At 48.5% G+C, this 218081-nt stretch overlaps 2 protein-coding genes across 15 annotated transcripts; one reads left to right on the forward strand and one right to left on the reverse strand.

The window, feature by feature from the left end:
- Positions 1-1851: 1851 nt before the first annotated feature.
- TLR5 (toll like receptor 5) lies at positions 1852-17429 on the forward strand. Of its 10 annotated transcripts, none has more exons than XM_045861433.1 (7): positions 1852-1909; positions 2268-2423; positions 8971-9189; positions 10347-10513; positions 13162-13262; positions 13378-13485; positions 13911-17429. In XM_045861433.1, exons 6-7 carry the CDS (start codon positions 13481-13483, stop codon positions 16489-16491), a joined length of 2586 nt encoding a protein of 861 aa, XP_045717389.1. In that variant the 5' UTR covers positions 1852-1909; positions 2268-2423; positions 8971-9189; positions 10347-10513; positions 13162-13262; positions 13378-13480; the 3' UTR covers positions 16492-17429. The 10 variants fall into 10 exon arrangements, 9 of the variants coding, with proteins under 9 accessions (XP_045717389.1, XP_045717413.1, XP_045717407.1 ...); XM_045861457.1 differs by having other exon boundaries at positions 1872-1909; positions 2274-2423; XR_006788200.1 differs by lacking the exon at positions 1852-1909 and having other exon boundaries at positions 2154-2423; positions 13911-17020; positions 17116-17429.
- Positions 17430-60690: 43261 nt separating this feature from the next.
- DISP1 (dispatched RND transporter family member 1) lies at positions 60691-201405 on the reverse strand. 5 transcript variants are annotated; one of them, XM_045816720.1, is made up of 11 exons: positions 201281-201398; positions 163389-163440; positions 154151-154214; positions 153290-153355; positions 107141-107669; positions 81370-81399; positions 75640-75763; positions 74704-74831; positions 74274-74371; positions 71690-71787; positions 60691-64301 (listed from the first exon to the last, which is right to left on the reverse strand). In XM_045816720.1, the coding sequence occupies exons 5-11, from the start codon at positions 107650-107652 to the stop codon at positions 60711-60713; spliced, it is 4581 nt and encodes a 1526-aa protein (XP_045672676.1). In that variant the 5' UTR covers positions 107653-107669; positions 153290-153355; positions 154151-154214; positions 163389-163440; positions 201281-201398; the 3' UTR covers positions 60691-60710. The 5 variants fall into 5 exon arrangements, with proteins under 5 accessions (XP_045672676.1, XP_045672685.1, XP_045672658.1 ...); XM_045816729.1 differs by lacking the exon at positions 163389-163440 and having other exon boundaries at positions 201335-201405; XM_045816702.1 differs by lacking the exon at positions 163389-163440.
- Positions 201406-218081: the final 16676 nt, after the last annotated feature.

Raw genomic sequence — 218081 nt, forward strand, 5'->3', positions numbered from 1 at the left:
GGTTGCCCCACCCTGGTGAATACCTAAGGCTCTGCCCCTTACTATAGGTGCACCGAGAGAGAGAAAAAAAAGAGGCCCAAATGAAAGAACAGATCAAAGCTCCAGAAAAAAAAAAAAACTAAGTAATGAAGAGATAGCCAACCTATCAGGTGCACAGTTCAAAGCACTGGTGATCAGGATGCTCACAGAATTGCTTGAGCTTGGTTGCAAAATGAAGGAACAGATGAAGGTTATCCAAAGTGAAATAAAGCAAAATGTACAAGGAACCAACAGTGACAGGAAGGAAATCAGGACTCAGATCAACAGTTTGGAGCAGAAGGAAAAAGAAACATTCAACCAGAACAGAATGAAGAAATAAGAATTCAAAAAAAGGAGGAGAGACTTAGAAACCTCCAAGACATCTTTAAATGTTCCAACATCCGAATCATAGGGGTGCCAGAAGGAGAAGAGAAAGAGCAAGAAACTGAAAATTTATTTGAAAAAATAATGAAGAACATCCCCAATCTGGCAAAGGAAGTAGATTTTCAGGAAGTCCAGGAAGCTCAGAGAGTTCCAAACAAGTTGGACCCAAGAAGGAACATGCCAAGGCACAATTACATTAGCCAAGATTAAAGATAAGGAGAGAATCTTAAAAGCAGCAAGAGAAAAGGAGACAGTTACCTACAAAGGAGTTCCCATAAGGCTGTCAGCTGATTTCTCAGAAGAAACCTTACAGGCAAGAAGGGGCTGGAAAGACGTATTCCAAGTGATGAAAGGCAAGGACCTACATCCAAGATTGCTCTATCCAGAAAAGCTTTCATTTAGAATGGAAGGGCAGATAAAGGGCTTCCCAGATAAGGTCAAATTAAAGGAGTTCATCATCACCAAGCCCTTATTATATGAAATGTTAAAGGGACTTATCTAAGAAAAAGAAGACAAAAAATATGAACAGTAAAGTGACAGCAAACTCAGTCATTAACAACCAAACCTAAAACCAAAAACAAAAACAAACTACACAAACAACTAGAACAGGAACAGAATCACAGAAATGGAGATCACATAGAGGGTTATCAGCAGGAGAGTGGGAGGGGGGAGAGGGGAGAGGGGGAAAGGTACAGAGAATAAATAGCATAAATAGTAGGAAGAAAACAGACAGGGGGAGGTTAAGAATAGAATAGGAAATGTAGAAGCCAAAGAACTTATATGTACAACCCATGGATATGAACTAAGGTGGGGGGAATGTGGGTGGGAGGGGGTGTGCAGGTCGGAGGAGAATAAAGGAGAGGAAATGGGACAACCATAATAGCATAATCAATGAAATTTTTTTTTTAAAAAAAAGATCTTCCAAATGTGGCTTGAGGTTTGGTGCGGATGAAGGAGCCCTGCTCTGGGCATAGGGGGGTAGAGTCCCTTGGGTGCCAGCTTCTGGCTGTGCCTCCGGGCAGTTACTCCAGGTCCTCGGCCCCGGGGCCTCCTCCTCTGTCCAATGGGAGAGGAGAGGCCGGGGCGTTGCCGGCCTGGAGGACCTCTATGGACATCTCGGATAACTACAGAGGCGCAGCTCTGTTCCCTCCCCTGTCCAGTCTCTCTCGAATCCAGGATACCCTACCAGCACACCCAGCACGCACGTCCAGCCCCCTGCCCCCAAACCCTGTATTCTTCCTTGGCAAACGGACACTTTGCCTGGTCCCAGCAGCCCCCGGTTCTCCCAGACACCAGCAAGTCCGAGCGCTCAGCGTTGGGCAGAGGTTTGCCCCAGCGCACTCAGAGGTTACCTGGAGCGCGGGGCTGGGAAGAGGCCCGGGACCCGGCCGGGTGGGCGGGGCCGGCCCCGGTGGGCGGGGCCTACGGCTCCTCCTTACAGCGGCTTGGGCCTCGCCCGTCGGCGGCTCGGAGGAGCGAGTGGAAGCGCAGGCAGCCCTCCGCGGAGGTGAGCGCCCTGCAGCGAGCACGCGCGAGGGCCCACGCCCCCAGCAGGAGACTGGGCGAGGCTGGAGTTAGTGGTCTGACGCCTTTCCCTCCCGGAAATCCTGGGCTCTTCCCAGCTCCGGTCCCTACGCTGGGCTGGGCTGGGCGGGCGTCCCACCCCCGACCTTGCTGTCCGCACCCCACCACGGGGGCCCTGGGCAGGGTTGGGGAGCAGGGGGGGGGGGGCGGGGCAGAATGTGGATCCTTTGTGCCAAGTAGGTGGGACGCAGGGGAACGCGGCTGTGTAGAAATCCCTTGCTTTCTCACCTTTGAACAGTCTTTTACCGGACTTTGTTTTCACTTTATCCCCGCCCACGAAGGGGCAGGTGCCTTCACTGTCTTCCTTGGAAGAACGAGACAGCTGCCTCCAGCAGAGGCCTGGAAGTCCCAGACGGCGCCTGAGCTGACCTTGAGCAAGCCTTGAGCCCCCCACCCCTAGCACGGGGGACAGCAGCGGGGCAGAGGCGCCGAGCGAGGTAAACAGGGTGGGTAAACAGGTTTACGTTTCTGTATGTGAGCCACGTCCCGGGAAAACCACAGCTGCGGTGACATTTCCCAAGGGTGAGGGTGGGTTTGGCGGGTTGTCTTGGGGGTGAGGAGCGCTGTCCCAGCAAGGCTGCTGAGCCGGGATGATTGACAGCTGACGGTGGGACTTCCTCCTTGGCTCCCAGTCACCCGGCGCTGGAACACACCCATCCCTTACAGCAGCGCGGGCTCATCCCTGGTGTCCTTCCGGGAGATACCGTTGCTGAGCAAGAACCTAGTCAATACGGTGCCTCTGTGGACATTAAGTGCATCTGGGCGGCATCCTCGTGTCCGGGCCTGGGGGAGGGCCTTAGTGTCGCCCTCTGTTGCTGGACCCCACGGGCCTAGACAGACTCCCGGTCTGGTCGCTTTTCCCTACATTTACTCAGCCAGTCTGGGCTCTGGCTAGTCTGCCTGAGCGCCCCTGGACTCCCTGGCTTGCGTCACCCTTGTTCTTGTGCACAGAAGCCAGTGGCCAGCGACCTCCAGGATGCCCGGAAACCCTGGGGCGGAGCCCGGGAGAAGGCCTCGCGCTCCATGCTAAACCCTCCCTGGTGGGATTGTGGGGAGGCCTCAGCGGGCTCCCTTATTGGAGGTCCAGGCCAAAATAACAACCAGGCACATTTTAACAATCAGTACGCCCACACTCGTGCATAGTGGCTAGACTGGTACTCCCGTCCCAAGCCGTGTCCCATCATCCCCTTGGGCACTATAGCCCTGAGCAAAGCAGGAAGCTTTTCCATTCCCTTGTCTGAATGCAAAGCCAACCCTTCTGGGTTTCTGGTTTTGTTTCTGAGGACAGAAGACTTCTGAGGGAGTTGTGTCCAGCCTCACGGTCACCTTTGCAAGACTTCCCTGCATAGGGAAGTTGGCTTTGCTGAGTGTCGAAATCAAAGCAGGCCTGTGTGTGTGCCTCTGAGTGCTCACAGACTCAGATGGCGAGGAAGCACTGGAGTGCACTCGGGCTGAATCCAGCCGCATCACTTTCACTCTTAGTTTTGTGGGGGAGAAAACAGGCGGCAGATCCAAAGCCTCGGTCAGGCCTCAAGCTTCTGGAATCCCCAGTGCTGGCTTTGCAGTCCCCCCAACTCTGCATGTAAGCCAAGTATGCCCAGCTGTATGGCACTGACTCAGCTGGGGGCATAGAAACCTCCAGGTTTAGGTGGGGCGACAAAGCCAGTGCCTGGGCAACCATTAAAGCAGGAACCCGCGCGGCATCGTCTCTGCTCAGAGGAGACAGCGGGTGAGGGCGGGGAAGGCGGGGAGGGCTTCCGGAGCTCCTCGGTCTTAAGTAGCATTGAGAGGCGACAGGGCCGGGCAGAGGGAAGGGAGCCTGAGTCCAAGGTGAAGCTCAGAACAAGCAGAGAGCTCACTGCCCACCGGATGCAGCCCTGGGTCCCTGCCTCCCTTTCCAGCTCTGCCTCTGGTCACTCTCTTCTGTCCCCTGCACAGCGACCTCCCGTCAGGTTCTGACCAGGTCTTTTTTGCACGCTTCTCTCTTTGCTCTTGGGGAACCCTCTACCTTTTGAAAGATGTACCTTCTCCGTGGAGGGCATCCCCGGCACCCGCGGTACCCCCCACCCAGTCTTCCAGCAGAATTGGGGAGCTCCTCCTTGGCCCTCACTGCTCCTGCATGAACCTCTAGGGATGCTCTTGCACCCTGCATTGCCCGCTGGAGCTGAGGGGTCTCCGCCCCACTTGCTGAGGCAGGGCTGGGTCTCACTCAGCGTGCAATCCCCTGAGCCCAAGCTGGCGGCTGGCACAGCGCAGGCCTTTGGGAAACAATGCTGGACTGACCTTGAACCATATATAGGGCGCATTGAAGCGCCTCACCTCCTTGGAACGGAAGGCATGCATAAAGCACTATTATTTGGAATTTGAGATTAGATACATCTGGTAGAGCTAAATCCCGGGGCCTCAAGGAGTCTGAGTTCAGGGCAGTGATGGCACTCCAGCCCTTAGCAGCCCCTGCTGCCCTCAGGACGGGATGCAGGCTCCTTCTGGGTCAGACCCCAGGGTGTCCTCCTCGGCCTCAGCTTCCACGGCCCCCACCTTGGACTCACACCCGCCGAGCCTGGGCTCCCCCCTCTCCCTAGACCACCAGCGACGCCCATGGCTGCCTCTGGCTCATTCTTGATCCTTAGGGCCCCGTGTCTCTCTCCCTGGGTGCGGAGGTCCCTCAGCCCCACCGCACGGGCGCATCACCTCTAACGACCCCACATCCCCTCGAGGCTGCCCCCCTGCTCGTGACTTAGCACCCCAAAGGCAGTGATGGGGTGTTCCCTAGAGAAATCCGGTTGGGGGACCTCTTTGTTGAGAGAGAGTGCCCAGCAAACACATCTCTGATGGGAGATCGGACCGTGGTGATGGAAACGAAAGAGGAAGAGCAATGCTAGAGAGACACTGGGAAGGGCGGAGGCCAGGATTCGGTGCTGAGGTGTGGAAAGAGAGCAGAGGGGAAGGGGGGTCTAGGTGACCCGCGAGGCAGGTGGAGGCGGCGTCACACATGAGCTGGGTCCCTGGCCAGGGGAGAGGTCCACTTCTGACTGCCGTGCAAAAATGTTTCTGTCTCTAGGTGATTTCCAAAATTCAAAGTATTACTAAATCATTTGGGGCCATGTTGAATCTGAAGTTATAAACGGGTCCTTTAATCGGCTAAAACAGCCACACACTTGGAGTACCGGCGAGGTCAGGGCTAGCGCGAGATTGGGGAAACGTAGTGGGGAGGGTCCAACTTGTCAAGCCAAGTGAGTCCACTGAGGGAAGAAGTCTAAGCCAAGATCAAGGGCATGAGCAGAAGAGACAGGCTGGGGGGTGGGGCGGGAGAAGGAGAGGAGCTGGAGGGAAACACAGAGTGACGGAAAGGTGGGAAGAGAATCAGAGACATCGGGGTGCGGGGCAGGGGCGGGGAGAAAGAGCGGTTTCGAGAAACAGGTGGCCGGCCCTGCCTGTGCTGAAAGTGAATGGGGAGGTTCCCACAAGAACGTTCCAGAAGGAGGCGACCTCCGAGAGGGCAGGCCCCGAGGAAAGCCAGATCTCTCGGGGTCAGAAGGAGGCTGGTGAATGGGCAGCGGGGACGTCGGACGGAGCCTTTCCACCTCACGCCTGAGGAATTTGGCCCTGAAGGAAGGAAAGGCCAGCTGTCAGCGAGAAGGGAGGAGTGGCCGTGTCACGAGAAGGCACCAGAGAGCCGACCACAGAGGAAGGAGGAGAGAAGGGGCCTGTTTACGCTGAGGGATTTGGATCAGTGCCCCTCTGCACATGGATTGTATTTCGCGTAGACCTTCCTCCCCTCTGTTCTGTCCCTCGCAAACGTCCCAGAGAACTTCCACTTTGGGTGTTCTCCAGAGCCAGGGGATTGCTAACTCCAATGACAGGATATTGCGATGCTGAAATGCTGGCGGCTCCTCTCCCCTGCCTGGGGTAAGCTTGCCGCCAGCACCCCAAGACTTGACTTTCCTCCATGACGGTGCTGGCCAGACGTGTCCTCCTCTGCCGCGCACAGACTGGGAACAGCGTCCTAACAGCAAGCACGTGAACGGCCTTTGCTCTGAGCCAGACACTGGTCTGAGTGCCTCTGAGAGGTTACTGTTATTATTACCGTGTTTCCGATGGCAAAGAGCAAAGTCATGCATTAAGGTCAATTGCTGTTCATGTTCCTGATGCTGCGACAAGACTCATAGTCCTGGCGCTGCCGCCAGTGTGACCTGTCCAAGGTCACCAAACCAGGGATCTATCAGCACCCAGTTTCACTGTCGGTTAGACCGGCTTTCCCAGGTAACACGTAATTTAATAGTCAACAGATAATCTGCTACGTGCAAAGCGTTGCAAGGGACCTCAAAACAGGAGCTACGTGGTCTCATCGGATGTAATCTTCAGAACCCTTCCGTGCCGTAGACGGGGAGACTGAGCCCGCACTTGAACTCGGGCAGACGTGGTGAAGGCAGGAACTAAAGCCACCTCTGGCCCCGAGCTTCTGCGGCCCCAGCTCCCTCTGCGTCGTGGTCGGAGATATAACTGGCTCTAAATGCACGCGGTCCCCGGCTTGTGATTTTTCGACCTGACAATGGTGCATAGCATCATTTTGCTGTTCCCTTTCAGCAGTCAATAAATGATATCATGAGATATTCGACACTTGGTTATGAAACGGGCTTTGTGTTGGGTGATTCTGCCCAACTGTAGGCCACCGGAAGTGCTCTGAGCACGTTGAGGGTGGGCCAGGCTAAGCTGCGACGTTTGATAGGCTGGGCGTATTAAATGCATTTTTACGTATGATGGGTTTATCGAAATGGACCCCGTCGTAAGTCAGGGGGCATCTGCAGTTCCGAGGCTAACTTATGTTCCTGCCCAACACGCAAAATGAGAGGACAGAGGAGAGCGTGACTGTCTGGCGTGCTCAGGTGTGCTGGGGTAGTGCTTCTCCTTTTCTCTTCTAGACACCTGTCCCCTCAGAGTGGCTAGAACAGAAACCGCCACGCCACGGTGTCACCACATCCGGCTGTCGTGCGTTGTCAAAACCTCGGGGCAGAGGTGGGGGTGATGCTGCTCCCCTGTCTAGCCCACACAGGTCACCAGTGAGCGCATTCCTGTCCCTGCTCCCTGGTCTCTTGCTGCTTTCAGACCATACAGCCACACTCTGGGGTCACACCAGAGTCCTGCCCTCCTGGGACCCACAGACCTACCACCCCTCCTATTCCTTCCATGCCTCCCTGCTTTTCCCCTCCAAGCCTGCTCCTCTCTGGTCCTCCCGGAAAAGCCTCTGCGTCCTTGACCTAAGGCCATGTCCGGAAAATGAAAGCTACGTCTGGGTCTGGCCCTGCCACAAGCCCGGCCTGGGACAACGGCATGGGGCGGCTGGGGGAGACGCGGAGGGAAGCAGGGAAAGGTGGGGCGGGGGAGTTTTCTGCCCTCAAAATATTATCTAGCCTCCAAAACAGCCTCCCCTGAGAGTGAATCCTTGGGAGGACATGCTGCTTAAGGCCAGGATCTGTTTGGATCCATTGTAGTTACTCATTTTAGTAGCACATTGTAACATTATTTTCTACCAGACGTTTTCAAGACGCCCTAGAACAGACTCGCACCTTTGCCAAAAGGGAGGCTGCGTCCCCCACCCCTAGCAGGACTCTGCCCTGGCCTGTGACCGCGGTCACGCCGCTGGGCACGTCTTGTCAGGCCACTGTGGAGCTGATGGGGGTATGGAACGCTGCCAGCTCACGCTCACCATCACGTATGCACAGAAACAGGACAAGGGAACCACTCTGGTCCAAGCGCCCAGATGGTGGCGGAGGAGGACTAGGACCCAGGAGGCCCCTCTCCCGGCCCAGGGCTTTCGCAAGGACTTCAGGCGTCTTCCTGTGGGTGGATCTCCCACCCACAGGGAGTGGAGCCAAGTGTCTGGCTGACCCCACTCGCACCCCGCAGAAAGGAGCTCAGCCGCTCCGGGCAGCTTGCCCAGGGCAGATTCCGGGAACCTCCCCACGGCCCAGAACACTGCACACACAGCGGGCGCAGTGTTTCCAGTAGGGGTGTGGCTCCCAGCACCCCACCCACCCACCCACCCACCGGCACACCCTGCTCACCCAGCCAATGGAATGTCTTTCCTCCTCTGTACCTAGTGGACCTGGAGACCGGGGACCCACTCCTGCTGGCCTGACTCCTCTCTCTCTCCATCCTTCACCTGTGTCGGGGGGTGGGGAGGGTCTCCTTGGGCTACAGAGCAAACTTGGTTTTAGCACCCCCGGGGGAGTGGGGGGGTTCTCTTGATGCCTTTACAGCCCAGCAGAGACTCCAGATCCCGCCCAGGACAGCTCTCAAGGGCTTTATAACCTCTTCGCCCATTTCCACTGCCTGTGTCTAGCAGACCACAGTTTAACAAGGATTTTCCACCCAGGGCCCCCACCCACCCCGCTGCCTCCCTTTACATCACAGTCCAGATGGCGTCTGCTGCTCCTACCACAGAGTCTGTGTCATTACTGTCAGGGAGGGACGCAACATCGGACTCCCAGCTCTCCTCTGCTCTGGCTCCTGACCTTGCAGTGGCCCACCTTTCCTGGCAATTCACTTTGCCCATCAGCATGCCAGCATGAGCTGAGTCGCAAGCCGGGACGCTATCGGAGCCTGAGCTGTTAATTCTCTGGTTGAGAATATTGGCGCAGCCTGAACTCGAAGGCGAGTGGAGATGTGCCATTCCTTGCGGAGCCAGCTTCCCCCAGGGGTTTTAAATATGTCACGCTGGCTGTTAGTTTTGTAATAATTGCTCGGGTGGAATTCTTTCTTTGCACCCGATGCTTAAAAGCGGCGCGCTAACCATTTGGGTTTTCAAGCTCCTGTCTTTAGAATGTCACTGCCTATTGGCTGCTGTTTTCGTTGCTTTGTGGTTCTGGGGCGCAACCACCTGAAGCCAGAAAGGCAACAGGGGAAGCTTTTACAGACAAGAGAAGCGCCAGCTCACCTCAGTGCATTGCGAAATTCCATTTCCTTCTCTCTTTTCCCCTTCAGTGGTTTCTAAAAGGAAGGCGTTTCTGGTGAGATGCCGTTGGGGAAACGACGGGTGTCTACTTAAGCAAGCAAGAAATAACGGAGACTCGTGCCTCAGTAACTGCTTTTCTGGCTTGGGCTCTGCGGTGTCCTCAGATGCCCACACTGAGGCTTCCCGGGGAGAAGTCAGAACTGCTACGGTTGCTATTGTACAGGCGATTAAACTGGTGCTCCAGAAGGGTAAGCACTTGTTCAAGGTCACGTGTCTATTAAACAGGGCTAGGATTTGAAGCCAGCTACACACTTAGTTGTCATTTTGAGCCTTCAACTGAATCAAAATTGTACCCTGGCTGGGTGGCTCCGTTGGTGGGAGCATCGTCCTGTGCATCAAAAGGTTGTGGGTTTGATCCCCAGTCGGGGCACATACCTAGGTTGTGGGTTTGAATTCCGGTCGGGGCATGTAGAGGAGGCAGCTGATTGATGTTTCTGCCTCACATCGATGTTTCTCTCTCTCTCCCTTTCTCTCTGTCTCTGTCAAACCAATAAACATATCTTCAGGTGAAGGAAGGAAGGGAGGAAGGGAGGACAGGACTATATGTCAATTCAACTTTCAGGATCCTTATTCTAAATCTGCGACCTAGTAATTACCCAGCGTCTCCTAATTCACCCAGCCGTACTGTTAGAAATGCCACACTCTGCGGGCGATCCTAGCTGCTTTTCCCCTAGAAACCTGCAAGTCCTCTGCTCACTGTAGACAGTGCATCGTTCTCACCCTTGGGCTTGAGTCCCCAGCAACCAAACGACCACGGAAATGCCATGAAAGGGACTCCTAGGTCCACAGAAGACACCTCCTCACCACCACGGGGATTTAACCACGAGGGATGGCTTGTGAAAGTTCAGCGTTTCCCTTCCTGAGCTGCAGAGAAGGAAGCCGTGCACACACCCACCTGGTGAAGCAGGGGCTAGGCCTGGGATTCCTCCAGATCCCTTCAGCGCTGAGGTGCCACAGGCCTTGACTGACAAAATGACCTTGATCTTTTCCTGTTACATTCCACTCAGTAAGACACGCCTAACGTTGTAAATTCTCCCACAAAGCAAATGGCTGTGCGGCACAGAAAAACACCTGCATCATGTTTTCTGTTTCTCTCTCTCTCTTTAAAGATTTTATTTATTTTTTTCTAGAGAGAGAGTAAGGGAGGGAGAAGCAGAGGGAGAGAAACGTCAATTGGTTGCCTCTTGTGCACCCCCAACTGGGGACCTGGCCCGCAACCCAGGCATGCGCCCTGACCGGGAATCAAATTGGAGACCCTTTGGTTCGCAGGCCAGCGCTCAATGCACTGAGCAGCACCAGCCAGGGCTGTTTCTCCCCCTCACTTGGATTTCCTGTTCTTCCCTAGGAAAACAAAAGCCCTTTCTCCCGATTCACTGGGAAACACCGCCCAGCACTGACTCTGTGCTGAACCTCCCATAGTCTAGGAGCTAACGTCCTTCAACAACCAAGTACCTGCCTTTGCCCCCGGACTAAGAAGAGCATGTGAGAAGCACCTTGTGTTAGGACTGGGAGGTAAGTACTCCTGATGAAAAGAAATCTCCTCCACGGTGTTCATGGGGAGAGAAGTACCAACCTCCAGTTACAAAATGAGTCGCAGGGATGCAAATCGCAGCTCAGGGGATATACTGTCGATAATCTCCTAATAACTCTGTGCGGTGACAGGTGGCCACTGGACTTCCTGCGCTGATCACGTCGTAAGTATGTACCTGTTGAATCACTACGTTGTACACCTGAAACTAATATGACATTGCATGTCACCTACAAAAATAAATTGTAAAATAAATAAAATGGTTACGAAGACCATGAAAGGGAAACATGTTACTGGGGTACTTAAGTTGCGCCGTGTGCTTCAGGCCCCTTCTCTCCAGAAGTGTACAGCCTGGGGGCGGGGTGGGAGGCATGATAGAGTGAGAATGCTCTCGGGGAGCTGCGAACAGGAGGCCAGGGAGGGAGATGAGGCGTGTGGGTAGGGCTAGGAGAGCTGCATCATGGGAAAGCTGGCCCTGTGGAAGGGGCAGTGGGAAGTGGGTGAGCAGATGAGGCAAATATAAGCACTGATGCCCAGGGGCCGGCTTCAGCAGGGGAATCGGATGGAGGCCAAGTTCTAAGACAGAAGCCACTCCTAGGACACAGGGCCAGGCCGTCAAGGCAGCCAGGAAGGTAGGCTGGCTTGGCTCTCGCCCTCTGTTCAGAGAGAGGGGTCGAGTGCTAAGAGCCCTCTCCGATTAACCATTCCAGCAATTGTAGCCCACAAGGAGGGCCCTGAACTCGCGCCCCCCGGTGGAGACACCACGGCCCAGAACTCACCCGGGCTCAGGTGCGTGGCGACGGTGATGCTGTCCAGGCAATGGAGTCAGGAAAGGGGACCCGCTCCACGAATGGCTGGGACTCAAGCTAAATGAATCCGGCTCAGACGAAAGAGAGGCTGCCCCTTCTCCCTCTGGTCTCATTACCCTAATTAACAGCGCTTGGTGGGAGTATTGAGGCGGGAGTATTGAGGCGCTGTTCCCATCACCCCTCAAAGCCCCGGACACACGCTGGCCCAGCCTTCGTAATAAACACCCAGCACTCGACCTCGGCCTGCGTTTCCTGCCAGCCCTTCTCCTGAGAGGGTCAGGGGTTCTCCAGGGGGGCTCCTGTAGACCGGGGTTCCTCACGCCATGGCCCGAGAACCATGTGCTTCAAAGGAAATGGGGTTTGGCTATGAAGTGACCTCCCCGGGCTCACCAGACCTACATAACCCGAATTTCCGGGACGCGGGCTCAGGTTTCAGCAGTGTTGGGGGTTTTTCTCTTTAATTTTTTTTTTGATTGCGGTAAATTATACATAACATAAAATGCACCATTTTAACCATTTTCAGCGTACAGTTTCGTAGCATCCAGAACACCTTTCTGTCTGATACCAAATCACCCCCTCCTCCCCGTAGACCCTCGGACCCCCACTTCCACAGGCAGCCCTCGGGTTCTTTCGAGGTGCAGGGATATTTTTTGCAGTGCTTCTGTACTTCTTAACCATGCAACATGTGTGAAACGGTGCTGCCATTTTTATTAGGTTTTTTGTGGGTCACTGATGAGGTGTCTGAGTTTTGTTCTGCAGCCCCTTTTCCCCCAGACGCCCTGTGGGATTATTGACGTTTGGCACAGCACAGTGACTCGTAGGAAGGCATCCATATGTCACCTGGTGGCAGAACTAGCAGCATCTGTGACTGTCCTTGAAGCTTCTCATCCTCTTGTTAATAATGCTTCAGGCGCACACTGCCCTTGCCCCCAGCTCCCTTTTTTCTCCCTCCGGACACCACTAGAGGGCGCACTCCTCTGATGGGGTCTGAGGCGGCTGTCGGCAACCTGAACTTCGGGAGAAGCAGGTGGCCCCGTGAGCCTCACTCCTCACGCTCTCACTCCCCCTGATCCGTCTGGCTTCAAGCCATGTCGGGCTTAGGGCTTTAGGTCACTTGGTCTGCTCCCCTGGATGCTCCTGTGTTCACACCTGCGGCCCACCTGCTCTCTCTCGCTGTCCGGATGGACCCACTTTTGAACGCTCAGCCTCCTGAGGCTCCGTCAGGTCTGAAACGGCCGCACCGTCCGGTTGTCACCTGTGGATGAGATTTCCCCTGTGTCCCTGCTCACTTATGTTTAACTTCACCCTGTTTCGGCCTCTGGCTCCGTGCCATCCGGGACACTCCTGTCTGGGGGTCCCTCTTCCCAGCTCTGTCTGCGTGAGCAGCCCCTCCAGACTCCCGTCCGCTGGCAGCTCACCTGGCTCCTCTGCTCACCTGTCCTGGCACTTGACCCACGCAGGCCTGCCTCACAGACGAACATGTAGTTGTATCACGTCTTTCTGTACTTCGTAAGAAAATAGCTCTGAGTGGTACCATTGCAATACAACAGAAACCCAAATAATTGTCTTTGAGATCTATTTGTTCAGCTGGCCTTATCTACTGTTTCATTTGAGCTTCCCTGTGCTGGACCTGAAAGTTCAGTGTATTGGGACGGATGTGGTTTGGGGCTCTCTTTCATCAGCTGTTACCACAAATTCAAGGTCACGCCACTTAGGTGAGGGTCTGCATTCGGGGGCCAGCACTGAATCATCTGTGTAACTAGACAGGAGTGAAACTAGAACACTTGCCCCTGTTATTCTGACCTGGTATTCTCCCTCCCAAGTCTCTGCAGGGATCTTGCCATCTGGTTGCATGAGAGGAGAATCCATTCTGATGCTCGGATAAAACGGCAGCTGCAAAACTGGCAGTGACCTGGGGGCCAAGGTAGTTCAAGTTCTTTCCCACAAGTACTGGTAGTTCAAGATCAGGACACGTTTACCTGATAGTCACTTAAAATGCTCATCTGTGAAACTGAAGTTGCCATTCTCTTTTCTTCCAGAACAGAGGTCAGCAAACTGTGGCATTTGGACGGCAAAGCCTAAGATATTTGTCATCTGACCCCTTACAGGAAAAGCTTTCCGAGTCCCGTCACAGAACATAACATGGGGTGGGTGTTACCTATAAACTAGGGCTTCTTGACGGGAGGTTAAAAGGGGCAGGCTTCAGAGGGTCCCTGCACCCCCCAACGTTGGAAATAACACTTGGTTTGAGGTACAAGGGTGCATTTTTGAAAGGCAAGGAATCCGAGCTATTGACGGATTCCTGAAGGGGTCCATGACCCTCAAACCAGTTAAGAATCACCCTGGCATGTAGCGAACCCAATACAAGAGACAGAAAGACAGTGAGGACTGCCACTCTGTGTACATCAGACGGTGTTTGCCCACCGCCACGTCCACGGAGCCAGAGGACCAAAGGGCCTGAGACAGCAGGCACATCGCGGTAAAGCTCAAAGGGTCCCCCCACGTTCTAAAGATCCATGTGTCATACCTCAAGCTTGGACAGCTGTGTTTTCATTCTCCCTTCTCTCCACAGGATCATGGGAGATCACCTTGACCTTGTCTTAGGAGTGGTGCTCATGGCCAGTCCGGTGCTTGGAATTGCTCCCTGCTCCTCTGACGGTCGGATTGCCTTGTATCGCTCCTGCAACCTCACCCAGGTGCCCCAGGTGCCCAACACCACTGAGAACCTCCTGCTAAGCTCCAACTACATCGAGAACGTCACAGCCTCCTCCTTCCCCTTCCTGGAGCAGCTGCGCCTGCTGGAGCTTGGGGCCCAGAAGACCTCCTTCTCCATTCACAAAGAAGCCTTCAGAAACCTGCCCAATCTTAGGGTCTTGGACTTGGGCGACAGTCGGCTAGACTTCTTGCACCCAGAGGCCTTCCAGGGGCTGCCCCATCTGTTCGAACTCAGGCTTTTTCACTGTGATCTGTCCGACGCGGTATTAAAAGATGGTTATTTCAAAAACTTAGCGTCTTTGTCTCACCTGGACCTGTCCAAAAATCAGATTCACAGCCTTTCCCTCCATCCTTCATTCCGGGAACTAAATTCCTTGGAGTCCATCGACTTTTCCCTCAATGAAGTACCCACGCTGTGTGAGCACGAACTCCAGCCACTCCACGGGAAAACACTCTCCTCCTTGAAGCTTGCTTCCACTCACGTGTACAGCAAGGTCTCGGTGGACTGGGGCAGGTGCACGAACCCATTCCGAAACATGGTCCTAGACACCCTCGATGTCTCGGGCAATGGCTGGACCGTGGGCATCGTCAGCAACTTCAGCCACGCCATCCGTGGCAGCCAGATTGCCAACCTGGTGCTTGCCCACCACATTATGGGGCCTGGGTTTGGCTTCCGTAACATCAAAGACCCCGACCGGAGCACGTTCACCGGCCTGGCCAGGAGCTCAGTGAGAGGCCTGGACCTCTCACATGGATACATCTTCTCCCTGAACTCCCGGCTCTTGGAGACCCTCATGGAGCTGAAGCTTCTGAACCTTGCCCACAACAAGATAAACCACATTGCAGATGGGGCGTTTTATGGGCTCAGCAGCCTCCAAGTTCTCAACATGTCTTATAACCTTCTGGGGGAACTGTACGATTCTAACTTCCACGGGCTCCCAAGCGTCACCTACATTGACCTGCAGAAGAATCACATCGGGATCATTCAGGACGATACATTCACAGCCCTGAAAAGCTTACAGACCTTGGACCTCCGGGATAATGCTCTGAAGACGACTAGTTCCATCCCAAGCATCTCTACGATCTTCCTGGGTGGCAACAAACTGGCGACTTTCCGAGACACCAGCCTCACCACCGACTACATCCAGCTATCTGACAACAGGCTGGAGAATCTGGACGATCTCTACTTCCTGCTCCAGGTCCCTCGGCTCCGGACTCTCATTGTGAATCAAAACCGGCTTTCCCGTTGTGCCCAAACCCGTGCGCCTTCGGAGAGCCCCAGCCTCGAACAGCTTCTCCTGGGAGGAAATATGTTGCAGCTTGCCTGGGAGACCGGGTCCTGTTGGGATGTGTTCAAGGGGCTTTCCCGTCTCCAGGTCCTGTTCTTGAATGAAAACTACCTGACTTTCCTTCCGCCGGGAGTGTTTCGCCATCTGGTTGCGTTAAGGGGGCTCAGCCTCAGCTTCAACAGGCTGAGTGTGCTTTCTCCTGGCGACCTGCCCCCTAATTTAGAGAAGCTGGACGTGTCCCAGAACCAGCTCCTCACTCCCGATCCTACTGTATTAGCCTCGCTTAGTGCCGTGGACCTAAGCCACAACAAGTTCATCTGTGAGTGTGAACTTAGCGCCTTCATCAGGTGGCTCAACCAAACCGACGTCGCCATATTTGGGTCTCACGCAGACATGTACTGCACGTACCCCGACTTGCTGTCTGGGACGCCTCTCCACTCTCTGTCCACAGAGGGCTGTGATGAGGAGGAAAGCATGCAGTCCCTAAAGTTCTCCCTTTTCATCTTATTCACCGTCACTTCGACGCTGTTCCTCGTGACCGTCGTCGTCATCACGAGGTTCCGGGGCGCTTGTTTCTCCTGTTACGAGACGGCCCAGAGACGGGTGTTCAGGGACCAGGGCAGCACGAGAGAGTCCGACAGGTACAGATACGATGCCTACTTGTGCTTCAGCGGCAAAGACTTCGAGTGGGTGCAGAACGCTCTGCTGAAACACCTGGACGCCCAGTACAGCGACCGAAACAGATTGCACCTGTGCTTTGAAGAAAGAGACTTCACGCCAGGGGAAGACCACGTGGCCAACATCCACGACGCCGTGTGGAGCAGCAGGAAGACTGTCTGCCTTGTGAGCAGACACTTCCTTAGAGATGGCTGGTGCCTGGAGGCCTTTAGCTACGCCCAGAGCAGGGGCCTTGCTGCCCGCGACAGCGCCCTCATCATGGTGGTGGTCGGGTCCTTGTCTCAGTACCAGCTGATGAGACATGAGTCCATCAGAAGCTTTGTGCAGAAACGGCAGTACCTGCGGTGGCCGGAGGATCTCCAGGACGTTGGCTGGTTTCTTAACAAACTCTCTCAACACATACTAAAAAAGGGAAAGGAGAAGAAGAAAGACAGTAGTAGCATTCCGTTGCAAGTTGTAGCAACCAACTAACTCCCAGTCAAAGGAGTTGTTTTTGACTGATCTCAAGCCACAGATAACTCTCCCCCGCTTAGTGGCACATTTGGGGGGTCCTTTTTGAAGTTTCTTTTCCCTACTATGAAAAAAAACATAAGGCTCTTGATTTGCATAGCAACGCTCCATGGGTTTTCTCTCAGAGTCAGTAATGCCGTTCTCTCCCAGTGCATCAGCTGCAGAATATCTCCCGGTCATGGGAAGGTGTGCTTTCCCACAGAGGACAGGCACCCAGTGTCCAGCGTCCAGTTCCAGAAGGTGCTGGCCAGTGACCCCGAGCCCTCTGAGCTCTGCAGGACAACACTAGTAGAAAACAAACAGAAAAAGAGGCACGTTTCCTACTTGCGCTGTGGGAAAAGTGTCCTTGCTGGGTCAAGGTCATGCTCAGTCTCAGGGATGAGAGGTGGCACCAAAGAAGCTGGGATGAGAACAACCAGATCTCTTCCTGTGCTCACCTTTGGCTCCTCCCCATGGAACCCTCGTGGGCCATGAACCTTCTCTTTGGCAGGTAACCCTTCATTCAGCCCCGCACTGAAGACTTTCCATGGTTCGGCACCAGCCTACCTCAGCTTTCTTTCTTTGTTTTTTTTTATCATTTATCAGCCCCTCAGGCTCTTGCAGAAAGGACTGAGCCTTGGGACCCAGATCCTGGTTTGAGTTCTGAAGCTGCCGCTCATTCTCTCGATGACCTTGGGCACGTGGCACGCCCCTGACGGGCCTCAGGGTGTTCACCTGTCGGCACGGCTGTACCTGCCTCATCGAGTTGCCGTGAAGATCGGATGCGCAGAGGATGCTGGGGCTTCTCAGGCCTTGTCCTGAGCTGCCCCGGGGGCCACAGGAGGGTGCAAACACGCAGGGGCCTCCAGGACAGAGTCAGAATTCCTTGGAGGTTGTATCTGTTTGGTCCTAAAAGAAACCTATGCATATTTTGCATTCTGCTTCATTATTTTCTTGTTCATTTTAACATAGAAGTGGTTTTCTGAAATTAAGAAAATTTAAAGTGAAGAAGGTTCACTGAAATTACCCATGGCTTCACGAACAGCCTCTTCCAAGTCCAGCGGGGCCCCGGGATAGGTGCTGTGGTGTGAGGAGCCCCCTAGGCCTGGGACTCAGCTGTCCAAAATGTCACCCCCCTCCCCTCACTGTGCCCCCTTATCCGAAGTCCTCCGACACACACACGGGCTTTTCCCATCCCGGCCTCTTTGGGCCCCTTGGATTCATGAGGCTGAGCATGCCCTGCGCATGCTGGTACTGTGTTTGGACAACAGCGGTGCCCATCAGCCCTGTTCATAAGCACAGAACATACACACACCCTAGTCCACCCTTCCTTCTAGAATGTTCTCCCATCTCTGCACATCCATCCTGCCTGGTCTTCGAAACCCAGCCCACCGAGCCTCCTGCGATCCCTCCCACCCCAAGTCCTCTGTCCGTTCTGTGCAAACGCTTAGCCCTTTAGGTGTTCGGTTACAGCGAGCCCTACTCCCCACCTCCCGTGGGAGTGTGAGCCCATCTGGCCGCCCACCCCCGGGGACCGTACGCTCCCCGGGAAAGACCCTTTCTGCTGTGCCCCACCTCCGGCAGCTGGAATTCTCTCCAAGGCCACTTTTGCAAGTCCCACTTCACAAGAGTCACTGAACATATGGCAAGAGCAGAGGTTAGCGGTGCTGCGTGGGGATGTGGGTGCCGGGGGGTCGGCTGAGGGGCTGCTTGCTAAGCAGCTGCTCCCGGGTTCCACTTCACGGCAGCTCTGAGTCAGTGAGTCGATAGGGTCCACGGAGCTCGGTCCCTCAGCATCCCTCCTCCATTGGAGGGACCACTACCATCCAGTCTGAGGATGGTGACAGCCTGCTCTGTTTGAACTGGAGACTGTTCTGGAAGATCTAGAGTGTCATTTGGGCTGCTGAAAACTTCAGAGAGAGTCCTACCCACCGCCCCAAATGCAACCAGCTTGGAACATTTCTTACCAGCCGCTTGAATCTGCAGAGATTAATGTTTAGATAGACCTGATACAATATAAATTAAACATGGTCGAAAGTTTGAAATGATGAAATAACTCTATTGAGAGGACGGGAGAATATAAAGGACAGGGGTAGAGTAGATAAGTGCTCTCCTACCACAAGACAAAGTCAAGGTAAAGTGTCTAGGGTGTTAAGTCAAGAAAAGGCATTCTGAGTGTACACTGAGAAATATGAAATGCCGGCAGAAAGAGCTACATGAATTAATGGTGATTGCCAGAGGGATTTGTGCCCAATTCTTCCACTGGAAACACTGAGAAAAGCTGGAGAAACTTTTTAAAACCTGTTTAAAGGCATTGGAGATGTAAAAGGCAGTCAGGAGGGCCAAGATCCAAGAGAAGAAGGAAATCAAGAAAGATGACCGCATTTAGAGCAAGACCTTCTGCCCTGGCCAGCGTGGCATAGTTGATTGGATACCATCCCTCGTTCTGCAGACTGAAAGGTCACCAGTTCGATTCCCAGTCAGGGCACATGCCTGGGTTATGGGTTTGGTCCCCAGCTGGGGTGCGTGTGAAAGGAAACCAGTCAACATTCCTGTCTCACATCCATGTTTCTTTCTCCCTCCCTTCCCCTCTCTCTGAAAACAAGAACTCAAAGATAGACCTTCTATTCATCGAAAAATGCCATCCCAAAATAGACAAGAGTATTAAGAATTTCCCAAAAGGATACCCAGTGTCCAAAAGCAAGTGAAAAGATATTCAGTCTCCTCTAGTCATCAGGGAAAGGCAAATTAAAACCACACCATGATACTCCCGGCCCCCAACACACACAGAATGGCCAAAATAAAAATGTCTGGCAGTATCAAGTATTAGCAAGGATGCGGGCAATTAAAACGTTAACTATGTGATGAGTGAGCATGTAAATTGATGTAACTTTGAAAAACAGGCTCTCATCGTCTGCTGGAGCTGAGCCCACCTGTGCCCCGTGGTGGGCAGTCCAGTTCATAGGTGTGTCCACAGCAGAAAGCCACGCCCACATGCACCAGAAGACAGACCTGGTCACGGTAGCGTTACTTCCAGTAGCCAACACTGGAAACAAGCCACCTGTCCATCAACCACAAAATGGATAAATAAGTTATGGTCATTGCAACCTGCGGAGAAATGGCAATTAACCAACCACAATGACATGCAACAACATGAGTACGTCTCCCAAAGAAGCAAGGCCTAACTTTTACAAACTGAGTGGCTCCATTTGTAGAAATATCAACAAGGCAAACCTCATCTGTAATGACCATGAGAACGGTCACCCTGGGGAGGAAAGGCGGGAAGTGCTGGGGGCGGGGGCGGGGCACTTCTGACAGGCCGGTCCCGTTCCACTTCCTGACCCGGATGATGATAACACGCGTGAGCGTGCACCTTGTGACAACACATTTTATCTGTGTCCATTAGTTTGTTCACTTTTCTGCATGGTACGACTTTGCAATTGAAAACAAATTTTAAGAAGGAGGCAAGTTTTTTTTTTTAATTAAAGGAATAAAAGACATGTGGTAGACCCGTTCACGAAGAGCTAAGGAGACCTCCTCCTCCCAAATGCCCCCCCTTTGTTAGGGATGGCTTCCGGTCTGGGCGTGTGCCTCTTCCCCAGCCCCGACCGAAGGAGAACTCGCAGTGGGTGTGCTGAGGGCGCCTGGAAGGACCGCAGGAGGCTGGGGTGGGCCGGGGGAGGGTACACTTTCATTAGGAGTCGACGGTATTACCGCAGGGTTAACTCTGCATGCATTTCACGAACACTTTAATAATCACGAAAATCAATAATACGCACATTCATAAAGGAGAGTTAACTTCTGCCCTCGGCAGAAAGAGAACGCGCCAAAAATTTTTCAATTAAACCATCACCAAAGGAAAGTGACATTATTATTTCAACGGGCGATTTTATTTTTCTTAAGAGTAAAGGAAATTTTCATCTGTTTTACTTAGCAATTAAGCATCTCGTTTCTGCGCCGCCACAATACCTTCCATTATATGGGCTCCTTAAGAAAGTCAACGCTTTTCTTTGACAGACCATCCCGTGGAAGGCCCACGCTCAGAGTCCCTTGGTCGTTGCAGGCACACAGTCCAGGCTCGGTGACAAGGCGGCTTTATTCCCGAGTCCTGGGGACCTGGTCCACCCGGCTGGAAATCTTGTGTTGCCCCCACCCCCCAGCGTGGGTAGCTTACCTCCACGAGGCCTTGTTTTTCTGTCTCCTCTCACTGAAATGTGATAAAACCCAGTGACGTCATGTCTCATCGGGCCCTCGGCCCCTTCAGGAAGCAGGTGCCTTGGCAGCGTGGAGGCTGGTGCGGTTTTTTGTTTTTTTTTTGCCGTGCTGACCTGGGCTTGCCGCTCAAGTAGCCCTCGGGGCCTAACACTCGCGGCCGCTTTCTCGTTTTTTCCAGTGACCTTGACCGTGAATTGGCTCCCCGCGCGCTCCCCGTCTGCAGCTGTGTTATGGGACCCGCGTCTCCAGGCCGGTGGGTCATGCCAAGCCTGCAGGGGCTTGCAAACACAAGTCGGCAGTGTTCCTGCGTGCTGGCGCGCGAGGAGCAAGAGAGCCTTTCTGGAGAGGGAACAGGGATGGAGCGGAGGTGCGTCTGAGGAGGGCAGGCCCTCGGGCTTAGGTGTCAAACAAAGGAGGGAGAGCTGATGAGGGAGGCACCGGCTGGTGAAGGCGCCACGTCTCGCCTTGCTGAGGCTGAAGTCCCCACGTGAGCGGGGGACGGGAGCTCCCGGGGACACCCATGGGAGACCCTCTGGCCTCTGAATCAGAAAACTCAAGGTCACCCTGGCTGACTCTTGTTTAACTGCTTGGAGATGCCGGTTTGGGGGGTTTTGGTGGTGGTGGTGGTTTGTCCCCGGAACTGAAAGGTCTGTGAGCCAGCAGAGTAGCTCCAGCACCAAATAGATGCCCTCCAGCACCTGGGAGTGGGGCACAGGGGCGAGGCCGCATTGATCCCATTGACCGTCCAGGTCCCCCCGAGTTCCAGGGGTCCGCCTGCAGGTCCTCCGGGCTTGTCCTGGGGTGCATCAGCCTTGTCCAGGCCCCGCCTCCGGAAATCTGACCAGGAAATCCCCTGCTGTTTTCCTTAAACGAGTGATAAGATGGACAGATCCGGAGGGAGCGCTTCAATGTGCTTTGACGTTGGTCTCCACCCACGTGATCACCACCTCGGTCAAGACCAGAGGATGTCCATCCCCCCGGGAAGTCTCCTTTTTGCCTTTCTGCCCAGAATGCCCACCGCTGGCCCAACTCAGACAACCACCACCATGGTTTCCATCCGTCTTGCCTGTTCTAGAACTTCGCACAAATGGAATCCCGCCGTCTTTGGCATCTGGCTCCTTTCACTTCCAATGTTTCTGAGGTTCTTCAAAGTGTTGCGTCTGTCAGTGGCTTGTCCCTTCTCGCTGCACTGCACGGATCGACCGCAACTTCTTTATCCCATCTCCTGTTGGGGTCTGGTGTTTCCAACAAATTGGGGTGCTTCCAGCTAGTAGCTACTACAGATAAAGCTACAGATTTTTTGGCGATATGTATTCATTTCTCTTGGGTAAATATCTAAGAGGAAAACTGCCAGGACATCGAGTAAGTGTATGTTTTACATTGAGAGAAACGCCCCAGCAGTTACAACGTTTTACGCTTCTACTGAGTAAGAGGTCCCAGTTGCTCCACATCCTCGCCAGCACTTGCTATGTGCAGCCTTTTGCATTTTAGCCTCACAAGTGGGTGTGAAGTCCTATCTCCTCGTGGTCCCCATGTGCGTTTTCCTAATGATTGCTGTGTCAAATATCCTTTCATGTGCTTGTTATCCATTTACATCTGTGCTTTTACGAAGCGTTCATTCAGATCTCGTGCCCGTCAAAAATGGGTCATCCTTTTACCGTTAACTTCTGGACATGTTTTGTATGTTCTAAGCAGAAGTCTTTGTTGGGCACATGTATTACTAGTAGCTTCTCACAGTCTACAGCTTGCCTCTTCATTTTATTGACAGCGTCTTCAGTGACCAAAAATCTTTCATTTTGATGAAGTCCAACGTATCGATTTATGTTATGGTGGGTGTTCCTGTGTGCTGCCTAGGAAATGTTTGCCTGCACCGAGGACGGGGTGGGGGGTCTTCTTCTAGGCGCTTTCTGGTTTTAACGTTTATAGTTACATCTGCGGTCCCCACCTTGCCCTGGGATCCTCCGCCCACCAGACTGCCCCCAGCAGAGACGGAAAAACACACTCAGCACGAGGGCTTCTCTGCCGCCTCAACCCTCGTCCTTCTGAAGGGCAGGGAAGCACTAGGAGCTGCAGCATCGGGCGGAATGTCCAGGAAGCAGCCGACAGCCTCTTCGTCCACCAAGGAGGAGGGACAGAACTGGGACCGGGCCCTTCCTGTCGCCAGGTCCCCGGCTGAGGCATTTGCCTGAGTCAGCTCCTCTGAACCTCACAACAGGACCAGGCGGTGCGTGGGCCCCGCCCTCCTCGTGGGGCCCCCCCATCCCTCAAGGATCTTCCACTCCCTACGGAGAAGGAGACTCGGACTCAGAGTCAGAAAGCAACTGGCCAGCTAGTGAGTGACTCCCGTCTGGGCTTTTCTGGCTCTTTGCGTCTCCTTCCTGGGCCACTGCCGTGCCCCCGGTCTCCCCGGCGGCCTGCTCAGTGAGGCTGCCCTCTTCGCTGGCGTCCACCTGTTGTCTCTTCACCGCCAACGCCCATCGCCCGGCCCGGCAGACCGCAGGAGGAGGCCTGCTCTCGGAGCTGCGGGGCCTTTCCCTCTGTCTCAGTCCGGACTCGGCCGGGAAAACAGGAGCCACGCCATGGCCTCCACCCAGGTGTTCCGAGTTTTGGTTCGGAGAATCGCGGATGATTAGAAGACCCAGGAAAGTGAAGGTCAAGGGTGCCAACACCTAAGACCTCAGGCCTGCAACGCTCAGGCAGACAGACCCTGGCAGTACATGGTCAGGAAGTCAGTTGTCACCCTGGCAGGTGTGGCTCGGTGGCTCAGGCATTGTCCCGCAAACCGAAAGGCCACAAGTTTGATTCCCAGGCAGGGCAGAGGCCAGAGTTGTGGGTTCGGTTCCAGTCGCGTGCACTTGATGAAACTCATGTCAATGTTTCTCTCCCTCCCTCCCCCTTGCTCTAAAAATAAATAAATAAAATCTCTTTTTTAAAAAAGAAAAAATGTGAGTCATCATGTCCCTTCAACATTCGTGCAGTTAAGTCCTGGCCCCCAGGACTTGGGAATGTGCCCTTCTTTGGAAAGTGGGTCCCAGCAGAGAGCTCCGGAGGGCAGCAGTGGGTGGGGGTCCTGCAGGACGCTGGGGTTCGTTTCATCCATGGCCGCAGATGTGAGGTCCATTTTCATTAGTTATGCAAAACAGGCAGCTCTAAATGGGCAAAAATTAGACCCATCGGGGCTATTTATTTAGAGCAACTGGATGTGTGAAAAACGGCCCTTGGGCTGGCGGGCTTGGAGCTAACGGTCTCAGCCCACTACGAAGCAGCCAACGACAGGGGGGCTGGGGCAGAGGGACCCTTCTCATCCCACGCACACAACGCTCCCCGAGGAAAAGCGCAGACAGGACGCAGGGCCTGTCTGCTGGAGCCCCTCCAACACTCACAGTCTCCACCGTCACGGGGACGCAGACCAGCCCCTGGCCGCCCCAGAAGGCCGCAGGCTGCTGCCCAAGCTGCCCCGGGGCACAGGGTGCATTCCCGCCCAGGAGCAGGAGGAGCAGGAGGAGCAGGAGGAGCAGGAGGAGCAGGAGGAGGAGGAGCAGCAGCAGCAGCAGCAGCAACGGCATCGAGGTGTCTCCACCAACCCGAGCCGGAGGAGCTGGGAGCCACATACGAGAGGGGGAAGGAAACTCAGACTTTCCAGAGCTGGCTGCTCCCCTGGGCCGGTGAAGACCACTGAAGCTGCTTTGCGTGGAGGCCTCCTAATCCATCCCTTTCGGCACCCAGTGAGTTTATTCACAGCTGAGCTGATGTCTCGCTTTCTGGGTTGTTAGGAAACTCTCTTCATCGGTGTTTTCAAAGAATTGTGTGTGTGTGTGTGTGTGTGTGTGTGTGTGTGTTCCATCTTGTTTAAAGTGTCAGCTGGGAACGTTACGCCACAGAGATTCGTCATGGAAAGAAGTGTTCACTCATCATGATCGAGCTGGGGCGGGAACGGGTGGCCGATCTGTCGCCTGTTTTATATATGTCACCTGCGGCATAACTGACATCACAGGGAACACTGAGGAGTTCTCTCTCCCCACAGCTCCCTCCTCATTCCTTACACTTCACGCTCGTGGAGATGTTTTTCCCTCGAAGTGTCGCACAATCCAAGTCAGTCTGGGGTGAATCTTCTGGGAGGGGGACATGCACACGCACACACGCACACACACACACACACACTCACACTTTCTCCTTTAACGGAGAGGAAGGAGAAAACGCTGCCCTACTTTCACGCTCGTACGAGTCACGCACAGTGGTGGAGATGTAAACTCCAAGCCCCACAAGGCTGGGGCTGACCTCTGTGAAGAGGCGAACCCCACCGGCCGGGAGGAAAAAGGCCACAGATGTCACAAAAGCTAAACCTCCCGCGTGTGAGCCGAGGGAGGGAACGTGTCCTGCCCAGACTCTCAGCAAACCTCCTTACAGGAGCCCCGCTGAACAGCTGCAGGGCTGTTGCCAACGGCCCTTTCTTTTCACGAAACACAAGCCCGAAAAGAAAAGAGGAAGGCGAAGGAAGAGCAGACAGCAGAGCACCGTGGGAAGGTGACCGATCCCTGAGCCTGAGCTGCGGAGTCCTCAGCTCCTACAGACACCCTAGCAGACTCTGGAGACAACCGCCAGCGGTTTTCCGGACTCATGCAAAACCTGCGTCTGAAGGCACAGAAACCCCGAATCCCAGGCACCACCGAGAGGCTGAACACCGCACCGAGAAAGCTGTAGGAAGGAGGCTTGAAGATTACATTCCCCGAAGCACACGGCGGGTCTCCCATTTAAAGATGGCTCCGCGATGGGCGAGGACACAACTGTGATGACATCGAGGAAAAAAGTCAGACTTCTCCCGGTTGGTCAGGGAGGGATGCACAGGTCCCCCCCCCCACCACCACCACCACCACGAGGGCGGAGAGGCCCTTCTCTTACGCCTCGGGTTCGGGGTGAGCCACACCCTGAGGCCGAGAGGGGCCGGGCAGGAAGTGCAGTCTGACGTCTGGAATCAGAGGACACGAGTTCGGAGCCCGGCTCTGATGATTACTTGGCCTCTCCAGGACGGAGTCTTTCCTGGGCGGAGCTGTTGGGAGGCCCGGCACATAGCACGTGTTCAATAAACAGGGCCTCTGGCAGGGGTAACGGGAGGCCAGGCCCCGGAGCCACATGTTCTGCCTCTGCTGTGCAGGCTCAGCTTCTTCGAGCCTCAGTGTTCTCATCTGTAAACTGGGCGTGACAACCCTGACCACACCTACTCTCCTTAAAGTATGCTCACTGCTCCCCCACACCCTTTGATGGTCCCTGGGGGGGGGGTACCCTCTCCCAGCACCAGGGACCAGTGAATTAATACCCAAAAGAATTTGTAAGCATCAAGTGCTATATAAAATGTTCGTTTATTTTTATCATTACAAGTCCCATGAAAGCATAATGTGGAGAGCGCAAGCAGGAGCATTTACAGGAGTGCATGATGCAAGTGGGCCAGCGCCGGTGTTCTCTCCCATCAGGCCCACGGCGGGGCTCCCGCCTCCCAGTTTGAATGTAGGCACCTGAGAATCACGGGGTCCTCTGAGGCCAGCATGCCCCCACCTGCCGCACCTCCCCCACTCGGCGAGCTGTGGCCCTCAGTTACTGGTCATTGGTCTACTGGCCACACCACTGTCCTAGGCACCAAGGGCTCTCAAGACTTGATGTCCCAGAGCAGCCTTGAAGGGGGCCCCCATGGTCCCCACACTGTCCCTCCCGCCTTTGTAACGTCCTGACTCTAGTTTCCCTGCCACGTCCCTCAGCTCACTTCGTGGCCCTGCTCTGGCTTCGGATTGTCACCTCCCCAGAGTGCAGTCCGGGCCGCGTGTCCTCCCAGCGTGGCCGCAGGAAAAACCAACGCTGCCAGCACCTTGATCTTGGACTTCCAGCTTCCAGAACTGGGAGAGGACATGTCTCTGCTGTTCCAGGAGCCCTGGCTGTATGCGGGAGGCATCAGCTCGTCTGCTCCTCGGAGAGGGGCCTGGCACGTGTCCCAGCTGCAGAAGCAGCGATGGACGGAAGACAGAGCATGTGGGCAGGCCAGCGCAGGGCTCTCGGGGAGGGTTGGTGGCAGCGGGCATCAGCCGACAAGGCGGGCAGGCTGCCGAAGTCCAATGTGGACCTGGCTGCAATGTTCTTCCCCTCTTTGTTCCGGGGGTCATGGGCAGAGGTTTCGGGGTTCCACAAAGCCCAGGTTTTAATCTGAATATTCTCACAGCCCGCATGCTGCCTCAGGGGTGCCTGCCTGTGACACTGCCGGCCTCGTGCCCACGGTCCCCTTCGGTGACATTCAGCTCTGTTTTGTCTCGGCGTCATTGTCTGGGTGGCTCTCTCCCTTCAGACCTAGGTCCCTCCTGGTGTCTGACTGCCCGTCCCACGGCGGGCAGGCCACTCGCTGGGGGGAGGGGTGGTGGTGTTCACAGGGTGAGAAGCCAGGACACCAACCCCAGCCCAGTTCTTCACCTATAAAATGTGGCGGTGGGCCCTACAACCTCCCCAGTTTGAAAATCCGAAGGGTCTTGGAGTAATTGTCACCTCTTCACCGGATAGATATTCTGACAAAAATTGGGACAGGGAGGGTGGGAGGTAGCCTCTTCGGGTCACTCTGGGACCCCCAGGAGCCAATCCCGGTGGAAACCTGGGCGTTCGGGGCGAGCTTCTTCCCTGGCTATTGATGGAATCATAAAGCAAACCCCAAGGAACTGGGGACTTTCCTCTGGGGTCTGTGCCATCAAGGAACCCGCCCCACCCCCACCCTCACCCCCACCCCGACCCCCAAAGGGCCACCTGGGAGGGGAGGCTGGTTGGTCCATCGTCGTCATTTCCAGGGGCCATTCCCCTGGTAGCCCCCAGGTGGCGCTGCAGGACCACAGCCCTGGGCCGTCCTCCAGGGAGCCCTTCCTTGGGGAGGAGAAACCCATAGGCTGAAGTTTGAATGCCAGGCCTGACCCTCCTGGCACTCCAGCACCTTCTGGAGCCTTCCAAGTCATGCACTCAGAGGCATCTAGCATGTTCCCACCACCTGACGTCAGAAGGTGCGTCAGTCACACAGTGCGGAGAGCCTGGCCGCGGGCATTCACCCTGGGCCGGCCCCCAGCCCATTGCCCTGCCCCCACTCTGCCCGTCCCAGGGCTCAGCGCCGGGGGACCGCCCCTCCCCGCGCCCCTGCTGCCCCCAGGAACACTACCCACGCCTCGTCCACAGACGCCGCGTCCACAGACACGCGGCCGCAGGGAGGAAAACCTCCGAGAGGCTCCCGCTCGCAGAAACAAGCAAACACGAAGAAAAACAAACAGCACAGTCACCAAGCAGTCTGCACAGATGGAGCCTCCGGGCAGAGAAAACACCGCACCCTCCGCCCACGTCCCTTCTGTGATTCCGCCAGACTCGGGGGACCCACACCCACACCCCCATCCCTCACACACGCCGCGACTTACACATCCACACACCCCACAGCGCACACACATACCACACACATCCACACCACATCCATCACACACACCACACCACTTACAGATCCACACACACACCACACCCATCACACACACACCATGACTTACACATACACACACACCACACACACACACCCATCACACACACCACACCACTTACACATCCACACACCCCACAGTGCACACACACACCACACACACCCCATCACACACATACCACTTACACATCCACACACACCACAGCACATACACACACCACACACACACACCCATGACACACACACCACGACTTACACATCCACACACACTATACAACATGCACACACACACACTCACCACCCACACGCACCACACACCACACAGTGAGTGACCTCTCCTGCCCTAGCCCTGGGCTACTGAAGAGGGAGCATTTTCTTCCCTTGTCTCGTGGGAGGAGGGCCTCAGTGACCCAGGAACAGCGCTTTGTGGACCCTGCGGCTTCCTTCCTGGGGGTCAGTGCCCGGAGCCTCACCCGGCCACCAGTGAGGGCAGAGGCCATGCGATCACCGAGGCTGGAGAGTGGGCCGGCGGGCGCCGTGTGAGGCCCCCAGGCCTGGCTGCTGCTCAGTGTAGCCGACGGGGCGTGTGAACCAGGCAGAAAGTGTGGACGGAGAGGTAGGCCACCGGCCAGGAGCGGGAGGCCTGGGCCCCGTCCCTGCACCTGGGGACAGAGGTAAGAGCAGACGTGAGATGCAGCAGCCGCCCCGCCGCCCCGAGGGAACTCGGAGACGAGCACCCTTCTCACCCATCTCAGCCCGAGGCCGAGCAGGGGGCCCTCGATGGCTGTGCACAAGATCATCCCTTGAAATCCCATCCCTCCCAGTCACGATAACGTAGAAATGCCCAAAGCCCTTGGACCCGGTGCGGGGAGCCAGGGCCGGCAGACACGGGGACCAGGCCAGGGACTGGCTTCCATGGATGGAGCCCCAGAGGCCTGGTGCACAGTGGTCCCGTTTCCGGCCTGCCCCTCAGGGCCGTGCTGCGGGATTCGCGTTTGGGGGCCTGCCTGGGGTGGGGGGCAGAGGAACAGGCTCTCAGGAGCTGAGGGAGCATCTGATGGGCGCGGCGCTGTGCGCGTCCCCTCTTCCCTGGAGCGGCGACAGACAGGACCTCATCCCTCGTCGCTGGCTCTGCCCTCCCTTCTCCCCTGGCTCTCCCCGCCCGCCCGCCCCGCCCCGCCCCGCCCCACGCCGCGTAGAGCCAGGCAGGCAGGGAGCACTTGGGAGGCAGAGTGGGTGGCCCAGGGGTGTTCGTGGAGAAAAGTAACATCTGCCCAGACCCCTCCCCAAAGCCCCAGAATAAGGGGTCCCTGCCTCTCGGGGATGCTAGGTGGCCACTTGGGGCTGGGCTTGCTGTGCAGTGGCACCCCACACCCCAGGACCGGCTGCCCCACTCCCCCAGCCCTGAGTGCAGGCCTTTGTGACTAGCTCAGCGGTGCGTCTCTGTGGTGTTTGACCCCCTGTCTAGAGCCTTCTGGGGACAAGGACTCACTTGTTTCGGGCTCTCAGAAGCCCTTCTGTGGGAATGCTCTTTTATATAATACCTGCTCAGTAAGTGAGAAGTTAAATGAAATAAACTAAACTCAGATTTCATGGTGTGGGGCTCACAGGGCAGGACCTTGACCTTGCCTGAGACCCAGGAAGGGGAGTCCGGGCCAAGGCCTCATCCACGCGGGGTCCTACGATCCACCGCTGTGACCAGCAGATGCGGCATGAGCCACAGGTGCCTACGGACGGCCAGGAGGGTGCCAGGGCACTCGTCCCCAGCCACCCTCTGGCTGTGCCATGCGCTTGTGGACTCCCTGTGGGCACCGAGGGTGCCCACAGCACAGGGTGGAAGGGAGAGATTTCTGGAACGGCGCACATCTCCGGTGCTGGGCTGGCTTCCACTTACTCAGCCTACTGTGGCCTACCTTCCTTTCCCAGGGGCTACTCCCGGTGCACCCCACTCGTCCTCGAGACTGAAAACGAGGCTCTGGAAACCACAAGGAGAGGAGAGGGAGGGAGGGAGCTCCGGGAGGCAGCAGCCGCTGCAAGTCCTGGGTCTCCAAACCGGAAGGCTGGTCTTTCCTGTTTAGACATCACGTCTGGCAGGAGGAAGTCAAGACCAAAGTAACAATAATAATTACATAACCCCATGGTATGTTAACATCGCTAGCGTCAAGAATGGCTCTGTTTGTGGGAGGCCTGCCAAGCCCGAGGGGACGCAGCGTGACTGTGGCTGCCATGGTCGGACGGTGAGCAGTGGCTCCGGGAGGCTTGACCCGGGTCGGGGGGTGGCACCCCTGAGGGATGCCCCTGGGTGCTGAGGGACCCTCCAGCACGGGGGGGGGGGGAATGCAGAGCAGCGTGGGGCAGTGGAAGGAGTCCGAGCTTTGCTGTCTGCCCAGGTTCAAATCCCGCCCCGGCTCGTGCTTGGACTAGCTACTCAGCTTCTCTGCCTTGCAGCTTCCTCAGCGCCTGGATGAACACAGCACCCGACTCACAGGTGCGTGGACCACCCGCATGCCTGGGCATTTGGGAGCCACCTTAGAAATGCAGGGGCTGAAGGCGCGAGCTTTAGTTCATCTTGCGAAGAGAACGGCTGGACCAAAAAGGGGCCAAGGGGCTCAGCTTCCAGCGGGAGAAGAGACCTCGTATGGGGGTGAGATGTCCCAGGCCTGATCGGTTGTCCTTGTGAGCTGACGGGGGGCACCAGCCAGACCCCCCTGTGCCCTTAGTCAATGCCAACAAGGCCGCCTCTGTGCTCACACAGCCCCTCAGTGGGTGCCCCGTGCAACTCCCTCCACACATGTCGGTGTGGGGCGGAGCCCACCCTAGACAACGTGCCTGGACACGCGAAGGAAACCGGGAAAAGACAATGGGAATGTTTCCCGGGAAACCAACACTCCTGGGGAGCACAGTCTCCCGGTTCTTCCTCTGAGACTGAGAGTGGGCCTTCCAGCTGAGTGTGAATGCATAGGGGACTGGAGGGGGTTCTACTCCGACGCCGAGAGGCACTTCCGAGTGCAGGGGTTGCACGCGGAGATTCTGTGTGGTCGCTGTGTCGCAACCCTTTCAGGATGCTTCGCCTCCCACCGGGCAAGGGGAAGAATGACGAAGAAGGAACCGAGGCCCAGGCGCAGGGAGAGCACATCACAAGCTCACCCAGATAATCTGCACAATCCGAAAGCGACTCCGTCCGCCCAGCGGAATCCAGCTCGTGCTCCCGCCTTTCTGGTCACAGGGAGCACCCTGGTTCTGTGGGCTGTGTCGTCTCCTACCCCAAGGCTTGTTTTGAGTTAACTGTGTCCGATATCTCCACGAGAGACCATTAAGTCATCAAGCGTTGTGTTCTCGAACCTAACACGGCCGGAGCGAAAAATAAATACATGTAAAAGCTAACAGCTGAGCTGTGAGTTTTAACATGCGGCTCATGAACTAAGAGCCTTTGTACTGGGCATGCACTTCCCATGTGCCGGCTGCTGGTGGACACGCCGCGTCCACACCCCGGCCCGTGTCCACAAATATGCTGCTCCCGTGTCCAGACATGTCACCCGGGCCCTGCACAGCCCATGACTGTGTTGTCATGCGCTGTCTTCTCCAGACCACAGAAAGCCAACGATCTGTTTCTAAAGAAAGAAGTGACCGCCGAGTAGGGGTTATGGGCACTTGCCCGGCCTGTGGCTGAGGTCACCAGGTACTGTCCTCCCCCCAGGCTCGAGGTCCCCTCTGGTCACTCAGGGTCCTCTCCGCCCTCCCCCACACAGACGCACACCCTCCCAGACCCAGCAAACCAACAGCTTCTTTCAACACACGGGCAGCCTCTCCTAAGCCAGGAAGTTTGCTCTCTGTCCGCTTCTATTTTGGGAGTCTGGACTCAGCCCTGGAATTTTACAAGCCTGGGAGGAATTGGCTGGGGCTCCGCACTTTGCTTTGCCCCTGCCTCCCCTCCTCACCATGCCCCTGTCCTCGGCATCCCCCCGACAGAAGGCCCTATGTCCCACGGGCTGCAGGCAGGCTGCAGGAAAGCCAGCGCCCCCAGCAGGCAGACAGGAAGGTTGCGGGAGCAGGGGCCACAGCCTGGTGCGGGGAAGCCGGCCCCTTCCAGAGGGCCCCTGTGCGGGGAGAGGCTCAACACACTGTGTAGCCAAAGCGTATGGTCTGCACTGGAATATCGGAGAAGATTCCCTTGGCTGGCGTTAGGGCAAACTAGACTGACTTTCTCAGAAAGAGGGCTCCTGACTGTGAAGATAAACTGCACCTTGACAATTTGTCTGTTACCAGGCTCCTGACTAGCCTGTGGTTTTTGTCGATGCTGGGAATTTTGTCTTATTCGCTGTTCTGTGGCAGCATATAGGAAGGAAGAAAGGAGGGAGGGAGTAAAGGTGGGAGGGAGGAAGGAAGGAAGGAAGGAAGGAAGGAAGGAAGGGAGGAAGGAAAATAGCCTACCCTTTTGATGCCGCCCCACAGCTATATGCCCAGGGACACTGCAGACCAAGGGAAAGAATGGGGTGACTCCGTGCGAACCACCCCCTCTACCAAAACTTTGGGGATAAAAGTCTAGCCTCACCTGACCGAAAACCCAAGGGCACCATCTTCGCACTCTCACTTCAGTGTTTTAGATCCTAGCGAGGGAGAAAGGACGGCTGCAACAGCAACGACTCAGGCTAGACACAAAGAACTTCCCGTTACTCCCCTAAGGGCAGCTGTGTGGCGACACACAGTCACCACTGCCGGGTCCCCGAGGCAACTTCAAAGATGTGTAACGGTGGACTCCCCCTGCTACAAGAGCCTCGAGTCAAACTCGTAGAAATCAAGTATTTCAAACAATCTCAGGTTCAGCATGACTTATGTTCTCCTTGGCGAGACTCAGGATTTTAGAGCTTAGAGCTGGGCTTCTCCTCAGCACCACTGGCTCTCGGGGTCAGGCATGTGTTTGTGGTGGGGGCAACCTGTGCCCTGCAGCACCCCTGGGGGACCTGCCAAGCACAACTCATAACCAAAGCTTTTTCCAGCTCTTTCAGCCCTGGCCTGATGCCACGTAACATTCAAGTGCCCATCTCCTGGCTCTGCCTCTGAGCTTGAAGACTACCTCCTAATTGTCACTCACCTCCCCACGCAGCCTCGCCACAGGGAGGGAACTCAGCCGACCCTTCGGTGAGTAAGGGTTTCATTCTGGTCTAGACATAGGCCCCTGTGAGTCTGGCTAATGGGAGTTTGCCTCAAGGGACAGACCCATTCTTGGGGGGGGGGTGGGCAGACAGCAAAGTTTCCGGGCATATGAGGCTGAGAGAGCCAGATCGTGGGATCATCAGGGTCATCCAGAGGAGGCCCCTGAGGGCCTCTTGAGCTCACCCCTCTTTGTCACTTTGGGCCCCCACAAGCTGAGCCCGGGGGGCCACAGCCGTGAGACAATGCGGAGCCGCTCGGACCGCTGTGGGGTGGCCTCACTAGTGCGTGTGGACGGCCCCAGGGCACTCTCGCTCCCCTGGACCTGCGTGGATGGATTGCATCTGCACCGTGCCCCGCAGGGACTCAATAGGTGTGTTTTTCGTGAGCAGAGCACTGGTAAGTGCCCGACTCGGAGCTTTCAGAGAACCCAGAAGGTTAATTAGAAGGAGGATGTGCTTCCAAAGACTAGAAAACTGCGAGGACGAGGCAATTACGTTTACTGGCCTCCCTGTTTTGGTGCTCAGTAAAAGTGTTTTTAACTCAACTACTTCTAATTCTGTGTCTATCGACTCCAGAGAAAGAGAGTTTTGCAATAATTAACTTGTTGAAAAACAAATAAAATTTCAGCCGACACCTGAGCCCCGAGCAGGTGAGTCTGGGGCGGGTGTACAGCGTGTTTCCGAGGCGGCTCCTCCCCACGCTCCGGTGCCGCGGGCCAAGGATGCCGACCCAGGGACGACTGCGTCCCGGTTTTCTCTGTGTCGCTCACGGCCGGCTCAGTAAGTGACCGGCGTTGACTTCCGCCGGTGCTTGGGCCTCAGGGAGACTCTCTGGGCAGGGATGGTGTCATAAATCCGCATCTGTGGAATTCTGTTTCGTATACAAAAATCTTCCGTGCTTCTTCCAGCACTTAGCTCTGTGTTGCCTCCTTCTCCGTCCCCTTGGGACTCCGTCTTCCCCAGGACGCCGTCTCAGCCCGGGCCACACCTCCCCCCCGATGTCCCAGAGTCCCCTCCACCGAGAGGTAAAGACGCCAGGAGAGGATACAGGCTGGGAGCGTGGGGCCTTCCCGTCTCCTGCAGGTGCTGCTTATTCCCACAGTGGAGTTTTTCACAGTGTCAGGACTGAACGACTGTTGTCTGCATGGTAAGAGCAAGGCGGAGGGACTCTTCCATCCACCACCTGTCCCCATTCTCACACGTCCCCAAGGAGATGGCACGGACCAGAGGGTGCCTCCCATCCTCCGTGAGGTCCGCCCCTTGCCCCAGGATCGGGACTTTCCTAGCTGGACTCCACGCCAGACGAGCAGGCACTGACCCAGCTGAGAGGCAGGTACAGCGCAGCTGACCTTTGCGGCCGACTCACCGAGTGGCAGGCCAGTGTGATGGTGGAAGACTCCAGAGCGAACTGTGGTCAAGTGTCAGCCCCAAGGCTTCCAGCCCGGGGCGAAGACCAGAGCCAGGGTGAGGGTTGGGACTGAGCCAGCCAGCTCTGAAGGAAGAGGTGGAAGCAGGGTCAGGAGAGGGCGTGGGGGTCCAGGAGACCCTCCACGCCATCTGGGGGCACTTCTCGGGAAGACAGGCAGGACGGGCACCGAACCAGGTCCTCCTACTCGGTCGCCCGGGCCAGGAGCAGCCCGCGGTGACACAAGCCCGGGAGGGGCTGTTTGGACCGCCGTCTCGCTGCCTGGAGAGCCGCCGGGAAAGTCTGCCTCCCGTCTGCTCATCTTCGAGCTGCCGCTGCCCGTGTCTCTTCTCCAACCATGTTACAAGCCTCTGAACAGCCAAGAACATGTTTTATTCATCTTAGCGCCAGCCGCTCGATAAACGTTTGTTGTGCCATAATAATTACAGTCATTACGTTAATAAAAAAGGAAAAGATGGACCACCTCCCAAGCGCCAGGCACTGAGCAGGGTCGCACTGCATCCTCAAACAGTCCGAGGCCATAAATGTGCACGTCTCTGAAGATGAGAACATTGGGCGTCCAGGAGGTTCAGGAAGGGGCCTGCATCCTCCAGATGGTGAGTGGCAGAGCCCAGCTTTTAACCCAACGTGTTCCAGGGCTTACCCCGCAAAGAAATCCCACCGCCAGCTCCGGGCACCAGGACGCGGAACCGGGCTGTTGGGGAGGTGAGGGGGCAGTCAGAGAGAGGCGGGAATGCAGGCACCCCCTGCTGGAGAAACACCCAGATGCAGCACTGAACACGGAGCCGGGGGGCCTGCTCCCATCCCAGGCCCTCCTGAGCTGCCTGGGCCGGGCCCCTCACCAGCCTCTTGGAAGCCACGGGTTGCCCTTTACCTCTGTGAAGACCGCTGCGCACCTGGAAAGGCAGGGGGGACGGAGATGCCCCAGGTCTCACAGCGCCGCTCACCCAGCCTGGTGAGAGGGGAGTAGGCCATCCCTGGGGAGCCCAAAACAGGGGAAACCTCAGTCCTTGGGGACCCGATGTGGAAATAAAATAGGAAGAGAATGACCTGCGTGCAAGGTGAGCCTCCAGTGCATTTTAATTCTGCACAGAGACCCAGCCGAACTCCCGGCATGTGAAAGCCAGGTGCAGGGATGGAAAGCCCCGCAGCTCATGACCGCGCCCTGGGGTTAGCAGCCAGGGCCTGCCCGGGGCCGCACACGCCCTGCACGGCCACCCTGCAAGTCCAGACCACGCACGTGGGTTTCCATCCCCACGTGGCAGGGGGGAAGGTGCACTACAGAGATCTTGCAAGGTCACGCAGCTCACCTGTCACCCCACACTCTGCTGGGACTAAGCACAGAGGCGTGTGGACTCGGGGCTGGTGCTAAAAATGTCCCTTGAGGCTGTCTGACCCACCCCCACCTGCACAGAAGTCCCCTGGGCACTGGGCTCAGAGGCACCGCCGTCCCCTCCTCGCTTAAGTGCCTTCATCCTGCACAACCCCCACCCTACGAGCCAGCTCACGCCCTTTGGATGGCCTCGCCGGAACAAGACTGCCCTCCCTCCCTCATTCGGGGCAGGGCTCCCCTGAGTCTGAGGTGCCTGCCACTCAACAGCTCAGGCCAGACCACCAAGCTCTGCAGGAACAGGGCGACAGGCCCCCATGACTCTGCCCCGCAGGCCCTGTTGACTCTGGTGAGAGACCGGTGTTGAGGGCAGGCGCCCCGTGACGGACGTCTCCCCTGGAGGGGACTCCTGGCACAGAGCAGCCTTGGACCAGACACTCCCCTCGAAGTCACGAAATCTCAGAGAGACGTTCGCACATGTACCCAAAGGCACGCGTTGAAGGCTGTTTCCCGGAACGCTGTTTGCACCAGGAGGAAACAGGAAAACTGGAAACCGGAAATGATCATGAGTCCCAATAAGGGTAATATTTCCACTGATAAGGGAGTGATTAAATCTTGGCGTGTCTATATCACGGACAGTGCGTGGCCGTAAGAAAAAATGAGATGATTCCATTTTACTAATGTAAGATCTCTCGGGTGTAGTTTAAGCAACAAACAGCCTATTACAAAATAACAGTATCGCCCCATTTGTATCAACAGCTTTGTAAAGTGGAACGCACAGTTCTGTGCACGGCGTGTGTGCATGGAAAAAGACCCGACACAGTGCACGTCTCTGGGCAGAAAGGAAGACTGGTGGAGGTCAAAGGGGAACTTCCTCTTTCCGTGTCATACGGGACTGTTTCCAAGCACGAACAAAATAGAAATAACTGACAAAGAGTATCAGTGCCGACCCAGGGCCGGGGGAGAGGCTTGGATCTGTGGTCAGCAGAGTACGTGACGTTCGCCGTGCTCTGTCCCCGCCCCACTGCATCACGTGGGGGTCAGGATCGGGTACCCCCATCCCTGCACTGGGCGGTCTAAGTGTAGAAGCACCAGTGTGCTCAGTGCTGGTGCCAGCGGCCTCAGCCGTCACCAGAGCTGCCCATGAGCTCCGGGTGATGCCTCCGCGCCATCCAGGAGGCAATGGCAGAGGCCACAGAGAATCGGGAAGAGTGAGTCGTCTCGGTGCGTGTCTGGGGAAGGGCAGGTAGAAGAGCAAGTGCCGGAAGCAGGGGCAGGTGTGGACCATTTAGGGAGCAGCAAAGCAGCCCACGTGGCCATCTGTGGGGGAAGACGTGGCCTGGCTTGGGGCAGGCGCTCCCCCGCAGGGTGCGTGGGCCATGGTAAGGAATTCTGTTACCCACACTTTGTGTGCCACGGGAGGCCACTGTGGGATTCTTCGTGTCATCGCTCACGCTGGCCGTGTGGAGGGAAAATAACCCCAGAAGTGGGGAGGCTAGAGAGGAACTCCAGGGAGGCTGGGGCTGGTGCTTGGGTCCTAGCCGTGGGCGATGGTAGGGAGGGATTCCGTCAAAGAGACGTGGAAAGTACAGCCCACGGGCGATGAGCTGGGCGACTCAGATGCGCCCTCTGTTTAGTCTGGGACAGGGCAGAAGACGCACAGACAGGCTCAGCCCCTCTCCGTCCAGCTTGCAAGTGCAAAATCAGCCGCTGTCCTCACGAAGGGGGCCGATGGCGGCGCTTTGGAAAGACACCAGTGCGGTGACGTCTGATTTTTATTAAATCGCCTCAGCCAACTATGAAATCATGGCGCGAACAAAGGCAGAGGCGCTATCATAGGAGAAATCAGTTCGCCCCTGGGTTCAGCCAAGGCCCACCCAGGAGCCTCCTTGCGGATTTGACAGCCGACGTGACTGCAAGGGACCCCGGCCAAGAGACCCATGTCCCCCTTCTACGACTGGGGTGAAGGGGCAGAGGAGTGTCCCTCTGCTTAGCGCTGCTGGACAGAACTCTGCTCTGAGACTCCCTGAGATGCCAAGGGTCACGGAAAACAAGACCCTGGCCATTTAAAAGTCTGGATCACAAAACTGAACCTCAGGCCAGAATTCCAGCACAGGCCCCGCCCAGCCCCCCCACCTGGAGTCTCAGGACAGCCTGCAGGGTGGGGGCCAGGACTGGTTCAGGAGGTAGGATATTTGAGATCTGGTCCTCGTTCTGCTTTGATTTAATGCCGTGACCCCGTTTTCCCAGTAGCAACAACACCTTCCCTTCCCTCCTTTGCTGCGAGACCAAGTCCCCATCCACGTCCAAGACACTAATGCAGTCTTTGGCAGGACCCAGCAATGCTGATTCGATTGCTGTCTCGGCACAAAAAGATGGGATTGTGCAGGGTCCGAAGCTCTTTCTTTGCCTCGCACAGGAGAAGTGCTCTCATTGTCCGAGTGTCATGGAGAAAAAGGCAACAATGCTCGTGGTCACTGCTTCTACTTCACATTGTACCGAGAGGCCAGAGGGAGGTGAGAAAATCAGTCGTCTAGGAGCAAGCCCGACAAAAGGGATGCAAGACTGTGTATACGCCACAATTTCTTTGTGCAATCGTCCATCCATGGAACACTTCGGTCGCTCCCATATCTTGGCTATTGTAAACGACGCCACAAGGAACACGGGAATGGAGGGGTTTGTTTTTTCCTACACTGATTTCACTTCCGGTAGATGTAATCCCAGAAGCAGCACTGCTAGGTAGCACGGTGGTTCTATTTTCTATTGCTGGAGGACCCTGCCACTGTGGCCGTGCCAGTTCACCGTCCCGCCAGCACTGCCCAAGGGCTCCCCTTTCAACACACCCTTACCAGCATTTGTCATTTGGTTATTTTTGGTTTTTTTTTAACAACCATTCTCACTCATTCCTGCCTTCAGGCGAGAGGCGATGTCTCATTGTGGCTTTCATTTGCATTTTCCTGCTGATGAATGACACTGAGCATCATTTTATGTTCCTCTTGGCCATCTGTGTGTCTTCTTTGGAAAAAAGTCTGTGCAGATCTTCCGCTCATTTTTTGATTGAATTGTTTTTGGGGGGGGCGGTTGTTATAGTTGCTGCTGTTTCTGTCACTGTTGCTTTTGCTATTGAGTCGTGTGAGTTCTTTTTTTAAAAGATTTTATTTATTTATTTTTAGAGAGGGACGGGAGGGAGAAAGAGAGAGAGAGAGAGAAACATCAATGTGTGGTTGCTGGGGACCGTGGCCTGCAACCCAGGCATGTGCCCTGACTGGGAATCGAACCTGCAACGCTTTGGTTTGCAGCCCGCGCTCAATCCACTGAGCTACGCCAGCCAGGGCTGTGAGTTCTTTATATATTTTGGATGTGAGCCCCTTATCAGATATATGACTTGCAAATATTTTCTCTCTCATCCGTAGGTGCCTTTGTATTCCGCTGACAATTTCCTTTGCCACGCACAAGGTTTTCAGTTTGGCATAGCCCCTTATGTTCAGTTTTGTTTTTTCTGCTTTTACTCTCCCACATGAAAAATGTAACAGATACGGGAGGAAATACTTGAAGTCTGACCTCGGGCAACTCACGTCTCTCTCAGTTTCCCTCTCAGGAAGATGAGGAGCTCAGATCTCCAAGTTCCTTTCAGTCCTGACATTCTGAGTCAGTGAGTCTACAAACTGTCATATTTCTTTTCTGTTCTTGATTGATTTTACAGAGAGAGGAAGGAAATGAGGGGGAGAGAGAGAGAGAGAGAGAGAGAGAGAGAGAGAGAGACATCAGTTTGTTCTTCCACTTATTTATATACTCATCGGTTGACTCTTGTATGTGCCCTGACTGGGAATTGAACCTGCCACCTTGGCACATCAGGACAACACTCCAAACCTCTGAGTAACCCAGCCAGGGCCTCAGGCTGACATATTTGAATGTCTGAAAGGAGACCTGGCCTGGCTCTCTCGATCTCTGTCCTCCGCAGGGTCTGCCACCCAAGGAAGGTGACCCTTGCCCCTCGGGGCCCCTCACAGCCTCCCAGCCACCGAGCCAAAGCCCACACCCAACAAGCGTCATACCTAGATGACAAATTCAGAGCAGGGAACAGACGCGTGTTTGTGGACACTAGCTGACGTGCCGACGGACGTGGCGGGGGCCTTGGCTTGGGAGAGAGCCAGGCGCACAGCACGGGGAGCCCCAGAGGGGGCCGGTGCGCAGCGCGCTCGGGAAAACACACGGGAGCAGTGTGCCCGGGCCCGCCAGGGGCGGGCGGTTAGAACGTGCGGAGAAACTAAATGGGGACTTTATTGGGCGTTGGGCTTAGGGGCTGTTTTTGTTTGGGCTCGAGTCGTAAATTACTGCTACATGTGAGCGTTCCCAGAGAGAGAACCCAGGGAAATTATTTCAGTTTTAGGAGCTGGAATAAATCTCCTCTCGGTTTTCAAGGCCAGCGGAGCTGTCCTCCCTCTCAGGTTCTGCCGTGCCCGCCCACCCTCCGTCTGTCTCTGGTGACACCACACCGGAGCAGGGAGTTGGCCCCTCCCCCAGGGCAGCGGGGAGGCCGGGGCGCAAAGGTGAGCTTCAGTTTGGCCAGGCTGTTCTCGCCCAGCCCTGGTCCCTGCCCGGACCCTCAAAGCTAGAGGGAGGTGACCCTCTCTCCTTCCGCCACTCCTGTCGTCACAAAGCCCGGCAGCAGGTCACACGGGGTGGCCTGGAGCCCAGTGAGTGGCGTGAGGCGCAGGTTGAAGGGGAAGAGTTCTCTGAGGGACCAGCGTCCCCAGCAGGTGGCTCCATCCTGCCCCCCGCCCCCATGGAGACCCTCTGCAGGGACAGCAGCCACTTCCCACATCACGACCACTTCCTCTTTGCGGCAGATGAGACCTGGAGACCCCCGCACCTTAGAAAACAGGGGTCCTGCCCTGACAGCTGAACGTCAGAGGCCGTCCGGGCTTTCTCCGGCCGGAGTCCCTCCCGGGGGGTGGAGAGGATGGGACCCGCGGGATGTCCCCTGCTGCAGCGTGTGGCCTGCATTATAGAGTCTGCATCTTGCTCGGTGGACCCGGGATCCCCAAATCCCCCTCCCCGTGACCCTGAGCTGATTCCAACACCTGCTTGGGGCTCTCCCCCAGGTCTGCCTGTCCCAAGGGGTGGCCAAAAAGCAGGTCTCTGTCGGGGACGGGAACAGAGCTAAGACCTGTGCCCTTCCAGCCAAGCCACGAGCAGGCCATGTCACACAGCCACGGCATTGACCCGGGCGGGCTGCCATCCTCTCCCGAATCTGGAAAGGGGGCTGCCTGGCTACAGAAATCCCACAAACAGCCGCACACAGGCAGGCGGGGCCACAGGCTCAGAAGCCTCTAAATTGTGTTGGAAAGGAGAAACACGCAGTTCAAAAGCCACAGGGCAAAACCTACAATTGCTCCTAAAAAACAAAATCACTCAGAGACGAGATGTTCCCAGTGGCAGGAGGTGAGCAAGCGGGAGCTTTGGGGAGACTCGGGTGCGGGACCAGAAAGGCTGTGGGCTCGCAGGACACCCCTCTGGGGGCCGGCGGGGGCTCTCTGCCCCTCGGAGTGTGGCTCCAGCTCAGGTGGGAGGGGACGTCACCAAGGTCCGTGTTCCCGTCTGGCGGTGACGAGATGAACACCCGCACGCTCAGCCCTCCTTCACACGGGCACCTCTCCACCCCCAGAGTCGCTTCTCTGGACAAGGCCTGTGAGGCAAACACACGTCCTGGTCCCTCTCAGAGGGGCTGGGGTCAGTGGGGGGCACAGACTCCCAGAACTGGAATCCCCACCCCTCCAGCCTCTGTCCCAGAGGGGCCTTTCTCCGGGCCATGGGGCGAGGAAGGGGCACTGTCTCTCTACCACCAGCCCTGCCTGCCCTGGCGTCCCAGCCCGAGTCCTCTTTTCCTGCGGGACAGAAGGACTGTCCCCGGACGGCGGAGCTGGGACCAGGCTGGACTCGGGGAGCCAGGACTCCCCCTCTGCTCCGCCCCCCCCGCATCTCTGCCTCACCAGCTCTTTTCTCTCCTTCCCTGCCCATCCCTCGGACCCACCTCCCCGCGGGACGGCGGCCTGCTGGGGGCCTGGGCCCGGCAGCCAGGTGGAGTGCAGGCCTCCCAGCAAAACTGGGTGTCAGATAAGCACCAGGTCTTTGCCGGTGCGAGTGTGGCCAAACTTTATGTGCTGTGTGTGGCAGCCCTACCCGTGGGGGCTGGGGAGGCCTCCAATGGGGAGCCCAGGGCCCCCAGTCCCCGGGCCCCATTCAGCCAGGTGCCTGGTGGCAGGGGCAGTGGGCCAGTCTGTCCTCCAATGGCCCCCCAAAAGGTGGCTCACCTTATTCATGGGGCTTTCTCAGAAGACCAGGTGTGCACGGGACATGGGGGGACAGTTGGGGAGGGGCCCTCGGGTGGGGCTGGGAGAGGTGCCCCTCAGGGGTTCACTGTGGGGGAGAGGAGGGGGAAGTCAGAGGGATTCTGAAGGCAGACAAGCCCAGGCCCAAAGCCCAGCTCTGACCCTCGTTGCCTCTGTCTTGAAGGGAGTCCCTGCACCCCTCGGATCCCCCCATTTCCTCCTTTGGAGATGGAGTCCCTATGGCCTGGGTGAAGAATTAAAAGGTCAAGGTCGCCGTAGACATTGGACAGAGAGTGGCTCCCACCATGGACATTGTTGGCCCATGATCTCAGCCTTGTGATGAAGCAGGTGCTCATGACACAGCACTGTGCCCCCTCTCGGGGAGAGGCGACAAGAAGCAGTCCATCCCCAAGATGACCATCCTTGAACCCGCCTTGGGGACAGCGCCGCCGTGACTGCCCTGGAGAGCCTGGGAGGTGTGGGAACCACCCAGTGACTGCAGTGTGACAGGCGCCTGTCACTCTCCCCCCCGGGCAGGAGTGAGAGAGAGGACCTCACCACCCATTTCCCCTGACCCCCAAGTGCTGGTCGGGTCACCGGAGAACCCCAGAACCCCAGGAGCTCCTAGGAGCTCTGACCAGGCCCCGGTAGCCAGCCCTGGGTGCCGGGATGGAGCCTGCTTGGGCGGCAGCTGCCCATGCGGGTCTCTGCCCGCCCGGAGGTGCCGGGAGGGGGACCCCACCGCCTGTGACCTTAGGGAGGATGAGGGGAGAGCATCTGTGCCTGGCGAACACCTCTGCATGGGGTGTTGTTGCGGGGCCCTGGCTCCACTCCGGTGCGGGGGGCTGGGCATGGAGGGGAGAGGTCGGGCCCGACTCCCCACCCTGCCCGCCGTGTGAGAAGCCCAGGATTCCCCAGCGCTGAGGTTCCAGGCGCCCTTGGGTGTTTCCCCTGGGACCAGAGGTGGCAATTGCAACGGTGCAGAGGAGGAGGGGCTGCACGCCAGCCTGTGTGATCCAGAGCGGCTTCATTCATATTTCATTTGGGCACGACGTCTCTAACAGCCCTGCCTGCTGGCTCTTTTTGGCAGAAACCGCTATAATTTCCCGATACAGCATCTACTTTAAACATACACCAGCATTCCCCTTCAAAATGTGTAATTGTTATGTGCTTCAGAACGAAGGAAGGGGATCTTCCCAGCCACGTGAGCGAGTTCCCCAGAGGGACTGCTGATACACCAGCCGTCCGTGCCATGAACTTGGGTCCCAGAGAGTCCAAGTGGGGCCCGGGATGTGCCCGGCCAAGCGCTCTACCTGGGAGACCCGGGCACCTGCTGGGAAGTCACAGGGAGGCGGACAGGCCGCAGGGCTGCTGCTGGGCCACGTGGCTCGGGGCTCGGGGGGCACCTGCTGCCTTCGCGTCTGCTGAGCCCGCGAAGCACCGGCCTGGGCCCGTGTCCCGCTCCCGGACAGCACGCAGCCCCCGGCTGCTGCGGCCCCTCCCACAGCCCCCGAGCGCTGAGCTTGACTTTCACTTTCCACAATAGCATGAGAGCAGTTCCTTCCAGGAAGCCGAGTCTCCGGGGATGTGAGGTTTAAAAATACAACTTTCCTCCCCTCCCCAGGGAGGAAGGAAACCCGAGGAAGCTGCAGGAAGGAAGGTGGTCAGTCTCTGCCGGCCACTCAGATTGTGTCAACAGCTGTGCCCGACTCCCGGTGCCCTGGAGCCACCCACGGGGCGGGGGGGCGGTGTTCTGAGCACCTGTCTGTGGGGGTGGGGGGGCGCTTGCAGGGAGGAGAGGAGAGGCAGAGCTCCAGAGCACCTGCCCACTGTCCCCACCTGCGGCCACACCTGCCCCCGCACGGACTAAGGAACCACTCGCTCTCAGAAACGGTCACCCCCCGGGAGTGGACGTCGGGGGCTGCGGCCAGGGGGCTGCTGCATTGGAGCACCCCTCTGCTGCTCCACACCAATCAGACAGAATGTCTCGGGGTGGGAAGGAAACTTCTCGACCAGCTCTGCCCAGAGCAACGAGCCGTTGTCCAGCCCAGGATCCCATGCCCCGGCTAGTCCAGGCCCGGTCCCGAGACATTCCCCACTGAGCGATTTCTTTCTCCTCCCCGTGTCCCAGCCACTGGCCCCTGGAAGAAGCAGCTGCCATGCCCTCCTCCCCCTGCCCTGGCCCCCCAGATCCCAAACCCACGACTGGGCCAATGCCGCCCTGCCCGCGCCCACAACCCTGCTCAAGACCCAGTCCACACTGGCCTCCCACCTGGCCCCCCTCCACCCACAGAGCCCACTGCGTGGCTTTGGGGCTTTAACATTTTTGCGAAATGGGCCATAGAATCTGTCGCTTGCTTCTGCTCGCTGCTCGTCCCTGGGCACGCTGGTGTCGTGTGTGTGAGCTGTAAAGGCCTGGAGGGTCCTGACCGCTCTCACCTCTCTGCTAGAAGGGTTACGTGCGAGTGGATCAGTGCGTGGGTGGGCTCGGATGCCATTTCCTCCAGAAGGTTCTTCCTCCAGACCAGAGGCTCCCTCCTTGGCTGCACGTTAGAATCACCCTGGGGTCTCTGGGACCCCCTGATGCCCGGGCTACGCCCTGACCAGTTACAGCGGCATCTGCCAGGGAGGGACCCCGGCACCCGGGCGTCTCCCAGCTCTGCAGACAGGATTGAGAATCCATGCACCAACCAGAACGGCCCTTCTCAACCGTCACAGTGCGTGCGAGTCACGTGGGGACCTCGTTCAAAGGAAGGTTCTGATTCTGGAGACAGGAAATGGGGCTGGGACCCTGCCTCTCAGAGAAGCACAGCATCCGCAGACTTCACTCTGAATAACAAGGCCAGCTGGCAGCTACAAAACAGCCACGGGGGTGTACAGACCAGCACAATGGAATATAGCCAATAATACTGCAGTAACCACGTGTGGGGCCAGGTGGGTACCAGGCTAACCTGGGGGCCACTTTGTGAGTCACATAAATGTCTAACCTGCTATGCTGCAGGCTCATGTGACACCGAACGTCGACTGTAACCGAAAAATACATACATACATACATACATACACACACACATACATAAATACACGACGTGTCTGTGACTCCGATGCATTGACTCACATTATCGCCACATGTACAGAAGAACACCCGGGCATGAGGTTGTATTTGGAACTTTCTGGAGCTGCCCCAGTTTGGCCCTGTCCCCTTTTTTGTGACGTCGATGACCTTCTCGCTGGACCCCGAGGGCAGGATTGCTGTCCCGCTCACCACCGGGCTCCTGGTGACGGGGGCACGAGGAAGTGTTTCACTGTTGCACGCGTGTGTGGGTGAGCCAGTGCAGTGATCGAATGAGTGGAATGAATTTAAGGCGCTCAGAGCCACAGTCCTTCCACCTCAGACACACAGCTCCCAAAGGACAACCCAGAGCCCACCTGTCTGGTGCCTGGACCCCTGGCCACGTGGGGCCAGGAGCTGGGAGGCCGCCCAGACTCAGGGAGGCCCGTGCTGCCGGCCGAAACACTCGCCAGCTGTGGCTGCCCGGAGCTTCCCGGGCAAGGGTGGGCCAGGAGGGGGGAGAGAGGGGGAGGCAGGAAGGGCAGGGCTGAGGGCTGGCCCAGGGGAAGAGAGGCCGCTCAGGCCAGCAACATCCGATCTGCCTCTCCTTCCTGCTAATCCGCAATCACAACAGTGTGAAATCTGAGCAAGTGTGAACGCCTGAGGCTCCAGCTGTTTTTCAGATCAAGCGCCCCGTCCCAGCCTGTCAGGGTGGGAGCCCCACGGAGGATGCAGCCCTCGCCCCGGCAGAAGGGGGAGGGACAGCCCGGGCACACTCAGGGCACACTTGTGGGGAGTCCGGCCTGGCCTCTGCAGCTGGGCTGCCATGGAAGCTCCGGGTCGGTGCCCATGGCCGGCTGTCTCTCTCCCCATTGCCCCCGGGAGCCCCCCAGTGCTGACCGCCTGCCCTTGTGAGCTTCCTGGGGCCTCCTGGATGCAGACCAGGCAGGCGGGATGGATGGGAGCAGCTGCCTCCCTGGGAACCGGAGGCCCTGGGGAGGCAGCCAGCCCCACAACTGTGAGCCCAGACGCAGAGCCGGGCCATGACGGGCGACAGGCCGGGTGCCCCGGGGGCGGCTCTGCGGCCGAGGCTGTGCACTGGGGGGAAGAGACAGCTCGGGCAAGTCTCCAGCACGGCAGGCCCAATTGCTCTCCAGGAGGACGAGCTTGGGACCCTGCGGAACCTGGCGCTGGGAGAGCTGGGCCCCCCGTGACCTGGGGTAGAACTCGCCCCTTGAGTAGGGCCCCGATGGGAGTCAGGGGGCCAGAGGCCAGGGCAGGGGGCTGTCGGCAGCTCCCTGTAGAGAGACGAGGACCCGCTGCCCCACTTGCCGCTTCCCTTCCGGCCCCACCAAGGCCTGACCCCGTGCGCTGACGAAGTGGGTGAGCACCCTGTGGCTTCAGAGCTCGGGGTGCTGGTTGCTCCCGACGCCTCCTGGGGTTGCCGGCCCCGCCCAGGGAGAAGCCAGAGCCATGTCCTCTGCGACTCTTGTCTTCTGCTGCTGGACGAACAGCTGGGAGCACCTGGCCGGCGCAGGCCGGGCCGTCCCGACAGTCCCTGTGGGAGATTGTCCCTGGGGCTCCGAGGGCCTGGGTCAGCCGCCGGCTGGCGCTGGAGACGTGGACTGGGGGTGGAGGGCGCCGTCTGGGAGCGGCCCTGAGAGGCCGCGCGCACAAGGAGCAGAGGAAACGAGCTCGCAGAGAGAAGGGAGGAGAGAGACAGAGAGACAAGCGGGCAGGAGAGACCATGTCCCCGCAGAGACTCGGGCAGGAGACAGGGGGACAGCAGTTTTCTCGGCCCCATCCCCTGACGGAGCCTGTCCTGGGGGGGTCCTCTCACAGAAACCACCTTCCCCTGGAATGAAAACAGGCCATGCCGGCTTCTGTTCCATGAAGCACGCTGTCAGCGAGGTCCGGCTGCGGGGGCAGCCGAGGCCGGGGAGCGGGGCAACTAACTCCGGGCCTGGATGCGGGCCTCCCACTTCTCCCCCGTGGTCCGGAGGCCCGAGGGGACACAGGCATCACAGACTGGCCTCGACTTTGGTCCTCACTTGAGCAGGGGGGCGCCTGGCTCTCACGAGGCCCGCGGGCCGCCCCCTCCCTCAGGAATCCCTGGTTCCTGGACCCCTGACCCCAGCACCGCTGGAGCCATCAGAGGGGCTCCTGCGAGAGGAGGCCGGCCGCCACCCCCCCCCCACCGCCGCCACCCCCCGCCCGGCCCCCTCCCGGCATCAGGGAACAATTGCGCTCCTGCCCTGGAACAGCCCGCTATCCAGTTTCCAGGAAAGGTGGACCACATCGCTTGAACCCGAAACGCGCCAGGGGTAATAAGATCAGTCTGAGAACTCGGGGCAGCCTATAATTTATTGCGAAGAGCTTGGCAGACGCACCAGCAGCCCCCGACAGTGCCCCTGGGACAGGGGCGGTGCTGGGATCACAGAGCCCTCTGTCACCTCGAAGTGGTTCTCTCTCGGGCAGGGGGCAGGGGAGGGGCCCAGAGCAGGGGCGGATGGTTACCACACTTCACGAGTCCTGTTCCCGTCGCCTGGGCCCCGACTGACCCCATGCACTGCTTCTGAGATGCAGTGGCCACTTCTGGGTCCTGGACCTCCCGACAGGTACGCGGGCTCCGCAGACCCTTGTCACCCCTGACCTTCCCTAGACTCCTCGCCGCATGCCGGAGCTCAGTAGGCCCCCCAAAGCCTTCAGGATGCATCTGAGACTCCCCTGATCCACCGTGGTGGGCACACACTCCCCAGCCTCCTAGAGGAAGCCCGAGTCAGGGCTGCTCCCAGCCCAGGACTCAGTTTACCTGCTGAGCACTGTCTTAAGGAAAGCTCAGAAGTTCAGACTGCAAAGATGTCAAGGGACACAAAGAGGCGGAGCAGACCGGGGTGTGGCGGGGGGGGGGGTGGCGGGGGGTCTGCCATCGCAGCGAAGATGGGAAGGAGGTAACTAACCTGCAGGCCCCAGCGCTGGGCACCCACTAATTCACCAGATGGGAGCGGAAGAGGGTGAGGGACTAGGGGCGCAGACAGGAACTCACCATGCTGGACTCCGCTGTGTGCCCTCGAATCCCACCTACGGGGAGCGCAGGTCCTCAGGTGGCCACTGTGTCCCCCTCAGCCCTGCCCTCTGGGGTCTCTGCAGGAGAGGGGCCAGTGACAAAGGACGGAGCGCCTTGGAACCGGTCACCTCCACTTACGTCCCCACCCTCACGGGCAAGCCGTAGCTCCTGCAGGTCCGGGTGGAGCAAGCCTGTGCCGTGGCCTCGAGGGTGCCCGCCCAGTGCCCGGTGTACTGGGTGCGGGGTGTGCACCCCACGCCCCAGACAGCCCAAGGAGGAAGTGGCACTCTTCACCCCCACAGCCCTGAGCCAGATGCGCCAGGGGACCAGCCTTAGGTGGCACCGGAGAGGGGCGGGGCTGGGTTTGTGTCCCTCTGCCAGAGCTCCCGGGACCCTGATTTCCCTGTGCTGCGGCCCTGCCAGCCTGGCCCGGAGCGGGATTCAGGTCCTCCCTGCAGGCCCAGGAGTGTCCTGACCGAGAGGTCACAGGACAAAGCCCGCCGGCCGTCTGGCCTTCCCTCCTGTGTGTCTGGAAAAGATGCTGAGCAGGGACTGTCTTCCCAGTCAATGCCAGGATGTCCCTTCCTTCCAGCTGAACAGAAGTAGCTCATTCAGGAACTCGCAGCGCCGGACAACCTCCTGTTTACGCCTCTCCACCTGCGCCGGCCCGCAGATACGAGGGAGCGGTCTGTCCTCTCTCTGCCCGGGTCTGCTTCCTGCCCGCTCCGGGCAGCCACGTCCGAGCTGGACTGCTTCCCAGGGCCTGGGGGTGCACGCCGCCGGTCCTGCAGCGTGGGAGAAAGCAGGGGGGAGGGATCCGAAGAGAAGGCCAGCAGGCAGGACAGTGGCGAGAAGGGGCCCAGGCCCACCTGCAATGGACAATGAACACCTCGCTCGTGGACCCTCTTAGGCCCACAGAAAGCCACTTTGCTTTCCACTGAAGACAGGCTCCTCTCTCTGTCCTTGGCCACCTCGTCTCTGTGCTGGATGGGAACCCAAAGGAGAAACTGACCAACCCCCTGGCCACCCAGCCAGGCGACCCTAGGCAGACCTGCGTGCCACGAGATGGCACTCAGGGCTGGGCCCTCCTGGATGCAGCACGGGCCGACCCCCCCCCCCCCGCCAGGACCTCAGGTGGGCACTGCCCAGGTGGGCTACCAACAGCCAGCCTACTCCAGCCAGCCCAGGGCCTGTCCCCAGGGCAAACTGAAGTCACCAGATTGTCACCACTCTCAGCCTTCGTTTTCTGAATTGGTACTGAGACGGGTCGCATGCTGTTGGCTTAAAAGACATCCCTCCCTCCCTCCGCTCTCTCCGACCTTGTCCCCCAGAGCCCTGCCTGCTAAATCGGGTTTCCTACTTCACAGTAAAACTTTCCCACTCGACGTGCAATCATGGGCCTCTTAGTCTTTATTTATTTTATGTATTTTTAGAGAGAGGGGAAGGGAGGGAGAAGGAGAGGAGGGAAGCATCGATGCAAGAAAGAAACATTAATCAGTTGCCTCTGGAATGCACCTGACAAGGGACCAAACCCTCAACCCAGGCATGTGCCCTGACCAGGAATCGAACCAGCAACCTTTTGCTTTGTGGGATGACACCCAGCCCACTGAGCCACGTGGGTCAGGGCTTAGAGTCTTTATTTTTGCTTTAACAAAACTTGGCTCATAAGGAAAAATAATTCTGCCTCCAACTCCAAAGACCATGGATCCATGGCATCATGGACCCACCAGCCCGGCCTCACGTGGGCTCTGCGGGTTGAGCCCCGCTCGGGGCCCCGCGCCAGCCAGCCTCTCGGCAGACAGCCCAGTTCCCCTACACCGTCCTGGGCAGCTGTGAATCCGTCTCAGGGTGTTTTTTTCCCCTTACACCTGTTCTAGAATGTCCTTTGCATGCTGGGCCTCTGCCTCCACCTCCCATTGTTACTGTGGGCGAAGAGCCTAGGACCAGCCCCGCAGGCTGTGCGAACTCCCGCTGGACCTCCGTCTCAAGAGTACTGTTCCCAGCTCTGGCGTTAAAAGGTCGTCTTCACCTAAGGAAGCCAGAGGGCTTTCAATGTGCCTCCTTGCCACCCTGCCTGGGTTGGCAGTCTTCTTTTCCACGTGGGCAGGTGGCTCAGGGAAGTCACAGGGGAGTGAGGCATCATCCTTGCTGCTGTCACACCAGTCGGGCCTTCTAACAGCTGTCCCCGCTGCTGGCACTTGCTGCGGGGTGGATGCTTCAGCGGCCGTGAGGTCCAGGCCGTGTCACTAGACTATCTAGACTACGTGCACATTGATAGACGATGCAGCGGTTTCTGGGTAGAATTCAGAATTTCGGGGAAATCCTAAACAGGAGTGGAATTCGCTGACCTTCAGGAAGGCGAGGGGTTAGCAGAGAGACCAGCAATCGTTCCCTTCATGTCTCCATGCCTTAAACAAAGCCGGGACTGACGACAACACAGGAAACCTCTTCTGCTGCCCTGGGTGATTGATCTCACATTGTGTCGATCGGGGTTCTGAGCTGCAGAGGACAGATCCTGTTCTGGCTGGTTTTCAGCAGACAGGGTTTATTCGGGGAGATTAGGAAACTCACTGCAATGGAACAAGGGCAGAGGCACCTGTCCCCAGTTTCCAGGAACAACTCTGGCACCTCGCTGAAGAGACGGGCCTGGTAAGGGAGCTGCCACCTTCTACAAGCCAGATCACCTGCATTTGCAACTGAACGCCTGTATCCAGGCTTGAGTCGTCACTTTCAGTCCATCTGATGGGTAGAACCTAAGTGAGGTGCCTGTGGCCCTGGGGCAAGGGATGCTGGGAATCAGGGTTTGGGATGCTATAATTCGAAAGTGGCTTTCACATCATGGGGGAGGTTTTCAAGATATAAAAAGGACAGTTAAAATTTGGGGGTGCCCATGAATGGCCCACAAAGTCTTCTTTCCACTCATCGCTGGGCGAGACAGAGCTTCCAGGTTCAGATCTGCATTTTCTTGCTCTCCCTTCTTTCCAGAGCCCTTCCCCCACCTTCAGCCTGCCGTCTCACGTGAGGAAGTCTGCAGAGAAAAATGTGTCAGTTTTGTGGTGACTTGTAGACTCTGTCTCGCTCTTTGATGGTCTTCCTGTGTTAGGTGTGAGAAACTTCACCAGCAATCCTCAGTTGTTCCAAACGGCCCCTTCATCCGGCTCCATTCTCTCGGGTCTGAACTCTGGCCTATGTAGGTGCCTCTGGTGACAGCTGTCACCTCTGGGCACTCCTGCAACACCTGGGCCGAACGTTCCAGTGGGTCCGGGAGCCTGCTGGACAGACAGACCCTGGTTGAAAGCTAGTGCTGCCGCTGCATAGCTGTGTGACCGAATGAACGCTTCTTGATTTTTCTCCTCCCAGGCATGCACATCCATAAAATAGGGACAACGTCTTGGACCTCCTGAAGCCGTGAAGGGACTCAATGGCTGGTAGGCTGACAGTAAACACTCACGATTCCTCCCACCCTCGCCTTCTGATCCCCACGTCTTGTACACACCTCGGTTACGGTGCGTAGGCTGAACTGTGGCATTTGGACGTTTAATCATTTTTCTTATTTTAAAACTATTCAAAGCAAATAAAGTTAAAATCACCTACATTCCAAGCACATGGAAAACAGCATATGAGTGAGGGGAAATTACTCCTCCATTCCTAATTAGTCCCACATTCAACTCTATTCCCCAGAGGGAGTATCATTCTAAACATTTTATTTCAACACTTTTTTGTTTCCATTTAATAATACACCACAGGAATCGTTTCAGCTCAGCGAATAAATATCTGCATCCTTTTTTTTTTCAAGGGTGACACGAAGTATTCCAAAGCTTTATTTCACCGGGAGTCTATTGGTGGACATTAAACGTGTTTCCAGTTCTCACCACGAACCTCCCCACACACATGTATTCAGCACACTCATGCCGTCATTTCTAGAGGGAAGGCCCCTAAGAATGGCACTCCGTGTCGCAGACTGTAACCATCCACCACTCTGGTCAGAAACCAACTCCCCAAAGGGTCGTGTGGATTTTTACTCATCCGAACGGCCTCTTCCCCACATCCTCCCCAACGCTGGACGCTGTCGGTCTGAACTTCTGGCCAGTCCGGTGGGCCAGACAGGAAGCGATCTAGTGAAGAGGTTGCCCATTCGAACGCCTCCATCTGCAGGGGCTGTTTATAGCATTGGTCCCTCTCTCTACCAGGCCTCCTGCTCTCTCAGCTTTGTGTAATAGAGACATTCATCATCTGTTATAGGTGTGGTGAAATTGTTCTTTCTTCCAGGCAGTCGCTTGCTTTTTTGCGATTATTTGTTTCCTACTCTGGGCTCTCAGAAGGCAGGGTGTCTTGTTGTTTTGTTCAGTGAGTGGCTGGCGCAGGGCCAGCACCCAGGGTCACCTGTGGTCTAAACCAGTGACCCCACACAGGGATGGCAGGCAAATCAAGGGAAAGGCAGCACCTGCATTAGTAACAACTCCACGTTAGGGGATGTTTAAAATAAAATGTGTATTCCGGAGAGTGTCCATTGTGTCTGTTTTCTGAAATTTTCATGTTCATTTCAGGTCATTGCCATCAAAACCACTGTGGAGCTTGGGTTTTGCTGTTCAGTTCTGGCATTGTGAAACCTGCAAGATGAGTAGGAAACAGGTATTATGGGGCAGTATTCGTGTGTGTAAATAGCAAATAAAGACTGGAAAAATATGGATTGACCTTGAATAAGAACTAAATAAAGATGAACAGGCTGATGAATTCTTGTATCATAAGAGTAGCCACATAGCAGCCAAGATAATATCAAGAAATCGTTAATCATTTGTATTTATTTTTAAAGAGAGGGGAAGGGAAGGAGAAAGAGAGGGAGAGAAACATCGATGTGTGAGAGATACACCCATCAGTTGCCTCTCACACACTCCCAACTGGGGACCTAGCCTGCAATCCAGCCATGTGCCCGGACAGGGAATCAAACCTGTGACCCTCCAGTTTGCAGACTGGAGCTTAATCCACTGAGCCACACAAGCCAGGCTCATTAATCATTTTTAAATGACTTAGTCATGATAGGTTTATATCGTGGGGGGGGAACCAACACAAAACTCTGGGCTCCTAGCTTGGCACATATTAATTGAATGATCAAGTTCAGTTCCTTAACCTCAATTTCATCATCTGTACATAGGGGGAAAGCTTCTGACCAGACTACTTTAACTATCCATCCATCCATCCATCCATCCATTCATCCATCCATCCATTCATCTATCCATCCATCCATTCATCCATTCATCCATCCATTCAACCATTCATCTATCCATCCATCCATCCATCCATTCATCTATCCATCCATCCATTCATTCAGTTACTCATTCACTCATCCTAAACATATTAGCCTACATCTTACAGTGTAGGTTGATCTAATTTAAAGAGGATGTATGTAAAGGTGACTTGTAAGTTATTAAAAAAAAAACTACTGTACAACAGTATCTGCTTTTGGACCACAGGAAAATGCAGCTTGTAAAAACCCCCATGTAATAGTTTTTATTATATTGAAACGCTTGCACAAAGGTTTTCGTGAAAACACGTCTAGACATGCATTTCTGTGCATTACAATGTACACAGCGGCTGCAATAGAGGCAAACCCGCAGACAGCGTCCATGTGGCGCTGACTCGCCTAACCACCAAGGCCTGCTGGGTCTCTGCGGGCGGTGGTGCTCCGATGCGCAGAGAGACACGATGAGCGTGGTGATGACTGGCGATGTCTGTACGGCAGCCTCTCTGACACGTCGCGTGTCGTCTAACCCTTGCACCCCTGTGAGGTAGGCATCATCAACTTGAGTTTATAGACGAGGAGACTGAGGTAGTAGGAAAGGGCTGGTCTCACTTTTCAACCTAGGTCTTTGTTTTTTAAAGTCCAAAACCCTTGACTTTTTTTTTTTTTTAGGACTTGCTTCTTTATCCCAGGGGTGATTCTAAAATGCATGAGACTACCTGAATTGTAATTTCAGCATTTTTTTGTTATTTAAAAAAGTCTTAGTTGTGCATTTTCTTGCTTTGCAAACCCCTTTTTCTGGGAGGGCACCCCTCTTGCGTTTTCAGGAGAGGAGCCTTCTGGAAGGCAGGGGTCCTACACCTCAGAAGCCCTCCTCATGCCCCAAATGCAGTGGCCTTTCAGTCAAGATGTGTCACTTCAGCGTGCCAAGGTGCTGAGGAGTGCCTGCTCCCCAGGACTCGGTCCCGTGAGGGAGACGGACAATCACTTGTAACACCCAGGCATGTGCCCTGACTGGGTGGGTGCTGATGGGGGGGACCTCGCTGTCGGAGCGACTCTGCTGAACGGAGTTGTGGAGTTGGAGCCCATGAGGTTGCCTCTAGGTCCCCCCAGGATTCGCCCAAACTGCCTAGAAAGACAGACCAGACTGGCTGTCCCGAGAACCAGATAGACATCGACACACAGAGATTATACAACCTTCCCTCTGCCTTGGGAGGGGCTGGGATGCGTCCTCCTGCCCTCGTGGGGCTGGGACAACAACAACAAACCCACAGATGAGAGAAATCACAGTCCTTGTTTTCAGAGCGGCTCCTGTGCCTCGTTCTTTTCTGAAGGATTTAGAGGGTTTAGAGGAAGGACTGAGTTTTGTCTCCAAGCTGGCTTTTCTAACCTCTGCTTACTCTTTGATGGTCACGTGTAGACATTTGCCGGAGTGCTGGGACATGTGGCATGATTGGCTGGGAATTCACTCCCCGAAGGAAATTTTCTTGTATGTGCCCATCGGAGCCCAGGGGCCTTTTCAAGGTGGGGTAAAAATTCAAGTTGGGCCCAGGCTGGGGAGGCTCAGTTGGTTGCAGCGTCATCCTGTACTCTGAGAGGTCGCAGGTTCAATTCCCCGCCAGGGCACATGCTTAGGTGATGGGTTTGGGCCCCAGTTGGAGTGCGTATGAAAGACAACCGCTGTAGACAACTGCTGTTTCTCTCTCACATCAATGCCTCTGTCTCTCTCTCTCTCTCCCTCCCCCCACTCTAAAATCAATAAGCATATCCTCAGGGAAGAATGAAACACATGTTCTAAAAAAAATCAAGTTGGGATCTGTGATAGAATTATTCAGCAATTGAGGTTACTTGGTGTATACCTATTCCCACCTGATACACCCTACTGATAACATACACCCTTCAGAAAACCGAAGGCAAAGAGATCAAACTGTAGAGAACAGACATGGGGGAACCCCACCCTGCGTGGGGATGCTGCCAGAGGTTTGTTTGCTTGTTTCCCGGAGCCTTTTCTCAGATCCCTGCTCGGAAAGAAATTCTGCTGGAGGGAAGAGACGCCCGCGGCTCTCCTGCACACCCCGCTCTCGGAGGCTGCGTGGAAGGAAGCGTTTGACAGCTGCCGGAACGCAGACCACGGGACGTCGCCCCGCAGACCAGAGAGCTCCCAACAACATGGAATAATGGCCCTCCTGGGAGCCGAGAGCATCCAACAAAGATCACATTCAAGTCTGTTTAAAAATAGATGCTATTTTATTGTTCTCAGCAAGTGTTTAAACATCTGGTAGAGATTTGCCTGGAGATACGCCTACTGGACCTTTCTTTATCAGCGGGATTTGTAATGCTCACGTGATGTCGCAAAAAAAAACACACAATGCACTGAAATAGTGTTTTGAACTCTGGAGCTCTGTTTTCTTAGGCAGGCGCACGGGCTCTTTGCAATCTCGTTTAGATTATTGATTTACTCAGCAAACCCTTTCTCCTTGCAACAGCGGAGAGCTGAAGTCCAGTTCACCGAGCAAAAATGGTCCATCTGTGGGTAAGGGCTGAGCAAGTTTTCCTGTGTGTCACTTTGTCTCAAATTAAAAGCAGCTCTTACAAGAATCTTACTGGGTGAAAAGAAAAGGAAAAAGGAAATACCTCCTGCTGAAAATAATCTGCCTTTCATTTTGTAGGAAGATGCAATTGCATTACAGAAAGGTATGTGAACAAGTACGATTATAATTGTCCAAGTTTGGCTGCTCCAGTTGATCTGAGGATACGAAGTGTAACTTGTACCGCAGGGTCGGGGATGCCACAGTCACTGATAATAAGCGCAAAGTCAAGCAATGTATCTCATTTTAGGTGTCAGGTGAGGATGGTGGAGGTGCAGACCGGTGTTTTAAACGTTGGCTCAAACCCCCAAGAGAAAGACAGAAAGATATGTGTTCTACAGAGTTCCTCTTAACAACTTCAGCCAGTTATGTATCTTCTTCTTTTTTTAAAAAAAAAAGATTTTATTTCTTTATTTTAGACATAGGGGAAGAGAGAGAGAAAGAGAGGGAGAGAAACATCATTGTGTGGTTGCCTTTTGAGCACCCACTCCTGGGGACCTGGCCAGCAGCCCGGGCTTGTGCCCTGACTGGGAATCGAACCTGCAACCCTTTGGTTCGCAGGCCCGCACTCAGTCCACTGAGTTATGCCAGCCAGATCTGATGTATCTTCTTATTCCAAATTGAAAGTATGTGGTTCTCAAGGTTACCTGAAAAAAAAACCAAACCCCAAAAAACCCTCGAGCAATATCCATCCTAGGAAGAGCCCCTTTTTGTACTCTGCTGAATGCAGACTCTCGTGTATTTCACGCCACATCCCGAAAACTTAGAACAGCGGTCTCGCCCCCCAGTCCCAGGCAGGCCTTCCCTCCGCAAGGCAACAAACGCCCAGCAGACTGAGCCGAGGTAGCAAACTGGGACCCGGTGGGCCCGTGCGTGGTCAAGTTCACGCCCTAACTGATGGCGTAGGGGGGTGGACGGGAACTGCATCGATCCTGGCTACTCAGTGAGTTCCCATGTGTGTGCACCCCAGTTTCTCAGCGAATGAAAAGAGAAATTAACCCCTTTTCATAAAAATATCCAAAATTGGGGCCACTGAAACACTGTTGAGAGCTAAAGGTACAAGATTCTACTTGTCAACCACAGATATCCATAACTTACCCTTTTTTTCTATTTAATGCAAAGATATGAAAGCTCTGAATGTACAAAAGCAACATTAATGAAAGTGGCTGTTTTAACAACAAAAAAAATCATAGCTTAGTTTAACAATTGGAGGTAAATGAACTAAATGCCAGCAAACATTTTGGAAAGATCCACTCTGGTGTAATGGATATTCGAACGTGATAGCTGCTTCTGCACTTAAAAAAAAAAGAAGAAGAAAGACGCTTGTAATTTCAACAAATTTCTACTTTCACGGCTATGTCTGGATCTAATGAGAAACAATCTCCATTGAGCCTTTGAAATTGTTTTTAACATAGGCTTAATTTTTTCTTCTAAAATGACCCTCCTCTTTAAAGAGAAAAGACACAGCTGTTTTCAAAGTCATTGTTTCCTCATATTTCATTCAGAAGCGGTCCTAACTGCTGGTGGAAAGATGGTTTCCATGTGAACCGGTGTGGATCAGGAGCACTTCCTGATCTTCCGTAAAACCGCATTTGTAAAACTACCCTTCACATGACCCGTTCCGAAAGTTTGAAAGCTTCGAATACTAAGGCTGGAGCACCGATTATTGCAATGAAATTGAATATAACAGCAGCTGAGCCTACCTTTAAAGAATATCGTTTCAGGGGGATATGTATTTCACAGCAGTTACATGTAAGAAACGCACAGATAGGCACAGATGAAGCTGTGTTCATTTATTTCAGACACTACAGCGCTTCTCTGTGAAAAACTGTACGCTCTTGGCCTGTTCCACTTTCCAATCAGGTAGGGCTTGGAAAAGTGACCTTCCAGGCAAGTCAGGGATGACCTTGGCCTCACGGACCCAACCCTCAGTGGTATGTCCCGTTGTAGAAACAGTGTGTGAGTCCTGTCCGTGAGCAAATATCCTCCGAGTCGCAAATACTTCACAGTGAAAGGGCTCCTTTATCATCTGAACTTTCGTCTGCTTTGCAGTTCTCTGGGACAATGAAGGAAATGTCTGTGAACCAGAACTAGAAATAGTGATATTTTGTTGCCTAGTAATGAGGAATTAAGAAAAAAAATTTTTCTAGTCCCAGCTAACAAATTCTTCTTGAAGTTTCTGCATGAAAAATATTAACAAAGTGCAAAGTCTAGAAGAAAGTGTTCCTGCCACATTCAAGGTGGAGGGTAACCAGTGTCTCCATTTTTGTTTTCTAAATTAAGCTCACCTGGAAAGTCTTTCTGGTTGGACTCTCTGTAAAGAAGTCTGCTTCTGCTATCTCCCTGAAGCTCACTGCATATCCATGCCAGGAAAAAAAAAAGTGCTTTTATGTCACTAAGTTATCACTAGCCAAGTTGACGTTTACACATTTCAGAAGAAAAGCAGAGAATGTAAAGCTGGGGATTTTGAGTCCAATTTTTGGGAGCCCCCTCCCCTCCCCACTTTGTCAGGCTTATCTAACACAATGCAGTGCAAGGGCAATGCACCTCTGGCTCCGAACTTCAGTGCAAGAAGCTAATGGTTTGAAGAGGCAGCTTAGTAGCGGTACATGTGAGACAGACAGCGGGTTTACGCCCTGCTAAGCTGCGTGTGGGTTTCCATCTCGACGTGAACTACCAGGAATTCCGTTTCCCCGGGGCTGGTCCACTTTTCCGCACTGGATAGGGGTTCTGTTTTGAGTACCATGCCTGGGCAGGGAGTTCCACAGCCTTACCTATCCAGAGACAGTAATGGCCTCATCCGTGTTTTAACAGCTTGAAACCCAGTCATGGGAAAAACCGCTGCGTGAACCGGGAATTTCAGGGGGAGGACGTGATTACTGTTTTCAAGCATCTTTCCGGATGCCGTGTGGCAGAAAGATCAGAGATGCTTGTCTTCACTTCATTGAGCAGAGTGAGGACCGAAGCGGCAGAAAAACCGCAGGACAAGAGATCTGGGTGCAGGCAAGGGGGCCCCACGGCTGGGGGGCGGTGGCTGTGAGTCAGTGAACCACGAGACCCCCTTCCAACTCTCGAAAGCTTTTTGCAGGCCCTGAACAACGGGCAGATCTAATTTGGAAAACAATTTCCAGAAAATAACGAATGTGACTTTTGGAAAGAGCGTGGCATTTGGAACTATTTCCACCAGTTGTTTTTTTTTTTTTCTTTCAGAGCACCAAAGCAGAGGCAGGATGCGAGGGAACTGCCCCAGGAGGGGGCAGGAACGCACAGCATCAGGAGATGTCTTGTGAGGAGGACCGTGTCCCTGGAAGCAGTCCGCAGAAAGCAGGCCCCACCAGCTCCGTCGCTGGGGAGGGGCACAGCGTCGTTTAAGATGCCGCCTGAAGGCGGGGCACCTCCAGGCGTTACTTGCACAATGAAATCCGCCTCGCACCTACTGAGACACCAGCCCAGGAGAGAGCAGCCGGCTGCACGCATCGCCTTGGGGGAGGAGATGGAAGCCAGCCCTCAGAGGACCAGCTGCCTCGAAGGGCTCGGATCCATCTGGCCCGGGTCTGTCTTTGTGAACGTGTGACTCACGCTAGGGTGTGTGTGCAGCCCTGTTCCGGGTGATCGCATCTCTCCCTTCGAGCTCGTCCTTCCAAGGCACTGAGATAATTGTCGCCCGACACACGGTGAGGCCGGCGTCTGCAGTGTTAAACAGATGTAAGAACGGAAGAACTGTACATTTTGGCTAATGTGGAAAAAGGCATCAATTTAGCCATAAATGTGTCGCTGACTTCATGTAAAGTCTATCCATGCAGGCAAGTGGGACGCACTGTTAAAATGCTTGGTGACTAATTTTTAAATGAGGCTTCACCCAAAATTATAAATCTTAATGCTGCTGAGTTCCTGGATCCCAAAGGAAGTGGCTCTATTAAAAACCATATAATGTTGTACAATCAACTGTCCTAATTACTGAAAATCAAATGCACCAGAATATTAGGTAAATAGGATTGCCAGGGAGAATGGAAACGTCTAGATAATTCAAACTCTAAATTTCTGACTCACTGCTATGAGGGACAATTATTTTTCAAGTTGGGTGTAAAGGTAAAAAGAAAAAAAACACAACTGTACCTTTTGGCAAACACAAAACTCAAGAATCAGCCAACACTCATTATGTGTTTGAGTGTCCACACGGAATACCCCAGCATTCCCTGCTTCCGAACCATGGGAACACCCTTGTTGTTCTGCATATTTTTGGACTCCTTTTCTAAACCCCTGGACTTCACTTCCGTTTCAAAGGAACAATGGAGGCACTGGTTCTGAATTTAATACTCTATTTATTAAAGTGTTTTTATCAACAGACTTTCACCAGGAAGTTCCGAGTGTGTCGATACGGCAGGCACGCCGGCGTCCAAGGTCGGCGCCCGGCGGTCGGCAGACCCGCACCTCCCTCGCACAACTCTGCCCCCGCCGCGCGGGTTGTTCGGGCGGGACCCACAACCGGCCTCCCCCGCGAAACGGCTCCACGGAAACTTTGGCTCCTTCGGATGTAAACGTTCCGAGTTCACGCGGACGTCGGTCTGTGACGAGCGTGGCTCGGGCCCCCCGTCTGCCCTGTGGGTCCGAGGCCCTGCACTGGAGTCCCTGTCTGCATCCCCTCCGCGGAGCGCCACGCTCCCGCTGTCTCTGTGTGCACCGCGCCCCCTCTGGTCACTCTCGGAGTCACAGCCCGCCCCGCGTAGGGACGCGGTGCTTCTGCAGGCAGCGGAGGGCGGCTCTGCCGCCTTCGGGAGGCGCTCTTCGCTGCTCTGCAAACCGCTCTGGCCCGTTTGGTCCGGGGCCGGCGCGTGCTGCCCCGGGTGCAGGAAGGAGCTCTGCGGCGGAGCGCTCTGCATCCCAGCAACTCTCCCTCGGCCGTGGAGGCAGGGGCAGTGGTGGACGTGCGGGAGGGGGAGCACGAAGCCCTCGGGGGCCGGCTGTGCCGCCTTCAGAGGGGCCACGCCGTTCCGGACGTGCACAAAGCTGCACGGGTGGCACGCGCAGTCGCCCATCTGTTGGCAAGCGTGCGGGCCGTATTTCAAGTGTTTATAGGCATGCGGGCAGCTACACCTCTGGTTCACAGAGTAGAGGTGCCGCACGGTGTGCTGTTCCAGAGAGGAACGCGCCGAGGTGCAGCTCGGGTCGCTTCTGGTGCTTTTGTTGGGTTCGTGGTTGTAAGCTGGGTGCACGGGCGCCCCTGAGAGCCTCGCCTGGCTGGGGAGGAACTCAGCGCAGGTGTGGGCCTCTTCGTGAGCGGTCTTCTCGGAGGCAGGGCAGCTGTGGGCCGCCAGGGGCTCTAATTCATAGAACTCATGCTCCACGTCAGATTTCTGGCCCCTGGGATCTAAGTGGTAAGCGTTCAGGGTATGTGTTTTGCTTTGTCCCTTGTCGCCAGGACTTGTGGACAAGGCGTGGGAGAAGGCACTGCACTGGAGTTTCTTAGGTAAAGGGATCTGGCCACAGGTCCCCTGCGGCCCAAGGCACCGGCACATGCACTGGAAGAAGAAGGTGGCGAAGGCCCAGCTGATGCACATGATCAGCATCATGAAGGTGCCCAGCTGGGTGTAGGCCAGGACGGTGGACGGCATCATCATGGCGCCGGCCACGAAGGTGGTCAGGGCGGCCATGGCGATGGCGGAGCCCATGCGGCTCAGGGAGAAGACCACCTTCCCTTCCCGGTCGGTGTCCGGGGCCAAGCGGTAGGCCACCCCGTAGTGGACGGCGAAGTCCACGGATAGGCCGACCGCGACGGAAATGGTGACGGACTCCAAGACGTTGAGCTCCCAGCCCAGCAGGACCAGAGAGCCGACCGTGACAAATATCGTGCCGGCTATGGAAAGGATGGCGTACAGGCTTATGACGATGTTCCACGTGGTCAGCAGCATGACGATGAAGGCCACGGCCACGGACAGCCCCATGGCGATGAGGGTGCCGTCCGACAGGCTATCCTGCAGGTCGTAGAACTCCAGGTTGCTGACGAACCAGCCGTGGCTGAGGCCCTCGGGGGCAGAACTCAGCTCGCTGGAGATCCACGAGTCCACCTCTTTGTAGAACTGGTGCATCTTCTCGTAAGCCAGGGTGAACAGGTAGGTGCTCTGGAACTCCAAGACGACCGCCCTGATGGTGTCGTTGATGTCGAACCTCGGCCCCGGGGTCTTGCTGTCCAGGTGGTACCCCGTGCTCCTCTCCAGCTCCATGATGGCCCTCTTGATGCACAGCTCAAAAATCTCCTGCTTGTAGGGGAAGCTCCAGCGGCTGCAGCACGGGTACAGGGCTGGCTCGTCACAGTCCTGGTTTTCCATCCAGCGCTTGAAGGTCTCGATGAAGCAGCTGGTGAAGTCCTGTTCGTCCGTCTGGTGAAAGAACGTCTGGTTTCTCAGCTTCTGACAGAAGTGCAAAATCCAGACCTGGGAGGCGGGGCTCGCGATGTTGAAACTGCTATCTAAGGTCAGCTTCCCTTTACTCCTGGGATTCAGGGGGTTGCCGTTGTCCTCCGGGGACACGCCCCAGATCACCGTGATGGGCATGTGGAGCTCCTCTCCGTGGTGAACGCGTTCGAACATGAAGAGCTTCTTGTACTCGGCATCGTAGCGCTCGAAAGGGTGCGAGGGCCTGAACACCTGGAACTCGGACAGCTCCAAGGAGGGCAGTTTCATCTTCGGGTTGATGCACACGATGTAGGCCCCGCCCACCGTCAGGGCGAGGAACCAGAACAGCCAAAGGTAGCGAAACTTGATGACGATGCAGGGCAGCACTTTTTCGAAGAAAATCCGAGATGCTTCCGAAACGGCAAAGAGGACCTTGTGGCACTTCTGGCAGGCCGCGGTCCAGCAGCTCTTGTTGTCGCAGATTTGCTGCTGGGGCTTCCGGAAGCACGTGAATATGTTGAGAAGGTACCGCTCGTGCAGCACGACCACGGCGGGGAGCCACGTGACCATCAGGACGTAGTTCACCAGGATAGCGGTCCCCGCGTACACCCCGAAGCACCTGATGGCTGTGATGTTGCTGACGTAGTTCGCGTAGAAGGCAGCCGCGGTGGTGAAGCTGGTGACGAACATGGACAGGGCCGCGTGGTGCAAGGTGATGCTCACCGTTTCCGAGGTCAAGGCGTGAGGCTTGTCGAACTTGGTGTAGTTCCAAACGTCGCACAGGACGAACGCGTCGTCCGCCCCGATGCCAACCAAAATAATGAGCGCGGTGAGGTTCATGAAGGGGAAAAACTCAAAGTTAAAGACTACGCGGTAGAGAAAGTAGGACACGATCAGGGAACTGATGATGGCGAACATCGTCATCAGCGTGATGAACATGGACTTGGTGTAGACGCACATGACGAAGAGGACGATCAGAATGGCTATGGCGGGATACGCGGTATCCATCAGGAGGTAATCCTGGAACAGGCTGTGTTTGATGCCGAACTCGATCCCCGTGACGGTGGTGATGCCGTCGGACGAGTTCCAGTTCTCGAAGTTGTCCAGGTAAATGTTCATCATACTCTGCCCCTTCTCCGTGGGAGAGAAGAGCATGCTGTACTTCAAAGACGGCGCGGCGTAGTCGCCCGTCTTCGGGGTCATGAAGTCTTTGTCCACCAAGTAGTGGAGGATCTGGTACACGGCATTGTACTTGGTACACTTCCGCGGCACGTGGGTGCACTTGAGCTGATCCTTCCTCCTGGCCGCCGTGTCCCAGCAGTCGGGCTCCAGGGTGCCGTTCTGGTAGTGTTTGGCGCAGGTGCGGAGCAGCTTCAGGGTGTGGGACACGTCCCGCTCCACGATCTTCTGGCAGGACGACCGGTTGTTCAGGATGGCAATGTAGTTGCCGAGTGTCCAGCTGGGGCAGCAGGAAGCGGCCGAGGTCCTCTGGCAGAGGTCGCTGAACTGGGGGTGGGACCTGATCTGTGAAGAGAGAGACAGGAGGAAGGGCTGGCGTTTAAAACGGGGGCACTCAGAGGGTGGCACTGGGGTGGCCATGAGGGACAGGGAATTGTGGGAGATAAACAGCCACTCTTGGGAGTTAGCTGTGGCAGGGCACTCGCTAGGTGACTTGACTCTGAACAAGGAGGCACTGTTTGGAGCTGACACGCCAGTGTGAAACACCTTCAAGCAGTGCTACTTCGGTTTAAAAACAGGAGACAGAATTAACACCTCTTTTGTGAGCAGGCCTGTTCAAAGTCACTTTGAAAAGCAACACAGTGGGCACTCTGGGAGGCTTCTGCATGTACACCCACAGGATTAATTAAGAGAACAACTCTCCGATTGATTGATGAAATAAATGTGTGGTTTTGCCCAAGACTTCTGGTTAACAGCAAGAATTGGGGGGGGTGAAGGTCTTATAGATGAATCCACTTAGTTGGGAGCAACAGGACAGGCCCTGGAAAACTGCCGAAAAGTGACAGGAAAACCAGAGTCGCTGACGTCGAAGATGCAGAAACAAAACTGGTTCCTGAGATACACACAGGGGTGGGTGAAAGTAGGTCCACAGTTGTGCAAATACAAAATGCAAGCATTGACAAATTAGAATACGGGAGCAAACCCTGTGTTTTGCATACACACAACCGTAAACCTACTTTTGCCCACCTTGCTATGTACCTGATCTTTAAATACATGCAATGAATAAAATAAATAGACCCTTTTGGGAGAATTTTCTCTTCTGGTAAACAGTGCTCTCTCTGCTGCGTGCGACTTAGCAAGTGTGACAATGCCAGATTCCAGGTGGACAGTGTTTCTCATTCAGGACACTGTTCCTACACAAGGCTTTTCTGCTGATGGCTGTTCTTGCAGAGAATTGAAAAACTGTCCCAGTGCCAGGCCTGGCATTGCTCGTTTAGAGGAAGCTTGCACAATTCCACTGCCTTCAGAACCTGTGAGTGACATGGGCGAGAATAAGAAGTACTCCCCTGCCCTCCAGCCTGTCCAGACACTTCTGAGTACCAGGGCTAAAGACGACCCACTCCTAGCTCGCTCCCTCATCGCTGTTTGTCAAAGGCTGTTCCGGGGAGGAAACTCCAAAGTTCGACCAGGGTGTGAATAATTTTTTTTCTACTAGAATTAAAACCACCCTTGATCTTAATTCAAGGAGGCTTTATCAATCATGCATTGAAATACCTTCTCAAAGTAGAGAAGATTAATCATCTCTTTGGAACTTAGGACTGTGAAGAACCAGGTTGCTTATAACGTCCACATGTAGTTAAGTTTTGGGGGGAGTCAAGGGTTGTATGTGGATTTCTGACAGCACAGGGGGTTGGCATCCCTAACCTCCGGGTTATTCAAGGGTCAACTGTGTTTTACTGGGACCAGTCCTGGGGACGAGGTGTATTATAAAATGAGACTGGCCATGTATTGGCAGCTGGTGAAGTTGGAGATCAGCACATGAGACATTATTCCATTGCACCATGTCGGCACCTGGTTGAAAATCTCCATAACAAAAAGTTGTCATTGTTTTTAAAGATACTCTCTTGGGGGTAAAGAAAAGGAGTCCAAAGGGTTATTATTCAAGTGTACTAAATTAATGTTTATTTTAACAAAACCTTAACTTTTAAGCTCACTTCCAAAGAGCAATAATTCCTTGACATTTCACAAGACAGGATAATTCGGATTGAGTTCTTCTTTCCAGGTGAGAACATTCACATATGCTAAATCAGGGGAAACAGAACCACCTGGCGAACGACAGGAACCGGGAAGAACACCTGTCCCATTTCCGTGGCCCGTCACCCGCTGTATCCCCACGAAGACAGCCCGTGCAGGCCCCTGGAGCCAGCCTGGGGGACTGGAGCAAAGGTAAAGCAACCCTAATATCTGACCATTTTCAGACGGAAGAAAACGAATTGTGTCCGTTATGAAGCCCAGGATCAGCTAGAAGGAACCTATTTGTAGCTGTTGATACACAGGGTCAGGCACAAGTAACGCCCCTTTTTTATGATAACATCTTTTATTACAAAATCATAAGCATGCAATTCTGTGACATAACAGTATCACACTCAAGCACACCATAGGACATTTTAGGTAAAATACTCAAATGAAAACTATCAATGATTACACCCATATAATCATCACCCTACCAGCTGCACTCGAGCAGGCGTTACTTCTGCCAGACCCCTTATACAAAAGAGATGGAAAGAGAAAGGAAACAGGGCTGCCAGCTGAGACTGGGAAGGAAAGCTCAGGACCCTGTCCTTGAATAACTTTTACAGACAATAGCAGCATTTTGGTGTGCATCTGCCCGAAGATGAGAAAGCTGGCTGAGATAAACAGACCAAACACTACTTCGATGGCTGCTATTAAAACTGGGCGCTCGTAAGCCTCTGGAGAGCCAACCCTCAGATTCAAAGGTGGTGCTGGCTGATGCACCACCTCTGTAAACCAGTGTTCGAGGACACTCCAGGGTAAGACATAAGGACAGAGAAAAGACATCATGACGGGCACATCTTATGCGGATTTGGAAGCTACAGCCCCGATCACCCGAGTCCAAAGGGATGGAGCGCGAGGAAATGGGTAGGCTGCCAGCAGTGAGGCCACGTGTCCCCAGCCGCCCGTCCGTCCAAAAGAAAGAACATTTATCGACACCTCTACAAGATGAGTAGGCACGGTGGTCCTTGCTCTCGAGTCGCGCGCGAGTGTGGCAGGGAAATCGGACAGGACAATCAATAATTCTAATGCCACGTGAGAAGGGCCGCGTTAGGTGGCAGGCCTGTGTGAACCTGCGGGGGGCGAGCTAACGTGAGCAGCTGAGTGTGAGGGGACAGTGGCCGTGACTCCGCTGCCTGTGGCTGAGACAGCTAAATGCACAGTCCTGCATTGTCCCGTGGGGCTTCCGGAGACTGGTGAGCGGGCATATCTTCAGGTGTATTTCTGCCATAGTGCGGGGAAAGGAATTCACGGGGATGATTTCAAAACCCTTGACATTTATAAAAATCAGATCGGAGTGAGTGAGAGCAATTTCTCGTAATTCTTGTGAGCAATCTAACTCTGAATTCTAGGCGTTCCCAAATTGGCTGTTGGGAGGCCATGTTGCTTATGTGGTTACAACGTGTCTTTGGACACTTCCTAGTGAGACAGTCGCAGGGGTGGAGCTGGCTTAAAATAGGGGGCAAGAGGAGAGCAAAAGAAGCAACCAGCAGAGTTTTAAATAATACCTTAACTTTTAAAACTCAGTTGGAGGTATTTTTAAAGAGGCTGAGAAAAAACCAAAGGGAACAAAAGTAACCCCTCATACCAGGTTCCCTCCCTGTGGGACCACGTGCCCCACGCATGGGAAGTTTAGGGATCTAGGGAGAACATGAGATCCACAGCCTGCCTGACACCAGCACCAGGAAACACACTTCTGGGTCCTCCAAGCCTCAGGGGGTGTCCCCGCTGCCCATAAAAGTTGCCCTAGAAAACAGGGTCTTAGGCACCAGACTCCAATCCCTTTCCTCGGCTGACTGCCCTGAGTTCCACCTATGACAATGTGCAAAGACTCAAAACCCGGGACGCAGGGTTTCCGGCAGAGTCGAGATTAGAAGAACACACTTCTGGGTACTGAGGGCCAGCTGCCAGTGTGTCCTGGAGAGTGTCAAAGGGCAGGAAAAAGTAACGGGGAAGGCAGGGGAGTCAACAGAGGCTCCTTTTGGTAGTCTAAGAAACAAGCGTTCCTATTGGGAGGGAGACAGCAGCATCAGAAGCAGAAGGGATGCAGGTCGGGGAGCGAGGCCCGGCTGAGCTGAGTGTGAGGGGCATTTCGTGGGAACAGAATCTGGCAGCAGAACTCAACGTGCTGTCAGCCCGGGCGGGTGACCACGGAAACATCTGGTCTCCTTGAGACGCCACACTGAGGGCCAGACGTTTCCCCGAGTCGACCCAGGACGGCCCAGCTCTGCTCTGTATCGCTTGGTGTGTGTCCCATCCGACGCGATAACTGTTAGTGATCAAGGGCCTAAGTACGACACCAGGATTTGAAGTGGGGAGAAGGGAGAGGCTGCCAAGCAGCCCCAGGACCGTCTGCTCGAACCAGCACAACAAACGAAAGTCCTAAAAGCATCCTGAGACTAGAAGATGGTACAGTAATAATCTGAAGCCTGAACTGCTAACCAGTAGTTATGATACCGCTGAATATACATTATCGCAATGAGAAAAGTGTATTATTCTGGGTTCATGGCACAGTGTGAGACTAGAATACAAAGGCACTGGCCTTTGGTAGAAATAGAATTCAACTTAACAGGTTAAAATGACAACCACGCCCTCTGGTAGAAATAGAATTCAACTTAACAGGTTAAAATGACAGCCATGCCCTCTGAGGTAGAATGTGGGGACCCTGATGACCGACTTTTCATTCACTGGTATGGCCCTGTGACTGGCTTGACCATTCGTCCATTCAGACATCTGTCTCGGTCTGCGCGTCAACTCTGCACAAGCAGACTACGTGCTGTGGTGTTCTTGCTATGGCTTGCAAACTTGAGCTCCTAGCTACCCAGTCCTTACGGTGAGCCAGTGGAGAAAAATAAAGCAGAGTACAGCCACCCCTTTACCTAGCCTACACCCGGCAACGCATCAAAGCCACTAGAAAGCCACGTATTTAGATTTCTTTGCTTTAATCTCTCGTCAAAAAGCTTTTGCTGTAATGTTTTCCTGCTACCAACCTACCTGAGATAGGGTCTACCAGTTGGCTAAGCGTCCTTCCCGTGCCTCCTGTGTGCAGGCTGTGGGGGAGCTTGTATACAAGGCTATGCTTGTTTGACGGACACTATGAGGAACGGTTCTTCCCTGCCTGAGTACCGGGGCAGCTGGGCTTCCTCCAAGGAACAAACTGGTTACCCCACTTACACGACTTCCGTCACTGAGCGTGAGTTCCTTCTTGCTCGGGCGGTCAGGGGGGTACAGGCAAGTCTGCTGCTCATGACGAGCAAGTGGACAGGACCACGGGACATGTGTTACTGGATGTGAAATCTTGTCCTGAGCTTCAGGATTTTCCTCCCATTATTTTCCCCTCATGTAGTGCATTCAACCTACTTATCATATCTGTTCTGTCATGCCTTTTTGTAAACTACCTATTGATGCTGCTTTTATTCATCTGATCTATAATGAAAATGAGATTACGTATGAAATGATGCACGGCTTTCACCAATGAGCTACCACAACAGAGCACTGCTCCTTGGCGTTTGGGTCTCTGAGTCCATCAAGGATAAATAGCCGGCTCTTTAACAGTGATACTTATTCTGGGCCATGCTGACTCCTTGAGGTTCATGTGCGTGGGAAATGGCATAGACAGTAAAACTAAACAAAAATGGGGTGTCATCTTCCGCATTCGGGGAGCCTAGGGCCTGGTGAGCACAAGCACAGGCTGGAGTGAGGCTTGGCGGAGTTCAGACCCTGCATTTGCCACTTACCACCTGTGTGGGCAAAACAACAGTCCTTAATTCACAACCCTATCGCGTGGGTGAATAATAATAATTCAACGAATGATGGAATCATTCATTCAAGGGTTTAGAACACTTCCTGACAGGAATCAACAACACTGAATGAACATCAGCAATTGGTGGATCGCGTGGATCCAGCCACTTCAGAGTCTGCGGGGCAGGGAAGGTCTGAAGATCAACTGTGAAGGTAGGATCATGAGAACTGGGAGGTGTGGAAGTTAGTGAGCTGCTCTCAGTCAAGGTGTGACCATGCAGGTGGCAGAGCAGGGTCACAGGCCCGTGGGGGGTGATGTAAGGCACTGAGCATGCAACCTGACACGTGGTAAATACTGTACACATCTGCCACCTTAGAGTTAGCTTTCTACACAAGAAGGGTGGTGACCTGTGACGAGGAGAAACGTGTTCCTAGCTTCCAAATAATGAGCTGATCGCTGTGGAAGAGGAGGAAACATGGCAAAGAAAAGCTGACCACCGATGCAGGAACGGTTGTGTTTATAGGTGGTTGGTGCCTTTGATCTGTTTCAGTGATTTTCGACCTTTTCATCTCACGGCACACGTAAACTAATGACTAAAATTCTGTGGCACCCCATCTGACAAAAAAAAGAAAGGTGTAATTTTGATTCATTCGTACTGGATGGATGGCTATTATTGTGCTGGCTGTTGTCATCTTAAATTTGACAATCTAAGGGAAAAGAGGTCCGTGCCCCTGACTACAGAGTCAGGCATTGCTTGTTCTAAAAATTCTTGCGTCACGCTGGTGGAAAATCACTGCTCTATTTGGAGTTGCACAGAGAAAAGCTGGCGCTTGTGGAAAATCCTGAAAGATCCATCAACGGGGAGGTTATTTGCAAAATGTATAAACAGCCTCTCAATGCAGCATGAAGCCAGGAGATGTGGGACCCACTAGCTAGGCTGGGTAAGCCACGCGGCTCTCGGGGGCGCTCCTATCAGCACGATGAGACTGCTGGTCTGAGGGCCCCAGGGTCCTTTCTGCCTTGCATTCCATTAAGAAACTCTGTTGTTAGAACAGGCGGTCGTGCTGAACTGTCAGACCAGCCCTTAGCCTCGCATGTGATTAGACTTTCGACTGAACAGTGATTTTGCGTCTTGGAGCTGCTTTTCTGCCCGGTTACTGTGCTTGGACAGGTCCGTTAGTGGCATCAGACGGCAGTTTCTGCCTCTGAACACAGGGAACAGACAGCTCCGCCCAGCCCAGAGGCGGCCTTTGCAGGTTCTGGGGCTGACGTCTGTTCGGCTACAGAGCAGAGAAAGACCGGACACTGAGTCTTTCTGCATCTCCGTCTTCTGGGGCAGCACGGCAGCGAGGTGTTCCGAGTTCAGGACAATCTGGATTGGATTACTCTGGCCCTTTGCACAGATACCGTCTTTATCCCCTTTGATGTCCCTCTCCCCGGCCTGAGCCCTCAATTTTCCTTTGAGGTCTCAGGGCCCAAAGGACCCACTGATGGCTGGAAAGACAGGCATTTCACTGGGTAATTAAGATGCTGACAGTTGCCTCAGGGGAAGTGCAGTGAACAATGGAAGCAGATTAGGAAAGAAAATATGACAAAAGAAGGAAAAAAAAGTCTTCACTGTTATCCTGAAAGGAAATCCACTGTGAAAGAATGCAAAAGACTATCATGGACAAAGGACAGGAGAGCGAAAGAAAAAAGTCCTTTATTAAGGAAGAAGGTCTGTTCAGGGTGGGGAAACACGCGGACACTTTGATCCTGGGATCTAGGAGACCGCAGGGCTGGCCTGCTGGTGTTTACTCCTCAGCAGGTAAGCCCCGTAAGTCCCTTCCTCCGATCAGACCCCGGGCTCAGCGGTAAGAGGAGTTTCAAAAACATCGCCTTATTTGCACTAAACACATTTCCGTTTCCCTGTACGTACCCTTGAATTATCTACATTGCACATCGATTTAATTGCTGGTAAATTCCACAGTGTCTCTCCTCCAGCTGAAGTAAAGACTACTCTGGAATATCGGTCACCTGGTGATAGGGAAAAAGAAAAAAGTTATAAATGATCCCCGTATTTCATAGGACTGGGATTGTAGAAGCAATACAGATGGGGAAACCACATGGACAATTCATTAGTGGCAGGGAAGGCTCGCCTTTGACCAATTCCAGGAGAAAATATATATTTTTAAAAAGCGATGCTATAATATTGTGTTAGCTCAAAGCCTTTGTCTACTCTCTACATCTTAAAAATCATAGGAGTTTCGTAACAAATGCATCTTGGATCAGACTCTCATTGGGAAGCACAACCATATGAACTTTCAGCAGGTGGTTAATGAAATGCCTGCACCCTCATTTCCCAACACATTGCCACAATGGTACATAAAATCAAAGAACGATGCACCAGGGAATGCCGAGAATGGATTATAAGGATGTTCTCTTCGGCAGCTAACTGGAGAGGGAAGACGACAGGTGATCAATTTCAAAGCACTAAGAAACGTCAACTAAGAGCAGACTGCTGGCCGGGGGTGGTGGGGGGGGGTTACAGCCACCCCCCACGTTCTCCATGAGAGCACACTCTCTCTGCTCCACCAGTGCAGAAGAAAATATCTTGAAAATCATGCTCAAATATGTTTCTGAATAAGGGAGGTTCTGTGATTTCTGGGAAGGGCTTGGCCTTTGGAGTTAGAGCTGGGTGTGACTGGGTCTTGTCCCTTCCTAGCCGGGTGACCTTGGGTAACCCACAGCTTCTCTGAGCTTTGGTTCCTCACTGGTAAAACGGAGAGAGCAACACCTGTGTCCAACAGTTGTGAGAATTAAATGCAGTGATTAAAACACAGGTGCTCACGATGCACAGTTTCTGCTGCCTCGGCCATTACAAAAAATCTGAACCATGTCCAACAAAGTAGGTTCGTTTTACACGATCTAAAATGCTTCCTTGTCCTAACAAAGAAAATCAACCTACAAAGTTAGGAATAAAGCTGTATGAGATAAACTTTGTTCGTGATTATGAAGTTTTCTTTGGAAAACTTTTGTCTCCATCAAATGGCTATTCTCTTATGTTGATTGATGTACACGTCGAAATAAGTCTTGTGGAACATTTCATTTTACTAGAGTCGGAAATGGAAATGACTTTTTCAGGGTGGAACCTGCTACTTATGAGACAAATATTTAGTGTTGACTACTGAAATAAAAACAAGACTGTATTTCAGGAACTTGCTGATGTTCTTCCTGGTTAAAATAGTAACTACCAGGTAGATGCTGGTTAAGCAATATATGTAACACCCTGAGAGAAATAAACTAGCCAGAACATGCAACTAACCAGAGCCCAGCTTTTCTAATAAGAGACAAAAAAAAAAAAAGAATCTTGCAATGCTTTCTGGGATCCGTGTAACATTCTTCCCGGTCTCCATTTGCTATCTCTCTACTACTATCTGGTGAAACCGTGTTCAAAACATGGTGTTCAAGACCCCGAGGTTTGGCAAGATCCAGAAACATCAAAGACCCAATCAGGACCTCTAGCGATCAGATAAGACAGGAATATACTCCCTGCAGAGAGATTCTCAACAACGACAAAAAAAGCTAAAATCAAAAGAGCTGCAATGTTAATATTCACTGACAGCGGTAATCATCCACCATTCGTCATTCCTGATCTGGGGCTAATCAGTGCCTCACACACTTGTACGCGCCTCCTCTGGGTGTCTGACTCCTCCCTCCCTCCCTCCCGGGCAGCTGCAGAGTGGCTGGGCCAACTCCAGGCTACAGCAGCTTCTGAGTGAGTTTGCTGCCCACAGGGAACTCCTGACCTCGGGGACATTCTTACACTGTCTAGGCTCTCGTTTCTTCGAGGGCTCGCTCTGCTGCCAAGTGGCCGTGGCTCTGCACTCCCGCACGGCCCCCATCGCTTCCTCCTGCCTCCCGCTGCCAGCCTCACCGTTGGTTCACTGGTGGGCATGGTGACCCAGGTCCCGCGGGCACTTCACATTTGGGACTGACTCCTAGGCTTGATTTCGGTCACCTGTCTACCTCTGATGCCCAATGACAAGGCAGGCGCAGAGAAGGCTATCAATATATGCTTTTTGAATGACTCGGAATTTAAACAATATATTTTGGGTTATACAGTAGATTACTTCAGGGATCAATCCCAAAATATGTATTTGTTACTTGAGGTTTTTTTGGGGTTTTTTTGTTTTTTTGTTTTTAAATAGCAGGAGGAATTTTAAAAAGCGACTTGAAATTTTTGGCCAGGTCAAGAATTTTATTCGATTTATACCTTCCTTAAGAACTGAATATAACTTGACCATCTCTTTCTTACTCATCTTTGCTCTAGGTAAATACATTCAGATCAGTGGTTGGCTGACCTGGACAAGTTAATTAAACCAAAGGCTCTTTCAGGAAGACGGGGACGGTGAAGCCGTGTGATCGCCGCACACACCTATCCGTCCAGAGTCTCATCACTTTCACTGTCAAGGAGGCCAGGGAACCGCCCAGGGGCTCGGGCCCCCACGACTGCCACTCACTTGGAACGTCGCAGAAAAAGCTGTCTTTGTGGAAGTTCCAGTCCACTTCTCTCTTCTCTCTTTCATAGTGGTCGTCGGACCACCTATCATCCCGATGGCTGGAACAGAACAAGGGGACCTTCAGTAAATTGCTAGCTATTTCAGTTAGCATGCCCATAACAACACCCTCAAGGTCATGCATGGCCTGGGGAGCACTTGAGATTAAGCTAGAAGGATTAATATAAGCAACAAACATTCATCTTCTCACTTCTGGGAAGAAAAAAGCTCCAAACCCTCACTTTTCATCCTAATACAACAAACTCTTACTCGACGATGACGATTTCAACAAGATTTTGAGCCACGCATTTTCCATGGAATCTTGTTGCTCAGGCAATGTTTAAAAGCGGAATTCGTTAAGCAATGTTGTGTCTGAAAGTTAATAAATGATTACCTTTTGGCCTGCTCATCTGCATATTTAAAGGGGTAATTGGCTAGTGTTGCTTTGTAGCCTGTATTTTTCACCATGTTATTCCACGTGACCAGTCTCTGGCCTATCGTCGTCCCTCTCGGTTCAAAGCCCTGCGGCAAAAAAATCACAAATCCCTGTTAGTGTACTTCATTTGGGGCCAGGGGTCATTACAGCAGCCTGGAGAAGCAACCTCAAGGTGATGGATAGCTTTCAGCCGAAAACACAGACGTTTCTCGCAGCTGCTCCAGAGGTGACCGGCGTTAAAACAGGACGAGCTGACGTGATACCATCACCTGTTTGCTGGGGCAGAACAGTCTGAGTCTTTGGTCTGTTACATGTCTCAGGAAAGAGGAAAAAAACTCATCTGAAGCTTCTCTTTCGAGTACATACTTTTATGTTATAAAATACTATGGTGAAATTAATTTATATTGTGCACGTTAACAGTGTTTAACGAAGAGGATGTCGTTATCCTGCTCATCTCTGCCTCATTATCCCACTCCAGGGGAACGTTTACTGAAGGGCAGGCCCTGCTGTCTCTTAGTAACACTGAAACTCCTCTAGCTTCTTTGTGGGGAAATAGGGACAGTTTAAAGACGGAATGAAAAATTTTTTTGTAGTATGCAGATTCTCCAATTTCTTGCTTTTTATTGTAACTTAAACATGGGAACCAAGAAGCAACACTTCCAGATTTTTCATGGTGAGCACACTTCTTGACTTTTTAAGAACCTGAGAATACAGGGAAGACATGTCTTTACTTGGCAGAAAGACAGGTGCATACTTACTCACGACTTGAGAAGGCTTTAGCAAAAAATGGGGCCCTGAGTAACAGAATGCAATCTGCATTAGCGTAATTTTTCTGAGACGGTTCTGGGCTAAGGCATGTAGAGAAACAAACTCTGCCGGCCCCGCCCTCCTTACCAGCAGTGGATCGGAGAAGTCGGGGAGCTCTGGCACTAGCACCCCAACCAAGGCACAGACCACGATGAGCACAGTGCACATGCCCAGGACCACCACGGGCCAGTCGGCGATCAGGGCCGCGTAGCTACAGAGCGGAGAGAAATCACAGATTAGGCCTCTTCGAGCAACGGAGATTTCTGCTCCCTAACAGAGCAATTGGTTCAATCCTTATAATTCCAGCCCAGTACAGGTATTTATCAGTAAAAGATCCGATGAGATTGTAAGTATTTATATATAGTTGTAACCAGAGGTAACAAGGTCATGGTCCTCTTGTGTCTTAGAGGTGAGCGGTGGTCACGTGCCACAGGCTGTGGGGAGTCAGGATACTGTCTCTCTTTGACGAACAGTGTTTTCTGTCTATATCTGTGCCTGGAAAAGGGGAGATCTAAGATCTACACTCCCTAAGAGGAAAGAACGTGTATTTTAACGGAGGACCCAAACTCCTTGTCGTCTCCTCCAGAACTTTGGCTGTCTGGCTTTTCCCTTTCCTCATACTTTTGCTCTGTAAATTCTGGAAGAAGAACTCAGCCCACAAACAGGTTCACATAGTGTGAATCTTAGGAATAACTCAACCAAACCACAAACGTCCCATAAAACAATCCCTTTCCTTCCAGCCAAAACTATAACGAACACATCATTCAGACAGAGAGGAAAGCGAAGTGCAGACAGGTGAGGCTGTCGTTCAGAGTCGCCAGGCATCTAAAACAAAGTCACAGGCATGCAAGGCAGTGCAGGACAACTGTAATTAATCATATCGTACAGCCTATTGGCTACAACAGCAGATCATGAAAGTTCTCATCACAAGAAAAGCATTTGCGTGGTGGTAAGAGGTTAACTAACTTCACGATGGTATTCATTTTGCCAATACATACAACATCAAATCATTATGTTGTACACCTGAACCTAATATAATGTTATCTCAATGAAAAAGTCCCAACGCTTGGAATCCAGGTAGTCTGCTTTTAGAGCCTGGACTCTTAACCACGATGACATCATCTTTTGCTTCAAACACAAGAGAAATAAAAGACATCAAAGGCTGTATTTTCAGGGACCATTTCTATAGTTCGTCAAAAGGCATCACAAGTAAGTCAACTTGCCACAAATGTACCTTTCCCAAGTTCGATTTTAAAATTAAATTCCTAAGCCACACTATCAGCTCATTTCTCTTCGAGTCTGAATATTATTCACCAGGCTGTAAATTCTGCATTTAAAAACTCATTAGGGAAAAAATTACGCTAGATAAGAGGGAATAACCTTTTAACAATGATTCTGAATGTTAGGAAAACACGTGGTTGTTCAAATGTAAACACCAAGTGGTCAGAAGCTTTTCGAATCTCTAGCACACACCCAGTGCTCATATTCTTTATCCTTTATTTCCTCCTCCACCAAATGCAAACTAGGATGAAAGGAACTGCTTTGGAAGCAAGCAAATCCTTTGTCAATAGCCCACTCGGGACTTTCTCTTCATTGTTTCAGACTTAAAGAGGGTTCTTTATGGTTCAGACCTTTCAAACGTGAGCCCTGCAAAATGAAAATAGCCTCGGGCTTATACAATTACTCATTATACTTCATTTTAAATGGATCAATTTTCTTTCCAATAAAACAGAAGTTATCCATTTTTCCAAACGTGTTACCAATAGAGGGCAGTGGGCCCCGACTGGCCTAGTTTTCATACTGAAGTTGAATTCACCTACATAATGGCTTTTTGTTTTGTGCTCTTGAAAAATCTGCACACACGTGCACAGCAACCTTAGAAACCTGCTGCAATAATTGCTTTGATTGCCTTTGGAAACATGTGGTTTTGGTTTCGCAGCGCTGCTCTACGAGATACACGTGCATCGACTACACGTGGAGACTTCATGCGTCAGTGACTTGAGCACAATCCTTCCACACGCGGTTAACCTCACCGCGTTGCAAGGCCGCTTCCTCCCACAGGTGTTTCACATGCTAGCCTTGCCTGGAGACACGTGTTCGAGCTGAAGCGATGCAGCCGCCAGCCTGAGCACATAAAACAGCTGCGGGCGGGGGAGGGGCCTCGTCTACTGCGAGTGAAGTCTGCTCAGATGGGTGTCTCTCCCAAACGCCGGCCGCAGTGTTGGTCTCCCTGCTCTCTGTGCCAGGGTATCAGCTACGGGCACCGAGTGGGAAACTAACGTTTCATGCATAACCTGAAACTCCGACAACGGCTGTCATATTGAGATAAAAACCGAGTTAAGCAGGAAACTTGGGGATGTAGAGGAAATTAAAAATGGCCAGTAAAAGCTCACTGGTATGTTTTTGTGCTGATTCCACCCCTGCTGAGTCTGGGCCCAGGGCGCACATGCTAAGCTTAAAGAATGAAGCACTTGAACGTTATTTTCTTTGGAAAGTGCACCACGTGTACATGAGAAGAATTTTCAAAAGGGACCCCTCTTTTTACTATAATATGTTCTGCACACCGTGCATACTTGTTTTTCATCTGCCTGTTCTAAGTTTGGAAATACCGAGATGACACAACGGAAATGGAAATGTAGTTCACCTCTGCAACGCCTGGGTTACAGTGGGTGGTCACCCTCCGGTGAACGGCCAGGGGACAGTAGTCCCCGAGGCCCTCCTGCTGGCCCAGCTGCCTGGGTGAAGGCCCACAGCTCCACCCGGAGCCCTGCGATCTACAGGTTCACACTCTCTTGCAACAGGTTCAGTCTCTGGCAGAACCCAGGTCTGCAGGACTCCTCCTCCTCTAGGACGAGGACACAGGGGGAGCAGAATGGGAGACGTGGGCTCGGGGGTGAGCGGTGGATCCGGGCGGGTGGGCATGCGGCATGGCCCCCGGGGCCACGCTGTGACTACCACGCTGGCCTTTTCGCGAGCATCCAATGGGAAGTCCCCCACGTATGCCCACCGGTTCCCAGCCACCTTAGCGCTAGGTTTACTCTGGAGCCAGATCAGAAATAACTGTTAAAATAAATACGCTAAGTGTCTTACAGGGCGAACTCATGCTCAAGTGACATCATGCGGGGGCCTCTCTTAAATGGGCCGCTTGTGTTACAATAAAACTCTCCACAGTAAATTTTCCTTTCTTAGCCTCCAATTTTTTTTCTTTGCCCTTCCATGCCTTCCTGGAAACACTGTCTTCTTTCTCCCCTTCCCTCGGAGCAGACGGCCAGCCACGCTGCAGAGTGTGAAGGGCCCTGGACGTACGACCTTCTTTTCCTGACCAAACGCCCAATCCTCAACCCCCTTCCAGCCCGGGTTCTGCTCTCATGACTCCTCCGAAACTGCCAACACCAACGGCCTAGTCCTGGGTTTCATCTCTCCCCACCTGAGCAATGTTGAACCCTTGGGCTACCCCGTTCTTCCTAAAGATCCCATCATTGGTTTCTCCTTCCCTATTTCCCTCAATAACTCTCCCTTCTTTCTTGTCCTTTAAAGGTAAGCATTTCAAAATGTTAGCCATCCTAAGTTTTCCAGTTTCACAGCCAAATCATACTTTATTTTACATGGATCAATTTTCTTTCGAATGTGGGCACTTTTACCTACAAACCAGCGGCATCGACTCTCAATTTGGTGGGAGGCATGACTGAAACCTAAGAACTTTCACAAAGGAAGAGTGGACGCAGAACTCTTTCTCGATTGCGAGGCAATACACTCATTCACTAATTTGATTCGTGTAGTAAGGAGGCAGGGAATGCAGGAGATATGAAATTGGCAGGCATGGATCCTGCCCTCAATGAACGTAGAGCCTAATCCAGAAAGCCAGGCAGGTACTCAAATACCTACAGAACCAGGTAGGCAGAGATGTGTTTTCAGAGGGATGGGTAACATGTTTTGTGAATTCAATGAAGGAAGAAATTACTTCCAGCTAGGATGAGAAAGGGGAACTAGAAAAGGTGGGGTTTTTTTTAAGAAGTTGCATTTATAGGTGTAAATACTGAAAAGAAATTAGGATTTTAAAACCATTAATCTAACAACAGCAAAAATACGTACACATTTTTTTCAAAATGCAAAGGTTTTAGTCATTTGAAAGGCTCTATTATTTCCAAAAAAAAACTGAAAACCAATTTTCTTACTATGCCATACTTATATAACCTCTTCCCTCTATTTTTCCATACTTTTTTGCAAGAATGGATAAACAAAATGTAGTATATTTATACAATGGAATGTCATTCAGCTTTAAAAAAGGTCATTCTGGCATAGGCTACCACATGGATGAAACTGGGGCATTATGCCGAGTAAAAGGTATTATTCCACTCATATGAGGTATCAGCCAAATTCATAGAGGCAGGAGGTAGATCGGTGGTTGCCAGGAGGGAGGGAGGAATGGACAGTGACCATGTAATGGGTATAGAGTTACAGTTTTGCAAGATGAAAAAAGTCCTGGACAGGGATTGTGGTGATGGCGGCATAATAATGTGAATGTGTTTAATGCCGCTGAACTGAGCACTTAAAAATGGTCAAAATAGTAAATTTATGCTGTGCATATTTTACCAAAATTTAGAAAAAAATACTTTTTTTACACGGCAGGGGAATTCACCCGTATTAGAGTTTATGTTGTCATTGTCCTGCAAAAACAGGATAATTCTCCGAAGACAGGCTTTGGAGTTACCACACCTGAGATTTTTTAGCAAGTGAATTTCAAATATCACTTAGAGCTTTTTAGGGTGATATACCTGGCACATCTGATGAGACAATACTTTTTTTCAGAAACTTATCCATTCAAAATGGTGCTCTTCCACTGAAAACACAGAACTTGACATTTCCATGGAAAAGAATGCCCCCATCTTTGTATGGTAACAGACTTTTTAGGAAGAAACAGAGCCAATCTGTTTGAAAAAAAATGTGCCACGAATTCAAGCCATGGCAGTTGGCAGAGTATTATCTCCTCTCAACAAGCAGGGCGCCGAGAAGCCAGTGCATTCCGGGAAGGAACGCAAAGGAATCAGGCAAATGTGAATGATTCAACACAAACAGAACTGAAAGGCTGCAAAGCTACCTGGAGATTAGACCTGCTCGTGGAGATGTAACAGGGTGCAGCCAAGAGGGGAGCCCCAAATAGGGATGTGTAATAGGGTGCAGAAGAGCTTGGAGATGATTGGCTCCACACCACAGGGCACACCTGCCCAGAATGCAGGCAGCTGTGGCCAATGGTGGGAGGAGCGGGAAATGGGGCTGCAGAGGGAGATTGGCGCTGGGATTTAAACCCAGCGAGGCAGCCATTTGGGGTCTCCCTTTTTGAGAGCACGCATCTGTTTAGGACTATGAGGCTTTGGTGTCTTGGTTGGGACCATGCGGCTTGGGTGAGAGGACCAGGAGGCTTTGGAAGTGTTCCCTTTTGCCACGTGGAGGGTGCTGGGAGGACTGTGTGCATTTGTGGGGAACTTTAGTTTGTGTTATCTCAAATGAATACTAAATTCCTTCCCTTTTCACTGAATCTCTGGTATTAAGAGACGTCTTTCCTCTGGCGGCGGACATAACGAACCTGGGGGGGTTTCCTTTCAGGTAATAGTGTATTACCTTTGAGCCCCCCCCCCTTGCTGCTCTGTAACAGACATACAAGACCTCCTCAAGCAGCCAACTCAGGGGAAATTTATTTTTCCTTCATAAAAATATGACGAGGAAGGTGGAAACAGCAGCGACATGGGGAGAAAATACTAAAGGGGAAAGGCATGCAAGTATGATGGTTAGTGAAAAAGATGATCCAGGTTACTTTACCTTTTTGGTAACTTGAAAGGTCTGGATGGTCTGAAAAAAAAGCAAAGGAAAACCATCAGAAAAAGGGGCACCATAACATAAAGACTTTGTGTGTATGTGTTCAACATTTTACTTCTCTCTCCTTCTGGAAGAATCTGGGAAGGGTTAAAAAAAAAAAATAAAAGCGGAGAGTTTCAGCACACCTGGATCCGACAGCGAATGTTGGCCATCTGGTCCACCAGGTGCGAGGGTGCTGGCGCCGCAGGGCAGCACGCGGCACCTGCGCGCCCTCCTGATGGGACCAGCCGCACTGGGCAGTGTTCCCCAGTGCGCAGCCGCGGACCCCCTCATCTGTCTTACGGGAATCCACGTCCCCGTCTCCAGGCTGAGCTGCTACTTTTCTTATCAAGGATCCTCCAGCACCTTTTAAAAATGGGACATCGATGCTTTCTTGTATAAAAATGTCCCTTTTCTGGGATGGAGGAGCCGCTCCCCCACCTTTCAATTTCTTAGTATCTGACTCCACTTGAACAAGTGTTGGCATGCACTTCAACCGGCTCTTCCCACACCCTGTGTTTTATTTCCTCTTGGCCTTTGTACCCCATCACCTCCATACGGTGACTAAGTCATCTAGAGGAACTCCAAATTCAACTCAACGCCAACCTCCAAACTCTTTATTCTTACCAGATTTTTTTCCCAATTTACTGACACATGGTAAGCACTTAGTAAATATTTGGTGAACAAACAAAAATTCATTACTCATGTTTCCCTGTTCCCAAGCACAGTGTTTTCACAGTGTGGTCTGAAGACCCTCTCTTTTCAAACTCCATACCTGCATAAAGCTGGATTTTCTATTTAATTTCATACACCACATGGTTTTCTAGATAATTTCATATATTTTAGCCAAACAGTACATTGCAATAGACTGACTGTAGAAGCAGATAGGAGAATCCTGCTGTCTTCTATGAAGCCACACGTCAAAGAGAATTGCAAAAATGTGAAACAATGCTAATCATCTCACTAGTTTTTTTGTTTGGGAAAATCTATTTTTCATAAAATGTTATTTATGTTAATATGTGAGGAGCTTATTATTTTAAGTGAGTTAACAAATTAAACATTTTAAATTTCTCAATTTCAATCCTATAATATAGTGCATGTCAGCTATAATAACCCATATAAACAAAAGTCCTTGGGATCCTTAAGAAATTTTGACAGTGTAAAGGAGTCAGTCACAAGATCAAAAAGTTCGATAACCATACACTGATATAGAGGATACTTAAATATTTGCTGAATCAATGAATACATTTCCTTCCTGTACAATCTACTAACCTGAAATCCTCCACCGGGCTGTCCCGTACTTTGGGGAATCAAAGCAGTATGCAAAAACCTGTCTTCTAATTTTCCTACTTTCAAACCATTACTCTTCCAATAGTAAGAACCCTATTTTGAGATCTAAAGTTTTCTTGCTTATTTTCCCTCTCCATTCACATTGCTAATATATACGCATTCATTCTTTAAAAAATAGTTATTTAACTCCTGACACAGCCATGAGTGGGACCAACCGGGTCCCAAGCTGCACGGAGCTTTCGTTCTAGAATGCACTTGGTTTACGTGTCCTCATTAGCAATGTTGAGGCCATTAAAGTATCAAAATCCAGGAGAAGGAGCAGCCTCAGAGGCTGGAAGCACTGGAAGCAATCAGAGAATACAGAGCCCGGCTCTGCCCCAGGCCCGTGGTTGAGAGGGGCCTCAGTCTGCCTTCGGTCATTCGGGGCCTTAGGAGCAGAGCTGTGTAAGGACTCCTACTTCTTGATGCCCAATTTACTGCTCTTTCTCCTGTGTGTTTCTGTCTGCAAGTCCAAGGGGGACACAAAACCAACAACACAGAGATAATCATAAAGCATTGACCTGTCATACGGGAAAAGAAGTTTCCTTTCTTTTATGAAGATGCGGAAATTCAAGTCAGGGTTTCCAGGAAGAACAGCCTAACTCGGTGCTTTAAGAGAACAAGTTAAGAGACTGAATATTCACGTCCTTATGGGAGAATACCAAAAACTGCATTCTTGTCATGCATGTATAGTAAGGAGAATTCATTTCTAAAAGCTGAAAAAGACATGCAAGCTGTAAAGAAGGACCAGATCTTGTCTGTTTTCACCTCTCCAAAACCTAGGACAATGCATGGCCGTTTGTGAGTATCAGATCACGATTTGTTGGATGAACGAATAAGCATCTTTTGCTACTTTTCTCAGGCTAGGAAGCCAGGAGTTGCTGGAGAGCAAGAACATGGGAACATAAATATGTGGGTAAATTTCCTTTTCTGTTTCTCTCTTTCTGGTACACACACACACACACACACACACACACACACACACAGAGTTTGTAACTTCAGCCCCTTCTCATATGTCAATCCTACGCTCCTTCACCACTTGACTACATTTTGTAAGATTTTCTCTGTGCCTCTAAATCCTATAGTAGAGGCGCTCTCATTCAGTGCTGCAGGAACCATTAATCTGATGATGAACAGAAAGGTTTGTTCAAGTGAAAAATTCAAAAAACTGTAACACAAACGTATACGCAGCTGCCACTCTTTCTTACGCAGCCGCACCAGGCACCGTGGTCTGCGGTGTCGTCTTCGGGAGGATTTAGGATACTTGCCATTATCCGGAGTGTGCCGCCTCCAACACACATGTCAATATTAACGATTCCCCCCAAATCTTTTGCAACTGTCTCTCTCCTGCCTAATCCAATGTCAAATTTTTCACAGCAATGTGCCTTTATCTAGTCTTTCCAAAGGTTGTAATTTTCTTTTTTAAAAAATGAACTCTGTCGTTTAGAATGTATACATAAATGGATTATCTTGGGATTTTAATTCAGTGCCCTAATTGCAGACGCAAGCCCAGCTGGTGTGCACACCTGCCCGGCGCCACAGGTGGACGCGTGCGGAGATGGGGCGGTGCAGCTGCTGCCCTCGAGTGGCCCGCAGAGCTTTCGATAAACATGTGTACTGCTGAAGACGTCACTGACAGCGTTTAATTTGGGGGGGGGTGAATCTACCCAAAAATCTATACTATTTCCAAATGTAGCGACATATTGACTTTAAAAAATATACCAGTTTTATTGAGATATTCACATGCCATGTAATTAATTCTTATTAAGTATACAAGTTAATGGTTTTCAGGACTTGCAGAGTTGTGCGTCTATTATATTACCACGAGTCCATCGATTTTTAGAGAACTTGTTATCTGAATAGCAATGATGAGGCTATCAATGAGCCGTGAGAGAAAACTCATTTTTACAGAGTGGGAGAGTAAGACACTGAATAAAGAGGCAAATCACTTGATTTGCACACAAAGCCTTCATGCTTTACTCCCAGTTTTGAAGCTACTACACATTCTCAAAACCACCTCTTGAATTTCCGTACGTTAGTAGATTTTGCTATCTTTAGGTTTAAAGTGATCCTCAGAGCCGCTGGGATAGGGCATACCAAGCAGTTGCAAAGAAATGATATTTTATTACACACATTTTGGACTGTCACAAATGTAAATATTCTCTTTTTTCCTACTTACTCCCGCTACTCCTCTCTCTCTCTTTTTTTTGCACTGAGACTTCCACGGAACTGACTAGTTTCCTCCCTAAAGACAGAAACAACTACAGATTCACCGCATTCTTTCCGCTTGAGCAGAGACTTCATCTTCTGTTAAACTTGAGACCGTAAGTAGAGATCGTTGACATCCATTGAAAAAGAAAAATTGAGCTTACCACAAAGATACCCCCTGGGAAAACAGGAGATCCCTTTGAAGTGGTTTTGGACGTGACAAGCAGATGTCGGAGACGCCCCAGCTGTAACTGCAGGTACGACAGGAACTCGCTTTGATTCGCCGTGCAGTGATCTTTGATTCTTCCTTTGCGATCTCTTACCAGAAAATATCTGAGAAAAGGGGGCAGGCAGAGGATCTGCCCCACATGTTCTCCCCTCAAAAGTAGTCTTCCTCCACGTGTGAAATCTTTCCAAGGTGCTACTTTTTATTATCTGTCTAATAAAACCTGCAGGATGATTTTTTTTCACACCAACTTCAGACTTATGTTATTGATAAACAGCAACTCGTAGAAATAGACACATAAATCTAGCTTCTGTTATAGACAGAGAAACAAGGTTTTTCCAGGGTTCTTTCACATTTTAATGCCATACAGTCAAAACACACCAGTAAACAAACAGATAATAATCTTATGCAGGACCCACTGCCTGCTCTTCAGTTAGGTTTTTAGCTCTTTTTTTCTGATGAGGAAAAGCCCCAAGGCAGATGCTGCTGGCGTGTTCCAGGACACCCTCCCAAGCTCGGTGGTACCCACTTCCCAGAGGACTAGGTGGTGTGTCACTCTCTCCCACTAGGGAAAGCCTTTCTGTATGAAAGTGGTGACCGTGATGTTGTTATAGGACTAAGCTCAACCCTGCCCTAAAAAAAAATTTTAAATGCAGCACTGGCAACCTTGAGGACTGGTAATTAGTCATAAGTGGCCCCTGGCACTGCACACCCGAGAACGGGAATAGCAGTTGGGGACCTTGGCTCCAGGACCCCAGGGACCTGCGAGTGTGCTCTGTGTCCCTATATCGCTCACGGGAACAGCCAATGAGACGGGAAGTTCTCAGGAGGAGGTACAAGCGGGATAATCGTGATGAGGCGCATGGGGGCTGGTACAGAGGCAAGGACAATTTTTTTTCAGGTAATAGAAAGAAAGAAGTAGTATGAGAGGGAAAAAGTTAACAAGAAACAGGAAAAAAATGGAAAAGCTGTCAATAGTCTCTGTCCCTCACCTTTTCTCTCTTTTAATGATTTTTGGGGTGAGCGAGCGCGGGAGACGGAAGGGTGATGGGAATGGGGATGTTGAGATGTGAAAACACCTGTCGAGAGAATTCCATTGTTGACAGAGCTGCAGGGTCAACATCACAACTTACAGAGGGATGGTGTCAGCTTTCCCCAATTCCAAAGAACTCTTCCTAGCACTCAGGGAAAGCAAAGCTCTAGGGGAAAAAAAAACAGCTTTGTGTACTTCTGAACAACTGAAATAATAGGAGGAAAATAGGCTTTCCTCTTGATGGTATGACCAAACTCAAGTAAAAAAGTGCTCCGGGTAGCACGTGTGAGTCTCAACAGTCCCCTCGGACTGAACCACGTTGCCTTTTCATAAATACTCTACGAGCAATAACTTCAGCCCAGTGCTGGTGCGTTAGGAAGAAAGGGTCTGCAATAAAGCACTCGCACTTCGACGAGCATTCTTTAAAAGATGTCCAACAAAAACACTGCCACTCTTCATCGCTGAGTGTTCCCATGAGTCATCGGCGGCGGCGTGCTTGGGTTGCACCGTGAGGATGAAACAGAAACCCCGTAGACATGCTAAGCCTGGGCCTCTAATTCATCTTTCATGCACCAGAGCTAAATGGTTATGGTCTCGTCAAGTGATTTGAAGAATAACAAACCGCAGCGACTTACGCAATGCATTTCCTGATCGCTCAGGGGCTGTGGCCTCCAAGGATTGGTCACGTTGACGTCTGAGACTGGGGGCAGGAACCGGAGTCCCAACTGCTACACAAAGTCTGAAACAGCCTAGGAGGCTGGAGGGACAGGTGGGGAGCACAGGACTCGTGTTTAAAGATCACCCAGTAAGTACCAGACACTTTATGAATGTTAGAAAAGAAATTCAGCGTGTATTAAATGAATATTGGAGTATGCAGAAGGTGTCCTTAAGAAAATGGGGAAAGTAGTGAATCGGCAGGTGCGAGGAAGCCTGGGTGCTGAAACAGCTGAATGGTCCGGAGCAAGTCCTTTCATTGCTGAGCGTTTGGGAGAAGTGGGTAATTCCTAAAAACGAGCTGGTAGGAAAAACAGGTTTCTACAAAAGGTTGAGTGTTATCTAAAAGAAAAAGTGTGACTCCTGCCACCACCACCATCACTGCCAGTTCATCTAGAAATGGCATCGAGGCATCCATGAAGTAGCTCAGAAGACTAACGTGGAATAAAGCGTAACGGCCCCCTTTATGCGCAAGCACTGCGAACCTTTCTGATTTATTTTACAAGAGTCAAATGGCGCTTGCAGCTAGGCGAATACAATAAATGAATGGCATCACGCCCACGTGCCTAACTGAGGAAGAGACTGATGGTTAGAACTGTGAGGAACCCGAAGAGTCAGCCCGCCTGACGCCTTCATGTAAGGAAGGAGGAAACGGTCTGAGATCACAGAGAAAGTCCATGGAGGTTGAGGCCTAGGAGGCAAATCTCCTGACTTGATCCTGCGCAATTTCGCCACAACCTGGAAACCTGGTGCAGGCTAGGAGATACTGCTCGTGAACTCAAAATTGAAAGGCGGGGAGAGCGGGAAGAACTTATTCAGGAGCAAATGGCATGTGGTCTCGAGAGCGCACAAGCAAGGATGTTCACTGCGGTTTACAGCAAGGGAAAAACGTGACAGCACCTTACATGCCCACCTATCAGTAGGAGGACGCCAAATAAGTGTCGGCTCATCCATCCTATAGAACGCGATACAGAATGAACACGTAAACGTACACACATGTACCGATAGGGAAAGAATGCCAAGAGAAGGTGAGAAGTCTCAAAACAATTCATACTGTGTTTATGGGAAACACGAAATATGAAATATGTGAGTGTATTTTAAAAACGCAGAATGAATATGGCAAATGGATAGCTGTTTGCCACGGGAGAAGAAATCGAGAGTTTTGGTATTTTTGAATTCTTTGTGAGAATGTGTTCATGAATTCACTGTATAAGTGAAAAAAATTTTATAAAGGGAAATTGCATATGTATTCATTTATGTATGTGTGGCTGAAATTGTTTGAAAACTTCTCCCACTGATGCTGAATTTGGGGAGCAGGGGGCACTCTGGCTGACTGAACTGGATGAACAAAAGGAACATTATACACAGATCATAAGTTTTCAAAGAGCTTAAAAATACATTTAATATGACACCCATTGTTCACCCCGTCAACTCAAATATTTACTACGCAGTTAAGTGACACCAAGTAATTTGATCATCATTGAAGTCACCTGGGTAGCTCATTGGAAACAGGCATTTCCAGGCCCTTCCCCGGGGTCTGGTTCAGTGGGGCTTGGAGTAGAAACTACACGTTCAGAGCCTGAACCACTGCCTGGGACGGTCTGCCAGGAAAATGTGGCCTTCAGACAAGAAATCAGAGAATAATGCAAGAAGATAATAAGAACTTAAAGGTGTAGTAAAAACATGAGGTGCCTGGGGAAGAGGGAGGTCACATTGGAACCCAGTAGTCCAAAGAGTAGCCCTTGAACTTGACATAAGAAGTAGAATTCGAGCTGGGTCTTAAAGGACAGGTAGGTTTGGGGCAGATCAAGAGGAGGGAGGGAGAAAGGAAGCGGCGTGCCAGGACCTCTGGCACCTCCTGGCAGTGGGTGCGACAGCGGACCTTCCGGTGACAGACAGCTCAGTGAGGAGGGCGGCGTGCTGCAGCAGGGGGGAAGCAGGAGAGCAGAGTGGGTACGACACATAGGAAGCGGCTCAAGTTTCTTGACCAAGAACGAATATGATGAACACACTGTTCAGGAGAGTAGCTTGGCGGCCACAAGCAGGATGGAGTGGGAAGGGGAGACACTGCAGATGAGGAGGTGGGGTTGGGAGCTAGCGCCACGTTCCAGGTTGACAGCGCCACGAGAGAGAATGGGAAAAGACCACATCTCCCTTTGACGGTTCGGAAAGCCTCTGAGAATCCTCTAAATGTGTGAATTCAAACTATGAGTATCAACCGTCAGAAATGTATATGGTGTTCCAAGAAAAAATTCAGATGAAATTTCAGATTAACCAAGGCTTATATGTGTATACCCTATGTACATTTCAACACATTCCCACACTCACTATTGCTTAATATTTACATATAAGGATGCCCTTTAAGTACAATTAGAAATGCTTAAAGCTGCATTTAACGCATCTGTATATAATGAATTAAAATAGTAGCGGTGCCTACGGAAGTGGAGTGAGTGACAATTTGGTTTACAACACAAGGAGCTTGTCCAAAAGGTTAGCCTGGAGGTTGACAGCACAGATTTATAAGTACATTTGTGGGGCTTACATTAAGCCCCAGATTCTACAAATAAACTTCACTAATTTTATTAAAATAAGAAAGACACACAAACATGTCTCCACTTTCAAAATTTCATGAATCTTATCTGTAAAAGAGTAAAATGTTTTGCATTTTCATTACAAACTGTACAAATTAAATAAACATTAGTTATAGCCTCAGTGAAGACACATTTGCGTCTCTGAAAATAAGTTTTTATCTGTTTCATCAACAGGACAAAGTCTTCATCGGTTGGACCAAAGGTCAAAAGTATAAACAATCACAATTCATACAGTTGCCAACTGTCCTCTTCTCCAGTATTTGCTGCTTCTCAATTTTAAAATAATGTGTCTATATTCTGTTCAATGTAAAAGCTATTACTCGAGCTCAAAATTATAAGGAAAGATGATTAATCTTTCTTAAATTCATTTCCCACATATTTTAAATTATTTTCCCCCTACAAAATCACTCGACATTGTACAAGTTTCAGTTGGGAAGGTTAAAAGTCACACCTGCTATTAAAAAAAAAAACAAGGGGGGGAGTTAAAAAAATAATAAAAATCCACTGTATCAAAATGAATTCCAACAGTGTAACCAATACCTTGCAGCTGTTGTGATATCTTTATTTTACTAGCCAGGAGAATAGAGTATTCCCTCAACTTCTACAGAAAGTCTTTAGTTATGCTTTTAAGAACAACAATATACACAGTGAATTGATTTTTCTTCCTTACCCACATTTTCTCATATTCATCCTTTAGCTTAAAAATTAAATTAAGGTAACTTAAGTAACTGTCAAAAGCTTTCATAAAGAAAGATCAAAGCAAAACTCAACACAAATTGTATAAAAACGATACAGATAGAAAAGGGTCTTCTTCTCAGCCAAAAGTCTTGAGGTTTAAAAAAAAAAAACAACTAAGCTTAACGGAATGAGACTGAGCACAACTGAGAATTTTCTGAAGAAAAACGAGGGCCACCCCACCGCGGTGGGACCCCGTGTTCTCACGCTGCAGTGGGGCCCTCGTGACACGGTGGCGCCAGGACAGCTTGCTGACACCTGGAACTCAATGTCCTCCTTTCACAAGGCACAGCTTCTATTTGCAACCCCCAAACCTATGATATATGCCAAAGACCTCCAACACCACCCCAAACTTTAGGAATTTATTTGAAGGCGAATGTATTCAGACCCCTGTGAGAAATAAAAAGACCTAGTACTAAGTGGGTGTTCACCTTGGGCTTTAACTTCTCTGGCTTCTGTCCTCATCTGTAAAACAACGAGAGTATAGAGTGGACTGCATTATTTCTAAGGCCGTCTCCTGCTGTGAAATTCCACTGTCCCCTCCCGTGAGATCTCAGATCATTTAGGTCCCTGCCTGCGTTAACGCTCCGCCACGGTAAAAGCTACGGAGGCAGATTCCCCTAATGAAAATTCTATGTTGAAATATTTCATGTGAAGAATCAATGACAGCGGCCCTCCCATAAAAGAGGTAAGAGCCAGCGTCTTAAAATGCATTGAAAAATAATGACACTTCTTCAGCTAGAGAAAGAGGCGTTGTAAATGGCTGGACGAAGGGTTTGATGAAAAGGTGCTCGGTGGCAGGAGGGGGCGGGGCTCCCTGTCTGCACACTCAGAGGACCAGGAGCCAGAGGACCGCGGTGGGAGGGACCCGCAGGCGTCAAAGCAGGAAGAACCGCTGTAGCAAAGGGCGCCAGATTTTCCAAGACGTTGTGGTGAGCGGTTGGTCTGTCTTCTTCACCGACCCGAGGGGTGTTCCCAGAACAGCAAACACGGCACTGCTCCAGTTCAAAGACGTGTTTTGAAGTTTCCAAAAGCCTCTTTCCTGAGTTTCCCAGCCATTATCCAAGAAAGGCAGCATAAAATCTTCATTAAAAGAAATCTTGGGTAGGCTGTTTTGCTTAATGTTGTGTCCATTCTCAACATGCAGTTTAATTTTTAAAGGAGGAGCCACGCTTTAATGAGAAGATAAATTTTGTTTCAATGTTGGTTGTTTTCTGATTATACCCACTTTGTTTTTTGTTTGAAAAAGCAGAACATTATATTTTTAAAAATCACCCTTACTCTCACTACACAGATCTAAACTCTGTAATTCTTTTTGATCTATTTCCTTTTGAATATTTTTACCCTTTGTGCCCAAATACACACATTACATATGCACAATTAGGTTCATACTGAACGTCTAAAGTATTACCCATTTGGATAACAAGCTTTTTCCATGTAATTAAAATCTTTTGCAAACATGATTTATAGTAGCTGTATAATGCTCCATTCTATTTCCCATTACTTATTTATACATGCACACAACTGTATCACACCAATATATTTCTTTGTCTCTTTTACCTACATACATCTATTTTTCTATTTATTTATAAGAAGTCTGTATAAAAACCAGGAAACATCACAACTGTGGCAAATATTGTTTTCCTAGTTTGCCAATGTTTTTCCAACGTGACTTTTTGCTCATGCGCTTTATATTTGTTTTGTAGTTTCTGTGACGTCTTTTACAATTCGAATCATCCTTGATCCAGACATCCATTTTTTTCACCATTTCACTGACTACGACCTTGAGATGCTTCGGTCACCACCTCCTGAAAAGCCCTGTTTCAAGGAGAAAAGCAGAGTCCAAAACTTCGTTTCCATAAAGGACACAGCCTCTGGCGTCGTGACAAGAGCGAGCTGACCACAGGGCACCTGTGCCTCCAGGAGCCCGAATTTCCGAGGTCTGGCCGAACCACCCAGCCCCGCCCAGTAAGGCTGTGTAGTTAACATCTAGTTAACAGCTGTTCCCTTGAGTTTAGTTATCAGCGGGGACGAGTGTGGATGCTGAGATGTCCTTCCAGGACTGCAACAGTGGGCACAGAAATCTCTCGGTTAGTGGGTGCCCATTCGTTAGCCAGATTTGGGGAAGCCGGGAGTAACGGGAACATGGAGATCCACTCTCTGCCTTCCTACCTCCTGGACGGACGCTGCCCATGATTCCCTGGCTTGCCAGAAGGTAAGAACGTTAGTCTGGCCGCATTTGAGGATGGGGGCTAGGCGGAAGTGGGGAGCCCCCGAGTCAGCAAGCGCGTTCACGTATCAGGGTCTTACACGTACGTACCGAGGTCTGTCTCATCTGTCCGAGTGGATCCACTGATCTAATTCTTCTAACAGAATCACATGCTGGCTTCCAGATAGGCAAGTCCCCAGACAGAGTATGTAGGAAATCTTAATTCCCTTTAGAAAACTAATGGGTTTAGAGTGTTATTCTTGTATCTGTTACTTGAAAACAATTCCAGTTAATGAAAGATCTGAAGAGATTACCAAACGGGCCTTTGACCAAATGGGAGAGCTTTAATTCTCCGATGGCATGCACATGTGAAATTACAGTCTAGAGCAAAAGTCCTAAAGGAAATTTCAAGTCTTTCTGCTCACTCAGAACAACCTGATCGCGGAACAACTGCACGAAACCCAAAGGCAGTCGAGTTACCAGACTCCCACACACTTGCCCCGTGCATAGACTACTTCTTACAGCGAACTCGTGTTCAGTTCTGCGTGGACTGAGCACAGTCCATTTTCGCAGAGCCTGCCTCAGACTGAAGTCTTTCGGGGGGAAAGGCTTACCCATGCACACAACCCAAGGACTCCTTGTCATAAATGTTAAAAACACCTTCTCCGCTCCTTCTTCCTGGCTCCAAATCTGGCTTTTCCATATGGAAAACAAATCTTTTTATATGCTTGGCTCGCTTCTATGATAAACTATTTGGCAGAGGGATGGAAAAGATGAGTTACCGTCTCCCTAAGGAAGGCTGCCTGAGGACACCCGCTATTTCCTCGGCATCCTTAAATCACGCCTCTGTCATCTCTTCTCCGTCCTGAAAGTCCCAGTTCACCTCGTGTGTGTTGAGCGGTAAGAAGTATAAAGGTACAGCGATTTCTCAGAAAGCGCATGAGGAAGAGGAGAGGCTGACAGGTACAAGGGGGAAGACATGACCTAGGATATATGCACAAATGTGATCATGTCACAAGACACTCTACCTTTTAGATTCTGGGAAAAAATGCCACTTACCTTTGCTATGTTCAAATCAAGAGGAGCATAAATAAACACATAAAGCTCACGGTGGCAGCTCAGAGTGGAGTGGGGTTTATGGAGAAACTCTTTTTGGAGGAGGCGAGTGCACCAGCCCTCAAGCCTTCCCCCTGTCTCCCATCCCCCTCCCACTACATAATCAGGAACATAAAAATGAATAGAATATTGTCCTTTACTTCCAAGTGTACCTGGACTGGCCAAGAAGGTGAAAGGGTTAAAAGGGAGATTCTTAAATCCCTTATGTCATTCTCTTAAACTATTCCTGTTTCACTAGCTCCACAGTCAGAGACACAAGACCAAAGCGCTTAGCTGCATGGGTGTTTACATATGCATATACAACACATCCGTGGAACCACCGATCGGGTCGAGATAGGGGAAGGACCTTTCCAGCACCCCACAAGCTCACTGGTCCCCTTCCGATCAATCACTGTACCCCGCCTCCAGGCATAACCAACATTCAGGCTTCACAGACTAGTTTTGCCTAAAGAATCACCTTTTTTTTTAAGACAGCCAAAAAGAAAAGTTTCAGGAGAACCTTAGACAGTTAAAAATCAAGTTAGTTCCAGTCTAGGGAAATATATAAAAATGAAGTTATCAGTAACATTTTAAATGGGCAACTCTTAGATGAGTCTTCATTCCTCTCTTGTGTGACATTTTAGAAATGTCTGTGCAAGTGACTTACAGAGATCTCAGATCACCTATAAGAGGACTTTGATGAGCAACAGAACATCTTGATCTATACATAGCAAAGGTACTCTCGCTGCTGTTATCTATCATGATGCTACTTTTGAATAGATTATTTACAAATCCATATCATTGTGCTCCCTTATATTTTAGTTTCTTCCAAAGTTTAAGAGCTTGCCTGCGTCACCAATATCTGGTTACATTAAGTGCCTACACTTACTTAAGTATAATTAACACAGGGGCACGTGCTTTATTTAAGGATTTCAAGGTGCTCTCCTCCGATCCTTGGGCAGAACATTTAGATGAACATGTCGGACGCGCTCTTGTGAGCACAGGGACGTCTGTTACAGGGAGAGACACAGGTGGGAAGAGGAGATCTCAGATGTTTCACAGCTGGGATGGGGCAGATGATTTCTTTTTCTTCCCCCCAAGGTTCTTTTTTATTTAAGATTTTATTTATATTTATTTATAGAGAGGGAAGGGAGGGAGAAAGAGAGAGAGAGAGACAGAGAGAGAGAGAAACATCAATGTGCGGTTGCTGGGGGCCGTGGCCTGCAACCCAGGCATGTGCCCTTAGTGGGAATCGAACCTGCAACACTTTGGTTCGCAGCCCGCGCACTCAATCCACTGAGCTATGCCAGCCAGGGCTGGGGCAGATGATTTCTTATTCTGCTACCACAGGAGTCTCTCCCTCCTGTACTTTTGTAACAAAATAACCTGAGAATTTTAATACTGTTTCAGCATTACTAAAAATATTCTAAAATACTCCTAAATGAGTGTAAAGATGTATTTTCATGTTCGTGTCAGTGTATGTATTTATTTTTATTGTTGTTGCATTACGGTTGTCCCAATTTCCCCTCGTTGCTCTCCCCCTGCCGCGCCCCTCCCCCTCCAGCGCCCACTGTCAATGCCCACCCTGTCGTCCACGTCCACAGGTCATTCGTACCTGTTCGTGGACCAGCCCATCTCCTTCGTAAAGATTTTTGAAAAATCACGAAGTGGACCTTGGTTGGGCCTTGTACTTGTATCTTTGGTGAAGAAAACAGACTTGACTCGCATAAAGCTGCACACTTACAATACAGTACTAATGATTTTACTGAGCCCTTCCTTACTATATACGGATACTGTGCTATACTTAACCCTGAAAACAGCCCAAGGAACCCCCCACTTCACAGATGAAGGCGCTGTGACTGCAGGGCGCAAAGGGTCAACGAAGCGGTTAATAATAAGCAGGAGAGCCTGGCCGTGAGTCCGGGTCGCTCTGACTTGAAGTCTCCCCCCGTGGTCACATCCCTGTGTTGCTCAAATGTTAAAGAATAAATTACTGTATTTTTGGTGGGCCAAAACCCTTTTCAACGTTTTATCAGTCATTGAAGAAACAATTACCGAGTGCTTGCTACCGCAGTAAGCGCCGAGCGAGTTCATTACCAATCACGTATCACGCAGATAACCCCCGGACGCACAGACGCCGTGCCCGGGCTGCCCCGGTGGCCCTCCCTCCCTTCCGTCTGCCGTGCAGCCCATGCACGCACTCAGTGGCCACTCCCGATTAGCTGAGAAAACTCACCTGCTGTCTAGCTGTTAAACAGTTTGCAATACCCCCCTAGAGACATTGAGAACACTGCAGAGATGTGAAAAGGCAATTCAGTGAACCATGACAAAAAAATGTGCATTTTGCACATATTTATAAAGCCCCACGCCAACTTAACCAATTTGTTGGGAGAAGAAAAATGCCAGTACTCTAAGAAAAACATGTTTTGTGTGTAGTGTACATGAGTCTGTCTCACTCAGACTCAAACCCCCTAAAAGCTGGGGCAAGTCAGACTCTCATGGAAAGCTTAAGTTCCAATTTAAGTTAAAATTTTGTTTTCTCTTATTAGTGAAGCCTGCTCCTAAGAAACAACAAAAAAATGCTCTTTTCCCCCTAGTTATTTTGGTAAACAAGAAAGGAATTGTACAAAACTGGGTGAGAATGGGGGAGGAACATATCTCCCTCTTCTATTATGAATCATTTCTCCTTAAAATGATGGCATTCCAAGGCCCAGCAGATCACTAGCTAGAGAGCAGCTACTCTGCTGGTCACCGAAAGGTGAGGGAGGCAGGTCCTGGGAAGTTCATTTTCAAACACATATTGTCTCTGCCACTTACGAGGCGGAGCGAGGAGGGGCAGCAGGAAAGGCCAGCACCCCACATGGCCCTGGCCCTGTGCAGCACACACCCCCAAAGCGGAGGCTGAGTGCCCCCCTTTTTGTTTTTAAAGAAAGGGTTTAAAGCAATTAGAATTCTGAAAGGACAACTGGGCAATTAAAAATATTTTTAAATGATTGAGAAGTAGCTTGGGTTTAAAGAAAACATTCTCCCTCGGCCCCTGAAGTTAGCTCTGCATGGTTTGGTTGGAGGTTATGGAGACGACAGCCCCCCGTGTGACATGTTCAAGGTATACTCAATTATACAGCACTTGCCCTTCAACTTGAGCTTCCCCATGCCAGACTGTTGCCGTGAGCCCCGTACAAAACACGCTAAATGAGAGTGCAGATTATACTTTTCTTAATAAGATGTGAATAATAATCACTACTGAGAGATCCAAGAAAAGCTCATAAGCGAGCCAGAAAAATCTTATTAAACTTAACTAACTTAAGAGCGTGGCATGCTGGAATGAAATCTCAAATTCTCAAGCCAGAATACTAAGCACTAGAATTTTAAGCTTTGGGAGAAAGAGGTAAGGAAGTTGAAAAAAAAATCCATATAATTTGAAGCTTAATGTAGAGGATTTAACTCTGTGTTAGAGGGGGACATTATAACAACCAAATACTACATTTAAATCAATCTCTCCTAGGGACGGCTTTGTGATGAAGTCATTTCAGGTTCCGGGGGCCCAGCAATGGCGAACACCTACAACACAAAATCCCACACTCCGCCTAAGAGACAAAGGCCCAGCACGTTTAGTGTCGGCCAGGCCCCCCCACAGTGATCTGAGTCCAGCTGTCAATTAAGTGTAAGTGGACACGAAGGCACCGTCACTGATCGGATTTCTGTCGAAACTTCTCAAGTGCTGGGGGAAACCCGTGTTACAGTAATCTTCTTCACTGAGCTCCTTGACCTTGCTCCTGCCCAGGGCGACAGGGTCCCTCCTCCTGACCACCCTTCCTTCTCCAAACACTCACCATTCCTTAAAGGGACTTTCAGTGCCAGGTCAAGGAGTCTGGGGAGGCCGTGGAAGGTTTCTGGAGCAGGGAGAGGAGTGACATAATGAAAGCAGTGTTTTAGGAAGGGGGCGGTGGGCAGGCCCCGGTGACCGCAGACACACACAAGTAGGGTCTGAAGGGATGAATGTGTTAACTGTCCACCCATGCCACTTCTTCACAGACACACAGAACAGTGCTCAGCAACGGTGAATCGCTCACATTCCCAGAGAAAGCATCCTGCTTGACTCGCAGGCCCTTTGGGATCTACCGGAGCCCCGCACCGCCCCAGTGGAGATCGCGCGCTGAGTTAACTAAACCGCCACCTCGGCAGGTTCACGCCGAGTGAGGCATCGCCTCTGGTCCCGGACGCGCTCACTTTATTCTCCCTCCTAAAGCCCTGAAATGCATATGAACAAAGATAAGCCCGAGCTCTCATCCAGGAATTTGTTCCATCCACCAGCTTTATCACGCTGGTCGCTTATAAAGTCACTCGCGCTGGATTTGCAAGTACGCGGGAGGCGGCCAGGGGCTCAGCAAACGGAAGGCTTCTCCCGGCTCACTCTCCCAGGCGAGGACTGGGTCTCCCGGCCCCTCCCGGGGTTTCCCGAAGGGGCTCCAGAATCCGGTGTGAAAGCAGCCTGGGAACTGTGGGAGCGGTGGGTGTGGGCCTCTAGCCTTGCTTTCTTTCCTCTTCATGGGTAAGGCTGTACTTTAAAAAAAAACCAGAAACCTACGTACAGGGGCAGTGGGGAACATAAAGGACACGACAGGGTATGCCCAAAATAGACTCAAACAACAATAATGAAACAGTTTTGGGAAGGAAACAAAGGCTTTGAACCTTCTCCCACCGCGTGGCAAGTATCTCACGATACTGGGCCAGTGGTGACCGATGGTCATTATGAAATAAAAACGTCATAAAATCAAGCTCTACAGAAGAAGGGCTGGACTGATGCTCCATTATTTCTTCAGTGCATTCAACCATTAACCTCTGAGTGCTTACTAAACGCCTGGCACCGTGCTAGGCCCCGGAGACACACGTTAGCACAAAAGGAAGTGGTTCAACAAGCCTAGGGGAATATCAATGAGTCAAAGGTGTTCAAACTCTATAATTACTGCACAGGAAGTATACAGGTATTAAATTAGATGCTTAATGAATAAACAAATAAGTGAAAACACAACACCTGGAACCTACTGTTTGTAGAGAGCAGCCTTCTTTGACCTACTGTAGCATATCGACCTTCCAAGGTCGAATGCTAAGAACCCAGTGGGCGCCACGCCCTGGGAGACCTCCGCTGGCCCCTTCTGCAGGCAAAGGAGCCGGCTCACCCGGCCGCCTCCCACCTGCTCCCACTCTCCATCCTCCGGGCCGCCTGTCCCCCCACTCCAGGCAGCCGGACTCCTGTTATTTTCTGAAAGACCCTCCCCTCTCCCACGATGCTTTCTCTGAGCTCTCCTACAACTCGGCCCCCCTCCTGGGGACTCACAAAACCCTCTGGGCTCTGATTTGGGTCCTCAGAGAGAGATCATCTCTCTCCTACTAGACTATAAGCTGCTTGCTGGCAGTGACCAATCTAACTCTGTGAGGTTAAAAAAACAAAACAACAAAACAGAACTTAAGCTTTGTGAATTAAAAAAAAGCTTGAGAATTTTTTTATAATAATTCATTCAACAAATATTTGAGTTCCAAATATGTCCCAGGCAGCAGGCTGCACTGCAGACTCCAAAATACCAAGCTATTGGTTCATCACCTGGTTTGTATGCTTTAAAAAAAGACAGAGTTTTGTAGAATCAATTTTGTTGAAAAGAGCACAGAATAGGACAGCAACCAAAATTCTCCCGTAAATGTCAGGTTCTATAAATTCTTTTAAATTACACTTAACAATCCACTTGAGTGTGGGAAGGAGATACAACAGATAATTAATTCCTTTTTTCCTGGAATTAGCGATGTGGCCAATCCATAACAACGGATTTACGTTTTATTGTTTGCCAAATATTTTACTTACTTAAACTTCATTTTTCACCAAAATGAAAAAGGGAACATTTGAACCATTTCTTTGTTCCTCTTCCCTCTCTGGTCCCTGCTCAACACACCTTAGCAGGAATATGGAAAGTGGGTAAAGAACATATTACTTCATTGCAAAATGTTATACTAATTAATTTTACAAAATAAGGGCATTGTTTCTTGACATTTACTATTAAAATAAGAGATGACCAAGGCTTATATTCTGAAATATATTACAGGCTGTGCAAGGCATTCCACAAGGCCCAGCACACTCTAACGTCTGCTCATGTATAACATGAAAGTCTCTCAAAGAAGTCCTACCCATAAAACAGGCCTTCGCTCCGGGCGGCTGCCAAGCTCACTCGCTTTGGCAAGCAAAGCTTGGAACATTTTAAATTTTACAAACATTATCCTGTTTTAAAAAGTTAATTTGGACTACTTTGAGGAAAGTAAAAATAAACCTTGTTTTCAGTGAAATCAAGATTGGATCTTACCAGACCTCTAAAGCTAACCATCATAATCAGATTATATAATTAGTATAAAGGCCCTGAGTCCTTGGGGCTGGAGAGGCCCACTTACTCCCGACAGCCCCCGTTTCCTCTCGGAAGGCAGACCTGCGACCATCTTTTCCGCTTGTTCCTCCCTGTAGGCCGACGGAGTGAACCGGGAGATCGAGAAAGGAGAACGGAACGCAATACTTACTTGAACCGGGATGCAGACACAACTTGGTTTCTAAAACAGTATTAACAGAATTCACGCAGGCAGCAGAGAAGAACAGCAAAAAAGAGGAGAAAACGAAAGGAACCAAGAGAAAGGAGATGACTCTTGGGTTCCAGGCACCGTGCTAAGTGCAGAATGGCCACCGTGACTCGTCCTTGCAGAGACAGGGGCTGAGGCGGAGAGAGCCGAGATGCCCGCCCGAGGCCACGGAGCTGGCAAACGGCAGAGCCCAGGATGCAAATGCACTGTGTGTCTTCTGCGGCCTGTGCACCCGGGGCTGTGCAGCGAGGACAGCAAGGGGACTGCGAGAGATGAGGGCTGCACTGCGATGCCTATGACTGCCTCTGCAGGCCAGCAGTGCTCACCTGCCTTCGAGAAAACGTTTGTTTTCACACTGGTATTTCAGATGTGCTTCCGAAAAGCCCAGGCAACTGTGGGCTAAGTCCGTGGATACTGTGCCTTTGGACTGATGTGAATGATGATGAGACCACGGTTCTGAGCACGTGGCCGTGGCCTCCACAAGATGCTGGAGATTCTCTTTGTAATACAGGACTTCAGGAAGGAGAGGGATTTTGGCCTTTGTCACTTCTCTGTTATATTTTAAACGAATCAGGTAATCATGCAACTATGTTGACAAACAATGGTGCTCCCTGTCTAATACTGCCGTTTACTCCGCCACGCCATGCCTGTTCCATGTGCTGCCACGGAGGCTGTTCCAACAGCCAAGAAGGAGGGCCCTGCCCCCAAAACACTTCCTGGGGTGACAGACCCGTCCTGTATCTGCGCTGTCCACTGTGGTAGCCACAAGCCCCAAGTGTCTGTGGAGCCCCTGGGATGCGCCAGGGGTGACTGAGGAGCTGGCTTTTCCGTTGGATGCCAGGGAGCAGCCCAGGCCTGAAGCAGGCAGTCCGTCCAGATGTTCCTGCAGAAGACACCTGTCACACAGTCCTGGACAGGGCACAGTGGACACCCATAAATAGAGACAAATGTTTATCGAGCTGTTGGTAACCTTTCCGTGCTAAGAGGGGAAAAGAGGCGGAAATGAATTGGTGAAACTCGCCTGGTTCTCTTTTTGTGTTAATAGGTAAACCGGCTGTGTCTGTGCAAGAGCACTGGTTATCTGACTTCTGTGCTGCTGGGGGCCCAGCAGCGTTCGGCCAGTATTTGTTCCTCAAAGAGGACAGTCTACTGATACCTGTGGGAGGCTCGCCCTGAATCCGAGCCTCTCACCCTGCTCACGGCACCGCCACGTCTTTGAAGCTGGAGGCCAATATGGCCGTTTCTAACTCTGTCCCCAGCACTGAACACTTGGTGAGTACTCATTAATTACCTGCTCAATAGCCAAGTAACTAACCTTGAACCTCCCCGTTCACTGCTCCCGTGTCTTGGAAAAGCCATCTGGGTTGAGTCTGGTGATTCGGGCAAATCGGAGACTCCGGGGTTGGCATCGATGCCCAGATTTACGCTATGTTGCTGATGAAGTGTTCGAAGTGATTTCTGGTTCAAGTTTCCTAGCAAAGCACCACAACGCCATCACCAGGCTCAGGCAGGGGCAAGGGGTGGGCCACTGAAGGCCGAGTGTGGCAAAGCAAGACGCTTCAGAACACGACGCTTGAAGCCACGACTTTGCGCCCCCTGAGACAAGGACCCTTATTTCTACAGAGTCCCCTTCCCAGAAAGTAACTAGTGTCCTAAGGGGAAACCAAAAGAAAACCTCTGAGAAAAGCGAGTCAGAAATTGGAAAATTAATAAAGAACCAAAAGAGAAAGGAAATAGAGGTTACGAAAAAATTATACAGTCACAATGTATGGGAGGGTGCGGTGACAGTGTTTATTTAACCTTTAAGGGGCTGAGCTAATGCCGGGGTTGCCTGTCTGCTCCGCGCTGAGCCTTCCCAGCTCTGGGTGGCTGCAGTGCCTCCCAGGCGCCGCGGGGAACATTCAGACTGACCATCTGTCCCCGAAATCACCTTCAGGGAAATAAAAATGCATTTGGCAAGCACCCAAAACCATCACAGGTTCCCTAGCATGATAATGAGCCTGCGGCACTGCCAAGTATCCTTTACGAAGTCCTCTGGTACGGTCGGGCACATTTCTCTGCAACACCAAATTAAAGGGTAAGTACAGTTTGGATTAGAAATTTTGTATGCTATTTTTGGATGCAGAACTCCTTATTAATTGTCATAAACCATTACCCTTTCCATTTAATATGGCAATAAGAAGATCCCCAATGAATAGTTTGCTTCAGCCAGCGCACATGGAATGTGGCTGGGCCCAGAGAGACATTTTCCAGATCTCCGAAGGATGAGGGCCAGACTCAGCACGCAGCCTCCCGGACAATGTGACGGCGGGCGCTGTGGACAGTGAGCGGGGGGGAAGCTAGCGTCACTCGTGACCATCCAAATGACCCTTTCCCACTGGCCGTCCTGTTCTCTTTGCTTTATGTGACTTCAGTTTTGCATGCTTTCTGGCTACAGCCCCCGCCCCTCTTGGTCCGCCTCCTCCAGTCCTTTCTCGTGTCCTGGTCACCCTTCGAGGGTCACTGGAGTTCTCTCTTCTCAGTCCGACTGTCCCCAACCGCGTCCACCGACAGGGATCCTTCCCATCTCTGAAAGCCTGGAGTCCTCTGCTGTTTCTGCAGCACAGGAAACTTCTTGGACTCATTTTGTATTTTACTGCCCAGGCGATGTGGGTGCAGGCCCTGTCTCCTGGGGGCTGAGGCGACATTCGGCCGCTGTGAATGCCTGGGTTCTAACCGGCGATGCTCGTGAATGGCTGGGCGGTGGGTGGGATGAGGACAGGGATGCACAGATGAAAAAGCTGGAGGCTCTAAACCAAGATCTATTTAAACTACTTTACACTGGGGGATAAATGGAATTTAAAGGTGATCTGAACTGTATCAATCAGAAGATTAACGGAGAATTTTAAAAAGGAAAAAAAAAAAAAGAAACAGCAAAAACCCACAGAGGTGAACGACAGCACGAACATTTCCGGCAGATTCCCGGCAGCCGACAGGCTCAAGGAGGGCGGAGAGCGAACCCCCTGCATGTACCACACAAGGCGGGGGAAGAGAAGGAGAACAATGGGAAGGAAGTGGCAAATGAGCTGGGATAAAATTAGATTTTCTATTGCACTCTTTAGAATAGGCTTCTATGGTTTAAGTGCTTTATAAACAAATGAAAACTTAAGATAATAAAACAAAGTGCCAGCCACTCGGCCCGTTCGTGGCGCAGGCGCACGGCGCCGCGGCAGTGGAAAGCGCCGAGGGCCGGAGGCCGCCGACCCCGCAGGCACCTTCAGGCAACGTGACACGGTCCAGCCCGACCAGGTCACGGGCTCCTCTTCAGCAGCAAGTGAACGATGCTTCGTTAGGCGTTTGAGATTCGCAGTACAAAAGCAACGTGCAATAAATCACAAAAGAAAACACAAAGGAAACTTAGTTCAAGTTCCTTGATGGTGGACATCCGCTTCTAGAACCTTTGTTCTAATAACTTCCCCGGAAGTGTTGGGTAGAGGAACTAATGAAAGACAGTGAAGCACCTTATAACATCCTCGTTTTCGGTATTTCTTTAAAAAAAAGATTTTGCTTATTTTTTAGAGAGAAGGGAAGAGAAGGAGAGAAACACTGATGTGCCAGAAGGACATTGGTCAGTCGCCTCTCGCACGCCCCCTACTGGGGACCTGGCCCACAACCCAGGTACGTACCCTGACCGGGAATCAAACCAGCAGCCCTTTGGTTTGCAGGCCAGCACTCGGTTCACCGAGCTGCACCAGCCAGGGAGATTTTCAGTATTTCTTAGAGAGGAAGGACATCCTGTGAGGACCCTCCCGACCGCCCGGCTCTTCCTCACCCAGCAGCTATGCACTCGCGTCCACATTTGCTCCTGGGGATCTCTCACTGGCCTGAGGGACAGACTCGGCACCTGGCCCAGGGCCTCAGCCGCAGCACAGTTCTGTAGATAAGTGCATGCTGGCCTGAGCCTCAGTGCGTCAGCACCCACAGCCTAGCGCTGTCCTTACCCAGGGTGGCAGCACCCTTAGGACTCGGCCCAGCACACCTCACCTCTCCCAACGCTCTCCCGCCGCCAGGTCCCAGCCGAGCCGGGCTGTGCGGGAGCTGCGCTCTCGCTGCTTTGTGCATCTCGGCACAAACTGTTCCCACGTCCATGAGACGCCCCCTTCTCCACCTGCCACTTCTACTCACATCTGCAGCCCTGTGAGTTCTTCCCGGTAGCACTTATGACAATATTGTAGCTGCTTGTTTGCTTTTCTGTCTCCTTTCCCACTGCTACCTTATAACTCTCAGAAGGCAAAAATGAGTCTCAGCTTACTTAGAATTACAGCGTAAGTATTCAGTCAACTTTGATTATGTACGTAGATACACAGAGAAAATCGGAAAGCAGTGCCGGAAGCACACATTTCACAATAAAGGAGGTCATGCCCACAACTGGACGCAAAGCATTCCTCTGCACGGCACCTTGGAAAGATTCTATGTCTTGTTACAAAGAGCTGATCAAAAGGCTCGGATTCCTGAGATAAAATTCTAAACATAAAAAATTTCTCGCATACTATTCCAGTTTCTTCTATGAATGTTCATGATGGGCAAACATGCATTTTTACGAGTTTGTTTTTGAATGCCACTCTGTTTAATTTAAAGTTGTATATTCACAAGATTCTTGCCCCTTTAAAATTAGGTTTCTGAGAAATGCTAAGCCAAGTCTTGGAAGAACCGGTTACTTGCCCATTGTGTTAATATTTTGTGAAGCTTTTTTAAAAGAGGGATCAGCTTCAGAATGTAGAACTATCTACCTTATCTCACACTCTGCAACCATATAATTTATGATTTGAAAAGATCAATATTTATGACCAAGCAATTTCAACATCAGCTACTTACACAAGTTAATTTAAAGTAAAAAGCATCTAAAGCTGGTCATGAGACACAGGGTGGTCAGGTCAAAGCTAAGAAATGGCTTTGGTGCATGTTCTTGTCACAGTTCTGTAACCGAAGGACTCTCATGTCAGACACAGAAAAACGTATTCAGACAACGTAGAGACACACAGCAGAGGACCCCTCCCCCCTCCCCCACCTTTCTCTTCCTTTCTTTTTAGGGTCAAACCAGACAATCTCAATGGCATCTAAAATCTTACAAAGGTGAAATACATTTATTCCTTATTCCCTCTCTGGATCTTATTCTTTAAAAAGCTGACATGTAATAGACTATATAACATTATAAATATAATTAACTATATAACAATATAACATTATATTAGGTTCAGGCATATAATGCCATGAATCAATATCTGTAGTGACATATTGCGAAATGATATCGCCAGAGAAAGTCTAGTCAACACCCATTACCACACACAGATACAGAAACTTCTTTTTCTGGGTTGATGAAAACTTTTAAGACCTACTCTCTTAGCAGCTTTCAAATACACGACACAGTGTGATCATCTCTTATCACCAGGCTGCATTTTACATTCCCGGGTCTTAGGCGTTTGAGAGCTGACTCTTTCATTAACAGTGAGTTTGCTACAGGCTTACGATGCATCTCTACTCGACAGCAACGAGGGAAATGCACACACCCAGCGATTAGCTGAGTCAAAGTTGCCAGACTCCGAAGAGTAGTTACTCTGACTCTGTGATTCCACTCACCAGACGTTTGGGAGTAGGCGAAACCAACGAATGGAGATCAGAACAGCAACAGCTTCTGATAGCTTCAGGGGAAGAGAAGAAATTCTATGCAGAACTGAGAGTAGGTGAAACAAACGTAGGGAGAGCAGGGCAAGGATTGCTTTGGGGGAAGAGGGAAGAAATAAATGCCTAGGAGGAGGCGTGAGGAAACTTTCTGGGGGGAGGGAAACATTCCACAGCGAACCAGGCTGCGGGTTGGTTACACTGGCGGACACACGTGTTGAAACGGACCGAACTGCCGACTTAAGATAACGAGCATTTCCCTGTATGTAAATCATACCCTAATTTTTAAAAAGATTTTATTTATTTATTTTTAGAGAGGGAAAGGAGGGAGAAAGAGAGAGAGAGAGAGAGAGGGAAACATCAATGTGTGGTTGCTGGGGGCCGTGGCCTGCAACCCAGGCATGTGCTCTGACCGGGAATCGAACCTGCGATGCTTTGGTTTGCAGCCCGAGCTCATTCCACTGAGCTACGCCAGCCAGGGCTAATCATACCCTAATTTTAAAAAGAGAGTGTTCTCTTCCATCTCTTTTAAAACTTGTTGGTACCCAGACATGTAAAGGAATACCTGCTCTCTATAAAGCACTTGGTATTTGACACAATGCACCGCCAGCGCCCGCCTGCAGTGCATGCGACTCCACAGTGAGAGAACGAACTGTGCGCTGTGATGTGGAGGAGACCTGAAGACGACCGAGAATTTTCTAGGGCTTTTCAATCTACTGGATCTGCAAACACTTCACAGAAAGTATTTTCAGGTCCCACGCTGCATGTGACATCTGCTGGAAAGGAGTGGTTGCTTCGTCTGATTGCAACACCGTGATGTCGTCACCCGCGCCACGCGAGGGGACGTTGTAGGCATGGTCACCCGAGCCACGTGAAGGGACGTTGTGTGTTCAGCCACAGGGAACCATAAGGAAGTAACTGGTTTTGCACTTTTTCCCTCCACAATCCTTGATCATGATCAATAATAGAAAAATCAAAGGCTCCTGTTTAGGCAGCCTCCTCATGTGTAATAACAGAAATTCTTACCAATAAAACATCTGACTGAACTTCGGAGGAGCTCGGGGCCTAGCAGGGGCAGCTGGCAGGCAGGGAGGGAGCAGGGAGCAATGGTTTAGTGGACTGAGACACCAATGGACAGAACAGATACAACATTCTAGTATTTGCATTCCGGCAGGCTTTGCACAGGCCACAAAACACGCATTTCCACTGGTTTTCTTTCTCTGCCGCCCGTTTCTCCCCCTCCGGGAACAGCACCGCCGGCAGACACGTTCACGTGGGGTTCTGAACGCGCACGCGAGCACAGCTCGGGACCGCTCACTCACCTCAGGCTGCCTACGCGCCGCTGCACAGGCTGATGCTGAAAGTGGTCGGGCCACGGGTGATGCAGGCAGAAGGACGCAGAGGGCTGAAGACAGCACGCGGCCTGGAACACGGGGGCGTGGTGGGGACAGAGGGCCACGGAGGAGTACTCGGAGGGGGCCTGCACGCAACAGGCCGCCAGAGCCGCAGGCGGCGCGCAGCCAGCCTCGGGAGGGCCCTCGTGGTGGCCGCTGTGGCTCGCGGACGCGTGGTGGTACGGGCAGGGCGGGCAGCACTGGGGCAACAGCGGAGTCGCCCTTGGGTTGTCTACGGGCAGGAAGGAGGACTTGACCGTGCCGTTCGCTTGCAGGCATCCGTTGGGACTCGCTTTCGCTCTCGGTGCGTCTTTGGGGGTGAGCTGCTGGGCTGCGGGGTCTCCGTCGCAGGCGGGGAGGGGACTGGGATGGGCCGCCCCGGCCGCGACGCCGCCAGAGCTCAGGACCCCAAAATCGCTGTTGCCGTTGCTCAGAGCCATGCCCCGGTCCCGTGACCCTAGGGAAGACGAGGAGATAAAACCGTCCAGTTAGAGGCGGGCGGGCAAACCTGTGGGAAAGGTCCTCAAACACAGCCCTTTGGAAACGCGCGTTCTCGCGGGAGTTGTGGGAGCGCTCGCTGGCCTGGCTGGTGCAGGGTGCAGCAGGGCCAGCAGCCGCACCTGAGAACCCGCTGCTGTCCTTACCTTCCCGACTACTTCCTGCCCGCCTCCCTGTCCTGGACGCACAAGTAACAGTTAAAAATTAGAACACGTTAGGGTGGTGTGGGGAGGAGGAGGAGGAAGAGAGAGAACACCAATATCATCCTTCCGCTTTTCGACGACGTCATGCTTGGGGGGTCCTGACACAGGAGTTTAAGGGGCAAAACCAAGGGCCACTCAGAAGGCCAAAAACTGTGTAGGTCAAAATAAGGTGAATAATCTTAAGAATGTCTTATATCTTAGAAAAATGTCAAGGAAATAGGATGCTTCCTTGAAGTGATTCAAGTCCTGGAATAAGAAGAAACGAAAGGAAGTAAACACTAATCAGCTAGGCAAAGAATCCTGGCAAGAGAGATATTGGGCACAAAGGGTTATCTTCTTTTTTTTTAAGATTTTTTATTTATTTATTTTTAGAGAGGGAAGGGAGGGAGAAAGAGAGAGAGAGAGAAACATCAATATGCAGTTGCTGGGGGCCGTGGCCTGCAACCTGGGCATATGCCCTGACTGGGAATCGAACCTACGATGCTCTGGTTTGCAGCCTGCGCTCAACCCACTGAGCTACGCCAGCCAGGACGAAAGGGTGATCTTCTAAACCAGTAAATGTAATCCTGAAAAAGTAGTGACCAGACCTGCCACATGAGTCTCCAGGAACTTACCACTCGTTTTTTATGTTATGCACTACAGGTAGCACGCATGGGTTGCAGGTGAGAAAGATAATAATACTATGAATGGGATTTGCCTCAAATGAGATTTCTGTTCCTAATTTTTCCTGTCCACCCAAGGGTCCAGGCCTTCAATGGGAAAAATAAAAAATAAAAAAAGAAAGTGAAAAAAAAAAACCCCCTTCAAATTACCAGCAGCATATTTCTGCCCAGTCAACAAATAAAAGAAAAAACAGACAACCTCCTCCCTCCCCACTCCCCGACTCCCCCCTCTGACCAACACACACAAAATCTGGAAATGTGCAGTTACCAAAATGGGACATCAAATGCTACTATTGGTCTACTTAACCTCATGGGAAAGCCAACAAGAGAAAAAAGAAATCCGTACTCTGGCTCACTAACCCTTCTGGCGGAGCCTCCTTCCAAGGAGGGAAACAGCGTCTGGAGGAATCTCCCCCCAGGCTCTGCCCACCTCCCACAGACACACGGGCACCGGACGAACCCGCCTCTGTTCGGCCTCAGTACACGCATGTTTTCATCCAGCCTGAAAGCCCCTCAGCGGGGCCATTTCTGAGCAGGACAGGCCATGACCATGCATCGAGTGTCCATCCGAATCCTCACACCCAGAAGATACCTGTACACTAGGATGCAAAGTTAGCATCATTACTTTGTTCACCTTTTAGATAAAAGTTCCTCAAACCCGCACCCACACTCACACCAATTCCATTACAGCACTATCTAAGCTAAGAAAGCGAATGTCACAAATTGTTTTAGCGAAAAGGCTAAACATTTAGAAATATCAAACTATCTGTCAGGTAGACGTGACTTCCCTGTCAGCCTTACTGCCTGTGAAGGTGGCCTGCCAATCCCAGCTGCCTTTCAGAATGGCTTCGGAGAGGGATTCTGAATTGTCACCGTAAATACAGTGGTTCTCTCCTTCACTGAGTCACTCCTGGGTATAAATATACACTATAGCTTTATATGTTTTATAAAACATGCAAATACCATACCCAACACGAAGCAATGGCAGCTACATGTATTATATTATCCAAGTAGCAGGAAGGCGGGGCGGGAGGGGGGTGGTTGGGAAGAGTGCTACCCTGCCCCAGGGGCACAAACCCATCTCCCTCCCATCACATTACTAACATGTGCCGCCTCAGGCAGGTCTGATCACTGAAGCTTCTGCCTACTAAAGAATACAGCCTGCCTTTTGTTGTTAACAGAAGAAAAAAAGCGGTATGCAAATACTCTGAAAACAATTAAGCAGAAAGGCCACCTGAAAAGGCATTAGATTTCAAAAAGTCAGCTGAGGTTCAAGGTGTTTATTTGTATACTTAAGTGAAAGGCTGTGCGGGCAACGTAAGAAGCAAACATGAGTTAAAGGCAGTCATTTCCCAGAAGCAGAGCCTCTCACTGTGAGAATGCTAAGGCACAAACCACCACCCACCACTCCTGCTACCAAGCCCTCCCTTCCGTCCTCAGCTGAGCTACCGCAGGTGACAGATCTGCTGGGTACATGGGACCAGCCACGACTCCCGCCAACCCTTCTGTCGGGAGGATGGAAGGAAGAGTTTTTCTGGTTTGAGGGTTTGGTTCTACCATTCCAGGTTGGTTAATATCTCGGAGAGTCTCTCTTTTTTAAAGTATTTAATTGAGCCCTGGCTGGTGCAGCTCAGTGGATTGAGTGCCAGCCTGCAAACCGAAGGGTCGCCAGTTCGATTCCCAGTCAGGGCACTTGCCTGGGTTGAAGGCCAGGTCTCCAGTAGGGGGCGTGCAAGAGGCAACCACACATTAGTGTTTCTCTCCTTCTTTTTCTCCCTCCCTTCTCTCTAAAAAAAATAAAATCTTAAAAAAAGTATTTAATTCCATCAATCCTACTGACGCTAATCACAGCTGTCAGGTGAGTTCCGCTAGTGGAAAGTATCTAACAACAAAATCTTCAAAAGTTTTCAAGTGAAACTGGGCTCAAAGCAGAGAGTCATCCAGCTCCGACAGCCTTCAAAGTGCCCCAGAACCCCCTTGGGCTCTTGTCAATTTCTTTTGTTTCCTTATCATTTAACTGAATCTGCTTCTCCTCAGGAAAAAGCAATTTCTCTTTCTTTGTAACCAGAATTACAACTATCGTTCCCTCTGATTTTTATTACAAATGAATCATTTTGTAGTTACATAAGAGTTAAACAGATTTTTGCAGGCCAGCCAAGGGACTTAATCACCATTTATAACATTTTCCCCCCACTGTGGTGAAATGCAGTTCCAATGCCAAATAACTGACTTACAAATGAAGTTTTGGAACAAAACCTGTTTCGTAACTTGGAGACTTCTTGCGGCGAAGTAGGAACTAGTGGATAGTAAAGAATAATTTGAACTCTGGCTTTGGCTTGTAGTTTGAAATAAGTCACATGAGCTTTCTGTGATTGGGTCTTTAATCATAAAATGAGCAAAACCAAATTGACTTCATAAATAAGTGATGAATTACAAGTGAAAAATAAGCAGAAGCAAACCCAGAAATTGTTCTCAGAAATGTGCATGAATTACGTTCCGTGGATGCATTTGTGCGGCAGTGCAGGGGCCCGGGAGGGCCAGCAGAGCTTCCATCCGAGGTCAAGAGCTGCCCGAGGCCGAGAGAGATCTCATCTCGTTGGAACTGAGACAAATGAGGAAAACAATTGACCTGAGCCTCGGAAAGGACAGGAAAGCAGATGCGCTAGAGGAAGAGTCCACACCACGAAAGGGAACGCTGGTGTGACAGTAAACGGAATGCTCATGATACACACAGCGATCACAGTATGTACGGTGGAAGTTTCAAGTCAGTTCTGGACCGAACGCAAGGAGCGGCTTTGGGAGACAGCTATGCTGAAATCACCGGCTTTCCCCGGGGCCATAACGCGCAGGCGCTGCCAGCAGAGAACTCGTCTTGAGGCGCTGGCTCAGGTGTGATGGGGCCCATGGCCAGATACTTTAGTGGATTTCCTGTTGTTCATGCGTGTGATGTGTCAAAAGCAATACAAAGCCACTAATCCCACCTTCCCTATTTCACCCTTTCTACTTGCATTTTAAGGTGCTCCAGTGGAGTGGGGGCTGGAAGGCCTTTGGCCAAGAACCACGTTTTGATTACATTTTATTTTTTTTAAGTTTTAGCAGTCTTTTTTTTTTTAGATTTTATTTATTTCTTTTTAGAGAGGGAGAAACATCAATGTGTGGTTGCTGGGGGCTGTGGCCTGCAACCCAGGCATGTGCCCTGACTGGGAATTGAACTTGCGATGCTTTGGTTCACAGCCCACACTCAATCCACTGAGCTATGCCAGCCAGGGCTGATTATATTTTAAAATGTAAGTTTTTTCCCTTTGAATCTAAGTTCTTCCCATGTATAAATCAGGCTAATAACCGATGTTCATCTCACAGGATTACTACGAGAATGTAAAAATGTTTTGAAAACTGTAAAGGGCTGTGCCTTTATAGGGGGATAATTGTTATTGCTTCACTGAGTGATAAGAGCATTACAAAGATACAGAATGCCGCTTCCTAGTTTGAAAACCAAAACTATGTTTTAAAATGGCAGTCAAGACCTCTGTGTCGTGGAAGAAAGAGCCTGGGTAGGTCTGAATCTGACAGTTGACTATACCAGCTACTAACTTTGAGAACCTGGGTCAAAGTTAGTAGCTAGTTAGTAGTTCCTTACACTCTTAGGGTCTCTAAGTCTTGGTTGTTTTTAAAAAGTGAAAGCTGTTTGAAATGCAAATTGATGCAAACTTCTAAGAAAGTAGCATTAAACTACTAGTCAAATTTTAAAAACTCTCATCTTTAACCAACAATGGTACTCAGCCTCTATCCTTTGGACCTACTAGAACAATGTGTGAAGATAAATGCACGGATAAAATTGCTGACGGCACCACTGTGCCAGTGAAAACTGGAAACGATCTACATTCTCCATGGGAGAACTAAATTCTGCCATGTCCATACACAGGGTATTCTGTTCAACAACAAACAAGAACGAGTTGCATCAGGATTATTGCTACAGAAAGAAGTCCGGAGCACATCTTTATGTGTAAATAAACCAGCTGCGGAACATGTAGGAGTCCATTGGGTTAGAAATGCAAGGACACTACACATGCATGGCTAGAATACACAAGGTAATTTCTAGAAGGACATAAGACAATGCCAACATGGTTTCCCACTGGAGAGTTGGACAGGCTCCTTTGGAAGGGTGGAGAAGGCTTTCACATTTTATGCAACTTTTACTACAAATGTTATCTTCTATTGCATACATAGGATTTTTAAAAATTTACTCATTTAATTTTTGACAGAGGGGACAGGGAAGAAAGAGAGGGAGAGAAACATCAATGTGTGGTTGTCTCTCATGCGCCCCCTACTGAGGACTTGGCCCACAACCTAGGCATGTGCCCTGACTGGGAATTGAACCAGAGACCCTTTGGTTTGCAGGCTGGCATTCAGTCCACTGAGCCACACCAGCCAGGGCCGAATGAATACATAGGATTTTAATAAAACACAAATTTGCTAGCACAATGATTAATAATGAAGAAAAGGTCATTATTAGTAGTATTTAATAATTAAGTTATTCAGAAACCTAACTGTTGTTTGTTGGACCAGAGCTATCTATGAACCCCAAGTATCATGACTAGTTCCGTAAGACACAATAGAGAAGAAATACGACACATTTCGATCGTGTTGAAATGCAGGGAGAAACATCATCGGAGTTCATGTGATTACAAAGGTCACTCAGTGACATCCTGCTCTGGCTTGGGACTCACAGAACGGAACACCTGTAAGATACAAGGAAATGACCATGCTGCAAAGACAAAAGACAAAAGACAAAGACAGTGAGATACAAGTAGTATCTCACTGAAAATGCGACCACAATCAGAGTAGGGTCTGTTTGGATTACGGAAGCTTTACTTGTCAATGTATTCCATGCCAAAAGACGCTCACGACACACAACTTACTCAAAGGATGCAACATATTTATGTGGCTCCACATGCAACAAAGAGTGTTACGAAAACCTCACAGCAACTCCTTGGGGCTGGAAGCCAGAACCGCTGGCGCGGCCAGAAAACCGTCAGGTTGAAATCTACAGGTAATGTTGACTAGCGTACACAGACCTGTTCCAGTTGCCACAGCAAAAGCCATTGAGCAGAGCCATCGCCACTCCTAACGAGCACAGGGCTCGTCTAGCCTGAAGGGACCCCGTCCCCAGCCCCAGCCCACAGCCACGACAGCACACCCCTCTGGTATTTCCAAACGCGTTCTCACGCCTGACCGCTCTTGAGCGGATCCTCCTGACAGCCCTCAGAAAAACGGGTGTGGTGGGCACGACACTTCATTCTCCAAAAGAGAACCTGAGACAGACACAGCCTCAGGTGGGGAGGCCAGGTGTCCGTGGCTGGGGCTCAGAGGGCTTCCTGCTACGCCACCTTCACAAGCTCAGGTGACGCATTCCGGAGGAGCCCCTTGCCTCCTCGGGTTCCCAACGCCCAACCCAACAGGAAACGGAGCACCAACAAGGCCCCACACTGCAGCCAACCGTCCTTTGCAGAAGAGTGACGCTCCCGACAGCACGATTTCTCCAGGTAGAACACACACAACACCACCACACCAGCGCTTCTCAAACACCCAGGTGAGGCGGTTAAAATGCAGATTCTGGTGCAGCCCACCTGGAGTGGGGCCATGGCACGCCCACGCTGCTGGAACACACTTTGTGTGGCCAGGCCTGACCACAAGCCAGGTGGCGGGGGCGGGGGAGGGGGACAGGGCTACAGGAGCATTAGGCCTCAGTAATGGCCCCACGATGCACGGCTACAGCAGAAGGGAGAAGACAAACAGGGAGAGGACAACACGTCCGGACGGAGAAATAAAGGCCCATTTTTCCAATTGAGACGGAGGAACGTGACAAACGTTAACCGGAGGTTCTAGCTGACAGCCAAGTTTAAGTCTGGCTCATTTTGCGACGCAGACTGTTGCGTGTGGGTAGAAAGACAACCAGGGCGACCTTAAATCTCTTTAGTGCAGCGCCTGTGTGTGGAGGGAGCACCTCGCCCGTAACTGGTTCCTGGGCAAGATCGGCGGTTTCACCCAAGGGGTCTGCACACGGGCAGGGGGTGTAGAAAGACGCCGGGCCGGAGGTTCCTCACACCGGGTACAAGGGCAGTCTGGGGGCACGGTGCCGCGGTTCCTCAACCGATCCTAACAAAAAACAGTCCCTCCCAAACGGCTTGATGCGCTGCCTAGAATGATGGCCTCATTTCTGACCACTGGGACGAAGCGGACTTATTGCTACTTAGTGCTACGGCCAGAGAATCAATAGCTTCTCTAAATACACTGGAGACACTGACAAAGAACCGTGTTTCAGGCGTCTTCTGCCTTAGGGCTACCACAGACGCACCACAGAAGGACATGGAGCAGGTTTTGTCTGCAGGAGTACTTTTCCCCTGAAAGGACTATTGAAAATGCGGTGTTTTGTTTTTTTCCCCAACATCTCACTATGTGAAACACTTTCTTCACCCCTCGGAAGATATTATTAAACCATTACAGAGAAAACTGAAGGTCAAAAGTGTTAAAGTATAACTAATCCAAATCACATGATTGAAATTCAATCTCAGTCCGGTATTTCTCTGAAAGTAAGGCTCTCCACGACCTCAAGATGCCTCTAGGCCATTGCCAAGTCCAGCTAGCTTATTGTAGGACCAGTAGAGGCTCCTGAGAGAAAACGCCATTTGGGGGCCCCCGTGAAAAAGAGCCTCTCAATCCAGTGCTCCTCGGGAGAGTTTGAAAGGCGCAACCAGCACCAGACAGTGCCGGGGACACCTTCACTGGATCAAGCAGAGGGGCCGTCCTCCCATGGACTACACTAGGCAGACCTGAAAAGCAAGGTCAAGGACTGGTCCTCATGGTCACGTGGCATTTAGACTCTTTCAAAATGATGGCACTGTGACGTGACCGCAAAACCTGTACCTTTAATCAAAGAATCGGGTACTTTTCAGAACCTAAAAAGAATGGTCATAAATAAAGAAATGGAGCCTAATCTATAAATATATATATAATCTAATATACAAATAAATATAACTTAATTTGTCTCCCTTTCTGAGACAAATTAAATTTTCTTGTTTTTCTTCAAGTTCATGAACTTTCTAGCATTAAACTGTCCTTCAAAAAGAACACGGACAAATATCTTCACTTAATCACCTAGAAACATTTTATATGTTGCAAAGAACTGTACAAAAATAAAGTATTATGGTTATTATTCCCCTTAAGCATAAACTGCAAGGCATTCCATTAGGAGCCATTTTTTCAAAGACACACTGTTATACGTTTGGGAATCTATACTCTACCACTAAATATACATTTCATAAGGACCTTCTAGTTATTAGTACACTTTTCATCACGCCATGAAAAAGCAAATAATCCAAAAGTAACAATTACTGTTCCTTTACAATGAACACTTACTGTTTTCCCATTGAATTCATACCATCAAGAAGGTGGAAATAGAGACAGACTCACAGATGGAGAGCAGGCTGACAACTCTGGGAGTGGGCTCTGGGCTGTGGAGGGATGCAGCAAAATGGACAATGAGGAGGCACTCACAAACACAGACTGGTAACTGTGGTGATTGTGGGGGGAGAGGGAGGGCGGGCAGGGTATGGGTGTAAATGGTGGGGGGAAAAAGTAAAATAGCCCTGGCTGGTGTAGCTCAGTGGATTGAGCACGGGCTGCGAACCACAGTGTTGCAGGTTCGATTCCCAGTCAGGGCACATGCCTGGGTTGCAGGCCATGACCCCTAGCGACTGCACATTGATGTTTCTGTCTCTTTCTCCCTCCCTTCCCTCTCTAAAAATAAATAAATAAAATCTTTAAAAAAAAGTAAAATAAAGAATTGGCAGGTAGAGTCCCCTCCCCCCGGTGTGCAACAACAGGAATAAAAGCTAGATGACTGTAGAAGACATTACGGGGACCCTGAATTCAGGAAGTTCGCCTGCTGCCAGATGTGGCTGAGGCTGTCACAGCAGAGACGGCTGCACCTGCGGGGTGAGCAACGGCGGTTTCAGGGCTGTGGGAACGTGAGTCTCTTTCCTCTCCCTGATTTTTTGTCCCATGTGCCTGTGGCAATGGGTCTATGAGTACTCGGGAAGAGAACTGTGGGGATAAAACACAGCTTATCTTGTACCGTCTGGGTCAAAAGATAGTCAATACCATCCTCTTCTTAGCGTAAACTTCGTCTTCCTACACACATATTTCCAGAGAGATCTCTTTTCCAAGTTCATCTGTAAAAGTTATCATTCCACAGAACCTTCCCCACTTCTCTCCACACTTACAAGTACTGTATCCATACTGTCAATGCCCTTGACTGAGAGAGAGAGGGGCTTCTTAAATCTTTGAGTTCCTATTTCAGATGAACTTAAATTCTAGTTAAATTCATTTGTATAATTAAGAATATACAACCTAAAACTAGAGAAGTTTTCTATAAGCAGAAATATTTTTCCAGAAAATTCTAGAAAGCCCTCAGATACATTATTAACTAACCCAAGAACCAGCCAAGACATTCAGTTAGTCCCCTGCAAATGCTGAAGAAAATGCAATAAATACAATAGGTATTCCCAGAGCTGGGAGTGTGTATTGCAGAGGTCCCAGCCCTTGGCACACACTGCAATCACCTCAGAAACAAACAAACAAATGAACAAACAAATAAATAAATACAGGCACATGGCCCTGGCCCCACAGGCTGTGATTAAATTCACATTGTAATGGGGTGTGGCATTAGCGTTTTAAAAAATGCTCCCCAACCATGATTCCAATGTGCATTGAGGGGTGAGAACCAAGGATTGTTAATGCTGATCAATTTATAAGAGCAAGCAACTGCCACTCAAAATCATCAACATTCAAAAAATATTGCCTGAATGAATGAAGGCACAGGGCCCTGGCCCCACAGGCTGTGATTTAATTCAGGCAATATTGCCTGAATGAAGAATGTTGCTATATATTCAAACAAGAGACCTGTTACTTCACATCAGAAAGGCTTTGTATTATTTGGATGATCTTCACTTTTTTTGCTACAGTGCGAAGCAGTGTCGTCTATAGTACTTTAAAGGCTACAAGGGTGGGGATGATGGTGCAGCTAAGAGAAGCCCTTAGTAAGACATTAGTTTAAAAAACAACAGGGCCGAATTCATGTGGAACAATGCTGCGGAAATGTAAACAAGTTGCCGCACAGCCTCAGTGACTTATAGATCATTTGCATAAAGGTTAGGATGTAGCTAATTTGTCTGATGAGTTCGACTCTCAAGAGAAAATATATCCCCAATCTCCGTCAAACTCTAAAGAGAGAAGCCCAAGCACCTTTATTAAAAGAGCAAGTTTCCTCAAGTTTTATGCCAAAATGGAAAAAAAAATAGCACAAGACAGAAAAGAAAAAAACTGATTGCATTTTAAGCATCTTTAACATTCCAATTCTAGGATCAGACAGCCGCCAGATACCAGGCCTGCTACCCCACCTCGCATCCCAGCCAAGTAAGAATTACAACATGCTTTGGTAATAAACAGGCCTCTCAAGACGTGACGGGCCTATGGTTGGGCCATAATGTTTCACTGCAAACTATTTTGGCTAGCTAAAATTGCAAAATAGGCGAGTTTACAGTCGAGCAATCTGTGTGTGTGACTCCAGCGCGGTCTCAGAAACAGGATCAGATGACTGCGCTTGAGCAACGTGGGTGAACAGGCTGTGTAAGGCCCTCAAGAACGTTTAATACTTCACACATCTCAACAACTCACAACTTAGCCACTCGAAGGAAAAAAAAAAACCCATCACTTAGGTCAGTCAAATTAAGAAAATTCTATTCCCACATCCTGTGAGGCAAAAGAAAGGGAGAAAAGTTTTAGGATGGCTTCCATAAAGTCAAAAGTTGAGATCGATCACCACAGAGACCTGGAAAGTTGTTTGGGTTAGAGGGTGAGGTGGTGGTTTTTAATGCTGCATTTAGGATGAGCTCAGCTTTCCCCACAAATGCTAAGTGTCTGACACCGCCAGGCCCCACCCCCTGCCGTTCGGGGAAGCGTGAGACCCAGCAAATCGGAGTCCCCGCCGCAGCTCCCCAGATGGTTCTTCCCTGCAGAGCCCCGCCCACAGCGTCTCAAAGGCACCCTTCCGTCTCCTGAGCCACTTGGGAATCAATCGGCTCTCAAAGTTTTTGTATCAAACCCAATGCGCGACATCCTTTTACTTAAAGGACTCTGAGATTTTAAGCTCAGGAAAACATCAAACTTGACTCTCCCTATTCCTTACTTAAAGTATCACTATAAATACTTGTGAGTGCTGCTATCTGCTTTCTCGTACATATTAGATGCACTGAAATTGTATTTACTGTTCACCTGGGGTTTCCTGTTTGCTCACAAAGGTAACTAAACCCTATTTTCCAGCTGAGCAGGTGAACGACCTTATTTACAAGCGCATGATACGCACCTACAGTGCTCTCTGCGAACAGTTTTCTTCAATCTAATACGTGAGTCTGTAATACGTGAGCCTGTTTAACAGACACTAAAATGATAAAAGAATTGAAATGAAAATAAAGAGAACAAAGGCCCCCTCTTGACCAAGTCTTGCTTTTCTCATTTATTGTAGTTGCTTTGCTTTATATTTCTCCAAGAGGCTGACAGGCTGAGCAGTGCATTTGTCTATGTCCCGTGGTAGGATGTGACCAGAAATCACCGTATTTTTAAAACTAGGGAGTGTTCCTATGGTCCACGTGCCAGGGATGCCCATCACCCAGCCGCGCTGCACGGGAAGACCGGGACCATCAGAGGGCTCCGCTCCAGTGCCCGAGTCAGAGCAGTCGGAAGGAAAGGCCAGCTGGGTGGGGCACGGCCGGCTCTGGAGGGCACATTCCCCAGCGGTTGCTGAAAAGGGCTGACTGGTTCAGTAAAAATTACAAAGCCAACTGGGACTGGATTAACTGTGGGGTGAATCAATCGCACAGCACACACCATCTCCGGGACTGAGGCAAGGTGAACACACATGCAGGTATTTTCTCTACTTTTTGTCGAATGGACTGGGGGGGCCCTGGTGAGTAAAGCCACGCAGTTCTCCAGGCCACAGCTCTGTGCGCATCTGCACACCGCATCGTGCTCTCGGCGCCCAGACTCAAGTCTCTTTCTGCCACCACTGACCCCCCCTTTGCCCTCTTCCGCCCCCCTCACCCCCTTTCCCTTTCCCTCTGGAAACCCCCATACTGTGGTTGGTCTGGGCTGGGTTTTTTTGCTTGATCCCCTCACCTTTTCCACCCAGTAACATGTATTTTCTAAACTGCTTTGTAGGGCAACCCTTTCAGATTCTTAGACATTACACATTTTTCATAATCAAGGCAAACAGTCCGTGCTCACAGTTCCTCTCACTCAGGCCTAGGATGTAATTATGGGAAGCAAGGCAAGCATAAAAATACTCTGCCTTCTTCTTGCACGCTGAAACAGAAAGTTACAAACGAAGTACAATCCAGTGAAATATTTCAACATTCAAGATTTGGGCAAAGAAAGCATTCTAAGATAGTTTTTTTTTAAGAAATGCAAAATGTTAAAGTAAATAAGATAATTCAAAAAAGACTACTCATTTTAACATTTTTAAAAGTAGAAATGTGTCAGCAGACATTTCAACCATGGGAAATAGTGACCCCACTGTCTACTAGTGAAACACTTTCAGAGCTTACTTGTGGAGTTTGGTGACTTCCTAGCCATCAAAGGGAGTTGGAGGTTTTCAAAATTATAAATACTATCATCTCTAAAAACCCTCTAGTGGGTAAAAAGAACATATTTCATTCTTTTTCTCTCAGCAGGAGTACCTGTCAAGTAAAATTCTAGCAAGTTGTGAAGTATATGTTCCCTTTCTTTCCGCATCTTCACTGAAGAAAGTCATTATTGGTCAGCCAGTGATGTGCATGAAACACCTCAGTTTTATGAAATTTTTATCTAATTTTTTAAAATGTACATTTTACTATCAGACACACAAATACTTCGCAAGTTAAACTTGCTTGAATTTTTCTGCCAGTCACATATAATTCTCATCCATTCTCACTTTCAGCAAAAGTAACTATGGCAAATATATTCTGATTTCCACTTGAAGTAGTAAATCCAGTTGTAACGTAACTACGCTTGTAATAGAACTGTAACTGGATTCAACTGTGTTGCAGTGGCAATGCACACGGTGCCCCGTAAGACGTTCGATCAACTCGAGCACAACACGAAGACGAGTGCCAGACTGTGTTCGCGAGAGCACTGCCCGGCAGTAAACTCGCTGTGGAAGCGAAGCTCCCAAGCAGTTATCATCTTCAGGGGTCCTCTGTTTTCACAGGTGGGAAAACGCTGATATTTTACTGCTTTCCCACAACATCTGATTCACAAAAGTGGTTAAAGCGATCCCTACGATTCTGCATCTAGGTTGCCACCAACTGGAAATAAGGGAAGCCCATGTTTTTAAACTCCTCTGACTCAGATAGTGGTTAAAAAGAAAAACCTCCAAGCAGGAAACGGCGTGAACTGCTTTAAGTCTGAGGTCCCCCCCGCCCACCCCAGACTTCACAAAGCAAGCCCATTTATGATAAACCTTCCCCAGAAACAAACAGCTTCTCCCGGGCTTCCCAGGCAAGACCACATTCCAATCAACATCGGATTTTAACGCGTGGGGAAGGGGCTCCAAGTTCACGCTGAATAAGAAGTCGTGAGCTGGAGTTGTGAGTCCAAATCTAGAAGCGCAAGAACAAAGTTCAGTTTTTAAAGGAATTCTCCCCAAATCACAAACTGGCACATGGCGACGCACAAGGAAGGGTATTTATTTACCTCGGTGTTCAAAGCAGCGAGTTCCCGGGCTCGGCTGGGCCGGCAAAGATCGGGGTCCCAAAAGCCCGAACCGGCTGCAGGAGCTCAGCCCCAGGGAGAGAGAGCGACCAGCAGTCGGCGGCGGCGGGACCGGCTGAACGACAGGAACGCGCAGCTCGCTTTGAGCCAGGCATGCGAGGGGCTGGGACTTGCAGTGTTTGCTCTCCGATAGGGCAGGAGTTTTTCTCCTACTTAACCCCTAGGGGCAAGGTCTTAATAATGGTAACAGCTGGCGTGCAGAGGGGCTCGGTCGGAGCACGGGGTCAGCACGCCAGGATGTGAAGGTGACATGTAATTTCTAGCCCTTTCCTGCCTCTGCGGAGGAATTGCACGAGGGACTGTTTTGAGTTAGACGTTCCTTTGATCTTTCGGATTTAAAGTTACTTAGTAGATTAAAGCCGTGGTAGCTGATATTATTTGCTTGCTTAGACTAACTTCAGTGTCACCCTTTCGGTTTTCTGACACGCGGGGCTACGACGTTTAAACTAACACAAATAAACACCAACCCGCGTTTATTTCCAAGTTCCGGGAATTCCTGTGTTCTTTCACGAATGGCTTTGGAGCCCCTGCTCTCTGGGCCAGAGAGTTCCCAGCTTCCCAAAGAGGAATAGCCTTCTTTATGAAAGAGGAAAGTATTGTTTAAAAGAGTTACAAGTGCTCTCTTCAGTTTTCCCAAACAGAACACAGCAGTTTGCTCAATGAATTTGGCACTGCCTTAACGGGTGTGTGGCCTGCATGACGCCACAGCCACAACACACAGACCTTGTAAATACCTGCAAACAAATGCTTTGTATTTGCATACGCCATCCGTGGGCAACACGAGTGATCGTTCACTGACACCATGAAATCTAACTCCTCGTGGCTTCTTTAATAAAAGTGTGCAAACAACTCTTTTAACAGGCTGCATTAATGATACGACAGCACTTTCAGACTAACAGAAAATATCACCAAAAGCGCAATCGAAGAAAAAAAATAGATACAATTGGACGTTGTCAAAATAAAAAACTTGTGTACATCAAAAAGACAATCCACAGAATGGGAAAAAATATTTGCAAATCATGTATCTAAGAGGCTAGTACCATAATATATATATATAAAAACTTACAATTCAGTAATAAAAAGACAAATAATGCAATCGAAAAGAAACCAGTTTGGAAATAACCTTGTTCCAAAGAAAATATACCAATGGCTCATAGGCACATGGAAAGATGCTCAACAGCACTAATCATTAAGGAAATGCAAACTAAAACCACAGTGAGGCCCCACTGCACTAAGACAACAATAACCAAAAGAAGGAAGGAAGGAAAACAACACGTGCCAGCAAGGACGTGGAGAGAACCCTCATACACGGCTGGTGGGAATGTAAAATGACGTAGCCACTCTGGAAAACAATCTAGCAATTCCGCAAACAATTCAAAACAGTTACCATATGAGGCAGCAATTGCACTCTTACGTACAGTTGATTTTCACTCTTTGTGCAGTCTGCCTTTGCACATTTGCTAACATTTATTTGTAATCCTCAAAAAACCTTCTCGGTGCTTTCGCGGTGCTCAGCCGCGCAGGTGCACGGAGGGGTGAAAAAACCCGAGTCCTGCGCGCATGCGCCCAGGTGAGGACGAGCAGGTGACTCCGCCCTCTCGTTTCAGCTCTCCATCTGTCAACAAGTGTTCTCTTCTCTTTGACTAGGTAGTGCCACTTTTTTCACATCTTTGTGCTTTTCGTCGGTAATTTCACTGTCTAAAATAGCCCCAAAACATAATGTGCAGGGCCGTCTAGCGTCCCTAAGCTCAAGAAGGCTGTGATGGGCCTCACGGAGAAAACACACGTGTTAAACAGAGGCGCACGCAGGACACGGCCACGTGTCCACTGGTTGTCAAACACGTGACCAGAAACTCGCGGTAACTGACGACTGTACTTCCCTGAGAGGCAGTGACTCGGGATCCACCACTTTAGTCTTTAGGAAACAGGACGACCGCGGATAAAGAGAATCAACTGTAAATACCAAAAGAACTGAAAACACGTCCATAAAAAAACGAGCACTCACATGTCCACAGCAGCATTATTCCTAACAACCAAGGAAGCCACTCAAATGTCCACCAACAGAAGAGTGGATAAACCACATGTGCCAGTATTCTGTACGATGGAATACTATTCAGCCATAAAAAAGGAACCACTGATACACACTACAACATGGATGGACCTTGAAAATATTATGGTAACTGAAAGCCAGACACAAAATGTCAGGTATTGTATGATTCCATTTATAGGAAATATCCAGAATCGTCAAATCCAAAGAGACAAAGGGGAGATTAGTGGCTGCCAGGGACTCGGGGGTGAGGACAGAAGACAGGGAGTGGCCTTCCGGTGGTAAAAATGTCCTGCGGTTTTTACCCCAGTGGCGACGGTTGTGAATACATTACAGCCAACTGAACTGTACACTTTGTGATGGTGAATTTTACCATCTGTAGAGATAGACATCTATCTCAAATAAAATTAAGAAGGTATAAATTTCCAGCCGTTTGCCCAACAGTCCTCCAGCTGGAGTGTGGATCAGAATCTCCCGGAAGACCTGCCAGAGGGCAGATACGGCCGAGCCCCATCCCCGGACACCCCGATTCCGAGTCTGAGGGCCCAGGCAGGACCTGAGCTCTAGGTTCTCGGGAAGTCTCCAGGTGATGCTGCCGCTGCTGGCCCAAGACCCACCCACGTTCCGAGAATCCCCGCACTAAAGACAGCGCATGAGCTCACGGACGATAGAAAGAGCCAGTCTCGCAGAGGAAAACCACGGCAAGTGGGAAGGAGGGAAAAAGAGAAGCATTTGGTCAGGTAAAATAGATGAAAAGATTCAGTCCCGAAATCTTAGGGCATGCTGATGTCAGGCCATGTGTATGCCAAATGCTGTAATACGTAAAATCCCCGAAAAGGAATTGGAGAATTAAAATGAAAGCAGAGGTATTTAAGACTCTTTGATGATTCAAATGCTCCTTTGGTTCAGCGTATGGAAGCAGCTAATCCACCTCACTGTGCTTGTCCTCGCAAAGCAGGCACACCCAGGTTCCCAGAAACTCCTCATCCTCGGCCAGCTGCCACAGAGACTGAAGACCTGAACTCTCCCACTCGGAGACGTGTAAATTCTGGTTTCCATTTTTAGATGGGCTACTGATGTGCACATTTCACCACTTTACTTAAAACTGTTGGGTTTGGCGAACCAAAGCATCGCAGGTTCGATTCCCAGTTGGGGCACATGCCTGGGTTGCAGGCCACGGTCCCCAGCAACCGCACATTGATGTTTCTCTCTCTCTCTCTTTCTCCCTCCCTTCCCTCTCTAAAAATAAATAAATAAAATATTTAAAAAGACTGTTGGGTTTGTGTAAAAATAGATAAGGTAAAATACACTTTAGGTACTGTCGCATAGAATACATTCAATAAATAGTAGGATTATTTCCAATTGCTTCAGTATATTTCTCAATTTATTATTTAGAGTGAAAAGGAAAATGCTGGTAACTCGACCAAAGTTCTAATGTTCTCTGAAAACAATACCCCTTTTCTTCTTCGCGCACACTCTTTAGGAATCTTTCTTTCTTTGCTATTAGAGAGAGAATTTGGGAGCGGGAGAGACACAGCACTCGGTACTTTTTAAAAACTGGAAGAAAAAATCAACCACCTGCTGGTTCACAAACTCACATCTGAACTCAGTTCAAAATGTAATTCTAGATTTTGCTATATGTATTAACATTTAGAAGTCCCATCTATTACTCTTTATGTGTGTGTGCGTTAAATGTCAAAACAGCTATGAACAGGTAAACTGTGGTCTAAGGTGGAAAGTGGAGCCCCTTAAAATATCGGCAAGATTGTTCTTTCGCGTGGTCACGTCAACAGCTTAGCCATTTGAAAGTGCATGTTCAGAAAAAGGAATCATAGGAAACTTTTGCAGATGATGTTCCACATAGTATCTCGGCGTTTCTGGAATACAGACGGTTAGGTGCGCACTTAAGACGTCAGCCCAGAACACTACGCTGCTCAAGAATCAGTGGGTTCGTTCTTGAAGTCCAGTCTCAGCTCTGCCTCTCACTAGCTCCGTAACCCTGAACGAGTCACTGAACCCAGAGGTTACAGCCATTTACTTACACAACCCAGAGATCAGATGAGGTGCCCTCACAGGTCCCTCCTGACTGCGAATTCAGCTTTTATGGATTTGGATATCTCTGCAAATAGATCAACTAGATCCCAGTTTTTACTATTCAAATTTTGATTAAGAAGAGACGATACATGCAACATTGAGTCAGCGATTCTGGAGCAAAGACTGGCCACCTGGTAAGCACACGGGAGCAAAAACAAGATGATTGCAATGGTCCTTCCCCAACACTCATCTTCTTTCCATTTCCTCACTTCCCAGCATCACTGGCAACACCCTGCTGCCCTTGCTGTTTCTGTCATTGGAAGATGCTCTGCCTCTGGAACCTCTACCCCACTCTCCTGGCAGATCCCCTACCTTCTCTTACTCTGAACCCCCAGCAACCACGCCCACGGCTGTCGTCCGTTGTCCTTTCTGCTCTACGCTTCCTGCCTGTGTCATCACTTTCAGCTTCTCTTCCGAGCTCTGCTTCTGCAGCGTTCGCTCCGTGGGGACCAGGAAAACCTGGATGCTTCCCTCCCCCCGACCTTCTAGAGTCTGGCTGGGCCGAGAACCAGAGGAACAGAGACAGGTGAACAGGAGAAAAGGCAGAGTATTAGTACACTCCTGCGGGGGCTCCACACGGGCAGGAACACTCCGCAGACAGCGGGGCGGGAGGCACAGGGTACGCCTGGGACATTCTGGACAGAGGAGAAGGGAATGGGGGGGGGGGGCCGCACCAGGTTCCAGAAGTGAGAGTGAGCACTTTACAGGTAGGTGAGGAAGAGGGGGCCGCAGGCGGCTAGGGGACTCAGAATCAATGGGACGTGGGGGTTCTCTAGCTAACAGGCACCTGCCCCAAGCCCTCCTGGGCGCCACACTTAATTCAAACTGGGCTCAGGGGGCGGTGTCCTAACATCTCCTTCCAGAAGCGGGTTTCTCTGTCTGAATCTCTTTGGCAGAAAAGAGGGGGAGGGTCTCAGTCTTCTCAATAAATAGCTTAAATCCACACCCCGCAAAGGCAGCTGGGGGGGGGGGATTTATATTCATTCAAAGTGAATTCTGACTATGGAACGGCAGCTTTGGTCCCAGCGGCTCTCCAAGGACATTTCAATATGTGTGTCCTGCCAGCAGCTCTGACTCAGTAACCTCAAATATCAATGATCTGATCATCCTCGAATGACTTCTTGATTTTTCTCTATTTACTCTTTGCCACGTGAACCCCAAAGTTTCACTTAGATACTTACTTACTGAACATCTGGTGGATGCTGCATCGTGATCTAGGATGAGGGTCACCCTTGACCTTTATGCCACCACCTACCCATGTTCATTTGTTCAAGACCAGCCAGTGTCCCATTGGCCCATCCTTTCCTTCCCTTTCCGTCCCCTCTCCCACTTTCCATGTACCCCTTTCCCTCAGATCTCCGCAACCACCTACTAAGCGACCCAACCTGAGGTCTCCTGCGTTTCCAATCCAGGCAACGCAGGGCTGCCAGCTTCCTCACCATAACAGCGTGTCGTCACGCAGCCCCCCAGCCTGGAGAGCGCCGCTGGCTCCTCCACGCCCACCAATGAGGTGCAAACACCTGAGAGGGCCTGCAAGACCCTCCAATGTGGGTGCCCTTTCCTGCCCTACTCAGTGCCCTTGCTATACAATGTGCTTTGCTCCAACAAGCTTGTCTCCACCCCCTCAGCGCTTCTGCCATTCCTTTTACCTGCAGTGGCCTTTGTGCACCCTTCCAACAGCCACAGTCCCATCCACTCTACAATGTATGAAAAATAACATCTCTTCCAAGAAGCCTTCCCTGATTGCCTAAACCAGAAATCCCCCCATCCACTTCTCTCTGATGCACCCAGCATGCATTAATTTTTTTATCCTGGTCATCTTGTATACCTCTTTTACCTTCTTAATCTTATCACACAAGTTCTATTATTATATTACCGTTTGTATACCCCTTAGAAACATCCAGTACCTGCTTGAAAAAAAATATGTCCCTTATTAAACAGAATAAATGTAGTTTTGAAATGCAGTCTGCAAAATAAAACTCAGCAGACAAAATCCTGTTTTCCTGCAGACCTCTATGGGCCCCAAGGACCCCTTCCAGCATGGCCGTGGGTAAGAGACACCAGCCAGCATTTAATATACTGTACCTATGCAGCTGGCTTTTCTCACTTTTCTCTGAACCAGTAGAGGTCGCTCCAACAGCTAATGTGCAAGCTTGTTATTCTTGGGCAGTTGTTAAAATTTCTTTTTGTTTTGTTTTGACAGTAGAATTGTCCTTGGCATCAGCAGAAATAACCAATGAACACAAATAAAAGAGCTCCCCTCCAGTGAGCCATTAAATTTAATAGACTTTCCGCTTAATTGCCAATTGATTTTATTGCAGCAATTATGATTTCTGTGATAAAGTGTCTTGGAAAGAGGTGAATCTGGGAAACTTAATTCTTATTCATTGTATTTTGTACTTGATTTCATTAAAAACTATCATTACGGCTGACCCTTAAACGGTGCAGGGGTCCAGGATGCTGGCCCCGGGTGCAGCTGAAAACCCACATTCAACTTCTGACTGCCCCGAAAGTTCACCCCTAGCATCCACTGTAGACCAGATGCCTTACCAATAATGTAAACACATATTCTGTCTGTTATACATATTACATACTGTGTTCTTACAACCAAGTAAGCTAGAGAAAAGCAAATGTTATCAAGAAAATCGTAAGAAAAAATACATATATAGTACTGTATGTATTTACTGAAAAAAGCCCACATATAAGTGGGCCCACACAGTTCAAACCTGTGTTCTTCAAGGGTCCACTATAATCCAGAAAGCATTATAGCCATCCGGAATGAAATTTACTTATGAATATATGTGCCAAAAATGTTAATGAAGATCAAAAACTAGGGCACATATTTTAAAGCAGGAAGCACAGAGATTAGTAACTTTCAGACAAAAGGTAGTCTTATTTTTTTCTGTGAAAAAATATCTCACTGGGCAATACAAAAAGTAGATAAAAATTTGAGCCTTCCCTAACTGAACAAAAAAATTACTATTAAAAAAACCCTTTTTAAAAAATGTGAAAATAACTCAAACAGGTTTGTAATTAATTTACTGCGAGTCTCACGCTGGAACTCCAGTGGACACTTTGCCTTGACGTGAGCTGCGTAAACAGCTCGCGTGGGAGTCTCCCTCCCACACCCGGTGGGAGGAACGCATTATGTCTCAGAGGAGAGAGGAGGCTCAGGTTTGATAGCTTTCTATCAAAAACAAGCTGGGTCGTTCCAGCCAGAACAAAATAACTGGACTGTAGACCCTCCAAGAGTATAATGTTGAGATGCACGAAGACTGAAAAGCAAAGCATAACACACCCTTGGGCTCTGGAGAGCCTCCAAAATATTTCTGGTTTGCAATCTAGGATTTCGAAATAAGATGTTTCACTTTCATAGCAGATGCCCCTCGCATGAGCTCCAGGCCTGAAACGAACACCTCTGTGTCTTAACTCTAACCGAATCCAAATGTTATTTTAACCCCTTCCGTCGTGTTATTACCAAACCTTAAATGAAGCTGCACCAATGCGGTATGCCTGTGTTCAGAGGGTTATGAGCAATAAATTGAAATTTCCTGTGAAGCAGACTCCTGATATTTATGGAGAAAGTTATCCTCACTTTCTTTATGCCATAAAATAAAAAGACCTGCAGGTTAATTTTCCAAAAGTCAGACTTTGCAGGAACATACGTGTCACTTGCCTACAGACACCTGTCACCACTGCTGGAGGCTGAGATTAAGCAGCACTGTGACGCGTCACACTCCCCGATACCAAATGAAGTCGTGTGGAAGAGAGCAAAGGAACAGTCTAATCCCGTTTTATCTATTTATACTTCTTGTAATATGTGGTCATGTTATTTTTGGCAGGGAAGGAACCTTAAAACTACTCAGACTCTGCGATAGAATGCGTTATGAGGATCAGGTATTCCACAAATGTAGCGGGAGTTGTGTTATAGGTTGAAAACAGACTTATTAGTTATTCGCAAGTTCAAACAGTTCAAAATTACAAAATTCATGCTGTGTCTGGCTTCAGAAAGTTGTTTATATGGGATAAAAATCTGTGAGATGGCTGTTGAAAGATAAGAAATAATGTAATAACAAAAGAGAAAGGAGTGAGGATATTTTATATCAGAACTCAAAAATGCAAGAAATGTAGTAGAATATTGTACTTAGGTCTCCCAAAAAGCCTTAAAAATACCCCAACATAGCAGTGGTTTAGACTTAAACTGCAGGCGTGGCTGAAAGAATATCTACTTATAAATGGGGTTCATTTGAAACTAGGACTATCTCTCTAAGATCAATAAATTAGTAGAAACTAGGATTAGGTCATAGAAGATCAAAGTTATCTTAACATTGTTAGAGACGGCACATCACAAAGCTCCGCAAATGCCGCTTCAAAAACATGGGGACAAAAACCATCACGACGATTGATCTGCTCCAGGATCGGGCCCCCCAACAGCAAGGCATCTTTGGGTGCGCTCACGGCAATCCCCCCGGGGCTGAGAGCGGGGCACGTTCTAGCTGGTCATCACCGGCCCTGCGCGGGAGGCCTCCCTGGGCTGTCGGACAGAACACCGCTCCCGGCCGTGGACGGCGAAGGCGCCAGCTCCAGGCGGGGGCGCGGACCCGACCAGGCAGCTGCCCGGAGCCCGCCCCGAGCCCCCATGTCTGTGCCTCGGTGTGTGCTGCTGGATCCTGCATCCTCCGAGGACTCCGAGCAGACCCGCCCCGGCCTCCTTAGCCTTCAACGTCTTTGAGAAGAAAAATCCACAACGTGCTTTGTTAACCTGTTCCCGGACACTCAAATGACTTAAAACCGAAAAACTTTTGATAACAACGTAGGGGGAAATATCTCAGCTGAATTTAAACATCTCTATTCCTTTATAACAAAAAAAAGTGTATAATGAAGATGACCATGACTAATACGCGACAAGCCTTTGGTTCAAGCACGGCTTTGGTGCCAAACGAGACCGGCATGCGGTTACTTTGATTACAAAGCAACAACGAAATCAGCTTACACCATTATTTATTAAGCAGGTCACTGTATCAGAGCTCAAAGTTAGGTGAAACAACAGGATAGCACCAAGATGGCCTCTGCCTTGCAAGGAAACCGAAAAGAGACATGATGCTCTCAGCAACACGGGATGTTTCGGCGTGGCCAAAGGCTGTCAGTGCAAGTGCCCGATGCTATCGGAGAGGAGAGGATGAGAAAATAGAGGCGGAGAAACGAAACTGGTAAGCTCTTGGTCCTGGTCCTAAGTGAAGGTATCTGCTTTGTTGAGTCACCCAGCGGTCTTTGCTTTCCTGGACGCCACAGTCAGTGACCAGGAACTCCTAAATACTCCACTCACCATCCTCAGGTCCCATTCCCTCGCGCAGTACCCAGTGGGCACAGCTCTCGGTCACAGCAAACAAACATCATGCACTGGCCTTTGCCGTCCCTGCGGGACATTAGGCAATGCAGTGTTCATGCCTTCCCCTGCCAAGTGGGATGCCCTAGTGAGAACACGCGTCCACACCCTGCTGGCTTCGCAAGGAGTCAAATCCAGCATCAAGGAGCAAGCTCTGAACCCCTACAACAGAAACAAGCAAAACTGTTACTAATCTCGAAAACAATCCTTGACCTTGCAGAAAGCTAAAAGGCAGGCACCTTTTAGGTGGATCAGAGGAGCACACCTTTTGGAAATAGCTGCTTTCTCTAATCTGTGGTTACACCGCAGCAATAGTTACTGTGGATGCCGACACACTGACAGCCGGTACCCAACACCGTGCCTGGGACAACCACAGCTGAGCTCGGGTGTTATAAAGCCAAGAGTATGCGAAAGATGCTCAGTCTTTGCTCCTGTGATCTTAACTCCTTTGCCTAAATCTTTGACACTGCCAAAGACTCAGTTTTATAAGACCATTCAGCCTGTCTACTACAACGGGGACGACACTTATAGTTGTGTTCTCTCGGGGGAAAATCACTGCGTCCTTCTCCAGAGGGCAAGTACAGGGGCAGGTGAGTCTTCCTTCCATAGAAAAAGGAAGAAAGATCCAGGTGTCCACGTCATCTTGTCCCTGAGGACAAAGCCCCTTGAATTGGCCAATAGAAACCTTGAATCCCAATTAGTAATAAGGTACAGACCTCAGCAGGCCACAAGAAAGGATTTTTTCTGACTCCTAACTTCAAAGCGTAAAACGAATACCCCATCGGTGGACTGTACTTTGAAAGGCAGTTACCTCTGTGTGTACTGATACAATGGGTTCTGGATTCTGGTCCCTATACTTGGGAAGTTCACCTGCAGAACTGCACAAGTCTCTGTAAAAGAAGTTTTATTTTTTAAAAGTTCCTTCTAAGAATTTAAATTCTGGTCCCTAATATTAGGAGGCTATTCAAATTGAGGAGCAAGAGAGTCGGTAACAGCCAAAGAGCTTAATGGTTCCTTTGGATCACCAGGCACCAGAATTAAGTCTACCCCAGCTTGGGGAAGAGAGGCGGTGACAGTGTTATTTGTACAAGAAGGACGTGCCCATTTTTTTTTTGCTTTGTTTAGACTGTTTTTTTAAAGAAAGGAACCACTCCCACTTTCAAGTACAAATTTGGAAACAAGTTTTCTCCACTTGGCTTGGAATGCACTGATTATACAGAAAAAAAAAAGGGTGTTTAAATCTCAAATGTTATGAGTCACCCCCAAAATGAATGCCAGTAAAAAGTTCCTATTTTATTTTTCTCTTATTTGTTTGCTGAATGTTTAATGCTATTAACTTGTAACTTTTTTTTAACACTAAAGGTTAACTAGTAAAAGCACTAGTAAAAAGCAGAGAAAGAGGAAAAGGAAGGCTACAAGGGCAACATCTTATTGCTAAGCAAACAAAAGAATGTAATTAGAGTAATTTAATATTTTATGAACCAACTCCTTTTGCAAATAAAGCAACTTGAAGTTCGTATTTGAGATAATATGGATCTAACATGAACATCCCCACTCTATATTTACACGTGTAAGGTATCATTTTGATATGTGAAAGCTAATTATTTTATCCACAAAAATAAAGTTGGCCCATTATTTGCTTAATTCTTTAATATTTCATAAAATAGTTCAGTCTTAATTTTATATTTCATTTCTAACCATTCCCTAGGTAAACCTTTTAAGAGAATACAAATGACTACCAAGAACCAAGGAGACAGGGTGAGGGTGATATTTTTCACAATGCGGAAATAAATCTATTTAATGTACTAAACTCCAATCACTGTTTTTTTACTCTATTCTAAAACATTAAAGTATAGCTGACAGTGTCTTAAGTACCTTTTAAAAAAGATTTTATGTATTTATTTTTAGAAAGAGGGAAGGGAAGGAGAAAGAGAGGGAGAGAAACATCAATGTGTGGTTGCCTCTCAAGCGCCCCCTACTGGGGACCTGGCCAGCAACCTGGGCATGCACCCTGACTGGGAATGGAACAGGCGACCCTTTGATTCATAGGGAGGCACTCAATCCACTGAGCCACTCCGGCCAGGGCAAGTACCTTAACATTCCTGCTGTAAAAATACAGTCATTCAGGCTGGGAGTCCTGCAGGTTGTCTCGCACCTCCAGGCCACCTCACTGCACATGGCAGCCCTGCCGCACCCTTGTCCCCGCTGCTTCAGACGCCAGCCCTCGGCCAGGAAAACACGCGCCGGCGCCCTGCTCTTCTTCTGGCTCACATTCCTCAGTGAAACTTAAAATAACCCGATAAGTTCAACGAAAGGTTACCGCAGCTTATGAATATAGTGTGATTGGCTTTTATTTTTCCGCTGTCTAAGAAGCCCCGAGAATGCATGCAACTTAAAAGGAACAACTTGATTAATCATGAATCAACCCCCTACCATGAACTTGAAGAAACCCCTCGTAGAAAAGGAATCCAGCGTATGAGGAAGCCGGGGCTGACGGAATAAAAGAGGAGAGGGGGAGAAAGAGGAAGTAACAGGCAGAGGATAAAAGGAATACGGGAAATGGGAAACAGGCCTGGTATCGACATGATGAATTTAAGACAGACGCATCAAACAGTCGGGAGGAAAAAAAGCCGGGCAGCGACGAAAGCTATCTGAGGGCCAAACAGGAAACAGAAGGCAGAGGACAGAAGTCTAACTCTGAACACAGGACGGGCAGGAGGAAATTTAGGTGCTTGATGCTGCAGTCGAACAGGGTATAATCTTGGTTTCTAAACAATTTATCGGGAGGAAGAAATACAGATGGAGGCCACTGCCACATGACACACACCTACAGAGTATTACACAAGTGTGACTAAGCCCTCTTGGCCACTGCAGTTCTTGAGATTCCAACTTAGGTTTTTATCACAACCCCGTAACCTTCATGATGATTCTGGGCATGGGGACCTGGTGAAAGCACATTCGTAAGCTCACGAGAAGGGTGGGGTTCCTCATTCCTCCTTGCTACTCTTTGGAGCGGGCACCCACCACCTCACCCCCTCGTGGAAATGATCTCTCTCATTGGTGCAACAGCTAAAAAGGCACTGGATATTGGCATGCTCCCTTTGAGGAGTTCCTTCACCTTGCCCTACAGAGTTTCATACTTGAAGCAAAGATAATCCGAGTCTCCCAGGCTCTTGGTTGCAAAGAGACCTCTGCCTCCTAGAAAAGTCAAAGTGGAACCTGCCATGGGCTCGGGTTCAGGGAAGGTGCTCCCTGATATTATGATACCCTTACTTCATATGAACCCTGATCAGCCTTTATTCCGTCTAGAGATCAACTAAGAGACAAAGAGAAAAAGGGATTTCCACCAGAAGTTAAAATAAGACAAGAGGCTGGAAACTTTGCAATTATGTAAAGTAATCATCAGGGGGAGAGAAGGAGAGAGAGAGGGAGAGGGAAATGGAGAGGGAGAGAAGGAGGGGGGAGGAATCAAAGGAGAGGGAGAGAAGGAGAGGGAGACAAAGATGGAGAGGGAGAGAGAGGAAGGAAGGAAGGAAGGAAGGAAAGGAAACACAATTGAGAACAGAATTTTACAAAAAAAAACCCTTCCTAAGTCAATTACTCTTTAAAGAAATGCATATTGGCCCTGGCTGGCATAGCTCAGTGGATTGAGCGCGGGCTGCGAACCAAAGTGTTGCAGGTTCGATTCTGAGTCAGGGCAGATGCCTGGGTTGCAGGCCATGGCCCCCAGCAACCGCACATTGATGTTTCTCTCTCTCTCTTTCTCCCTCCCTTCCCTCTCTAAAAATAAATAAATAAAATCTTTAAAAAAAGATTAAAAAAAGAAATGTGTATTGCTCACTTATAGAAGACAAATGACAAGTTTGCCAACAAAAATACTCAGCTAAAAAGGATGCCATCCCATTTCTCTCAATACAGAGACACCCCAGACCTACCAGAGGGTTCCAAACGGTTCAAAACAACCTCCCCAATCACCCTCCTACCTGAAACCTCACGTCTGGCTACCCTACCCTCAAAACAAGTCTTGAACTTTGCCACCTACATGGAATTTGCTCACACTGCTCCTATGAGATTGGGAAAGAGGAAACTACCCATTTCTTCAAGGCACAGCTAAATTTTCTTTTTTCTCTTTAGACTCCTCCAGCTCACAGAGATCATCCTCTCTTTTGATTACCAAACAACTAGTGTCTACACTACGAACTTGATATTTGCAGTGTCTTAAGAGCTTGTATTTTTGTAGTTGGAGTAATTAAAATTGATACCATTATTGAACGTGTCGTGTTCACACATTCTCAAAGACAAGAAATGACTCCTCCCTGACATATTTAATCCGTTTCAGTATTATTTTCTAATTTCTCCCACACCTCCCTCTGGGGCAATGCCTGTTCTTATAGAGCATGTTTTTAAAAAGTATTTATGCTGGGGAAGTTATGTAAATGGTAAGCACTCTTATTTTACATATTTATAATTTCTTAATTGTGCTCTCATCCTGGAGCAATAGTTCAGCAGGGTATAAAATTTGATGCGCTGTTCTTTTTTTTTTCTCACCACTCTGAAGTTACAGTACTCCACCGTCTTTTGGCATCTACGTCGCCAATGAGATGCCCATTGTAGATCTCATGCTGTTCCTTGAAGTAAAGTCTTCTTCCCCTGGTCACGTTAATGTTTTCTCTTTATGTTTCTTCTACTACAATGTTTCTAATGTAAATTTACCTTTCTTTACAGCTTAGTACCTGGAGGACACTTTTGAGCTGACGACTCACCTCTCCCATTAATTCTGGAAAATTTGGGGTATTATCCCCTCTGCTCTTTGAGCCTCCCAAACGTATTTATTTTATCACCTCTGTCAGAGAGTTGCATAGTAGTGAATTTATGTTCCTTCCCCCCACCCCCCTTCTTTAACACGTGCCTCGGCTCATTTTTAAATGGGAGGTGTTTTTTATTTAGTTTTGACCTGGTTGTTCTTTCTTCCCCTTTCCTGCCAATTGTTTTTGTGGTCACGAGCTCTTGTTCCCTCTCCTGGCGTGACTGTATACGCCTGTCAGCACTGTAATTGTGCAGAGAACACTTTAAAACCTTTAATATTAAGGTAATGTTAGCGATATGACAAACCCAGCAGGAACCTTGACTCGGTTTCTGGTCACTGGACTTATTTTTGTCCTCCTTTCTCAACTCGGTGCACGGCTTCCAATATCACGAGGGCCCAGCCAATCAGCAGAGCCGGCCATTTCTTAGCCTCCGGTGACGCTGGCGGAAATCAGGCTCAGAGAAGGGCTCCCCTCACTCCCACTCCATCCTCCAAGCAACACGCCTGGCTCCATCTCCCATCTCCTGAGAAGTGGCTGAGAAGCAGCTGAGGGATTCTCTGCTTCTGGGCAGGAGGTTGGCGGGCTCCCATTCCCAGTCCTACTTACAACCTCCTACTTCTCATCGTCTGATGGTCTTTGAGGTTTCTGTCTTGATTTCGAGGCTGGCTATGTCACTGTAGTTTTCTCTTTTACGCTGTCATTGCCACACAGTGGATGGTGTTGACATAAGACCTACGCTGCCATGCCGACCAGAACGCTCCTGTATCTCTCGTCTGCACCTGAGTGTCCAGCACGGTACCTAACACAAAAGTAGGCTTTTGAAGCCCTGGCTGGCGTAGCTCAGTGGATTGAGCGCGGGCTGCGAACCAAAGTGACGCAGGTTCGATTCCCAGTCAGGGTACATGCCTGGGTTGTAGGCCATGGCCCCCAGCAACCACACATTGATGTTTCTCTCTCTCTTTCTCCCTCCCTTCCCTCTCTAAACATAAATAAATAAAATCTTTTTAAAAAATAGTCAATTTGGAGGGGAAAAAAAGTAGGCTTTTGATAAATACCTTTCACAAGATAAGTCCAAGTAAACGTGTTCCAAAACATCTCAGTGGGATCTTGAATCATATCGAAGAGCATTAATTCATTCATAAGCAATCATAGTGGCACATGTTTTATTTGCTGGGGGAGTGGGGTGTAAGGGGACTAAATATAATGGGAAAATACAATAAAGCCATTTTTGTCATTAGCAGCCACATAAATGAGAGTTTCCTACATAATTCATCATGGAGAAAGTAAAATCATTAGATTGTTGATTTTAAAATAAAGAATGTTTAAGAATACCCAAGTGCCTTGGGTTTAATTTCCTCTTTGGTTTATAATTTTATCTTCTAGGAGAATAAACACATCAAATGGAAAGTATGTTGTTCCAGTTCCAGCCAGGTTTGTTGTCACTGTAACAAGACATCGACACCGTAGTTCATAAACACTAAGTCTCCAGTTACTTCTGGGAAGACTGGTGAGTGTCCTTCCATCCACAAAGATGAAAGCCCGAGGTTACCCTGCCAAAGTACGAACATCTCTGTTTCTGTACATTCCGTGATTAATAATTTTTACACAGCTGGCCTCGGCCGTCAAATCCTTAAATCACGCAGTTGAACATGACTTTAGTGGGCATCTCTGCTGCAGAATCCCTTGTCTTCCAGACACTCCCTGAGGAGTCTGCCCAGAAGGCCCATTGAAACAGGGTGCTGGGTCTCTGCCCCGCCCCCGCCCGCATTCCTCAGCGGCAGATTCTGAATCAGCAGTTCTGGGGGCGGCCCTGGTATGTGCCCTCCCAGCAAGCTCCCAGCTGATGTAGAAGGTGCTCCCCACGGGGAACCGCACGAGGAGGGCCGCCGCTGTAGCTTCTCTCCCTTCCTTCCCACTGTCTCCTGCAGAGTTAAGGGAACCAACCCTCCCTCAGACCAGAAAGTCACGTGGTAACAGCTAACACGACTCGGCTCAATGGGTAAGCTGCTCTGTTAGGGCTCCTAGTTTATCCCGACCCCCTCTCTCGGCCAGACTGACGAACCTTTTCACGGCTCTTGCCTTCTCAGTTCTCCCCTCCCTCCGCTGAAAGGCTCTCCTTCTTACCTGCCAGCATGCCCTTGCTATTTTATCAATTCTTATGTACTCATCTATTAATTCAAGACACATTTATGAAGTACCTGTAATATGTATGTTAGTCACCGTATTCAGTGCTATGAAAAGGCTGAGGTCAAGACCTCCTGCAATTAGCCCACAAACAACTCCAAATTCATCTTAGAAATTAAATCCAACAAGCTAAAACCCCTGACTGCCAAAGCTTGTGGAACTGGTTTTTCCAGGAAAAACGGAAATATGGTGAATCTCTAGATTCTCTTTCCTGACCCTCCTATATAACTTGGTATCATCCATCTTAGGGCTAAAAAGAATGAAGAGTATAATAAAGATACCACTATGTACATGCTGCGTACATGTGCAGGTTTGAAAAAAGGAAGTGCTAGCAATTACCAGTTGATGCTCGGTATTCTCTGTAGCTGGAAGGAAAGTGGAAGATCTGGGGCAGGAAAGAAGTCCTCCGTCTTGGCATTTCTGGGGTTCAACAGAACACGCCACAGGGGCTCAGGAGTTAAACCAAAGGATGAAACTGCTCACTGCCTGTTAGGACTGTCAGATACAATATTATTACAGATGGCACGGAGCAGCCCGGTTAGTGATGACAGCTTATTCACGCTTTTGAATCAAATATTCTTTACATCCTCGAAGTCCTATGAGCACATTTTAAAATGTGCTTTCACTCAAGCGTTGGTTAATTTTTAAATAATATTTACTCATATTCTTGTGCAAATCTGAATGAAGTCATACAAGTTACCCAAAACCAATAACCCCATGAAATAAATGGAATTACTAATGATAAAGGAAGCTTTCACAGAGGCCCAATTAAGTCGTTTTGTGATTTTATTAAAGCACGACAGAAGAATCCATGTAAGTGCAATAAAGTTTAATGGAAACTCAGTCTGGTACTGAGAGTGGGCATTATACGCAATGAAAAGCCTAAATTATAAATAAGAAATAATCTCACAAGAAGTCTCTATTTCCTCAGAAATTAGCCAACATATACTTATGATCAAATTTATGCATTCAGAGTTTGCTAGATAGCTATGACGATGCTGGATATTGTTTATACAGCCTGTGTTTGAAAAATGAAGTTATTCTTTAATTAGCCATTTCTAAGCCAAAGTTAATGGTTGTTTGAAAATGAGGCTCATTACATGATTCCGTAAATGCACTCTGTAATAGCCAGCGTTAGCACACAGCTGTGAAAACATATTTACCGTGACGTGGTTTTCCACCACAGGTGTGTATTTCCATTCTGAGCATTGCTAATACACATCTCAGACTAGCTCGATTTAGTATGAATGCTGAAGGGAAGAAATATTTCTTAAATTATTTAATGACTTGTAAAATAAAATGTTAACCCAACAGAACACTTCATATGTCAAAATCCATCTTGTTTTTGCACTTTTATACTCCGGCTTGTTCCCAAAAAAGGGTTTATGGTAGCTTCTTAATTCCTTTTTAAAGATATATTAATAATAAAATATTCATCTAAAAAGCCAATAAAATCAGTCTCAAAATAAAGTATATGACTTGCATTTACCAGCAAACATCACTTGCAGCCATGACTATATGTTTTTCTAGTAACATAGTAAAATACAGCTTAGAAAGGTAAAATATTCCAATAGTATAACTGAATGATTAGAAGTCATTTTATTAGGCAAAACACAAGTCCCTGAATAAGCTAAAGATGAATTATCTTTTAAAATGAAGTATACTAAGAAAAAAGCATTTGAGAAATGAACTTTTAGCCCCTTCTGAATATCGAGAGTAGTAACACATTAAATGATACTGTAACAGTCCACAAATATGTTAGCATGGAATCAGCATCTGTGGTACAGTTCAGAAGAAACGGCTTGGTAACGACTTACAATGGATGGAAGGCTGATGATCGCTTGAGAGTGGAGGTTTAGGACGCTCACACAAATACGTTCTCTATCTAACAAATGACTCAGTCTGGGAGATTACTTTTTCATTTTGGAAGAATAAAACAGATTAAAGACCTCACGCTGGCAGGCAATCAAATACCTTCTATGTTTCAAGTGATTTCCAAAGATGTGTAAACCTCTGCATAAAGGACATGAGACTACTCTCAGCTGGCATCAACACCTGTGAGCCTCATCCCTCCTGACTGGGGAAAGGAACACGCAGATTAGTCTTCTGCCAAAGGGACCTCCGTTGTAGGAGCACACAGCACAAACACCAGCTTTTACTGGATCTCAATGCGAACATGGAAGCACACAGGATAATAAAAAAATGTATGCAAGCACAAATTCAGTGTTTCTTCCCTCACCTGTCTCTCTCTGAGGGACCTCCCAAACACAAGACATCAACACGAGGGAGATCCCCTCCCTAGATTCTGAGCAAATATCTCAGAGCCTGGGAATATCTTTGGTATTTGATAAGTCAGAGATTTAAAGTGAGAACATTCAGTATGCTTGGAAGATGAGGTCAAATATCTTTGGTACCAAGACTTTGCCTGGAATATCATGTCTGAGAGAGACATGCTTCGACTCTGGGTGTCACCTTGAAGCTTTACAAAATGAAGATTGACTTCAGGAGCTGTTAGAAGCCTCTTGGAAAGGCAGCCTGGCACCTTGCTTATTTACATGGTTCATGGCTGTCTTTCTAGGTAAGGAGCAAAGGTTACTTTCCTGGAAGACGGCAAAGAAAGAATCTAAGGACATTTTGGGGACCTCGAGAATCTGAGGAATTCACCCAAACTTACAGGTATTCCTTCCCCCGGCACATTTTCTCTGCTTTCTCCAGAGCCTCGGGAGCCCTCCTTTCGCCTCTGTAACCCGCTTTCTGAGTCCATGCAGCCACGACTCAATTGTTTCTACCTCTGTGACTTGATGAATAAACTTTTTCCTTTGGAAAAAAGTACATAACATCTCTGTTATCTTCTACTTTTTCCCTTCCAATTTTAGCTTTAAAAAGACACATTACACCTAGAATCTCTAAACAGCAATCACAAAGACAGCTTAAACCACAGAGGTTCTTTGAAAACAGCTGGTGGAACTTTCATTTTTTCTCAGTGTCCTAAACAGAAAAACACAACTTAGGCACTTTGTTATCTTGAAATGTGTGTTCCAAATTATTCCCATTATTATATTGGTAGATATATTTAAATAGGCAACCTTATATTTTAATATTTACTTTTTACAATGAGTACTTATTTATATATAGCAAAGTACCCCTATAGCAAAGTACTCATATTGATTCTTGCATCTCACACTTTGCATCTGGGTTTAGTTTTCTTGTAGCTGGAGCACATCCTTTTGTAGTTCTTTCTGCAAAAATCTATGAACAATATTCATCTTCAGTCTCTGCAGGCCCCAAAATGTCTTCTTTTCACTCTTACTCTTCATGGATTCCTCCAGATCTTATTCCACGGCCTTCTGGCATGTGTTAAGAAGTGTGCTGTCAGTCTTACTTTTCACTCTCAGGAGGAAACCTATTTTTGTCTCCAGTCGCTGTTAATACTTCCTATTTTTCTTTTAAATGACTATTCCACACCTTCCCCTGGCTCTTTAAACCTCTGACAAGCACTTCTCCACGCTCACGCTGGGCTGATGCCCTGGCTGTGCGTCCCACGGAGAAACGCACAAGCAGTCAGAACCGAACTTCCCCTCCGGCCGCCACCACATTACACAGTCGTCACATTACACAGCTCCTCAGCCACCGGCAGCTGCACACGGATTCGTTCCTGCCGTCGGACCCGTTTCTAAAAATCAACGGCTCTCACTTCTGCTTCCCAGGCTCACCTCTTCACCTGCGTCTTCGAGTCCATTCCCTCCCGCCTACCGAGGAACACTGCCAAATGATTCACGTCGTCTCATGAAAATTTCCCCCTCAACTGGATCATTCCCATCAGTTTACAGATAGGCTCTTATTTTCCTATTTTCAGAATAACAACCAAACAAAGACGAATATAAAATCTCTCCTGGCCCTACGCCTCCCTTGAACGACTGCCCAGGTTTGCAGACAAAGCCCCTAATTTTAGCTCTCAGGCACCGCTCTGCTCGTGTAACATTAGTTGAGATCATAGTTCACAGTGAGACCACAGTTAACTTAATCGGGATCAGACCGCAACCGGCTGAGGTCATACTTCACTACTTCCACAGTGACTTACTTTATTTTTTCAGGTGAGTTATTATTCTGCCTTAAAAGTATGCCCTGGAAGGAACCAAGATGTCTTTCGTAGATAAAAGGACGAATAAACTGGGGTACGTGCAGACCGCGCCACATTACTCAGCACTCGCATGCAAGGAGCCATCAGGCCGTGGAAAGACAGGCAGGCGCTTTGACTGCATATTCCTGAGCGAAAGCAGCCAGCCTGAAAAGGCTACGTGCTGCACAGCTCCAACAACACGACATGTCGGGAAAGGCGAAAGTCTGGAGACAGTGAAACAACCCGTGGTTGCCGGGAGTCGCGGGGGTGGGGCAGGATGAGCAGGCGGAGCCCAGAGGACCTTGGGGGCAGCGGAAACCCTCCGTGTGAGGCTGCAGTGATGGGTGCACGTCATCACACACTTGCCCGCACCCACAGAGCGGATGGCACTGAGAACGAGCCCTCATGAAGACGATGGGCCCTGGGGGATGGTGATGGGTCAATGCAGGCTCACCATTCCTAACAAATGCCCCACTCTGGGGTGCTGGGCTGGGGAGGGCCGTTGATAACAGGGGAGGCTGTGCATGTGCAGAGTGGCGGGGTATATAGGAAATCTCCGTGCCCTCTCAGTGTTGCTGGGAACTTAAAACTGCTCCAGAAAAATAAAGTTGCATTTTTTTAAAAAGATGTTCTGGGTAGCCCCGGCTGGCGTAGCTCAGTGGATTGAGCTCGGGCTGCGAACCAAAGCATCGCAGGTTCGATTCCCAGTCAGGGCACATGCCTGGGTTGCAGGCCATGACCCCCAGCAACCGCACATCAATGTTTCTCTCCCTCTTTCTCTCCCTCCCTTCCCTCTCTAAAAATAAATCAATAAAATCTAAAAAAAAAAAAAAAAAAAAGATGTTCTGGGTTATGCTGGTTGTTGCTGCTTTAACGTAAAGCATAACTACAGCCGAGTGCCAGCCTCTCAGACGATCCAGTTATATGTTATCCAGTTGGCAAACCTGCTGAGGGACACTACTGCGGTACTGTGATGAATTTATCCCTCGACAGCGTCTCCAGCGGAAGAAGGGAACAGAAGCGCTGCGAATCAACAGAGTGAGCGTGCAGGGACACCAAAGTGTGCACAGCACTCACCAATCGCATTTTCCTTTTTATGGCTCTCATCCGCTCACACGGACGATCCAAACTAACTGGACCGTGCGCTGGCGTGTGTGGGACGTAAATAACGCTTCACGCGTGTCGCCTCGCTCAATGCTCATTCGGACACCAGGAGGCAAGTGCTGGGGTCACTGCCATTTCATCGGCGAGAGAGTGCAGGCTGGCGAAGGCTGGCGGAGTCACACCGCGAGGAACCCGCCAGACAGCCGCGTAAACGTAAGGAGTCCCCGTCCGGAGCCACGGACGCTTCACCACTGCGCCCCCAGTCTCGATACTGAGGATTAATGCACATGAAAAAAAAGTTACACGTAAGCCTGTTGGGATTTTAAGAACTAAACTACCTGAATATTACTTGCTTTAATTAATCTTACTAATTTGCCTAATTATACATCACATAACATTATACCTTTTATTAAACTTAACAGTAAAGTCACTTGAACTCAAAGTCAGAAACCTTTAGGGGGATGTTAAAAACAGACAATTGGTTTTTTTTGTAAAATTGGATTAAGGCAACAGACAGCTCTGTGTAGTACTACTTAACATTATATTTCCTCTTGCTCTGGTGAAATTATCTTATTCCTTTAAACCAAATAATGTAACATAAAATAAGAACCTCACCCTTTGAGATGGGGACATATAGTTACAATAAAGATTTCGCTCTGCATACTGGAGCCCATAGGATACAGTGCCCATATTATTTCATTCCTCTTAACCATTTCACTGCCTTGGAAGCCACAGGTGATACTTCATCCCCTAAGACAAGTTCCAACTTTCTCAGGCAGACACTGCAAGCAAAGAACGTTTAAAACTGTTGCAAACATCCTCTTAGCATTAGAATCTCAGATTCAATTTTCTTGACTTGCCCCCTAAAACCAACAAGTCTAAAATTTCAGGAGACAGCACACCCACATGGGCAGACCGTATTAGACGCAATTTCTGTGAACTTTGGTGTTCTCAAGGCCTTGCTGCAGGCATCAACTGGAAAAAGTAAAGGACCATATTCATATAAACTGTTATTTCAAAGGGAAGCTGCTTAGAAAGGTGTTTACAATTTATTTTCTAAAAAGATAGTTAAGTCTTTTCTCCAGAAACATTAAAGATTAAATATCACAAAAGTTAAACTAACTCCGTGTCAGTTGTGTGCTTAGATAAACTAGATCAGGGTCCAAACACATAACTTTATCATTTAATTGAAATAAGTTAAAAAGCTGAGCTCAGACCCACAGCAGATGTAAGGGGATGAAAGTAACGCAATGTAACCAAACCCCTAATGCACCAAGACACGTTACCTATTAAAAATAGAAATAATACCACCACCACTGAAAATGTTTTAAACAATTAGGCATTTCCTTCATTGAAATAATTGTTCTTGTTCTTATTAAACTGAAAATTCAGTAAGAGGGTTTCAAGAGGTACGAATTATGTGAGAATTTCCCATTTATTTCTCCACAGAATCGCGTCTACACCCTAAACAACACTCTACGCCCCATGAAAACAAAGTCGATACTTCGATAGTCATGCTCCCTTCCCAACAGCCTGCTTGCTGTATGACCTCAGTCTTTAAAAAAACAATTGTCCTGACCCCCTCTGAAAAAGACATTCTGATACCGGCTTAAACTTTTATAATAACATCAGCTCGTGCAGACTTTTCCCACTCAAAACAACGTTTATGTCCCTGCAGTTAAATTTCTTGCATATACGGTAAGTTGTAATTCCTGAGAAAAGGCCCAGAACTTCACAAATCAGAGGATTTAACCAGAAAGCTTATGTTTTTTCTCAAAGAACGTGGCCAGTGAGAGTCAGGTGGCAGTGATCCACCTGCAGCACCTCGAGACACAGAGCAGAAGCACAGAGTGACAGCAGAGACGCACCGCTGACTCGGAAGATTTAAGACTGACGCGGAAGAAGACATAGTCTTATGACTCCAATTACATGTGGAGTGTTTTTTGGAAGAAAAGCCAAAATGAACACACTCCAGTTCTGAAGCCATGTGTAGGTGAAATAAGGCACCAAGTGCTTCAGCCTCTGAAAATACAGAAAAGTAAATATCATAAAGCTGGTGCGTATTTTAAAAATATAAATCACTCGAATGAAAAGTGAAAGCTGTGGATGTTAAACAATGTTTCCCAGAGGGAATGGGCCTGCCTCATTATTTCGGGATTTAACCAGACTATTAAGTGCAAAATTAAATCATTCATGACAGGTTTGCTGAATTGCCTCCTATAAAGCTTAATAAAGCATCTTGGAAATACAGGACAACGCCCCATAAATTAACTGGGAAATGTTTTTTAAAAAATATACAAAACTAGATGCTAACAGGATTTTAATTATGTTTTTAAAAATTTCATCATGTTCTTATTTTTAAACTTTATTTAAGTATAATTTACACACAGTAAAATGTACACATTTTCAACATACAATTCGATGAACGTTGACAAATGGGTGGATACATTATGTATTAAATAATACCTAATGTTTGTGCTTTTAAATAATGAGTGACAATAATTATATACACAGTGAATAACTTTTTCATAACAAGGTCATACTAAAAGTTTCAGAGGCTTTCTGTAACACAAGTTGTTTAATAATAAAGGCATGGCTTGCTATTTATTATCAACCAAAATACTGTGACAAAAATTATACATTACGATTTCAGTAACATATAAAAATGATCTGTACCTGATACAGACATCTTATAATAAAAAACATGAAATGAACATTAACATAAATGTACAGTAAAAATCATTTGGCAACTGAAAGATTGATACCACCAATATTTGCTATCTGAAAGTACCCATTTTTTAAAAAGATTTTATTTATTTATTTTTTAGAGAGGGAAGGGAGAGAGAGAGAGAGAGAAACATCAATGTGCGGTTGCTGGGGGTCATGGCCTGCAACCCAGGCATGTACCCTGACTGGGAATCGAACCTGTGACACTTTGGTTCGCAGCCTGCACTCAATCCACTGAGCTACGCCAGCCAGGGCTTGAAAGTACCCATTTTTAAACGAAACGTTAAGACATACAAAATAGTAAGAGTCTTCACCTTTAGCTGATGACAAGCACTCCAGGATAGAAAAAATGTGCTTCGTACAGACAGTCTGATCTGCGGGTTGGACATTTGGGTACACTCTGCTTCATCTGCGCTCATTTCCTCTGTGACCAAGACAATCACTTGCTCACCCGAGTTTGGTGTGGCTATTAAAGTCAATGTTACTGTTAGTTCAGACTCCACAGATCAGTCTCTGATTTCATGTGGGAGCACCCCACAGCCACACTCATAGCTCCTCCTTGCACTTCTCCCATCGAAGTGTGCGCACATAATTGTGGTCTGCAGCAAACAGCGCACACGTGAAACCGCGCGTGACCTTCAGTGGGCAGTATCTAAATAATGTAACATGTGGATCCCCTAGCGAGGCCAGGCACATGACACAGAATCCACGTCCAAATCCCCAATTGAAGAATTTATTTTGCTGTCAGAACTTGTTATTTCTTGAAACAGCACTTACTGGAGTCCTACCAAGTATCCTATGTGAATAACCTTATTAATCCTTTCTTTTTTGCACAAGTGAATCACTCGTAGCAGCAGACAGGGCTAAGGAATGCACGCTCACAGGGCAACAGCCACCAGCACGACTGGCTGTGAAACTTTCTCCCTGACACACTCACATAGAAGTTTCCAGAAATATCCATTGTAACCTGTGACTCTGGTCAACGTTCCCTGCCCGGGACTCGGGCTGGATGTCAGTGGGCTCCTGGGTTGCTAAACTTGAATTCACTGTCCCTGTTTTCCTGCTTTTGCCACCGTTTGGGATCTGGAGAAAGAACGCACATTCGACACGGGAACACTTCTCATGGGCATCTTTCTCTCCCCACCCCACCCCTCCTCTCCCCCCGTGAACTCTTCTGCCAGCAAAAGAACTCACACGGCACAGCCCTCGGCTACGGCTGATCCCCAGGTGATTTCAGGCAAGAGACACAACCTTCCATTACATTCTTCCTTCAAGTTTCTGCTCTGAAACAGCAAAATGGAAAAGTCTTGAAGAAAGTTTCTCTCAAGACCGTCAAAGGTGAAAGGGTGTCTTCCTTGGAATGTTACATATTGCTGATGTAGTAGGAGCTACGTTAAGACGTTTTTTTAAAAAACTATTTGCACCCATGAACCTATGTCTTCAATGTGATGGGCATTTTCCTTTTCCTGTGTTTCTCATAGCCTCGGCCCCAAAGCCTCCGCATTGCACATAGTTATAATGTACGGCTATGGCCGGGAGAGAAACAGTCACGTGGGGAGAATGACAAACCAAGGAAAAGTTTACCTTTGGAAGCAAAACAGTATCACAAATGAGACAGTATCCCAAGGGCCACTGTCGGCTCCTTGAAGCAGAAAACCTCTGAAGGAGCTCCGCAGGGACTGCAGAACAGCCCTTATTTGGGGAAAACAGATTCCCTATCACGGTCAATCAGTTCGCCAGACGAGACATAAGACGTGCAAGGTAACTGGACACCGGCACAACCTTGGCGTTCAAGGGCTTAAATATCAATTTATTTAATGCCAGCTTACTTAGATTTTAAGGGTATTTTCTTCCCTCATTCTTAACTTCAAAATTCCTGACTTCAGAAAAGATTCCAACACACTTGCCCAAAATATATCCTAATCAGAAATACAAAACCTACACTAAAGCACAAAATATATTTTTTTAAAAATTAGATTCTCAGAAAAAAGTATCTTAATTGTTGCAAGTTAGAAACAACTAAATATGCTAAGAAATCTCGTAGAAAGTCTTTCAAGTAGGAAACAAAACGCAGATAACTGAACATTATCAGCTACTCAATATGAGGTTGTCAGAAAAATAATTTAAAAAAGGAAGCGTGAAGTTTCCCTGGTTCTGACAGAAGTTAGTACTGTTGATGTTTAGGGAGATGTGGGTGCTCGCTCCCAGTCTGAGGGAGAGAACAAGGGGGATTCCAGCACTCTCTGCTTTGCCTGTCATCCCCACCGCGCAGTAGCTTTCATTCTGTCATCAGAACGCATTCTGGTAAAAACACTGACAGCTCAGATTTAAGGATGACTCTCTCATTATGTTGGACATTGGAATTCTATCATTTTCATACGGCCCCACCCGCAGCATGGCCTAGCCCCAGAGCAAAGATTTACCAAAAGCAGAACTTTAACTCTTTTCATTCAATAAAAATACCACTGAGCCCTGGCTGGTGTGCTCAGTGGATTGAGCACCAGCCTGCAAATCAAAGGTTCCTGGGTTCAATTCCCTGTCAGGACACACGCCTGGGTTGCAGGCCAGGTCCCCCGTAGGGGGTGCAAGAGACGGGACTGCACGCTGATGTTTCTCTTCCTCTCTTTCTCCTTCCATTCCCCTCTTTCTCAAAATAAATAAAAAAACTTTTAAAAAATACCACTGAAAAGTTTACTTTTAGAAATTCTTTACTTCCTAGGACTGGCTTGTCCAGCACACACAACAGTCTGAAGGTCTTTTCTATTTGTTCAGTATACACTCTGCGTGTGTATATATATGAGTGTGTGTGTGTGTGTGTGTGTGTGTGTGTATAAATATAAATTTGCTCCCTCTCATTCAGGCCCAGGGAGTAGCCAGCCTCTGTCTCACTTGGGATGCTTCTTATGAGTGAGCAGTATGTCTAAAATCAAAGGTTCCCAGAGGGCCGCAGTCCCCGCCGCACGCCAGCACGTGGAAGTGCGTGGCAGGAGCCCACACAGGCGGGAGCCCACACAGGCCCTCGCCGGAACTGCTGGGAGACTCGGTAAAGCTACCGCCTCCTAGACGTGGTCTTCATGAAATGCCAACCTGCTCCTAACATCCTGGCAGAGCTACCTCGCAAATCCACCCCAAGTGGTGAACTTCTTAAAGTTCCACGGTCATTGCTTCGGGGATTGGTAGCCAAGGACCCACGAGCCCCGATCCGCAGCCACGATTAGGGACCCAGATTAGTGACCGACACAATCACGTGAGGACGGGGCGGCCAAGCCAGTGCCCTGCTGTTACGACCTCTAACCCCACTCCAACCTGCTCTAGGGGGACAGGCTCTCTTTTTCTACTCTTAAAGATATCATTATCTTGAACATAAAGATACTAAAAACAAAACTAATGTGATATTTATAAAGAATAAAGCAAAGAAAACCATCAACAAGATGAAAAGGCAACAACTCCTGTGTGTAAATCCTGTGTGTGACCAGGGGCTAATATCCAAAGCATACAAAGAAATCATGTGACTCAAAAGCAAGCACACACAAAAAAATCTGGTGAAAAACAGGCAGAGCATCTGATTTTTCCAAAGAAGACACGCAGACGGCCAACAGGCACATGAAGAGATGCTCCCCACCACTCTTCACCGGGGAAATGCAAATCAAAGCCACAATGAGACAGCACCTCACACCTGTCGGAATGGCCTTCCCCAACGAGACTAGAGATAACAAGTGTTGCCGGGGATGGGAAGAAAGGGGAAGCCTTGGGACTACTAGTGGGAACGTAAACTGTGCGGCCACTGTGCAAAATACTTCCTCAAAAAACTGATCCCTGAACTAGCATACGACCCAGAAACGGCACTTCTGGGTATGTAGGCAAAGAAAACGAGAACGTTAACTGCAAAAGATGCATGCACTCCCGTGTCGGCTGGAGCACTGTTCACAACGGTCAGTTATGGAAACAACCCAGATGTCCATCCAGGGTGGATTGGACAAAGAAAGTGGGGAGGCATGTGTACACACACACACACACACACACACACACTCATACAACAGAACGCTATTCAGCCGTAAAAAAGAACAGGATTTCTTGGCTGGCGTAGCTCAGTGGATTGAGCACGGGCTGCGAACCAAAGTGTCACAGGTTCAATTCCCAGTCAGGGCACATGCCGGGGTTGCAGGCCATGACCCCCAGCAACCGCACATTGATGTTTCTCTCTCTCTCTTTCTCCCTCCTGTCCCTCTCTAAAAATAAATAAATAAAATCTTTTAAAAAATTTTAAAAAAAGAACGGGATCCCATCATCTGGGACGGCACAGATGGACCCTGGAGGCGTGACACTAAGCGAAGTCAGTCAGACAGAGAAAGACAAATACCATGTGATCTCTCCTGTAGGCGAATCTAAAAAGCCAAATAAATAAACCAAGCTAATAGACACAGAGAACAGATCTGTGGTTGCCAGAAGCCGGGGGTGTGACATGAGAGGTTTTTTTTGGCTTAGTTTAAAAAAAATGGAATCAACAAGTAAAACAAGGTTAAACTTTAAAACAATGATATTTGTAAATAATGACCTAGTTCAGGAAGCTGGTACGCGTGAAACGAACAATGAATTTAACGGAAATCCATGAATCTAAGAGTAATGGGACGAGAGGACACCCTGGCGGGTTTCTTGAGTGTCAACGGCCCGAGAAACGCCCAGACGCTCTGGCGGTGACCAGAATCACGGCCAATCCAGAGGGCGACGAGCAGCCAGGAAAACACGGGCTCGGAGTTCAGGTATGCAAGCAAACATTTCAGAAATGTGCCTGCCTTAACAAGCAACACTTTAAGGGGGACGGGGCTAACACACACCAGCCTTCTGCTTCCAGATCCCCACTGACCTGACATCGCGGAAGAAATCTGATAGCGTGCTGTGTCCGAAACCAATCCCTCAGCCTCTGGACTCTCTGCTCCCCACTCCAAATCCTCTATACCTGGCTTTTAAAAAATCTCTCGAGCACACACTTTGTGTTTTGGACAGTCGTGCATTTAGCAGTAAGCTGGCCCTTCCCGGAAATGTCTGCATTAAACATGCCTAAAGAATTCAGAGAGATGCATTCCATCGACCTGCAAACTCCCATAAGGAACCGTTTTTGAACAGCTAATCCTCTGCCTTTAGGTAAACCAGATTAACGCCAACTGATCTTTCTGGAAGCTCTCTCTGTAGACGTAATGTTTCAGATCACTGGGAGCTATTTTCAAGTCCCTTTTGGCAAAGGACTTTTCTTTCTAGGCTTCCTAGGTCAGATGAGTGGCCCTAGGTAAGCGAAGGCTGCCTTGAGCCACTGCTTCAAAGGCAACGCAGCTAAGACGCTCTCTCAAAGCAGTTCTGACTTCAAAGTCCACGCCAGCTCCCCGTTACCGCTGGAAGTGACAGGGTTAGTCTCTGCCAGGGAGGGACTTCAAAGGGCTGGCCCCCGGCCAGCCACCACGGTACTCAGTTATCTCCTGTGCTCAGCTAATCCCCCCGAAAGGAAGAAATGCAGGTATTATCCACCAGAGCAATCGAAACCTCGGTAAGGTCTCTGGAGCTTCGTCTGCAAATAAGGTTGGGTGCTCCGTTGGCTTCTCCAATGTCATTTTAACGTGCAGAGCAGGCCGCTCAGTACACAGTTTTGAGTGCGTGCACACCTGAATCTAACAGCAGACATCGGGCATGCCACCTAATAAACCTCAGACCGCAGCTCCGCCTCCGGTCTCCTTGGCCCCCTGGGCACCCCCAATTCAGGTCCCCCACGGCCTTGCTCTTTGTCCTCCACGTCAGAAAAACGCAGCGCAGGGACAGAAAAGGGATCTGGGAATCAGCCCCCCGATCTGAGTTGGAGGGATAACCCTGAAAGGCCTTCCTCCCCAGAGCTGTTCACATCGGCCCTCAGTGACTTTTCAGAAAAAAAGCCATCTTTTCTGTGCTGAACAGCAGTGGACTCGCAGCTTTTTGGTCCTGCCCTCCGGGCCAAAGTCGTCCTCAGCCCCATTTTGTCACCCCCATTTTGGAGTGTAAATTATAGAAATGTCTTTCTACACCAAGACACTAGGTACATGCAAACACAAAGTAGAAATCATAAAAGACACATGAAATAAATAATGCATGAAAGTAAGCATTCTACTGATGTGTTAATGGTTCAAAAATTATTTCGCTAAAACTATTAACTACTAATGTACTAATAGAGTGAGAACAGTGTTATTAGACGTGTTTTTCTCTAGATGTTGATCTAACCTTTTGGGACAAAGGGACCTGCAAGCCCGGGTCTCCGTGCAGGTCACCGAGGCACCTGGTGCTTGGGAGGAAACGCTCACAAACGACATGCAGAACGCACACGAGACGCGTCATCTTTAACTGCGTTCTCACGGCACCTGTTTCTTGATTTTGCCCATTAGTTGTTAGAGGTCTGTCTTCTCCTACTGAGTATCCATTTAAAATGTCCAAATGCTATGAAGGGGTGACGTCAGCAGCGAATAACTCAAGGCCCCAGGTGCACACGGAGTGAACTGAGTCACCGATAACAGGCTCATCCCTAAGAAGCTGAAACACTGGAATTCGAGGCCAGAAAGTACGATTTCAAAGCCAGGCCGATAATCCCCTTGTTACTCACGTGAGACCCACGGCCAGCCGCACCTGCCGGGAGCTCGTTAGAAATGCAGGTTCTCGGGCCCCGCTCCGGCCCCACTGACTGGGAATCTGCTTTTGAATGAGACCCCTCCCGGCACCGACGGCGTGCACACACACAGAAGTGAGAGACGCCGTTCTGAACACGCACGGAGGCAGCAGCGCCGCTCAAACGTCCAGCACCCAAGCACGCGGAGCGCCTGTCTGCAGCAGCGAGCGCCTCGCGGCTGGCGAATCCAGCCTCAGGTGGTCTCGTGCCCGTTCATTTTCAGAAGCCTGAAAGGACTCATATCCGAGAGAACCAGAGACGTGGTGCTATCTGTTCCTCTCCACATACTTTTACCATGAAAGTCCACCCGAGAGATGCTCACATAGTCTGCATTAGTGAGGCTTTCTAGGGAAAGGCTTCCGCAAAAACCGTGAGCCTTTCTTATCTTAACCTCTTACGTTGCAGATCGATGTAACAAGTGGTCGCTGTGTTTCCTGCGAGACCACTGCGAGCCCCCTGAAATGAGAACTTCTCACACGCACGAACCAAGCGAGGAAAGTGCCTCGGCACCTCGCAGCCGCATGGTGACCGGCGGCCACGTGGGTATCTGGGGGAATGGAAACAGCCCTCGCCGGGGGCCCCTTCCGGCTGGCACGGAGGTAAACTCCACGTGTGCACCTGCCCCTCCTCACAACAACAGCCCCTGGAGGCAGAAGTCCGGGGGGTGCGAGAGGGAAAGGGACTTACCCAACGCTCCGTACCTGAGACGAAGAAACCGGATTGAAACTCGGGTCCGACTCCGAAGCCCACGAGCTAGGCCAGCGGGTCTGGAAAGCAGGTGAACGTCAGAGTCATCGGGAGAACTTTCAAAAAAAGGATTCCCACTTCTCCCAGGGCCCCTTTTTGCACTGTTCTGACCCTTAGAGTCGCGTGTCACACACTCACAACAAACCAACAGAACCCCACCCTGAACAGAAACAGTAACAGATGATGCTGACTGAATTATAAATGACATAAGCGTGTGGAAGGGGTTGGGAAGGATAGAACTAACCCAATAAACGTGGGAAGGCAGTGCTTTGATTGAACACCATGAGGCTGAAGGGAAACCCGCACACAAATATCAAATCTGCGTTGGTACATCTGCTAGTCGCAGGGCACAGGCTAGCAATCCTGAGACTACCTTACATCGCCTTTTCTCAGTCTTGGCACCGTGGGCATCTGGGACCATGGACCTCCTCCTTGTGGGAGCCAATGTCCTGGGTATGGCAGGACACCCAGGACACCTCCAGCCTCTACTCACTAGTAGCCATGAACCCCCCTCCCACCTGAGCTGTGAGAACAAAACCGTCTCCAGACATTGCAAAAAAATGTCCCCTGGGAGACCAACTGCCTCCAGTTCGAACCACTGCGTTTTATGTCAGCAAGGTGTGCACAAACAGGGAAATACATTCTAACAACAGCCAGCTTCTTTCTCTCGGGCTGGAGAAAAAAAGTGACAGATAAGAAAAGGAGAAACTTGAGAATCCTGCACCTATCTTAAAAATGCGGGAGCGAAATCCAAATCTCTTTTAGTGCATTAGAGCAGGTGTCTATAGTGAAGGTTTTCCGATGCTATTTCCTACCTAAAATAGTCTGCCCCTCAAAGAGGTGAGGAGATGATCCAGCCATTTCCATTCTTTTGTGCTCCTAGGAAAAGAACAAAAAAAAAGTCAAAATAGTTAAAATAATTTATAATATATTTTATAGTTTAGTGTTTTTTAAGAGAGGTGATGACAAACCCATACAACTGTATAGACAACCTTAATTGGGGATAATATAAAGAATTTAAAGCCCTGGATGGCGTAACTCAGTGGATTGAGCGCGGGCTGCGAAACAAAGTGTCACAGGTTCGATTCCCAGTCAGGGCACATGCCTGGGTTGCAGGCCATGACCCCCAGCAACCACTCATTGATGTTTATCTCTATCTCTATCTCCCTCCTTTCCCTCTCTAAAAATAAAATAATAAATAAAATCTTTTAAAAAATTTAAATGGAAGGCCCTCCATGAATGTAAGGCCCAAGCTAAAAGACCCACCACTCCATACCATTATAAGCCCAAAATGCTCTCTTATTTTCCATCTTCACTTTCCCCACTCCTCAAATTAGTAAACTGCAGTAATGATTTCCTTTCACCTGACAATCATCTAATTCTTACTTAGAGCCATAATAATAGTAGGTATAAGACATGGTCAGAATTCTTCATAAAGAGTCAACTTGAACAGTTTCATCTGAAAAGCTACCATGCAAATTTAGTTGCCTGTAAGTTACATCTCTCATAATGTAAGGAAGATCCAGGAGAAGATAAGCTCCCTCTACTTTTCCTAACGGATGTTTCTTCACGTATAATTTAGGTTGTTCTTTTGTAGTCTGAATCAACTAATCCTTAAAATTATCGTGAGTTCTTAGATCAGATGGTCACGGTTTCCACAAGCTTTGCAGCTCCTCAGAGAGAAAGCATTCCCTTGTTAAAATGTAACACTTGGTTACAATCTCACGGTCTTTTAAAGATACTAATTTGGTGCTACTTTAATGAAAAAAAATAAAAGCTTGCTGGAAGAGCACAAAGGCCTTCACTAAGAAAAAGGCTAGTTATTTTGTTTCCTCAATCCCAAACACACTCAACTTCTTGTTGGCATTTTTCTTGTGTTTTTACATTGACTCGTTTTCATATTTTATGTGAAGCACTGCTTTGTTCGTGCTCTGTGAAACCTGTGATTAAGAAACTCCCAGTAAATATTTACATTCAAAAATATTTTTCTTTTATTAGTACCTGTGATTGAGAGCAAACAAACAGCCGCGCAGGGCCTGAGACACCTCTAATGTTGGAAAAATACAAGGACATTTACTCTTCTTTGTCGTTACTGAAGGCTCTGAGCCCCAGAATGTATGAAAATTCACAAAATGCACAGAATTGATTTCGTTCCCTTTTTAAAAGAAAACTGTAATTACATTAAGCAGTTCATTTCTTGGCCAAGGAAGGTTTGAGTCTTAATGCAATCAAAGGCAGGGTGGGAATTTATTAGCCTTGGTTTCACATGGAAACAACATCCATCTTTCACTGGTGATTGTACTACTTCAGTCAATTTATTGCCAACTGCAGAAGATTTCTGAAATAAAATGAGATGAAGAATGCATAGCATAATGTGCATGAAGAATATGAGCATTTGATAAGTTTGATCTTCAGGAAAGCACATCTAAAAATTATCTTCAAGATGTTCCTTTCTGTATCAGTGTTGATCACTGAACAAATTAAAAGTATTAGAAACTACCAGGGTTGAGCCAGTCAGTAGTAGCCAGATGATCTGTATTTTTCTTCTGTGAAAAATTCTATGACTTCACTGTTCTGAGCTTCTTAAAAAAAAACCGTAAATACACAAAGCTACAGATTCATTTGAATTTGTTTATTAGATCTCTTTCATAACAAAAGTGATAGATGCTTCCTGTAACAAATTAGATAATAGAGTGATAAACAAAGAGTTAATAATTCTTCTAAATCCCACTCCATGAGAAAATTAAGTGAGCACCTACTTATTCCTCCACGCTCATTCAACTGCACGTACACACAGCATATATAAACACGCATACCCATGAAGGATGACTACGCATCATGTGGGTATGTTCCTGAGATGTTCTCCTCAAGGAAGATGCCCAGTTATAAAACTGAACAGGGGGCCCTTAAGGAAAATTCAAACAAAACAAAAATATCACCTTGGCTAAAAGTACAGAGACATTTTTGGAAATTTGGCACTATACCTACCTACCTGCCTCTACCAGCTAATTGTGTGTGTGTGTGTGTGTGTGTGTGTGTGTGTGTGTGAGAGAGAGAGAGAGAGAGAGAGAGAGAACTCAGCAATGCCAGGCTGATGCTGGAGCAATAAAACCAACTGGACAGCTGGGAACCTGACAGGACACCACCGCCACTCCCAAAGTATGTTTTAAGCGACAATTTGGGGGACTTTAGCTCTATACGTCTATACATAAATGATATGAAGCCATAGAACTTTGCTCTCAAAAATGTAGTCACGGAAAAGAAGACGACTTTATGTAAAGTGGCACTTAGTATTTTCCTTTAAACAGGAAGGGCTTTCAAGACTGAAGGGCTTCCAATGTCTTGAGTTTTCCATTTGTTTTAAAAGATGCGGACTCCTGGCACTCCCCTTATCAGCACGGGGCAAAATTTAAACTCAGTGTTTCCATAGGGGGTTAAAGAAGCCACGTTGAAGGAAAACGTCTTTAAAACAAAAATGAATTCCAAGCCCATTTTGTGGAAAGTCTTACCGAACTTAAGGCTTTGTGTTATGTGTAGTAAAGACCTTGTTTCTTTGATTTCTGCATTAGAAGTTACAATGCATATACCATATTTATCATTCTTTAGATAAATAAAAAAGCAAAAATATAGTCGTTTTAAGCCAGTTTCTGGGGATAAACTGAGAGTTTATGAGCAAGAAGCTGTGAGTTTTAATTACATCAGAGAGAAAAAAATAGATCCCATTTCCTGAGGTTTAAGAAAAAAAATCCACTTCAAGAAGTAACATCCCTAATTGGCTGCCCTGAAGTGTCAGCCTCTGACCTCCGAGGGCGCAGGTGAATGAAACCCCACTGTTCTCCCCAGATTCCTCCCCAAGTTAATAATACAATTGGGCAAGGAGCCTTCAGGTCATCAGAAATTTCTAGTCGCTGGTTCATAAGTTATCTGCAAGCTTCCTTGTTTACAGCAGCTTAATAATAAGCAGCAGTGAATGGAGACACTTCTGACCTTGACAGCAGGGGCATAGGAAGAGAATTCGGATGAAGAACATATTTCACTTTCCCAGAGCTGACAAAAGTGAAAAATGCGCCAGACAACCCCCGCAAGCCACAGTTTTTGTCATTAGGAATCCCGAAAACTGTTCCGCAGGGCCGCCCACGTCCAAGGGCTTTTTGGGGACAAAACAAAGAAACTATTTTTCTTAGTTTGCAATTTTATTTATTTATAATTTTTTCTTATTGCAAAAAGGACTGGCTGTGGTCACTGAGTAAGTTAACTGGATTCATGCTTTAAATAGTAAAAAAAAAAAACAAAAAACAAGAGTACCCATATGGAGTCATGTTTCATGTGGTTGGGAAGTAAAAAATAAAGATATTGGAGAGAAGAGAACCAGTTGTTCAACCGAGTTTATTCAACAGCTCACTCGTGCTTGGCATGGGCCTCAGCGGCGAGGACACGGACCGGGATAACACCGTGACTACTGAATTCACTCATTCATTGCAACCCTTAACACATGTGTGTATCACTTAACGCCAAGGCTTGGACAAGGTACTAGGGACGTGAAACAGTGTCGTAAAGCTACGTTGTTCGCTGTTGGAGGCGGGAGTTATAAATATGGGGGAAGACTGGACTGAATCATGGGGTGCTGGGTTTCATCTGGAATAATTACTATGAACCTCTTAATTTAGATACAGAACTTTAATTTGGACATAGGTATAGACACACACGCGCGTGTGCGCACACACACACACGCATCTCCTCGCTCAGTGTGAGGGGCCGGAGACCTGGGGGATTCTAGCACCAATGACGTGCTGGCAGCACCCAGCTCCCCGAGCACCCAGCTCTTGGTTCAAAGTGCCGTTCTCCACTGGAAGGAACCAGGGTACCTCAGAGCAAGGCTGAGTCCAGGGCCGGGGCCGGGCAGCCCCTAGAACATCTTATTACACCTGAAAAGTAAGAAATTCTCAAAGAATGATGAACACATGTCAATAAAAAAAAACAGGAGCAGTTTGTAGGGACGCTAGCAGGACAAATCTAGAATAATTCAGGGATCAAAATAACAATGACAGAATGGAATACAACCCCTGGAATAAAGAAAGAATCTATGAGTTCAAACTAATACAAATTAAAATCAAAGATTTTTTTTTTAAAAAGGAAGCTGCTCCTTGGAATACAAGGCCAACAAATAAGTGGAAGAATGGGAAAAGGGATGTTACAACCACAGACTGAGAGTTTGATGAGAACCGAGATATCTACAGTTTCAACATATTTCCCCACAAATTACATTTTAATTGCAAAGGGAAACCCATCATTTTATAGTGGGGAAACCTGGTGGATATCATTTAACCAAGTAAAAAAAAACAGTAATATCTGTGCAAACTGGTCTCCTGGGCACCACCCACCGAGAAGGACCCCGCTCCCCTCCCACGGCCTTCCTTCCCAAACCACAGAACCTCAATAGAATCGGGACAAACTGATCATTAGACAAACAGTCTAATAATTAGATGAACTCAAATTGAGGGCTCTTCTCCAAAGTAACTGACCTCTACTCTTCCAAACACGTTAAGGTCAAAAAGGAAAAGAAAGGCTGAAGAACGATTCCAGATTAAACGAGGACAATTAGACAGGAAAGGTAAGTGCAATGTGTGACCTTGGACTGGACACTGGACTGAGAAAAAATGAGCTCTAGAAGGTACTATTGAGACAACGGACAAATCTGTACAGATATGGACTAGAAACAGTATTATATCAAAGCTGAATTTCCAGGTTTTGATAAGTCAGCTGTATTTTATTATAAGAGAATGCCCTTCTTAGGAAGTAGATACTGACGTGTTTAGGGGTAAAATGGGTACAATGTTGGCAACTGATTCTCAGATGGTACAGAAAACCATTATGCACTCGTGAAAAAATGTAAAACTTAGCAAGCAACTGGTAAACTTCAGTAAACCATATATATGTGTGTGTATATAATATATATTATATATATCGAATTTCCTTGTGCTGATTTTGTAACTCCTCTTTAAGTTGGAAACTACGTCACTATTAAAAGTCGTAAACAAACAAAACAGACTAGCTCATCCCTTCATAAATGGAGTCACTCAGTTCACAGTTAAGAGTTTATTCTTTTGTCATGGGGACAAAGAGGCGTGGAACCCAGATCCCCACCCTTGGGGACACCCCAGTCTCGTTCCATTATTCAGGTAACAAGAACTCTGATGAACATAAAAACATATTGTCCACCCCCTTCAACACTCCAACTGTGGCCAGCGGCACCAAAGGCTATCTGGGCGTGGGAAATAGCTGCTGGCTGGGACACCAGCTTCAAAGACGTGGGGGCAGATCCCTCGAGCACCCTTCCCCTCACCCAGCCCCCTATCCCACGCCTGTCCTCCCCTGCACGGTGTCTGTCATCGGGCTCCAATCTGCCTTCTCTGGCCGCAACGCAGAGCCCAGTGACGTCAGCGGGCGTCGGCTCGCTCATCCCGGTGGCTGGAGTTTCAGGCACATTATCGCTGGCTTCTCATGGGAAAAAGGCAAACGCGGCCTTTAAGTTCTGAACAGGAAAATTAAAAACAGTCACCGGCCGCGTACCTGGGTTACTCAGGAGCGGCAGCCAGCCAGCCTGGACCGATTAGTTTCATGTGGGCCGGAAGGAATCCGGGCGGAGGGGGTTCGGGCTGCGGCTCTGCTATTCGCTGCGAATTTTGAAAATTAAACCCTGACCCGCCGAAAGGGGAATGTGGCTCTGCAGATCACAGGCACGTGTGGCCGGCTGCAGCCCCGGGTTTCCATGTGAGATCTAATAAAGGGCTACACATGTCAGAATAAAGTTTTCCGTTCTTCCACTGGAACTCAATAAAAAAAATAAATGACGGTGAGCGGGCTCAAAATAGTCACGTCTTGGAGCTGCCAAGCGAAATAATTGAATATCTCTTTGAACAGAAAAGTCTTACACCCCCCAGGACATATTTTTCAAAATATTAAATGTCCTGTTAGTTTAGACCCCTTGCAAGCAGCTGCATTCTTTTTCTGAAACTGGAGAAGATAGTTTGCCTCGCCTATAATTGGAGAAAAATTCCAGTCCCATTAGGTAGGAAGCCTTCAAGTCGCATACCTTCAGAGCTGAAAAAATAAGGGACCCTTAACAGCACGCAAACTTTGAAATAGTGGAAATATCTCCCCAAGGTGGGCAGAAGCATTCATTTTGAACTAAAAGGGAGGAAGCCTTTCACGCCACAAAGTGGAGGCAATCGTTTCTCTAAATGTTCCTCAAACAGGCAGGAAAGCACTTAGCAACCAAATTAACTGCCCGAATCAGAATGCCCTGGAAGAATGAAGACTTTGGTCCTTGACTGAGGAAGCAGGGTGACAGGGACCTGTCTGCTGGTACACAGTAACGATTTCCATGTGCTAATCCTGTAAAGGTTAGGGCTCATTATTGGCTAAAATATGTTGCTTTCTAAGTAGTTCAGTGTGTTGGCTACTTCCATCCATAATCTTCTTAACGAGGACAATGGAGTTTTCCACTGGTTAGAAGACTGAAGAGCATAACCTTCAGGGCGTTTGCACAGTAACTGCACCAACCCGCCATTGCGAAGGGGTCTGCCGTAAGTCCCCGAGAGTGAGTGGCCCTCAGGAGCTGCCGCTCTCTTCCCTATTTCCCTTCCCATGAAAGTGTGAGAAGGGCAGAGGAGGAACCGGAGAAGCAGAAAAGAACAGGGGAACCCGGGTGAGGAGGTAGGTCACTTGTCCTCCAGGTTGGTCCCCACACAGTGTCGCTCCGGAACGTTCCATGGCACAGTAGCGAGAATTCAGTCCCTGTTTCCAAGCTCTCTGTTTCGCTTTGTATCTAGTAGTAGCAGCTCCCTAGTTCAGGGAAAGGGGGTGGGGTGGGCAGAGAGCCCCCTCCTTTGTAAAACCCACACCCACAGCACACCTGAGGGCTCTCCAAGGGACCCCCCCCATGAAGTTCCCTGTCCCTAGACGAGTGTGAAAATGGTTCATGTGGAACTAGCGACCAGAATCGCTCCTGCGCAGAGAAGCCCTCCCCTCCCCGTTCCCCCAAACCCTGCTCATCGCAGGCAGCTGGGTGTCCCCACTTATCTCCTTAACCCTCAGGTTTCCAAGCAGTCTTCTGGGTAGACATAATACTAACCGAACTTGACAAAACAAACTAGCAACGCAATAAAAGCAAAAGCATCTCTAAGCAGCTGAAAGCGAGCCATGAAGGCCCTCCATTTCATCGCCGGAATACAGCAGGGGGCGGCCTGCATGGGTGGAATCCAAACAGTGCCCCTTGGAGAGCGGAGTTCAGGCTCAGCTCTGAGACAGGGCGCCGCCGACCGGGGCATCCACTTCTCCGGTTGCGCCTTGTGGAGTCAGGGGAGCACAGGGTCATGAAAAGCAGAGTTCGTCCCGCTTCCGTCCCGTCTGGGCTGCGGCGGGCGTCTCCTGCAGGGTCATCCATCCGCCCGGGCTCGTTTCCAGCGCGCAGGTCACCCACCAGTCGGGGCGCGCGCATCCTGGGATGGCTGGAGCTGCTGCTTCTGGGAACAGCCGCATATCAGGGCCTGCGGCGACTTCGTCGTTAGAACCCAGAAAACGGATTAATCAAGACTCGTGGAGGACTCTTTTTCCACCGGATGACTGCAGATGGCGCTCTAAAGGGCAATTTACTCCCTCTCTGTCCTATCCATTTCTGTACTGCACCTGCCCCTACTTGAATGTGAACACACATAGCACACGCATGTATACGTGCGTGCATAGATATTTACGTGTGGACATTTGCATGCTTTTCTCAAGGGCAAGGACCTTACATGCCATGTTCACTCTTGTACTCCTAGAGTCTAGCACGTGCTGGGCACTCTCTTTACTTTTGGTGAATATGTGTGTGGCACTGTGTTGGTTAAGCTCCTCACACTAAGTAAACCAGGATTGGTTACCAGCATTCATTTACTTACTGCTTTTAGACACAGAGCTGGAAAGAGAAACATTGATTTGCTGTTCCACTTATTGATATGTTCATTGGTTGGTTCTTGTATGTGCCCTGACCAGGGATCGAACCCTCAACCTTGGAGCATCAGGACGATGCTCTAACTCATGGAACTACCTGGCCAGGGTGGATTATCAGTATTTTTTTAAGTGTGTGGGGGGAGTAAGGGGCGTGTGCACGTTAATTTGGTTTGATTCCTTCCCCGTGGAATCCAGGCCCTTGAAAATGGAGTTTTATTTCTGAGGTCAGAATTATCAGCGCCGAGTTGAAAGAAGTGCTCTTTCCAAAGGAATGTTTTTCTGCTCTCGACTTTTGCACACGGTAAGATGTGCAAAGAATGCGTGGCTTGGGGATCTTGTTTTCCTGGAGGAGTTTTAAATTCTTCAGGTTGTCATGATGATTCATGTGAATGACGATTTTAGTTAAGAACTTGGAGTCTTTGGCCAAGTAGAAAAAATATATACCGAAATCCTACATTACTACTTTGTTATCCGCTGACATGCCTGCCTTATTCAAAGGCTTAAAAGAAACCCAAAATGCTGTCAATCTGGAATTTTTTCCTAATGAATTTATAACTCATTCCAAACACACTGGTTTCTCCCTAGACAATTGGTTTCTAAAGTATTGAGTGCTGTGTCTCCAAGTTGGCTTGGGTGTATCATGCAGAAATGGAAAAGAAATTAAAATGAGAAATATCTACTTTGTTTTAAATTGAGCTGGTCATCCGTCATGAGTATTTGAAACAGGGGAAATAACTATGGAATGCATAATGCTGTTTCTCTAAAACCACTAACGTTTTGGAAAATAAAGCTGCTGCACGCAAACATTAAAGCACGACACAGAAATGCAGCAGGTGATGAGTTTCCTGGGAATTACAGCTCCAGGGCTCCCGGGCCGGAGACAGCAGAGTGGTGGGCACCTTCTCACGTACAGAGAGGTCCCCTAAAACCAACTGGCGAGGGGCTCCACAAGTCATTTGGGGCCAGGGGGAGGAGATAGTCACATCCATTGATCGGTGGTTCTTGACCTTGGGCCCTGAGGCAGGGATACAGGCCTAGGAAGGGAAGAGGAAAGATACTCACGGAGCCCGGCCAACAAACGAAGAGGAATCCGGAAATGTTCAAGGATAAAACCCTGGGGCAAAGTGGGAGAAAACAGAGTTACAAGAGAAGGCGTGGACAAGGGAGACGGTGGAATTAAGAAAGTGGGAAGATCAGAAACTGAAGAGGAAAGGGGAAAAACTAAGAGCAAGCAGAGGAGTAAAGCAAGATGGAGGGAGAGTGCCTGAGAGGCAGACAGTGGCTCACCCTGCCCTGGACCGCCAGCATTTACTAAGTGTTGCTCGTGCGCGAATGATTATCCAAGCATTTCCCATGTGCTTACTTAAAGTTTATACATCTTAAAGGCATAAGGCCTATCTTACACATTTCACGGCTTAAGAAACGGAGACACAGAAAGACGAAGTCCACTGTCCCACAGAACAGGGAGTGACAGAGCTAGGACTTAAACGGATTCCTGCTGTTGGGTCCCAAAGCCAACCTGTCTTTCTGACTCTGAGGGGTGGCTCCTGACCTCTCCTGTCCAAACTTCCTCCTGAAGACAATTTTCTAAGAATGAGCGTGCCCCCAGAACGCATGACCTTTCTTCACAGGCGCAGTACCAGGATCTCAGTCATTCTCATCGAGCCCTGAAGTGGCCACGGTCACCTTTCGAGCTTTGCTGAGATACATGGACACACGACATCGCGGGGTATGGTTTTCATTCCGAAGGAAAGGGCGCTTTTCTGCATGTTTTCAATTTCTGGAAATTCCACAGTTCCCCGTGTCAGAATACTTCCTGTGCCTTAAGAGAGTATCAGAATGTACTAGAAGCCTGTGACAGGCCTCTGATGCCGGCTGGGATGACACACTGAGGGGCTTCGTGGCACGGCTTCCCAGAATGACCCGCCCGTCAGGCTGGCCGCCAGCTGTCTCTCACGTTTGCTATTTTTAACAATACGGTTTTGTTAAAGCTGCCTTCCCAAATCACGGAGCATTTTTTTGGCGACATTGATCTTGAAAGGTTTATGTTATACAGATTTGGTCTGCTGCAGCACGGTATGGTTTTGATTTAGAGGGCATTTTTAGTATGACTACCAGGTTTACAAGTACCTTCATTCTTCTCCCAGGTTCGGTAATTGGTATTTTTCACGTGGCTGCCAAGCAAAAACCAGAACTCGGGCTTCAAAGCTGGGGTGCCCCTGACAAGGTGTTTCTCTTTTATAAGTGAACGGTTAAAGTCATCTTGTCACAGGTGTGGAACATAATATATAGAACAGATTCCTGAATTTTAAAGTGCATTAAATTGAGCTTATAAAAATACAAATTAATTACACGATTTTAGGCGCAGAACTAGAGGAAGCATCCGGAGAAAACAGTGTTAGGGTGAGGTACTGGAAGTAGCATCCTTTTGTTAATAGGCATCCTGCTGTAAATATGCAGTACCCATGCACCCCCTCCCCAGGCTTCCACGCGGAGCACACAGAGTTAACATCTTTCAAAGCAGAAAAGATACAAAGGAAGCATTCCAAAAATGTGACCTTTTGCCTTCTTTGTGATTGGTATCCTACAAGGATTCAAGGGTAGGGGGTGGAGAGACAAATAAGTCCTCGGAAACATAATTCATAGGAAGTTAGCATAAAAACACTATTTAAATATTGTTATCCCATCCATACGTTTCAGAAAATGTCTCAGTGCGTGTGTGCAATTGAGGTGTTTCCACATCAATTGAAGACAACTAAAAACATTGGTACATATGTATATGTATGTACTTTTCATACTAATTATACTTATTTCTTTGCATGTCTGTTTCCCCCATTAGGTGGGAGCTGCGCAAGTGCTCAAGGTCCATATCATGACTCGTTCTAAGCTCAAGGTCAATATCGTGACTTGTTCTGAGCTCAGTGCTGGGCACACAGGGGGCTCAACAAACACATGTTCAATGAGATAAGGCAGACCCTCCACCTATAAAGACACTGTCACAGAGGACACCTATAATTCTAAATAACCGAAGTTCATCTACTCTTGATTGCGTTTCCTACTGTCTCTATAACATAAAGAATATCAGCACTTGCCATTCCATAAGCATAGTGTGAAAATGAGGAGGTCTAAATTTTTATGGAAAGGAAAAGATGCCAGCACTTCTTACTACACTTCTTACCTTTATTTTTTTGTCTGCAATTTACCCTCTCCTGTCTTTAAACTTGATTCCTTTTTAGCTAATTTAACATGGCTGCCACGTGGCCGTGTTGCCTCCTCTACACTGAAGGGCTAGCACTAATCATTTCATGGGTGTTTCTCATCTAACGCGAACCACCCCCTGCAGCGGGTTAACGTGGCCCTGCCCCACTGACAGGCAGGCAATGAAAGACGCAAACAGGCAAAGGGAACCTGAGAATACAGAAGCAGAACAATGGAAAACAAGGTGCGGGGGAGACAGCATATCAAGTCAGCGGTGGAAAGACGGATGAGCCAATATTAACATTGGAATAACTGGTGATCCTTTTGGAAGAAGACACTATCATTAGATCCTCAAATAACCCCATAAAAATCTCCAATGAATTAATTAAAATGTCAAAAATAAGACAAAAGACAAAAAGTACTCCAAAAATATTTTCATGAACTTAGCTTGTGACATAAAAGCCAGAAAAAATTTTTTTAAAAGATATTGACAAAGCTGGCTATTCTCAAGTTCAAAATTCCATATGGCACCTTCCTCCCTTCAGGTTTGTTTTGTTGTGTTTTTCATTTGTTTGTTTGTTTTTTGTCATCCAATGGAGTAGTTCGGGCCACCTGCATTAGGAGGACCTTCCTCCTTCTCCCTTCCTTTGCATCCTCTTCCCTTTCCCCTGGGCCGCGCAGGGGCTGCTGGGTACAGGGGCGTCCGCATGTCCTGGGGCACAAGTTTGGTCAACTGTAGCCAGAAGATTTGCTTGTTACATGCAAGGTAATGGAGCAAGTAAGTAAATATATTGAGGTTAATGGGAGGCAGATTTCCTCACGTGGAAGAGAAAAGCTTGGCTGGGGGAGGGGAGAACCCTATGATCCTGGCTTACAATTAAAGGTACAAACTTATAGTTACTTATATAGATATAGAAATATATACAGATATGTATAATATGCAGATATAGATACATATCATACATACATATATTTATATATGTATATCTGTACATAGCACACATATTTATTTCTGCTAAACCTCTATGTATCTTTACATATCCATAAAGACATAGATAAACCTATATATATAGAACAGGTGTGTATGTGTGAATATTCACACACACATGTATACACAGTTTCCCAGCTCTGTCCACTGACAGGCCCTAAAAGCAATGAGCACACCGGGCATCTAAGTCTTTGGATCTAAACATCACTCTCCGCTAAGGAGAAGCAGAGCCCAATACCGTTACGCTAAATAGCATGGCGGGTACGGGCTGTACTTGGGATAATTTGAGCATCAAAATAAATAAGGACAATACAATCTTAATTGCATGAAAAGCATGATATAAAATGTCTGCAGATCTAGACAGAGAATGAAAGAATATCCTTATTAGTGGTTAGGTTATGATGAAAACAGGAGAGAAATATGGTGGAAAACATTTTGACGACATCATTTATTTTGTTTGAAAAAAGATCATTCTTTTATACAGCGAAAATACAGTAGCTTCACTACAAAACCATGATACTGGTAAGCTGTAAAAATCCCATAATGGAGACTGTATAACAACATAGAAAACTGGTTATGGTGGTTCAATATTTTTTTTTAAATGCTATCGCTAAGAGTCTGGCTAAGCCCCAACGTGTGTGCGTGAGGACAAGGACCAAGGGTCCTGCCGTCACCTAAGTCAACAGTGTGGGGACAGAGCTCTTCCCCATCCGACACAAGTCTTCTCCTTGCCCTGTCTTCCAGGGCTGGTCACAGGCCGCACTTTCTCCTGGAACCATAAGCCTTAGCCTCATCTCTGCTCCCCGCCCAGTTCACCCTGCCTCTGAGAAGCCGTCAGATCCGTCTGTTTCCCGGCTCTCTCCCTACGAGTGACCGCTGTCCTAGCTCCGGTCATTATGGACTCGCCACTGGTCTCTTTCCTCTCAGGTCACAGCCTCTGCGCTGTCACCGGAGCAGTCTCCCTGCACAAACATCACCAGCGGGCTGCGACGGACTTCACACACGCACAAACTACACTCCATACGCACAGAAATCAGCTCAGAATGGGTTACAGGCGTAAACGTGAAAGCGAAAAACTAAAACTGCAGAAAGAAAATCTCAGAGGAAATGTTTAAGACCTTAGGCTGGGCAAAGATTTCTTAGACAAAATACAAAAAGCACAAGCCATGTAAGAATGACTGATAAACTAAACACCAAAATAAAAATGTATGCCCTCCAAAACCACCATCAAGAAAAGGAAAAGGGTGCACTGGCCAGGGGCTCCGTTGGTTGGAGCATCATCCCGGGTTCAATTCCCGGTCAGGGAACATACCTGGGTCACAGGTTTATTCCCGGGTCGGAGCACATACAAGAGGCAACCAAACGATGTATCTCCCTCATAATGATGTTTCTCTGTCTCTGAGATCAATGAATATATCCTCGGGTGAGCATTTAAAAAAAGAAAGAAAATGGAAAGGCAAGCCACAGACTGGAGAAAGTATTCACAACACATACACCCACCAAAGGACTTGTATCCAGAACATATAAAGACTCTTCAAACTCAACAAGAAGACGACCCAATTTAAAGTGGGCAAAAGACTTGAACAGGCACTCCACACCCAAGGCTGTATTTATGGAAACTAAGCACATGAAGAGACAGCGCTACACCCACCCCCACCCAGAGTGGCTGCAATTAAACAGACGGGCCATACCGCATGTTGGGAGGATGTGGGGGGCACCTGGAACTTTTGAGAACTGCTGGTGGGAATGTGGAACTCTACACCTCGGAGCACTGCTCACCAGTTTCTGGTGAAGTGGGACGTAAACTTTCTCTGTGATCCCGCACGTCCACTCCTGAGTATTAACCCAAGAGCTCCGAAGATGTATTACTACACACAGACTTGCACGGGAATGTTCACAGGCACTTTATTGATAATAACCACCAAAGCCAGGAGCAACCCAAAGGTGCACCAGCAGAAAGTGGGGAAGCGTGTTCCGTCTGCACACACGGCGGTGGAGCACAGCTCGGGAGTGGAAAGGAGCAAACCACCGGTGCATGCAACGTGGGTGAGTCTCAGAACACGGTGCCCAGCGGGAGAAGCCGGGCACGAAAGAGGACTCAGGGCGTGTTGCCGCTCGCAGGAACCTTGAGAACAGATCCAACTGCAGCAGGGAGGCAGCAGCTGATTGGTGGTTGTCTGGGGCTGCAAGGGGGAGGGCCGTGGGGGAGGGCACGGGGAACTTTGAGGGTGACAGAAACGGTCTGTGTTTTGATTGTGCTGGTGGTTCCGTGGCTGCAGAGAGAGATGTGTGAGACACCTAACACTATGCCCTTAAAATGGGAACATTTCATTATGTACGAATCACACCTCAATAAAGTGAATTTTACAAGAAAATAAAATCGAGAGATTCAAAAATGTTACCTCAACGCTGGCTACCGAGGTCACACAGTGCTTCTGTCACCTCCCCCAAGCACCCCCATGCTTTTCCGAGTAAAGGTACGTGGTCTTCTGCAAAACTTCACACTAAGTGCAGATGCATCACGGGGTCTCCTTCAGAACAGTCATCCTGTTTCAGCACCCTCGACGTTATCTTTCAGTTTTTTTAAACAAGATTGTCAGTAATTTCACTGCAGTACATTTCATAAAATCCAAGAATGCAAACAACGTAATTTGTATAACAAGCTGTAAACTAAAATAAACGCACACATAATGTGTATTAGGCTTGTATTTGCTTAAAAAATTAAGCAATTTTTTTTTTTTTTTTTTTTTTGCTTAAAACCTCTGGCTGGTATCAGCTGGTGCCTCCGGGGCGGAAGGGTGCAGAGAAACACTCTGTACACCCTTTGAACTGTACACCACGTGCACACAGTAGCTGTTCTAAGAAGTTTCGCAGAACAGATATAAGCTGTTACCCATGAAATACGGTGACGTGTCTCATAATCAGAAAATGAACTTAGAGATGACGTCCTTATAGTCATACAGATGTCTAGCTCTACTGCTACAAATGGAGTGTTAGTCCTCAAACTCTCCTATCGTAACACTTGCCACTGAAACTCCATCATCATAAAAATGATGCCTTGATTTTATTAGTCATCATGTAGCATTGTTTACGTCACTGAAAATGCTTTCCAAACAAATCTACCCTCTTCTGTCTTTCTGCAGTTTGACTGTAAATGATTCTGAATATTAAAGCGTGTCAAGTGGCTCATACACTTCCAAACACTATACCCCCAAACACATTTTCAACCCAAAAGTAATATATCACAGACGGGGGCGAAAGTAAAGAGTAAGCCTTCAGGATAATGTTACAATAGAATTGTCATTAAACTCTCCATCAGAGGTCCAGATAAAGCCAAAACATGCAAAATAAATCTGTTCGCAGTCATAATAAAAATAATTCAAAATAATCTAAACATATTGTTCAGATAACCAGAAACTCACAAAGGGCTGTGTAAGAATTGTTTATTGTGCTAATGTGAGTAACACCGCACGTGTGTATGGTTCCAAAACACACGTGGAAAACAGAACTAATGGGTATGTAATTTTTTAAGTCTTTCATCTTGTGTTGAAAAATTATACAAATCAAAACAACCTTGAATGAAACATACACTGAGATTCGAAAAAATAAAAGAAGTTCTTGCCAGTAACAGTGTCTATGGTTCGATGTCAAACACGCATATAAACCATTAGGTGGCATTTACTATCAATCTCATCACTGTCTTCCATGTCCTTTTTGCCTGAGGACGACAGATGAGGTGTGGCATCCATTCTAAACGCACGCCTTGCTTTTGCATGTACCACAGTTTGAGCATTCTCTGAGAAAAAAAAAATAATCTTTTTCAAATTCTTTTGCTCAGCCGAAAAATAAGCAGCCAGGATCATATGTAGAGATTTTACCATTTTAATCATTAGATTGTAGAAAATCACTTTTTTACTTTAATAGATAAATGATAATCAGCCATCTCCTTGAATTGTCCAGTCAAAAACGGAAGCATCCCGCTTTGCATCATGTCAATTAGCCATAAACCCTAAACACAGAGATGAATTTCTGCCATCCAGGTATTCCCTTCCTTCTTTGTATTCAATACACCTTGTTCGTGCTCTACAATTAAAATAAAGTGACTGTTAAACACACTGGGGTGTTATTCTAAACTCTTCCATAATATCGTAAAATACTCACTTAGAAATGCAGTTATCACTACAAATGGATACAAATGCAATTCTTTCATTCTGGTTGGTTTTGTGGTGGGTTTTTTTTTTTGGTTTTTTTTTTTGGCCTCCTGGCACAGCGCCACACACTGTATTTTTTTTTTTGCATTCTGAAAAACCTCAATGTCCTGCTTAGGAACAGCTTTGAAAATTGGCTCCTGGCCTATTTGCAATTGATACCGGAGCTTAAGTACCTTTCCAGCAAAGTTACACTAACTTCAAAATATCAACCATTAAAATGTTTTTGTTTCGGTTACAACACTAATGAGCACCAAATGTTAGAATTTGTTTTAACAACCTAATACATCAAGGATTTTCTTAAAAGGAAAGGCTGGATCAACCATCCATTATATAACGAAAGGTAGATTAGTCAGTTCCAATATAGATAATACTTGAAAGATTTAATATACTTACGGGTAGAATCAAGCATTAAAAAAGCTAAATTCAGAAAGCCTGCTCAATTAGCCATTATATTTTTTTTCTCTATAAAAATACCAAACCCCTGGTTTCTTCCAAACGACACTTGAAAGCCGCCTTCCCTGCCTTAGCCACTTAACCTTCACCTTGCTTTTGCCACTCCAATAAAATGGGCGCTACCACTAAGCTTTTCGATGTTTTCTTCTGCCACAAAGGAATATAAAGTGTCAAAGTAAAAACTAGAGGAAATCTCAACCCAGAACCCCTGATACCATGAGATTTTAGGAGACACACGCGCACATGCTATTTTAAATACACAAAAACAAAGGGTAGAAAATGGGCTGTTCGGTGTATATTCTGAGAGGGAGCCCTAGCATGTAAAACAGGAGCACTTGCAGCATGACAGAGTTCCACGGGTGTCTTTCTTAGCCCCAACCCCACACCTCCCGAGGGGGTGACACACCAGTAGCTGCAGCGGCAACGTAGCTGGTAACACCCTAGATGGGCTGCCCCGCTGCGGGCTCCTCCTGGAGCGGCCCCGAGTTCCGACCCCGCCCACCCCCACCCAGGGCTCGCGCAGCAACCACCGCCAACGCCAAAGAGCTCATCTTTCTCCTCCAGCACTGTTTCGTTTTCCTTTCGTTTTTCGATCGCGGCTGCGATTTAACACTTCTTGGCCTTCAGTCTGGACTCGTACAGAACTCAACCACCGTATGCCTTTCCTTTTGGTTTATCAATGGTTAATCACTCCTTTTAACTGGAATAGTCAAGTTTTCGGTTCTTGCTTATTATTTGGATCGCTGCTCGGAAGAGATTTTTCTCCCTCCTCCATCATCAGAGAAGATCTCTCCTTTGCCTTGGTCTCCTGTTCTCAGCTAGCGCACAGCTCACTGAACAGCTACAGCTTCAGGAGACGTACCGTATTAAGAATTTGCAGTAGATTCATCTAACAGAAATGGCTTAGAAAGCACATCATATGAATACGACGCATGTAATAAAAGCTAAAAGCTAAACCTTTTGAGAGAAATGTTTTAGTATAATCTCAAGTCTATCAGAAGTGCCAAAATGTTTATACCTGAACCAAGGACAAGTGGCTATTGTTTGTTCTTTAAAGAATTTCCACCCAGAATCTTCTACTTAGGAATATCTTGTTAGTATAATTTGTGATGAATTATTTTGAGTGATAAAACTGCATTTTTTTCAAAAAAAGCTATTCTGGTTTTTTCAGGCTATCTTAGATTTGCATAACTTCCCCAATTAGTTGGGACTAATGAAGTTGACAATTATATCATTACATATGAAGTAGACACATTCAAAGTATTTCAAGCAATATAACTATAAGTGGGAGGTATCATAGTATATAATGAATTCAAGGAAGAGCCATCGTACTAAGTTTCTAACAATTTCTAAATGCTTGTCTCTAAATCCATTTATTAGCTATGAAACAGCAATGACTGCTTCTGATGGGTCATTATTCCGAAACCTAATAGAAATAACATCCTGTCTTCGCCACCGCACTGCACAGCACTATTTCCCAAAGAGCGGCTGGAGGAATATGAAAGGCACCAAACAACCAACGGATACCAGGTGGGGGAAAAGTTCTCGGTTCAAATAACTGCGGGAAACGCTGAGCGAAGCAAGCAAGGCTGAACCAGTTTTTGTCACTACAGGACTCCTTAATGTCATTCACGTATAAACACTCACGGTGCCTCCTCCGGGCGCATTCGCTGACGCACGCATCTGTGTGTGCTGAGAAGGACGGGATCTCCACGGTGATTCCTCAGCGGACGATTACAAAACCATATGCCAGCAGATCGTGTCCCCAGGCTCGAGTCTCGCAGAACATACTTTGGAAATACTAGTATCTCCAGAAAACGGTCCCTGCGGGTTGCTATTTTTAATCTTTGGCATGAAGCAATGTCTGCCGGACGCTGTGTTGGTAAAGCTACCAGTTCTCCGGGGAACAAGGGAAAACACACAGGTCACAACAGAGAAGCGGTTTGGGGTCCTTTTCCCGCACAGTCCCCCCCGGAAACACAGGCAGGGCTCCGTCCACACTCATTCCTCCGCTGTGGCCCTGTTTGAGCACAACGCACAGCGCCTTTGTCGAAACGACAGGTCCCGTGGAAGAGATGCCACAGTGAATTTGGACACTTCACCCCTGAGAATCAGGCTATCTGTGGTCCTTCAACCACCAAGGTACGAAGAAACACCCCAAAAGGCTTTAACGAGGGGCTGCGTGTAGCCACAGAGGAAATGTGCATTAAGTGCCTTGATTTGTGCAATATTAAACTCCAACTAGACTAGAGCTTAAATTTTCAGAACTCTTTCCTAGATCACGGAACTGGACAAAAAGAGAAACACTTCAGTAAAGAACCCTTTGCCAACCCCAGCAGAAAATCCAAGTACCCAAAAGTCACCTACACACACACCAATACATTTGAAATAATGCCCGTTCAGTGCTGTCTTATTTCATCAATATAAATATTGTTAGGCATATTTCAAATACGTTCACAGTAGATATGGCCTTAATAACACAGAATACTCCTTAAATATTGACGATAAAAGTACAGTGAATGTTACTGTTAAACATTTCTATCTTAGCAAAATTGACTTCAGATCATAAGATGAGCCCTACTAGTACGAGCCATCTTCTAGGGGGATGGAGACAATTTTTAGATCTGGCGCTAAAATACAGGAGGAGACTGCCTATGTAGTGGTTGAGCACAGACTCTGGACCCCAGAGATGGGTTCGAATCCCAGCCGAGACACTAGCGGGACAACAGAGCAAATTACCTAACCTGTCTGTGCCTCGGTTTCCTCACACAGATGGAAACATAAGCACCTCGCAAGGTTTTTGAGGGCACACAGTATATAAATGTTTGCTAAATATACTTTATTTGCATGGAATCCTAGTACAAAAGAAAACCACTTAAACTTAGTAAGCTTTTAAAAGGAAGGAAAAACATATAGAAAAAGCAAATGAAACATTATATTCCAAAAAGAAAGAGTTCTAGATGAAAACGGTATTTATCCCAATGCACAAATTGGTACATGTATTGACTTCTGTATTCATCCGTTCGAACATGTATAAAAGCTCCTTATGCGCCCAGCAGCTCTGTGCTAGGAGCTCGAGTCCCACGGAGAAACAGGACCACTACTCTCTGGCCCAGGATTAATCAGGTACTCTGCTCACCCTTGCGTTTATTGGTAACTGAAAGGAACTAAGGTATGTGTATATAGTGTTTAAGCAAATGGTACAATATCACCGAAACGTGGTGTGGTGGTTGTAATCACTTTTTTTGAAGAACCCTTCTGAACACACTGCACCCCGGGGTGGACGGCTGGTCCCCCGGGCGGGCGGGCGGGCGCATCTAGTCTGTTTTCTGCTCTCTTGTCTGGGAACGTGGGGGCTCCTTAACGCCCGCGGGAACGATCGCCGGGCTGGGGTGGCTGCACTGAAAAGACGCGAGTACGTTTCGTCTTCTCGGAGAACTTGACCACGCTGGGGAACACGGAGAGGGCTGAGTTGCCGCGTGAGGTCGGCCTCCTCTCTCTGCGGCAGATTTCCGGTCGCTCTCAAACCCCCCCTGCCGCGGGGAGCCAGACCCCCCGCCCCCCGCAACCCCAGCGTTCCGGCGCAGGTGCCTCCTCTGGCACGTGGCCACGCACAATCTCTGCGTCACCAGGCACCAGGTGCGCACCAGGCACACCAAGTCCCGGTCCGCACACATCGGTGAGTCAATGGGGGTCAAAACAAAACTTGTCTACAGAACTTTTTTAAACCTTTCGGTCTATAATCCTTTAACGAGCAGACAATAATCACCAAAATAATCCCCTCCCTTTGCACTGTTTTAGTAACCAAAGTCAGCAGCATATTTCTAAATATTTAAGAAATGTGATGGTACATTTTAGGAAAAGTCTCTTAAACTTCCAGACTTCTCCATTCGTTAGTAGACGATGCCATCGGACAAAATTAGTTGCGTGTGTTTACCTTAAATTGCTTTTTAAAGTGTTTAAATCGTGACAAACTGCGCATACGAGATTTACCGTCTTAACCGTTTTTAAGCGCGCAGCTCGGGGCTGTGAAGTGCGTTCCCGCGGTGCACAGCCAAGGTCCGGAGCGTCTGTCTGCGTCTCGCAAAACGGAACCGACTCCCATTCGGCGATGATTCCCCATCTCCCCCTCCCCCGGCCGCTGGCCACCGGGCAGACAGCAGCCACCGCAGCAGCTGCAGCATTGCAGCAAGGGGTGGGCGAGGCCTTCGGCAGGACAGAGGCTCACTTCTCCCCCGCAGAACAGTTCAAAGGCGAGTGAGTAACCTGGGCCCCGCGAGAGCTCTGCTCCAGGGGGCCCAGGGCAGCTCGCGGGCTCTGTCATCGTCATCACTGGGTGTCCATCTCTGGACCCGAGACTTTCATTTGCATCACTGCCCAGCCAGAGGGAAAAAGGGAGGGAGGACATCCAGGGCACATGACTTAGTCTGCAAGAAGATGACCCCAGAAGTTGCCCACATCCCTTCCTTTCACTTCCCAGGGCCCCAAACTCGGTCACAGGCCTCCATCTGGGTGCACAGAGCTGGGGGGTCATGGGTCAGCTAGCCCATGGTTGGGGTGGGACTAGGAGTTCTATTCTCAAAAGAGGAATGAAAACAAGGACTGCTGGGGTGCAGTGCGCAGTTCTGTGCCTATCAGCGAAGATGGAGGGCGAGGGCAAGGCGGGGGCTGGGAAGGCGGGGGAGGGCGTTGTCCACTTCCTTACAGAGTGAGTCTGGTGTAATTGGTATGTGCTATAGCCTCAGTGACTCCGGTGTGGTTCCAGAAGGGTATTAACTTTCTTATCAAGGACAGACATATTGTAGAACCCAAGTAGAATCAAAAAAGAAGTGACCCTTTCAAAACTGGGAATCATCTTTTTGTCAGTGAAGCTGCCTCTGACGACTGCCATATGCCCTTTGAGTTCCTGCGTGTAACTCAGCAGCACAGGGTGTGTCTGCTCTCTCAGAAATCTACGCGAGAACATAGTGTGTGTTTAGTCCGTAAGGATTGAAACCCGCAAGACTGGCAATATTAGGAGTGCTCATAGTATATCAGTAGAGTTCATGGCCAACCATACGCAAACATGCAGCTACACATTAAACCTAGATCAAGAACGAGCACCCATCTTTCACTGAACCCTACTGGGCACCAGCACCGGCGTACCACGCACTCCACGTAGGTCACGCTCCACCCCAACCACTCCGCACGGCACTGCTTTGTGTCACGTCTAACGGAAGAACGGCCAGTCCAGAGAGGTTGGGTGTCTTGCCCAGCATCACATAGCTCACGTGTAGGAGAGCCCAGAGTCAAATCCGTCACTTTCAGAAAAACTAAGGTGAAGCAGGTATTTCTGCACTAAAAAGGGATCACAGGGACATTGCCTTAAAATACACCAAGTCCTCGACGACCATCTATCAGTCCACGAAAGCTGATGCACACACATAAAAATATCAACAAGGCAGCATTTTGAAAGTGTGCAGCCAGATGCTATGCTAAGTGTGTAAGCTGAGTGTGCATTACCTGGAGGGGACAGAAGGCCTCAAAGGCAGGGCCTCGTGAGCCCCAAGATCTTTGCGGGGACCCAGACCATGCTCCTTCCCTGGATTCTCCACTCCGCCTCGAAGCCGGAATTCCGGTGTGTCTGTCTAGCCTGTACCCAAACATCTTTCTTTTCACTATTGTGTCCCCAAGATTCCCATTCACTATCGTGTTCCTTTTTATCTGGGGCAGACAGAGAACTCACAGAGCAGCCTGCTGTTCAGTCTCCTGCCTCTTTACCTTGGGGATCAGCCCACGGGGTTTGCTTATCGGTCCAGCCACCGAGCGGGGCGCTGAGCTCGGTGATACCATTTGTTCCGACATGAGGAAGGGAAAGTCAAACTTCTGAGACAAGTGGGTGAAGAGACAAACGATGATCAAAAATCCGAGAACTCGGAAATAAAGGAAATGAGACATGCCGTTCTATCACCGTGTTGGCTCCACAGCAGGAGCAGCCAACTCCCGTGGGAGTTCAGACCGGAGCCTGAGCCCGTGGGTCCTGGCGACAGTCCACCCAATCACACTTGACCCTGACGTAGCCCTTTAGAATGTTGTAAAATGCTCTCTTAGCATTTTATTTGCCTCATTGCAACACCCGACAATAGAAAGGACTCTCCCTCCCTTCAGTAAAGAGAAAACAGATGAAGAAAAACTACATTTCTTGCTGAGAGTGACACAAAATTCCAGCCCAGGGCCTCTGGCTCCGACTCTGCTATGCTAGGGGTCTCCGAGGAGACGGGAGTCTGGTTTCTGTCAAGTGAATTTAGGGCCCAATTCCTAACATCTGAGACGCACGCTTCATAACCCATTCATCACACTGAGGTTTCACGCAGTCACGGCAAAGCAGTGGTCACGTGGGGACAGTGGTCAGCAGCACAAGGGACGTAAATCCTGGAGGACAAGGCACAGCAGCAGGCCTGAGCTCTTCCTGGCCCCTTTTCCTCGGGCCAACCCCATTTCCCACTCGCCATTCCGAGCCTCGCCACACGGTCTGCGCAGGTGACTCAACTGCCCAGTGGTGTCGGACGCCAAAGGGCAGTGTCGGGTAAGAGGTCAGCGGAGGGCTGGGGGGCAGCTGTGGGCTATCCCAGTGCTGAATGCCGTCCGCCCAGCACCAGAGCCCGAGAAGTGCCCTTGAACAAGCAGTAGGCAGGCTGGAAGGACATTAATACCCACACTCTGCCACACTGGCATGAGTTCCGGCGATGCTGTCCTCGTGACCTACCTCCACTGTCCTTTCCACTCCATTAAAAGCCTAATCTCAGAGACAGGGACCTAACCCACTCTCGGTCTGTACCAGGCTGTGCAAGCGAATTCTGCCTACACAGCATGCTTTCCAAACTCCCTTTTCTGATTAAGAAAACAGCAGCGCTGACTACGCAAATGACCATCATTCACCTTGTCTTTATGACCATCGCCCCCCTCCCCTCCATGGTGTGGGCGCAGTTGTCACACACAGGACCCTCGGGGCCCCCACACCAGGCTCCCAGCCACGGGACAGGCACGAGGCTGTTCTGGTAAACTGTGATTTCTTTGCAGTGCTTTCGGACTTCATCTCTAACTTATTTAAATCTATAATTAAAATTTTAAATCCAACTCATTTTAAATTTGATTCAAAATTAACTCAACGGTATTCAAAGAAAACAAAAGTAGCTAAAACAATCCTTCCTTTAAAAGATTCACAACAGCCTTGGCTGGTGTGGTTCAGTGGTTTGAGCACAGGCCTGTGAACTAAAGGGTCGCCAATTTGATTCCCAGTCAAGGCACATGTCTGGGTTGCGGGCCAGGTCCCCAGTAGGGGGCACTCAAGAGGCAACCACGCATTGACGTTTCTCTCCCTTTCTCTCTCCCTCCCCACTCTTTAAAAATAAGTAAATAAAATCTCTAAAAAAAATAAAAGATTCACAACTAAAAAACCGCTAAGTGAAATACTAAAATTTGTGTTAGTAATAATAGTTGTCTGTATATTTTCTGATCTGTAACCAAAAATGAAGGTTCTTATTAAGACCTGAACCACTAGGAAATTTCATAAAAATCAATGACTTGGTGATTTGACAAATCTGTCATCGCAGATCAATCCAGACCCGTCAGAGGGGCTGAGGAATCGGCACAAGCTCACTAAGCCACGAGCAGGGACTCGGGACTTCAGCCTGGAAGGTCAGAGCCCCGGGGCCTGTGCTCCTACTCAGGACACTCTGTCCAGTTGGCACCTGGCACACAATTAATATTCAGTCGGTTAACAAATGAGTGGATCTCACTGTTTCACAAGATGCAGAATCTCCTCAGGAAGGCACTCAATGTCCTACAAGTCCCAGCCCCAGTCCGATCTCCGCCCACCCATGTGCCACATGCTATAACCACACTGGTCCCTCAAACCCATCCCACCACTTCCCACGTGCACCCTGGCTCCCTCTGCTGGGCATTTCCTCCTCTGCACCTGTGCCTCCTGCCGTCTAGTCCCCGCCCAAGTCACTAAACCGTCAAGTTGTCTGTAATCTCTTCATCCTGTTGACAACCTCTCTCTCTCATCTGAACTCCCACAACACTCCACTCAGCAACCATAGGATGTAGGGTCTTGAAGGGTAAGAGATAAGAACTTCAGGGTGTTTATCAGTTCTCTTCAGCATCAAACATAGTTCTATACACACCATGGACATTTAGCATATACGTATTTGTTAGATTAATTTAGGATACCATTATTGTCCAAAAGTAAACTTACTGTCTCTGAAATGATCTCCCTTTTTACATGCCATCGTCTAACTTAGATCCACAACTCTGTGTGCGTGTGTGCACGTGCCAAAGCCAAACTGAGCGATTTTTAAAGGGGAGGAGCAGCTCGCGCCAGGTAATGATGCTGCAACGCTCAAGGTTGAAGCAAGCCGGTTTCCACGAGGGGAATGATCAGAGAAGCACTTCGCAGGAGCGCAATGGAAGGTCAGCATATTAAAGGTTCTACACAACCCGTAGCTACAGAACGCTTCCAAAAGAAACGACGGACCCAGGGCATTTTCCATACATAGGAAACATATGTTGAACACAACACAGCCATCTAAATCCAAAAGACCCATCGGTCCAGGAGGCCACCATAACAACCTTTGCAGGTTCTTTGCAAACGCACAATAGATACCATTCCTTAGGGATGAGGCTCCCCAAACCCCATGAACCCTAAAACAAAAGGAACAAGATCTAAATAACACAGAGGTCACAACCTCAGACGCTGACTTCCCGTCATCTCTGAAAGACTGTCACCAAATGACCACATCATTTAATTTTGTAAAAAGCGAATGCCCCGCTAACCTGGGCACAAAGCTAACTCTGCCGCCAGGAGGAACCCTTTGGGGAAGACCGACCAAAAGCACTGGACAAATCCTCCCACTGAAACTCGCTTTCAAGAAGGCAAAAGGGAGGAAGAGGGGAAGGAAGGGGTGGGGGGAATTTCAATATGCGTACAAATTGCACAATCTTCTTTTCATTGCAGCGGCCCCAAACATAAAAAAAAATAAAATGTACTTGCAAAGAGCCCTTTGAAACAGCTGCTTGATTTCATGGTCGAGTTATGTGGTTTTTAAGACTGGAAGATATTCGAGTCAGTGATAAACACCCCATCACATGACCCACTTGAGGAAAAGGCAGGGGGAAATCTGTCTGGAGTTTATATTGGCTGTGCAAGTGAATGTACTTAGTCATTGCTCCACATCAGCACTTACAAAGCAAGTAATTGTTGCCTTTCGAATGCTCATCTTCTCTCTCAGAGCTCGTGAAAACCGCTGCCAAAAACCACTCAATTAAGACTGCCTGCCGCAGAAATAATAACTTGATAAAACGTTAACCTTAACACATTAAAATATATATGGGTTAAGTGCCTTTTCAATTAAAGTATTATTTTTAACGGTGTTTGTCTAGCGAGCAAAGGGAAACACGCATCTTATATAAGTAATCATATTACACGATCGCATGAAAGAAAAAGTATCGGAAACATTGCTTTAAAATTCCTGTCAACTTCCAGATGCCCTCCTCATGCTTACTCTAAATTTAAAAATAAGTAAGAAATAGCACACACACTATTTGTCATAATGCATGATTTTTCACTGAAAAATGAATGAAAACATGCAGGAAGGAAACTTCACCTACCAGCCTTTTTAATAAAAAAGGAAAATCTCTTTTTTCAGCCTAAAATTGAAAGTGAGCCGATGAAGTACATGTACCATCTCTGAAGATGAGGAGGCCCTCGGAGAAACCCTCAGAACGCACCTGGCAAAACTGCAACACTAGCGAGCGCTGACATGAGTGTGGGCACTCCGGCCTCCCGGGAGTACCCGTTCCTCCCTGACCTTCACGGCGCAAGGATGCCTCGGCCCCTGCTGACCTCAGAATAAGACAGAAGATTTTATAACAATACTTAACGTCCCATGAGAAGATTTGCTTTCAGACTTTCTTTCTCTTCCTCCAGAGGGCAGTCAACATAAGCCTCCAGTCAGGGAAATTTTCAAGATTTGGGGGGAAGTTACTCAGTGCTTTTTGTAGGAGAAGAAAATCATCTTTTCTTTCTAGCCTTCTATGTGCTCAGCTAGATCTCTATAACAAGAGAAAAAGCACACAGGTTTATTTAATAGAAATTGTATGGGGACCCTGGTTGGCATAGCTCAGTGGATTGAATGCAGGCTGTGAGCCAGGCATCGCAGGTTTGATTCCCAGTCAGGGCACATGCCTAGGTTGCAGGTCACGGCCCCCAGCAGCCGCACATTGATGTGTGTGTGTGTGTGTGTGTGTGTGTGTCTTTCTCCTTCCCTTCCCTCTCTAAAAATAAATAAAGTCTTAAAAAAAAGAAATTTTATGGGAAACAGGACACTTCCTAAGGAAATGAAGACCAAAGAAAGGGTTAAAACTGAGTGGTTTTAGGGCTGATGAAAAGTAGAGGATCATGGGAAAATGCAGTAGGATGAAAGGAGTATCACTGAAGAGCAATACGCTGGGGACACTCAGGGAGGCCTCTTGGCTCAGCGTCCTCCCGGAGTCCCTCCTCCTGTGGAGATGAGGACGCCCCTCTCTGTGTGCATGGAAGGCACCTCTCGCGTGAGGGTCTTCCGACCTGCTTCAGTGGAAGATCAAAAGGTCCTCCTGCACCGTCAGCTTAAAACAGTCAATCTGCCAAGGTGCCATATTTGGGGGTAGCATGTCCCGACCCCTGTCATTCCGTCATCTGAGAGTCTCCCAAGAAGGTTCACGGTCCAGAAACTGAGCTGCTAGGCTGTCCCACAACCCGGTGAGCCCGAGTCAGTGTGGAGCCTGTCAGTCCAGCCCTACACTGTGTGTCATGTCAGGGGGTGGCGGGACAGGTGGGCATGGGCACCCACCTGAGACAGGTCTCTGTTTGCTGTGAGCAGTCGGGCACTTAATGAGGGGCCCCTCCATAGAGACAAAAGAGAAAGGTTCGTGGTTAGAACAAACTGGAAACTCAGTTGTTGCGTCCAGATCAGTGAAGATTTCTGGATGTTGAGTCCCAACCGTCCTTAGACGGTGGAGTGTGAGAGGCTGTGGCAATCTGACTCATTTTCCTGGTCTGTGGTTTGATCGTCTCTGCTGAGGTCACCAGGTGGTCTGGTGACCTTTCTGATCGGCCCACACAAGAGACTTGGTGGTCACCCACACATGGTCTGTTGTGGTAATTTCTCTAAAGTTTAAACCAAGTTATCCAGCCTCAGTTTGCAGGGTTGCAGGCAAAGAGTACTTTTAGTTCTCAGTGGTTCTAAGCTAGAGGGGTGGGGGAAAAAGCTGGAAAGGTTCACTTGGAGGATTGTAGCCAGAGATGGGAGGAAATAAGAAATCAGGATCCAGTCCAATTCACAGGTAGGTAGCAAAACCTTAAAGACAATGAAAAGGACTAAAACTTAAGACCCACAGGAGTGTACCCCAGTTTCCTGTTGAAACATTACTTTTCTCTACATATTTACCCCCATTTCTATCAACAATAAGGAGGGTAAGACTAATTTGCTTCCAAACATTAGTCTAATCTCACATTTGGTCTGATTATTTACATGACTTTCCATATAGATTCTTCTTAAGTTTGCTTTGCTGGAACTTTTCATAAGAAATATCCAGTTAAGACTTTTAAAAGACTCTCGAGGCTAGCCAGCCAAGCCAGAAACTTGACACCAGACTTTGCCTTCAATACCTACAGATTTGGCTGAAATCCTCTCTCTTTAAGGTGCCCAAAATATTTTAAGGTTCCTGGGGAGGTGGCATCCCAGGATATGACCGTCCTTACTCACCTATAAAGCCAGGAACACTGTAAGCCAAGTACTAGACCCAGGCCAATTCTTTTTCCAAGAGAGTTGCATAAGCATTAGCTCAAGAGGCACCATCCTAGCTCCTTAAAAATGGTCATATCTGATTTTATACATCATTCTCAAACATGACATTCCAGTCAAAGCCTTGGTAATATGACCACTCCTTTCGATTATATCCTGTTAGAAGGAAAACATTCTCTTTTTTATTTTTTTAGTCCTCAACCAAGGATATGTTTAATGATTATAGAGAGAGAGGAAGAAGAGAGACAGACAGAAACACTGATGCGAGAAAGAAGCATACATTGTTGCCTCCCACCCCAACCAAGGATCAAACCCGCAGCCTAGGTGTGTGCCCGGACCGGAAACCAAACCCACAACCTTCTGGTGTACAGGACAGTGCTCTAACAACCAAGCCACCCAGCTAGGGCAAGGAAAACAGATTCTTCTTGGGCTTATGCAAATAACTACGTTGCCATGAAAGTAAAAATAATAAGAGTTTCTGAATTCTAGAGGGACCAAATTGTTTCGTCTCTGCTCACCAAGGTACGCTCTGCCAAACTGCTGTAAATCATAGTTTAAGAGAAGAGAGGAAAAACAGAACATTAAAGAACCAGCAGGGTTTCCAACTAAAAGTCACTGCAAGTTATAATCATCCTCATCAGTTCGTGTAATTAATTCTTGTTCCGTTTGATCTCGGGCGAGCAGCTGTATGAACCCATCAACTTCTTCATTAGCTGAGAAAATTACTCAGTGCCTTGGCGTTGTCTCAAGGGACGCTGGGTGAGTCAAGTGACTGCTTCACTGAGCATGCTCGCCTGTAGCGGATTGTAAACACTTTCCCAGAAGAATGAGGAGCTGCAAACAAAGGTCTGGGAATGACCAACGGCTCTGAAATGGCCATGGTGGAAGCACCGATGAGAGGTCATTGTCATGTAGTTGACAAGAAAAATTTGTTTATTTCAGCTACACACAAGATTTCAACATAACTTGAATATGACTGATAACATGATGCTGGACATATGAATGGCAAGGGTGCTGATAAATTTCTATGTGTTCATATGTTTCTACAACATATGTCCATATAAATACAACATAAAGAAGGTTAATCATCACTTGTTTGACAGGTTTCCCACACAGTTTAATATATCAAATAAGCCTCATTAGTTTAATAGCTCTCTTTTACAAAATCCTTTGAGACTTTCCTCTATGGGATCTCAAAGTTCATTTAGATTTTTTTAAAAAGATTTTATTTAGAATTTGATTTGGGAATGTTTATCAAAAATGTCAAAAGGTTTGAGCACTTGATTAAACAGGATCACAGATCATTATAAAATAATAATTATCTATTTAACCAGAGACAATCATTGTAACAAACCCTTAGCTCTTTTAATGTGGAGAAGATTTGGTTTTCTTAAGTAATCAGAGACCTGATAAAGAAAACATAAAGTATGGTGAGTCCTTCTGAAAGACACAAAATCTTGTTTCAGGGAGATTACTTAAACAATAAGGAAAAATCTTTCACAATTTCTAAATGAGAGTAGGCCAATAATCCTAGAACATTCTGTCATTCTAGTTTTGTGTCAGTACACTTTTGATATGAAGGCTCATCTTCTTTTCCTAACTTATAAATAAATCTATTCAGTCTTAGCAGCTTGACCATGCATAAAATTCCTTTTCTTCAAACCTACAAACCTTTTAAAAAAATATCTGCCCAGTGTTTGTCCCGTTCTTTTTCTCTTTCTCATTCTGGAATAGCCCGTCATTCCACCTTAGGAAAAATTACTTCCTTTTTCCCATAATAAAAACACATCCTTCCTACCTGGTCTGCTTTCCTTATCACACACACACACTCTATTTTCCTTGCATGCTTTGTATACTGAGGTTTCTCTTTGTCCTTCTCATTCCTAGTCATGTCATTTACATAATTGATAAGGTGCTTTAATCCTTAGTAGCCCTAATTTTCAGTGCAAACTAGGAAGCGAGCATTGTGAACGACCCGCCGCATCCCAGCGTTCCGCAGCAGATCGGCAAATCTATGAACACACCATTTCACAACGTCTCCAAGCACGTGCTTCCCCTCAGTCCAATTTTCCAATGTGGCAAACAGGCCCAGCGTTTGCTAACAGACCCAATACCTTTTGTCTCTCTGTGAAATGTAAGACACCAAACGCAGATCAACTTAAACTTACGTTCAGCAATGAATGTTTCAGTATTTTATCTTCCTTAGAAATGATCTAGATAATAAATATCTATCATTTAACTTTAAGGTTTCAAGTTACCAAAACAATTCTCGAAAATCTTTTTTTTTAAGGAGGCATATTATAAAACATAATGATTGTTGAAAAATGCATTTCTAAACTTTTATCCTGCTCATATTAATTCACTTGTTAAGAATTGTACCAAAATTGCTGATGAAAATGTCATCAGTCATGAAACAAAGCTATGCACGATTTTAAGTTATTGTTCTTGTTGACAAATCAGGCAAGTATGAAAAATACCACAAAAAGCAAAGAACCTAAAAAGTTAAACATGTTCCTCCCTTTTTCCTTTTTCTATTATTGTGCTTGACACACATCAAGCAATTCATTTTTCTCGTACATTTTGTTCTTAGGTTGGATTTATATTTTCATAATCTTAAACATCCAGCAGAGATAATGTAAGCTTGTGTGCTTAGTAAACCTAGGCAGAGAAAAATGGTATGTCTGCATTATATTTAACGCTGACAACTCTAAAGACGTAACTGGGTTTTTTAACCAACAATTTTACCAAAGGTTATTCCAGGTCACATGAACTGAAAATAAGTTTGGATTAGTGTCAGTATTTCTGAGAGTTCTAGGAACACCTAATTTATATAAGTGCTTGTTTATCTCTAAGCCAGTTGAACAGAACTACCTTAAGGACTTTAAAAACTCGGTAATAGCTTCCAGAGATAGAAACTCACTGGTGTTTATCCATTTATATTGTTATCTGAAGTGTGTTTCCAGCAAATGTAACAACTGGAGGTCTCACTACTCAGCATGAGGGCCAGTGATGGTTTTGCAATGTTTGTGGAGAAGGCTTCCAAGGTTTCCATACGCCCTGCTATGTAAAGTCATGGAAACCATATTTTGGACCGTCTAGATGTCTCCAAAACTCATCTGAGTAGACAAAAGAGTCCATCAACATCTAATTAGCCTTATTCCTTTTCGGCCTCCAAGAGTTGCTTTTGCGGAACCCTGAGTCAGTTGAGAGAAGGAAGCCTCAAGTTCAAGGAAGGGGCTAGGCTGGAGAAAGGTCTGGCAGGGGTGCTGAGATGGAAGAGATGGAGGCTTGAAGGGGACATACCAATAGATTCGAGAGAACCGAATGGAAGAAGGAATTTGACAAAGGAAAGGAGGAGGAGCAGAAGCAATAAGAAAGAGGTCTCAGAGGAGCCGGGTGGAGATCTTAAAGTTTCCCAAAGAAGCTCCAAATCATACTTGGCAAAATCGTTCCACAAGAAGAGAACTGGACAGAGTCAGCAGGGGTTCGAGAAGGGAGTTTCGGTCAACTCAGAGTTCCGGTGGGAGGGGCAGGATCGTAGGGAACAGAGGGGACACGTCCGAAGAGCGCTCCCACCCAGCCCCGAGCACCCACTTCCCCTCCGGCCGGCTCTGACCACAGAGATCCTTTCAAAAACACATCCTTTCGCCTGTCTTCTCAGGTTTCTGCCAGGACGAACAGTCCATGTTCCTGGCAGCTTTAAACTCCTTTTCTTTTTAACCAAGTGTCTCCGAACCGACAGAAGCCTTTTATGACTTAAAACCAATGAGCCCTGAAATGACTACACCAGGGACATAAGAGGCCTCCTCAGAGAGGGTGCAGAAGACACGGCCCTCCGGACATCCAGAGCCGCTCCCCGAGGCGGCCGAGAGAAAGAAAGACTCCGACAGCCCCCGAGAGGTGGCATCGGTGGCTAGGACGCCAGCCGTGACTGGGGCCCAGACGTCATCCCAGGGCCTCAACCTGATGGCCGACTGAGGCCCAGTCACCGGCCTGCTCCAGCTTGCGGGGCGCCAAGCCGGCTCCCTGGACCCTCTAGTTGTCCCTAGGAGTGGGGGACAGGGTCCATACTTCATGGCTACCCAAAACCAACTTCACTGGAGTCACAGTTGAGAGGTCTAACTTTTAAGACTGGTTTCCTCCTGCTGATCCGAATGTGGCCGAGAAGGGACACAGACATTTGACCTCTCTCCTGACCGGGCGCTGCACACCAAGATCTGGGACAGCTGACTTTGCTACAAATTCTGACCTTTGCTCATCTGTGGGGGGTTTCCCCAAGATCTAGTCTGCGGGCCCCGGAGCAACTGGAGTGTCACGGCCGTCCCTGCAGTCCCCAGGAACTGTAGGGAAAGAAAACACCTTTTCCGCCCCCCTCCCTAAGCTCTCAGCTGGGTCTGTGTAACAAAAGACTGGCGAACAAGAGAAAAGCATAGACATGTATTTAATAGAAGTTTTACACGGCACAAGAGCCTCCGTGGGGAAGTGAGAAGCACAGGAACAGTTACACCCGAGCGGTTTACACTAGGGTGGGTGAGGAGCAGAGCCCAGGCAAACTGTGGTGAGACAAAAAGGGTGTGAGCTGAGAGATGCCAACTTAGCGAGGACTATTCATGCAGACCCCCTTGGCACGCCTCTGTCTGCGGAGATAAGGACACTCCGCCCCGTCCTCCAGGTGCAGCAAGGGCACCGCTCACATAAGGATCTCACAGCCAACCTCCAGGGAAGGTCAGGAAATCCTTCCCGCACCTGCCATTTCTCAAATCCCGCTGGCACAAAATATTTGACCTGCCAAGTGCCACACCTGGAGGTAGCCTGTCCTGAACCCCACCACTCTCCTTCACACAGTTTATTTCTTGGGACTCTCCGTGGAAGAGTGTTGCCAGTTACTGGGAAGGAGCAGGTTAGAGGACAATAAATCAGAAGTCCCCTCGCCGCTTCCCCGGTCAGGGCAGAACGCGCCAATCAAGCACAACGGCGAGGCGGACTTCTGTTTCTGGCATCCGGGCCGGATGGCTGCAGGTCACCCGGAACCGCTGAATGAAATAGTTGTAAGTGCTCTCTGAATGTGTGGCACAGCTAGCTGTGAATTTTTGCTCCAAGGGCAAACATGATAAGAAAGCACAAATCTAGGGAGGTGAGTTCATTCTGAAGCCAGCAGGCCCCGGGGGCACCGCACAGTCAGGTGGCAAGAACCTGATCGGGGAGGCAGGGAGTTATAGACGTGGCGTAACAGGAAGCAGGACACAAAGGCCTGTGCAAGGGGATGAGTCAGAGCAGAGCACCTCCCACACACAGCCCCCCAAGGCGGGGAGGAATTAAAAAACAACTCATCTTACAGCTGATACGCATGAAGGAACGTTTAGGAGGGAATAAAAAAGAGCAAATGCATACGGGTGAATCTAAACATTTTGTTATTTTTCGGGTTAAAAAATAAAGTCCCAGAGCTACAGTAGTTTAAAAAAGAAATTGGTTCCTATCAGTAAGAAATTGATCTCATTTTTCAGGAGGAGGGCAAAGATATTATTCATATTTAGGCTTTAAGTATACATACACTTTTCTTAGGGTACCCAACAAAAGAAAAGAAATAGAATGGAACACTACCAACAGAGCCCAGGGTAAAAATGGAACGCAGAAGAAGAAAATCCGAAAGAGGACAGGAGGCACCAGATGTGACAGAAAGAACGCAGGACTTGGGGTGAGATGCTATTCCTGGGTTCGAATCCTAGCTCTGCACGTCTCAGTTCTCACCACAGACAAGTCGTCTACATTTAGATACCAGTTTCCTCATCTTTAAAAAAGAGATAATAACGTAAGATGGAGCCCAGGATCTGCGTCGACACGCAAGCACACGACACCCAGCACGGCCTCGCACAAAGATCTGCAAAACACCTCCTTCCTTCCTTCCCCTCTTTTCACGACACGGGAGGCCATGAGGCAGGTCACTGTCTCAGGCTGCTGACTCAGGCTGTTTTAATCACCGATATCACGGCTATTACGTAGAATTCAGTCATCCTCGCCTCCTTGGCTGTCTGTATATTCCTTCCTGATGCAGGACTGAGAAGCTTCCGTGTACAACTATGTTATGTGTAGTCCCTCACGCTTATCAGTGCTCCAAAACACACCTGTGTAGGTTAAATTCCACCTGAAGTACATGCCCCTTCCATAGCAAAATGCGAAGGCCACACTTGGTGTAAGGCTAAGAAAACCCAGTTGCTGCTCTAGTAGACGGCAGCCTGTCCCTCCAACCTCAAACTTTCTGGAAGGAAGAGAAAGACTGTTCGTTATGTCACCTCAAAGATAAGTAACTCACCTCAGTTCATCCAAATTTGTCAACATGAGGAATGAGTGTATAATCCCAAAGCACAAATAAGATAAGACCTTGCCATGTGGAGATGATTTCATGGATTTAGAAATTGTGCTCCAAAACTTAAAAGTGTTCAGGTAAAGCTTAAAAGTCAAATTTCCCAATAATAGTGTTATAAAGTTAGCTCTAAGGAGCAAAAAGGGTGGAAAACTTTAATTCAACAACCCACGTGCCCTCGCCCCCCCCCCCAGCTTTTTAATTCTCCACGGCCAATTTTAAATTCTGAGTGGACTTTTTCTTCTCCACATGGGCTGCTTCCAGGATTTCCCCATCTGCATATTTTATAAAATAAAAATTAATTTCCTCATGTGTCTAAAATAAAGTTCAAGCGACAAATCCGTGCCCCAAATCATAATATAACCTGAAATAAAGAATGCCTTCACTGCTCATTTCTACCGGTACCAAGATCTGACTACCCCCATCTTTCAACCACACATGCCGGAGAGTCAGCAAATGGACACAATCCTCTTACCTGGAATAAAAATGCTAAGAGCCAAAAATGTTTTGCAAGAAACCAACTGGCAACCACTAAGCCTAAAGATGAAAGTTTTATTAGAATAGAAGCGGAAAATCCTGCCTGTACACACAGCCCCTAATAGGAAACGACATGGGGGAATTTTACGAGTGGAAACCTTCCACAGAGCTGCATTATGTATCAAACGGGAGGCGTCAGCTTGACGTGCAGCGGAGGAGGAGTTAGGGGCGGCGGCCCTGAAGTCAGGCCGCCTGGATTCGAACCCCAACTGCAGTCACTGTTAATCTGGGCAAGCCATCGGGCGTCCACGTCTCTCCGTTTCTGGACCCCTGAAGTTGGCATGATAATGGCCCTTCATACGGTCACAGTGAGGATTAAGTTAGACGTAACAGATGTAAAGCCCTTAGCACAATAATTGGCACGTAGTAAATATTTAATAATTGTCAGACAGCTGTGTAGTTATTATCCTCTTTCTAGGACTGTTTTATAAGGCCACAGTAGCGGAAGTGTCAAAAGGCACCTTAAGCAGCAGTTAAATAAATTGTATTTTAGTTATTCCGTCCCTGGTAGAAATAGATAACCCTAATGCCCATCAACAGTCATCCAATACAATAGCCTGGATCCAACACCAAACAAACACAAATTAAACATCATTAGAAAGTGTTAACGCATAAAGGCGACTACTAATCTGCGCACTGGAGCCCAGAGTTCTCATTACTAATAATTATGTTGTGGCATGAAGGGACTAATGAAGGTTTTCTATAATATACTGCTGCTGAAGTGACCTTGAGATGGCAACGCTAATAAAACAGCAGTAGAGGCAAAAAGCATGAGGCCCCACCCACTGTCCTCGAGGTACCGCAACTCCCCACGCCCCGCCTCGCTGCCTCAGCAGCTGGGGAGGAGGGCTGGAGAGAGCCAGGCTGTTCGGAACAGCTTAGTTCTCTCGTGTTCCAATGAGGAAAAGGATCTGCTGGGGATCGTTCTAAAAGTTTGGTCTGCATTTGACCTTGACGGCCCCAGAAAACCCAGGCAGTCTCAGGGAAAGTAACACCTCCATCTAAAAGTGGCAGGTTGGGGATGGAAAGGAAAGACTCCAAGAATGCTTGAATTCTTATACCACCCCCTGGGGAGAAAGTATTTCAGACTGAACTGTTAACTGCCCCTCCCCCACCAAAACCCCCACCCCCTCCCCATCAGTATCACCTGAGCAGCCTGCTAGAGTGGGAATCTAATAACTACTTATTTGGTGGTAGCCACTAATTGACTCTTCATTTCAAAGCAGCCTTTTCATCTAGGTGTAAAAGAATGAAATCGTCTAAAAATGTTTTCGCAGCAGATGGAAATGCATTCATCATTACTCTCCATTATCCTGTTCAGCTGGCAATAGCTTGTGGTTGTAAAGCAAAGAAAAAAAAAAAAAACAGTTTGGGCGCTTTTAATCAAAGCTTGGACTCCAGCCCTGCCCTGCAGCGCGCTGTAATGCGAGAAAAGTTCCTGCTTCACATTCCAAAAGAAATGGATTTACGTGTGAGCAGCACCCTCCCCGCCCCCACATTCACTGCCACCTCTCTCTGTCACTGTTTTCATCCACACAGCAAATACAGCGGAAGCGTCTCCTACTTTAGATGCGACTTCAGACGCGACATCGGTTATGGTGCCTTGAAAAAACTCCCTAATAACCCTATTGCATTTCAGAAAGGTTGAAAGTGGAACAAATGGATCATAAAACACTTCTAGGAGTGCGTAGATCTAAAAAAAAATAACAATTGGAGAATCACCATGCTGCTCACACTCTCTAAAAAAGTACTTTAGATATAAGCACCAAAACATTCATAGCTTTGGAAGTGTAGAGGAAAACCGGGTCATCAAAAGCCACTGGGCGCCCTGGCTGGCGTAGCTCAGTGGATTGAGCGCGGGCTGCGAACCAAAGTGTCACAGGTTCAATTCCCAGTCAGGGTACATGCCTGGGTTGCAGGCCATGACCCCCAGCAACCGCACATTGATGTTTCTCTCTCTCTTTCTCCCTCCCTTCTCTAAAAAAATAAATAAATAACATCTTTAAAAGCCAATGGGCTTTCGAATCAGCCCCACCATTTATAAGCAGTGTAAGTTTAGACAAATTACTTAATCGCTCCAAACTTTGGTGTTCTCATCTATAAAAGGGAAATAAAAATACCGACCCCATATGAGGGTTGCCATGAGGCCTGAATATAATATGTATAACACGCCCAGTGCGGTGCCTGGCATGTAGTACATGACCAGTACATAAAGGCCGGTTTTAGCCCAGACGTGTACAATAGGAGAGGCGGATTTAGTGGTGACTTTTATTCCTTAGTGGAAAAAATCCATCGTGTCCGTAGAATTAATCACTGTTCTGAAAAGCAAAGTAAAATCTTCAGTTTCGTGGAAGAAGATGTAATCTGACCACCTCAGTTAGGGGTATCCATCCATGGCAGGTTGGGAGATAGGAACCCGCAACTAGGGGGTGAGTCACATTTCAAAAGAAAAGTATGTAAACGAACAAACAAAAAGGCTGTCGTGAGACTACGCAGGAAGGACGTGCGGAAGGAGAAGTCGGCAAGTCGGGGAGCAGACTGAAAAAGGTCCTGTCTCCTCCCATTGTTTTCTCCTCTTCCCAACTCCTCTAGGGGAGAAACGTGTTCTCTTAGAGACTGGGAGTCCAATAAAAAGGAAGTCTAGAGTAACGAGGTAAACAAACAATTTATATCTATTAAGCCACTTGCTAATTCTTTGAGTTAATGAGTTTTTTTGTGAAGTTTTACAAGTTTCACTTTACAACCCATCTAATTGATGATAAAGAATCTTAGCTTCCCCAAGGTCGATCAGTCATTCCACACCTTATTCAAGTTCACTTAATCAAATAATGATGGCTTAGGCGTTGGTTAAAGAGAAATGGAGATTTCCTCTGGGGGAGAGGCAAGAGAACCCAAGAAAGAGAAGTGGGTACTCGGACACACGGGGCACTTCGGAGACGGGAGAGCACCTGACCCGGCGGGGGAACGAGCAGCAGGGAAAGGGGGAGGTAGCAGGAGAGTCGGTGTCACGGACCGTGGGACAAGCATTATGATTGACACCCACCACTACTCTTAGTCTGGCTTTTTAGAGGTAATAACACCGTGAAAAACAAATGCTACTCTAGATTACCAATACTTATGAGCTATAGGACTGTGAAATAGAATACTGTACAATTGCATACACTGGGGTCCAAAAATAGGAAGTTGTTCTACCTTATAATCAAACTGCAGAAAATGATTCTCTCTCAAAAATTGTCTGTTTAATCATATCTTTTTTAGAAAAAGCAGGTAGGGATTACTGAAAAAAGCATTGAAACACTTCTTTCTTCTGAAGGCCTCTTACAAGCTTTTCAGAACTCCTTTTGCTTGCAAATGTAGACACATAAAAAATTCTCAATTTAAATTAATTTATAACCTAACATACTTCAAAATCCTGTACCTTCCATTCCCTTTCCCAACCACATCTTCCTAGTTATATTCTAAAGGAAACAAGTACACAAACCACACACACACACACACACACACACACATACACACACACACCAGGAGTAATAAAATCAACTGGAAATAGTCTGTAGTGAGCACATCCTTTCAATTTGATGAAATGGAATTTGCAATTTACATACAGCCCCCCCCCCGCCACCAAAGTGCACGGCTGGTTTTAAAAAGCAGACCTGCTGACCACAGAGGTAGACAAGTACTGGATACAGTCTGAGATCCGCACCTGCTGGGAAATGACAAACCCGAAGGCTAAAGGACCTCCTACACCACCTACCCAGCTGTGGGGGTGGCACAAAGTAGCCAGAACACGGGAAGGGAAGGGGGAGAAGGACCTGGTGATACCTTCTAATGAGACCCTCAGCAGCTGCCACGATGTAGCGTAATAGATGCTAGCAGTTGGCAATGTGCAGTTCTGTGCCCTGCGTGTTTACTGAGAATGCCTGGGTTCCAGCACTCCACGTCTCTTTATGCTTAACTCCTCCGGAAAGTGAGCTCTTGGAGCCCCTCGTCTCGGTCCGTGCGTTCTCTATACTGCAGGTCCTTCGGCACATCGACTGTGCATCATCCAATGGCTAGCTTGCTCTTACGCGCAAAATCTCTTCATGCCCCATGGGCACCCGGGTCACCACGCGCCCCGAGAGGACCCGCTGTCCGCTTGGATGTGCCTATGACACGCCCAGTTCTCCCCGCCCACCCTCCCCGCAATGTCACTGAGTGGCCCGAACATCGCCTCCATCCTCTTAACTACCACGTCATACTCTGGCCCTTAAGCAGAAACTCAAAACCAGCCCCTCTGCAGAAAACCTTGACCTCGACTGGCTTCACTCGCCTGCAGTCGCTCTTGCAGGAGAAAGGGCGCCGGGTCGGAGACCAGATCTGGCCTCTAACCCCGGTTCTTCTGCTCGCTGCTGCTGCTACCTGAGAGCAAACCTCTCCACCCTCCTGGGCCAGTCTCTCACCCACAAATGCTGGGAAGTAGGGTAAATAGGCTCAGAACTGATCCCCGGCTCTACGAATTTCTTACGGAAAAAGACTATCAAGAGCGTTAACTTATACAAACAAAGATTATTATGAAATGTCAAAGTTATGTAAGGCACCCTAAGTTTAAAAAATGTACACTATAGAGAAACCACAAAAAAGAATAACTTTTAACTTTCAAAGGGTGACAAAGTTAATTAAATTGCCCATTTTCTATACTTTATTGGACACATGAATGAAAACTCAGGTAAGCCCTTAAAGACCACTAGTAGAGACCCTCTCCTGTTTACTAATCCCTGTGCAATATTTCATATACATGGTGTTTAATGTACCACATGTGTTTTAAGTACTGTGATTAGTCTTATACGTCAACTTGGCTAGGCTGTAACACCCAGTTACTTAATCGAACATCACTCTAGGTGTTGAGTAAAGGTACTTTGTAGACGTGGTTGATCAGGACAATAAGTTAACTTTAAATAAAGGCGATTACCCCCAACGGTGTATGGGCAACTCATCAAATGAGCTGTAACAATAAGAACAAAAACAAAGGTTTCCCAAAGAAGGAATTCTGCCTTGAGTCTGCAGCATGAACTCCCGCCTGACCCTCCGGCCTGCTGACCCTCCGGCCTGCTGACCCTCCGGCCTGCTGACCTGCCTTCTAAGTCTGGGGCTTGCCCATCCCACAATGTCATGGGCCAACTTATTAAAATAAACCTCTGTTTAAAACACACACACAAATGATGATGGTTCTTTTTCCCTGGAGAACTCCCACATTCATACTTCAACACACGGAAAGACTCAAACTGGGATTATTTTCTTTCTCAAGTAAGGATTCACAGATGTGTGCCTTATGACCTCTTTAAAATAGTAAAGCACGTGTTCAGAAGGTTAATTTTGTTAGTATTTCCTACACCATGCCAACAAATTAGCAATGCCATCACCTCACCTCTTTATTAAAATACAGAGGAGCAAGAAGAACAGTGATATTTCTGACATGGAGTTTTTAAGCTCCAAAACAGATTCCAGAAGATTCAGAGATTCAACGTTTTTCATTTGCATGGCGTTCAAATGTATTTCATAACTCCCGGTGAGTACAACATCACTACGAGGACGTTACACTCTCAGCTCAATTTTAAAGGAGAAATGATACACGCAAAAGAGATGGAGACCTGGCACTACTTAGTGAAGCTTGCAGAATCATTCTGAGGATTCTTCAAGCTCTAAGTTTTAACGATGATCTATCCACAGGTTAGTCCTCAGTGCTCCACAGACATTGGAAAAGATTTTAGAATCACTACATACGCAGTAAACTGCTGAGGATATGAGGATCACACCCTCAGTAACAACCGTTCACACTCTGGTTCCATTCAAAAACTATTACTGACAGCAGGTATCTGTAAACTTCCTTCTAGAAAGGGCCAGTAGTCTCTAGGCTTTGTGGGCCAGGGACTAGCGTAGTGGACAGCACAGCCCTAGAGTATCAGTAGAAACAGGTCCCCAGGGGCCACAATTTAGCCACTGTTAGCCCAGGAGAAACTTACCACAGCTGGGAATTACGAAGCAGCTGCTGAGAGGAACATGACCACCGAAACAACGGGGAAAGTGAGAGCACTGATGGAACCCAGCCCCTTTGCACGGGAAGGTGCATCCAGTCACATAGCCCATCAGCTGCTTCTAGCATCGGGTACCCTGACCCTCAGCGTAGGGTTCTTTCTGCTCCTCTACCAGGACATTGCTAACTGAATGAAGACCTAATTATTGCAGGTCTCACTTCCCATAACTACCTAGTAAATATAAGCATTAATCTCGTCAACGAATGGACTCTTCTAAGCTGGACTTGGCTATAGACAGTTTTAACTTGAAAAACAAGGAGACAAAGAACTAAGATTTGTCTGTGTCAGAGATTATTAGTTTGGGATTTAAAGGTCTGGCATTGGCTAAAAATGTAAGTAACCACTACATACAGTCTGTATCTATATAATCTATGTATAATTATACATCTATATAATAATAACGATGGACTAAGGCCATTGGAAAGTCTAGTTTCCAAGAACATTAATTATCGTTTCCTTCTACAGGTCTTGTTTCAAAAAAACCTTTTTATAGTTCTTGGCAGCTTTTACAAGTCTTCAGAGTTCTGATAAGAGTTCATACATAGTTCAAAGACTAAACTCCAAAACAAAGTCATAAACATAAGAAATGGCAGGTCCCAGATACTTTTCTTGAAACCAGATTTTCAACTCTTCTGGATTTAAGTGGTGACATTCCACTTGGAGGGCTAGGAGAGAGACAGGTACGTCAGGACACAGTTCCAATGATTGTCTTTTTCTGCTCTTCAGAGGCATGCGTGCAAATGTGAGGGGCAGGGGACAGGGGACCCACTGTGAGCTCAGGGAAGGCCTGTGAGTAATTCCTGGGTGTCTCAGGGAGTTAAGGGTGCCAGGTCCACAGAACTATCACTTGTCCCACTTTTCTGCAGAAAACTCTATAAATGAATCTACAGGCGATCTGCTGTGAGCCCTACGAGGAGCATTAGCTACTTAGCTATCATCACTCCAAAGCCAGCCCTGACTCAAGCTTCAAGAGATGAGCACTGCAAGTGGAGAAGACAACAGCCTAAAACGATGGCTCATAAGCACGCAGGAAATTGAGAGCAAGATGCCTCTATGGGTTGAGCGCTGGACTGCGGAACCACAGGCAGAACACAGCGTATGAGGAAGAAATGAAAAGCCCCACATTTCAGTTTCAAAACTAGCTGTACGAGACCAGGGCCAGAATCACAGGGAGGGGGATTTCTTCAGAAAAATGTGGGAGTCAAATCAAAATCCATCCCGCGGTACTTTCTGGATCCGGCACTCATCGAATTGGAGCCGACAAATAACTGTTTGTGAGGAAAAGAAATCACGTCGGCAGTTCACCTTAGGAATATGTATTCTATGAGCATTCTACTCTGCTCAGGAGCGCTCTTGTTCTTCGGTGACGAAGCAAACGGAGGGCCTGCCCCGCTCCTCCACTGTGATGAAGCCAAGTTCACTGGCGGACAGTGCCGGGTCTTCCCCTGTCTGCAACATCCTCACCCGTCTCCACGCCTTTGCCCTCTCCGTTGCTGAAAATAAGTGCCAATGCTGACCTAAACCTCAACACTTGTTTTGTTTTGTTTTTATTTCGTGTTGCAACCCTGGCCTCAAACCAATCCATGACCCTAATTACCATATCCGCTTTAACTGCAACTTGAACTTGAATCATATTAACTTGGACTTCAAGAACCCTTGCCAGGCTGTGCTCAAGGAGGTGAAACAGAACGGTGGGAGGGACTTCTGTCCCTGCCCTTGCCGACAGTAAGGGAGTGCACTGACTGCTGGGTATTTTAAAACAAGAATAATACCGCTGTAAGTCTTTCTGCTTTTTCCTACCACCAAGCAGTGGCAATTCTAACCAACCTGAGTGCTGAGACACGCCTTCCAGCCACCACAGACAGCCCCTACCACCGTTCCTTGATACGTCACCAAGGTCAGCCTTCCTAACCTCTGCCCACGTCTTTTATCCAATAGCCTTACTTTCCCTTAAAATATTAAATTTAAAAAACCTAATAACAATAAAGACTAAGGGCAACCCATAGTACGTGCAATTGTGAGGTATACTGTATCACTTCAGTAGAAAAGTTCATGTACAATTTCATGGCATGCTTCACTCTAAGCAAAACTAAGTAGAGTCCATTTATACAATCCAACCAAATGCAATTCAGTCTTAAAACTCTTTTTCAAACTACAATAATGTAAACAAGTGGCTCACAGCCATAGCCACAGGCCTGGAGGCTGGACAACCTGCAGGACGGATGGGACCAGACTCAGCGGAATGGACAGGCTGGGCTGACGGGACCGCCGGTCTTCTGGCTGCCTGACGCTACCGCCCCTGAGTCACTCCGAGGCCCGGGTCGTCTCAGTCACCATGAGAGAAAGGTCTAACTCAGCAGAAGGACAAGGACAGAGAGTGGCACTGACGGAAGGGGCCCACTGGGCCTCACTCAGCCCGCCTTGCTGATGGTCACGCGGGCGCACAAGCGATGCGGCCGCAGGGTGGTAAGTCGGCAGATCGACACTGCCCGGCGTCTCGCTGTCCGAAGCTGAACTCCTCAGCCAGTAACCAGTTCTCCTGGTTCTCTCAAGTGATAGGGAGTGGCTTTCTCACCAGGGCACGCAGATAACTGAGAACGGACTGTACATGGTAGCACCATCATCAGAGAGTACGGAACCAAAGAAGTTCAAATTCCATCATACATTGCAAACGGGTGATCAAGGGAAACAAAACGTGTAAGTATGCACATATGAAGACAGAGTTTTGGTTATCCCTGTTTTACTAGTTCTCCCAGTGCACAGACAGGTTTTCCAGCAGAAATAAAGAGAAATAAAAAGAAATCCATAAGAATAGTTAGTAATTTGCTGCACCCTCATTAAAAATTGCCATAATTGGTTAAACTGTAAAATGCATCTAAATCTTACACAATAACATATACACTTTATCTAGAGAAAGCTAAGAAACGTACGCTACAATTAGAACAAAGAATAAAAATTGCAAAGATTATCCAGAACACAAGGCACTCAGATTTCAAACATACCACCCGATACATAACTAGAAACTTGCCGCAGGAGGCGGGGCTCTTGGGTTTCCAACTGGACCACTTCCTGCACCAAGATCTCATCAGAAGACCCATATACTGTCTCAAGCACTTTATCTCCCAAAAACCAAGGGAAAGGGGGAAGAATAGCTTTTTTTTAAAACCAAGAATGTACGGAAAAATCAGATTAAGCCTTATCAAAACAAAAGCAGTACTGTCTAATCGAAAGAATCAAGATTAAATTATATAAATTAACCACGGTTAATTCAATAACTCTAAAGATCAGTGCCATCTTTTCATTTCCTAATCTGAAAAGTATTCAACTCCCATTTACATGTTAAAGCACTGTTCATGCTCAGGGGCCATCTTCCCACTGGTAAATATCAGCTGCGCCACTGAACAGGAAGGAATTGTAACTCTCTGACTCAAGCACAGATTTTTTCCAAGAGTTTATAAACTATAGTTAGTACCACTGTACATTGGAAATTTGGAAGAGAGCAGATCTAAAGTGTTCTCGCCACACAAAAAATAAATGAAATGGCAACAATCTAAGGTTGTGGTCTGTGAATTAGCTTGATTGTGGCAATTATTTCACAGTTCATATGTATATCAAATCATTACATGCTGCACCTATACAATTTCTATTTGTCAGTTATACTGCAAAAGGCAAAAAAGAATGTGTAAGCTAGCAAGACCTGAAGGCACCAACAAAGATAAAATGTTCTAGTTTATGTGAATCAGTGCAAGTCAGAGCACCAGATCAGATTTAAAAATCATCTGTCCCAATATAGTAATTTTTATTTATTTATTTTTAGAGAGAGGGGAAGGGAGGGAGAAAGACAGGGAGAGGAGGAGAGAAACATCAATGTGTGGTTGCCTCTCATGCGCTCCCAACTGGGGACCTGGCCCTCAACCCAGGCATGTGCCGTGACTGGGAATGGAACCGGCGACCCTTTGGCTTGCAGGCTGGCACTCAATCCACTGAGCCACACCACTAGGGCACCAATACAGTAATTTTTTCAAAATAATCAAGTTTAACACTTGAAATATGAAACACCAGAAACAAGCAAAACGATCATGGGATATCACCCTCCACCAACAACAATACTATGGTTCTGTGTAGCTACCCTACCCAGTTTGTGGCAAACAAACACTTCACTCACCATCTACCTGAAGCTCGGAGAGCCTCTGTAATCACACTGAAGTGACACACTGTACAATGTAGATTAGGTAGTACATGTTAATTGCAGCTAATAAAACATACATACAATGTAGACAATAACTCATTATAATTATCTCTGGTAATGATAAAAATAAGCCACATATTATAGCTGCCCATCAAGCAAAATTGTGTTAATGTGCATATCACAACAAATCTTGGGTTACCAATATTTTTTTAAATACTGCTAATGGCAGATATATTTATTTGCTTGTAGCAGAAATAAATGGTAACAGTAAGTTCTTAGTAGTTGACTGCACCCTAATCTAAAATTGCTCTTACTAGTTAAACTGAAAAAGTGAAATTGAACAGCGTAACTTTTAGTATTTTGTGTTGGAAAGGCAGAAAAACAAGAGATTGTAACTGCAAACGCTGACAGTGGGCTTTCCATGTAATTATCACCATAATTCTAAACACACTTAGAAGTTCATTCCATGACAAAGGAAACAAGACAGCCGAAACTCTGCAGGGAAGAGAAGCTTCTAAAGGAAAACTTGCGTTGGCTTGCTCCTATGCAACAACTTGAAAGAACAAATTCGGTTTGACAAAGAGATGCAGCCTAAATTGGAACCTGAAAGAAGAAGAGCTCAGGCTTCCCGAGGAATGTAAAATATTTTCCTGAAATCCACATGGGGTGTAAACACACGCGCGCGCGCGCGCGCACTGCCAGCATTGACTGAAGATGAAGCAATAGGCGATCAGCATCCAGTGGGTGGCTGATCACCTTTCTGACCCGTTAGGTCAAGACGTCCTTCTCATCAAGGACCCTCAGAGAAGGGCTGACCCCCTCCTCTCCAACCTTCCTCAGGAAGCCAACCTCTGCCATCTCGTGCCACCCTCTTTATCAATCAGCCAAGTCCCGGGACACTCCCCCACGCAGGCGGCTGTCCTCCGAGATGCATCCCTCTGCCCAGTGTCACCTGCAGCTCCCCGTCTCCGGCCTCCTCGGCCGCAGGGTCCCCGGTGCCTCCCTCCCCAGCCCCTTACCACTGCCCCGGTGGTCCCCGATCATGGTCCCCTCCCTCAAATTGGGGGTCCCAGCTTTCCCTCCACCCTCATGGGGTGTCCCAACTCTCCGGTCCCTACCGGGTCTCCCCGTCCAGCGGCGCGGGGGTGGCAGCGGGGCCGATCTGCACCCACCGAGGGCACAAGTGCCTGGAGCACTCGGGCTCCGTTCAGAGTTCAGACCCGAGCCGGGCTTCCGCCTCGCGCCGGAATGCCTTCAAGAATGGGACCGGAAGTCCCTCCCCTTTGCGCCCCGCCCTCCTGGCTGCTTGGGGGAGCAGAGGTGTGTTTTCTCTGGCGATCCTCTGCCGAGGGGGTCCGTCAGGCACGGAGCAATCGCTTGACGGGGAGACTGCCCTGCTCACGCCCTGTGAGGAGCCGCAAGACGCAGACACTGACCCTTGTCCTCACAACCTAGTTGAAAGTTGACATGAATGGAAACAGTCCCACCAGTAGGCAGGACACATGTGATACAGGCATCACAATACAAGTGCTGCTGCACTCTTTAATTCAAGCTTTTGTCACCCACTCTACTACCACTCATCTAACAGAGCCCCTGGGTTGAGGAGGGAGCGAGGGTGTCACACTCAGGAGGGTGACATAGTGACCTGGGCACAGAGTATGTCAAACAGTGGCCTGTCCCTCCAGAAGCTTAGTGCAGTGCAGGGCCAGACACCAGACTGCACGAACAAGGGCACTGAAAACATCAAGCACTGAAGGAGCTACAGCAGTGCTGGAGGGAATGGCGGGGTGCAGACAACTGGACAGAGAAAGGCTGCAAAGAGATAATGCTCCTCAGTTGAAACTAAAATGATGAGTAAGAGTTACAGGTCAGACAAGGTGGGGGAAGCCGTGCAGAGGAGGAGGCTGGCCGGGGCCTTGGCTTAATCAGGGGCTGGAGGGGCATTCGGTTAATTTAGCAAGGCCGGAGGTCATAGAGGCAGGAGCCAGCACTGTGGGGGGAGGCAGGGCCAGATCATGGAGACAGCTGTGCATCAGACTAAGGAGCCTGGACTTCCGACTCCACGCAACAGGAAAAGGGAGAAGGGTTCTCTAGGTAAGTAGGCACAATGGGGAGTTATGGGGTTGACTAGGGTGACTAACCTTGTCATCAAAGAAAAGTAAGAACCTGAAAGATCACGGGCCCTGGCAGGGCAGCTCAGTTGGGTAGAGCATGGTCCCACTAAACTAAGGTTGCGTGTTGGACCCAGGTCAGGGCGCATACAGAGTCAACCAATGAATGCATAAGTAAGTTGAACAAATCAATGTTTCCTTCTCTCTCTCCCTCTTCCTCTCTCTCTCTCTAAAAACCAATAAATAAAAATAAAAAATAAGAACTTGGAAGATCATGGATCATTTTCCCCTGGAGAGTGCATTCCCAAACTGCCATACCCATATGTAAAAGCAATAGATGACTTACTATAACCCTATAAAAGTAGGACCACCAAAGCTCATGCCCCTCAAGTTGCTCCATTGGGCAAATCACCCCAACCAACCGAGATGCTAGCTAAAGCCACAGAGAACCATGAAAGGGGCCGAGGAGGAAACTTCATTACCAGCTACAATAACATAGATGATTGCTTTTATTACCATTTCCTTGCTTGCTGCTAGTGTTTCATAAATACCTTCTTGCACACCAAGCCCTCTCTTTCCTTTTTAAAGAGAAAAACATTTCGCGGTAACATTTTTTTCTACATTTTCATTTCCTTCTGCTGGCAACAGAGAATGCTGCAGCACATGGTGATAAGATCATGGTAGGAGAAAAGGAAGATTGGACATCGTGTAGAAAGTCTGTACTGAGAGGGCACGTCACCTCCGGGTGGAGCAGAAGAGCACGGCTTGGGTTTTCTCCGACTGGGAAGGTCAGCCGTCCACTTGTGGTAGCACATGAAATAACTGAATCAGGTAGTGGAGAGGTGTGCCTTTGAAAGAATGGGAAGAGGAGTGTGTATGTGTGATGTGATGTATGTAGGGGGTGTGTTCGAGCATCAGCGTGTCTGTGTGTGTGCCGAGCCATCAGGAAAGAGAATGTGATAGACACCCCGTGAGAGATTTCCCTATAGCTCACCACAACCCCTCTTTTTGTGGGAACGGCCCAATACACAGGGAAAGCCCTTACAGAGCCATATATGGATGCTCAAGAGACCATGTTCTAGGGTGTCCAACCATCCTAGTTTGCCCAGGACTGAAGGGGATCTCAGGACACTGGATTGCTGGTGCTTAAACTGGGAAAACTTGGACAAGGTGGTCACACTGACATGTCCCCTGTGTAACAGATTAATCCAGAGATGGACACATCCTACACCTGGCTATTTAGCACCCCCACATATAGCCCAGGAGTTTTAAATACGGTGTACGGAAATGCCAAGAGAAGATATCCATTAGGGCTGAATCCCGTAAATGGCAGAGCCTTAAGATGTATTGACATCCTTTGCCAGGGACCCAAGACCTGCCCCTGTTGCCTTTGGCTACAGGAGATATTCCTGTATACTTCCCAAACAATTTTTATTTGACTAGCCAAAGAAGGCTTCTGCTTTTCTTGCAAACAGAATAATCTTAAGGAATATACCTACACCACAGCCTTGTTTGAGACAGTCTTCTCCCAGAGTCCCTGCTAAATGGGCACTGAGCCAAGGGCAAGGGACCCATACTCATTGCCACAGCAAACTGGAGTAGACGTAGACACTACCCAAATGAGCTAATCAAGTCTCTCACGCATGGATTTTGGAGTTTGGGGCTCCAACTGGCCTCTCTTCCATGTAGACATAGAACTCTCAGGTAAACCTAGGACTGGGTTAGGCATATGCAAGATGTCCGAAGCTGATGGAGAAAAGGGGGAAGTAAGTCGAGGGAAGAGGAGGAAGAAGGAATAAGGAGGAGAGAAAGAAGGGAAAAGAGAGGACAATCATCTGAGAGGCGGTTGTCTTAGTTCCCATTTTCCCAGCTGTTTGATTCCCAGTCCCCTGTGAGGTCCCGCTAAACTTCCTGTCATGAATTTCTATGGAAATGCTGTGTCCTTCCAGCAAGCTTCCCATTTTATTTGGGTTATCTTTGGTAGGTTTCTGTCCCTAGTGACGAAACACCGAGACATCAGTTCACAAAACGTGAGATTATTTGCTCATTCTACAGCACCCGGCTCTCCTCTCCAGAGCTGTGGAGCCTGCTTCGCTTCCCAGACCTGGCCCCTTCAGACAACTGCTACAGTTCCCATGGGGTTTGGTGGCTGGGACAAATCATACAATCAATATGTACAGAAGTCCGGAAGGAGACTTTGGAAACCATGACTCTTGAATATACAAAGTGGGGAGCTAACGTCCAACCAGACACAGTGGCTTTCCTAAGGTCAAACAGTTCAATAGCCCCAGAGATGGAATTAGTTCAAAATCTCCTCTCTCCCTGTCCGGTCACCTGATTTTCTGGTGTGGAGAATGCAACCCCCTCTCTGCAGGCTACTGTGAAATCCTTAAAGGTGTATACGACCCAGCCTCCTCCTACATCCCCCCCGCCTCTGGAGTTTACCCATACCCACATAAGGCATCACCTCACTGCAGGACCACAGCAACTGTTCAGGAGACACTCCTGGGTGACCACGGGTAATAGAACGTGACTCTGAACCAGGAGAGAACACTTTAAGGAAAACGTCCCTACTTTTTCCCCCCAGTATGAAGCAGCTGGCTCCTAGAGATAGATGGGTTAATTATAGAGCCAATAAGGTTAATTGTTTAAAATGTTTATTTATACCTTCTATATTCTATTTAGTTCATACATGGGTGTTTTTCTTACCCTTACTCATTCTTTTCAGCACCGACATAAACATCAACATCATTAGCAGTTACATCTAAAACTATATCTCTTCCCTCTGCATGTGCTGGAATTTAGTCATGTATGGCAAAATAAACTAGTCTATAGTTGGAGGCAACCACGACAGCATGTTCCCAGGAATATTAACAGCTTTTGCAAAATGAGATTAATTAAAGACTGCGGACTGAGTGATGGTTAAGGTCAGCTAGCTGAGAACTGATCATTCCCAACCCTGCTGCAGTGTATGAAAGGCAAGGGATTTTTTTATGGGGACCCCAATCTTCCGTAACGTAATAATCCCCCTTGGAATGAAGTGAAAGACGACTTTGACTACATTAGGGTGGTGTTCCCTTCCTAAAAGGGCAGCTTCCCCCAGAAACGTTTCAGTGAAATTGAAACATCTGAAAACATGACTTCTGGTATTTCGGTCTAATTTTTTATCATGATCAAATATAAAAAATGAAACATTGACCATTTTAGCCACGTTTAAGTGCACCCTCCAGCGGCATTCAGTACGTTCAGAATGTTGCGTAACCATCACCACCATCCATCTCGGGAACTTTTTCATCCTCCCAAACTGAAACTCTGTCCACCTTAAACAGTAACTTCCCCTTCCCTCGCCCTCCCCTAAGTCTAATTTTGGTCTGGTTTTACAGGTTTGTATATCCCATAAAAATACTGTCAACACGGATTCAAACCCTCTCGAAGTAAACATATTTATACATAGAACTAAAATAGGGCCTTATTCACCTCTTTTCTCCTGTGGAATTCCAATGAAACGTGATTTCCACAGGGACACATTGTTCACCGGTCAGCTATTTCTACTTGAGACCAATGGAAATTCCATACGTCAACGAGAAACACAGCAGGGAGACTTGACGTGATCCTCACTCATCAGAAATGTGGGCGCGTGTGTTCCCAAGGACTCGTCCGCAAGTTAATAACTGTAAACTCCGACCCTTGTTTGTCCTTCTGCAAAAACAATGGGCATTCCACGTGTCTGGTTGATGACGCAAAACCTCACTCTGTCGGATTCCCAACAAACTCAAAACTAAACAGAAATGCCCCTTCCAGAGAAAGCTTCACCAGCTTAATTCCAACATGACTAGTAGTAAAACAAGACTTTCTCTTCAATGTAAATGTCACTCCATGGTTTGATCACTGAAATGGACATGGAGCTCCTAACATGAAAATCTCACCGCTACTAGACAAGTAGTAGAATGGACTTTCAGGTCTAAGTCTCAATGTACAAACTTATTTCCTAACAAGAAATGAGCTACAGGTTGGGAAGGCTGAGGGAAAATCTTCCCTGTAAAAGCGGTGGATGCATTCCTTAAAAAGGAGCAAGTCTTTTCTACAGCAGATCCTGATTAGTTAGTAAGAGTCACATACTTTATTTATAGCATTCTCGTAAAAATGTTTAAAATCAAACAACACAGCACAGATTGGTTACAACTGCCTTGAGCAGGCAGGATAGAATCACAGTTACCTCTGATTGCTCTGTGCTTTTGTCCTGAAATGGGCCTTCCCCACATTGCAAGTATCACTACCCAGAAAACTGCCCTGCATACGTGGTTGCCAGATCAAACATGGGCAGCCCAGGTAATCTGAATTTCAGATTATTTTTTTAGTATAAGTATGTCCCAAATACTGCATGGGACATTTTATAACAGGAACTTATGGATTACTTATCTAAAATTATTTAACTCAGCATTCTGTATTTTAATTTGCTCTATCTGGAAACCCTATGATGCATAGGCAAGATTCCTTAACTATTTGTAAAGGGAGGATTCCTTAAATACATAAATGCAAGTTTTCTTCTGCAAAATTATGAATAGAACATTGGATTGTTGACAGACTATATAAAATCTATGCACCTTTGTACACTTTTCTTAACATTTTATAACAAAAATCTGAAGATCCAAACTCCATGATGGGTGTCGCTAAGAATTAAATGAAAAGTATGTCAGACCGAATCAGAGAAACTGATCTAATTTCCGTATGGTAAATTTCCAATCAGAACAGAATGGGAACAAACGCTATCAAACGAGACTAGTCTCCTCATGAGAGTTATTTCTGAAGTTCCTTTCATAGCTTTCATTGTTTGGAGTCCTGTTCTATATTTTTTTTCCCTAATGGCACTCAAGTGGAATGTTGGCATTCGCGTACAGCCCAAAGAAAGTTGGAGGAATTTGTGTGACATTTCTGGAAAATGAAACACTGAGACTACATTCACAATCAGTATGGACTCTGCTGACCTCTGTCTATACACCTTCTTTAACGTTCAGTCCCACAGAGGCAAACTGCACGGAGCTTCTAGACATGACTGCTGCCCCGAGCCAGAACCCTGTCCCCATATGTCACTGAGCTTCCAACCCTTGAGACCTCGATGTGCAGGTACTTGCAAAAGTCCCCTCCCCACCCCAGGTCTTGCTTTATCACCTGAGCACAAGAGTGCACGGTGAAAACCCATCTTGCAGGTATTGTCTGTGAACCGCTGTCCTTCCCTTCCTGCAGATCCTCTCGCTAGATGGGGGAGAGATCGATAACATCTGAGAGAGATGGTGGGAGAGAGATCAATAACATCCGAGACAGACAGCACACCATCCTTATTGGTCTTATTTTATTAGTCTTATTAGCCTTTTGCCCCAAACAACTTTCTTTTTTCTCCTCAACTAAGCATCCCTTTGTTCATTTGTTCATTCAACAAATACCCAGAGAGCCGTTACTGTTCCAAATCCACTGGTGAACAAGAGACAGCAACTCCTACCCTGACAGAGTTCGTTTTCTAATGGCCGGGAGAAAGATGGAAAATAAAACAATAAACAAGTATGTTAAACCATACCATATTTAAATGTGAAATGTGTTATGATTTAACATATTTATTTAACATGGTAAATGTTGATGTGCAATTTAACATGTTTATTTAACTGGTGGTAAATACTTTAGAGAAAGACAGGGCGTGACCTGGGGCCCGGGTAGGAGTTGCAACTACGATCATCTGATAGCGACAGTGGGGAGGAGGCTTGAAAAGAAGTGAAAAAGGGCGTGTCTGGGGGGGGGGGAAGTGTCCCGAGACAGAAGGAGTGGCCGGGGCAAAGGCTCCTGGGGCAGGAGCATGCACATAAAATTCCAGACATCCAGCTCTTGAACTTGCAACACACTCAGACATGTCTCGATTCCAGCTTAGGCTCCGGCTGGACTCCCCGCTAGAAGGGCCTGTTTGCATTTGTCTCCCACGTCCATCTTGCAGACATGTCCCCTTTGCCAGAGGCTCGGGTTAGGCTTCTCCCATAGAGGGTGTTAGAGGCAGATTGGCTGCCTGGAGGCAGAGAAGGGACTCGCTCCTTCCTGTCTACTTCCTGTTTCCTGTCTACTTCCTGTTTCCTGTCAGCCTCTCCTACAGATGGTCCTTCATCCTGGAAATGGCTGTGAGGGCCAGTTCCCAGCTTCTACTCCTAAAACCAACCACGTCAGGCCCCTCGGAGTACCTGCTGCCGAAATGCAGCCTCACGCCCGAGTCCCAGGCCCGTTTCTGCAGACTCTGGGCTTCCCTTCTTCCCACCGCAGGCTGCTTCCTGCAGTCCCTGCCTCTGACCTTCGCCATTTCAGCTGTCTGTCACCCATGTATCCAATTCCCCAAAGACGACGAGTGTGGTTTCTTTGTTTCTGGAGGGAACTTGACGGCTAAAGGAGCCAGAATGTACTTTTTACCCCTCTCTGACTCAAGCACTCGGCGCCAACCCTGGCACGTAATAGCGCTCAATCAGAGTTTGTCGGTTGAGTCATGAACAAATATCAAACCTCTCTGCTGGCAAAGTGAATTGACGGCAGTGCCCGGACACGTGACACCCAAGCCCAACCTCCTCCCTAAGGGTTCCGAACAGTGCCCTGGCGAGCCCGGTCAGCACAGACCGCAGGCAGGGCCTTCGAGGGACCAGCACCCCCCACCCTGGCTCCCATGCACCGCACAGAGGGAGTCTGTGCGGAAACCGAGGGTGGAGAACACGTGGAGAACACAGAGAAACACATGGAAGATGCTGCCATGAAGCCATGGGGGCTTGGAAACAAATGGAGTGTTTGGGTCAAAATGATTTACTAAAATCATTAGCGTCTGGCCCACTGCCCACCAAACTCTGCCAGAACATTGGCCACTTATGACAGGGGGTCCTCGCAAGGCACGGAGCAGCTCATTTTAGTTCGGTCAGAAGAAGTAAAGGCCATCTCTCTGGGCATCCTCCTGCACCAAGGAAATACCACCCCACGTTTTAAACACAAGACTGCATTCCTTCTAGGAAACTGAGTTGCAATGAAAAACGAAGCAAATGGCAGCAGGAAGGCCAGCCGCCTGGCACAGAGCCTGCACGTACGGAGAATGTAATAGATCGGTGTGGGGTTCCTTTGGTGTTGCTCTTTATCCAAGTTCATCCTTGTCGTTACAAAATCACCCCAGGGAACTTGGACCGTTTCGGGTCCCCCAACAAGCGTAGGAGAGATGGGGTTTTGACACAATATACTTTTGGTGTCCTTTCACATCCCAGCCGGATGCGACCCGGTGGTCAGTATAAACTCTCTTTGGGGTTATTCTAACGTCCTCCAGGCCGCACTTCGGACCGTTGTCTCTGAGCCGCCCTCCACGGTGCACGCAAAGCTCCCTCACTAAGTTCAAACCCCAGCATTGCCACATATTTAGCTGTGGGGCCTTAAGTAACTGAATGAAATTCTCTGTGCTTTGGTTTCATCATCTTCAAATGCGGATAATAACAGTGCCTCCCTCATAGGCCTGGTATAAGGTCTAAATAAGTTACTGTGTCTGAAGTACTTTGGACATTGCCGAGCACGTTGACACTGCAATATAAGTGACAGTTATTATTATTACTGCTTCCCTGGAAAACGCTAGTTGTCTTCATGTTGCTGATGGGATAAAACCCAGTTCCTTAGCAGACCTGGGTTTTCCGACTCAGAACCTCCGCTGTCTTTCCAGACTCACCCTCCACCTTTTCCTTCTCTTCTCTCCATAATTGCCTTCTTCCTGTTTTCAGAGAGAAAGCTTGGAGTTTCTCACCCATGAGTATGATCTTAACTCTAGGTTGCTGTTTTTTTTTTTCATCAAGTCTCCTCACGTCCTCTGACAAAATCCACTTTCCTGCTAGAAGCTTCCAGGCGGAGGGCCTCCAACCCCCACTGTCACCCCTACCGCAGCCACTGTCTTTCCGGTCTTTTCTCCTTGGGCGTCCTTGCCTGGGCTTTTCCGTGCACCTGCAAGGTCCTCCTTCTGCCCCTTCGTCAGCTGCAGTCTCCTTACTCAGCCTGCAAACCGTCGTCACGTGGGACTCTCGGAAGCGCCCCTCTGCCCTCCAGGGAGAGGTACTGACTGGCCGGTCCTCTACAACCAATACACACTCCACATCTCGGACGTGCTCACGTCCACACCACACGCGCTCTCCCACCTTTACCTGTTTGCCCCTCCTCCCAGGAACGTACACTTCCTGGAGGGCGGGCAAATGTATCAGAAGGGATGGCCACCTTTTTCACACAGTGCCCTAAATAGTGACTGACTTAGTGTGTGTTCAATAAATGATAAGCAAATCAACAAGTAAGTGAAGCCATGAAATAAAAGCAACGCAGACCAGGCAGAAGGAGCCGGCCATTCCTTGAGACCGTCAAGCAGAAGCTGAGTGACCGTCTGCCACCATGGCTTTAATGAGGAGCGGGTGACAGTTTGGACCAGATAACCTCATTTCTCTATGATTGCAGGAAAAATCCAGAAAAAAAAAGTCTGAGCATTAATAAATTTTGCTTAACATCAATAAACTCAAACCGGATTCTGATGTTATCCTTTCATCATCCCCCTTCAATTTTTAAACTAAAAAATATGGGGATACACATGGGACAAAGCAGAACCTGACTCTCAGGCTAGTGAATTCACAAAGTTCGCAGGAAGAAGAGCTCAGATTTCCTGATGCCGCAGACCGGGCCATTCTCCCAACAGGGAGGTCTGAAAAATGCAGACTGAGTCCATTCCTGTTACCAAAGACAGGCAGATACAGAGAAAGAAGAATGCTCAAGTGGGAGGTGCCACAGGAGAGAGTTAAGGAACGGCCAGAGGGACCAGGGACAAGAAAGAGACAGTCAAGAGTACGGTGGACAGTGAGTGATTCTAGCTGACTCAGAAAAGCCAGCTGTCCAGAGTTCCAGATCTGAAATTAATGGGCTTATTGAAATACTACATAGCCCTGGCTGGCATAGCTCAGTGGATTGAGCATAGGCTGCGAACCAAAGTGTCGCAGGTTCGATTCCCAGTCAGGGCACATGCCTGGGTTGCAGGCCACAGCCCCCAGCAACTGCACATTGATGTTTCTCTCTCTCTTTCTTCCTCCCTTCCCTCTCTAAAAATAAATAAATAAAATCTTTTAAAAAATAAATAAATACTACATAAAATGAAAACAGTCAAGTAGTAAAAACACTAGCAGTGTTTCCGTGACAAATATACAGCATCCACACCTTGAAAACGACCTCTTTTCATTTAAGAAGTTTTCACCTTTCTCAGACATGAGTCCTTTGCATGCAAGGGCGACTCGAACCATTCTGTGTAGACACAGACGTGAAAGAAAAAGCCTGCAAATAAAATCACTCCTGGTTACCTTAAATAACTAGGTGTTTAAAATACTAAAATCATTCATTCAGGATGTGAAATGTCCTTTTTTAATTAACAAAAATAATGATCCGTTTTGGCCAAATCAGCCTGAAATACTTAAAATATTGGCTTACCTAGCTGATTCGGTTTTTACGGGAAAAGATAAACTTTCTTGCTTTCATTTTTAAGGTTCCAAAGAGATCTCAATTGCAGAGGTAGAGAACATCCTTTCTATACCTTGGAAAATATCCCTTTCTCCAAAAAGCCGGACTCCCCTCGGGATCCTCCCAGAACTCCAGGCCCTCGCGTGCCCTTCAAAACCCCAAGAGCAGTCAGCTGGGAGCTTTTCCAAGAAGTCATCCCTCGTGGCTCCGATGAATTGCCCACGGCCAATCATAACTTTTGCTTGAAATTTAACAGGTTTGAAAATAAAATACAAAGTTAGTTTTAAAAGGCAAGTCTTCAAACAAGGAGAAAGTGTAGCAATACCCACGTGTTCAAAGCCGTGATTTCCCTGCACTCTTCACGGCAAAGAAACGGTCAGCCTTCCGTTTCGCGTGGCATGCGGCCAGCAGAGCTCCCTGCAGCTGGGCAGGGTGTAACCCCTGCAGACCAAATGGGAGTCAGCCGCCCTTGGCTGAGGTTCACTATAATCTCAGATAGCTTACTTACGCCATTATCCTTACAAGTACACTGAGAGTTGTCAGATCACTTAAGGACATTTTTATTTCAAAAATACGATCACTGAACTTTGGACATGTAGGCCACTAATAACTTTTAATGCTGCTGGAACGAGACTTCTGAGAGAGAGGGAGTCCTCCGGCGAAATTATGAAACGGAGCCGCCAGCCCTGCATTAGTACCTCCCTGTCCCCACGCCTTGTTCTGTGGCATTAACTAATAATGCGGGTGCGGCTGAAGACGCCTTAAGCACGGATTCTCTAGGGAGGTGTTATTCCCAGAAAAATATTCCTTTTAAAAAAAAGGTCTTCAACAATGAACTAAATGCAGCAACAATAGTGGACTGGGATTCTGGTAAAGGAGGCCGTCAATTTCCACCCTTCCCAGCAGCAGGGTGGGCCCAGGGAACTGCAATACCCTTCTGGCCACTCCCCCTCCCCCTCGGCCCTCTCCTCCCCCCCCTCCCCCCGCCCACCTCCGCCAGGTTCCCCCAGCTGCTCCGATGTCCCCAGACTGAAAAGATGTGCTACTTTGGAAAATGATGAGCTCTGGCCAAATCATAAACCGGAAAGAGCTGAAAGAATCCATTGAAACAATGGGCCACTCATCCCCTCTTTAGAGAAGGTCTAAGCTCGTGAATTCAGCCAGGCCACTGCCCTCATCAACCCTAGGCTGTTTGCTGCTGAACACACCCGCCTACCCCGCCTACGGACCACAGCGAGCGCCTACAGACCACAGCAAGCGTTCCCCTTTCTCCAAAGGGCTTCCGTGGAGAGTCTTGACCTGAATGATTTGCGAGAGCCAGACCAAAAAAAAAATCAATTCCAGCAAATTGAGCTTAAAGTATTGACAATAAATAAACCCCGTCTTTGAGGACTGCCGTCGCTCTCTGCCCCTAGTTGAAAGTTCTGGCCCCGTTACTGCACAGTGCCCCGCCCAGCCCTGGGGCTGCCTTTGAACAAGCATTGGGCTCTGCTCTGCAGCTTCCTGCACTTCACTCAGAGGTCAGTGATTCTTAACCTGAGCTCAGCCACGGCCCCTTCTGAGCACATGTCGGAAACATACCCGTTCCCCCAGGAAAAAGCCGGCGCACGTGCACCCCAGCCCCCACACGCGATTTCACAATTTCAGTACGCTTACGGACAGTCCTGTGGTTTGGCTCCATGAATCCGTTTTTTAGGAAACCCTAACTAGATAGACAAAGTTAACCCAACGTATTAGAGACGAGTACAGAGGTCCCCACCCCATTATCCGCGGTTTCACGTTCCATAATTTTGGTTAGCTGCAGTCAACGATGGCCCAAAAATACTAAGTGGAAAACTCCTAAGTTTTAAATCATGGGCCATTCTGAGCAGCATGACGAAATCTTCCCTGCTCCATACCACCTGACACATGAACCATACCCGTGCGCAGTGTCTCCATGCGGTACAGTGCTGCCCACTGGTCACTGACTGGCCATCTTGGTTATCCAATGGACTGTCGAGATCACCGCTGGCGTTCAGTCACCCTTATTTCACTTACTAGTGGCCACGAAGCACAGGAGTGGTGATGCTGGCCATTTGGACACGCCACAGAGAAGCCAGAAAGAGCTTCCTTTAAATGAAAAGATGTAAGCACTTGAGTAAAGGGGGAAAAAATCTGTCTGAGATTGCCAAGATCCGCAGTAAAAATGAATCTTCAGTCTCTGAAATTGTGAAGAAATAACGAGAAATTCGTGCTAGCTTTGCAGTTGCACCTCAAACTGTGAGAGCTACAGCCACAGTGCGTGCTAAGTACTCCATTAAGATGGAAAAGACATTAAATTTGTGGGTGTTTCCAATGATGGCAACAGGCTGCTCCAGAAAGCATTGAGCCTGTAGGCAGACTTGAACAAGGGGTCCCCTGAAACAAGGGACACCGAGTCCTTTACTGCAATGAGGGACAGTCACACGGACCCAGGAACAGGTTTGGCATTTCATCATCTGACATCCTCATGAGAAGAAGGGTGAGTACAGCACAGTAAGGTACTTTGAGAGAGAGAGAGACCACATTCACATAACTTTATTTCAGTGTATTGTTATCAGTGTTCCATTCTATTATTATAGCCGTGGAAGGTAAGCTCTTACTGTGCTTAACTTATGTATGCATAGTATACAGGGCTTGGTATTATCTGTGGTTTCAGGCATCAGCTGAGGGAGTTAGAATGAATCCCCCATGGAGAAGGGAGGACTACTGAATACCCTATATTCGTAAAGTCTTTGAAGTGTATGGTTCAGTACAGATCGGTTCATTAAGGGGCCAAGTTTGTGAGACTAGTCTTTAAAAACCCACACTATCCAGGCCAACCCAAAGTCGCGTCACCTTAGGCTATTTGCAAGGTCTACGCAGAGCGAAAGTCAGGCCTTTCTTAATTTAGCCAGAGGAAGGCCAGCCCAGTTTTTCCTAAGGCTCTACTTTTCTATTACCAAAACATACTTTGAATCGGTCCTTTCTTTTGAAACAGGCAAGGCGTAGCTTACACTTCCTTGCCACGCCCACACCTTCCCCACATCACACTTCTCTTTTCATAAGAGATGAGGAAGAAAGAAACTTGATCAGGACAAGAAAATCCAATCGGATTCGTTACATATCGATGGTGCCCCCCGTCACGAGTTCCAGAGTGCAATTATGTAATGACCCAGATTGTGGCCCTATGATCAGGGCCACAAGTAGAACCGTCCTCAAGTAGAACAAATCTTGGGAAGAACGTAATGGTGGCAGTGTAATTACTATGCACTATAATCACTTTGGGATGATGATCGTCCATTAATCTGACAATGACAGCTTAAGTGCAGTGAGCACTCTATGGAGATATTTTTACATTTATATATTGAAATATAAGTATGAGGAATATAGTACTTTAAAAAGCCCTTTCAAAGCCTGCTTGATAGTATCTATTATAAAACCCCCAAACCACTATTTCAGTTGCTTTGAATCTAAAAATTCTCGAGTGCAAGGAGAGTGGGTGGAAAGGAAGAACAATATGTAGAAAGAGAAATGCTCTTTCTTTAATGCCACTCCTGTTATTCAACACTTCTGGGCGTGCATATGTTCTTACTAGGGACCTCGAAGAGACCCGGGCATTTCGCAGTGCCTTTGCGGTCTCCGTGCACAGCCAGACTGAGCACCATGGGGCAGACAGCTGTGGGACATAACCCCAGAGCCAGATGCCGGGCTGCAGCCCTCTGCATCACATCCGCCTCCGCGAGCCTGCCAGGCGCGGTGAGGGAGTGGGCTGGTGCCTCGGGGCCCGAAGGGTCAAGGACGGGAGGACGCTGGGGCTGCTTCAGATTCCACAGGAAGGAGCGGAATGCTGGCCGAGATCGGGTTAGAGCAAGACTTTTCCCAAAGCTGTTTCCAAAGCAAACCTGTAGTTTTTTCTTAAACATACAAAGTGCTGGTCCGCCCCGGCTAGGAGGCTCTGTTGGTTGGAACACAGTTCTAATGCGCCAAGGTTGAGAGTTCAATCCCTGGTCAAGAGTCAACCGATGAATGAACCAATAAGTGCAACAACAAATCTCTTCTCTCTCTCTGTCTCTGTCTCTCTGTCTCTCTGTCTCTCTCTCTCGTTCCCTCCTCTCTCTCACCCCTCCTCTCTTCCTCTAAAAAAAAATCAATAAATAAAAATAAAAAAACTACTAAAAAGCGCTGGCCCTGGTGGTAGCTTGAGGAAGGCTGATGGAGCTATGGAGTGGGAGTGTCCCCAAGTCCCTCTCTGGAGCTTCTGCTACACAAGCTTTCCTGCTTCTCCCACCTTCCCAGTCTTCTTGCAGCAATAACTTCCTAGACACCCCCACCCCCACCCGTGCACGAGCCCGGCGATGATTCCCGCGGGTCTGCCCGACCCTCCTCTGCTTCCTGCCCTTCCGCGAGCCTCCTCTCACTGCCGGTATCCCTCCGCGGGCAAGTCCTGGCGCTCTTCTTCTCTGAGTCTTTCTGGTGGTGGAAGCTCGTTTTTCATTCTTTCCTTGGGGCACCTTCAGGCTCTTCATTAAGCCCCGTTAATGAGTGCCATTTATTTCAGAGAGGTTTTAGGAACTGTCCCCTCTCATAAGGAAGGTGGCTCACATGTATTGATTAGTTTCAATTAAGCTACCTGTCCAAGGGCTGTGTGCACGTGTCCGTTCATTTAATTCTCTCAATAACCAGAAATCGGTTTTGCCTGTTCTCGAGCTTCGTAATGATGCAATAAGACAGTGTGTACCCTTTTTGAGTGGCTTTTTTAACTCAACATTTAGTCTGTGGGATTCATCTGAATGGTTGACAATGACTACAGTTGATTCTTTTTTATTGTGGCAGAAAATTCCATTGAGTTATGAGAACAGGATTTCCTGCCTTAGCTTTATATGGAGATTATTGTATTAACAGTACAATCTGCAAAACAGATAGGGGTGTTTTGTTTTTTTGGGTTTTTTTTTTCCTATTTAATTCCAGGATTACATGTGCTGGAGTTAATACTGAAAAGTTCTTTAGAGATAATTTAATTACATTTTTTAAATTAAGATTTAATTAAAAAATAGAAAAGAACAAGAGACCAGCCCTGGCTGGTGTGGCTCAGTCGGTTGAGTGCCAGCCTGCAAACCAAAGGGTCGCTGGTTCGCTTCCTAGTCAGGGCACATGCCTGGGTTGTGGGCCACGTCCCCAGTTGGGGGTGCACATGAGAGGCAACTACACATTGATGCTTCTCTCCCTCTCTCCTTCTCTTTGTCTATAAATAAATAAATAGTTTTTTAAAAAAAGTAAAAGAGCAATATAACACTAAAAAAGAAGAAGAAAGAAGCCACTCAGGGTTAAGTTTACTTGTTTGTGACTGAGAGCCTGGAATTGTTCTCTAGAAGCCCTGAAACTTTAACGGGAGCTGAGATCTTCAGCAAGTTTAGCAAGAGATTGAAAAATGGATCTTCAGAAACAGAGGCTGTAGCTTTAGAGCATGGGAAAAAGAAAGTTAAACGTCTAGATAAGAGTTCTCATCCTCTGGAAGCTAAACTTTCACGGTACCTCCTTCTTTTTTTTTAAATTTTATTTATTTATTTTTTAGAGAGGGAAGGGAGAGAGAGAAAAATATCAATATACGGTTGCTGGAGGCCATGGCCTGCAACCTAGGCATGTACCCTGACTTGGAATCAAACCTGCGATGCCTGGTTTGCAGCCCATGCTCAATCCACTGAGCTATGCCTGCCAGGGCAATGGTACCTCTTTCATGCCAACTGGTTTTAGATCGTAGAGATCACGCTCAGAGGAGTTTGCTAAAGATCGACCCTGAATACGTCTGTTTAACCCCAACTATACCCAGATCCAGATAAGCTGACATCTGAAGACTTAGACATTTGAATAGTCAGCTTCTCCTGATTATCCCCTTTAAATCCAAAGTCTTACTACTTTAATGGACAGTCTGACCACGATGACATTGTTGGAAGAATTTTGCCAAATACTTTCTTCATCAATATCATCAGAAAAGGGAGCGTGGTAAGAAACTGGTGAAGATGCAGGAGTAACGAGGTGCTCAAATATTCTTTTGGGGTATCAAGAAAACAGAAAAGAACCCTGGCTGGCATAGCTCAGTGGATTGAGCATGGGCTGAGAACCAAAGCATCGCAGGTTCGATTCCCAGTCAGGGCACATGCCTGGGTCACAGGCCATGGCCCCCAGCAACCGCACATTGATGTTTCTCTCTCTCTCTCTCTCTTTCTCCCTCCCTCCCCTCTCTAAAAATAAATAAATAAAATCTTTTTAAAAAAGAAAACAG

This window comes from Phyllostomus hastatus, unplaced genomic scaffold (genome assembly GCF_019186645.2).
Source record: "Phyllostomus hastatus isolate PE091 unplaced genomic scaffold, TTU_PhHast_1.1 phas_contig_148, whole genome shotgun sequence".
NCBI lineage: Eukaryota > Metazoa > Chordata > Mammalia > Chiroptera > Phyllostomidae > Phyllostomus > Phyllostomus hastatus.

Bases quoted from the DNA above. Each gene is read 5' to 3' on its own strand.
- DISP1 (XM_045816729.1), bottom strand. From the start codon at position 107,652: ATGGCTCTGAGCAACGGCAACAGCGATTTTGGGGTCCTGAGCTCTGGC. The intron at 81,400-107,140 runs GTGAGTGAGCGG...CTTTTTTTTCAG, and splicing joins CGGCGCGTAGGCAGCCTGAG to ACCATCCAGACCTTTCAAGT. The intron at 74,832-75,639 runs GTAAGGAGGGCG...TTTTTGCCGCAG, and splicing joins ACTTCTCCGATCCACTGCTG to GGCTTTGAACCGAGAGGGAC.